This window comes from Mesocricetus auratus, unplaced genomic scaffold (assembly GCF_017639785.1).
Source record: "Mesocricetus auratus isolate SY011 unplaced genomic scaffold, BCM_Maur_2.0 Super-Scaffold_100676, whole genome shotgun sequence".
Taxonomy (NCBI): Eukaryota; Metazoa; Chordata; class Mammalia; order Rodentia; family Cricetidae; genus Mesocricetus; species Mesocricetus auratus.
In genome coordinates this window covers 27,500,034-27,739,312 of record NW_024429266.1, presented here as the reverse complement: position 1 = coordinate 27,739,312, position 239,279 = coordinate 27,500,034, and the positions used below count along the sequence as shown (strand labels likewise).

The 239,279-nt window shown below is 41.1% G+C and overlaps 4 protein-coding genes, 2 long non-coding RNA genes and 1 pseudogene across 18 annotated transcripts; 3 read left to right on the top strand and 4 right to left on the bottom strand.

Moving 5' to 3' along the window:
• Nucleotides 1–14,185: 14,185 nt before the first annotated feature.
• Ccdc181 (coiled-coil domain containing 181) lies at nt 14,186–27,241 on the top strand. Of its 5 annotated transcripts, none has more exons than XM_013114261.3 (6): nt 14,186–14,320; nt 16,675–16,815; nt 17,909–18,871; nt 20,579–20,725; nt 25,212–25,366; nt 26,898–27,241. In XM_013114261.3, the coding sequence occupies exons 2-6, from the start codon at nt 16,699–16,701 to the stop codon at nt 27,058–27,060; spliced, it is 1,545 nt and encodes a 514-aa protein (XP_012969715.1). In that variant the 5' UTR covers nt 14,186–14,320; nt 16,675–16,698; the 3' UTR covers nt 27,061–27,241. The 5 variants fall into 5 exon arrangements, with proteins under 5 accessions (XP_012969715.1, XP_040594273.1, XP_040594272.1 ...); XM_040738339.1 differs by lacking the exon at nt 14,186–14,320 and adding an exon at nt 14,448–14,587 and having other exon boundaries at nt 17,909–18,859; nt 25,215–25,366; XM_040738338.1 differs by lacking the exon at nt 14,186–14,320 and adding an exon at nt 14,448–14,587 and having other exon boundaries at nt 17,909–18,859.
• A 3,183-nt stretch (nt 27,242–30,424) lies between these two features.
• On the bottom strand, nt 30,425–44,084 carry Blzf1 (basic leucine zipper nuclear factor 1). 2 transcript variants are annotated; one of them, XM_005071372.4, is made up of 7 exons: nt 43,752–44,084; nt 43,292–43,373; nt 38,588–39,024; nt 37,730–37,929; nt 35,821–35,949; nt 33,370–33,589; nt 30,425–31,664 (listed from the first exon to the last, which is right to left on the bottom strand). In XM_005071372.4, exons 2-7 carry the CDS (start codon nt 43,320–43,322, stop codon nt 31,479–31,481), a joined length of 1,203 nt encoding a protein of 400 aa, XP_005071429.1. In that variant the 5' UTR covers nt 43,323–43,373; nt 43,752–44,084; the 3' UTR covers nt 30,425–31,478. The 2 variants fall into 2 exon arrangements, with proteins under 2 accessions (XP_005071429.1, XP_040593317.1); XM_040737383.1 differs by lacking the exons at nt 43,292–43,373; nt 43,752–44,084 and adding an exon at nt 39,582–39,656.
• Nucleotides 44,085–44,250: 166 nt separating this feature from the next.
• Nucleotides 44,251–170,740, top strand: Nme7 (NME/NM23 family member 7). 6 transcript variants are annotated; one of them, XM_021227931.2, is made up of 14 exons: nt 44,251–44,358; nt 44,663–44,853; nt 51,282–51,376; nt 70,347–70,454; nt 72,814–72,980; nt 81,528–81,638; nt 84,082–84,132; nt 85,558–85,765; nt 88,066–88,171; nt 109,763–109,827; nt 111,896–111,964; nt 116,988–117,089; nt 133,771–133,878; nt 170,455–170,740. In XM_021227931.2, the coding sequence occupies exons 3-14, from the start codon at nt 51,305–51,307 to the stop codon at nt 170,485–170,487; spliced, it is 1,200 nt and encodes a 399-aa protein (XP_021083590.1). In that variant the 5' UTR covers nt 44,251–44,358; nt 44,663–44,853; nt 51,282–51,304; the 3' UTR covers nt 170,488–170,740. The 6 variants fall into 6 exon arrangements, with proteins under 6 accessions (XP_021083590.1, XP_012969758.1, XP_021083589.1 ...); XM_013114304.3 differs by having other exon boundaries at nt 51,279–51,376; XM_021227930.2 differs by having other exon boundaries at nt 51,240–51,376.
• On the bottom strand, nt 170,550–190,468 carry Atp1b1 (ATPase Na+/K+ transporting subunit beta 1). Its single transcript, XM_005071373.4, has 6 exons — nt 190,227–190,468; nt 186,002–186,130; nt 176,207–176,362; nt 175,208–175,392; nt 172,668–172,748; nt 170,550–171,971 (listed from the first exon to the last, which is right to left on the bottom strand). Exons 1-6 carry the CDS (start codon nt 190,321–190,323, stop codon nt 171,708–171,710), a joined length of 912 nt encoding a protein of 303 aa, XP_005071430.1. The 5' UTR covers nt 190,324–190,468; the 3' UTR covers nt 170,550–171,707.
• An 8,293-nt stretch (nt 190,469–198,761) lies between these two features.
• On the bottom strand, nt 198,762–206,962 carry LOC121137251. Its single transcript, XR_005874494.1, has 2 exons — nt 206,674–206,962; nt 198,762–198,966 (listed from the first exon to the last, which is right to left on the bottom strand). It is a non-coding gene; the product is annotated as an uncharacterized LOC121137251 (long non-coding RNA).
• Nucleotides 206,963–228,275: 21,313 nt separating this feature from the next.
• On the top strand, nt 228,276–228,858 carry LOC101842502 (annotated as a pseudogene).
• Nucleotides 228,859–229,684: 826 nt separating this feature from the next.
• Nucleotides 229,685–236,842, bottom strand: LOC110341095. 3 transcript variants are annotated; one of them, XR_002382985.2, is made up of 5 exons: nt 236,793–236,842; nt 234,808–234,927; nt 233,515–233,707; nt 232,738–232,916; nt 229,685–229,886 (listed from the first exon to the last, which is right to left on the bottom strand). It is a non-coding gene; the product is annotated as an uncharacterized LOC110341095 (long non-coding RNA). The 3 variants fall into 3 exon arrangements; XR_002382984.2 differs by lacking the exon at nt 233,515–233,707; XR_002382986.2 differs by lacking the exons at nt 229,685–229,886; nt 233,515–233,707 and adding an exon at nt 230,609–232,145.
• Nucleotides 236,843–239,279: the final 2,437 nt, after the last annotated feature.

Here is a 239,279-nt window from a genome sequence, read left to right as displayed (position 1 = left end):
CATGAATGTTGAATCATACAAAGTGTTTGATAGACGCAGCCACCTGACAATATAATAACTAGCTAAATGCCCAACATTTTTTTAAAAAGAAGGACACCTTCATACAATGTTAAGATTAAAATGACAATGTTGGGTGTACTGGACAATTGAAGGTGTTGAATTTGAATGGTAAAACTAAAGACACCTATTTATTTCTGACACCCTTATAGATAATGCCTTCCATTTCTTAAGCATGATCTCCTCAGAAGGGTGAACGTTACGGATTCTTTAAAGCACCTGTCATAGTGATTTCTGGTTTTCTTAAGTAACTAGCACTGCCAGGTGGGTTTTAAGTATTTGCTTTGCACTCTGCTGAGCTTCTGCTTCCTCATTTGGGAAGAAACGGGAAAACACATTTGAAAACAGCTTAGTCACAGGCACTCACTATGTGGTTGAGAAATGAGTTCTATGACCCTTGTTTTCCAATGACAATTCATTTGTAGCTATCAATTTCAGCACTGCTCTCAAACTGTCGTAAACGAGATGAGAATCACTAAAGCGATCGATCCTTGCTCCACCTTCCGCTTACCATTAATTAGTAGTTTTCATTACTTCCTGACATACAAAGAGAAAAATCCATGGTTCCGTGAGATCACAGCTACTACAGCTGTCTTTCTTGCCAAAAATCAGTCCACACCCCCTTGCAGCTTGATTGCTGGCCTTGCCAATCCTCCATGTTCTGACAGCAAATTGGTAAGAAGACATGCTGTGTTATGATCTTGTAAGCCCCTAACTCTTGAGGCTGCAATATAGGTTTATGGTCCTGCCTAGCACCTGACTGTGCCCTCTGGCCTGTGTGCTAGGCCAGGCTAGGTCATGTGATATGAAGCTTGCTTACTCCCTTGAAACCTCTAAGAATCAGAGCCCCCATTTGTTTTCTGGAGCTGAAGGATCTGCAACTCCCATCTTTAGGGTCATTTGATAAGGTTTGCTGGAGATAGGGATGGTCAGTAATGAGGATGTTCACCCATGTGGAAGTAATCTGGCCCCAATGAACAAGGGTAATTTTTGAGTAGCTACTAAGATTGCTAGTTGAATTGTCATTGTAATTGGTCCCATGTAGACAAGGAGGGCCCTTCTTGATTTACAGCAGAAGCAATAAGGATAGAGAAATGGCTTTAGATTGGTAAGTTAACATTCTACAATGTATGATCCTATTTAAAAATGGCTTAGGAAATTGAAATATTTTCCCTCAAATTACACACACTGAAGTAGAGAAGCTGAGTCAATTCTGATTCCCTTCCAAATCCTGCAAATTGACAGTCACTTCCCTTCAGTCCCATTATGGACTATGCAATGGGGACAAGGGTGGGAGGAGGTAGACCGTGCTCAGAAAGCAGCTCCATGGTGGTGGTGGGGGGGGAGAGCATGTGCACAATGTCTGCTGATACACTGAGGATTTAAACACATCCAGAAGAGGAAACGGGTAGCTGGAAGAGAAGTGAGCAGCACTGGGGTCCAAGCAATTTGGATGAAGACCAAGTTACCCAAGCCCCACTCTCATTGTCAAGTCCCTGTAGTCCAGGCCAGCAGCTGGAGACCAGAGCACATCATCTGGTGTGCCGTGGACTCGGTTCTGCCCTGTGTCTACTCATTAGTGGTCAATGGCCTCTCTCCTGTGTCTACTCATTAGTGGCTGATGGCCTCTCTCCTGCTCTAGGCCTTTTGGACCTCACTCCGCCACGGGGATTCTGACAACCTATGGAAGCAAAAGCCCTCCAGCCAGACAGGGCAGACAGCGGGGCTGGGCTTCAGAGAGTCTTCTAATAAAGCTCCAGAAATGAGTCAAATTGAGTTTCTGAAACTCTTCCAAAGCCCTCATGGAATCTCTGAGTAAAGGAAATCTCTGGTGAATGTTGGGTGCACACCTCTAGTATTTTAAACCTTCATTGTATGAACCCATACATGGGACCCACACTAAGACATCATTTCTTACACATTGTCTTGCTTTAAAATAAGTCAGTTGGGGTTGTGGGAGATAACAACAGACACTTCCAAACCATAATCTTACCCACTAAAAAAAACCCAAATCATCCCTCTGCTCAAATATTTGAAGTTCCCAAGTCTTCTCACATGTTTAATGGACTTTCATCTTCTTCCTCTCTCCTTCTCTCTCTACCTCTTTTAAAAACCAAAGTTCATGACTTGACTGTCAATATTCCCTCCAGAATAATACCCCAAACTGGAGAACTAACTTCAGATGTTCTTGGAGTGCTGGCAAGAATGAACTCTGATGTTGTTGGAGTTTCTTTCCAGCCTGTATAGTTAGCTAGTGGCAAGCTCCATTCTCTGACTCCAGACAGGCTTTATTTGTGCAAGCAAGATATCACCACATTCTGAGATCAAGATCAGCACTAACAGATCCAGCACCTGGACCAAGAAACCAGATAGTGACATCTTGCTTTTGTCTTGTGCTTCGATGATCCAGAGACTATGTCGCAAGGCTGTGTTTACAATGGGGAAACCAAGCAACAAGGAAAAGATTTCCAGCTCACACAATTAACTCCTGCTGTGGATCTTCAATACCCTCATACAGACATTTTCTCTGCATTTCAGACTCATTGCCTGGGGTATGAACCATTCCATGTTTACCCAAAGCCATACCTTCAAAAACAGAAAGATATGGCTATGTTGGTGAGCATAGTAGTGCATGCTTGTAACCCCACCATTTAGAAGGCACATGTTCATGGCCAGCTAGTCTATAAAGTGAGTTCTAGGCTCTCCAGGGGTACAGAGTGCGACCATGCCCATAAAGATAGGCAGGCTAACAGGGAAAAGTCAACCATTAAACCTGGGGTAAACAGCTTTGTTTTGGAATGAGAACAGGCGAAAGAGATCCTAAGAATGAAAAACATCAGCTGCGGGGTTGGAACTGTTTCAAGAACATGTGAGTTGGTTCCATGGGAAAAGGGGACATCAAACACAGTAGGTTGAATAGGGTTATTGAGAGGCAGCATGCAGTCTACAGATGTCAGAGTGGAAGAAGCCCACTGCAACAATTCAAAACTCCTGTGACAGGATTCTTCAGCATCGCAGACAGCCGTCCCTTTCTTTTGGAGCTTGTGAGATGACCAAAGAGAAGCATGTCCTCAGGATGCTAATATGCAGGCAGGGACAGGGCTTTATGGTCTTTTAAATATCTACTGCTAGTGCCCAAAAGAGCAGGAGAAAGTTTCAGAGAGAGGATGAAGATTGAGAAATGTAGAGGGCTGGTAGAAAGGGGGGAGGGGTGGAAACCAAGAGGAGAGGTGAGCTTGGGGGCAGTGTTCCCAAGGTTACCAGCTGAGGCCCAGTTCCCTGTCCCGAAGCTCCTTGCTGTGTCAAAACACAGAGGAAACAAAGGGTTCTGTCCTCTCTGCTGGGGTTGAGGGCTGGGGGAGTGGGGGGCCTGGAGGATCCTGTGTTTGTGTTTTAGACCAAGAAATGTTGTACACAACTCCAACCGATTGTAAAATCTCACTCAGTACTGTATTGCAGAAATATTGACTTGCTGCTGGGTGTTCTAGATTAACCAGATTGTGGATGTCCGGTTATTTCAGAAACTTCCAAACAATTGTAATGGAAACAAAACCCCTGCACTAATTTGAACACCTTCACTAAGCAAGTTTGATCCTTGGATAGAGCAGGTATTTATTGTTAAAGATCGATCAGTCTGCTGATTCTTCTATCTCATAGCATTTCTTTCCAAAATTTCAATCCTTTTTCTGTATTTGTTTCACATTAACTACATGTTTAGTTCAAAAATAAAAATTAAAAACAGAGAGTACATTCAAGAGTAACTGCATCCAACCATGATTGAGTGCTCAGAAATTTATAACTGTTAGTATTTCTGTTTTCACTCTACACTTAGATGGTTTTATTTTCTCTTAACTTCTTTAGGATCTGCATGCATGTTTCCACTCCCTTACACAGCCACCTGGAAGGCACTGTGTAGTATTACTGACTCTCCATTTGCATATCCTTGCTATTTCACTAATGCTACTACAGATCAGTGGTCTTGATTTTTGTTGTATTTGTTTTGACCTGTCAGCATCATCCGATACAGCTGAGTAGCTCTTTTCAAAGAAAGCCTATAAATCTTTTTATTAGCATACATAAAGTGTATAAAATAATGGCTTTTGTTATGACATTTCATACAGCATGTCATGTACTTCATCATGTTCACCTCCCATTATTATTTCTTATCTTGGCCCCTCCCACAGTCACTGGGGCCCTTCCTCCTCCCAAATAGCTCCCTTCTACTTTCATGGGTTTTTTTCTTTTCCTTAAGTCTAGATTCCACATATGAGAGAAAATATGTTATATTTATCTTCCCGAGTCTGTCTAATTCTACTAGTAGGATGACCTCCAGTTCAGCCCATTTCCCTGCAAATAATGTAATTTTGTTCCTCTTTCTGCCTGAATAAAACTTCATTGTGAGTATATGCCACATTCTCCTTATCCACTCATCTCTTGATGGACATTAGGCTGATTCCGTATCTTGGCTGTTCATAAAAGTATGACAATAAAGATGGGTGCACAGATATCTTTATAGTGTGCTGACTTAGATCTGTTCGGTTATATATGCCTAGGAATGGTATAGCTGGACCATTTGGTAGTTCTGTTTTGTGGGGTTTTGTTTTTAGTAACTCTACACCAATTCCCACAGTGGTTGCACTAATTTGCTTTCTCATTAACAGTGCATCAGGATTTCTCCACTCTCCCCGCATAGTCATGTTTGTCGTGTTTTTTCCTGGATGATAACCAAACCTTCCTGGGGTAAGAGAATTTCAGTACTTTTAGCTTGCATTTTCTTGGTAATTGAGAGTGTTAAACTGGTTTGGTTTTGTTTGTTTGGGTTTTGTTTTGGTTTTGTTTTGTATGCTTATTGGCCGTTTGTACTTTATCTTTTGAGAATTGTCAGATTGTGGACCAGATTGTTTTTTGTGGGAGAAGGCGTTCACTTTTTTGGGTTCCTTATGCATTCTGGACATCAACACCCTTTCAAAAGAGGAGCTGGCAGAGCCAGCCAGACAGCTTGCTGTCAAGCCTGATGACCTGAGTTTGATGCCAGGGACTCACAGGGTAGAAGGAGAGGGCTAACACCCACCCACAAGTTATCCTCTGAGCCACACACACCCCACCCCACATGAATGAATGAATGAATGAATGAATGAACAAATACGTAAATAAAGTTCTTAAAGGAAGCATGATTGACAAAGGCTGGCTCCCTTTTGTAAATTGTTTCTTCACTTAGTCTCAGTTGTTGTACGGCTTTTGAATTTCAAAGCATCCCTTACTGAGGAACATCCTGATCTTGGCTTCTGCAGCCTGCTTCTGAGTTCTCCCTCTGGCTTCCTGAAGCTCCATATTGGTCCTTTCTCTTCTTCCTCACACCTCAACATTAGACAAGCCTGGGGGTTGTTTGCCGTTTTTCTTTTTCACCTACACTACCCCTCCCACCACACCTGCAAGTTTTATCCTCTAGTAACTTGACTACCCGTACACTGATCTCTCCTAAAATTTCGCACATGTCGTCTTTTCATCTCTGTATTCCAGAATACCCCAAATGCCTAGTTCCATCTTTATTTTATTGCCTACATATCCAAAGTAGTGCCAAAAAGCATGCTTCTGATTTCCACTTATTGATTCTGCTTCTGGGTTTCAGTGAAGGCCATTGCATCCCCTCATTCACAAAAGCTAAAGGCCTTAAGTCATCCCTGAATCTTCTTTCATCCCCCACCCTGTTAAGAAACCTATCACATTTTTGCCTGTTTTCTTTCCATGTCATCTTAATGCATCATCGTGGATGTTGTCAAGTTACTCATTTATACTTGTTGCCTGAGAGTTGTTTAGCCTACAATGGGGGTGAAGTCTGGAAAAGAACTGATTTGTTCTCCTCTGCACTCTCCAAAGTAGGAGACAAAAGGAGAGACAGCCAGAATAATCTTTCTTTTCAAACCATATTGGATTCACTTCTCTTTTATGCATTCCACCATGAGATGGGGAGGGACTCATGAGACCCTGCCCCTATTTGCAGAGCTATAGGTATTGGTTGCTGGGGGATGGACAGACATTTTCATTATCGGTACAGTTATTGGTGAGCTACCTATGCCCCAGCAAATAACCCTACACATGAAAGCAACCTTAATCAAGCTAAGTGGGACGCATGCACACACCCCCAATGACTTGAAATAAGAAGGTAGAACTGGGCAGGACATGATAATGGGGTGGGTATGAGTATAATGCATTGCATACATGTAAGGAAAGTTCAAACAAAATCCCCATGTTGATACGTCATCTTTTATTTTGTAGCAAACTTTGAACTTCTTAAGAGACTTTTAATGTATATTTAACTTTAAACATTAGAAAAACATATTATGCAACAAAAGCCATGTGCTATTTTCTTGAGAGTCACCCCTCGTTAATCCTTTAAACAATTTCTTATTAAAAGTACCTCATATACACAGCCTAAAAGCTGCTACTTATGTGACCTCCATAGTCCTATTTTTTATATTACTATAGCTTATTTATCTGTGCTTTATTAAGAAAGCAAAATTTGTACTAACTTTTACTTTTAAATTTACCACATAAAGTATTCTTCAACATTCTTGACCCTGATTATAGAGCAGACAGAGGAAAAACAGCTGTTATTTATGTTTCACAGAAGTAATGAAAGCTGGGAGAAGGTTTAGTTCAGTTGTCTTTCACTTCTTAAGTGGATAATATTTACACTGTTGAGGTGTGTTTGAAATTTAGGGCTTTGAGAATATTAATTTATTAAAATTGACACTAATTTGAAGTATCTACCTTTACAACAAAATATACTAATGATAACTCTTGTTAAACCAAATCACATTTACAAAGCTAGCACTTTTAAAGACCTCTTTGCTTTCATAGAAGCAGAAATATAGCTATAAAAGTTTCAAAATGGATATCCTTGGGATATCCACATGTATACACTTTGCTTATTGAACCTGGTGATTACTGATGGGGCTAGGCTGCATGGATTGTGAGGTCCAGGATCCTCTTATATCCATCTACCCAATGCTGGGTTTACAGGCATGATCTACTACACCTGGACTGTATTGTGAGTGCTGGGAATCTGAACGCTGGTCCCTCATACTCCCACAGCAAGCCCCTTACCAGATGAGCCAGCGCTTACATAAATAGATGCATCACATCTACACTCTAAAGGGGAACAATTCTGACACCTACTTAGATTACAAAGTCTTTACAACCAGAAGAGGAAAACATCTTCCTTAGCTCAAAGAACATCTATGACAGGCCCAAGTGTGACACCAAACTCAAGGGTGGGAAATCCTGCCCTAAGAACAGAAAGAAGACATGGATGTCCACTCTCATCTGAATCATGGGAAGGTTTCCTCGGTGGAGATATCCAAAGTAGAGCACTCCAGGCAGGGGAAAGATCAAAGCTGGGCAGAAAGTAGCTTGTTATAATCAGGGAACAGAGGGGTATTTAGGATGGTTGTATGTAATGCAGAGATGAGAATGTAGGGTAAGAGGGTCCTGACTCCTTGGGACCTTGGAAGTCAGGTGGGGTTTTGCATTTAATGCTAGTGACACTGAAAAGCTGGGGAGGTTATGACCCAATTTCTGGTGGTGGTGGTGGTGGTGGTGGTGGTGGTGTTATTTTGAGATAGAGTCTTACTATGTAGCCCAGGCAACTTCTGCTCTTCCTGCCTTACCATTCCATATATAGGGATTACATCCTGACTCACATTCTGGTTGCTGTAAGGAGTCTCTCAGTGCGACCTCCTGTAATCTTGGAACACATTTGGATACAAAAGAAAGACGTGCCCATTATCAGCTAATGTCAGCCAAAGGCCTTACAGTATCTAAGTTTTATGATGAGTTTAATAAATTTGACAACCCAGAGAAGATGTGTGTGAAAGACCCCTACCCAGGGCCTCCTAGGAAAAGAAAAACAAGGCCAGGCCGTTGCCTAATGAAAAAACCCAGACCAGGTGCCTTGCCCAGCTGGCGCTTCAAACAGGATGTCAAACAGGATGTCTATGGTCACCTGAGCAGTCATGGGACCCGGATAATAATTGCTGAAGCGTGCCTGGGTCTTTCATGAGGTAATACCAGGAAACCTAGTCCGTGGGAACTACCCCTGCCCCCAAGATGAGCCAATGAAATGCCTGTTGCTATGCTGATACTTATGTAATCATTAAAACTCTAAATATTGTGCTCCCTGCAAGCCCGGTATGTTCTGCACCTGTGTTGCAGTAGCATCTGCAGGCACCTGTGTACTCAACAAATCACCTCTTGCATTTGCATCCAGTGGTCTGGCCCCAGTTCTTGGGCAGAGAGTTCGGTTCGGTGCCCGGCGCTTTGATGTCGAGGTCTTTCATGTGTAGCTATTACTGTTTTTGGATTACCAAAGAAGGTGGGAAAACATTGTCTAGAAGAATTCAAAGGCAGTTTTTGACACATCATTTGGAAACACAGTCTTTCAAAATTAATATTCTTGGGAAAATATGACAGTATTCTCACATTTAAAAAAATAATCTAATGTCAGTGGCCAGAGAGATGACTCAGCAGTTAAGAGCACTGCCTGCTCTTCCAGAGGTACCGAGTTCAATTCCTAGCAACCACGTGGTGGCTCCCAAACCATCTGTCAATATCTGGTGTCTCCTTTTGGCCTGCAGGCATACTTGAAGGCAGAATACTGTGTACATAATAAATAAATAAATCTTTTTAAAAAATTTAATGTCATTATATGAAACCACCAAAGGAGTCTGCCCTTTGTTACAAAAAAGAAAAAAAAAGTTGCTGGGTGGCACATGTCTTTCATCTTAGCACTCAGGAGGGAGAGGCAGGCATACATACATTTGAGTTCAAGGCCAGTCTGTTCTACATAGGGAGTTGTAGGCCAACCAAGGGTATATAGAGAGACCTTGTCTCAAAATAAAAGTTATCAAAGGATTGGAGGTATGTGTGTTAGTGATAGAGCCCTCACCTAGTGTATGTAAAGCTCTGGGTGTGATTCCCTAGCAAACATACGTACACACACACACACACACACACACACACACACACACACACACACTATTATTGAAAGCCCTCCTTAAATGGTTACTTTCTCTTAGTAACAAAGAAAACTGAAAAAAAATCACTTTAGAAAATGAATGCTAAGGCACAGGGTATTTTTCTAACAAAAAAGAACCATGTACTGACCTTCCATACTCCCCTAGCTCCACTGATTGTTGAATGTGAAACTCGGTCCCAGAGATCAGGCTCTTAGTGTCAGCATTCTTAAACTGCCTTATCTGTGTTAGCGACTCACTGAAACAAGGATGTTCAAGCAGCCTCTGATTTCAAAAGCTCATTTTTGTTTGTTTGTTTGTTTTGTTTTTTGAGACAGGGTTTCTCTGTGGCTTTGGAGGCTGTTCTGGAACTAGTTCTGTAGACGAGACTGGCCTCGAACTCACAGAGATCGGCCTGCCTCTGCCTCCTGAGTGCTGGGAATTAAAGGTGTGCACCACCAACGCCTGGCTCAAGAGCTTGTTTTAACCACATGAACATTTTATAGTAGGTCATAATTGTCAATAAACCAAAATGTCAACTTTGTTAGGTGATGTCAACATTAAAGAATATGGGGGAATATGAATAGACAGATTATGAATTTACAAGGATTTTTTATCATAACTGAGCAAAATGAAGAACACTGGCTTCAAGGGTGTGTTAGCCTCTACTCTTGTGATGCCAATGAGAACACAATGTCCATCTTGTCACCAGTCAATAGTGTTCATGCACTGTGGTAACCTAGTTTCTTCATCCTCTAATTTCTTATTGTATTGCTTGTCTTGTTAAATTTTTTTCTGAATGTAAATAAAAAACAAAATTTCTGCTACAAATTTGCACATGGAAAAAGCTAAATGTACAGGGTAGTTTAGTAAATGACAGGTTCAACCATATGGATACTTACTTTGAAAGAGAAATTATTCATTAGGCGACAAAACTCGACTTATAAACAGAGGGTTTCTTTGTCGATAATGAAAGTCATATTATGTTTGGTGCTTACTCAGAAAAGAAACTGAAATAAATAAATAGTTTTGTTGCTATGGTGATTTATTCCTATTAAATCTTCCACAGTCAAGGGTTAGTCACAGGACTTCTAATCATATAAGCTGGAGCCTCCCAGCAAGAAATCCCTTTAATCTTCCACCCTACTGGGCCAGGGATTGCAGTCAAAAGTGCTGAACAAATCTACCACCACGTGGAAGTAATTACACTGCAAATGCCTCTTTCCTCAGAGCATTTTTTTAAGGAATGTGCTGCTGGTATCTGAGTTAGAAATGAATTCACCCTGTGCTGTGTGTGGGTCAGAGGCAAACTTAAGTCCTCTGGCCTCTGGTGTGACTCACCAGGGTAAATCTAGAAAGAATATTTGTTAATAATTAGGTCTGTTTTCATTAGAACTATATTCAGATGGGAAATATCTCTAATATATCATAACATATAATTGAACTTATTTAACATATGTGATGGGTAACGTTGTCAACTTGATTGGATTGAGACATGCCTAGGAAATTGGGAGAGCATGGCTCTGGGTACGGCTGTGAGGGTGTTTCCTGGCAAGGATCAGCCTGCCCTGAGTGTGGCCAGAGGCAATAAGTTGGGTTTCAAGATGGAAAAAAGGATGAAAGTAAGGAACCATCTAGTACAGAGGAGCTCTCTGCTTTCTGGCTAGCAAGGGTGAGGAGTTTTTCTCTAATAAATCCTTCTGTCATTAACACCCCTCCTCACTACAGTCCCAGAAGCACCAGAGCCAGCTAGCCTTGGGATGGAATCTACCAAGCAGAGTAAAACTTTCATCCCAGGACATTGTTTTTATAAGGTATTTGTTAGCAAAGAAAAAATTATTAACGTAGTATGTTTATTACTCTGTATTTTTGTTATTTTTATTATCATATTCCTTGTTTTCTCTCCCTACTGCCACAAGGAATTGCTCAGTTGAAGGCAATGGATATTTAACTTTAAAAAATTAATGTCAGAGTTCTGGAGAGATAGCTCAGTGGTTAAGAGCACTTGACTGCTCTTCCAGTGATCCTAAGTTCATTCGCAGCAATCACATGATGGCTTACAACCATCTGTAATGGGATCAGATTCCTTCTTCTGGTGTGCAAAGACATAAAATACATGAATAACTAAACCTTTAAAAAATAGAAAAAGAAAAAATGTCAGTACATTACCAAATATTTTAATCTATAAAATACCTCAATTTTAATAATTAGTTTCAAACTATACAGTTTTATAGCTATGAAGTCCTCCTTACAGGCCTCTAAATCAGTGGTTCTCAATTGGTGGGTCATGACCTCTTCAGGGTCTAGTGACCCTTCCACAGAGGTCTCTTTTTTTTTTTTTTTTTTTTTTGGTTTAACGAGACAGGGTTTCTCTGTTTTGGAGGCTGTCAGTCCAGCCTGGCCTCGAACTCACAGAGATCCGCCTGCCTCTGCCTCCCAAGTGCTGGGATTAAAGGCGTGCGCCACCACCGCCCGGCCCACGGAGGTCTCTTAAGACCACTGGAAAACACAGATATTTACATTATAATTCCTAACAGTACCAGAATGACATTTATGAGGTTGCAATGACAATAATGTCATGATTGGTGGTCAGCACAACATGAGAAACTGAGTTAAACAGCGTTAGGAAGGCTGAGAAGCACTGCTCCAAATGGATGAGCAGTTGAAGTACAATGAATAGGTATAAAATGCAGAAAATTCAACCCACTTAGACATCCCATCTAATTTTTTTTCAAATATCATATTCTTAGCTCTGGCCAGAGAATTCAGAAATCTAAATTATGACAAGAAAGCCAAAAGCTCAAGGACTGCGAGAGGTTTATGAACTTCATAATATCCTTAAATCTTGTAAGCCTTTTGCATTTCATTTTTTGCAACTAGACTCTAGGTGGCTGAGGGGGCTTCTAGTGGTTATAATAGTCCACTGCAAATGTATGGAGCAGTATCGGGCACGGTAGCACTGGGTCGCCCACTCCCTGTTGAATGACAAAATCTTTTATAATTTGCAAAAATCAGAACAGTTTCTATAAAACTCTACCATTTTGAGTATTCTGCAGAAGACATGTTTTGTCACATATTTTAATCTTTCACATTTTGACAGATCTAATTTTCCTTCTCTATTTAAGCAAAGTCTTTACCAAGTCAAAGCACGTATAGAAAGTTACCTAAATTTACACTTATTTCTATAAATAAAGACATAAGTTGGGGTGTGTTATTTTGGAATACACACATTTAAATTTCATAATTATAACTAATATTAAACAGTAGAGAAGGAAAATACATCACCATTTTACATACACCAAGTCCATGGGCAGTCAATTTAATTCACACATTTCTATACGCTACATGCACCATACAGTGACTTATTGATAATTAACACTGACAAACCAAGTGAAAGATAATGAGTAGCAACCAAATTCCTTTTCTTCATGAACGTGGTTCTTCCTAAGTTCACCAGTTCTTCTATGCCCTTCGTTTTCTCCTCTTGGTCAGTCATTGGAAGTCTAAGTGCACTCATCTCAGAGGAAAGAGGACAAACATTAAATGGTACTCATGTATATGGTGGAGCGGGGACCTTGACCTATTGGACTTGAAATTATAAAGTGTGACATTAGCATTCCACCATCATTCCTCCCTCGCCCATTAAGTCTTGTACATTCACGGTGCTTCTTCTTATTCTATTTATCAGAGTGTCACTTTCTAAAATGCCCTATTTTCTAAATATGTTCCTCTCTCACCCTCTGATCATCAAACACTACTTCCCTCAGTAACCATCATTCTTCTCAGAAAGCCTTAGAAGGAAATTATGAAACCAATTACACACATGAATAGACCAGCCACAATACAATTAGCTTGTCAACTTCACAGTTAGTTCATTTTAAAGACCTATTTATTAGTCATGTGAACTCAGTAAATACTCATCAAACATTTCAATGGCTATATGGCTAAGGGCTTGTAAATGTTTAAAACCCAGTCTCCACTTGAAGGGGAACTCACAGTTTCATAGGAATGAATGCTATGAATAGCTTTTGCAAAGAAATGAGAAGCTGCAATGTTATCTCTAGATCACATTATTACTTTCCACATTATGCTTGCAATCCCTGAGGGGTTTGATGGGCAGTGAGCCATAAGGTTTCATTTTATGCTGTAAGCCATCTGGTGTATTTTGAGTCCGCAAAACGAGTTGCTGCCTTCTGTCTTCTCCTGGGCTATGATCTCTATGTACAGTGCATCGGCTCATCTCGCATAATTCTTTCAAAAGTAAGCTCTGGAGCAAACACTTGGCAGAAAACATTTTTATCTTCGTCTCCTCTCAACCCAGCCCTTTTAAGATGAATTCTCACTTGTGTCACATCGCTCACCTACCTTTCTGTTTACACCCTATCTTGTGAGCTCCTTCATGGCTGGATTGGGTTTCTGTCCTGCTATCTGTCACCACAATCTGAATGTTACCTATTTTTCTCATGCTCACAAAGATATTTAGGGAAGGCATGGGGAAACTGTAGTTGACTGTCTTGATAAGCTTGAATGCTAGAACTGAAGGTTCTATTTCTTTCATAATTCCTTTCTGATTTGTTTTTTAAACGGAAGGTCGAAATAATAATTAACAATTTGCTATCTTTTTATATTAAGAAAACGACGGGGTCGGGCATAGGTGGCACATGCCTTTAATCCCAGCACTTGGGAGGCAGAGCCAGCCTGGTCTACAGAGCGAGTTCCAGGCAGCGTCCAAAACAATACAGAGAAACCCTGTCTCGAAAAACAAAAACAAACAAAACGAAACAAAACTACAAAAATGCACTTTTATAAGTTTTAACAAGTTCAAAATCTGACAAGAGGTTTTTTTGGTGGGGGGGGCGGGGAGTGAGTGTTTCTCGCCACCAAAGCCCGGCTTCTGGCGAGAGTTACACAAAATCCACCCCCGAGGCAGCGGTTCCACGCCAGGCCCTAGAGTGGCGTGAACACCGAAGGTGACATACGGATTCCGGGTCTGGGAAACCCTGGCATGACGTGAAGCGCCGGGGCTCGCGGGTGTTTCCTGCGCCTGCGCACCATCCTACGGCGCCTCAGTAGGGGGGGGGGGGGGGGTGCCCGGATGAAGACCGCAGAGACGCCGTTGTCATGGCAGCCCGGAGCCGTCTGCCTGAGGAACCGGCCCCCGGGTGTCACCCTTGCCTTGTCAGAGCTTAGAAAAGGACAGGAGCGCTCTCGCGGCTGTCTCTGTGCCCTGGCCGCTGCATCTTCTACAGGCAGGAAGGGACTTGGGAGAGGAGGGAAGGGCGACGCAGATTCCGGTGGGAGAACTGGGCCGAGGTTAAACGTCTGAGCTGGTTGGGAGGGGAGGTGGGAGAAGCTCTTGAGAGGAGCTGTCCTCCCAGGATAAATCCCAGGATCTCCCCAGCCTGGCACGACGTCGCTGCTGCGGTGCACGAGGGGAACCCTCAGAGGGTGGCTTAGATACTCGCCCTGCTTTTTTGGCATATTATGCCCCTTCTCAAAGTTCTCGAATGCGAAAGGTAGCTTGCATGGAAAAAAGAAATCACTCCTGAAATGTTAGCTTCCATTCATAGAATGCTATCCATTTAGTTGGTGCTCTCTTAGGAGGCTCAGTACGATTTCAAATCATTGCCTAATTTTGTGATTGTAGTTACAAAACCTTTCATACCACCTCAGTCGTAGTCAGAATGCAGCAGGAAGGATGAACCTGATGGTTTCATAGTGTTGTGTGGGGATTTGCTTAACTGCTTTTTTTTTTTTCCAAGACAGGGTTTCTCTGTTGTTTTGGAGACTGTCCTAGAACTCGCTGGGTAGACCAGGCTGGCCTCGAACTCACAGATTTATCCTCCTGCCTCTGCCTCCCGAGTGCTGGGATTAAAGGCGTGCGCCACCAACGCCAGGCGCTTAACTGCTTTTTTAAAATGAGTTTTTGCTAAATGGTTATTTTATGTGAAAAGCTTTCTTTTACTGTTCTTTTGGTTCTTGGAGTTTCAACAAACACTGCTTAAAAGGTTTTCAGGATAAGACTGGAACCGAAGTATCAGATTAAAGTATTTTTAAATAATTTAACCTGAGAATAAAGTTACCAATATAATGTGAATCTATGCACTTGGCTTGGACCCACCCTGGAAGGTGTTGAGACACCTACCCACTCAGGAATTTTCACATCCTTAGGAAATAACTAATTTCTGTCACTTAACTGTGTGGTTCACTATTGAGGATGGATCTGGCCTGAACCACTTTCATAGATTTTTTTATAATGATAAACTTTAAATGTGTGAAATTCACAGTAATAAAATAGGAATGCTAAGTTATTTGTCCACGGAAGGTATTGTATTCTAGTATGTTGACGTGTGTATCATATGTACAGTGCCAGGGTGACGATGATTAGAAAACTGAAGGGTTGAATAACCTGAGACTCATTTGAAAGGCTTGAGGGACTTGGCAACAAGAGTTCATGCTTAAGTTGTTTGTTTACACAAGAGCCAGTAGCAATGTTTCTTTTGGAGTTATAGAAATTCAATTACACTTAAGACTTAATGTAACTTCATTTATTTCTCATTTACTTTACTCAGGCCTTTTTCTCTTTAATTTATATTTGTGTGATTTTAATAGCTCTTAATATGTCTGATATATTTTTATTTGTTATACTGATTCTGGTTTTGACTTTTACATTTTAGTTTTCATATAGGTGACATTTTTGTAAGTAATGATGTATAAAAGTCTGCTCAGAAGTATGGACTTTTTATGCTTATTAATGAGTTCAGAACTATTATAAAACTCAGGGAAAACATTGCAGAGTTAGTTCTACAAATGTTTTCTTCTAACAATAAATTAAATATCTTAATAAATTTCAATACCCTGTCTGTGAAAAGAAAGTTGATTATGCCAAGGTATAATCAATCAGTGTGAAAAAACTGCATTTTGTATAGATTTTTATATGTAAAATAGATCTTTGTATGCCTTTTGTATTATAGCAAATTTTATTTTATCCTGTGTCATTCATAGTGTTCTTATTTTTAAATGGTAGGTGGGTAGATGGTGTAAGTAATTTAGACTATCTTGAAGGTAGATGTTGGTTTATCCAAGTCACCTCAAAATACTATTGCCCTCAACTTCTAATTGAGAAGTTATTGAGTTTGTCAAGAAAGCCTGTTCTATGTTTTTAGCTTAAAGGAATATATAAGTTAATATATCTGTCTTAGATATCTGGAAGGAGTACAATTAATATTTTAGAAATGATTACTATTTAGTTAGCTGACTCCTTATGTATCCAAATAGCTAAAAACTAAAACTAAACACAAAACCCAAACTACATCATTTGCTGAGGCAGTTTTACTAATTGGCAGGGGATGAGGAAAATCCTTTTCTAAGCCTCCATCTTCTTAACTACCTCAGAAATCTCACAGATTAGGGCTGGGGGAATTGAGGGAGGCGGAAGGGTTGTTAGAAATGTCTACTGTGGACATGAGTTGCCATTGACGGGTGTGTACAAACACATTTGCCCTGAGCACTTCCTGTTACACATTTCTATGTGGTAATTAGCTTACCTGCATTCTACCTCTAAACTGTTTTAACATACACCTTTATCTTTTAAATCTTGTAGCATTATTCATTGATAAGTGGAAAAATGAATGAAAGTAAAGTCATTGATTCAAAAGAAAGTGGGGAATATGAAGATGACTTTGAAAAGGACCTGGAGTGGTTGATCAATGATAAAGAAAAAAGTAATGGCAGCATAATAGAGGTATGTGTAAACTACCAACAGTGTGCTTGATAATTACAAAGGAAAGTGCTTTGCCAGCCATGAAGGTTTTCACTAATGGTATCTCATTTGAACTTCACAATGCTTTCTTGATGTGTATTGAGTAAATATCATCATCCCCATTTTGACAATAAGAAATGGAGACATCACAGAGTTTAAATACTGTGTCTTAAAACTTGGGTGAGTGAGAGAATCAGAATTAGAATGCACTTAATGATAATAAAATAATAATAATAGTAATGCTCAAGTGATAATGAAATTTTAATCTAAATAAATAAGTAATTAATATGATTTAGTGCTTCAAAGGTGAAAACCTTAAGAGATCATGAGTTTATACTTTTAACATAAATAAATCTTCTAGCTAATAGCTGAAACTTTAAGACAGAATTAGCACTTCGGAGTAATGAAGATAGAGGAAAATGAAGATAAAGGAAAAAGAAAGGCTCATCTGAGCTGTAATACACGTGTAGAAGTACATTAATTTGTGTATGGATATTAGTATCAATAAGTGATGAAGTAACAAGGACTATGCCTGGGTTGTCATATGACTTTAACAGGACAACAATATGAACAGTAATTCAGATTCTAGGGTTTTAACCGAAAGAATTTGAGGAAATAAAGGTAGTGGCTTTTTACAAACTTAACTCCATCTTTATTTGTTATGTCCTGAAGAAATAAATGCATTAGAATATTTGAAAACAAAGGGCAAAAGTGAAGTTTTTCTGAGGTGGCCATAAGAGGAGCGTGTTGTGTAGCATATCAGGAAGTGTCCAGAAAGAGTGGAGGCAGAGATCTCCTGAGAGGTCAGGTTGAAGCAAGGTCTGGCAGCTGGAATAGCTCCAGATGTGGAATACAGGGTTGGAGAATTAGAGTGATGATAAGGAGGACTCATTGTTTTTCCAGTATTTCTCTGAGAAATATAATATTAAGAGTAAAGTGTGAGAAGCACTTAAATTCCCCTGTGTATAAAATAAACCACATGAATAGAAAAAACAATCTATTTCAATTGTCCCCCCAAATAAATGAACAGAATCTTACTTGTACTGGAAAGTAGAATCTCATGTCTCTTTTAAAGATGGCTTGCAAGAAGGAAGATGATCTTGACCAGGAACTAAAAGAGAATGAAGCAGAAACAGAACAGGACCAACAGTGCTCTGAACCAGATAAGCCTGTAAGGGACGAGGCCTCGCCCAGAAGAAATGACTTCATTTCTGTCCCAAGTATCCAGCCGCTGGATCCCATATCAGACTCAGACAGTGAGAACTCCTTCCAGGACTTCAAAGCAGAAAACCAGAAAGACCTGGAGGAGGACGAGGATGAGGAAGTAAGGAGATATATCATGGAGAAGATCATAGAGGCTAACAAGCTCCTCCAGAATCAGGAGCCAGTGAATGACAAAAGGGAGCGAAAACTCAAGTTCAAAGACAAATTAGTCGACTTAGAAGTCCCGCCATTAGAAGACAGTGACACCTGTAAAACTTTCTTAGAAAATGAAAACAATATGTCTGGAAAACTGTCACAGTTATGCATTTCTGGTGAACCGGGACAAGAGAATGGGGTCTTGTCAGTTCCTGACGGCAGCAGCGAAGAACATGATAGGAAGATACTGGTAGAGAGAGACGGGAAGTTTGAACTTATGAATTTACAAGACATCGAGAGTCAGGGGTTCCTGCCCCCCATTAATAATGCTAATAACACAGAAAGCGAATCCCCACAGTTGCTGCTCAGGTCTCCCACCCCGTCGTCTGTTGGCGGTGTCAAGAAAGAAGATCCTGCAGCCAAGGTTCATGCTGTGGCTCTCTCTCCATCAGGAGAGTCACTGACTCAAGTCCCTCAGCCACCACCCAACCCCAAAACTCGTCCAAGCTCTGCTGCCAACCCAGATCTGAATAAAAGAAACAGGAGATCCAGTTACAGGATACAGTCTGCAGGTGTCTCTCCAGTGACCTCAACGTATTGTCTTTCGCCACGACAGAAAGAACTCCAAAAACAGTTGGAACGGAAGAGAGAAAAGCTGAAGAGGGAGGTAAGAAGGAAGGCAAGTGGACATTTGTGTTTAAAGGGGAGTATATTTCCATGCTTTATGGATGTCACAAGACAGGGATGGTTCAGAATACTAGCAGCTCTGGTCTCTTGTCTACTGTCATGTTGTCAAATCGCTGGGGTAAGTGTTGAGAATGTGTGTACATGGAACACTGTCATTACCTTGACCCGTTCTCATAAACATCACAAAATATAGTGGAACATCTACATTAGACTCAGACAAGGTCTCAGAGATGACACTGTCACTTTATAGGTGACACTTGAAAGCAGATTATGTACGAGAGGTGAGAATCAAATCTCACATGGAAAAAGGCAGACACAAAGTACTGGCAACAGGCTGACTTGCACCATCATTGTTTTATTTGTGTGCATTTCATTTAGCTTCCATGTCTGTAATTCCTTGGTTTCAGGGATTTTAGTTTTAGACTGAGAGTGGAGCTTGGCTGAGGCTGTAGCTCAGTGGTAGAGCAGTGCCTAGCATGTACTGGGGACAGAAGAGTAGAGCCTGAAGTCCCTAATGAAATGCCTCTGAGATCTCAGACGGTGAGACTAGCAAGGAAGAAGTGGAATGCCTTGCCCAGGCTGACACAGTGCGATCACTGAGAGACCCTGGCTCACATCTCACTCCCCACCGCATTCGTTCTTTTCCTCTTGGCGACTACCTTACAGCTCTACAGAATGGATGTAAGTAGTCTCCTTCAAGTTTAGACAACTCCTCTTTATAACGGCAGCTGAGTAATTCAGAGACAATTTAATTTTCCCTTAATAGTTAGCCAAGTCTCTAAGTGTTCTTCTGATAGCAAAAATGCTAGTTTGTGAACATAAATATCCTGAAAAACATTTTAATAAAAAATTCAAACTCCTATAAAAAGCATAACTCTTGTATCCTTATCAGCAGATTCAAATTTTGCAGTATTTTCTGTTTCCTATATATTTTTATTTATTTTTTTTAAATAATTTAAGTTTATCTTATTGCGCTGGTGTGAAAGTATCAGATCCCCTGAGACTGGAGTTACAGACAGCTGTGAGCTGCCTTGTGGGTACCGGGAATTGAACGTGGGTCTTCTGGAAGAGAAGCCAGTGCTTTTAACCTCTGAGCCATCTCTCCATCTTCCCACCCCACTTTTTTTCTTAAGCTAAAGTTTATTCAGTTATTGCTTTCTAGTATTTTGCTGTTCTGAGGATAGAACCCAGGATTGCTAGGCAAGCATTCTATCAACTGGCTACATTCCCCACATTGGCTGAAGTGTTTTTAAAATAAGACATAGGCTATATTCTTTGTCTTCTGCATGTATTTCTCAGACATTTGTAAGTGAGCAAAGCATTTTGTCTTACAACTGCAGTACCTTCGTCACAACTAATTTAACACCAATGAAAAAAAAATGCTCAAGCAATTTATAGTGTTTCTAAAATATGCTGTTTTCACTGCTATCATTCAGTTAATTGGCACCAAAAGTTACCTAAGAGCTGGCATGTAGTGAACACCATGTAACTGTACACTTGTCTGGCTTAGCTGTTTAAAGAACTTCACTTTTCCTCTTAAGGGAGTTAGAGGCCCACACTGTCATCGGAAGGGGAGCAGTGTTCGTTTGGGAAGTTTTGATGCAGGGAACCCTAGTTTCAGAAGTCAGATTGTATCTATTTGACTCACACACAGCTTCGTGAATTTTCCACTAACACCTTTTCAAAATCCTCCTACCAGGAAGAACAGCGCAAAATCGAGGAAGAGAATGAGAAGAAAAAGGAGAATGAGATGGTGTTTAAAGCATGGCTGCAGAAGAAGAGAGAGCAGGTCATAGAAATGCGGAGAGTTCAGCGAGCAAAGCAGATTGAAGACATGAACAGCAGAGTGAGTGGACGGCCCCTGTGGGGCACAGCAAGGGAGTCAGTCATTAGAGGAGGAGACCTACCCCTGCAGGTGTTGTGTGCAGGGCTCTGTAATTCCCCAGAGCCCGGCCAAAGTCAGATGGTTCTAAGTGTGTTCAGACTTGTCCAGCACAGCAAATGGAAATTATTAATTCATATTTCAAGTCATTTTAATCTTAACATTCAAAGTGGGCAAATTGACACACAGTTTTGCTTATAAACCTTACAGACTAGTGTTGCTTTAGAGTAGTCAGAAATTATATGTAAAACTTCTCAAAAACTTTTTTTTTTGGTTTTTCGAGACAGGGTTTCTCTGTATTGCTTTGGAGGCTGTCCTGCAACTAGCTCTTGTAGACCAGGCTGGCCTCGAACTCACAGAGATCCGCCTGCCTCTGCCTCCCGAGTGCTGGGATTAAAGGCCTGCGCAACCAACACTGGCCACACTTCTGAAATTTAAAGATGCCAACTTAAAAAAATTTTTTTTACTTATGTGTATGAGTGTTTTGCCTACATGTATGCTTGTGTATGTGTGTGCCTGGTACCTGGGGAGGTCAAAAGAGGCTATTTTATGCTCGGGAACTGGAGTTACAGACAGTTTGAGCTGCCATGTGGGTACTGGGATTGAACCCAGGTCCTCTGGGAAAGCAGCCTAGGCTCTTAACCACTTGTCGCGTCTGCTGCGCGGCCTGTGTCTGAGAACGTGCGGAGGGTGTCGGGGATTGACAACACAGAGACTCGTTCAACGATGTAAAGAAAACTTTAAGCAGGCTCCTAAAAGGTTCAAGAAAACTTCCTAAGAAAGGCTCCCACCAGAGAAGCTTCTGCTCTCTCCTCTACCCTGGCTGGTTCTCTCTGACCCCAGAAACTGATCTGGGCGTGGCAGAAGAGGCGGTTAGTCTCTGGACAAGGTCGACGAGCTCAGGGTGGTTTCTGTGGGCAGGCCTTTTCCAGGAACTTAATGCCCCCAGGCATTGTATTGTTTTTAGTAAACATTGTCTTACAGCTGCCTACTCCCAGGCAGAAGGGGAAGTGGGTCTCTGCTCAAGGTCTGGTGTTCCCACAACCACTGAGTCATCTCTCCAGCCCCGCAAATTAATTAAAAAGAAAACCAAACCTGAAATAGGGGTTGGAAGACTGGCTCAGCGGTTAAGAGTCCTGGCTTCTCTTTGAGAGCACCCACGTTAAGTTCCATCACCCACACTGGGAGGTTCCCAACTACCTGTAACTCCTGTTCCAGGAGGTCAGATTCCAGGCTTCAGGCGTCTATTCATACATACACAGATGCACATGCATATACATAAATAAGAATGAAATCATTCTACATATTATATTTAATTTAATTTTTACATATTTATTTTCAAAAGTTCATTATATGTGGTTGCTTTCATTTCATCATGGACATCTTTTTAGGCCTTTGCTTTTAGATATCACTTTGTTTTAACTATCTAACTTTTGTTCCATTGTTAACTAACTTGTTCTTCATGTAGGATTAGATAGATTTCAGTATTTTCAATATTCAATATCCAACATGTTATTGCTTCAATAAAGATGTACATTATAGTGAGAACTATAAGAAAGTTCCTTTAGAGTACAATTTAAAACTTTTGAATGTTCAGAGTAAAATTTGTGTGACATGCAATCAGCCTCCCAAGTTTAAAACAATTTCTAGTTCTTACAATAATGAGCGATATATTTACCACAGCTTATTTGCCACGACTTTAGCTAACTGACACTGTGTGTGACTTTTCTTCTTAGTTTGTCTTCACATTAGTAACATTCATGCTTTTGTGTGTGTCCAGGTTTGTGTTTGTGATATAGTAAGAAAGATATGAATACTGATTTCTATCCTTAGTTCTTGGCATAGAACTCCCAAAAGCCCTTGTAGCTCCTGGAAGAGCAGGAATGCTAAGTGGGATTTTTGTTGTAGTATTTGGTTTTTGGTTCTGGTTGATGATGGGTGCTACCTCCTTCCCAAGGGTTTCCTGTGTGGTGTGTGTCTGGCCTAAAGGGATAGCTCTGGATGAGAGCTGATCTCTAGAAACACCAAGTCATGGTCAGGAAATATCCTGTTTCTCTGCAAGGACAGGAAGTGGGAGTAAGAGGTTAGACTGGGCTAATCCATAAGCCTGCTATGGCGCCTTCAACAGATTCCTGACCTCAGGTGTTTGAAGAGCTCCTCGGTTTGTTAAAGGGGGTGCTGATGTTCCCTGGAGCAGATCTAAGAACTTCAAGACCCTTTCCTTTTCCAGTGAACTCTGTTCATCTGCATTCTTTATTCTTATATGTGTGTGAGAGAGTGTCTGTAGGAATATGTCTTTCTTTTCTCTTCTCGTTTATTTCGTGTTCTGTGTACTTCTTGTACCTTGATGGGCAAGGTTAGGGAATTTTTTTTATTTTTATGTTTTGTTGAAAATATTTTCTACTCCTTTGACCTGGGTTTCTTCTCCTTCCTCTATTCCTATTATCCATAGAATTGATCTCTACAGTGTCACAGATTTCCAGGCGGCTTTATGCCTGCAATTTTTTAGACTTAACATTTTCTTTGGCTGGGGTTGGTTTTTTGTTTTTTTGAGACAGGGCTTCTCTGTGGCTTTGGAGGCTGTCCTGGAACTAGCTCTTGTAAACCAGATTGGTTTCGAACTCTCAGGGATCCACCTGCCTCTGCCTCCCAAGTGCTGGGATTAAAGGTGTGCGCCACCAACGCAGGCTTGTATTCTGTTGGTGATGCTTGCCCCTGAAGTCCCTGTTAGAGTTCCTAATTTTTTTATTTTCAGTTTTCCCTCAGTTTGGGTTTTCTTTATTGATTCTATTTCTTGCAAGCCTTGAACTATTTTTCTTCTTTTCACTCCACTGTTGGTTTTCATAGATTTAATAGATGTATTCATTTCTTCTTTAAGAATCTCTAACATATTCATAAAGGCTGTGTTGAAGTCCTTGTTTTATGCTTCTTCTGTATTGCATTTCTCAGGGAGTGTTGTCCTAGGGTGACTAGATTGTAGTGGAGACATTGTCCTGGCTGTTATTGACTGTGTTTTTACACTGGAAATTCTCAGTGCTGATATTTGGTCTTGTCTTTGTTGGATGGGTGTTTCATCCCTTGGCTTCTGTTGACCTGAGAGTTACTGTGAGTAGCCTGGTAGGAAATGCTTCTGAGATCCTGCCATGTGTGCCCCCTGGGGATTCTGGTAGAAAGTGTTTCTAGGTATTGGGAGCTGATTTTAGGAATGGAGATGGGTTAGGGTTGGGGAGTTGAGGGAACTCAAAGGAGGGAGGAAAGCAGGATGTGCCACCAAGATCTGCTTAGTCCCCTGGGAATGGGAGCAAAGAGGGAGGAAAGACCACCAAAGTTGGTCTGCAGAGTTGGAGGTAAGACTGGGGGATTGGAGTTGGAGGAAAGAGGGGAGAGTATAGGTCTGAGGATTGTGTATCTGCTCCCCTGGCTGTGTGGTTGATGGGTTCCCAGGGAATGCCTGTGGGATTTGGTGGCTGAGACAAAGGGATGGGGTGGTGATGGAGGCTGAAGGAGAAACTCTTGTGTGATCCTCTGGAGATGGGGACAGAGAAGAAAGGGAAGCCTCTGCTGGTGGTCTGCTACAGAGATAGGGGATTGCATTAGGAGGAGTTGAGGGAGAAGTGACAATCTGCAAGATAAATAACACAGTGTTGAATTACACATTTATAAACAGTACTTCATGGAACTTGCAGGAACTACTCCAAAGCCCACAACTCATATTTTACATGCATATCTTTGTGGAAAAATATTTCATTTGTCAAAGAGTTCACTTCGAAAACCACAGCTGTGACTTTCTCCATTACTTGACTTTATGATGAGACTATTTGGGGTGGTGCTGAAGGTGAGTCTCAGGACACTGAGCATACCAGTCAAGAGCTCCTGAGCTCCACTCCCCATTTTTCTTACAGGATGTGTGGTACTTTGAATGTAATTGGCCACCTATAATCTCATAGGAAGTGACACTATTAGGAAGTGTGGCTTTGTTGGAGTGGGTATGGCTTTGATAAAGGAAGTGTGTCACTGAAGGGGTGTGCTTTGAGGTTTCCTATGCTCAGGATACTGCCCAGTGTGTCAGTCGACTTCCTGTTGCTTGTAAGATGTAGGACTCTCAGCTGCCTCATGCCCTGCCATGATGATAATGAAACTGTAAGCGAGCCCCAATCAAATGTCTTCCTTTATGAGTTGCCATGGCCATGGTGTCTCTTCACAGCAATGAAACCCTAACTGAGACAGGATAAAGGAAATGAGATGGTCCAGGGCTGCTTCCTTTCAGAAGCATGAGCAGTGCTGGGCACGAAAGGGGAGTACATTTGAATTGGGTGTTATGATTGCAACAGTGAAGTTGGTGTTCTGAAAACCCTGGATGGGGACTTGCGATCTTGTAGAACTTAATTAGGGCTTTAAGAGGTAGTTTTAGTTCATCTAAATTAAGCAAATCTTTTTTTTTTCTACCCAGCAGGTAAACAGAGACCCACAACAAGCTTTTCGATTATGGCTGAAGAAAAAGCATGAGGAGCAGATGAAAGAAAGGAAGACAGAGGAGCTCAGGAAGCAAGAGGAGTGTTTGTTCTTTCTGAGAGGAACGGAGGGCCGCGAGAGGGCCTTTAAACAGTAGGTTAACGCGCCTTGCAGTGTGCAAAAGCTAACATGGTCTCTTTTCCATTATATGTTACCTCACTGGTCCTGAACATACAGACCCTACTTCAGAGCTTTAGCTTTGGAGAATACAATGAAGGTTGATTCCACTTTTTATTTTTATTTTTTTTTTTCGATACAGCATTTCTCTGTGGCTTTGGAGGCTGTCCTGGAACTAGCTCTTGAGGACCAGGCCGGTCTCCAACTCACAGAGATTTGCCTGCCTCTGCCTCCTGAGTGCTGGGATTAAAGGCATGTGCCACCACCGCCCAGCAGGTTGATCCCACTTTTATGAAGTTCCTTCTTCCTTCTCCTCTCTTCTTCCCTCCCCTTCCTCCCTCCTTCCCTCCCTCCCTCCCTCCCTCCTTCATTCCTTCCTTCTCTTCCTTTCTGTATCTCTTTCAACCTTTTATTAGAAAAAGAAAAGGTAACTGTGTATTGGGGGAAAGGACTATAGTTGCATTGTCCAGAAATCTAATCATGACTATTAGCATTAGAATGCCTGACTTCTAAATGTTTTCACTATTCATAGTGAAAATACATATTGTTGTCAGGTGGTGGTGGTGCATGCCTTTAATCCCAGCACTCAGGCAGATCTTTGGGAATTTGATGCCAGCCTGGTGTACAGAGCAAGTTGCAGGACAACCAGGGATAACACAAAGAAACCTTGTCTCAAAAAAACCAATATACATATATATGTATATGTATATGTATATGTGTATGTATACACACACACACACACACACACACAGACACTGTGATCATATTGTTGCTAAAGTTTTACAACAGGTAATTTGCTTAAAGTAAAATGCAATTCATGACCCAAAAAGTATGATTTTTTTATTATTCTAATAGTTGTTTGGGTTTATTTCTGGAAAACTATATACATATATGTATATATATATATGTATGTGTATAATACACATATATCCCATATATACTTAAATACCAGATAGATGTGTATAAAGTTAGCTCTTAAGTTATTTTAACTAAGCCAAGGACTCCTCCTTTATTTGTTTTTGATGCTTAGGTTTCCTTTATCTTTTTCCTGCTTAGGCTCCTTTTTGATTTTGAGGAAGGGCTGCTCTATACACTGAGCACAGGCTCCAGAATTTCCCTGCTAGGAGTGAGGCAAGCAGTTTTGCATCTTGCTAATATTTTTTTAACTGAACTATTTTATAAGCTAATTTTAAGGAATATGGTATTTGGAGTATGGCAAATATTTTAGAAAAAGGATAAAACTTATAACATGTATAAATTCTTGTGCTTGATTACTACTAAGCCAAGTAAGTTGTCAATTTCATCACAGACAAACATAATTTTAGGCATTTGATCCCAAGTGTAAACTGCTTTCTTGAATGAGCCTGGAAAATAAGCCTGAAATGTTAATACTTTACCAATTTGTCTTTTGACTCCATTTCATTGTAGAAATGTTAATTTTGTATGTTTATAGATGAGAAGCTTATGATATGATATTCACCCAATCTGATCATGCCTCTTTCTATAGATGGCTCAGAAGAAAACAGATAGAAAAAATAGCAGAGCAACAGGCTGTCAAAGAGAGAGCCAGGCAGCTCCGGCTGGAAGCACGGCGCTCCAAACAGCTACAGAGCAACCTGTACAACATGCCAGAAGCCAAATCTTTCCGCTTTACTGACCACTACAACTGAAGCTGTCTGGGAAAGTCTTCATTTGAAGCTGCTGTCTCCAGAGTTTTGGATGCCATTTCTCATAGACCCTGCATCTTATTAAAACTCTAAATTATAGAGTGGGATTTGTGTTTTGGTGATGCTGATGGTGAATTTGTTGTCTTCCCACTAACACAAAATAAACGTCTCTCACAGTGTTGAATCTGTTGTGCTGTCTTGTAGTTTGTTCAACACACTGAACAACGAAGGGACTCTGTGTCCTGCCTCTAGATTGTCTTAACATTCTACTCAAAAAGCCAGAAGAAAGACACACATTTCTATTTATACTTCCTATGATTATTTAAAATATTGGGCCAGAGGGAGAACGAGATGGCTGTGGATAAAGGCATTGGCCACCAAGTCTAATGGCCTGAGTTCAATCTCTGGCTCCACATGGTGGAAAGAGAACTAGCTTTTGCAAGCTGTCCTCTCCACACACACAGTGGAACACATGTCCCATATCCCCACCAGAAAATAAATAAATGTAATAAGCATTTAAATCTTTTAATAGAACATGTCATAAGGCTTAAAGAATGGTACGTCTCTATCAAGGCTTTATACAAAATTACCTTTTGTCCAAGTTGAATTTTAGTGGTGTTGACCTAAACAGTGCCAATATATCACCGGTTAGTACCGTAGAAAGACAACAACCTATCTTTTCTGCACTCAATTCTACTTTGTGCATAAAATATGCCTAATAGTGTTTGAAGTATGTTTTAAATCACTCTAAATGTGTTACACAATACAATCCTATGACCTCCATTTGTGTAACATGTGTTTATTCACATAAACTCTTAATGTGTATTATGTATATTTTACAAGAATTGGAAAATGCAGATAGAATGGTTTATTCCTTTCTACTTGATTGTTTTTGTGTTATGGGGTTTATGTAGCCTAGGTTGGCCTTGAATCTAGAACCCTCATGCCTCTTCCTCAAGTGCTGGTACTACAGGTGTGGACCACTATGCTTTGTGCCTACCTCAACTTTTTTTTTTTTCTAGACAGGGTTTCTCTGTAGCTTTGGAGCCTCTCCTGGCACATGCTCTGTAGGTCAGGCTGGCCTTGAACTCAAGGGAGATCCGCTTGCCTCTGCCTCCCAAGTGCTGGGATTAAGTGTGTACCACTACCACCTGGCTGTATCTTAACTTTTGTAGCACACCAAACTGCCTTACATTTCATTGCAATTGGTTAACATCCACGTGCATATTGTACAATACTTAATATAGGACTGTGATACGACTTAGAAGCAAAACTGAATGGTACCCAAGTACTTGACTCATGAGTAAAGATATTTGTGAAAAAGTGCAAAGTCCTACCTGTCCCATCTGGAGCAATTGTTTTACTTAATTTTTAAGGAAATGAAATACTTTGTTTTAGGAAGAAATGAGGAAAGTCTTAGAGTTGGATTTGAGAGCAGGAGGAAGCAGGATATTAGAATGGGACCGTAATATATATATAAATACTAAAAATACTACTATATATCTAATAATATAGAAGTATTATAATGTAGGTTAGCTGGGAAAGTAAGACCAAAAAAATTAGTGGCCCCAAACTTTTTTTCCTCTAATGTTATAAGGTGAGCTTCATTCATATAAAACTAATTCTTGTGTAACACTCACCACTTAGGGCATTTCCATTTTTTGGGTGCGGTGCACAGTGCTGCTGTGAACGTCCCATTTATACAAGCATTTAAGTGTTTCCTTTTGGATATATGCTGCAGACAGGACATAGTGTATAGAACACTTACAGTTTGGTAGTGTTCCCACAGCAGACACACCATTTTACAATTTCAATTAAGGATAGCCCAATTTCTACATAGTCTCACAGATACTTAATAGATTTGCATGGTCCTAATAACCAACTATGTGTGATTATTAGCCATTAGTGAATTATCTCTGGAGAGATAATTAAGTCATTCCACCATTGAAACTTTTATTTTTGTTTATTGATCATCTATACCTCCCATCCAATCCATCTTATTCATCCTGACCCTCCCTTCACCATATTCCCCCTTCCAAATTTATGGACTCTTTTTTCATTTATTATTAGAAAGAGAAATAGGAGTCTAATAGGAGTCACTTTATAATATTTCTCATTCACTTATGGAAAAGATATGAATATTGTTTAAGTTTTAAATGCCCCTTTCCTGCCCTTCTCCAGGCCCTGGGACCAGTATTTGTCCTTTTGTATCTAACCTACTTCATGAAACATTTGTGTAAATTGTAGCATGCATCAACTGGGCATTTGAGAGGTTGAATGTATTCCTTATCACATAGATGATTTTATTTACCTAACCATTGACGATTATATCTAACTTTTGAAAACCATGAACAATACTACAAAAACTGGTGGACAAGAGTCTACGACAACCTCTAAGTTCTCTTGGCTATCTATCCATGTAGGAGAATGATGGGCCAGGCCACATGCACGTTAAGTCCTCCTGCCCCAAGAGCTTTTATGTGGTGTTCAGTGGATGGCTGCTGCGTTTTACATTCCTACTGGTAAAGCGCAGAAGTTCCAGGTTTCTTCAAATTTATCTACAGTTGCTGTCTTGCTTTTTTTTAAATAGCCATCCTATTTTGTTAAGAGTCCTCTTACCTACATGAAAATGGTAATGACTGCTGTTACTCACTACTGATGTTGACAGTCTTTTGATGTGCTTATTTATTTGTATGTATATACAAATATGTGTGTATATTTTAGGTGGCTAAATAATTTGCTCATGTTTTGTAAGTGTGAGCATGGAGAGGCTTATGTAGTGGGTGTCTTTCTTTATCACTCTCCACCTTAATGTTTGAGATGGGATTTCTCAGTTAGCCTAGAACTCATCAATACAATTGGATGACCAACTGCTCAGTGGACTCCACCCACCTGTTTATGCTCCATGAGTCCTGGGGTTACAGATGTGCACAGCTGCACGCAGCATGCTGGGTGGGTGCTGGCAATGTGGACGTGGGTTCTCAGCTTGTGTGGTAGTGTTCTACAGACTGAGGCATCTCCCCAGCCTCTGCCCTCTTCTCACTGGGCAGGTGTTTTGGTTATTGAATTGGACATTTCTCAGATGTCTAATTCGTTCTTTTTTCTTCTAACTCTTAGAGCTACTAAGAGCTCCTAAATGCATGAATGTTTTAATCTTTAGTGAATTTTATTTATTCGTTTCTTCTGCTTTTATTGTTATACCCAAGAAATCACAGTCAAATCTGATGTCAGGAACATTTCCATTTTCTTCTAAGAAGTTTATATTATGAGAACAGAAAGGAAAAGGCAACAAAACAGCTATACATAGTAAAAGTCACATGGTTGAAGCCAAAGTACATTATTATGGAAGGAAAAAGGACTAAGCACGAGAAGGAAATACAGAAGTTTATTGTCACTGAAAGCTATAAACATGACTCAGATGAGTCAGACAAGAAATAGCAGGTTTGATACTAAAGTGTACTTTGATGGCCAGACTTGCCTTTTGAAGATTTCTCTGATAATTTTTAAAATTCATTATATTTTTTGATAACAGATTTTGGTGAATAATTAAAGACCAACAAAAGGTCATTTTATAATAAATTACACAATAATATATTACATTATATATGTCAATTAATGAACTACATTTTCCTTAGAAACTCATTTTCCATCATATTATCAAACTAGATACTCCTGTTGTACTGCATGTGTCAACATGAGTCAGTAATTAGGAACCTGTTTCCTTTAGGTTGTCTAACTGCAACCACGCAGAAGACAGAACACCTTGCAAAAACCAAACAGCATGGAACACCTTTGTTGAAGTATTTGTTGTAGCTCTAAAATGTTTTTTTTTAAAATTTTCCTAATATATTTGTTTAGAAGGATTAATCCCTTTACCTGGGTGTTTCTGAAGGCCTCTTTTATATCCCAAATGTGACCACAGAGGGAATGCAAATCCCTCTCTCCTGAACCCAACTATTACACTAGCAAAAATGCTCTATAAAAGAACGGGCCCCCACACTGAACACTGTTGCCATGCAGGGAAGCATATTAGGTCACAGGAAAGGATGGACATGGCCACATCCCACGCATGGTTGTAGTTGACCTGTTTTTGTTTTATGCACCAAAATGAAACCTGTTGTTTATATAAAATATATAACAAAGAATAATAATTTAGTGCCTAAAAGTTACAAAATCTGTTTTAGTTTTTTAGTACAAACACTGTGAATTCTCTGAGAAGTACTTTAAATATTTTTATATAGCTTCACTTTTTCTTACCCTGAGACATTTCTGAAGAAAAATAATCTGGAAACCAGTACATGAAATATCTTTGTGGATATATATTATATAAAGATGAATTGGTTTTATTACTAGCATCAAAGGAACCCCAGCTCCCAAATAACGAATTTTGGATACTAAGTACATCTTCAATACCTGACACATTAAAGTGCAATGAGTTCTCCCTTGCAATGATTGCAGCAATTGAAAGTTATATTTTCATATCTGGTATAGGGATGGAAACGTCCAATATTTTTCTTTGTAGTGAGTAATGTGGTTGGTGAAGATTCAGAAAATGGATTGTCCGGTGAGCTTTCTGTACAGGTAACTGGATCCAAAATACGTAGAACCTAAGCCAAAAGAAGTCATGTCAGATGTATGTAGCAGGCACTGTAAAGGTCTTCCCGTTTCACTGACACACAACTACCATCATTTTATTTATGGCACTATCATCAAAAATATTTGAATTTGAATTTATCCTTCTGCCAGAACACTATAAAGTCAGCAATAATGCCTAGTTATGACATTAGGCATTATTTTTATTTTAGTAACTATGAAATGAATACTCTTACACACACACACACACACACACAAAACAGAAAAATGAAGCTAACTACAGTCTACTTTTAAAATTTAGCTTTTAAACCTTTTATTATTATGGAACTTAGTTAAATCTTAGATGACAAGCAAAGACAAGGAACAATGGTGCTTTAAACTTTGCGAGGAAAAGAATGGTTTCTAAGTATGGCATATGATATGACATTATGGGTCTTTAAATTGAAAAATACAACGCTAAGGGAATTCAATAGGAGACTGAGATATGGCGGGAAGTCTAGACTTTAGCCTTCAGATGACAGGGGTAGATTTTCGGCCTTGCAGAGATCCTGCAACACATCATGAAGGGAAGAAATGGGTGGGCATTAAAGCAGACAAAGGAAGAACAGAGACGAAGTTACTGCATTTATTTCTGAAAGGACGGCTCCTGAAGATGGGGTTGGGAGGTCATGAGGCATGCAAAGAGAAAGGGCTGCCGGTCTTGTTACATGAGGGAATGTGGCAGGGTAAAGATCAGAAGAACGAGCTGATCTAGACCAGGCCTGGAGCACACCCAACGTGTCACAATGAAGCAGAAGGCAGGACAGTGAGGTTATTCACAGAAACCAAGGCAAGAGAAGTGTTCCGTGAATGAAGGAAAAGCCAGCTGCACTAAAGATACTGACAGCAGCAGAGTACACAGAGACATACTCTCACCTCACAGCGAAGACACAGGAGGAAAGAACAAACAAGGCTTTGAGTAGTTTACTTTTTAGGCACTAATCCTTTCAGTAAGTAGCTGAGCACCTACTATGTGCAACATCATACCAGCCCATGAGGAAACACAGTAAGACAATATTTTCTGGCCTTTAAGGGATTTAGAGGATCAGACAACAACAACATGCTACAAGAGCTGTAGGTGATAGGCACACAGAGGACACTGAAAGCCTGGACAGTAAGAAAGGTGACAGGAAATCGTTTAGGCAGGTGGCAGAGCAGGCATAGAAGAAGCTGTGAGAGAAACGGTCTGTCTGTGAAATGAGAAGTGAGTGATGCTACCAGAAGAGGAATGGAACCTTGGAAGTGAATTCTGAGAAGGGGGATGGAAGGAAAGATTATGATGAGCCTTCTATGCTCTAAGAAAGAATTTAGTCTGGAGGAAGGAGTAGGAGCTGTTTGATGACTGTATTGACATCTGTAAGACAACTCTCTGACAACAGAGGATAAAACACTGAGTGACATGTAAGTACATGTATGTACGCATTTTCCAAGACTCTTGGCTATGATGGAAGGTAGTTTTCTGCTTAGAATACAGTAGTAGTACCATTAGGAAATTTAAGGATCAGAGGAGGAATCTGCTCGAAGACCACAAGCTTGTTAACACGGAAAACAAATTGAGGCTCTACATTTCAAAATTTCCAATGCCAAAGAAGCACAACACACAGTTTTCAGTAAGGGGCCAACAAAAGTCTCACAGCCCATCAAACTCACTGCACAGCTCAGGAAGAGCAAACAGGTTACCTTTTCTGCCATTTTCTCAGCTGGGGTACTGAAGAAGTCCACTGCTGCTGGAATCTGTTTTTGATTATTAATGCCAATGTTTCCCAGAAGATGAGCATGCACAGCCTCGGCCAGCTTGTGGTTGGCAAGTGCTAGGCCTGCTGTGCTGTGGGGCTGTGTGTTAGGGAAGTGCGTCTGGTCCCTTCCCCACTGTAAGGAGACCAAGAGTTCCTCCAACAACCTGCACAGAACACATGTGAGCAAGAAACGCTGATGAAGACAAAATATCAGAAGCAGCAAAAGGAAAGAAGTGAGCAGCGTATTTCAGCAGTCATTTAACATCTCTGCTCAGAGCTCAAGTTTCAGGCTATCTGGTCACATAGTTATAGGGCAGAAGACACTGGCTAATCTACTGCTACATTGTTACATGGAAATCATGAAAACAAGTAGCACAGTTTAATTACATTTGGTTGTTGATGTCTGTATGCTAACTCAATCTCTAATATCTGGAGTTAACTCTACTCTTTTCTATATGGTTGGATTTGATCCACTAATACTTTATAAGGATTTTTACATCCATGTTCGTTAAAGATAGCAAGTCTACCAGTTGTTGCTTATGTCTCTAGTTTGTTATTACAATGTTCGCCCCCCCCCATGGTTTGGAAACTGTTCTCTTTTCTTCTATGCTCTAGAAGAACTTGTGTACAATTGTGTTTCTTTCTTCCTTAGATGTTTGATAGCATTCAGTGGATCCGTCCATTTAGGCTAGACTTTGGTTCACTCAGTTTTTAACCACAGCTTCAACTGCTTTAATGGGTGAGGGCTAGTTTCTTAAGTATCTATTTTTTTGACTGATTTTAAAATTATTTGTGTGTGTCACGCGTTTGTACATGAGTGCAGGTGCCTACAAAACCCAGAAGAGGGAGTCAGATCTCCTGGAGCTTAAGTTACAAGTAATTGTAAGCTGCCCAGCATGGTGTCAAAAACCAAACTCAGGTCCTCTGCAAAGGCAGCACACATTCTAACCCGCGGAACTATCTCCAGCCCTCCTACACCTGTTTTTAAGTAGTCTCTGGAAATATGTTTTAAGCTTCTCTAAATCACTGACTTGATTGGCTACAGGTATCAATAATATTCCCTTATTATCTTTGCTTGTCTTAATCCATTGCGTACAGGTTTTCATCCCCAATACTTCACATGCACTGCCTTTCCTCGGTTGAGTGGCTAGAATTTATTTTTTACTTACATTCTTCTCTCCTATAATACAACCTGACTGCAGCTTTCCCTCCCTCTACTCCTCTCAGTTCCACCACCACCACCTCCCCTCTTCCCCAGATTCACTGCTCCTCCGTTTCCCTCCAGAAAAGAGCAGGCCTCCCTGATATCAACAGACATGGCATAACAAGATACAGAAAGACTAGGCACAAACCCTCACATCAGAGCTGAATGGGGGAACCCGGTATGAGGAAAAGGTTCCAAGGGCAGCCAAAGAGTCAGAGACACACCCACTCCCACAAAAGCACCAAGCTAAACAACCACAGCATGTATGCAGAGGACCTAGCTCAGATGCATGCAGGCTCTGTGATTGCAACTGTTCAGGGATGTATATTTCTCAAGTTTATCTTTTTTAAAAAAGTGTTATCAAAAATTGTTTCAGCTATTATCATTAGTATTCATTCTTTCTCTCTTCTGATTAATTTGCTTTTGTATTTCTTGGAGTAGTAACTTAAATTACCTATGAGACTGCTCTTACTTTGCCAAATAAACCTGCCTTTTTATCTCTTTAAAGACAGGATCTTACTAGATAGCCCAGACTGGCCTGGAATTCAGGTACTTGGGCCTCAGCCTCCTGGGTGTGGGATTACAGGTATACACCATCACAGCCAGCCTGAAGCAAGCATTTCCCTTGAAACATTGCCTTAATTGCCTCTAACAAATTTCTATACTTTAATATATTTTGCTTTACTCTTCTAATTTCCCATATAATTACATAAAAGTACAAAAGTACAAGGACCTCTTAAGAAACACTGCTAATGTGTTTATTTATTATTATTATTTTTAAAGATTTCAGCCTGTTAGTTCTGGAATGTAAAGATATGCAGACATATTCTAATACTGTAAAAAGACTTCAACAATCTCTCCTGTGGGAGCAACAGGTACGTCACTTGGCTTCTACCCAAACTACACAAAGTCACCATAACCATACCCAGCAAAGACTTTTAAATGCAGAAACACCCTCATTCACAGAGCTAATGATTCTTTTTCCTGGTAGGAATGTAAGATGCAGCACCATCCTTCCTGTTTTTAGGCTCCTCCCTTTCAGGGCATCTATTTTAAAGTGTGACTTACAGTATACAGTCAGTATGTTAGAAAATGTGGGCAGACTGAAACCAACAATCCAACGAAACCTTTCACAACAGCGAAACCTGCAGGAGATGACAGGAGAGTTCAGGATGTGAACAAGAGCCATACTTCTGAGTAGAGATCATTTCCTGGCGAAACTGCTCCCGTTCACTCAGGAGATCCTGTATGGCGCTCTGGGCATCTCGGTTTTGACGCTGTAAAACTACTCTGAAGTTCGTTAATTCATCTGCCATTACCCTGAAAAAGATGAAATATAACACTCAGTTCCCCCACAACACCACAGCACACAGAAGTTAATCTACTGCTACTCTGTGATTGTCAGTTTCAAAAGCTAACGACAGGATTTAAGATGCTTGCCCTGCCTTGCAGTGCTAGCATTTTTAACTAAGAACACTTTAACATGCAGAGCTTCTGAAGCAGCATCAGTTGATGAGTTCTTAACTTTTTTTACAGTGACTTGAATTTACACCAATATTACTCTAAATTCATCAGTTTAATATTAAACGTACACTTCTAACTGTAAAAAATTGAAAGGAAAAGAAAAAGTAAATTATTTTTCTCACTACTCAATTGTACTTTCAAAAAATACTGAAAACTTTCTAGAAAACAAAGTAGTCTTCCCCCTGACAAGCAGGCTCAGTCTCCTTTTACATAGCCAATAAAGTTTCTTATTTTTCCAAAAAATAAGTTAAACATATTTCAATATATAGAATATGTTTACTAGGAGGAAAATTTATTATGAAGTTTTCTACACCTTGCATTATTTTTCACTATAAGAACCTTTCTAGTACTCAACTACTAGAAAATATCATAGAAACACTGCATGAAGAAATACTACTCTATAATTTATTCACAATCAGAGGTTCTTTACAGCCTGGAGACCTTAGGTATTTTGAGAGAAATCTCCAGATGACTTGTTTTAAGTCAGCAGTTATTAAACATATGTAACAAGAGTCCTTTTTTTTGGTTTTACGACACAGGGTTTCTCTGTATTGTTTTGGAGGCTGTTGGTCCAGCTTGGCCTCGAACTCACAGAGATCCGCCTGCCTCTGCCTCCCGAGTGCTGGGATTAAAGGCGTGTGCCACCACTGCCCGGCTAGTTACTAAACATGTGAAATTCTGCTGCTGCACATGGTGTCCTGGGTAATTTACTGTAACCTGACATGAGTTAGTTTTCTGACAAGAGGGAACCACAACTGAGAAGATGCTTCCATAAGACTAGCCTGTAAACAAGCCTGTGGGGGCATTTCTTTGATTGATGACTGTGGGTGGTGTCACCTTGGGCAGGTGATCCTGGAGGTATAAGAAAACAGGCTGAGAAAGCCACGAGGAGCAAGTCAACAGGCAGCATACATCCTCGGCACTTTGAGTTCCTGCCCTGACTTCTCTCAGCAATGGAGTGTGACCTGAGAGATGTAAGCTCAAACAAACCTTTCCTCCCCAAGATGCTTTTGGTCATGCTGTTTCATCACAGCAGCAGAACCCTAAGACAGACACACAGTGTCTACAACATGTTCCTATTAAGGCAAACGCTGAGTGGAGGAGGAACAAATGGACAAAGAACCAACAGAATTTCCCAAGGACCAGCATGTTCAGAGGCCTGTAGCCTTGTAGCTTTTTACATGTGTGAGAGTTGCCTCATCATATATGGCATAAAATGAAACAATTTAAACGAAACACTTCTCTGTTTATACACAGGGAAAAGGGAGTTGAAATGCTCTTTGCATGGGTGAAAGAACCATGAAAACAGAGCATGTTGGGAGGAGAACACTGTCCTCGGAAGTGGAAAGGAGGTTGCTTTCTGCAGGTAAAAGGGGGAGGGTCTACATCTGCCTTTTGTGATTGCAATATTCACATATTTGATATTGCAGCTGTGTTTGTTCCTGTAACAAGAGTGAGCTTTAGAGTAAAGGGGAACATGTATCACCTCTCTAAGAGACTGTGTGGCACTCTGACAACCTTTAGTCAGACAGAAAAAACAACAGAGAAGCAAACACTATTTACAACAGAAAAAGACCTGCTTGCGAGGAACTTGCTCCTCCACACGTCACACTGTATTGACATCCGTTCCAGCTGTTCAGAAAGCTGGGCTGTGCTTCTACCTAGTGCTTCGTTTTCTAAGATGAGCTGGTTCTTCTCCCGGGCTAGACGTTCAAAGTGATACTGTGGGTCATCTCCAACAGAAGCCACCAGCAACTTTTTTAACTCACGATTTATCTAGGATAAAAGACAATAAGCTTAAAGAAATGTCACTGACTTGATTGTAACAAAATTATGACAGAGAATCTACTTCTGTGTCCTTTGGAGACTATTCCAATGTGTTCATTTCTGTCTTTTATTTTATTATTATTATTCCTGAGATGCCTGTTTATTTTCTAATGAGAGAAAGAAGGGGGTAGATACAAATTGGGGGGGGAGGAGAGGAGGAACTAAGAGGAGTAGAGAGAGGGAAAACTACAATCAGGGTATATTATGTGAAAAAGAAATCTATTCCCAATAAAAGGAAAAAAATTAAGAAAAGAAAAATACCAGAAATAAGATAAAATTAACCTATATAGATAATTATGCAGTTATATCTGGCAAAAATACTTGGAATGAATTCTTTAACAAGGACTGCTAATTTGTCAATGGCAAAGACGGACTTGGTCAGTTATGAATGTAATCGCTCCTCCACTTCTGCCATGTCTAGATTCTGAGTTCCCAACATAAATGTTTTCTAGAGGCCCTTCAGTAGAATGAGAAATTAAAGAGGAAGCATTTCAGAGAAATGACAACCCATGACAAATGATGTTTCTGAGGAAACGCACTTTTCTAGCATGGAATTAAAAGGTCCAGAGGTAGACTGGAGCTCACTGAAGCTATCGGCTGTGCTTACCTCTGTCTGTACTCGGAGCTGGTTTGAAAGGCCTTCTTTGTCCTGAAGTAGCCTCCTTTCAGAATTTTTGAGTTTTTCTAAAACCTTCTTCGTCTCTGAGAGTTCCTTCCTGGGGTCTGTGACTACCTCTGGCTGAGGGTGGACTTCTTCTCGGTGATAGCCTAGAGACTTAAGCTTCGCATTTTTGCTGGGGATATCATGAGTGATGGCAGCTTTGGGAACAAATATCCTTACAGCTTCCACTTCCACGGCTTTGCCAGTAAGAACCTTGCCGAGCTGGAGGACTCCTGGGCTGTCCGAGGGAGCTTTCTTATGTGGACTCTGAAGGACATGTTGATTTATGGGCTGGACTTCAGAGGTGACTTCAACAGACTTAGGGGGCTCCTCTGTTTCCATTCCATCTCCTGCTCCTCGGATTGGGGCCGAAGTGAGGATGCCTAAGGAGGAAGTCAAGCCAAGGACAATTTGCCAAAAGACATGACAAGATGCCAAGACTACTTGTTATACAGCAGTTTGGAAGAGTCCAAACTGAAATACTCCGTTCTGCAGGGAAGCTCTGTTAGCCAGAAGGTAAGCGACTCAAAACAGCTTGAGGAAGCCCCTGAAAATGGCCACTCACTAGGCCCCTCCACTCCAATAGTAACTGTCTTGTTTCTAGTATTTAAGAATGTAGAATCACATATTAACTGTAAGTTAACAAAAATAACAATAAATTCACCACTAAGGTTACACCTTTCTAGCCCACTGAGGTTGGCCAATAAGAAGCAGGTATGATACTTTGGTTATTAAATGCTGTTATGTAAAGGGAAAATTTAAGTAAAGGAACTTCAAACAATAGGGATTCAAGGACATATCACAAAATTTGTTAAAAGGTAAAGAAACAATGTGTATTTGACAGATAATTCTTTTCAAACAAAATATTCAAAATTCCAGTTAAGAATTTCAGCCAACTTTCAATTCCAATTTACTCTTAACTTCAAACTGTTCTACTTACTTACGAACTCATGACTATCAGAAACAACTCATCGGATCTTGTTATCATGAAGCTGAGCAGACAGAGCCTGGGTTTGCATTTTCTTACCTTTCATATTTTCTTACCATTCTATTTTTCTCAGTGACACACATAGAAACCTTTATTACATATGTACTAGGCCATGCAGGACATATTCATGAGTAATTACATCCTTCAAGTTCTCAGACAAAAACCTATGGTATCAACTCTGTAATTCTGAATAATGATGAATAAAGCAAAGCCTCAATCCTTGTTCTCCATTCCTTGAAGGGTAGCACCAGCATCCCTGTATTATCCCTTCCCTTACACCTGTGATCATGCATAATCAATTCAAACAGATTTAAGGCTTATGTTTTCATACTGGCTTTCCATAGACTGGTGAAATGTGAAAAAACAGCAAAATTGCTAGTCTAACACTATATAGGGACTGGCAAACTTTTTCGTTAAAAGGCCAGAGAGGAAATATTTTAGGCTTCTGGGATGATGACATAAAACTGAAGGCAGTCTCTAGGTACTTATATGAGAAGACAAAGCCAAATTTTTAATGATGAAAGAAACTTTGGCTAAGTAGATAATGAGAAAAACAGAATTCATTTTTATTCAGGATAACAATTGACTTATAGGGAATTCAGTTAGTGTTTATAATCATTAAATGGCCACAATTTACCAACTTTTGTTTTAGATTATGGAAGGAAAAAAGAGCATGATTTAGAGGCCATCGCTGAACAAATACTTCCCTTACTAATGACAGTGTAAATCTATGAGAGCAGTACTTCAAATACTTCTGAGCCAAGATAATACTAAGTTCCCATGGCAGTTTGTGGTACAACCTCAGGCCAGTCATGGATTTCACCTCCTTCTGTCACTTGGAGCTTGGAGCACTATAGTATTTCAAAAAAAATTTTTCTCTTCCAACTAGACTGTTGGAAGCTACTTCAGTTACAATATCTCTTACCATCTCGTCTCACCAGCTAAAGAAATGTTCTTGGTATAAAAAAGAAAAGTAAGTGCTTAGTTAATGAAGTTTATTAACCTATCAACGCACACAAAACCTTTAGAGAAAAACTTTAAAAACCAACTTGGCTTTCTCCTCCACATTAAATTCTCACTTCCATTATATTCTAGTCTGACTGACTCGGAACCACACGTAAATTAAAACAATAAAATAGCTAAACTGGGGGTGTCACTTGGTAAATATTACGACAATATTCTTTTTTGGGAGGTGGGGGATAGCTGGGATTGAAGCTAGGTCCTAATGCATGGCAAACAAGCAGACTACCATAGAGTTGCATTACAGCCCTCTTTTTACATTTTTATTTTGAGACAGGATCTTACTAGGTTGCTCAGACTAGTCTTGAACTGACTCTGTAGCCCCAAAAAGATTGGAATTTGTGATCCTCCTGTTTCAGCTGCCCAAGTGGCTGGAATTACAAGCCTGGACTACCAGGCCAAGCTTTAATGTTCTTTTAAATGTCACCATTATCACTTAGTAAATTTTACTTATTACACTGCAAAAGGTATGCTATAGACAATCAGCTTCATGTTTATGAAGGTGATATCCAGACCTTTCCTCTATAGACTCTGTATAAACAGTTGCCTGGTCAAATGTGTATGTGCACTCATGTATGATGCATATCCTCTGGAGTTTCACAGTACACACCGGTGCTCTAACAGCACTGAAAAGTGCTACAACCAGTTCAACCTGACATTTCCAAACCCATTTGCTCATAGTATCATTTTCACCCAATCTTTAGACACTATAGAATTAAAGTCAGATAACGTTTTAGGATTTGCAACTATTTAAATGTCTAAGACCTTACAATCTGGTTACTAAACTAACTGTAATAACTATATTTTAAATGTAGAAAATCTGTAATTTTAATTGTTTATTTTAGGTTTGTCTTTGAGATGACCCCCTAGTAGCAACAATCCACCCCTCCTACATGGCAGTGCTGGTCACACATTTCTCTTCTGAGGCAGTTAAAGAAAACACAGACAAAACTGACAACATCAAATATAGGCATTCCTTTTCTTGGGCCATGTAGCACAAACATATTTTTTCATTAACAGCAGTTACGATATAGTAAGAATAGAACCAACAGTTGTATTACCTGCCTTACTCAAGATAAAATGAAATGATGTAAAAATGCTTTTAACTCCAATCTTTATTACAAACAATAAAAGTAATTTAATTACCCAGGAGTCTTTCACAGCAAAGTTTAATATGTAATTGTAACATCACATTTAGTTTTTGTTTTTGGCCAAGTGTTTTAGTTGTTTCCACAATAGCTATCATTAAATTGCTCTTATTTGCCATTTATTCCCAGTCTATTATTTCCACCAGCCTTCCACCTGCTTATTCTAATGCTATACAAGTCTTTCAGCAATGCAGTATTTTGCTGTACCAATAAATTAGATGCAGTTATCTATTAGCATGACCTTTGCCTCCTGTTTCCTCCTATTTCACCCTCTAGAAATCTGCTACCTATGAAGTTCCCTTTTGGAGAACTGTTGCTGGCTCAGAGTATACGAATTCAGGAGTTTACGTTGGGATATGCTTGGACTCTCACCTATATGTAAATGGGAGTGGACTGTAGGGTCTGAATTACAAGAAATGTGATCTAGGATAGTGACAGATATGCAAATTGTTTCTATTAAGTAAGCAGTTACTGACGTTCTGAGAACAGAAGAGGCAGAAGGTTTAAAAATATTGATATTGGGGTGGAGACTGCTCAGTGGTAAGAGCACTTGCTGCTCTTTCGGAGGTCCAGGGTTTGATTCTCAGCCCCCGCAAGATGGTTTACAATCATCCATAACTCCAGTTCCAGGGAATCTGATGCCCCCCTCTTTTGGGCTGTGTATATCAAGGACACTTGTGGTGCACATGTATCCACACAGGTAAAACATGCATACACACACATATGAAAAAGAAATCGTAAAAGACAAAATAGGGAGGAGACTGAAGATGAGACAAGATACAACTAGAGCAGCACTGTACGAGGATTTTCTTCGATGCTGGAGATGTAACAGCAAACTGGCACATTTGTTATTGTGCAGCTTGGTCTGCAGATAGTTGGTAATTTAAAGAAATGTTAATTTAAATCCCAACTTCAATGTGGTTACTACATTAGACAGCAAAGAGCTACAAATGTATGCTGGAAATAAAGCTGGCATCATGAAAGTCATGGAAGGATTTCAAAAGATGGAGTATGATCAATGGTGCATTAAGCATTACAGAGGCAAAGCAAAGTGGAACTCAAAAGTCACTACTGTATACCCCAAGCACTATGGCTAGAGCAGAACCCCAGACTTTCATTATGTTAAAGTTCTAGCCCCTATGAGACCAATGTTTGCAAACACTACCTTTGTAAATAGATAAACCCAGTCAGGATCCACTATCACTGACATGAAGAGACCTCAAACACAAATAATTCTCAAGGAAGCTGTACCACTTAGTCACCCTTCATATCATGATAAATTTCATGTTCTTAAAAAAAAAAAAAGACTGGGCATGTCTTCAATCCCAGCACTTGGGAGGGGCAGGTGGATCTCTGTGAGTTCCAGGCCATCGCGTTCCAGGATAGCCAGGGCTACACAGAGAAATTCTGTCTCGAACTGCCCCCTGCCACCTCCCCCAAAAGAAAACCCAAATCAAAATCCAAACCAATTATCATCAAAACAGGAACACTTACCTTTGGTTTCCAAGGTTTTAATGGTAGCCATTTTTGGGTTTTGTAACTACCGAAAATGCACTCCAAGACTTTCACCAAAGGCCTAGAAATGTATACATATTAAAGAATTAAACCAATACCAAGATACTCAATCAGTGCCTCTACTTTAAATGTTATATTTTAATTGTTTCTGCCTTTAGTACCCACACATTTAGAAACGGGGCCATTCTTCACTATCTCCTTTTGACAGGCCTAGGTTTATGGATTATTCTCTAGACTGTAGAGGCTTCACCACACTCCCTCAAAGACGACTGCTCCCAGTTTTACAAACGACTAAGAGCACGGTCCAACTTCCCCAACATCACAAATCCTTGCTCTGGGAACAAATCCCAGGACTCCACCCCGGAGCAAACCGAGATCAAAACGTCAGAACAATCTTTAAACCCCGCACGGAATTCCGCCGAGCTCCGACCCGACCCACCGCGTCTGTCTCGCAAGCCGGCTCCAGGACGTCCCTCTGACACCCGTCCTTCAGTGTTCCCCGCACAGCCTCTCCACTCATAAACTGCTCCGGGACGCCGACCCGCCCAGGCCTTCCGCACGGACACCTAACTGCTGGCTCACTCGAACCACTTCCTATTACTCAGGGTCTCGTTTCCGGAATGCTCTTTTCACCGACAGTCCGTGCAGTGTTTAAAAATGTAGAAACACGGAGTGGGCCATGGATCGGCTCAAAGACTGAAAAGTGGAATGATGTGTACTTTAAAAAAAAAAAAAAGTAGCAATCTGTAAAGCGAGCCGTATATAAGCTTAAACTTCCGGGTCACTAACAACCAAACGGAAGTGGATTTGTTGGAAGGGAGATGGAGGCGTCGCGTTGCCCCGGGCGATGAGGTAAAGGGTGGGTCTTTGCGAGAATGGGAGGGGCCTGATTACTACCAGCCAATGGAAACGAAGTGGCCCCGAGGCGGCGTTGGATAGGGTCTGGAGGAAGGCGGGGCTAGTGTTGCCAGAGTAACCGGACCATTGGTGGTGTTGTCTTCCTGTCGAAAGATAACTATTTCCTGTGCTGAGATCCACAACCTATGGTGAGTATTTCAGGAGCCGCGAAGAAAGGCTCCTGGGCCCTGGTTACGGAGCCCCAAGTCTTTGGGCGGTTGGGCACTTAGAGGCGACCCCATGGCTTCCTTCTTCACCTCATTATCTCGCTGCACGCAGTTCCTTCTGTCCCTGCTCTCCCTTTTTTCTTGCAGCACCCTAACTTCCACGAAACCTGAACCTAGAGTAATGTAACAGAAAGGGGAAAGATTTGAAACATAAGAGCATCCGATGGGAATTATTTCGAATAAGCGATTTATAAGCTTGCATTGTTCATCTTTTTGCATTTTTCAGTCGTGCACCCTCATACCGACGAGGTGGTGTCTCAACACTAGCAAGATCTGAATCTCCCTAAATACTGGAGTCTGTTCTCACAAGTGGTCGAGTGCTGCCTTGCATCTCCTACCAGGACCGTTCAATAATAGATGTCTGCTGGCTCGGCTTCTAGTTTATTGCATACTTTCCAGGTCTCTGTGTTTTAGCAGGTATGTCTTCCAAGATTACTTGGAGAGCTTCTAGACTTCACCACTATAAATTGTGACTGAATAGGAATGGGGCTTGACAATTTGTTTTTTAAATAAGCCTTTAGATGATTTTAATTCACCCCCTGCTTCACTTCTCAGAGTTCTATTTAACTCATCTTCAGTCTTCTCAACACTTGAGGATGGTGGACTGGACATAGCAAAATATTGCCTTCACGTGGGTATAGCTATGACTTAGCAAGAGACACCCCCACATCTCATTGCTGTTCAGCAGTCCTTTTCGTTACCTAATCCATCCCTCTTTCCTGTGGAGACTTCTTCAAACCTATACTTCACAAACCCTATCCCTCTTCATCTTTTCTCCTTTCTAGACACTTGGCAGAATCTAATAGGCAATGTGTTCAGTATCAGATCCCAGCTAATCAATGCTTTTGTCCATTCTGTAGCCATGCATTTCCACTTTACAGAAGGGAGTGGTGGGAGATCACTCACCTGCTTTTGCTCTTGATTTCACTTGCTGCCATCTGTGGTGCCCATCTACGCCACAGAATAGCATTTGATCTGTTTTGTGTGTGTGTGGTGTGTATACTGATTATTATGTAAAGTTCATTTCTCACTGTGAGTCATGAGCCGTGAAAAATCAAAACATGGTGTACTTTGAAGAGTAATATACTTTAGGGTAGAAAAGTGGAACTCTCCAGGCATGCAGATTTATTTTTTTCCTCTTTAATCTAGGGATGGTGCTCTTACTATTTGTCTGAGAAGCAGTGAGATGTTTTTAGAGGAAGGGAAGCTATATGTTCCTTCTGTGTGTGTGTGCAGTCTAGTCACAGGCAGATGGATGTGTTGTTGTATGTGGCAAAGGTTAAGGGTCTCTGTGAGGACTAGGTTGTTCACTTTGCTGTGTGCCTTTCTCATTACTCCAATTGAACTATATAACCAGTGTTGGAGGGTAGCTCACATGATGAAGTTGTCTTGCAACCCTGATGACCCAAAATGCACATAGAAAAAAAGCTAGACATGCTGGCATGTGCTTGTAATCCCAGCACTGGAAAGGCAGAGACAGGTGAGCTGGTTAGGCAGCCTACCCTACTTGGTTAAGTTCCAGGACTGTCAAAAAACAAGCCTGACTTTTATCCGTGGGACCCACATACTGGAGAAGAGAACCAACTCTCTTAAGTTGTCCTGTGACTTCTACACATGTGCTCTGATATATAAACACATTCACTACAAATAAGTATTAAAATAGTATTTTAAAAGGTGGGTGGTACCTGAGTAATGCTACCCAAGGATATCTTGTCTTCCATGCACATATGCATACATGTTATTGTGTACCCATATATAAACACACAATTTTTCCTAGGCCAGCCAGACTCCTATAGTGAGACTCTGTCTATACACACACACACACACACACACACACACACACACACACACACACACACACACCCCAGAGAGTTTACACACAGGAACAGACACACACACAGATACAAAAAGAGAGTCTACACACAGAGACAGAGAGAGAAGAGAAAGAGAGAGTCTACACAGAGGGAGAGACAGACAGAGACAGAGAGGAGAGAAAGAGAGAATCTACAGAGAGAGACAGAGAGACAGACAGAGAGAGACAGAGAGGAGAGAAAGAATCTACAGAGAGAGAGAGAGACAGACAGACAGACAGACAGAGAGAGAGAGAGAGACAGAAAGGAGAGAAAGAGAGTCTATACATATAACACACCGAGAGAGACACACACAGAGACAGGGAGAGGAGAGTCTACATACAGAGACAGACATACCTACAGACACACAGAGAGAGGAAAGAGAGAGTACACACAGAGACACACTCCCCCACACACACCCACACACAGACAGAGAGGAGAGAAAGAGAGTCTACACACATAGACACAAACACAGAGAGGAGAGAAAGTCTACACACAGAAACAGACACACAGAGACGGAGAGGAGAGAATGAGAGAGTCTCAACATACAGTCTACACACACACACAGAGAGAGAGAGAGAGAGAGAGAGAGAGAGAGAGAGAGAGAGAGAGAGAGAGAGAGAGGAAAGAAAGAAGAAATTAAGTAGCTTGAAGTTATGACAATATGACATGTGTTCAAGAAAGGTCTTCACAAAGATGTGATTTTCAAACTGAGATTTTAGTAATAGAAAAGAGGTGGATCTGGGGGGTGGATCTAGAATGTTCCATTCTGAACAGAGGCATAGTTAGTGCATAGGTACATTAGAGAAGGTGGACAAAGAGAGGATTGCAGAAGGTGGGTAGGAACCCAAAATACTGAAATACTGGACCTTGGAAAGAATTTTAGATTTTATTTTAGATACACTAGCATAATGTGTCATATATTTTGTCTATTCCATCATAATTTTTTGTTTGTTTTTTTATATTGGCTCTACCTTTGAACTTCAACCATATTAGTTTGAGCTAACAGTGACTTTTTCTCTATCTGTAACACTATTGAAATTTTCTGGAAAATATTTTTCTTCTCTTCCCTTTGGAGATCAGAGTGCTACTTTCTGTAATTGCTGTTTGATGACTTGGTTGTCCTTTTCTGGCTGCTTTTGGTGTGGTGAGTGTGAGCAGTGGGTATTGAGGTGTAGTTTTCTCAGAGGCTCTTCTGCTGCTTTTCTTGATGGTGTAGCAGCAAACGACTTATATATTGTCCAGAAATATCCTTTACTTTCAATGAGTTAAACCTCCATTGATTTCTGCAAACATTGTCTAAATGACTTCATTTCTAGAAACGGGCTATTTTAAGATCTTCTGTTAGTCAGATGTGAGACATCACAGCCACTAAAATGTATCATTCACCCCATGCTTATTTCTGTTTCTTACACTTGCCTATTAAGTTGATATTGTTATCTCTACTGACTGACTCATCTTGCATTCTATTTAAGGCACACTTCTTTATTCTTTATATGTGCTTCTCTATGCCTCTTGCCTCTGTAATGACTGTAGACCTCTCTGATGTTTGTAAATTTAATTTAATCCTTGTCTATAGACAATATATTCAGATTAAACATACATATGTATATATATATGTATGTATATATATATGTTATGTATAAAACAGCTTCTGCTGTAGAAATATGGAAAACTATTGTATACAATCACTTATTATGATGAAACACCCTAGGCACATATTTCATGTGCATTTTTAAGATATTGATATGTTGCCAAATTACCCCCAGAAAAGTTTCACCAATTTGTACTCTGCTAGCAGAATGCCAGGGTTCCTGTTTCTCTAACACTCAGAACTGGCCTTTTCACTCATTACATACATACATCTATCATTACAGACATACATCTATCGTTAGATACATACATCTATCATTACAGACATACATCTATCGTTACATACATACATCTATCATTAAGAAGGCCTCTTGCTTTTCTTAGAGCACTGAGAAAGATCACAAATTGCTGCATGTTGTATAAATGAAAGTAACTTAATATTTTCCTGTAATATTTCTCTGTAATTGTTTTCCCATATCTCTCATAAGGTGTTAAAATTTGCAATGTATTGTCTGTTTATAATGAAGAAGCTGAAAGCTGGCTTAAAAGCCCTCTACTCATGCAAAGTTATATATCCCTCCCCTTCCTGGCTAGCTGTTTAGAAGAAGCAGCTTGGTGCAGGCCCTGATGCAGAGCTAGAGCTGAGGTTTCCCAATCTTTACTGCAGTCCTGGTTTCAGCAGCTACCAGCCAGGCATTTGGGATCATTTGGGGCTGTTGTTTTCTCATTCATAAAATCAGAAAGCTACTTCTTACTCAGATTACCTTAAGGCACTTTTATGAGGATCAAATAGTGAATGTTTATAATAATTCATAAACTGTAACGTATTATCCATATGAAATATATTGTTTTCATAATAATCAGATTACTCCCTAATGTGAAGATAGTTGGGAGAAATGGAAAGAGATTAAAATCTAGAACGAACTTCAGAAATAACCATTTGAAGTTAATAGTATTCTTGTATACTTTTACTCTTGAGAAATTTACTTTTTTTGTATATTAAGTTTATTTTTCTTCAAGTTGTCTTATACATTCATTTTCTTGATGGAAGCAATTAGAGGCCTAATTGCTCTTCTGAGAAGTAGGAGGACTTGATCCTGAGTTCAGTTTTAAGAGCCCACATGATCCAGTAGATGGCCACACACCCATTAGTCTGTGGGTGCCACAAATTGGACTTGGTGTGCTACTAAAAGAAAAAGAATCTGAAGTTGAGAAGGCATGGGGAGATGGGGAGTGCATCTGGGAGGGGTTAGAGGGAAGAATGAATATGATCAATATTCATTGTATGAAATTCTCCTAGAATTAATAAAAATATATTTTAAAAGAACTTGTTTGGCTGCTGAGTGTTGGTGGCAATACACACCTTTAATCCCAGCACTTGGGAGGCAGAGGCAGGCAGATCTCTAGGTTTGAGGCCAGCTAGATCTACATAGTGAGTTGCAGGACAGCCAGGACTACAGGAAAAAACCAGACCCCCTCCCCCCCAAAAAAGAACCCATTTGGTTTTGGGGGATGAGCAGCTAACATGGCTGATGTATTTAATCAGGCATTTCTCCTGATGTGTGGATTTCTACTCAGTTTAAATGGATTAATTGTGAATATTGTTTCTGTAGCTTGTAGTTCTTTTTGATTTTAAGTGACATTTGATCATGAAAATATAATTAGAGCATTCAGACCTCATCAGTTCCTTGATGTTTGGGCTCAGAAATATGGCTTTGAAAAAATTAAAATCCCTCCATTCTGTGGCAAGTTAAGCTCTATTGTTTGTGTTAATCTTTTTGTTAAGCAACTTACTGCATTTTACCGTGTGCATCTAAATTTTTAAAAAATAATTATAGTTCTTTAATATCTGAATACTTTTCATAATTGTTTTATGCAAAGAGTATGGCTTCTTTAGAGCTATTATGAGCTTTATGATTTTTTTGTTGTTGATTTTCAATATCCTTTGTGCACATGTCACTGAACTAGAAAATGAGCTTGGAACAGTTCACTAGAAATGAACACTGGGCGTAGGCTCCTGAGCTCCCTGCTTTCCTTTTGAATCTTTGCAGTGTAACACACTCATGGCATACAAAGATAAGACTAACTTTGTGTGTGTGTGTGTGTGTGTGTGTGTGTGTGTGTGTGTGTGTGTGTGTGTAACAGTTCTCGCTGTCCTGGAACTTGCTTTGTAGAATAGGCTAGCATTGAACTCACTGAGATCTGCCTGCCTCTGCCTTCTGAGTGCTTGGATGAAAGGTGTGTGCCGCTGCCACCACCTGACTTAGACTTTTGAAAAGCAGAAATAATTCAGATCGCTGTCTTTAAGGAGCTCACAGACTGAGTCTTATTTTAACAGAAGACTAAAATAAAAGAGACTTCCAATTTTCTTGTTTGTAAAATAAGATTGATAAAAACATTAGCCTCATTATAAGATATTGTTACAGTTCAATGATATGATGCTTACCCTAATGCTTTATATACTGTAAGCATATTAATCTTAACTGCTATTGCTGCTGTTTATCTTATTAAATTTGTTTTTGATGATTTCATATATATGTATATATTGATTTCTGAGTATTGTCATGTTCACCCTTTTTTATCTCCCTCCTACCACAATTAGTAGCCATCCTAGGCCCCTTTCTACATTCATGTATTTTTGTTTTGGCTTGCGAACCACTGTGTTGATCAAGAGCCATCTGTGTGACTATGAATTTGTAACTATCCATTAGAGCTTGATGGGCTCATCAGTGGGTAAATAGCTGAAGGTAACATCTGGCTTTCCCCCAGAATTTATCAGTAGACCATAGTTCGCCAGTGAGAAGTAGGGCCACTTTGGGCCTCTACCTCATCTGGTTTTGCTATTTGACAGGCCCAGTCTATTGAAGCCCATTTGGATGTGAGATAATGATTTCATTGACTATCATACCCATAACAGTGTTTCATAGCACTTCTCACTGTATTTGGGCTTTTACATTTTTTCTGCCCCATTTAGCTAGTCTTAAAGGAGGTGGTATGAATGTCCCATTTAGGGTGGAGCACTTTACTGTCACTTATTTTTAGTGTCTTAAGCAGCCATACATCTCTGCATTCACCAGTGTTCATTACAAGAGATATTTCTCTGATTAAGAATGAGAGTAGCATTTGTCTATCGGTATACATATAAGTATTTAAAAGACAACTTGGCACTCAGTGTAGCTAACCAACAGTAAAAAGTCCTCCTCCTCTGTCATGGGTTAACTGGGTTTACAGTACCAGACATGAATTCCCTCTTGGCCGGTAGGCCTGGAAACTAATCAGAGTACTTGGTTGCCACCATGATGGTTGTGTCATTGTAGTGACGAGCACATCTTGCCTAGCCGGTTGGTATTTTGTTCACAGGGTCGTCATTGATGGTCACTGATGCCTTTTCTTCCCCAGCAGCCTGCATTGCATCCTCTGGCACGATGAAAGCTGGTCAGCAGGGAAGAAGCTTACAGCCTGGTTCCAGTTTGGTTTCTCTGTATCTTACACCCAAGGTGTGTGGTGTCTTCAGCAATAGTTTTATCAACTAATTCTGATGGACAATCAAGAGGAATGACAAGAGCCTGTATTGTGTAGGGGGCATCTCTCTGATCAACGACATAAAAGGAAGTATCCCATATTTGGCATGAGATTTTTGTTTAGTAATCTATGGCTGTTAGACACAAGTTTCTACTGTTTTGTTATTGACAAGTATTAAGAGAATTTTCCAAAACTGAGGAGAACAGAGGAGAGACTAATCACTGTGACATGATGTTAACTGTTTGTTATGGCCTTTTTCCAGTGATGGAGGTCAAACCCAGCACCTTGTACTTGCTAGGCAAGCTCTCTGCTACTGAACTAAATTCCCAACCAAGAAATGTTCATTAAAAATCGCAAAATTAGCTAACTTTATAGCTTTTCTGTGTTATTTTTGTTCAGTGAGTGTTATACTGTCTAACATATGAATATGTATAAGTCCAAAATGAAACTTGACTCATTTTAATGCCAACATCAGTTCCCTAAATTTGCCAGCAGGCATTTGGAGGCAGTAGGAAGCCATGTCATTATGGTTCATTGCTAGAGTTTAGCTTTATTACCTGTAGAATTAAGTGCATAACAGATTTGCTTTCTCTCTTCTCTATTAAGTTTATCTCATTGACTCCTTTTCCATGAGTTGTGAGTATAAAAATACAGACTTTATTAGAAAGTACATTTGTCTATCATCTATATGTATATATTATCTCTATATAAATATACTGATTTTTTTGAGACAGAGTTTGTGTTTCTTAGATTTGCATTTGTTCCAGCCACCCTAGCTTTCCCCTTTACCTGCAATGCTCCTTTTTCCCCTTCATGCCTGCGCTCAAATGGCACCTCATCAGGAGGTGGGACTTCCTGTCCATTCTTTCTAGAGCAGCAGCCTCTCCATCCTGCCTCCTTCTTCTTTTTTTTTTTCCATTTTAGTGCCTGATTAAAAAACATTACAAAGCTGCAGGTTTCTCAAAAAATAATGATAGTGTTTGGAATTTAAAATTTTTTCTCTTTTATGATAACAAGTAACCCCCAGCATCTCTGGAGGTCTCTACTATATGTACAGAGAAGATAATTCTGCACTGTTGGGGGCCAGAAAGGATGAACATTCTAAGGATGCCGTGAAAAGGTAGTTGGGCAGAAAAGAAATTGATTTCCTAGGCATACCCTTGTTAGTCATTTGCCACAGAACTGTTTTTTTTTTTTTTTTTTTGTCAAGGCCTACCCAGTACTGTGGATAAATCTAGAATTCTAGATCAAAAGGAGTGAATATTTTTTTCTGAGAGAAGTCTGGCTTTATTCATGCCCAATCACAGTTAGATTTCTACTATGTGATGCTCACTGTTCTAGACAACCGCTAAACCCTTAAGGAACTAAAAAGGCTAGGTTTGTAGAGATATGCAATTTTATACAAAAAGTGTATGATATGATATGGTATGATAAGAAGTATTGCTAATTATGGAAAATGAAATTATTTATAAGGCTGTGGAGTGAGGACTATAGAAAGAACTGGTCAATGGATAATCATGGCAGCCCCTTTACATTGAGTTGAGTGAAATGGTGTAGCATCCTTTAGGATCCCTAGAAGGAGAATGGGCTAGACAGAGAGAATTGTCTGTGTAAAGACCTTGGGGTAGCAACTTTATGTGGACTGAGCAGGTTGTATGTATATGTTTAAGAGCACACACACACACACACACACACACACACACACACACACACACACACACGTATAGCGCTAACTAAAGAAAAAGAGGCCATGAATTTGAAAGAGAGTGAGGTGGGTGGCCCACAGGAGGAGGATTCACAGAGGAAAGGGAGGGGAAAAATGATGTAGTTATAATGTCAAAAATAAAGACATTAAAAGTAAAAAGATGATACGGTGGGTGAGAGAGTTTATCTAGGATCCAGTCAGGCCACTCAGACCGAGTGAACAGTGAGGAACAGGCTGGTAGCAGGAGTGGAGAGGGCTGCAACTGGAGAAGTAAACCCAGTGTGGCGTGGTGTGGTAGTGCTTTAGAGTTGAGAGACTGAGCTTTTATAATTCCAGCCATTCTGGAACCCGGATTGTCACCTAATGGTTAGTAGACTGTGAGCTCCAAAGTGTGACTAGCAGCAGGCCCATAAAAAAGTGTGAAGGGGGTGGGAGAGATGGCTTATCGCTTAAGAGCACTGGCTGCCCTAACAGATGACCCGGGTTCACTTCCCAGCACCCACATGGCAGCTAACAACCTGTAAGTCCAGTTCCAGGGCATCAGACTCCCCCTTCTGGGCTCCACAGACCCTACATGCAAATGTTACAGAGACATACATCATATAGGCAAGACACCCATAGACATTAAATAAATAAATAAAATCTCAAAAACTGTATGTAGGCACATCGATGAAATTGACTGATAATTTTAAAAAACCTGTTCATGATCCGCTAATCTAGTCTATCCACAAGTTTAAAGATAAATTCAGCTGCGGCACACTTAAAGGCAGTACGTCTTCTGCCGCATTGCAGCATTTCTACTTGCTTGTGGTGAGCACGGCTGTGTGTATGCTCAGCTGACCCCACACTGGATTAGTTCTAGTTTCTCCATGAAGGAAGGAGTTAAAATCTTTAGTCAGCCACAAATAAATGAATGAATGAATGAATAAGTAAACCATCCGAGCAACACTGTATGGTCTCAGCATGTTGCATTTATATATATATATATTGTGTGTGTGTATTTAATTATAATTAAAGAAAAATAGGTCATGAATTTGAAGGGTGGAATGTGAGAGGGTGAAGTGACGTTTTTTTTTTTTTTTTTTGGTTTTACGAGACAGGGTTTCTCTGTATTGTTTTAGAGGCTGTCAGTCCAGCCTGGCCTCGAACTCACAGAGATCAGCCTCCCGAGTGCTGGGATTAAAGGCGTGCACCACCACCGCCCAGCAAAGTTACTTAATTATATTTTAATTGGTTTTAAAAAGAAGCTTTAGTCAGTGCAGTGCCAGCAAGTATCCACTTCAGCTGTTTTACTGTCCCATTCTCTCCTGCTCTAGCTCCCCTTTTAATTCCTCTTTTATTTTTAATATCCTGTGTCTAGAGGTAAGAAAGATATCCAGAGTGAAAAGATGAGAGAGGGAGAGGAATAGACATCAAAAGTCCAGAAGAGAAAACGAGAAGCTTCGGATCTGAGAAAGAAATAGAGGTGTCTGCCCCTGCCGGTGACTTTAGTTAGCCCCTGCCCTTTCTAGCATGCATGAGGCTCCCGGGAGGTCCTCGCATTTCCAACCACATGCACTGGGAACTTCCTTGTGCATTCTGCCTCCTGGCTGCCAGAGGGCTGAGAAGAGCTCTGTAGCTAGGTCACTCTTAGTGTCTGTGTGCCTGGGTTGACTCATGGATCTCTTTGCTTAAAAGACTATCCTAATAACTGTCTCTGTTTTTATAGCTACAAATAAAAAAATCCACATCTTAAAAAGTTTTAATTAAAAGTTACAAAATTTAGCCGGATGGCACCTGTAATGCCAGCACTTGGAAGGTAGAGGCAGGTGTTCTCAGTGAGTTTGAGGCCAACCAAGGCTGTTTCACAGGGAAACCATGTCTCTAAAACAAAACAAAAATATGATTAATACAAGAGCTGAAAAAAATTATTGTACACACCTGAACACATACACACACACACTCACTGTAGACCTAATCTTTTTAATCTCATGAGAAAGTTATTCCTGAAATAGCTAATTCAATTTTTTAGTTGTTTTATCTCATATATTTAATTTAGGTGTCATTCCTCTTCCATGACATATAATGTTTGAACCTGATAATTGTATCAGTGGCTTAAAAAACAAGGCTTCAACTTGCTTGAGGATGATTAGGTCCCTTTTTAATGTACAGGGTTAGAATCGTTGACCTGAGCTGGAATGAAGAGGATATATTAAACCCAAAAGACAAACTGCTTTGACTCATGATGTTAAGGTCAGAGTTATTGTCTGTGGGCTGTTGAAGGCTGACATGTGTTCATAGCTCTTCGTGTAATAACTGTCCTGGTGCTGGGTGTGGTGGTGTACACCTTTAGTCCCAGCACTAAGGAGCCAGAGGCAGGTGGATCTCTGTGAGTTCCAAGCCACCCTGGTCTACAGAGTGAGTTCCAGGACATCCAGAGCTGTTACATAGAGAAACCCTGCCTAGGAAAACAAAATCCAAAAACCCAAGAATTTCCTGGGGTTTGTGAACACTCATGGTGAAACAGCTCCACAGTGACAAGGTCTGGGTTGAAGGTTTCTGTTTTGTTTTGTTTTTTGTTCTGTTTTTATCTTAGAGCTATGCCATAGTCAGGGCCAAGATGTTTAACTTCTTTTTCTTGAATTCTAAGGACTGACTCTCTTCAGCTTCCATGTAGCTGTAAAAAAACGCTTCAACTTTGTTCTTGAAAACCTTCAATTTCTAGACGATATGAGTGACACACAGTTCTTTTTATAAAAAGTCATGATTAACATGGTGCTGATTGAGTAGGCGCTTTGCAAACTCATTAAGAGTTAGCTCATAATGGAAGGACTGACTTGATGAATGCACCAGATATGGTGACATGTAACCATAGTGAACACTAGGTGGCGCTCCTCCACTATGAGATGATATCCTTTCTGGCTCCTATTCCGTGTTTATTAGTTTTAGTTATATTTGCATGCCATTCAGATGCCACCCTTGTAGAAATCAGGAGTGCATGCCTCCACAGATTGTCTCGTGAAGTGAAAGATAAACTTGTCTTCTCAAATTAAAAAAAGAAACAATATATACAATGAATTCTGTTGGATTAAACTTGAAAATGGCATTTTTGAAATCTGTTATGCTACCAAAAAGCTTGACTTACTAAAACAATGAGCAAGGCTTTAACATAAAATAATATCAGTTATATGAGACAATATAGGCAAATGCATGGAAGAAAATACTATACTAATCCGAGCCTCTTCAGTAGACCTGGTGATGAGGGTTACTAACACTTGCTGGTCTCCATAGGCCCTGGTCACTGTATAGAAGGATGTTCATGCGTACAGCCAGCTGATCCAGCTTACCATAGACACACCATTTTCACCAGCAATGGCCCTTCACCTCTCTATTGCTCCTGACAGAAGTGCAAATAGAGTCGGCCGTGGCTCGGGCCGAGTGGTGATAGTTGCAGTATACACAGGTCTGAATGCACTTTTGGTTTCTGCAGCACTTGGCACAGAGAACAGAGGAAAACACACAAACCCAGCAGCTGTCTGCTTTGCCAGCTCTGTCCTCCTTTGTCGCTGCACCGAGGACGGTTCGGCGCTGTGCGCCTTTACAGCGGGCACTGCTTGCCCTACACTTCCCAGCCCTGTGCTGAGGAGAACACAGCCTTTCTAGTGCACAGACTTTAAACGCTTTAGCCAGTGACGCTGCTTGCCTATGCCATTGACCCCTAGAGGGAGAAACGAATGAGAGTGTGTTCCAGGATGGCTTGACCTTTCAAACAATGCAAGGTCAGTTTAATCACCGCAGCGCAGACAGGATCCCTCGGTTGTGTGAGCCATTCTCACTCCAGCTTCCGGTTATGGTGCCTTTTTGTTTCTTGACCTTGACAAACTCCATCTTTCCCATCATAGCTTTCTACATTGTGTCTCCCTGGGATATTTTTCCCTAGGTTTCTGCATCACTGGATTCTCCTTATCCTTGTTCTGATATTGTTTTATAAAGAAACCTTAACTGTTTCTTCTAGGTGTAGGTGTTTTTTTTCCCTCTCTTTACCTAAAATTTAACACATATACTTATTTATTTCTTTGTCCTTACAGCATTTATTTTGACAGTATTATATTACTTGTTTTTTTTTTTTTTACAGTCTTTGCAATGTATGAGGAGAAATAGGAAATGAGTAGCTATGGTCTATACTAATAGGGCCCATCTTTTTTGAATATCCTAAGTATCTGTTGTAGTATCTGACAAACATAACTCATTAGTATTTACTAAGCAAATGAAAAAATGAGTAAGTTCAACCTTTAAAAATGTCTAACTTTTCCTTTAGTGATTACCAGTGGATAAGTTCGGCCTTTCACATTCATGTATTTATTTAATAAGTATCTGATTGCATTTTCTGTATACTATTGATGTATGCATCCTTGAACCAAACACATTTTAGCAGGGGTAATATGTAGTAAGCATTAAAGAGCATGTCTGTTGCATTTGAAGATATTAAGTTCTATAGGGAAAATGAGTAATGGGTGCTGTGAGTAGTGCTGCTGGTGGCGAATACAATTTCAAGGGAAGCCGCCAGGGTCACTCTGGTAGAGAAGAAGATGAAAGCTAAGCTGGTTGCCTAGACATGGTGATGTGGCGAAGGGATGGGCTTAATGATGAGTGGGACAGAGTTCTGAACCCAGGGGCAAACTCTTGGTGCTAAACTGAGTTTTGACAAAAATGCCAGCACCATTCAATGAGGTAAGAGTAGTATTTGAACAGTTGTTGCTGGGATAATCGAATATTTTCGTGCACAAGGATCTGTTTAGACTCTTAGCTTGCATCACACATGAAAAGTAGCTTAACAAACAAAGAAAAAGGACCTAAATATAGGACCCCAAATCAGAAATCTGTTAGAGTGAAGTGTAGGGCTACATCCTGCAGTATTGTGTCAAGCAAAGCTTTCTTGGATGTTACATCAGGATCACAAGTCACCAAAAATCTTATCATCTTCGCTGTGAAATGTTCCAGAACTGCAAATATGTGGGGGGGGGTGGGGGCTGCTGCTTCTGAAGTGTCACTTCTAGATCCTAGCTATGATCCTATGTATGAACCCATGAGTGCAGAAACGGGATAAGGGATGAGTTACAGAGGGATGGGCAGGCTTAGAGAAACTGACAAAGCAGGTGCAGGCAGCAGGAGTAGGGGCAGCAACACCAGAGCTGTTGGGACTTAATCAGGGTGCAGAATGGGACTTGCTAGAGATGGCTGTCTGACAGGAGTTGGGAGCTTCAGTGGAGCTCAGCAACTAAATGTGATCTGACAGGGAGTTGGGAAAACAAGCATCTTACTCCTAGTGCTCTTTCTAGACCTTCAGCCATTGTCTCCTAGCAAGCCCATGTGAAAGTTACAAGACAAAGGAGTCCTTTGGTGAAATCCATGTAGGTTGTCTGCCCAGTGCAGACTACAGAAAAGCTTATTGAAGGTCGGGAGGGACAAATGAAAACTGTCCGGTGCATACCTTTCCAGGCCTAGTGGTGTGGTGGTTAGGATAGAGAGGTATAGTTTCCCCCACAGTGTGCTTATGACTTTGACATTTACAAAGCATGGAGATAGCATTTATATTTGCTATTTTCTTTGCTATCATATGGCTTATGGCCCAACTGGAGTCAATTCTGTAATTGAATATTAAGTATAGAGAGTAATAACTACTTTACAGTTATTTCAGTATTAGATGTTGTAAAGGTCTCAGAACTGCACATGTCACTAAGAACTTTCAAGAGAAGTAAATGATAGACACTATCTTCTAGAAGCCTGTAATCTGGTTAAAGAGAGAATTTTAATTGCACAAGCATACCAGATGACAAGCCGGTGTTTTACTGTGGGAAATTCGTCTGTCCCACAAGGAAACAAGGGCCCTTGTAAAATTGGACCATGGAACAAGTCACAAAGCTCTTGCCAAGTCACTTATCTACACTTTGTTTCCTCATTGTTAATGTCTCTTTGATATCTGGGCCTCTGAAGATTGAATCACAAGTTGAGAAATGCCGTTGGTTGGAGATGGTGTGGAAAGACTTCACAGTAATTGTGTTTGCTAAGGCGTCTGAAGCAGTTTTGCCCTTGGTGTTCAGAGAGGTTTCCCTTAATACAAGCGGGTAACATTTATGTTTCACATGGCAATGATCTCACAAGTCAGAGTTGTTTTTTTTTTTTTTTAAGGATAGTGTTCAAGAGGAAAAAGTTTGGAAAACCAATGCCATTTCTGGATGCCGCCTACCGTGGCCGTGGTCCTTTTGGCTTTCCTTCACTCCACCCTTTAAAAAGTATAAGCAAGAGTGAAGGCGATTTGGCATCTATTAGCATCACATTTGGGAAAACACATGAGTTCGAATACTGACTTTTGTTTTGTTTTTCTGTCTTTTTGAGACAGTGTTCTTAGTAGATACCGAGCCTGGCCTGGAGATCCCTGTGAAGCATAGGCTGGCTTCTTTGATCCTCTTGTCTATACTTTCAGAGTCCTGGGATCTCATGTGTAAGCCACACCATTTGCTGCTCCTGCTGCTGTTGTGTTTTGCTTTAAACCATAAAATGAAAACTTGTCTTGAGCTGGAACTCTCTTTCTCCTCAGCTTCCCAAGGGTTTGGATTTTGAAAGTGTATCTCGTGAAGGACAAGTATAAAACAAGTTATTGCTTAAAATGCAGCTTGGTTGCCGTGTTTCTGTTTCCTGTGCTTATCGTGCTGTATCTAAGCGCGCTTGGAATTGCTGGCCTCCTGTGTCTGGTAATACATTTTTAATGATTCACTATATTCTCGGAATGTTCAAGGCAAAATGAAGTTTGTTCTTCAGCAACCACTTTTTACTCTGCCTTACTGGAAGCAGCTGGCTTGGGGCAGCAGGTTCTCGGTGCCACCCACTTCTGATGCCGCTGAATGAAGTCATTCAGGGTGACTATAGGCATAGAGGCCCAGACAGGCTGTGGTAGTAACCTTTATTGCCTCAGAAGTTAATGAAGCCACATAGACGCTGATAATCGTTAAGACAGAGTAAGAGTAGGGGCAGATTCTGAAAATCAGTTTCCAGCCAGTTCGAGACATTTCTCCATGATATTTACATCTATTTATTGTGACCTAAACAAGGGACATTTATGTATGAACAAAAATGTCTTGTTGCCTCTTGTGAAATATTTTTACTTGAATAGAGCAATAGAAAGCTCCTGCGTATTAAAATATGTGTCTGTTCAGTGCTGTGTTAGACTTGTGTCTGAGAACATGACCTGATTTTTATTGCTATGCTGCTGTTTTTGCTCTCCTGGAGGATTAAAGTGATAGGACGTAGCTGAACTGAAGTTGTAAGTGCAGTCAGTTCCTGCGGACTGCCTGTTCTGACTTTTCTTGGAAGCCTCTTCTCTCCATTCCTTTCCTTGTGTTTCTTTCTTCTCACATTTGTGTGCGCGTGCGTGCGTGTGTGTGTGTGGGGGGGGTCAGATCACAGCTCTCTAGAGTCCGTTCTCTTTTTCTGTCCTGTGGGTCCTGGAGCTCAAACTAAGTTCGTGTCACCTGGCTGATAAGCTCCTTGTTTGCCCAGCCATCTCACCACCCTCATGGAGAGGGATTAAGAGCACGTGTTCTGAAATCCTGCTGCCTAGGTTCACCTCTGTTTGCAGGCTCCAAAATTGTCTCTGTAAAATGAAACCTTGCAATACTGTTTGGTGAAATGCAGAGGGCTTCAGGCCAGTTCCTGGTAAAAGTGCCGCTTCTTTACACCGTTGGTTTCCTTACACTGGTGAACTGTAAGGATTTGTTTATGTTTCATGGTCTTGGGGTCTTAATTTCAGGAATCACTTCTTAGAATTCACAGGGTTTGCCACAGAATTGTGTTAAGACAAGAACTTGATAAATAAATGTTTTTAGAATGAATAGTGATTATACAAATTGAGTGTTCAGTTAGGTATGGTCTGTATTTGAATTGAAGGAGATAAAATAGACATTGAGGTCTGTGTGTGTGTGTGTGTGTGTGTGTGTGTGTGTGTGTGTGTGTGTATGTGTGTTGAGACAGGGTTTCTCTGTATAACAGACCTGGCTGTCCTGGAACTTGCTCTGTAGACCAGGTTGGTCTTGAACTCACAGAGATCTGCCTGCTTCTGCTTTCTTAGTGCTGGGATTAAAGGTGTGAGCCTCCACTGCCCAGCAACATTGATTTCTTATATGAGACAAAGTGGATTTGGAGGCAGAATAATAAATTGAATCTCTAAACTATTTTAATCTCATTCTTCTGTTGGAAAAATAGGTGTTTATGTATAAAGCTATTGGTATGCATCATTCTAAACACAAATATACTATTATACATACTTTATAAGTCATCTGTAGTAATAAAACTAATGATCTAGCATAAAACTAAGTAGAGGTAGAAATATTAATATATTTTTTCTACCTTCAGCAGGAAGAGGTAGAAATATTGATATCTTTTTTCTACCTTCAGCAGGACATCCAGTACTTTCCAGATTATTGGGTTAAGAAGGTCATTTTGTCTGGCACTTCATCAGTACCATTGTTTAACTTTGCTGTGTTCAGTTTCTTATTCTGAAAAATAAGAAACAACTTATCAGGGCTATCATAAGGATTGTATAATGTTATATGGCCACTTCTCATAAGGGCTCAGAGTTGCTGTCATTATTGGGGGAGGGGGCGGAAACTTGTTGAGAATGTTCAAGAAATTATTAACTTTTGTATATTTTAATATATTTTTATCCCTAACCTCTTAGTCTGTTCTCCTAATGTTACTCTAGTTCTGCCTACATGTAAGAAATTGTACCTTAAGATTCAGTAGGTCTAACTGTACAGTCATTGTCTGTTTCCTTGAGCATGTGTCCATTCTCTCGTTTACTTTGACTTGGGATTTTGTAAACAGTTCTTTCTCTGTCCCTCTCTCTCTCTTCTCTTTTATATTCAGATTTTCCCTGCCTCTCATTGCTTTATTACTAGTTACTAATTTAACAAGGGTTTCTATTACAGTATTAACAGCAGAAAGTGGATGTTGAATTTTGGTAATAAGAAGGACAAGGATACTAAGCACTACACTCTGGCATGTCTCTTCCTCTATTGGTTGAGGGAGGGTTTGCTTACCATTGTTCAGTCATGGAGAATACGAATATTTTAAAAGTTCAATGTACTAGGACTAGGGTGTGACACAGCAGTTGAGTGGTTGCCTGGCATGTGCAAGGCCCTAGTTCAATTCCCAGCACTGTAAAATGTTTGGCCAGGATATCCTATATCCTTAAAGTCAACCAAATTATTTGTTTGTTTATTTATCTATTTATTTATTACAAGTGATGAAAATAGCTTAATTAGTTCATTGCTTAATTAGTTCTGTGGAAGTGATTGTTCTTGATAGACTACAGTCCTTCACCTCACTGAAGTGTTATGGTTGCTTCACTGAACAGTGTTTTAGCTAAGTGTTCTCAGCAAGAGTGATCCCTTTTCAAATGGGAATTGTAGGTGGAACCCTGTTCTGTGTATTTCTACCTTAACTACCAGCCACGACTTTCCTACACGTATAAACGAGAAGCTTACGTGTGCTCATTGAACTCAGGAGTCCCAGGCACCTCTTCATTTTCAGGCAGTATCTTAGCAGTTTGGGCTGCTATGAAAAATATAACAGCAAGAATTCATTTCTCACTTTTCTAGAGAGCAGGCATCCCAGGACCAGGGCTTTAATAGATTCAATGTTTGACAAGGACTGTTTCTTTCTTCACAGACAGTGCCTTCTTGCTGCATTCCAATATGGGGAGCAGGGTAAGGCAGCTTTCTGAGGCCTCTTGTGTAAGGGAAATAGGCCTCCAAAAGCTGCCCTTACTAATAACCTCACACTGATGATTAGGTTTGTAACATACGAATTTCATGGAGATACAAACATTCACACTATAGCAGGCACCTAGTTATTGCATGTGCATGAATGGGTCAGCAGTCAAGAAAACTCTTGACCTTATTTTATAGGTTATGCAAGCAGTCTGGTAGATTCATTATCAGTGTTAAAAAATAAAAGGTGAATACAACAGAAAATGTTGCAAGAAAGTTTTCAGTAATTATACTAGATGGACATTGGATCATAAAGTGGAGTTATTGTTATACTAATTAAGAATTTGTAGGTAGCTGGGGAGATGGCTCAGTCATTAACACACCTGCTTAAGTTCACATCCCCAGGACCTGTATAACCCCATGGAAGAAGCGAGGTGAGATGGCATTCATTTGTCCTAAGGATGGAGAGACAGAGACAAGAGGATTCCTGGAGCTCACTGGCAAGCCAGTCTAGCCAAATTGGTGAGCTCCGGCTTCACTGAGAGATGCTGTGTCAAAAATAATGTGGAAAGCAATAGAGGAAGACACTTAACATCGATCTCTGGTTTACACACACATGCACGTGTGTGTGCGTGTGCATGCACACACATGCACAGTGTGAAACCATCATCATAGACTTCGATATATAGGAAAATAATGTGACTATGTACCCACTCCTACATTATGTAATACATTTCATTTTATTTCTTGGTATGTGTATATGTTATGTGTATGTGTTCATATGCACATAGGCATGAGGATACACATGCTTTAAGAATGTGTACAGACACCAAAGTTGACAGTGGTGTCTTTTATCACATTTTACCTTATTTTTGAAGCAGCCTCTCAATGACCACGGAGCTCATTGATTCAGTGAGGCTGCTGGGCCAGTGAGCTCCAGCGATGCACCTGCCTTCCTCTTCACTGTGCTGGGGTTGCAGAAGCATGCTGCCGCTGCTGCACTTGGCTCTCATGTAGGTACTGGCAATCGAAACACAGGTCCCCGTGCTGTGCAGCAGACACCTTATCTCCCAGCCCTGCTTTTTTGATTTTTAAAATAATTTTGAATGCCAGCAGTGCATCTTTTCTCAGTTAATTCTAAGCTCCTTCAGCTGCCCTATTCAGCTTTATAAACATCTTCTGTTCAATCATATCTGCATATGAATAGCTTTCAGTATTTCTCTTTTAACAGTGACCCTTTGCACTTTCATTAAACATACAAGCAGCAGCATTAATGTTTCTATCCTTCCCACTTTGAGGAAATACAAGCGTAGCATTGCTTCAGGCATGTTTGATGATTGGCATGTAATTTCATTGAGTTTTAACAAATGAGTTTCTTTGAAAAACAGGTTATTTAGGATAGTGTTCTCTGTTACTGTTTGGAGGCCAAAAATTCCAGTCTTGTTTCTCCGGATGCATTCCTTAGTAACTATTAGTGCTATGTCATAGAGTTCTGTGCCAGCAAGTCCTTCAGAATTAGGAAGATTTGAATTCATTACTATACCATACTACTGTTTGTACTAAAGTTTTGCTTTTTTGGGATAAACCTTTCTATCCCATGAGCTAATTTTTACTCCCTAGATTCATATAATTTTGTATCAAATTTAGGCAGTGATGGGTTTTTTGATATTTTTTATTCAAGTACATCATGCCTTTAACTATATTCATTCCCTCATGTTTGTGTTCTTTCTCTTCCCAAATATTCCCTTTCTGCTTTTGTGGAAAGAGGGGGAGAGAGAGAGAGAGAGAGAGGGAGAGGGAGGGAGGGAGGGAGGGAGGGAGAGAGAGAGAGAGAGAGAGAGAGAGAGAGAGAGAGAGAGAGAGAGAGGAGAGAGATCCATATACAAAAGAAACATGCAATATGCAAAATGTGTCTTTATGATTCTGGCTTATTCCCCTTCATGTGATGGTCTCCAATATCTAAACAACATAGTTTTATTCTTCTCTGTGATTGACTAAAACCCCATTGTGTATACATACTTCATTTTGTTTATTGATTTATTTGTTGAGGGACACTAGACTGACTCTATTACTTTGCTGTAAGTAGTGCTAGTGCTACAATAAACATGAATCATCAAGGGTATTTGATTGTGGGCCTTGGCTGACTTGAACCTGTTATGAAGACAAGGCTAGCCTCTAACTTGCAGAGATCTTCCTGTGCTGTCTCCTGAGTGCTGGGATTAAAGGCTTGCATCACCATTCCTGGCAGATGAGATATTTCTGTAGTGTGCTGACCTAGATTCCTTTGTGTATATTATCAGGAATGGCATCTTAAATAACATTGCCAGAAACATTGAAAGCAACCTGGTCAGAGCTGTTCCTCCTAGGGTGAAGGCCAAAGTGACTGTCATAGTTAGTGATTGCCATACCTTGTTTTCTTCAGAGTGCTGTGTAGGCAGACTGCCTTTCTGTCTCCCATCCCCTTGCTCCCTTGGCTCATTCAGAACTCATTAATCTTTTCTTCTTTTTGATTCAGTGCTTTTGGTATCTGCACAAAGTATAAATTTTTGGCATCAGACACATCTTTGTTTGAAAGTTCAAGTTTGGCTTTGACCAGCTGTTTGACTTAGCAAGCAAGCACCTGAACCTCTATTTCACGTGGGTGAAATGTGCCTCCAATTGTAGGTGTGTTTTGACTAATTCAATTACCACTAGCTCTTATAAGCAGAGAGATCCACTGCTTATTCTTGGTGGCTTTTATTAGGGTACTTAGTGTTTTCTAAACTACTACTATTTTCTAAAATCTTATTTGATTGGAATCAAATATTACATTAAGTGTGGGGGTGTGATACGATAAGCTAACATAACGTCAAAGCACACCTACAATGGGAGTAGTAATTGGTATTCTCACCCCAAAACAGCAGTAACCTACCTCCCTTCTTTTCTCCCTCCCTCCCTTCCCCCCCTGCCCCCCCGTCTCTCCCTTGATGGGAGATGTCATTCTGTAAATAAGTTTATCTTATTGGTTGATGAATAAAACACTGTGGCCAATAGGGCAGCAAAATAGGAGGGTGTAGGAGATGAGGAGGATTCTGGGAGGTGTAGGCAGAGAACAGTAGTCATGTAGGTCACCAGAGGAGTAACAGGTTCTCGGACCTTTCTCCAGTAAGATAAGACCATGTGGAAATACTTAGATTGAAGGAAATGAGTTAATAATTAAGACAGAACTAGCCAATAAGAAGCTCAAGTCACTGGCCAACAGTTTCGTAATTAATATGGTGTCTGTGTGCTTATTTGGGGCTCAAGGACCGCAGAACCTGCTGGACCAAGAAAGCTCTTGTAACACTCCCTTGATTATTGCATTTATAAGTTTTTGGTCCTTAGGAGTGATGCATAGCTTCACCCAGCTATCAGGCCCTGAAAAACTATAAGGCATTTCAATAGGGATTCTGTCACATCAGAAAAGTGTATCGGCATAACTTCTCTTAAGAAATGTTATAATTTATGATGACTAACTTGAGAAAGATTTAGTCTTCCTTGACAATGAACCCCCTAATTGGTTATCCATTACCAAGTGGTCAACCCCAAAATCATATATATGCAATCAATACCAAATTAACTCAGCAGGTTGTATTTATGCATATATGTATATATGTAACATTAATAACTAAAGAAAAGAGGATAAAATTTGAGAGCAGTTGGAGAGAGGTTGGCGAGAGGAAGAATGATGTAATATTTTAATTAAAAATTTAAAAAGCAGTAACTTGGAATGCAGTTACTCCTTAAGATTGTGAGCCATTAAATGGAAAATCCAGTAATTTATTTGAAGACAATTTTGCATGCTTTATTTTCATACCAGAAATCCTTGAACTGAAATTCTCATCTGTAAATATTTATTCCTTTTAAATAAAATATAAGTTATTTTATCATAAGCCCTGATAGACTCCTTGCATTCCTGTTTTTCTCTGCAAACCTAGCCATAATTATTTTTTGGTTTTAGAGTGGCATTAGACTGTCTATTTTTGACAAATACACTACTAATAAGTGCAGTATATAATATGGCTTTGGAATTTATTCTGGGCATGGTACACCCTTTGTAAGCCCAGCACTTAGAAGGTTAGAGGCAGGGAGGATGAGCAGACCCACTGCTAGGCTATATGATGCCCTGTCTCTAAAGAGTAAAGTAAAATTTAAAATCCATAAGGCAAAATTACATTAACTATATGGATGTTAAGGCTTTGTTGTTTTCAGAACGCCTTTGATCTCTGAAAATCCAAAACACAGCAGTTAATTTCTCACAACTATAATTTGTTAATAAAAGTTTCATATTGATTCGTGTTTTTTATGATTTTTTCAATAGTGCCTTGCCTGTTTTGTAAGTTCAAATTATAAAACAAATCATTATATAACCAATTGAATTATAACATTTAGAAAGAAAATTGCTACCCAATTTTTTAATAAAATATCTATGATTGTCTGAGCTTTTCCCAAATGCATAGACAGAGCCTCTTTGGGTTTACCTACTTCTATGTGTGTGCACCACTTCCAGGATCATATACGGATTATATATACCTCCCAGGATTATTCACAACTGGGAGAAGGTGCACAGGAAGTATCTAGTGACTGGAATCTCACTTAAGGAACTAATGACCCTCCTCGAATGCTCCTTCCATGAGGGAGCATCAACAGGCCTCCTCCTGATGCTTGAATAATCCCAGCTGCTCTGCTAAAGTAGAAATGGCTCTTATGTGAAAGCAGTGTCCCTTACCACTCTCCTTCTGATTTAGTCTCTTCAAGGAACAGTCTTGGGCTTACCTAGTGAGTGAGCCTGAATACCATTTTACCACCACCCAAAATAAAACAGTTTAAAAAATCAGCATTTTTGATACAATGTAATATTTGAATATTTTCTATAAAGTGTTTCTGGGAGAAGCTGAAATATTCAGTGAAGAATTAGTGAACAATTAGTCCTGTAACCACCAGGCACATCATGGAACAAACTCAAGGCTTCTTTTTTTGTTTTGCTTTTCGAGACAGGGTTTCTCTGTGGCTTTGGAGCCTGTCCTGGAAGTAGCTCTTGTAGGCCAGACTGGTCTAGAACTCACAGAGATCTGCCTGCCTCTGCCTCCCGAGTGCTGGGATTAAAGGCGTGCACCACCACCGCCCAGCCAAACTCAATGTTTCGATATGTCCTAGTAGAGCCTCTATATGTCTGCTTGAGTTCACCTGTAAGACCAGAGCTGGGGAAGGAGCTGGGAGTGCAAAGTGCAGTATCTGCTTTTGGCTTAGTCACATGATAAGCTCCGTGATGTTATGCTAGTCATGGATATCCTCTGGAATTCAATTTCTTTATCTATAAAATGAAGGATTTGAATAAAATGATACCCAGCACTGATACCACTTAGAAAATGATAGACTTGGCTCAATGAAGCTAAAAAGTAAAATTTAAAAGTTGTGAAAATGAATATGGTCTGGGAGAGTGTGTGTGTGTGTGTGTGTGTGTGTGTGTGAGAGAGAGAGAGAGAGAGAGAGAGAGAGAGAGAGAGAGAGAGAGAGAGAGAGAGAGAATGAGAATCAATCAGGCTGTCTCTTAGTTTCTGTTGTTTTAACAGAATTTGTGAGAAAATATATTTATTTGACTTATTATTTTTAGTGTTGAGAATTCAAAGAACGTGTCATGAGTGTCTTTGTTCCATAGTGGATGATCAAAGAGGATGAGTGGGAGAGTTCCCTTAGTAACAACTCATTCCCAAAGCAGCACTGATTCATTAATGTGCAACCTGTGGACATCTCTAAAGTTCTAAGGCTTACTGCTATCACAGTCGAAATTAACTTTCAAAAGAGGGTTGGTAGAGACATGTGAAGCTCAACAAATCCCAACCTGTACTGTCTAGATGTACTGTCTTCATATCCCCAAATGCATGAGAGATGAAAGAAGGGGCAATGTGGTACTTCAAAAGGAAATCAGGAGGTAGAATGTAAGCCAAGTTTGAATACAGTTTATTCTCAGAATACCTCCTTACCTCATAAAGAAAGTAGTACTGGCTTGAGAGTTATTTTTCTGCATGTGTGAGTAGTAATTCCATGATTAAAAAAATTTACATTTTTATTTATGTGTATGAGTGCTCTATCTGCATGTACACCTACATGCCAGAAGAGGGCATTAGATCCCACTATAGATGTCTATGAGCCACCATGTGGGTGCTGGGAATTGAACTCAGGACCTCTGGAAGAGCAGCCAGTGCTCTTAACCGCTGAACCATCATCTCTCCAGTGTTCCATGATTGCTCTTATGTATTTTTTTTAAATTTCTATTGACGGTAAGAGGTCATACATAAGAGATTTGGAGTGCTTGAAACTTGGAAATAGTGGAAATCATTGTGGTTTTCTGTTTGGTGCGTATGTATCAGAGAGTAATATGTTGAAGGCCTGGCTTGATTCTGTTTCTCAGAGGTAAATGCTTTTGTAGAAACAATAGGTTTCTACAAAATGATATTAACTGTAAAATGACTAAGGAGAGAAGGAGCATTTACAGCATCAGTGACAATCAATAGTCTAAACTTGATAAATTTCCAAGTTTGGGATATGAAAACCTGGAGTCCCTTGACAACTTATGACAGTTTTTAAGTCAACTTGACTTCAGAACAACTATGTTCTTAAGTATGTTGTTAAAGTAGTCATATCAGGGACTCATGTTCCAAGATTGCTGACTGAATTAGGACATTGAATGGCCATGAAACAAATATTAAATGCACCTTTGAAAGACCTAAGGGTATTTAACCAGAAACCAGCAGGACAGATTTTATATATATATATATATATATATATATATATATATATATATATGTATGTATGTATGTATGTATGTATATATGTAATATGTATATATATATGTTAAATTAGAAACAATCTTATTTTACATATCAATCCCAGTTCCCTCTCCCTCCCATATCCCCAACGACCCCCCCCATCCCATTCCCCAGGGAGAGTGAGGCCTTTCATGAGGGATCATTGAAATCTGACAAGTCATTTGAGGCAGGGCCTAGGCCCTCCTCTGTGTATCTAGACTAAGAGATTATCCCTCCATGGGAAATGGGCTCTCAATGTCCATTTACGCACTAGGGATACATCCTGGTTCCACTGCCAGAGGCCCCATAGACTGCCCAGTCCTCCTAGCTGACACCCACATTCAGGGGGCCTGGTTTGGTCCTATGTTGGCTCCAGACTGTCAGACTGTGGTCCATGAATTTCCACTTGCTCAGGTCAGCTGTTTCTGTGGGTTTTCCCAGCATGGCCTTGACCCTTTTGTTCATCACTCCTTCCTTTCTGAAACTGGATTCCAGGAGTTTTGCTCAGTGCTTGACTGTTGGTCTAGCAGGACAGATTTCTAAGAACAATTCATTATAATCACAAAGATTGGCCTGTACCAGTATTTGGTATCCTCATTTTCTTTTTGTATGACTTACAGGAGTGCTTATGTGCTATATGACAGTGATAAAATTCTTTTCTTCACAGAATCAGAGTGAGAGGTTTGCTTTCCTTGCAGAGTGGTATGATCCCAACGCTTCACTGCTCCGACGCTATGAGCTCCTGTTTTACCCTGCAGATGGATCTGTTGAAATGGTAAATGAGGGCTAGAACCATGGCTCAGTTGGTAAAGTGCTGGCTGTGCAAGCCTGACGACCTGAGTCTGATGCTCAGCAGCCGGGAAAAGCCAGGCAAGGTAGTGCCTGCCTGTAATCCAGCACTGTGTAATTCCAGTAGAGATGTGGGACTTACTGGCTAGATTGTCTAGCTGAATGGGTAAGCCCCAGGTCCAGTGAGAAGTCCTGTCTCAGAAGGCAAGGTGAAGCAGGTATGGTGGTGCAAATCTTTAATCAAGCACTCAGGAGGCAGAAACCTGGCCAGTCTTTGGTTGTGGCCAGCTTGGTTTACATAGAAAGTTCCAGGCCAGCTTGGGCTACCTAGTGAGACTCTGTCTTAAAACAAAACCAACCAAACAAACAAAAAACCTCCCCCAAACAAAAAACAAAACAAATAAAAGTAAGGTGTACAACTTCTGAAAACAAGACCTGAAGTTCTCCTTTGGCTTCCAAGCATGTTCATGGAAGTCTGCTCATACATGGGAGCTCACACACTGATAAATAGCCTTTTTTGCAAAGTTATTTTTTATGGGACAGGGAGAGAATAAGACTGCCTCTAGTAGGTTGATTTTGATCTTGCATTTGAAAAATATATTTTTTCTTTTTAATTGAAAACAGATTTTTTTCATGCAATATATTCTGATTACTCCTTCCAAATTTTCCCATCTTCCCATCACACCCTTTCTTTCTCTCTTTCATTAGAATATAAACACGTGTCTAAAAAACAAAATAAAAATAAATCAGAATATGACAAAACAAATAGGAAAAAGAAAGCCAAAGGGAAATGCACGGGAAACACATACAGACATTGAGATAGAGACATTGGCACACACAGCTTGCAGGGTACACTGATGTAATAGTGGCCCGAAGGTGTGGGAGTAACCAACTACTTCTGAAGATATATTTTTATTGGGATCCTTGTTTCTCGGCGGTCATTAATATATCAATGCATGAAGACAGCTTTCTGCTGGTATTTTTTTTTCTGAGTTATGAGGCAGACAGAATTCTACCACACAGTGTAGAATAGCTTCTCACTTACAATCCTGCATCATCTCAAATGGGGTTATAAATGTGCACCTTCACACCCAACCTTGTTGCAGATTTCTAACCAAATTTTTCACAACTTTTTTGACATTAAACATATAGGAACAGCTTAAAATTGGTGACATTTGACTTTAATTTCAATATTTAGGAGGTTGAAGCAGGTGATTCACAAGTTCAAGGTCACCTAAGCTATATAGCAAGATCTTTTCTCAAAACAAACAAACCTAGAGAGGCACTCTCCGTGGGTAATAACACTGGCTGTGAAAGCATGAAGGTCTAAGCTTGAACATTAAGTGCCTACGTAACAGCTGGGCCTTGTTCCATGTGATTACATCAACATTGAGTTGCAGAGACAGGCAGCTCCCCAGAGCTCTCTGGCCAGCTAGTCTAGCTTAACCAGAAAACTTCATGTTTAGTGAGAGACCCTGTGTCAATAGAATAAGGTGAGAAATGACAGAGAAAGACACCAGACAACTTCCGCTGGCCTTCTCATGTATGCATGTACACCTACCTAGATGCACATACATGAACATGCATGCATAACACATACACACACACAGATAGTGATAGACAGAGAGACCCCAAACTGAAGTGGGACAACTGGGGTTTTAGATTAATCCATATTTGATGAGTGGTTATAGGTAATGGTTATAGTAACAGATATTATTATTAAAAGTTAGTTTCTGTATAAAAAGTCTAATTGAAGAGGATCTCAGAGGGTCCCTTTCTTTGCATCCCTTCACTGGTAATTTCTTTAAAAAGTCAGCCTATTTGGGAGTGGAGGGTCTAGAGAGGCGGCTCAGCTAACAGTGTTTGCTGCTCTTTTAGGTCCCAGGTGTGGCTCCTAGCACTTCCGCATCTTTAAGAGTTAGGCAGTGTACAGCTGCAGCTCCTGTGCGCCTGCACTCACATGCACACACCCACATAGACAGTGACACACATGTATACACATATTTAAGTAAAATACAAGTTTTAATGAGCTTTTTCAGTATTGGAATGCATATGTAAAATTAAGGAATGGGAGAATATGACTGTCTCTGTGGTTCATAGGTGTTGAGTTACTGAAGCAGTTTGGTTAAAATAAGTCTATTCAGGGTATTTTAAAGTATATATTTTTATTATTACTAAATTGGATTTGGAAATAGAGATTTATAGTATAAAATATGGTTTATATGTGTAGTGAAAAAGTAAAAGGGTATAGCTATCTCTGGTAAGATAAACAAGTGGAAAACTGTCACTACTTCCCAGTAAGGTTAACATTCTTTACTTATATGTTTCATCATGTTTGGTTCTAGCATGATGTAAAGAATCGTCGCACCTTCTTAAAGCGGACCAAGTATGAGAACCTGCGCTTGGAAGATTTATTTATAGGCAACAAAGTGAATGTCTTTTCTCGACAACTGGTGTTGATTGACTATGGGGACCAATACACAGCTCGCCAACTGGGCAGTAGAAAAGAGAAGTAAGAAAACAGTTATGTCATCTTTTCCATTGAAACATTATGTATGACTTTGGCTACTAACTTCTGATTTCTGTTTCTCAACTGTGTTTTCACAGTGTACCATTTTTTCCAGTGACCCAATATAATGTTATAACATTCTTTTTTAATAGTTTGGAACTGATTTAGGATTTGTTAATGATTAGAATAACAAAATGATATCTGTAGTCTTGGGATGTGATTATTTTGGGGGGAGATATAAAGTTTTTACACACGCTATCATTTTTTAAAAAAATTTCTCACTAAAACGTAAGACTATTTGAGCATAAACTGTTCTTCCTAAGGATAAACAGCTTTGGGAGAGAGGAAGTAATGATGCATGAGTTACTGTAAACTCAGAAGACAACGAAGTTTTTTCTTGCAAAACTGAAGGCTTTGTGGAGTTGTTGGGTGTTGATAAACGATAATTGAATTATCACGCAGTTAGATGAGCTGTGATCAAATGCTAGCCAAAGGAATGAGTGTAAAGAAAGATACAAAGGCAGGAAATCCTATCTTAAGTTGAGAAGAACTGTTGTTTTGCTTGAATAAGTTGGTGGCTAAAACTTAAAAAAATTTAATTACTAAAATAATGATCCTACTAATTATGTTAATAATAGGTATGGATAGGAAATAGTGTACGTGATTAATAGAAATGGAGTAAAGAAGGCTGGGGATGTAGCTCAGTTGGTAGCGTGTCTAGAATGGATAAAGCCCTAAAGTTCTGGGTTTGAGCACCAGCACTGTGTAAAACTGGGGGCAGTGGCACATGTCTGTCATCCCAGCACTTGGGAAGTAGAGGTAGAAAGATCAGAGTTCAAGGTCATATGAGGTTACATAGGGAGTCTTAGGTCAGCTTGGGTTACATGAGATCCCTCCTTAAAAAATAAAATAAGACGGGTAATGGTCTTTAATCCAAGCACTCAGGAGGCAGAGGCAGTTGGATCTGTGGGTTCAAGCCTGGCTTACAGAGTGCGTTCCAGGATGGCAAGAACTGTTACACAGAGAAATCCTGTTTCAAAAAACCCAAATAAATAAATAATCAAATAAATAAAACTCAGAGACTGTCCAAGTCCACAAGAATGGAAGCTTTAGAGACATCTGGATGAGAAGCTGCCTCAAGGAGATGCGCTAAGTGAAACAAACCAAGATAACAAAGGATAGACTCTGTTCCAAAGAGAGGAAGATCTGGAGAACATCGGAATCACAAAGAGAGAAATAACTTGTTTGGGGGAATTTTATTCAGCTACAAAGAGTGAAATTCTGACATCTGCAAAAAAGAGGTTAGAACTGGAAGTCATTATGTTAAATGAAATAAGCTAGACTGACAATAGATATCATATGCCTTCTTTAAAATGTGGAATATGGATGGATGGATGGATGGATGGATGGGTGGATAGATGATAGAGTGTAGAAAGGAAACTATGGAGGAGAGAATGGGGAGTGGGGAACAAGAAATTGTAATAGAATATATATGTCATGAAAGCAGAGACTATTGGCGGGAAGGGAATGGTACTAAGAAATGAGTCACCATTGGGGAGGGCAGCACGATGTGAAAAAGAACAGAGTATAATGACACGAAAATGTCACTAAAACATTTTTTTAAAGAGAATGATGTCAACTGTAAAGTGTGGGGGGAAAAAAGGGCTACCCAGTGGGAAGGAGTGTGCAGCACACTGCTCCACCGTGGCTCCCTGGCAGAGCTGGCAGGAAGGGTGGGAGCAGGGAGGGACAGAGCCCCATCCAAAGTGTAAGCCAGGTGACGCTTGTGAGAAGACACTAGCATTGTCAAATGGAATATATATTTATGAAAGGGGACCAACCTGAGAAGGAGGGATGTGGAGGTGGCTAAGGGGTGTTAGATGAGCAAAGTTAATGTTGTATATTATGAAAGTGTGGTAGTGGAACCCATTGCTTTGTGCAATAACTAAAATAAATTTTAACACCTGAAAAACAAAAAGACACGAGAATTTATACATAGGAGGCTAGATAGGACCTGGAAATGGTTCTTCTCATCCTGTTTTACTTCATTTTTATGTCTTTTATGTCACTGAGCAAATCCTTTTAGACATTGCAAGTGCCTAATCTGTGTCAATTGAATTAATAAATTGCAAACTCGTTTATCTGCTTTTTTTTTTGTATTTCCTTTCTATTCTCAAGATATGACTTTTGATCTAACTGATAAGGAAGTTAAAGCTGTTTGTCACTAATGTCTGTTATTGAGCTTAGTCATAGAACTAGCATGTCTAATAAGGGTTGAAGACATGACTAACAAAAGACAATGAATGTAAAAATGAAAAAAGAAAAGAAACTGTAGGAAAAAACTGGGATGCAGAGAAGCCAATCTGTCTCTTGTTCACAATGGTCCTGCAAACCTTTATTGAATGAATGAATGAATGAATGAGTGGGATTATGTCATCGTAAATGAAGGGGTAAGATGACTGGCAGACATTCCTGCCTTCCTCATCCCTCCCTGCTATTGCACTAGCTTGCTTTAGTTAACAAATGAGATAAGGCATCGTATAAAGAGAAAGGCTAAATAGAAAGGTTAATTTGCCTCATTGTTTTGGAGCTTTCATCCTATGACTGGTTGACCTCACTGTGTTGGGCTCAGCAATACAACACACTATGATGGGATACTGAGTGGAGGAGGAGGCTCTTCACCTCAGGACAGAAAAGTAAAGACAGTCTGCTGCCCAACACCTCCCAGAACAACACACCATGATGGGATACTGAGTGGAGGAGGAGGCTCTTCACCTCAGGACAGAAAAGTAAAGGCAGTCTGCTGCCCAACACCTCCCAGAACAACACCCCCTGCAAATTCTACCATAGAACTATAAGCTTGGGACTAAGCCTTTCCACATGGGTCTTAAAGGACAAGTGTCCAGGGATGACATGGCTTCTCTGGGAGGTGGATAAACTGTAGTTCTGAGCCCCACGTGTGCCTTTTATTCTTTCCTTATTGCTTGCATTCCTGATCTTCTTTGGTTTTGGTTTGGTCAGAAAGAAACCAAACCAACTGGAGATGCAACTAAAAATCAAGCTTTATAGGAAAAAAATGACTTAATAATAACTCTCTTCTGAAAACTGATTTCCAGTGTTAAGAAAATGGCATTTTAATTATTCAGTGTCCACATTTATGAACTGCAACATTCTGGGAATAGATTAAATATGTTGGAAATGAAATTTTAATTCCTTCATCTTTCTTTGGTCTAATTTTGGAGATTTATTGGTTGAAAGGTTTTTGGGTTGTTTTTTGTTGTTGTGCATATGTAGTTATTGTTGTAGTTCTTAACATTGGGGATCATTGTTGGAAGTTAAGATTGTATGTTTAGAAAAGTTCCAGAAACTACTTAACTCAAAATGAAAAAACAAAAAATCAGTCAAGTCATTTCTTAATGCCTACTACCAAAATAGTTGAGTGCCTAGTATCTGCTGTAGCCTCTGTAGAGTAGGGTATTTCTTTCTGTGACTTCCTTATCCTTTCTTTACAGTCTCTTTCTAATTCTTGAGGTGTAGTGAACAGGAGGTAACGGTCAAATGTAGAGTGATTGTGTCGTGGGAGACCATCAAAGGGCAACTGTTAAGTTGGGAAGGCCTACAGTACTAGACCAAGAGGCATCATTTATTCTAATGAGATCTGATGTTAAAAGTCAATGAGAGTAAAGAAATAGCGGCTGTAACTCCATGCGGTCGTGTGGGAGTACATGCCTGTATGTGTGCACTCGTGTGTGTGTGTGTGTGTGTGTGTGTGTGTGTGTGTGTGTGTGTGTGTGTGTGTGTGTAGGTCAGAGTTGACACTGGGAATCTTCCTCTATCACTCTGTGCTTTATTTATTTATTCAGACAGGGTGTCTGACTGAATCTGGAGCTCACTGATTGGTTAGACTGTGGCCACAAAGCATCAGGCATCCGCCTGTTTCTTCCTCCCTTGTGCTAGGATTACAAGCGCACAACCACCATGCTTAGTTTTTAACTCAGGCCCTCATGCTTGTGTGGCAAGAACTTGACCTACTGAGCCATATCTTCAGCCTCTATAATCCCTTTTGTGATTAATAAATATCTATAGCTTTCACTCACTGTGGATAATAATATATCCAAGTGTCCTGGCTAGTTTTATGTAAGCTCGTCACAAGCTAAAGTCACCTGAAAGGAGGAAACCTCAATTGAGAAAAATGCCTTATAAGATCCAGCTGTGAAGCATTTTCTTAATTAACGATTGCTGTGGGAGGGTCCTGCCCACTGTGGGTGATGTCATCCCTGGGCTGCTGGTCCTGGGTACAGAAAGCAGGCTGAGAAAGCCATGAGGAGCAAGCCAGTAAATATCACTCCTCTGTGGCCTCTGCACCAGCTCCTGACTCCAGTTTCCAGCCCTGTTTGAGTTCCTGTTCTGATTTCCTTAAATGATGAACAATGAATGATATGAAAGGGTAAACCAAATAAACCTTTTTCTCCTCAACTTGCTTTTTACTCATGGTGTTTCATCCCAGCAACAGAAACCGACAGTTAGTCACGGTGATGGGCACTGTGCATACTCATCTCAGCTCACGACAACTTTAGGTTTTCATTTAAATTAGCAGAGGTACTGAGAAGCTGGGATTCATAGTCTCACTGGAGCCAAATAAAAGTAAAACTGGTCCTAACAATTGTTACTTCTGTCTTTAACTCTGATTTGTGAGGAATGAAATAGTAAAGTCCGTTGGCCAGTCACATATCTAGACAGTAAAAGGAAACAAACTCTGTTTTTTTTTTTTTACTCCAAAATGTATCCATTTTTTGCTACACTTCTAAAGCTGTTGGGTGGAATGAAATTTTAAACTGGATATACTTTAATGTGCATAATCATTTGAAGGATTTGGCCTTTGTAGTTAATGAAAATGCATGCAGTAGTATATATATTGGCTTAAATTATTTCACCATTGTCTCTTCTGATTCTTTTCTAACTGCAGCTGGGTAGTAAATAATAGCAGTCATTTGGGTGACTTGAATAAAGTTTTGAGTCCAGGAATCTCAGCTGTCTTATGCACCCATTGCCCTGAGAAGTAGTGTTAGTATTCCACGCTGCATTGAGGGTGGTATCTGTGCTTAGAAGGAGTCGAAAGATGGCTTGCTGGGCTCAAGGAGAAAGACATAACTCTCTTTTGAATGTGTAAGTACATCAAGTAATTGCAAATGTTTGCTTAACTCAGACAGTCGTCATTAATGCAGCTCTATCCATGGGCTCCCTCTTCTTATGTTACCACTGGAGATTCTGCTCAGTCCTCGGATGCATCTGCATGTTTCTGTTCAAGTTATCTTCCACCCCAGCTGCAAAACCATGTGTTCATCGGTTTCTGAACAGTTCCACCTGGATTTTCCACAGGTTCTTAAAAATTAACAAATTCAAGATGGAGCTCTGTTTTACTCAGTAACCTGCTCCCTCTGCTTTCCCAGCATTCGCAGTCATTGAGGTTGAGAGTTTCCTGAATCCTACCATCATTGTAACCCCACATCCACACAGGGGTCACGTTATCAGTTTATCTCCCCCAACAACGTTCTTATTTATCTTTTCAACATTGCATCATTTTGTGATCCTTTCAGCCTATTTTGTCTGCATTCCCCTCTAAATTATTGTTGCAAAACCCGTAGCACCAGAATCTGAAGTATTTATTGGCTTGTAAGTCTTTATCTCTTCTTTGGTATTTCTTCCTTATGTTAATGCCCGCCCCCATCTCTCGTATTATCTTTATGTGGTGATTATTATGTTTATATATGTGGGAGTATTGCATAAATGTGTATGATAGGTATGTCTGTGTGTTTGTGCTGAATTACTTGAGGGACAGAATACAGTTTCTTTGCTCTGGGGGAGGAGCTGTTGTTTCTGTCTATTTCCTAGAGGGATGGCCGTTATCTGTTATCCAAGTTCAAATATTTAAGTTCTAGGGCTGGTGAGATGCTCAGTGGGTAAAGGTGACAGCTGCTAAGTCTTAAGACCTGAGTTTGAGTCCTGGGACCCATATGGTAGAAGGAAAGAATTGAGCCTCTCAGACTGTCCTCTGATCTCCAGATGTATACCACAATGTGTGCACCCACAGACAGACAGACAGACACAGACACACACACACACACACACATACACACACACACACACAATTTAAAAGTGTAATTAAACTTTCTGTTTTAGTTCTGAACCTGTGTGATGTGAACACATGCCTTCTGGCTTGCCCTGAAGTTGTAGAATTGGTCCAAACTATTTTAGGAATGATCATCTGTTATAGTCTATTTCCTCCTCTAGTACTGCAGTGTATAGTAAAGTTCAGATTGCCAGAGGCCGTGCTGGCAAGTCAAAAGTAACAGTGATTCTCACCTTTTCCAGACCTTGTAGTACAAACTTTCTTAATAGTTATTTACTAGCTAGTCAACTCATCTCTGCCTTAAAAAATGATTTGAAAGGTTCTTGGCATGGCAGTACATGTCTGTAATTCTAGCACTCAGGAAGCTCAGACAGGAGGGTTGAAAATTCAAGGTTATATATAGCAAGATTCCTTCCTTGCTTCCTCTCTCCCTTCCTCCCTCCCTTCTTCCCTTCCTTCCTTGCTTCCTTCCAATAAGTATTACTCATGTGATAAAAAGTTTTCAGCCAGGCAATGGTGGTGCATGCCTTTAATCCCAGGACTTGGAAGGCACGTGTGGGTGAATCTCTGAGTTGGAGGCCAGCCTGGTCTACAGAGTGAGTTCCTGGGTAGCCAGGGATACACAGAGAAACCTTGTCTTGAAAAACAAAAACAATAACAACGGCAACAACAACAAAATGTCTTCACTAGAAGGATTTCTCTGAACAGCTTTGCTGTTGTTACCAGATGAATCATTCACAGAATGTGTTTTGTTGTCCTTTATCTGTGAAAAGTGAGCACATACTTTATGCTTGCAAAGAGAGCATAAGAGAAATCACAAATTGGTTGTTATTTAAAATGGGTTGTTACGTACTTAGAACAAGCATGAGTACATTCTGAAATGTTTTTATAGATGAGTGTGTTTATTCCTGTAAGTTCTGCGTTCAGAGGGCCTGGCACAGAACTGACATGCCCCTTGCACAGTGTTCACACTGTGTTATCTAGGATGTTGTTCAATGGCAGGCTGCTGATTGTCTTCTCACAGACAAGCTTGCTGCAGTTTGTTTAGAGTGTGATGTCCATGAAAGATGTTCTTCTCTGTGGCTCTGGGAGGATTGTTGTTTTTCAATATCTACATCCTGTGTGCCTTGGTAAAGGCTGACCAATCTGTTTTCTCACTGTTCATTGAGAAAGTTAATTTATCCTAAAGGATTTCATACTGTTTTCTCTTGAACTGCCACCTACTACATATAATAGGTGCTTGGTTTCGTGCTAGCAAGGAGATGGCTGTGGGAGCTTGCTGGACACAGCAGGGCTGGTGGAACTTTTTGGAAGTAAAAGCATGATTCATGTTTAAAGGCTACCATGGCATATGATATTGACACGTGTTGTTGGGTGAGAGGGCATTTGGGTCTTTGTGTTTCAACCTTGCCATGAATAGAGACCTAGTAGAAGAATTTTTACTTTTGAGTCAGTGCTTAACTGAGAAAACATGACAGGCATAAGTTTAAATCATTAGAGAGCTAACACTAAATTTCTAGTATATCTAGGGCAATCCTGGGAGTTAGTTCTCTATATAAAAAAGTCCTATAACATAAGCATCTTAAACACCCACATTTTCTAATTTGGGTATTTAAACACACACACACACACACACACACACACACACACACACATTATTTTAGGGCTGATGAGATAGCAGTTAAAGGCATTTCCCATCAAGCCAGAGGACTGAGTTGTATCCCTGAGACTCACATGGTAGAAGAGAGCTGACTCTCACAAGTTGCCCTCTGGCCTCCTTGCATGAAATGCTCATGCTCACACACATATAATCACACATGAAAAATAAGTAAATGTAATAAAAATAGCAATTTTTATTGCTCCTTCCTATGTATTTTCTTCTATTCTTCCACCACTTCCTCGTATTTTATTTTTTATATGTAGAATATTGTTATATATTGTTGACTGGCCTGGAACTCTATGTAGACCAAGCTAACCTGAAGCTCACAATAGAGATCTACGTCCCTTGCCTCCTGGGTGTTGGAACTAAAGGGGTTTGCTACCACATCCAGTCTCTTGCTTTTTAACAATAAGATTTAGCTTACTTTGATTTCTTTTGGGAAATAGTTATCTTTATGTAAGTTTTTTATATTTATTTATTATGTATACAATGTTCTACCTGCATGTATGCCTGTAGGCCAGAAGAAGGCACCAGATCTCATTATAGATGGTTTATAGATGGTTGTAAACCACCATGGAAATTGAACTCAGGTCCTCTGGCTTTATGTAAGTTTTTAAGAGATACCTTTAACACACTTCCCTACATTTTTAATTTGGATAGTAATGGTCTTATATGGTTGTTAAGAAAATGACTGCTTGGAATCATAAATAAAAACTAGAGGACTATTTTAATTGTCAAATCCATTCTTTATTTCTTACAGAACATTAGCCCTGATCAAACCAGATGCAGTATCAAAAGCTGGAGAAATAATTGAAATGATAAACAAAAGTGGATTTACTATAACCAAACTCCGAATGATGACACTTTCAAGGTAATTAATGTGCTTCTTGTTTTCAGTTATGTTTCCATTTATCTGTCCCATAATTTTTAAATAAATAAAAGTAAAAAACAAAGAGCCCACAAAACAAAACAAACGCCTTTCACTAAATGGCAAATATAGACTACCATGAAGAAGCAAGACAATAGATAATTAGCTACTTAAACATAGACCTACCTCTAGGTAACTAGCAGTTGTCAGATTACATAGCCCTCATTTAGTTGTGTTGACTTCCATAACTCTGTTTGCTTTCATAACATCAATTCCTGACATAGTCTCTTCTATGTAAGAATAATGTACTGTATGAAAATAATAGAGGATGTGGCCATCCACTGATTTCTGTTAATTCTGGTTCCTGAAAGGGATGCATTTGGAAATGTTTATTTACACTTAACTCATCTTAATGTGTATGTCAATATGCCTGTTTACTTCTCTAAAAAGCAATATGGCTTAACCTAATTAGATATTTTTTAAAGTAATTAATGAAAATAAGACTTATCCTAATAAGCCTTTTCTATTAAAAAAATTATGATCCCAGGATAAAGTTTTCCTTATCATGGGAATGGTAACAAAGTATTGACAGTGTCAACGAATAGAGAAATGTGACTCCGTTCTCTTCAGTGTCAATGTCCTCCAATTCAAGGCAGGACAGAAATAAATGAACTGATGTAACACAGCAATTATTTTGTCAGTGATGAACTGTGTATTGTGGGGGTCTTATAAGATTCCCATGAAGATTAGAATTTTTTATCATATAGTCCTCATTCTATGGTACAACTTTGTCAATTGAGGTGATGCTGGTGGAGACAACAAATGGAGCTCCCATTATATAAAAGTAGAGCAGAGTATGCAATACTTAACTTACGCTGCTTTTGACAGTTCCACTCATGCTCAGGTCCAGTGTGGGCAATGACTGCAGCTGTGAGTTCATGATTGCAGGGGCTGTGTCATGCTCAACAGATAACATTTTGCAACTCTTCTTCCTACCTGCCATCTCTTTTATTCGTTCCACCCTTTCTTCTTCTGTGATTCTCCCTGAGCCATAGAGTGTATGGTATAAATATCTTGCTTCGGGCTCAGCACTCAGCTGTCTCTTGTCTCAGTACCTTGATTATCCTAGAATCTTTGCATTCATCACTGTTCACTGGAAAGACTCATCTGAGCAAGACCTTTGAGAGCGGCATTTGTCTGTGGGTGTAAACATAATTGCAGAGAAGACAGCTTGACACCTTGTCAATTTAGCTAAACAACAACAGTAGGTTTCCCATAGTGCTCTAAACCTCCCTAGCTATGGATGATTAAAAGATCTTAAAAGCATTGTTCACAAAATTAATTCTCAAGCCTAAAGGTTGATTATTTTTCTTTTTTGTTAGCAAACACTTGTAGTTTATTTGCTACTTTACAAAATAGTTGAGGGGGCTATAGAGATGGCTCATCAGTGAAGAGCACAGGCTGCTCTTCCAGAGGACCAGGTTCAGTTCTCAGCACCCCTGTGGTGGCTCACAACCATCTGTAACTCCAATCCCAAGTGATCTGCCACCCTCTTCTGGATCACTAAGTGTACTGCATGCATGTGGTAAACAGACATACAGGCTAAATCCTGTACATTTAAAATAAATTAACAAAAATTGTAAAAAATGGATTGATGTTTACATATATATATTTGTTACATAGTATAAATTCTTTTTAAACACAACAAGAAAGCTACACAGTTATAAGAAGACACCTGATTTTGGTGGGCAAAGAAAGCTTTTAGACCTTCAAGCTTACCGGAGTAGATTATAGTATCATTTTATTGTCTCTACAGATACCTTTAGTGGAAATGTAGATTTTAGTATGCATAATTTGTCAAGCAGTTTAAAAAATATGAACATACAGATCTATTCCTTGAAGAGGTATTACTCATAACTAATCAAAAACTACTAAATTAGGAAATTCAGGGTCTTGGGATGTCTCTCAGCAGTGGAGAGAGTGTTCTGTGACATGAGTGAGACCCTAGGTTTATTTCCAGTAGATGACAAAAGTAAAGTGAGCTGTGGCCAAAACTCTAAAGTTTAAAATTAATTCTAAGTTTTGAATTAGAATATGTCTCTTCATTTTTTAACACAAATTGTTTAGACTTTAAATAACATACATTCTTATTGATTTAATTGTATTGAGAATCCAGTGAAATGCTGATGAAATGGAAGACAGATGAAGTGTAACATTAATAAAAAATAAAAATATCCTCTTATTTAATATTATATCTCAGCATCCATAGGAACCATGCTTGAGATATGCTATTTGGTGAAAAAAAGCTTAATTTATATACAGACGCTATGCGTGCGTGCGTGCGTGTTTCTGTGTGCGTGTTTTAATCGAAACTTTGTTTTATTAATATAAGCTAAAGTTACTATTTTAAGAAATCTTGACTATTGTTATTTTGCTTATTTTACAGGAAAGAAGCAACAGACTTTCATGTAGACAACCACTCAAGGCCTTTTTATAAGTAGGTGCTTACTTAGGGACTAAAATTGTTTTTTCTACACTTTTACTAGAAAGACTTCTTATATACCACTAAATACTTGAACCTTAATCAGAAACACATGGATTGCTTAGTTAAGTTTTAAGAAGCATCCTTTTATATTTCATTGAATTGAAAATGTGTTTGTAATTATATATATTACATATATATATATATATACATATATATATATAGTTTGTTTTTGTTTTTGTTTTTCGAGACAGTTTCTCTGTGCAACAGTCCTAGCTCTCCTGGAACTAGCTCTGTAGACCAGACTCACGGAGATTCTCTTGCCTCTGCCTATCAAGTGCTGGGATTAAAGGCATGGGCCACCAATGCCGGGCTTATAATTATATTTTATGCTGGGAATTTTGTTGTGCTTTTAAGGTCTTTATTTTGGTAAAGTATATGTATAAAATGATAGAGAACTAAATAATTTGACACATATTTTGTTCCTCTCGAAATGGCTAATAGCTAATACTATTTGCTAGAAATTGAATTGATTATAAAAATTTTTGGATGTAATTAAAGTGAATAATGTACATAGCTATTGACAAGGGAATATCTATATTTCTTTTTTTAACTTTTTTTATTAATTAATTTTTACATTCCAATCCCAGTTCCCCCTCCCTCCTCTCTTCCTGCTCTCCCCACTTTCCCCTCTATATTTCTAATAAAGACAAATGAAATTTAGCCAATCTGCTACAGTAGGCATATTATTTGATACTATACATAGAATAACTTTTTTAAAAAGAAGAACTTTATTTAATAAAACTACTATATTATAGCTTAATCAGATATTAGAAAATACTTCTAAGCTTTGTTAGAATTATCATATACCTTTTTTGGCAATTATCCTTTGTTTTAAGTTCTTTGTTTTTATAACACTGAATCATAATTCCTAGTTTAATATCTTACATGCAGTTCTTATGCAGAAAGTTTGAGCAACTTAGATCAACAGTATGCATTTCAAGTTAGTGAAATATCAGAATTCAACAGGCCTTTCCCTTTGTAAACAGTAGTGAACCTGACATAAGTTCTGTAATGATTTTGTAGCAAACTAGATCCATTCATGAGATGAGGGTTTTGCACTGCCCATATTGAATTCACTGTGCCCAGAAATCCTAGACCCTGAAATTACTGATGTTCAAAAGTTATCTTCAGCCGGGCGGTGGTGGCGCATGCCTTTAATCCCAGCACTCGGGAGGCAGAGGCAGGCGGATCTCTGTGAGTTCGAGGCCAGGCTGGACCGACAGCCTCCAAAACAATACAAAGAAACCCTGTCTCGAAAAACCAAAAAAAAAAAAACAAACAAACAAACAACAACAACAAAAAGTTATCTTCATTGTTAAGGCAGGTGTCTAGATTGACAGAGTGGAGAAGTAATTCAGACTCTTCCCTGTTTCCTAGCGAACTGGTCCAGTTTATTGCAAGTGGGCCTGTTATTGCCATGGAGATTTTAAGAGATGATGCCATATGTGAGTGGAAAAGATTGCTTGGACCGGCAAACCCTGGCTTAGCCCGTACAGATGCCCCCGGAAGCATCAGAGCCCTCTTTGGGACAGATGGCATAAGAAACGCAGCTCATGGCCCTGATTCTTTTGCATCTGCTGCCAGAGTAAGTTCTTTTAAGAAATATTTTTCTTCTGCTTTGTTTGGGAAATTTGTTTTATGTCAGAATAAAATATTTCTCCAACTGAGGACTTTGGGAGGATTTAAACAGCTGATGTAGTGGTGGCAAACAACTTTTGACATTTTCCTAGGGTCAAGTAATGAGTGGTTCAAAGCACGCCTCTTCTTTATATTAGTTGGGTTGGTCACAGCAGAGTGCAGTTTTCTCCAAGTCTGCCATTTGTTGCCATACTTCTTTATATGTAAAGGCATAAATGCTGAGTCTCATGTTGGTGACTGAATTCAATTAAGAATCCTAGTCTACAGATCTGTAGTAAGTAGCTATTCCAAAAGAAGGCTTCATTGGAGTAGTCTGTAATTCAGACCATGTAGTGTTGTTAGCTAAGTAGGAGTCTAGGGGAAACACTAGAAATACATTGAGCGTGCAGCATGTGTGAAGATGCAAGAAGTCTTGGACCAGCAGGGTGGCTTAGTGGGTAAAGGCGCTTGTATCAACACTTGGTGTCCTGAGTTTGTTAACGGGGGCCTCTGTGGTGGAAGGCGAGAATTTATTCCTGTAAGTTGTTCTTGGGCCTCTGGCCTGCATGGCGGGCAGACAGATAGACGTAATTTCAAAGCAAAAAAGTTTCTTTCTTTAAAAAAAAGAATGAAATCTAAGTCTTAGCAACAACAACAACAAAATAATAATAGTGAGAATTATCCTGTAAGCAGCTTCAATAGAAGATTGGATTTGAGTGTTTTAACAGCTTATTTGTAATAACCCAAACTAGAGATATCACAAATGTCCAGCAGATGAACAAATGAACAAGCCATGCTGTAGCCATACATGGCATATTATTGTCAAAAGGAAGGAAGGAAGGAAGAAAGGATGGATTACAGGGAGTGAATCTCAAAATATTTTTTGAGTGAAAGAAGATAGAAAAAATAATGTATGAATCTGTATAAAATTTTAAAGATTGGCTTATAGTGACAAAAGCAGGCTAATAGTCAATAATATTAGTTAATTATTCTTTTATAATGTCCTGCCAATAGAATCACTGAAACATACAGTATTTGAGTAAGTTCTCCTCCCTCTTACTTCTGTTTTAAAGAAGTATTTGCACCTCAGAATAGAAGGGAGACGGTTAGAGAAGAGGCTGGGGAGGATAGAGGAAAGAGTAAGGGGGGTAATATGGAACTGGATAGGATCACAGGGTATGTTGAATTTCTATGCAAATATCCCATGAGGCCTATTATTCTATATAATTTAATGTACACTAATGAAGTATGAAAGTTCCTTAGTATAGCTTTGATTTATTTTATTGTAAATTTGAGTCAGGGTCTCACTGTGTATCCATATTGACCTGGAACTTATTATATAGGACAGGTGGACTTGTACTACCAGTGGACCTCCTGCCTCTGTCTGTCTGCCTCTCTGCCTCTGCCTCCTGAATGGTAGACTTGCTCTTTCAAGTATAAATTCAGAGAAAAGAAAATACTAACTCTGAGGCAGGTTTTGTTTTAGGTGTTTTGGAAGTTACTAGGCTCTGCAAGTTGGTTCTTTTCTTCAAATGTATGATTTGGTTGCTGACAAGTCACAGCTGTCATGAATGTATGGCACTGTTTGGGAGCGTCAGGGAAATTTTTCTAGAGGTGATAGCATTCAGATAGTTCTGTGTTCACTGGCAAATGTTTTGGAGCCTGGAACAGAGGTTTTTATGGAGAATATAGTGGAAAGAATAGTGCTGAAAGCTTAGGGACAGCATTTAAGTAATTAAAATAACTGACTAATATGAACATCTTTGGTTCATTCAGATTGCTGACTTCTTGGTTTAATGAGCTTTGAGCAAAGCAATAACTACTGTGTGAATCAGGCCATAATATGTTGCTCATTTTGATTAATAATAGAACTATTGTAAATTATTCATTTTTCTGTTTTTATAAGGATGCCCTTGTTTTAACTTTTTTATATTTTATTTTTTAAGTTTAATATTAAACTGTATTTATGAACTATACTTTTGGAAACATAAGAACTTCGTATTTTTTTCCAGTTCTCAGAATTTGTTGAAGACTGCCACTTATAATAGAGGTCACACAATGAGGTCTTCACATTTGCTATAATACTGTTTGCATGTTCTGATTGTTAAATGCTGAAATGAAGCTAAGCTACTCAGTCTGCAAATTCACATTTAAAAAATTGGAAATAGAATTTATATCATGAAACTTTAAAAGTAATTGTATATCTTCAGAAATATTCTGCAAGTTTCAGATAGGAGATCATCTTTTCTCATCTTTCTGTATCTACAGGAAATGGAATTATTTTTCCCTTCAAGTGGAGGCTGTGGACCAGCAAACACTGCTAAATTTACTGACTGTACCTGTTGCATTATTAAGCCCCATGCCATTAGTGAAGGTAAGTGCTATGTTGTACATGTTTTATTAATTATAATAGCTTATTTTGTCAATGTTTGTTTTCTTGCTGTGTTTTACATGATGAAATTAAAGTATACATTAGCATTTCAGTTTTTTCTTTGAAAGTACATGAATCAAGGCAACATTTAGAGATACATCTGTCTAACTTTCTGTCTTTATTTTGGTATTTGTGCATTCTTAGTAACTGTTCCTTTGGCTGTTGATCATGGTCATACTCATTCATGCTTTGAACAGATCTTGCTTCCTTGCCTTCTAACTATCCTTCTGTCTTTCCAACCATATAATAGGTTCACTCTCTTCACTTAAATAGCATTCCAAGTACATATATGAAGCATTGTTCATAGGTCTGGAGAAATGACTCATCAGTTAAGTGCAGTTGTTCTTGCAAGGGACCAGGTTCAGTTCCCAGCACCCACATGGTAGCTCCCAACTATCCACACTCCTGTTATATGGAATCTGATGCTGTCTTCTGACCTAGAGAACACCAGACATGCACATGTTGCACATACCTACATGCAGGCAAAACACTCATACACATAAAATGAATATTTAAAAAATTAAACAGTGTTTATTACACCCAGAGCACATCTTCCCTGAAAAAGTTGAGGATGTTCCCTCCAATTCTCTATATCTGAAACAGTTCTTTGATGGACATGAATATCCATATTTATGTGTGTCTATGTCACACACACACATATGTGTTGTGTACACTGAGAGTATGCAAGTTCATTTCTTGTTTCCATCTGTTTCTTCATGTGTTTGAGTCTGTTGTGTTCATCTCTATCAGTTACTCTAAGTTGTTTTAGAAATGAGATGTTAAATTTAAAAGATATTCCTTGAAGACAAGAATATACTGAGTAATATGCAGAATTGAGCATAGTTTTTATGTAGTCTAAGCATACATACAGTACAAAAACTTGGAAATTGCATATACATATTTGTTTATGAGACAATAAAAATTTACCCAAATCAGGCATGCTGGTACACACTTGTAATTCTAGCACTCAAAGTCTGAGGCAGGACAATCATGTTATTTAAGTCATCCTGAGCTACATAGGGATTTTCAGACCAACCTGGACTATATATATAGCAAGACCTTGTTGCAAAAACTGAAAACTGCTTCCTAATACTAGACTTCTCATTGTTAATATTTTGATGTATTTTTCCTGCATTTGTGTGTGTATGCACATATGATACATAAATATGAGCATAATGTAGCTGAGATGTATGTCTCTATTCTGTTGCTGTAATTTCAATTTTATGAGCATTGGGTCTTTCTTTGAGACTTCATGAATATTTTAATTACTGATTGAATATTCCATAACAGTCATATGTACTGTATTTGGATACTTGGATTGTTTCTGGTTTTTTATTAAGAATAACTCGTGCCTTCTTTTGTGCTTCTTGTCTTCTGCTGGTTTATCTGGTCTAACTTTGATGTGATGGTTTTTGTTGTATCTTATTATTTTGTTTTTTTTTTTTTTGTTGTCCCTTAGAAGCCTGTTCTTTTCTAATGAGAGAAAGGTGGATCCTGGTAGGAAAGGGAGTTGGGAGCAACTGGGAGGAGTCAAGGGAGGGGAAACTATAATCCGGATATATTGTATGAGAAAAAATGTATTTTCAATAAGAGGGTAAAAATAAAGATTTTGAAGAATATCTTTTTACATAAATATTTGATGGTATTTCCAATCATTTCCTCTGGCTACGTTTTTTAGAAGTCATATTATTGGTTGAGAGGATATGAACCTTACAGATCTTATGCATAATTAATGCATCTTTAATTATTTAGAAAGTGCTTTATCCACATACTGGTCTTTGGGAACATAATTGTGGGGCATTTCCATGCATGATGGGTAATAAACACATATGTTAGTTACCACTCTGCCAGATAGCAGGAGTGGTCAAAGCCTTAGACATCATCTGTTTGAGTGGGCGGGACGAGGATGCCATGTAGGTAGAGTTGTCTTTCTTTTCCAAGCAAGCTAGCTGCAGTCCTGAGAGATTGAGATTGTTTTCCTTAATGTAGAACAGGAAGCCCAGGATCCAAAGTGTTCTGTTCTGGTTGTGTTTGTTTGAGACAGGGTCCCATTTCACCCAGGCTGACCTGAAACTCACTCTGTAGCTCAGGATGACCTTGAAATCCTGATCCTCCTGTCTACTGAGTGTGCTGGCCTAAGAGGCATATGCTACCATGAAAACCCTGTGTTTCTAATTTTCATGTTCTCAACATCAACAAAAACTCAAACATCACATGGCTGGTAAATTTTCACAGGAAATGATAGCAATGTAGATGGCCAACAACCTCTGTGGTAATAATGAAGTACAGTCTAAAGTCTCACATCAAATTTATTTTTTAAGATGTATTTATTTATTATGTATACAGTGTTCTGTCCTCATGTATGCCTGTGTGACTGAAGATAACACCAGATCTCATTATACATGCTTGGGAGCCACTATGTGCTTGCTGGGAATTGAGCTCAGGACCTCTGGAAAAGCAGCCTGTGCTCTTAACCTCTGAGTCATCTCTCCAGTCTTCAGATTAAATTTATCACTATATTTGTGTGCTCCCTATAAATTTCCAGTTAAGGCAGCACTTACTTTTCCAGCCCAGCCATATATGTATACATATATGCAAATGTGCATATACATACATACATACATATATGTAACATAACACATATAAATCCCTAAGAATGTCTGTTTATATATGATGTACATATATGAATTTTCTGCCTTGGAGTGGTATATATTTATAAATAGGTATATATTTGTAAATGGTATGCAAAATTTTTCATAGATTTTACATCTGCACATACATAACATAGCATAACACTGTATAAACATAACACTGGTTTGAATGTGAGGAAGCAAATTCTTACTTAAATTTCTCAACTTCAGCATCGTAATGTGTTTTATTCAGTTAGGTATCTGTCTGATTTAATCTGAGGACCAAACCCAGGGCCTTCCACTTGCTTGGCAAGCACTCTATCATTGAGATAAATCCTCATCTCCTGCTTAAATTTTTTATAAAGAAACAAATGTGATACTAATGTAAAATAAAGCAAGATTAGGATAAATACTAGCTATATAACTTAAGCCACACAGGTAAACATAAGTGAGATCTAATAAAATATATTAATTAATGACTATGTCAAGATGCTAAACTTTATTGCAAATGTGCATATAATTTTTTACTTATATGCATTTAAATAATTCTGGTTAGAACTATTCTTTTCATCTGTCTTTTCTCTTTGGAACTAGGAATGCAACCCAGGGCTGTGCTTAAACTAGACAAGGGCTTTGCTATTGTGCCACAGTCCCATCTACTTTTCAAGCTTGAAAACATTAAAATTAATTGATTTAACATAAAATTAATTAAAATCTTCTCAGGTGCCAGAATGAATTTTGGTATTTTAGGGTTTTTAATAACTTTTTTCTTTTATTTCTAAACTTGAATTACAGTGATACTTTGTGATTGTTTTGGAATTTGTGATTAGTTCAATTCTCTGTGTTAATAATGAAACTGAAAGTTTGAAGTCTTATGTCAAAATTTTGTGACCCTGTCATTTTTTTTTGTATTTATCTCATTCTGTAATGATCCCTTACACTGATATATTGATTTTTACTCATGGGCTACTCTAGACAGAGGCAAAGATTTAAAAGGGAGCATCTGGTTGGAGAAGGACTGAAATGGAATGTGTTGAACCCTGACTTCCTTCAGAATTCCTGAGTACCTGATAACATAGAAACCTGCAGTAGGTTTCCTGCCCACTACCTAACCTGTAAGGAAGAGCACAGCCTTGATGCTGTGGAGAGGCCATTGGAAAACTGTCTAGGATGGGCTCTTCTGACTTTGCAGTGACCTGATGGAGACTGCAAAGTTCATACCACACTTTAGGGTTGGAATATCATACATCTAAAGATTCAGAGCTAGGATCCACAGATAAGAGAACATATGGTGTTTGTCTTTCTGAGTCTGGGTTACCCCATTTAGTATATTTTCCAGTTCCATTTTTGTCAGTTCCATAGTTTTACCTGCAAACTTCATGATTTCATTTTTCATGACAGCTTAATAATATTCCATAGTATGTATGTACCACATTTTCATTAATCATTTGTAAATCGAAGGACATTTATGTTGTTTCCATTTCCTAGCTATCATCGAGCCCTTTAGGCATATGCCAAGGAGTAATAAAGTTGAGACATATGGTAGATCTGCATTTAGCTTTTTGAGAATTCTCCACGCTGACTTCCATAGTGTCTACACCAGTTTGCAACCGCTGGCATCCTTGCTAACATTTATTGTCAGTTGTTTTCTTGATCTTAGCTATTCTGTCTATGAAAAGATAAAATGGTTTTTAATTTGCATTTCCTCAATTGACCAGGATGTTGAATACTTTAAAAGATATTTCTTAACTATTCTTATTTCTTCTTTTGAGAGCTCCCTGTTCAGATCTGTAGGGTCATTTGGTTTCTCGATTCTTTGTTTTGGGGGTTCCTGTGTATTCTGAATATTAATCTGTCAGATGTCTAGCTGGCAAAGGTTCTTCTCTCCCATTCTGTGGGCTCTGTCTTCACTTGTTTTTTTCTTAGTGTCATCAGGCTCCATTTCTCAATGGTTGGCCTTACTATTTAGAAAATGTTTACCTACACCTGTATCATGTAGGGCACTGCCTGTGTTTTCTTTTGCAGTTTCAGTACTTCAAGTTTCACATCGAATCCTTTATCCTCTTGGAGGTGATTTTTGTGCAGGGTGATAGATGTGGATATACTTTCATTCCTCTATGTGTGGACGTCCAGTTTTCTTAGGAACTTTCAATGTCCTTAGTGATTTGTTAGTTAGGAAAAATCCCAGGAATTGTGCTCACCCTTAAAGAATTGTTTCTTTAAGAAAGGATAGCAGTTAATGGCTCCAAGAGATTGGTTTGCAATAAGATGCCATTTAGAGATGGAACATTAGGGCTGGGGATGCAGCTCAGGGATGGAGTGCTTGCCTGTGTGCACAAAGCCCCAGGTTCTTTCATATTGCAGTGTTCCGCTCTTGCTTGGATTAGGAACATACTATCAAGTGTGGAATCTAAGAATCAGAACTGATCGGTACACCCTAAAACCATTTCATTCCATGACTGGGATTATTGTACCATGCCTTTTCAGATCAACAGACAAAGTTATACAATAATTCATATTAATGAAGATCTTAATAACTGACATCTTAACAAAACATATTCACAGTTAAATTACCATTATAACTTGAAAATAAAATGTTTTCAGTAAGCTCATGTTTGAACACTTGGTACCCATCTCCTTGTTTGGGGAGTCTGTGGGAGGTAAGATGTGACTGGCTGAGTTAGGTTACTAGGGTAAGGTTAATGCCCTATAGCCTGACCCCTGGTTCTAGCCAGAATTTCTGGTTCAGTCTCCCGCTGGGATGCTGAAATTTCCCATCATTGTGAGAATGTTAAATTTTATGTTTTTAATTTTTAGTTTTGAATCAACATTATTGATTTAATTTAAATAACACTACATGCATACATTCTAGTCGGAAAGTTCTGGTAATATAGTTTGGTGCCTTGAACTCCCAGAATCAAGAACTTGTTTTTTGCCTGATGTCTTCCTTTTGGAGGCTTTTAGAGGGTGTGTAGGTACTTTTAGTTGATTGATTGGTTGCTTGATTGATTGGTACTGCATCGTGGCAGAAGGATTGAGTAGATGCATTCCATGCTTAATTATGTGCATTCATGTTTATCCTTTTTCTATTAAAGACAAATCAATGAAAAGTCACTGTGGCTGTTATCGTTTCAAGTCAGAAGGTACTCTGACAGCTGACTAGAATAAAGTGAAATCTGTTGCTAGGCAGCAGTCAAAAGCGCCTAGCAACTATGATGTCTCAGATATCAAGTACCTTAGAGTCTCTTCAGAGCCTGGTGATAGAAGGTCTGTACTCATCCGAATTAGAAGAAACTTAAGAATCTAGGAAGCAGTGGGAAGGACCTTTGTGGAAATCCTGCCTCGGCAAACGTGACTGTAATATCTAATGTCTGAAGTGACTGTTACCTTCTGTGGCTTTGCCACTTACTGTGTGATCTTAGGATTGTTCCCCAATTTCCTGTAAGCCTGCCTTCCCATCTGTTTAGTAGGTGATAGAATCTACTTCCTACATAATTTAAAACCAGTGACATCCCCAGTGCAGTCTGTACTGTGGTAAAATGTTAGCTACTAATAGTAGTTTTGGAGGTCATTTCATCTATTTACAAAAATCTATTAGAGCTCAGAATACTCTAAAAAATTATAAAGTAATGAAAGGATATATGGCATAAATCTGTACCAAAAAATTCAAGACTGGTTTCAAGTAGACTGAAGTCATCTGATCGAGTTGGTTCCAGTTCTCTCAAGTTAAAATCCCTGACATTCCTAAAGGACACTGCTAGCCTTCCTTACAACAAACAGGCCATTCTGCCACAACTAGCATGAAGACAGCTCTCAAGTAATTGGAGTGCCTTACTCCCTGTTCACACATGACACACAGAGGCTGCTTGTGTGTGCTGGGTCAGCACGGAGATGGGAACTTGGTGGTGGCTTAGAAATGAGCTATCTAACAAAGTAAGGGTTTAAAAAATTATAATTTATTTTTATTGTATGTTCATTGCTGTTTTACCTACATGTATATCTGTGTGAGGCTACCAAGCCCTGGAGCTGGATTTACAGACAGATGTGAACTGCCATGTGGGTGATGGAAATTGGTTTTCCAGGTCCTCTGGAAGAGCAGCCAGTGTTCTTAACCACTGAGCAATCTCTCCAGTGCCAAGTAAGGGCTTTGAATCATAGGGCTGTGTTTTCAGGGATTTATCAGTAAGGTACCATCTGCTTTTCACATGTTTCTGTGCCTTCCTTATAAAGAACCAGTTATAACTATATTGCTATATTTGGGCATTTTTAATCTTCCATGGGGCATCTATCATCTCTTCTGATATCAAATCATACTTTATTTTCCCATTTTTCAAACATTTCTTAATAAATTAATGTCATATGCCCCATAGGGACTGGCCTAGCTTGTGCTTAGAAGGAAGGAAGCAGTCTGCAGATCAGAACACAGGTTGGGAGGAAGAAATGTCTGTGTCCCTCAGCCACTGGGCAGAGCAGCAGGAGAGGCGGGGAAGCAGTGCCAGGCAGTCCTCGGATAGACATGAATGGAGCGCTTTCTGGCTGCTGCTACAGAGTCTTTGAGACCACTCAGATGCCTTCAGTACCCACCCCTGATCCCTACTCTAGAGCTCCTGAAACAGAAGTCAAAGGTTATGGCTGGGGTTGTAGTGCCATATACAAGAGCATTGGCGTGATTCACCCACCCCAGCTCCAAGATGCTTCTTAGCATTCCAGAGAGATTGATAGCTTGTGGCTCTTAGTGAATTATGATTCTTGAAAGCTACAGTCTAATCCTGAGGTTTGCTGAGACAGTGGCTTCTAAGGCAGGATGAGTGAGAAATGCAGAGTTCGTTGGCTCAGAGCTCTGTAGCTGGGCACCATCTTGAGGGACTCTGTTGTTAACACTGAACTACTCTTAGGGACTGAGAACGGTCACAGGTCCGGGTGCCTGAATGTAACCTGCCTCAGTCTCAGTAAAAGACAGCTCCACAGACAGTTGGGAAGAGTTGGAGGGCCAGATGATGGCAAGCCCCCCAAATCCAGACCCCAAACTGCTCATCCCAGACAGTGACATGTATAAAGTCTCACCCCCGGTGCCTGGGAGCCGACTTCATTCCCTGAGGATGACTCTGAGCTTGAGGACCCTGGTTAGGCGGGTCTCTGGAGCCAGGTGTCTGTGTAGGCTTCACTGATGGAGATGCTGAGAACTCGGGGATGCTCCAGGGCAATACTTGAGTCTGCAGTCACAGCCATCCACCGTGATTAATGCTCTGGGGTTTATGCAGACGTCAGTGCTGTGGCTGCATTCCTCACTTTAGCACATTTGGGAACTACCTCTACCCCACAGCCACCTCAGAAGGATGGGGTAATCTATCCAGTACATAGACTAAAATGCTACCTGTGACCAGCAGAGGGCGCTGGTACGCAACTAGGGAAGTGAAGGCCTTTGTGGGTATCAAATGTTCAGTAGTGGTGGAATGCATCCAAAGACAGTCACAGGTTCAGCCCTGAGCCCCGCCCCCTGCGGTGCCCTGAAGCACCAGTCTTCAAGGGCCCAGAAAGAAACTCTAACAACACTTAAAATTTTTTCCTCATCTTTTTCTTTTTTTACTTTACGTTTTCTTTTCATTGTACTTTTAGGGACATAATTGATCATACTTTACACAAACTTTAATGCTTTTATTTTTAGTCATCTACATAATTTCCATGTACTTATCTAATTTTCTTTGTTTTTTTTTTCTTTATTGGTCAATCTTATATCCACCCCCTTTTTTTTGTTATCCCTACTTTTCATCCTTTCTACCTTTAGTAGTGTTTTGACTTTATCTTTCCAATTTCGAAATTTTTATTATTTACTCCTTTTTATATTTATCTTTTAGGAACTTCCTCATGAAATCTTTTCATTTTTCTCTCTTCTAATCTCTGAAATCTCTGAACACTCTTCTCGAGTCCTTTTCCTTTACTTTGTCCTCTTGTTCTTCCCTCACCCCTGCCTTCCCCTTAAGGATAAATTAAAAATAATAGATAGGTGGTAAAGCATAGAGAAGAGATCATTGCAAAGCCAAGCAGTCACCTCTGGAGGAGAAAAGACTAGTAACTGGGGAAGCCTGTAACGAGAGCTCCTGGAAGGACTTCTCATGTAGCTGGTGGTTCCCTCCAGAATTATTTATCATACTTCACATGCATGTGGTATGCTGTATCAGAGGGTATATTTTTATTGACAACTAATATGTGGAAATTAAGTAGAATATAAAGCATAGTGTGCACATGCACACACGTACCCACACCCACACCCACACACACACACACACACACACACGATTCATGCCTGTGCTTGTGTATGGATTGAATGTTTTAGAAGAGCATGGGAAAATGAACACAATGACTACCTTTATTTGAACTGAAATTCTGGAGGAGAAAACTTCATTTCATGGTACACCAATTTTATTTTCCTTTTATGTGTTTTCATGATTTCCTAATTAAGTAAAGAACAGGAGAAATTAAGGCATAAACTAAAAACTGAACTATTATATATTTATGGCTTCCTTTGGTTATGTAGGTTGAGTGTGGGCATAGAAAGGCTGTAACTTTCTTGTGGTCCTCCTGCCTCAGACTCTCGAGTTGCTGAGATTATAGGCCTGTACCATCATGCCCAATAAGAACTTGATTTTCTTAAGCTTCCAGGTCATGTTCACACTATTTAATGTTGAGGACCCCCAACAACAAAACTGCCCCATTTTCAGCTCAGAACTAGCAGCAAAGTTGTCTGTACCACTCAATATAGTACACACTGCACAGACAAGGGAAAGTGTTGTTGATTGTTGTATTGTTTTGGTGGCCTCCCAAATAAATACGGAGACTTATAAATGCCTGGCCTTAGCTTATTTCTTGCCAGCTTGTCTTCACTTAAATTATACAGGCTACCTTTTGCCTCTGGGATTTTACCTTTTCTTACTTCCATATATCTTACTTTTACTCTTACTCCATGACTGGCAGTGGGGCTGGGTGGTTGGCCCATAGTGTCCTCCTCTCCTTGTTCTATCTTGCTCCTTTCTCTTCACAGACTTCTATTTATTCTCTCTGCCTGCCAGCCCTGCCTAGCCTTTCTTTTGCCTCACTATTGGCTGTTCAGCTCTTTATTACGCCATCAGGTGTTTTAGACAGGCAAAGAATCACAACTTCACAGAGTTAAACAAATGCAACCTAAAAGAATGCAACCCATCCCATCTTTGCATCATTAAAACAAATTTTCCAGATCATAAACAAATGTAACACACCTTAAAATAATATTCTACATTTCCCCCTTATGTCTAAATAAAATGAAAGGTTTTAATTTTAACATAGTAAAATTATACACAACAAAAACAGTTATCAAGTAAGCATTACATTCATGGTATTCGGTCTACTTGTAGTTAGCATACTCAGAGAAAATAATGCATTATCTATCTTAGTGAATCCAAAGTTTTACACCTAATTTATTTTCTATCATAACTAAGAAAAACTGCAACTGTAACTATCTAGTCTTCAACTTCATGAAAAACCCAGAAGGATGTAATATTATCTGATAACAGAGACATTTGTCTGCTGGAGCAGACACCCCAAGTTCCTCTGCAGTGTTGGGGTATCCACCTTCAGCCTACAGGCCTAGAGTATCTGATAGGCTTTTCAGTGAAGCAGGAAATCTGAAGGACTGTCCTACCTTGTATTGGCAAGCTTCATCAGTCGCTTTCCTATGGAGTCTCCTCAATTCCCATCATTTTCTCAGATGTAAATTGGTACTGTCAGGATCAGATATGTCTCAATGTCACGAAGAGCCCTAAATTAACAAAAACATTTTAAATACCATATTCTATAGGTCTTTGAAGTATTTGAAAACTATTTATCTAAAATATACCTATTTAACCTTGAAAACATACCTAATGTGACTACAAGTTTACTTTTTATAGATTAACTACTAACTTCATTTCTTAGTTATAAATTGCATTTTAAAATGAACTGCATAAGCATAATACCCAAACAAGAAACATATACAGTATAGCAAAATTAACTTTTAAGTTTGTATCAATATACCAAAAACCATGCCAATGCAAAATATCTGAGATTAATAATTGTCTTCTTATCCTGTATTCCTATATTCCCCTAAATATAACAAATATCCATGATCCACCAAATAACCAAAAGCCTCCCACAACCAAACTCTTGGGAATATCAATGTTATTTTCTGTAAACTGCTTCCTGTTGTCTGTGGACCAAGTATCTTTAGGATCCCTGAGAAAATTAGAGATAATGGCCAAGTCCTGGAAGACCAGTGGTAGCTTTTGTTGATATATATCACCTGTCAAATTTCAGAAGGTGTCCCTTGATCAGATCTGTTCCGTATTAACCTAGAACGAATCCACAGCCTTTTGTTTCCTATGGAAACAAGCAAAACCGCTTCTCCAAAGCAATGCATCTTTTAAGTTTCATTTTACAAATAACTTTTTTTTTACTTCCATTTCAAAGTGAAGGCTTTCTTAAAATATCTAGGCTTGTTTATTTCAGCAGTTTCTTCAATCCCATGTCTCATAGCAGCTGTTGTTTGCTTATCAACAGTCAAGAACTTCAAAATCAACACAATGCTATACAGGATCCATACTCCTTGTGTATTTCCCATCTTTACGTGGCTCTTTTACTGTCTCTTTAAAGACTGTTTTTAAACATCTATTTCTTCCTATGATTCTCTATATCCATTTTTTCTTTCTTTGTTTATTTATTTTTTTCGAGACAGGGTTTCTCTATTGTTTTGGAGGTTGTCCTGAAACTCACTTTGTAGACCAGGCTGGCCTCAAACTCACAGAGATCTGCCTGCCTCTGCCTCCCAAGTGCTGGCATTAAAGGCGTGCGCCACCAATGCCCGGCTGTTTGTTTGTTTCTTAAAACACACTGGAACCTGAAGGTTTTTTTGTTTTGTTTTGTTCTTGTTTGGACCTCTTTTATTACATATCTTTTAGTCTATTTTGACAGCACAAGCAAACTTTAGATTATTAAGCTACACCTGGATCCTCCACACCACTCTCTTGGCTGGCTCTGCCTGCTTCTTTGTTCATGAGAGCTGAGTCTAATTGGCTGGAAGGTACATTTGACCAGGGACTGCGTTAGACCTTCCTAGCTGTGGAAGCCTGTACCTGCATTGCCATGAACTTGTTCTAGTTTCTGTTTGGTCCTGCTGGATGAACAGCAGTGAGCCATGTCCTTTTTCTTCCTTTCTTTATTCTTTTTTTTTTTTCTGCTTTCTTAGGCCCTACATGGAAATTCCAGCCCATGTTGGTACAGCAAAAATGTTTGTTGGTTGTTTTTTATTCTTTGCTCTTACTCTTTTGGCTGTTTTGGGGCCCTATTACCCAGCTCCCAAATAAATACACACAGAAAGTTATTCTTACTTATACATGCCCTAGCTTGGCTTATTTCTAGCCAGCTTTTCTTAACTTAAATTATCCAGATTACATTTTGCCTCTGGGATTTTTCCTTTTCTTGCTTCCATATATCTTACTTTCACTCTTACTCCATGACTGGCTGTCATACTTACTGTCTTCCTCTCCTTGTTCTCTCTTGCTCCTTCCTCTTAACAGACTTCTGTTTATTCTCTCTGCCTGACAGCCCTCCTAGCCTTTCTCTTGCCTCACTATTGGCTGTTCAACTCTTTATTAGACCATCAGGTGTTTAGAACAGGCAAAGAACCACAGTTTCACAGAGTTAAACAAATAGAATATAAAAGAATGCAATACATCTTTGCATCATTAAGACAAATGTTCCAGAGCATAAACAAATGTAACACACCTTAAAATAATATTTCACAACAGCCAAGAATTTGAATATAGTATATACTCTACAGACAAGAGCAAGAATTTGAATACGGTATACCCTGCACAGACAAGAACAGGCATTTGAATATATTATACACTGCACAGACAAGGGCAAGAATTAATTTGATTTGTAGCCAAGAATGTGTCTATTTTGAAACCTATATACGAATGGCAGAGCCATTTGAAACTAACAGAAGAAGCAATGTTCTTGAAATATTGTGTCTAACTTTGCAAATCTTCTTAGCTATGACTTTGGTAGCTAGAATAAACAAAACAGTGTGCTCATTTTAAAATATGTGCAAACCCAGCTAGCTTTGAGAAGCTTTTAAACATGTTTCTTGAAAAGGTAACAAATAACAGAATTAATTTTAGGTAAGAAAAAATATTTATTTTGTCCATATTGGGACAAATGTTTACATGACTTGGGGTTAGCTTGTCAATCTTTTGTGGGCTTGGTTCTGCCAGTGGTCCTGCTTGTATATAACATCTATGTAATTGTACTCATGAAAAATCTAGAAACTGGTAGCCATCTTCAAATGGGAATTGTTTTTCACCTCTCAAATCAGGAAGACCCTGGTCCTGTGGGAAGCTAGAAGTCTCTGTGGCACAAAACCTAGCTTTGCTTGTGATCCTGTGGCAATCTCTTGGCTTTGGGTATCTTATGATCTTATATATTCTTAGTTTCTGGCTTTCATTGGTCCCTACTTTGTTTTTTATCTTTCTGGATCTTTTCAGTCTTAAACCTAGCTAGCTGTTCCTCACCTCTTTTGCTGTGCTAAACCTATCTTGTCTTCACAGTAAGGAGTGGTGTTTGATTGTCCTTCCCTGGGTGCCAGGAGAGGGGATAGTGGTGGTATGGGGGAAGCAGTTCCAGCAGTTGTCAGGTCCTGGGAGGAGGTAAGGAGTGCGAGAGGGAAGAACCAGGCCTGGTGGTCAAGAGAATCTTGCAGCCTGACTGAATAGCAGTCATGTTGCTTCTCTACTTATACAGATTTATGAAACAAAAGCAGACTCCTGATTTTTTCAAAAGATACAGATTATATCATTTTGTCTCCAGACATGTGTTTGATTTTCTATATGTCTGGGGTCGTAGGTTTAGTTAGAATTAATAAGTACAGATAGCACAGATTTGGTTTTTATCATTTGTCCCATAGCCCTATTTCCAAGAACCTGTAGACTATTTTTGTTAGGGCAAGCATACTTCATATATAGCAGTCTGTTTCTAGTGTGGAAGCATTTGTGGTTTCAAAGAGCTGGGTAAATAGAAGAAAATCTGAGCCCGTTCAGGTGAATAACCACACCTTGAATAGTGTACCATCAGCCTTTAGAGTACAAAATGCTATTCATAAATCCTCCTGTCATTGAATTTTCCTCCCTGGGGGTATACCCTGCATAACCCACTATTTAGTATGTTACTTATTCAACAAACTGAGATCATAATATAAGAGGAGGCCTCTGATCTTTTGCCAGATTTCCTGGTCAGTTGGAGCTCACCAGTCTCCTTTAAGTTTACATTGTTCTAATTATCCTTTTTGAGTTTGCTTAAGGGTGGGTGTACCAAGAAGATCCTGCTGGCCTGGCCTCATTAAAAAACAAAACAAAACAAAACAAAAACGTTTCTAGCATCTTTGTGCTTATCAGAATCTCCAGGGCATATGGAAAAGTTCTGAATAAGGCTGCATAAAATGATCTCCCTAGCCCGGCGGTGGTGGTGCACACCTTTAATCCCAGCACTCGGGAGGCAGAGGCAGGCGGATCTCTGTGCGTTCGAGGCCAGGCTGGATCGATAGCCTCCGAAACAATACAGAGAAACCCTGTCTCGTTAAAAAAAAAAAAAAAAAAGATCTCCCTAAAAGCAGGAGGGGTGGTAAGGTTAGGACTTTCCTAAGGAGACTCAGGCCGAGTTTTCTTGGGGAAAGGCATTAAATGAATTAAAATGTAGAAAGCCCCCCCCCCCAAGCATGCAACACACAGAAACCAAAACCAAAGGTGAGAGACGGCACAGCAACAATTGGATGGGGGCATTCGGCTCAGCTGTACTGAACGGTGTCAAACAGCTGGGCTGGCTTCATGACTCTTACGATTCCAGTGGATATGACCATGCCACCTAGGAGTCGATTCTGTAGGTCTGCTCTGTCCACACTCTTTGGTATGGAGCCTGTCTGTCTTTACTGCTTTCTACTCCCTCAGTTACATTTTGATTGATTTCAGCATGCAGTCATTATATTGTGAGGAAATCTATGCAGCTCTTATATTAGTTACTCCTTCCATTGCCTTGCAATGAGTTTATGAGTGATTCTCATTAGGAAATTTGTAAAGCAAATGTTCATTTTAGATTTGGGTTGTGGTATAAGGTGAGGGTTGGTAATGATATTGCTAAACTGAGTCTGTTTTGTAAGGCTACTTGCAGCTAGGATGGGTTTATGGTCAGATAATGTGAGATTCTAAGTGCCTTTCTTGTTTAATAGGTAAATTGAATCTTATATGTTCCTAAATTAATGCAATTATACCACTAACTATAACAGGTCTACTGTATTTTGGATCTGAAGTGTCCTCTCAGTACTCATATGTTAATGACATAGTTCATGGTGATATTGGAAGGTGGGAGGACCTCTGAAGTGAGACTTGGTGGGGGTCTTTAGATCATCAGGGATGTGCCCGCGAGGTGGAAAACGGGACCCCAGTCCCTTCTTCTCTCTTGCTCCCTGGCCAAGAGTTGCACAATTTGCTCTGCCAGGCATTTCTGCCTTGCTAAGGTGGTCCAACCACAGGCCTAAGGGCAAGGTGTCATAGAATGAAACCTTCCAACTGTGAACCAAAATGAACATTTTTGTGTTGATTATTCAGCTATCTGTTGAGGAATAATGGCAAGGTGACTTTGTATAGACAGAGCAATCTTTCAGGTTTCCCGACACACTGGGAAGTTCCCAGTGAAGTGCTGTTGCTTAGTAACTTTTCCATAGGGAAGACGAATGCTTCTGATAATTTTATGCATGGGGCTATTTGTTATGCATGTTTGCTTGGATTAGTATTAAATTCCTTCTGTTGAATGTAGTAACCCTTGTGATTTCTTTTATACTTTGGCATTGCAAATTAATCTAAATGCTCATAATCTTCAGCTTTGATTTGGCTTTATGATAATCATGTTTTTAAAGCACACTATTCTTTAGTTGTAATGTCTTTTATTTTATTTCACTAGATATACACTTTAAAAGCAATAAAATTTCTTCAATATGGTTTAAATTAGTATTAGTGTTTAATATCATCTATATGTCCATTTTGTTAGTTTAAATGCTCTTGGCTGTATCAGGGTTAAACCTTCTTTTAGAAAATCTTGCTTTGGTGTATTGCTTCAACTTATATTCTAAGTTTATATTCTGAAAGGTATTACAGATTGTTTTTAAATGTTTTCTACATCAATTGATATGACCATGTTTATCATCATAGTTACTACATTCATCGACTTTTCAAATAATGAGTAAGGCTTGTGTACCTGAAATAAATTCTAATTGGTATATATTTTCATATATTGATAAATTCGTTGTCTTATCTTAAGAGTTTCTATATCTCTGATGATGAGTTACTAATGGGTAATTTTATTTCTTATGTTATCCTTGTCTAGTTCAAGCATCACAATACTACCAATTTCATAAATGAAGTAATAGTTATCCTTCTTATTTCAGTTTATTTTAAAATTTTATTTATATGCAGCTATATGACCTTTAAAATATAATTTTAGCTGGGTGGTGGTGGCACACACCTTTAATCCCAGCACTTGGGAGGCAGAGGCAGGTGGATCTCTGCAAGTTAGAGAACATCCTGGCTTACAAAGCAAATTCCAGTGTAGTCAGATTTTCTTTGGACTGCCAGCTCCCAAATAATGACATGGAGACTTCTTATTAATTATGAAAGGATGGCCTTAGCTTAGGCTAGTTCCCAACTAGCTCTTAAAAGTTAAATTAACTCATTATATTAGTCTACTTTTTGCCTCATAGCTCATTACCTCTCCTCAATACCGTATGTCCCACTTCCTCCATGCCTGGTGAGTTCTGCCTGTCTGATATCTTCCCAAAGTTCCTATCTCTACCTACAAGTCCTGCCTAGCCTCTCCTGCCTAGATATTGGAAATTCAACTCTTTATTAAACCAGTTAGAAGGAGCTTTGGGCAGGTGAGTTAAACAGAGACACATCTTCACACAGTGTAATCAAATATCCAGTAACAATCCAGGATATTCCAGAGCTATTACACAGAGAACTCTTATCTCAAAAAACCAAAAAGAAAAAAAATCTTGTTTTATTTTTAATTATTGCCAAATGATCATCTTCCTATACAAATTCTTTAATCCCTATTTATAATAATTTCCAGGGATGGAATTATTTTATGTTTTATTACTTAAAATAATGGGTTTCATTATGGCATTTTCATACATATATTTTATTTTGTTTCATTCTTATTTAAATTTCAGCAGGGCACATAGGGTTATTGGCAGGTACATGGATCTCCCTGGGAGGGAGAAATAGATTTGATGGGGGCAAATTGGGATGCAAATGAGAGGACCAAATGGAGACGGGGGGGTGAGCTAGGGCTAAGCAAGGGAATATGGAAAGAGACAGCTAGAATTGAGGAGCATTTGAGGGTTGATATGGACAGCTAATACAGAGGAAACTCCTTAAAACACAGGCAGGCATTCCTAATGAGGTCTCCTGATAATGGAGGTGACAGAGTCCCAACTAGCAATCTCTTGTCACCAAAGTATTATCAGAACTGGGTTTATTCAGTTGAGTTGTTAGCCAAGAGGATCCCATAGAAATCCATAAACAACTCAGGCTGTTCTCAGGACAATGGATTGCTCTCCCCAAACTCACTATGGGGCCCCATTGCCAATAACAATACCCACACAACTCACTGAACATGGAGAAGTTGAGCTGGAGCCCAAATGGAGCCTTTACCCCTACATTCTAGTGCCTTAGGTGTGGAAGGTACTCTTGCAAACTACCAAAAGAGAAATGTAAACATTAACCCAGCCACAAAACCTTTGACCTACCATCTGTCCTGCCTGCAAGATATGCTAGGGCTTGGTGGCACAGAACTCGTGGGAGTAACCAGCCAACATCTGACTTGGCTGTGCATGAGTTTGCTGGGGAGGATATCCTCTTCTGTCTATACGCAACATGCATGAGAATGGCACAGTTTTCAGGAAGTAGTTTCTTCTTGGTTCCAGCTTTCCAGCTTCAACATTTCCTTCTCAGGATGCAGCATTTTACTTCCTATATAAACAGGTAGCAGAAGGAGGACACTGTTGGTTCAAGAGAGGAAAGCCAAGTTGGATCCCGTGTCTCAGTTTTACAAGACTACAAGAAGAAAAGGGATTGTTCTGGGTTTAGGGAAGAATAAACAACAGCTTTGTCTCTGCAGGGTCCCCCCTGCAGGTAGAGCTGGGGAAAGGCTGGTCTGGCTGGTCTCTTCCCAGGGCTGAGCAGGATAGTGAGTGTGGACAACTCAGATCCTCCCCCCATTAGTTACCAGGGAGAAAAAACACACACTGAGTCGGGAGTCTTTCAAAGCAGGATCTCAATTTATTCCAATAGGCAGGAACTTATATAGGACTGAGGTAGGGGATGGGAAATATAGGATAGGGTAAGGTGACTTGAGGATTAAGGGCCAATAGTATTCCACCAAGCAGGCAGGTAGTTAGGCAGGGGGCTGAGCCACCCCCCATGTGGAGGTTACAGGTTAAAGACAAACTCTAGCCAGGCTCAGGAGCTTACACTGGGGCTCTCATCGGAGCCTTTCTTAGGCCCAACGTGTCTCTGTGTTATTCTGCTTCATCTTTGCTTCTTTTGACTCTTAGCTTCATCCTTCTGTATTAATTTCCCAGGATTTTGGAAGAAAGGAGAACTGCCAACTGTAGAGGGTCCACGCCCTTATGAATACAGTGGAAAGTGTGTTTTACCCCGTTTCAGCTTTAAAAAAATATATCAGGGAAGTACTCTGCGGCTTAAGCTAATTATTATTCCAGTCCTTACTAAACTACTGTAGCCTGGCAATCAAAGTGTTATGATTGGTTTTGCTTAGATCTGGGGTCACCTCTTGACATTTCAATGGAGGTTGTGGTTATTGGGTCATATAGAAAGTAGATAGACAGTTCTCTAATCAAGTGATTAGAGAAATCACTTACCTTAAAGGGAAATTGGGTATAGTCACAGGAAGAATAATATATATCTAATAATAAATATCTAATATTCTATGAGTTGATATGAGAAAGACATCTGAAAAGAAACTTTTGAACAAATCAGGTAAAAAATATAGTGAGTGGAGATGGAGAAATGATTTGATATTAGAACATTTAAGAGGTGCCATTCATGGAGTTATAAAATACAGTAGCTGTGCTAAGTAAGACACTCTTTTTTGACCCTTTTGTCTTTTGCTTCCTGGGATAGTATTTTGTCTTATTACTATATGCATGTGCTTTATTTACATAGTTATTGCCATTTGTTCAGTCATCTGAATATTTTCTATCTAGGACAAAGTATAGGACATATGGTTATTGCCTGTTGTGTTCTAAGTGATTAAACACAAAACTACTTTCTTAAATGCATCTGTGACTTATCAGCATACATAATCAAGTGGACATAAAAAGGCAGTATCCATGGATATTGAGCAGGCTGGATAATGGCCATGGGAGCAGTAATGTCATATTACCTAAGCTAGTGGGAATTTTCAGGTAGGAATTGAACCTGTGTCTGACAGTAGTGGTAATGCTAGGGCTATAGCATCATACTTGTTGGCAATAAGTAGAATTATTGTGTTCAAATAATACATCCCACAAAAGAAGATAGTTTAATAGGATTATAGATCTATAATATAGGCTTACAATAGGCACAGACTATAGATTTATCTTTATATTGGCTAATGCAATACTGACCCACACTTTCATCAAGATTCATACAGCAACATGTAATATTTCTTCGTGTAAGAGACAGAGAAGAGATAGAGTTGTAGTTTACTTGAAAAGTCCAAGTTATTTTCTGGGCAACATGCAGTGATTGCTGTCACAACTCACAATAGCTAAGGATGCCAACATTGGGTCTGCATAAGAATGGGGCCCCTCAACATTCAGGAATGGATGGAGGATGGAGGCGAGGTTTCAGAGACCTGCCCCTTGCTGCTGAACTGCCTGTTAGAATCAGAATGTGGGCTAGAGAGTGTAATCATTGCCTTCAGTTGTGTATCTATCCACCCAACTCCAATAGGTCATTCCAATCTACTGGTCACATAGATGGCCTTGGTTAAATGGGTCACAACTTAAAACCAAAGTTGGGATTCTGAGAAAGGGACTGGTGGAGGTGGCGGTGGTGACAGGAATAAAAGGGAAAAAATAGAGTAACCAGTGTATGTATATATAATGAGATTTTTATTTGAAACAAAGCTATGTCAAAATTAGTGCAGTACTCTTAAGAGTCAGCAGAGCCTCCCTTATAAAAACCACCTATTTGTGACAGAATGTGTGTTCAAATTCTTCATGTTGACATCTAGGACTGTGCTGGTTTGTTTTTGTCAAGTTGACACAAATGTTGAGATATTTGGGAAGAAAGACTATCAGTTGAGAAATTGCCTCCATCATATTGGCCTATAGGCAAGTCTGTGTGGCAGTTTCTTGGTTGATATGAGAAGGGCAGCTCACTGTGGGAAGTACCACCCCTGGGCAGGTGTCCTGGGTTGTATTGGAAAGGAGTGTTGGCACAGGCCTTTAATCCCATCACTGCGGAAGCAGAGGCAGGCAGATCTCTATGAGTTTGAGGCTAAACTGGTTTACATAGCAAGTTCCAGTCCAGTCAAAACTACATAGTGAGACCCTGTCTCAAAAAGCAGAGGGGGGGGTGAGGGGGGAAAGTAGGAGAGAAGAGGAGGAGAAGAAGAAAAATGAAAAGAAAGAAGATAGCATGGAAGTAAGGGGGGAGGGAGAGAGGGAAGGCTAGAAGGAAAGGCTATACAAGCTATGAAGAGCAAGCCAATAATCAGGGTTCCTCCATGGTCTCTGTTTCAGTTCCTGCTTCAGTCTCCTGCCTTGAGATTTATACACCAACTTCCCTTCATGATAGAGTATAAACTTGTAAACTGAAATAAATCCCTTTTGGCCCAAGTTTCTTTTGGTCATGGTATGTCTTAGTTATTGATCAATTGGTTTGAAGACATACCATGACCAAAGCAACTTATAAAAGAAAAACATTTAATTAGGGAGTGGGCTACAGTTTCAGAGGGTTAGTCCATTTCCATTATGGCAGGAAGCTTGGCACTGGAATGGGGCAGTAGCTGAGAGCTTACATCTGATCCTTAAGCCAGGGATAGAGAGAGGGAGACTGGACCTGGTGTGGGCTTTTGAAACGTGTAAGTCCTCCCTAAATGACACACTCCCTCTTCCAAGGCCATACACCTCTTCAATCCTTCATAAACAGTTCATCAACTAAGAACCAGACTTTCAAATACAGGGGCCTCTGAGGTCCATTTTTATTTAAACCACCACAGTGTATATCACAGGGGAAAATGAAACAAACAAGGACACAGGCCTTCAGTTGGGGACAATCTCTCTCTTCTTGTTGATATTCGTCTTCTCTGAGACACTCACACTTTTCTGGCTTTATGTAAAGTCTATCATCCTCCTTCAGGATTTAAGAACAATACACACTTTCATTCCCCCTTGAAATCTCTGCCCACCTTTTCAGTCATTTGACTTTTTCCTTTTATATCCAGTATCTTGTCATTTTACTTCTTGGTAGTGTTATTTCAAAGTCATTTGATTTTCATCACTAGATTTATTGGGGCCTTAAAGGCAAAATAGTAGCTTAAAAGCTTTTTGCATTGTTCTCAGACCATCATTGATATTCTTGAAGCATTTACCGAGAGAGTCAAATGATTAAGTGTGGTGATCTGTTCAGGGATTTACTTACTCTTTCTTACAGAGATACGACATTTTCCTTATTTGGAGTAGAAACAAATAACACTGATATTGAAAATTTGTATTTCTTAGAAATGTAAAATAGTTTTAAATTTTTATATCTTGAACCAATTTGTTCTTCATTTTTAGGACTGTTGGGAAAGATCTTAATAGCTATTCGAGATGCATGTTTTAAAATCTCAGCGATGCAGATGGTGAGTGGTTTGCAATGAGCCATCATGTATGGAAGGATTATTTTTTAATGAGCCTTAAAATGTGTTTAACTGAATGTTCATCATGCACTTGAGATTTGAATTTATTAAAATTAAAGACATACAAATTCAATAACCTGGCTGGATCTGGTAGAGTAGGCCTTTAATCACAGCACTCTGGAAGGAGAGGTAGGTATGCATTTGAGGCCAGCCTGATGTGTGTGGTGAGTTCCAGGCTAGACAAAAATAACACAAAACAAAACAACAGCAATGAAAAACTGAACTCAAAACTTCATAATAAAAGCATGTTTTAATTATTTAATCTATATGGTCATTTTTTAAGATACTAATATTCAAATGATAGACCTGATTTAAGCTTCAAAGTTTCTTCATTTCTTGGAACTTCAGCTGAAAAGAGGGAACAAAGACTATTTCTGTCTTACAAATGACAAATAGGATCTAAGTGAGGTGTGTCAGTGAGCATTCCGTGTTCTAGGTTTCTTAGCAAATGGTGCAGAAGGAGGTGATGTGAGTTCAGATTCCCTTGGCACTCTGAGCCTGGGGCTGGTTTCTAAACTGTCCCTCAAATGTTAGTGTATTTAATCTCCCCCATAGCTCTTAAGCCTCAGGCCCATACTCACCTAGAATTGCCTCCTCGGACATTCTCAGAAAGTCCTTGACTGGAGCCATAGCGCATAGTTTGGTAACCGTGGATTCCTTTGTACTGTTCTCCCTGGTACATTTGACAAGAAATCATTATAAATAATGTGAACCTATTGATTATAGGGGTATTATAAGATAATGGTAAATGCAATTGTTGATGTCTAGAGCCAGAGATAGTATTTTCAGAACCTAGACTCAACAGTTTTCTAGGCATATGACCCTGGTCAGGCATCCTTACCCTCAGTTTCTCTAGGCCATGGCAATGTTATTATTTGCCACTGTGGGTTTGTGCTGTAGATTAAATAGACTTTTATTAAGTTATGTTTTATGTCACACTTTGATGCACTAATGGTATAAAGCATTATAATCAAACAGACTTCCCTCCCTGTTAACAGTAATGCTGCCTATGCCGGTCAATCCTTCTGATGTGTGTTGCTGACTGTGTAGACTGTCACTTCTCAGTGATCTCCAGGCCTGAAAACACTGGAGAAGCAAAGGAAAAGGGGCAAAGTTAGGGTTCAGATGCCCTTTCTTTAAATTAATGTTTTAGTTAGTGAAACTGTTAAACATAACAAAATTTTATCCATAATTGAATTTGAAACAAACAACTTTTTAAGAAGTTGTTTGGATGTGTTTTATAAACATGTATGTCTTATTCATACTTGTTTTTGATGGCTAGAAGGAAGTCCAGCCCACATGTCTAAGTGATTTGTTACAAATCAGTATTAACAATTTTTCCAAATGCTTGAGAGGGCAGAAGTATAGCTTTCCATTTTCTCCACAAGCTCCAAGGGATCTGTGCTTACTTTCCTTGTATGTCCAATCTACCGATAAACAGCATCATATTGTCTATGCCTCATTTGAAATCCTATCAAGAATAGGGTTTCATTCTAAAAGTTGTAAAATAGTGGATGAGTGCATGGTCAGTGGTGTCCGATTCTGGGAGTGACAGAGGCCAATTTGGAGAGGTCTCGTGGTACCTCTAAGTCTTAGCAGTGGCATGCTAAGTACTTGTGCCATAGGATTGTGAGAATTATATGAGATGATACATGTATAAAACTCAGTCATGTATTGCATGTTATATATTCAGTAAACAATAATCAATAAGCAATAAAGTGATTATTGATCAGCTGGTCTTTAGTAATGCTTCTTCAAATAATAAAATATCGAAAACCTACATTTTGAAGTTAAAAGAAGACAGGTATGGTGGCAGGTAGCTATAATTCCAACACTTGGAATGCTGAGACAGAACAGTTAAAAGTTCAAGGCTATCCTGAGTTTCATAGTGTGTTTGAGACCAGTGTGGAGAAAAGATACCACATAGCAAAAAGTAAAAGTATGTGTCTAAGGAATGATAAGTGCTTATGCTAACTTTAACTCACATGATTGGCTTACTTTTTTTTTGTAGTTTAATATGGATCGGGCTAATGTTGAAGAATTCTATGAAGTTTATAAAGGTGTAGTGCCTGAGTATAATGTAAGTATCAAAATCATTGTAAAATAATGCAACTGAAAGCAGTGTGTGCGTTTCAATCTTGGAAATCTGAAAATTATTGAAAGTATTTTGAAGAGTGAATTATTAACCATATATCTGATAGAGAATTAATGTCCAATTCTATTAAGAACTCAAACAACTCAATAGTAAGATGACTGACAACTAACCTAATTTTTAAAACAAAGAGCCAGGTAATGATGCATGACTTACCTAATGCTTGGGAGGTAGAAGCAGAGGGATCAGGATTGAGGATGGAAGTGAGCAGCATAGTGAATCCTATCTCAAAGGGGGAGAGAGAGAAATACAAAGAATCTGAAATGATATTTCTTAAAAAAACAAATGTGACTGTCTAACAGATGACTGAAAGATGTTCAATATGGGACTGATGAGAGGATTCAGTGGTTAAGAGAACTTGTTGCTATTTCAAAGGGCCTAAGTTCAGTTCCCAGGATGCCAGTTATTTACTCTTTTAGAGCTTTTATTAGCCCATGCATAGAATGATAATGATGCAGTATTAGAAGATTGTTGTGAGAACTAATTCAAACAAATTATGTAAAGTGATCTCTTCATTGAGAGTACTTGATGACTATTTGCTGCTGCTGTTGGTTTTGTTACTGTTGAGTTTAGTAATAGTCTTTCATAGTGGATTTTTTGTTGATAATTTATGCTTGCATTCAAATTTAACTTCAAAATTATCTTAAAAAGGATGATAATCTTGACCTTATCATGATAAGAGCATATACTGATTGAACATCTACTGTAGACTTTACAGTTTTGTGATAAAGACACATGATGTGCATTAATAGAAGTTAGGTTTCAGTAAGGATAGACATTTACTTCAATATTCCATGTAGAACTGTCTTAGGTCCGCAAAAGGCTCTGAAAAATAAGCAACCACAAGTTTTGAGAAAATTTCTCCTTAACTAAAAACTGGGAGGACCAAAACATTTTGAGTCAATTTTTTTTTTCTGTTTCTTTTCATTTGTCCTCATTTTTTTTTTTTTAAAACAGAGTGGTAAATACAATCTAGTAACAGATCAAGTCCAAACACAGCAGTCAATGGAGAGCAACCTCCCTGGTTTTATTCTGTAGGAAACCCTCTCCCTGCCCAGCTGTCTCCTTCCTACCCACCCAGGCAGGCATCCAAGCAGGCTGTGGGAGAAAGACTGAGCAGTGCCCACCGCACACCATGGTGTTTATAGAGTCAGGAGGGGAGGGGGCTCATTGGTGCAGGTTTCACCAGTGTCACTCCAACTCCACAAACTGGGACAAGTCTAAGGTGATGAGAACAAGGCACAAGGCATCCATTCACCTTGAGAAAAACTGAAGGAGTGCTTAAAATGCATGAATCACGATAAATACTATTTTGATGCAGTATTTTTTAAAACTCAAGAAATGTAAAAAAGAACAAACTTTATGAACAATCAAAATTTAAAGAGACAGGATTTGTCCTCATACTTGTTCAATTTGGGGCTCACTTCTTTCCCCTTAATACCATTCCTGTTATATCCCAAGATTTTGATGTTGTTGGTCAATCTGGTTTTTTTATATTATGTTTATATACTTGGTGGTATGATCCCAGCACTTGCGAAGCTGAAGCAAGATGGTCATACATTTGAGGCCAGCCTAGGCTACAGAATAGGACCCAACTAAGAAAAACAAAAACAAACAAACAAAAAACTCTTCAATTTCTGTATAGACCTTTAAATTAGACACCTGCCAGAAATGCTTGTCTCAGATTAGGCTCCAGCCTAAAGAAACCTGGGTGTGGTGACTCACACTCAGACCCCACAACTCCAAAGACTAAGGCAGGAGGGTGGCTATAAGGTGGAGGCTAGCCTGGACTACATATAGCAAGTACCAGGCTGGCCAGCCTTGAGTCAATTTTTAAAGAAAGACATTATGTGTTTGGTGGCATTCTTTGCTTGGTGTCTGTTCTTTCTTCTTTTTTGCTCATTTGGAGTAGGCTATATATCTGCTGTTCTGTTGACTGCTGCCAGCAGTGACACAAAGAAAGAGACACAGACAAAGAAGGAAAGGAAGGAAGAAAGGCAAATTTTTTTTCTCCTTTTCAGGGAGTGTTTGATGTCTTCTGACTGAGAACTTGGCATGTTATGTGTAGGCAGTACTTTAACAGCATGAAATAGAAAATCAAATCCAACACAGTTATGTATAAAAATAACAAAATGGCATTAGGGTCCATTTAGGTATTCTAAATAGGGTTATATGTATCACATTACTTATGAAGCCCTTCTAACTCTGTCATTTCTATTAGGTACAGTGACAGTGGGTAATATTTAAATATGTCCTATAATAAGTTAATTTAGTTTGGCCTTGTACATTATAAATGCACTGAAGTCACTTGGACTAGCATGGCCTACTATAATCCAGCCTCGTTTCTCACTACCTTCCCTCACTCTGCTGCTGGGTTTGACTCACCTTCAGAAACCCCTGGTTGGTCTTCCTCAAAGTCTCTATTTATCTTCACTTTTACGTAAGTGCTTTTCAGTGTTGACAAGAAAGTGAAAAGATGTGTTGAGTGTTCCAGACACCGTGAGAAAGCGCTTTTCTCCAATCCTGTTCTTCATTATGTCATTTCACAGCAAGTTAAAAACCTTTATCCTAGGCATTATTTTATCATTTATTTTTATATGTGTGATAAACAACTAATATTTTTCTTTAAATATTATCTTTTTCCTGTTTTTTATTGAATTTTTTTGGAATTTCACACATGCATGCAATGTATTTTGATTTATTTTCCCCACTACTTCCCTTAACTCTTTCCAGACCCCCACCCCCAAGCTCCATCTCCTTCCCAAAATCAAAACAAACGAATAAACACCCACTGTCCTGAGCATGGTAACACATTCCTTCAATCTCAATACTCAGAAGCAGAGACCAGACGGGAGATCTACATAGCAAGATCCAGGCCAGTACCTGCTACATAATGAGATCTTGTTTCAAAAGTAGGAACATACATACATGCATACATACATACATACATAAGAGGCCATTCACCTGGGACTATGCTCTTAAACAAACAAAGAACAACAAAAACATCTAATATATTTCTTTGAATAATTATCTTTTTCTGTTTTAAATATATTTTATTTAATTTTCCTGTAGTTTCATACATGTATGCAATATGTTTTGATTATATTCTCCCTACTCCTCCCCTTAACTCTTTCCAGGTCCTCCAAAGCCCCTACTCTCTTCCCCAGAAGCCATCAACTGCCTTTAACTCCTTAGCTATACATGAGAGTTTATGAACCCTTGAGTAATTATCTTTAAGGCAACAAAAAAAGAAAAGTGTTTTATATTTATCCACATGTACTCCTGTTTTGTGTAAGTCCATATTTTCTGTTTGTCTCTCTCTTCTTCAGAAATTTAACATTTTGCTGTTTATTCTTTGAGAATTTCATACATATTTACAATGTGTTGACCATGTCTTATAGACAGGGATTCTGGTATTGAAGTGGTTCTTAATCTTCCTAATGCTGCAACTTTTTAATACAGTTCCTCATGTTGTGGTGACCCCCAAGCATAAAATTATTTCATTGCTACTTCATAACTATAATTTTCTACTGTTATAAATTGTAATGTAAATATTTATATATAGGATATGTGACCCTTGTGGGAGTCATGATCCACAGGTTGAGAACCACTGTGGTATTGACTTCTCACAGTTCATATTTGTCTGAAGAACTTTTTCTGTGTCTTTGTTTTAAAAATATGCTGTTATTTGGGCACATGTTTAGACAGGCAGGCCTTGTCATGCCACTGCTATTGTCTGTCTTTGCTCTCCTGTATTGTTTTGCTTTGTTTTTCTTTTAGATTTTGTTTTGTTTCTTGCTAGTTGTGATGGACTCTCTTATACTTTTCTTCCAGTTTTTTTCCCCTTTCATAATTCTTTGTTGGACATGTTTATGGGTAGAAATTTGGAAAACTTTTATGAATCATTTCCTGAGATAGTTCTCCGTCAGCTGGTCTTCCAGCATACCATGGTAGATAGTGTGACATTGTCCCACAATGCCTTCTGTTTTTCTTCATTGTTGGTTCCCTTGCTTGTGTTGAAGCAGTTTCAAGTACCTATTTCAGATTCACTGATCTGTACTGTCGTGGCCTGCTCTCCCATCCAAAGCATTTTTTAGTGACGTGTCTTTGATTTCATTTCTAGGTTTGAATCTTCTGTTACTTAATTTTTCCTTATAATGTCTGTTTCTCCTATAACTTAAGCGTGCAGGCTCATTTATAACAGCTGTAGTAGCGATTTTGTGCTCATTACGTTGCACTTGTCTGCTGGGTCGATGTCTACTTGCTAACTGTTGTTCTTCTATTGGCTTGTATTCTCCTACTACTTCTCATGCTTGGTAATGATAACTGTCTTATAGTGTGTTGAGTGTGGTGAAATGGATTGTTTCCCGTAACGAGTGCTGGGATTTGTTCTGCTTTTCAGTTGAGTGACTTTGGTTCAGTTTGACTCTGTCTAGTCTTGTTTTTAAGCTTTGTAAGGTGGGGAACTATCTGGCTTCAAGAGTCACAGTCCTTTGGCCCCTACCATTCAATACATGGAAACTAATTATTTTTTTTCTAGTTTGTAGATGTTATTCCTTGTTGCTAACTACATTATAGGTTTTTAAAGATCCTCCAGGAGAAACACCACTATTTATATTTTAGGAATATCAGTTTAATGAAAATGTGCTGAAGAAAAGAGGGGATCTGGAAGGAAGAGAAGCTAGAAATGATTTTAGGTGATGAGAGGAGTCAAACACGGCCTTAAAATGCTAATGATACTAGAAGTAAAGGTGAGGTGATGAAGCAAACTCCTTTGAAGCAAAGGTAGCCATAGTGCAAAAAGTGCAAATGTCCAGGACACACATGGGAATACGTCAGAGGTGGCCATTTTCAGACTGGAAATAGTAGGAAAGTAGTGCAATGAAAAGAATCGAGGTAAAATATTCAGTTCTTTTAATTCCTTTGTTTTCTCTTACATTGTATATCCAAGGATATGGTGACAGAAATGTGCTCTGGCTCTTGTGTGGCAGTAGAGATCCAACAGAATGATTCTACAAAGACATTTCGAGAATTTTGTGGACCTGCTGATCCTGTAAGTTTTTAAACTATTGCTTTATTTTTTGTCATGAATTAACTAAATATTTTGTTCTTTTTTTTTTTTCTTTTTTTTTTTTTGGTTTTATGAGACAGGGTTTCTCTGTATTGTTTTGGAGGCTGTCAGTCCAGCCCAGCCTCGAACTCACAGAGATCCGCCTGCCTCTGCCTCCCGAGTGCTGGGATTAAAGGCGTGCGCCACCACCGCCTGGCAAATTAAGTAAATATTTTAACAAGTTCAATTTTTAATTTTTTATCTTATAAATTATATGAAGTGAAATGTGCAAAAATTGTTCAAAATAGTGTTTTACAAAAGAGTAATTGTTATTTGCCTAGAGACAATAGAGAATGGATAGAGTATTATTTACTATGGCACTGTTTTCTTCTTTCTATTTGCTAAGTTATGAGTCAAAGCAAATAATTCTGTAAACTTTGAAATAAAATTTTTCAAAGATATTATCCTTTCAAATAGACAGGGTATAGAACTAAATATGAAAATATAAATATGGTGGCTTTTTTCTAGATACATAAAAAATATGAGCAGTTGAACTTGTCTAAGTGAGATATAACAGTGATATATAATACATGTATACAGAGCTTCTAGAACAATTGGACTCTCAGTGGAAACTACAAATAAATACCAAACAATTGGTAGTTGGCAAATTCAAGTGTTGAAGAAGTGTGTGGTAAGAGAGCAGCTAATGTAAGGGCAATTTTAAGCCATGCTAGAGGAAGAAAGAGTCGAAGGAAAATTCACGTGCAAGGAAGATAGGAGGATGTGAAAGGGTGTGTCACAGGTCCAAAGACAGCAGTGAAGGACCCGGAGCCCTCTCTGATGCACAACCAGATTACTTCCTTGGCTTTGGTGAAGTGCATTTTTGGAAGCATGAGGAGATAAGTATTTTCCTAAGTAGAGGAAATAAGGTAGAAAATGTATATATTAGAGGGTTTTTTTTTATATGTAACTCAGTTTTAAGAATTATTACAGGATTTTTTTTTTTTTTTTGGTTTTTACGAGACAGGGTTTCTCTGTATTGTTTTTGAGGCTGTCAGTCCAGCCTGGCCTCGAACTCACAGAGATCCGCCTGCCTCTGCCTCCCGAGTGCTGGGATTAAAGGCGTGCGCCACCACCGCCCAGCTCAGGACTGTTTCTTTGGTACAACTGAAACAAATTAAATTGAAAGAGATTAAAGAAGGGGATTCTAGAAGTAAAGAAGGACAGATTGACAACGTCAAGAAAGCCAACAAAGCCTCCTTTGTATTTTTTGGGGGGAAAGGGTAGAAATTATACATGGGTTGTGAAAGGTGATGCTTAGTGTAGAGAACACTGGGAGAGAGTGGTGCTGATGCTGTGTGTTTCCTGAATGTCAGTCATAAGAAGTTAGGAAAGGGTAACTTTGACCTGAGGAGAAAGCCATTCTTGTTGATTTTAATTTCTGCTTCTTGTTTGATAGCCAAATGGGACTTTTAATTTTTTGAGAAAATTAAAATCTGAATGATCAGCTGACCAAATAGGAAATATTAGAGAAATAAAATTAACAAAAAAGAAAAAATTAAGCTTTAACATTGTTTCATTCTCTCATATACACAGTAAATAATTATTGAGCCTGTACTGGCACTGGTGGATATAAAGATAGAGGTCTTCCATTAGGCAAAGTGGTGCACATGATAGTCTCAGTATAAGGTGGGAGGGTCATTTGTTTCTCCTGGAGGACCTTTAAGTGGTTAGTTTTCATGCATTGTAACTCTCCCATTGCTAAATATTTACAAGTGAAATGGAAACTCAGAATTTTAGCATAGGTAGCTCAGCCTAAGGACGGGTAGCAAGGAAGCTTACCGAAGAGCGTGTCATCTAGCGGAATGTGATGAATGAGCAGGTGATAAAGGTGAGAGATGATGTGGTTAAAGTCCTTGCTGAGAGGAAAGCATCACTTCACAGCCAGCTCTTCCTTTCTTATGGTATTCAAGGACAGGCTGGAGATGGCAGGAAGTGCTCACTGAGGAAGAATTGGAGAGTGAGCACGTGGATATCCTGTAGACATGACAGTACTGAAAAGAAAAGCGTGCTGATTCTCTTCCTTTATAGGTATTTACTCAGTGAACATTTTTTGTTGGAGTAGTATGAGCAAGCTGCTAGGTTCTGTGGCTGGGGCATGGTGAGAATAGCTAAGCTGACTTCTTGTTCTTTCAGGAGCCCAGTCTCACGGTTTAGTTTGGAGGCTTTCATGTTCTTGGATCTTGCCTCTAGAAGGTGTAGTTGGGATTACTCCACTGTGCGTTTTGATTTTGTGTTTTTCATTTTCATTGTTTATAAACTGACACTAGATCTTAATAAGTACATGTGTCATACTGTATCAGAAAATGTGATTAAAATGTTGAAATATCAATCCTACATATTTGCATTTTCACATTTGGCCTTGGGAAAAATTCATTGACTTCATCAGATTTCAAAATGAGACTGGGACAAGGTAAGATTGAGAATCCTTGTCCTAGAGAACAGGAGATCAACAGGGTTCCAATAAGCATTCCTGGAATTAGAAAATGTTTTACACTTTGTTCCTTTGCTAACAGTAATCTTCCCTTCTCTGACCTATTCCTCTAAGATATCGTTTATAATACATCAGCAAATCCTTCTTGTTCACTCTTAACTTCTGATCCTACTCTCATGCTTATATTACACTATTATGTTAATTAATTGGTTGTTTGGGTGGACTCATTCCTTCTTCATTTGCGAAGTGTTTTGTGGAGTCCTCTTGTACATTCAGCACTTCCCTAAAAACTGGAGATACTGCGGTCAACAGACCAGGCAATAGCCCTTGCTCTCATAGAAGTTACAGTCTACTGGAAGGAACAGACCATGAACAGACCTTAAAAAGTGTAGTACACTGAGAGGGTATCAGAGCAGCAGCAGGGTCTTACATTTCCATTGACTGTGTCTGCCTTCTGTGGGGGCCAAGAGCAGAGGAGGAACGGTACATAATGCATAGTTGCTTTGAAGTAGGTCTCAGCAACAGTCACCTGCAAATGCTTCTTGTTTCGTCACCAATAAAACAAACAAACAAACAAACAAAATAACCCTATATGATGCGTATATCAGCTAATGTGGTTGTGCTTCTTAGAATTGCGCCTAGCATGCTGTAAGTATTACCAGGTAATTTTCCTTACTTTTTTTGAGTTCTTAGGAAATGCACCCTGAGGTACCACGCCACAGGTAGTGGGCAGGATGGGAAGACTTGAATGAGCTGCTTGGGGGTGACTTTGCTTTTAGATCTTGATTTTATGAAGTGGTTGAGTAAGATAGGACATGCTAAATGCTGCCTTTGGGGTGACAACCTTGTTCCCTTCAGAGGGGCATGTGTTGGTTGTAGTAAAGCTAAAATGATAGAGATTCAAAGACTACTGATATTGCCCCAATTAGGATGTGGAGTATTAAGAAATGAGTGGGGGGAAATATTACACTATATTACAATATATTTATTGTTTCTTAAGTAAACTGCATTGCTTTTTTGTTAAGGAAACAATAAAAGGCATACATTATGCTGAAACAATAAAAAGCATACATTATGCTGAAATAACTATTATTGTGACATTAGTAACATGTGTCTTAGTTACTATCCTATTACTGTAAAGATAAACCATAACCAAGGCAATTCTTATAAAGGAAAGTATTTAAGGACTTGCTTACAGTTTCAGAGACTTAGTCCATCATCATCTTGGTGGGGAGCATGGTGGCAGGTGGGCATGGTGCTGGGGAAGCTGAGAGCTACATCCTGATCAAAAAGCCTACCTCAGTAACACACCTGATGACTAAGCATTCAAATACATGAGCCCATAGGGGGTCATTATTACTCAAATGACAATATGTTTATAGGGCTCTTGTTTTGATCATATAGAACAATCCCATGGTGGATCAGAAAATTCATGGGAAACTTTTTTGTTTTATGATCATCACCCTTCTTGTTGTATGTCTTTTAAGATGGGAAAGAAACTTCTAGTGGAATTATGTCATTTCTAAGGAGAGCAGACTGGCTTAAGGAACTCCTCACATTTAAGATCTTCAACAGGCATACGTTCAAACTCAAATGAAGCCAAGTTGGATAATTATTAAAATCTAATAGTAGCCAAGACATTGCTAGTTTTTCTTGTAATCTGTTATAAGAAGGAAAACTGAAGCTCACAGGCAATGGGAAAATAAATGGAGAGTTAGATCAGAGCTTCCTGGAAGTATAAGAAAACTCCCCCTTTTTAAAAAATTTTTGAATGAATGATTCTGTGTTTTTTTTTTTAAGTAAATATCAAGATTTTGATCTAAGTGGGCAAATGTTACAGAATGGAATTTCTCTGAGGTGAAATGAGGATCTGCCCTTTCAAGTCAAGGGATAGTGTAATAATTAGAATGTAATTGGCCCCCATAATCTCATAGGGAGTGGCACTATTAGGAGGCGTAGCTTTGTTGGAGTGGGTATAGCCTGGTTGGAGGAAGTGTAGCACTGTGATGGTGGACTTTGAGGTATCCTATGTTCAGAATACTGTCCAGCATTTCAGTCAACTTCCTGTTGCCTACAAGATGTAGGACTCTCCCAACTACCTCTTCAGCATAGTGTCTGCCTGCATGACGCTATGCTTCCTGCCATGATGCTAATGGACAGAATCTCTGATCATAAGCAAGCCATCCCAATAAAATGTTTTCATTTGTGAGAGTTGTTGTGGTCTTGGTGTCTCTACACATCAATAAAAACCCTAAGACAGATATCATATAGCTAGTAAAATTAGAAAATTTAGTTTGAAACATTGGATAGACCAGTATAGATAATAAGGTTACTGAGCTTATAACAAATAATATATTTTTAATTCTTTTTAATTTTTAAATTAGAGTATAAGGTACCTGATTTAGTCTTAACAGTGATTCAGTGAGATACAGATGCCATTATTTACTGATATTATTGTTACCCCATTTTATCTACAAGGAGACAGAGCATAAATAAATCTTCCCAGCTCACTGGACTATTCTCTGCATTCAGATACCCACCAGACTGTCTTGTTAGGTTAGGAATGAGCATGTCATTGTATTGAAGGTTCTTAATACTCCAGAGGCTACATGCTGCACCCTCCAATCTCCAGTTTGCACACGATTCTAGCAGGTAGCTTGCATACAGATGTGTGTGACCTCCAGCCGAGCAGCAGATTCCTTGTGACATCAGAGGCTGAGCAGTCTGTGGGAGGGCTCATTGGTTCATTTGCTGACACTCACTAACCTCGGCCTTAGTACAGACTGTTGCAGAGCACATCGCTTCTTCCCTGAGTAGTTGACACTGTAGATATTAATGTCAGCAGGCGTAGGAGCTCACATCTTAGTCTCCATAGTTGGGAGACAGAAGAAGAAGGAAGGTCATAAGCTCAGGGCCAGCCTCCACAACACAATGAATTTAAGCCAGCCTGTGCTACATTAGACCTTGTTTCAAAAAAACCTGTAAAGGCCAAGACTTGGTTAATTACTAAAATATCCTAGTGATTTTCTAAACCTGTTTCTTTCTCAAAACTCATTCCTAACTAAGGTTTTTATTCAACCATATAGCAGGTGCTATTTATATGTCAAGCATTCTAGTCCATAGGATGCAGTGGTGCTGGGGAGACGAACACAAACCCACTGTCTGGCAGTCTTTGTTTTCCTGGCAAGATAGATGCCCAACAGGTAAAATAAGTACAGTGACGATATGGGGGATAAGGAAAAGATATCTGTCCAAAGATGGACAGTAAGCATGGTCTTTAAGAGTCCTTCTCCTACCGGTTTAAAAGCAACACTTGTGCTGCACAGAGTTCTCCCTAAGGAGACGTCAAGAGCAGTGTGAAGAGTAGAATGTAGCTGGAAGGCATCCTCAGGGCACTTTTAGCTCTTAGCAATAGCAGTGCACCGTCCACACATCGCCCATGATTCATTCACAGGAATCCAAGTTGGTGCGTTCTTGAGCTTAGTGGTATTTGTGTCTGAGTGTGCCATTCTTGAAGAGATCCAGCTCACCCCCGACCTCCACGGACAGTCACAGCATTCTCATACTCTTCATCACTTATGGTAGTAAATGTCAGCACCTCAACATTGTACACTGGTTGCTTACTGGACACTCACTTTCATTTCCTGTTATCACCCTATAAACATGGGAAAGAAAAGGGTTTTGTCTTTCCTTTCACTGATATTTTCAGGATATCTGGTATCTAACAAATTTTATATATCTGTGTGTGTGTGTGTGTGTGCATATATATGTATATATATATATATATAATGAATATTAGTTCAGGTAATTCTTGGTATTTCTTCAATAAATATTAACTAATATTGAATAAATAATAAATATTAAATAATTTAAGATCTCTTGAAGTTGAGAATGTAACTCAGTGATAGAGCAGTTGCCTAGTATGAGTGAGGCCCCAAGTTCAATCTAGGACCACAAAAAGGTACCTATTTTTCTTCCTATTGTTAAAATGCTATAGCATCTTTTCCCCTAAAAGACTTTACAGGAATCATATTCCTGTCAGATGTGTCCCTCTGACAGTCAGAAGGCAGGGCTTCAGTTTCCCTGGAGCAGTGCACACTGAGATGAGCCGCAGCACCAGCTGGGGCTGCTAGCATTTTGGAATCCCAGGAGGCTGGCACACATGTGCCAGATTTATCTCCCTAATACACACGTGCTATTTGTCAGCTTCAAATGTCAGCTCCCAGGGGCACTGCTTAGGACAGTAGACTGTGCATGAGATGGAAGCAAATATGCTTAAAGCTTTTTAGACTCTGGGAAATGGCCAATGTGGGATACAAGAAAGCCCATCACTTTACAACTCTATTGTGGGTAAAAAGCCAACCACACCAGTGCCAGGTTTGAGTCCAGGCTCAGGTACTATTAGCGTGAATAATGCTGAGTCATGATCTTCTCGGGATGTGGTCAGTAAGGCATTTTATTTATATCTTGATGAGACAGTCCGAATACTTGCAAGGCCAAAGAGAAGGACTTAAAGAGCCCTCCAATATGACCATGTAGGTATATGTGACCCTTTCTAATTTTGAATGTTGACTTTTTGTTTGTTAATACCATATAAGAAACAAAAATCATTATTTTATATAGTTAATTAAAAGCATGGCATTTTTTAAAGAACTTAATTCAAATATAATGAAAGTATTCACTCATGATTTAGCAACTAGTTATTCATATTATGAAAAAAGTCTGTACTTTTCATAAAAGTACTTTAAAAAGTTGTCTTACATTTGAAATAAAACCAAAGTTCAACACATTTCACATAAAAAGTGACAATAAATATGAATGAGTAACTGGGGTGTCATGTGTCTTTTCTGCCTGATTTATCCTATTAATTAGTGGAAATGGACTTTAAGTTTTAGATAAATGCCAGATTAGATGAGATAGTGTTTAAATAATTTCTATTTCTGTTTTTTCTAGACTCATACTTAGAAAGCCCTAGCACCCAAGTTATCTAGTATTTTTCCAACTTTTGCCTCTTTTTGGGTCAGTCTAGCTCCAAGAATTAATAGTTTTCCCAAAAATCCTAAAACCCATGACTAAAGTCTCATTTTAAAGTCAAGAGCTATGTATAAGCTGTCTCCCTTAACTGCAGTTTTGCTTTATAACAGTTTCAGTTACTCATCTCCAAGCATGGTCCAAAAGTAGTACATGGAAAATTCTAGAACTTTGACTTTTGTTTTAGTAGGCTATTATGATTTTCTGTATGATCCTAGTTATTCATCTTTCACTGTGCTTACTTGACAAAGTCAGCTTTATCAAAAGTTTTCTGTGTATGGGAAAAACAATGCCAGGGTTCATGCATCTGCTGGGGTCTTGAATGTATTCCTTGAAGATGGAGGATCAATAGGTGCTTACATAAATCCTATAAAATCTTTTCTCTTTTTGATTGAACTTGAAGGAGGGCAGTAAAAGTTCAGTAAGCAGTGAGCATGCATCCATGGACTTTAACAGTAGCCAGAAGAGTGGTGCTCCTAGTTCAGAAGGAAGTGTGTTGTTGTTTCCTTCTCTGCCCAAGTATAGTATACATTATAGATGCTCCTAGGAGATAATGCTTACTGTAGACCTTGACTGCCAATCTTAAAGTATCCACATAGGATTGCACTCATCTTCTGCCTGCTGAGAGGAATAGCTGGCTTGCTTTCCTTCTTCCCAGGAAGTGCAAGTACCATGTGCTATGTGGAGTGAGTCAACTTGGCCTACGTGGTTTTTGTATTGCTCTCTCCCCAGGCTGCAAATCTCTCCTTGAATCTAATTTCTCACAAGTGAAATCAGACAACGAAAACAGGGGAGTCCTCTCTGTCATGTTAGAGATGGGAAGACGCACATTTACTTCTGTTGTTTTCTTCCCACTTACTGCAGTGGCTCATCACTGCCCAGCTCATGTCAGCTAATTTGGATCACTCCCCACATGAGCAAAATTATGGAAAAGTACTAAGACTCAAGAAAAAACATTATCATTCTTATTTGTCTTCTTTTAGAAGTAAACACCCTGATTTTGGTTTTAAACTTGTGCTTATGTGTATTTTAAAGCTAAGATTAAAATATCATCCAATAACTAATATTTTGTAACACCCACTTAATTAAGTTTTACACTAATTTTATTAAATATACTCCTGCAGGCCTGGCACAGTGGCTCTCTTGGTAAAGTGATTCGGGCCTGAGCTCAGTCCCTAGAACTTATCTAAGAAAAGCCAGCTGTGGTGGCATGGTCTTGTCATTCCAGGAGTATGGAGGTGGACACAGGTGGATCTCTGATGAGGCAGCCTACTCTCCCGCATCAGGTACTGACTAGTGAGAGATCCCTCTCAAAAAAGAAGTAGTCTGGATGGCTTGAAGGATAACACCCTGATGTGCATGATGTAAAATCCCCAAAGAATCCATAAAGAAGTTACAAAAAAAAAGAATAACACCCAAGCTTGTTTTTTTGCCTCTACATGCATGCACACATATGTACACATACATACACATATATGTTTGCAACACACAAAAAATGACTTGTATAACATGGTTATTAAAAACTAAAAAGCCAGGTTGTGATGGCACATGCCTTTAATCCGAGCACTCAGGGAAGGAAGAAGGCAGACACATCTCTGAGTTTGAGATCAGCTTGGTCTACAGAGTGAGTTCCAGGCCAGCCAGGGCTGTTACACAGAGACACTCTGTCTCAGAAAACAAACAAAAAGGTGTGTAGGTCTGCAGCATGGAGCTTAGCTCACCCTCTGGCTGTTGCAGATTTTTTTTTATTAATTTTTGTAGATGTCAAGACTTGTTTCTGAATGTTTGCACGAGTTTGTATCATTACCTTCAAATCTGTTTTGGAAGGTGAAGTTCCTTAATGGATATGAAACGTGTCCATTTAAAATGTATTTTGTTTTACTCTTTGTAAAATCAAAGTAGCATAAGGGAAGACAGTTTAAATTCTTTCATGGTTTCCTTTGATTTTTCTCTGAGCAACAAGATGGATGCTGATTCCTAATGCACATTAGTATACAAAAGAACGAGTTGGTATTCAGAATACCAATTAACCTGGGGTGGTCGGAAGGCGGAGACAACACAGTCGTGACAGCATTTATCCACATATATTGCGCTGCTCTGTCCTAACCCTGCCACACTTGACACACGAGGCTTTGCAGAGCGTTCATTAAGCAGCTCACACATGAATTTTTATTAAGAATGAATGACTGTTCACCAAACAGAAATTTATCTTCTAAGTTTTTGCCCCACATAGATAATTGTATTGCCAAAGATTCTATACTCTGTTTTCTGAGTCAAACCAGCCAAAAAGAGTATAAGAAAAGGAAAGTTGGTTAACCAGTAATCTATTAGCATAAGTTCTGGCAGTAATAGATTTTGAGAATTTATTGAATTTCTGCATTTCAAATCTCCCCTTTAATTACATATGAAAGCAAAATCCAATATATAAACAGTTATATTCTTAAATGGTTGAATTACATAAATCCATGTATCACTGCACTGATTTAAAAAGAGGATTTTCTGTAGCTTAGCTTATCAATCATCAGGAATCAAATGAGGACAAATTCTGGAGAGGATGTGGGGGGGAAGGAGACCTCATTTACTGTTGGTGGAAGTGTAAACTGAGATGGCCCCTTTGGAAAGTGGAGTGGTAGCTTCTCAAAACACCACCTGACCCTCCCACGTCACTCCTGAACAGATTTCCAGTGAGCGCCACAGCCTACAGAAAGACTTGCACGCATTTCCTGCAGTTTTTCACAATAGCAAGGATGCAGAGTCAGCCTAGATGGCCATCCAGCAGATGAATAGATAATGAAAAAGTGTATACACACTCGGAGTTTTAAGGGAAATGGATAGAACTGGAAAATATTATGTAAGCAAAACCACCTAGGCTCAGAAATATGAATACTGTGTGTCCTTTCATATGCAGATACACTTTCTAAATGTTAATATATGTTTTTAGCTGGGAGTAAGTATGGGAGAAGTCAGGAAACTAAAAAGGGACCTATGTGATGGGGATAAAAGAGAGACTTGTGGGGCTGGCAATGAACACAAGCTATGAGGGAAGAGGGAGAGATAATGGAGCATCCAATGAGAAAAGCAGAAGGAGCGCTGAGGGGATGCATCAGAACTGAATATGCACATTTTTTGTCGCTGTTTCCTCAGTAAATTAATGGGTAAATAAAATTGCACAAAATATTTCCATACTAAAAAAATGCTTGCATTATTTATGATATGAAATTTCTGGAGGCTTTTTTCATGTTTATGAGAAAATGAACCAAAGTCAGCCTTTTTTCCTACTTAGTCACTTATCAACAAAATATTATAGTGTTAAAAAATAACAGTAATGGTGAATAAATAATGCAAACAGTTTAAACAGGTATTTTACTGTTTTAAATGACTTAATAATATAAGGTAAATAAATCTTTTAAAACTTGAAGTAATAAATGAATAAAGCAGCATTTTATGTTTTTTAAGCATTCATTGTAAGAGGATTGCACTAGAGAGTTCTTATGGGGACATAATATCATAGGTTCCAAAATAACCTGCTAACATGTGACGTTTGTACTGGAAATTGACTTTGTATCTTTTGAAAATCTTACAACATCATCCTTCATGTGCTCATTTAGTTCAAACTTCCTTTTTCAGTAGAAATTTAAAGCAGCTTTTAAATGCATGCAGTATAATAAGACATATAAGATAAATGAGAATGTCGGGTAGTAGAGCAAATGGTACTCAATGATACCGTGGATGCCAGGAACCCCGCTTTTACATTATGTAGTTGAAAGTAATATAATTTGGTTTTTAGACTTACCAACAACCAAATTCTATGAATTCACTGAGCATGAAACAAATGGATTGCTCACTAAAAGTTCATTGTTACCCTAAACTTGGAAGATAGTTTCTTCCTGATCTCAGGAGAACATACCATGTGACCAGCACTCACTGTCCTCAGTGATGACCAGTGTCCCAACAATAAGCTGATGCTGTCCCCCTAGTGAGTCACAATTATAAAAGAAGTCAACAGTATCTGACCCCGCCACTGCTGCAATATTTCTGCATATGCTTCTGAAAGAAATGATGGCATCCTTTTATTTCCTTTAATCTCTTCTCTATATAGATGCTTTTCTAAGTCTAATTTTAATAAGTAAGTTCAAAGTTAAACTCCCTGGAGAACAGCTACAGTGTTGATCCCTAGGAAAGTGAAGCACTCATGTGTCTCTCCGTATCTGAGCCACGTGTGTTTCCTGGAGACTGGGGAGAATAGCATGGTCATGCAGTTGAATGGATGGTGAATGGACCCAGGAAGGAGTCCACCTAGAGGCAGGACCTGGATTCATTTCGAGTAGTTTGCTGTGTAGACATGACTGGATTGTCAGGTTTCAATGCTGTACAGAACATATCACAGCACTATCATTTTAACCTGAAATTTAAAGATAGCAGAACATTGTGATCTGTTCCTTGTCTTTTGCCATAAGCACACTCATTCAAGCAAAGCGGAACAAAACCCAGTAAAATAGTCATAGGATATCTGTCCTCAAAGGCTGATTTTTCCGATGCATCCTCTCAGATGCACTTCTCACAAAAGATACCTTCAGGAGTTTGAATGAATTGATTTACTGTGTACATGAAAAATAGACAGCGCAGGTCTACACTTAGATAGAGATGGTGTGCTCTAGTCACGAAGTGGGTTCCTTTGAGGCCTATCCACTTAAGAGCTGGACAGTGCTGTCGAGAGCTGGGGGGCTGCTGGGGCTCTTTGGTTAGTTGTGTAAGTCTCAGGTTTCATCCAAGAGCAGCAGGTGGAGAAGCGGCTGCAGCTCTGTATGCAATAGCAGTACTGTGATGTATTTGAGATTCCTCAATGTAAGTTCTGGTCCGTATGCTGTGTTTCTCAGAAGTCCCAGGTAACCCTTTTGCAATTCAGTCTGTGTGGAGGTGGAGTGTGTTTAGAAATATGTGTAGTTCATAAAGCATGTTGCATAGTTTTTGAATACTTAAAATATAGGGATCAGTGCAATGCAGACCTTGTATATGAAGTGCTTCCTTGTGTGAGATGTACCAAATGCCACCAGAGATATAAAGATAAGTAAGACTCCACCCCACTTCCAGTGGGTTTGCCAACTCTGAAGAGGGCCATAAAATTTACATACTTACTGAAAATCAACTGAACAACTATTATATACTAGGCAAAGTGTATTTAGGATACAACACAGAACAATACACAAAATAGGTAATGATCTGTGGGCTTTAAAATGTTGGAATAGCCCTGTGTGATCTAGTCTGAATGTCTGGGACAGCGGTGAATGGGAGAAGAGAAGCTGGGTTGATGAGTGGCCCCGAGTGGGATGTGGACATGCATCCGTAATCTCGCCTTGCCTTGGTGGCATGGGAGGAGAGACAGGCAAATACCCAGAAGTGTTTGAGCCAGCTAGGCCGCTGTACATTTTGACAAACTGTGTGATTCCATCTCACACAAGGTATAAGGCAGCAGTTGACATCTGAGGTCGTCCTTTGACCTCCATACATGCACTGTGGCACACGTATGCCCACACACATCATACATACATGAAGATAAAAATAGTCCAGTTAAATGGTGATTACATATATGTCAAAGGAGTTTGCTTCATAATTCCCTGAGATAAACACTCCTGGAAAATATAACAAAAAGGAGCCTTGACCACTGGTAGCTAAGTTTTTCTACTCCGTCACCCATAATGAGTATAAATCTGGGCATTCCTAGTCCTTTGATTCATCCATTCATTCATCTTCTACGTCATTAATACTGATACTCCATGCACCTTTCATGGCCTTCCAGTTTGTTGTCCATGTAAAGATCACATAGTCCTTATGTAAAGATCATATGGTCCCTGCCATTAACTTTGTGTAGATTCCAAGAGTGAGCATATGTGGAAACAAATGGGATAAAAGTTTCATAATAGATGTAAGGAAGCCTGTTAGGAAACCACTAAAGTCTAAACATAATATGGGAATAAATTGTAGCAATAGGGTTGGGAAGGGGATTTGGGGCGGAGTGCTGTGCCAAAGGAAAAACTCCATATCGAGCCTTTGGGGCTCAAGGAAGAAACAGGCAGTTGGGAATGACTCCAAAGCCTTTTGCCTAGATTATGTGGCTGAAGTGTGGTTCTGTTCATGGAAGGAGAGAACTTAGGAAGAGGAAGCACTTGGAAAAAAAGATAATGAGGTTAGGTTTGGACAGGTAGAGTATAAAATTCCTGTGGAATAACCAGATGATGTTGTTGAGTAAAGGGCTGGACAGGAGTTAGGGACTAAAGTCTCATCTGAAGAGACATGCCCAGCACTAAGTATGATGGGACAGGGAGGGCCAGAAGGTAGGGATTAAAAAAAGATTGACTTGCGGGTGGTAAGATGATGGACATCGAGGAGCCAGGGACCATGTAGGATGAGTAAAGGGGAACTTTGGGAACATGGGAATGACCAGAGTGCTAAATATGAAAGAGGCTCACAAATGAAGAGAATCTGTGACAATGTAAGGACTGTGGTGCCTTTTGCCCAGAGCAGCTTAGGTGGCATTGTGGGTAAAAAGGCTGAAGAACAAACGAAGGGGAGGCTTCCTTCTACAGAGCGATGACACAGCTTTTTCAGTCTTGCATCCCTCCTGCAGCAGCGAAGACAGAGAGCAGCTTATTATGGGAGCCATTTGTTCTCTGTCCAGACGTATTTTACCTGCTGCAGACACACGCCGTTCAGTGCTCAGTGGCATTCATTTAAATGTATGCAGCCTTAGAGTAATGAAATAAATGCTCTCTCTGTTTTCAGTTTTGTGCTAGTCACCATCCTGTTTGTTTGTTTGTTTTTTAACTGCCGTGGACTTAGAGGGCAGTCATTGAAATGGAACTTCCCTCCCACTGAAGGATTACCTGAGCAGCATTTTTAGTGCTTGTGATGAGACGCGAAACAACCAGGCACTTGGGAGCTGGGCACCAGGTTGTCGAGGGGCTTGAATAGGCCAGGAATTTGATGGTTTGAAAGGTGTTGACTTTAAGTGCAAATAAATATGACTCTTTTAAGGAGTCCAATTTTCTCAGCATAACCTATCATTTATAAGTACCGAAGTTCCTTCTAAAGCATTTTTTATTTATGGTACTAAATGAAATTGTTGGTACTCAGTGTGGCCTTGTATCTGGGAGTTATTTCTGCTCATTAAGGACGGATTGTGTGTGCATGGTGGCACCATACTCACCATAGAGTATAAATAGAAGGAAGAGCAGGAATGTGTTGGGGTAATTAGGGGAATCTGTTGTAGCATGGATGGGGCTGCTGTGAGGAAAGATTGCTCTTGGCATTCACTTCCATGTTGTATGGTTGTTTATATATGTAAAATGCATATATGGCATTTCAGTTAACCAGGACCCTTTTTACATGATCCAAAATGAAAGCCTGGTCCCCATGTAGCATGGCTTGCTGCTGGTTGTCATAAGTGGAAATACTCCAAGAACACAAAGAATAGAGTGAGAAGTACACACAGTGGTCACATTGTCCCTTATTACTATCTGATGTTACTCACTGTGCATAACTATGTGGGCATATGATTGGAAGAGTATGTTTACTTCCGCTGGTGTCCCCACAGTCAGGTGGGTAGTGCATTGTGCCACATTATGACTGTCATAATGCCATGAGATGATAGGAAATTGCAGCTCCACTATAACTATGGAACCACATTCAGTACCACGTTGAGCCTATGCTCAATGTGTGTTGATTCGGCATGGCCTTACAGTGACACGTGGCTATAATTAACTCAGTGAAAACTTTCAAAACACCCTTGTCTTGTTGTGATGGTTACTCAGCATCCATGCACCATTGGTGTGCTTGGCACTGTTTCCATTTCTACATCCACAGAAGTAGTCATTTGGTAACTTAGCCAGTATATCTAAGAACTTGTATACTGGTGATCAGTTTCCCAGTTCACTTCTGTCTTACTGCTTGTCAACCTGATTAGCTGAGCTCAAACCCACTGGGCTGCCTTCCCATCATCTCTCCCTTTCTTTAAGACTTTTGCCCAAATGTTGCTACATTCTCTTATTGTGCTCTTGTATCTATTGCTGTAACTATCTCAGCCTCCTTAAGTCCAGGGCTATTTGTGGCCATTTTTCTCTCTGAAGATGATCTAATGCCAAGCAGATTTAGTTTTTAAAACTATAAAATCAATACCATGAAACTGGTTTATTTTAAATAAAGTTAAGATGCTTACTAACCTTATAAAATTTTCACAGTAATCTTATTTTATGTGGCTCTTATAATCCACTGGTAAAAAGAAATGTGATTATGTTTGTCTCTTAGAACAATGTATTATATCCTGGGCCTGTGACTGTTCTAATGCTGTGAAGAAACACGGAGGAGACTAGTGCAACTTTCATAAAGAAAGCCCTTACGTGGGGGCTGGCTTATTGTTTCAGAGGTTTAATCTATTGTCATCTTGGCAGGCAGCGTGGTGGTGGGGAGCATGGCAGCAGGCAGGGAGAAGTAGCTGAGAGCGACATCCTGATCCATATGCAGAGAGTGGGATGAGGCCTGGATCTGGCATTGGCTTTTGACACCTCAAAGCCCACCCACAGTGACACACTTCCTCCAAGAAGACCAAACCTACTCCAACAAGGCCGTACCTCCTAATTCTGCTAATCGTTTGAAATAGTTTCACTCCCAGGTTACTAAGCATTCAAATATATGAGCCCATGGGAGCCATAGTTATTCATATTCAAACCACCACACTAAAGCAGAAAAGATGACTCAGTAGGTAAAGGAGCCTGCTGCCAAATCTAACCATTTGAGTTCAGTCCCTGAGTCTCATATGGTGGCAGAGAACTGACACTTAGGTTGTCCCTCCTCTCTCTCAGTCTCTGTCTGTCTGTCTGTCTGTCTGTCTGTCTGTCTGTCTCTCTCTCTCTCTCTCTCTCTCTCACACACACACACACACACACATCACAAATTAATATTTAAAAATTTTATACTGGTTAATATAAATTTTTCAGTGATCAAAATTTTCATGTATTCATGTTGTTTCCAAGAAAAATTAGCACCCTCAATATATAATTTGGATTTTATAAACTAAAATGATTAAGATGTTTCATGTAGTGAATGATTTTTCTTATCAATACCGTATTAGTAATTTTAACCTATATATGTATTCGTATTTCATAGGAGATCGCCCGGCATTTACGTCCTGAGACCCTCAGAGCAATCTTTGGTAAAACTAAGATTCGGAATGCTGTTCACTGTACAGATCTGCCGGAGGATGGGCTCCTAGAGGTGAGACAAAGCAGCTTGAGAATCCTGCTTATGCTTCATGATCACCAGTAATCTCCACAGTTCTTGCACATCTCAAACCATTTAATTGTCTGGGATTACATTGGTTTTGGCCATCCAACAACTTTATACTAATAGCTAACTAGATCAAATATACCTGAGTGTGCACCCATGGTCCCAGGTCCTCCAGAGAACTCACACAGATCCACCTGCCTTTGCCTCCCAAGTGTAGAGATGAAATGCTTGACCTCTACCACCCAGCAAGAATGAAATCAATGTGTGTAATACGTAACAATGTAAAAAAGTAGTAAGGAGGTCCCTCAAAAATGTAAAGCTACAAATTCTACATGATCAACAATATATTCAAAAGAATTAAAAACACGACTCAATGCTGGCCCTGGTGGTGTGTACACACCTTTAATCCCAGTACTTGGGCAACAGAGACAGGCAGATCTGTGAGTTCAAGACCAACTAGGGTTACATAGTGAGATCCTCTCTCAAAACAAAAGCAGGGTACACACTGTTCCTGATGGCCATGTGTTTATAACAGCATCATCCATAATGGCCAAAACCTGGAAGAAGTTCAAAGGCCCACCAGCAGATGAATGGATAAGTAAAATGTAGCATATATGTATGAAGGATATTCTCGCAGGTCTTGCAACAGGAGTAAACCTTGATGACATTATGCTAAGTGAAATAAGCCAGTTTCAAAAAGTAAAATATTATATGATTACTGTTATGAGATAGCTAGAGTTGTGTTTGCTAGGGACTACAGATAAAATAAAGAGAAAGTTATAGTTGAGTTGGTAGAGGAGTTTTTGGTAGTAAAGGGTTATGGAAATGGATGATGATGGTTGCCCAAAGCATAGTATAGTTGAAATTATAGTCTACACCTAAAATAGAAAAGCCAAAAAAATTACTCTTAGGCCAAAAGTAAAGGAAAAATCAACTGGTTTTTTATTGAAAATAAATTATTTCTTCATATAATATATCCTGATGATAATAGATCCCTCCACCCCGCTACTTATCCCAGTCCCTCCCCACCTCCCATCCCATCCATATCCACTCAATTTCTGTCTCTCACTAGGAAAGAACAGACTTCTAAAAGATAAAAACAAGAAAAAACAAAATAAAATATAATAAGATAAAGCTATCACATTAAAGTTGGACAAGGCAGACCCACAGATGGAAAAGAGCCCAAGAGAAAGCACAAGATTCAGAGATCTAGTCATTCACCCATTCGAGAGTCCCATAAAAATACTAAACTGATGCTGGGAGTGGTAGCACACACCTTTAATCCTAGCACTCCAGAGGCAGAAGCAGACAGATCTCTTGAGTTTGATGTCAGCCTGGTCTAAAGGATTGTAATAACCAGGGATGTTATACAGAGAAACCCTGCCTCAAAAAGCAAAAAAGAAAAAGAAAAGAAAAAAACTAAACTGAAAGTTATAACGTATATCAGAGAACTTGGTGCAAACGTGTGCAGGCTCTATGCTTGCTGCCTCAGTCTTTATGAGTTCATAGGAGCTTTGCTCAGTTGATTTAGAGGGCCTTGTTTGCTTGGTGTCCTCCGTCTCCTCTGGCTCTTACACTTTTTCCACCTCCTCTTTCACTGGGTTCCCTAAGCTCTGTGGGGAAGTATTTGATGGAGATAGCCTATTTAGAGCTGTGTGTTCCAAGGTGTGTGTGTGTGTGTGTGTGTGTGTGTGTGTGTGTGTGTGTGTGTGTGTGTGTGATGCCTGGTTGTGGGTCTCTATATTGGTTCCCATATGCTATAGGAAGAAGCTTCTCTGATGCTGGCTGAGCAAGATGCTGATCTATGAGCATAGCAAAATATCTTTAGGAGTTATTTTATTATTCCTTTTTTTCTTTTAGACCCATAGATTTTGGTTTTACCCTAGATCTGTGGTTCTTGGTTACCCAAGCAGTATAGGGCATGGGTTCCATCTCATGGAGTAGGCCTTAAGTCAAATCAGACATTGTTCAGTTACTCCTACAAGCTTTGGGCCACCTTTACTCTAGCATATTTCACAAGCAAGAGAGCATTGTACATCAAAGGTTTTCTATCTGGGTTGGTTTTTATGTTTCTCTTTTGGTACTCTGCCGAACATCAAACAAAGCTTCCAGTACCAGGACTGGGTTACACCCAATTGCGTTGTTGACCAAAGAGGTCCCATGGAGATCCCTAAACAGCAAGACTGTTGCCAAGAAATAGATTATTTTCCACAAACTGACATTGAGGTCCCACTGCTGAGGACAACACCCACACAACTTATTGAACATGTCACCTACATAGAACCTTCACCCAAAAGAAGAATTTTTAAGAAATTATTTTTTTCTTGACATAAGGTGTCACTAGGTAGGTCCAGCTGCCCTAGTGCTTGCTATGTACACCAGGCTGACAATTAAACTCACAGAGAACAGCCTGCCTGTGCCTCCCAAGTGCTGAGGTTAAAGACATGTGTTACCATGCTCTGGCCTGAAAAAAATTTTTATTACCATTTTTAATTTTTTTGTGTCAATTAAAAGATGAATAATAGCTGGGTAGTGATGGTACACACCTTTAATCCCACTACTCAGGAGACAGAGGCAGGCGGATCTCTGAGTTCAGGGCCAGTCTGGTCTACAGAGCGAGTTCCAGGACAGTCATGGCCACTCTGGAAACCCTCTCTTGAAAAATCTGCATAAATGGCCCAAAATGACTGCTACTCTTAATATATATATTCTTACTTGTATAATAAAATTCATTAGACATTTTAAGATTATTTCTACCTTTAAAGTCACATATAGAAAACGATTTCTCGGATATTTATTTGTTTTCATCTAATGGAAATGTCAAGCCACATGGAATTTGTTTGACATTTTATGTGAGCTATCACATACAGTGTTACCCTAGCAATTCTTATCAGCTTTAGTTTTATTGCTATAGAGGATGACTCCATTATTTTCATCAAGATTTTCTGGTATAGCTGAAGACATCATTTTACTAAAATCTTACCTAAATTTTGCACCCTAGTGAAAATTTTAGATGCACTTGTTAAATATAATTATCTTTTTATCTTGTTAAATAAAATGTACTTTTTAATTATCAAAAAGTAGTGTTTACTATAAGTTCATCTATTTTATAACAACATTCCCTTCTCCTTTTGACACACTGAAACTTATATGTTAGGTTTGAATAGAAACTGTTAGTGAAGCTGAAGTCCTGCTGACCATTGCTTTCTACCCATCAATGTATACCTATGGCTTTTGCTCATATAATTTGAAACAGACTTATTGCTCACAGTTTAGGAAGACATTTAAATGTAAAAGGATTAAATATGTTCAGCCAAACTATACTGAATATTTCATTGCAAATTAGTACTGTGAAATTTAGAGGGAGGAAGAATTATAGAAGCCAGAGGGGTCAAGGACATCTCAAGAAAACATACAGAAACAACTAACCTGGGCTCATAGGAGTTCAGAGAATCTAAACTGACAGCCAGGGTATCTACATGGGACTGGCCTAGGCCCTTTACATATATGAGACAGTTGTGTAGCTTGGCCTACTTGTGGGACTCCTAGCAGTTTGAACGGGCAGTTCCTAACACTTTGGCTGGCTTTTAGGAACCTGTTGCTTACTGTGTTGCCTTGCCCAGCCTTAATACAAGGTAAGCTGCTTAGTCTTACAAAAAAAAAAAGTCCAACTGAACTATACTGGATATTTCATTAATCAAAATCTAGAAGTTGGAGTTCTGTCAGCATCAGCACCCAGCATGTGACTAATGTATACTTAATGTGATGGGGATAATTCACTGTTTCTTCCTGTGCCCACTTCTCCTATCAGTATAATGTGTAATGTAATGGAGAATTCTTCTAGAGCCAAGAATGTTCTCTTGTTTGGGGCTTAACTCTGTAGTGTGCTGCTTGGTTTTCTCTCATGTCATGAATACAGAAATCTGCTTTCTTTGGAAACCACTAGTCATGGTGAGGCCGGCTTTGTGGTCGTAGGAGCAAGTGGCCATGATGGATTTAGCATATGAGAGGTCCTAGGATGACTTCACTGGCAGTGTTCTCTGATGCTCTGCTAGCTGCACCTCTGATGCTCTGAGATTTCTGTTCCAAAGAAAATATTAGTGAGAAGAAGGTCAGCTCAGCAAGTCACAGAGAGTGCTCAGCTTTCTATTATGGGCAAGCTGTTAAGGAGGTGTGTCCAGTGTAGATGAGACTGAAGTAAAGAGGCTCTCAAATTGCTATGTTGGACAACTATGTGGCAACAGTTACTGAAAACCTGCAGGCTTTCCCATACAATTTGTCCCCACATTCTGCTTCTTAAGATACAGTTAAATTGGGATGATTGACAGCAAGGCTACAGTGTGTGCAGCTACTGTGAATCCTTGTTGCTCCATGACACTGTAAATCTGGGTTCAGAGGTCCATGTGTGTGTATTCACAACACTGTGCTTCCCCGTGCTGTAAAGGGGCCACCAGAAATCAAATATCTTCCAGCCAAACTGCTCATCTCACTGAACCCAGGTTCCCCCATTCTATGAACTGAAGATAACAGTACTTGCCTTGTCAAATGGCACAGTGCTTGAAATAAACAGTAGTTGCTTAATTACAGTGCAGGGTCTGTTTGTGCATATATACTTTTTCGTGACATCTTTCATACCCTGGCTTGCCCTTCCTTCCTTCCTTCCTTCCTTCCTTCCTTCCTTCCTTCCTTCCTTCCTTCCTTCCTTCCTTCCTTCCTTCTTTCCTTCCAGACAAGATCTTATTGTGTAGATCTGGCTGGCCTCATACTCACAGAGATCTGTCTGCCTCTGCCTCCCAAGTGCTGGGATTAAAGGCATGAGACACCAAACTGAGATTATCTTCCTTGTAAAATCACTTCAGTATATGATTTTTGAAAGGAAAGGGACAATGGTTTGCTGAATGAAAAACATGTAGCATTGCTCTTTTTATCTTAATGAAAACTCTGTAACAGTAAGCCCTGTCCCTGGTTGTATGAGACTCACCAAGGCAGTTTTCAAAGCAGTTTTTAAAGTACCAAGACAGTCACTGGAGATCCACCATGGAGGGCCTCACCCTCTCTGGGGATTGGAGTGAAGATTGAGTGGGGTACTGGGAGACCTGGTGGAAGGGCAGGGGAGGAGGGGAGGGAGAGGGAGCTGGGATTGACATGTGAAACAAGCTTGTTTCTAACTTAAATAAGAAACAAAACAAAAACCCCAAAATAAATAAAGTACCAAGACTCACTTCCTGAGAGTCTACTTAAAACTTGCTGGAGGTGCCGGGCGTTGGTGGCGCACGCCTTTAATCCCAGCACTCGGGAGGCAGAGGCAGGCAGATATCTGTGAGTTTGAGGCCACCAAGCCTGATGACCTGACTCTCGTAGGTTGTCCTCTGACCTCCATGCACAAGCTGTGTTATACACAAATAACATAATTTTTTAAATGAAAAAAAATCTGTTTTTGAGAAAAGTCACAAGTACAATAACCACAGAAAGCTCTGTGAAAGTGAGATGCCACCATGTCCCATATTCCTAAGTACTTTAATGATAATTTCTAACACAAAAGACCTTTTCCCTCAAATCCATGAAGAGCATCCATGGTTATATTGGACGTGACCATTACATATTGCTGCCATCTCAGACTCCGAGTCCGTCAGGTGTCTCAAAGTTTATTAACAAAAGCACTTAGGTCAGACTTGTTCATTTCATTTTCTGCTTAAATCTTCTCACTCTGGCATAGCCACTTGGTTTTTCCAATTAATTTCCAATTAATTTTCATGACTTTGAAATCTTTGAAAATCACAAAAAATTCTAAACAAGTCAATTCATTTATTTCTTTGGCAATCAGGATTTTCACTTTATCTTCAAACCTGATGCTGACTAGTTCATTTTGCTGATGGTATGTTATTCATAAGGAGCCATTAGTTCCTCATTGATCAAGAAATGAACAACACCCTTTTTATTTTGTGGCACAGCCTGATCCACCTCAAGGACAGTCCTAATCTTACCCTGGTACTGGAGGTCATCAAGGGTCATCTCTCATTTCCCCAGCCTTCACTGAAGAAAACACCCAGTTCTCTGCCTGTTTTGCTTCCATAGTCTGTTCAAGGACTCTCTTGTCTTGTGACCTCCACTAAGAATATGAAACACTTGAAATCCCCAAAGCTGCTGAATGGACTGTGGTAGCATATTCAAGAATATCTGAATTCTGTATACCAGGGCCATAGGTCAATCATCCTCCACTCAGATATTTATAATTGAAAATTTAAACACATTGCTTCCTGGACTGGGAAGCTGGCTCAGTGGGTAAGAGCACCTATACAATCATGAGGACCTGAGTTTGAGTCCTTAGTATCCACCTGAAAAGACACATGTGGCCACATGTACCTGTCACCCAATGCTGGACAGAAGGGAGGATGGAGTAGGAGAATCATTGAGGGTTGTATCCAGCCTACATACAAACCAGAAAGCTCCTGTTTCAGTGAGAAAGCCTGTCTTAAAGGGACAGGGCAGAGAGCCATAGGAAGGGTACCCAACATTCTCCTCTGGTCTCCACATGTATGCATAGGTATACACAAGTACACACACAAATGTATATATACATTTATACCTCTCTCTCTCTCTCTCTCTCTCTCTCTCTCTCTCTCTCTCTCTCACACACACACACAAACTGTTGAGAACATCAGTAAACAGATTACAAGGATCTTTCTCCCTAGTCTCTAATAATAATTACATTAATTGTTCTATATGATGGTGAAATGTGCACCTTCCCTCTGTTTTTCTTTTCCAAACATCCTGTAGTATGGTTATATCACTTTTTTGATTGCCAGCTGGAACTTAAGAGGCATTTAAATATTCTATGCATAAGCAGTTGGTGAAAGCAAGTCTGAATTGAAACAAGTCATTGTGAATACATTCTTGTTGTGATTAGACAGGCCTAGGTTTACTGGCCGTGGTTAGTGGTTAGCACAGGCCTCTCCACATCCTGACACTTGTGATTTACCCTTAGTTATAGTTTCTGTCTTGAAGGAAGCAGAGTTGTGATTCTTACATGTGTACTGTCAAAAAAGGAACACGATGTACAAAGACAAGATCAAACAGCTTTCTCTTAGGATCTAAAAATAGTCTGGCAAGGCTGGTGCTTTGGCCCAGAAGTGGGAAGTGACAAGTTAGAAGAATTACTGGAGGCATTGTAAAATCATGTGAGGACATCTGAACTTCATCCAGAGCCACTAATGATCCCAGTGAAGGTTCTGTGTAGGGGAACATAGTCATGTCTGTGTTAGGTAGAGCATTCTGGAAAGTAAGGAGAACCTGTCGGCTGACTCTCCACGCTCTGTCTCAGCTCCGCCGCCTGTTGTGGGGCAGTGCTTTTCAAAGTGAGCAGCAGTGTGGAGTCTCCTGGAGGCTTTTTAAAACAGTCTACAGTGCTCCTCTTCCGTCTCTGATTGGCTAGATCTGGCCAAGCCTGAGAGCTTGCTTTTCTAACAAGTTCTCCTTTGGCATTGTTGCTGTTGGATCAGGATGCCACACTTGGACAGCCGCTACCCTAAGACAGAGAAACTGCACACTCTCACTGTTATTTTCTCTCGGTTAGTGTCCAACTTTAGGACTTCTCAGAGATGGACATTTCAAAAAAACAAGACACCTGAAGACACTAGGAAAAATCATTTCCTGTCAGCATCATCATTGTTTTGTTTTAAAATGAAATTTCATATCCAACAATATGAATTATTCTTTCAATTGACTGAATTCAGCTTTACCCAAAGCTCACTTTATGGTATAAAGAAAGTGCAGTGGTAGAAGTCATCTGCTACCTGGGCAGCAGGAAAAGCAGCCCTGTCTCATGTTGATAGTTGAAAAACAGCCATGAAAATCACTACATGTTTTCTACTTTTGCTGGCCACTTGGCTCAGGCAGCTAGCTCATGTCTGTGAGAAAATTCCCCTTTTTCTAGGTGGCAATGCCACCAAGCCTGGCATAATACACTTTTAGATGCCCTGGTTTTCCCATTTTCCTGGGAAGTGATGAAAATCTGTCCTAGATGACTGTCATTTGTGGAGAGGCAGTCAGCAGCCATAGATGTTCCTCATTAAGTGTGGAATCTTTGCACTCTTGGCTTTATTCAGAGCCGATGTAGAAGACATGTATTATGTTTCATAGCTCAAAAAGGAATGTAAATCGTTTAAGATTCCTTAAGTCACATTGGATTTTATTCATGCTAAAGAAAAGTGTTCAAAATAAAACACACAACTAAAATCCTTTCTAATTGTGTGGAGAGGTCGAATTTTTTTTCATGTCTAGAATAAGTAAGCTCAAATACCACAAGTGTTAATCCTAAAAACTATATTCAGCTTTGACCAGTTGACAAATAGGGGTCAAATCTTACAGTTTTCCATTTCAAAAGTCAAACTTAAAAAAAAATAACATTAGGTTCTTCAGTATGATGTATAGAATTTAAAAATAACTTTTCTTAATTTTAAGTTAATGAATTTCACTTATTTCTGGTAAGAATGGTCATTTCTCTGGATGCTGTTTTATTCCAACCTTTAAGGAAGTGAGAGTTAGGTCAGTATAGCAGGGAATGTCTGCTTGCAGAGTTGAGTTGTAGCGTGAATATCAACAATGCTGACAGCCAATGAGTACGGAAGGATTGGAAACAGTAAACATGAGAACTTAGTGGAAGCATTGTAGCTATGGCTGAAGGAACCAGGGAAGTTTCACTGTGGAGACAGCACTAGAGAAGGCCTTCAAGAACAAAGCTGATTTTATAATGTGCCAAAAAAAAAAAAAGATGTGGCAAGCTGTTGTTAAGGGACACTGAGTTTATTAAATCTGGATGAAATAGAGGGCTGTTTTAATAAATTATGGGAGATAAATATGGAAATATGAATTACAGAGAAGCTATGGAACCTTTGGAAGTTTTCTGGTGACAAAAAGCATAATAAAAGTAATAAATTCTATTTACCAAGCAATGTATGCTGCATTTGTTAAATGGTTTGCTTGAGTCACCTGAAAATTCTCTTATCTCCAGTTTGTACATGAGAGTATTGCTCTCATGAGTGAAATGAGCCCAAAATCCAAACCCAAGTCTGTCTCAAGTTCCAAACCTAATGCTTTTTTTCACCAGAAAACTAGAACCAAGATGGCTAAAAAAATTTAAATTCAAGAGCCAGTTTATTTATTTATTGGTAAGACTCCATGACTACTAGATACATGTACATTTTGTTGATGGTCTGCTGGAGCCCGCTGTAGGTAATCTTGAGAGATTTTTTTTCTATGCATAACAAACAGTAGCTCCCTTGGCTGTGGAAAACTGAAAAATGACGCGGTAGAGTCCCCTTAACCAAAGATGGAAATTTAACATGGATAGTAATGGGAACATATGTTCTGCTCATCCAGTAAGAAGTCTAAAGGACACAGTAGCCCCGATATTTAGAAATGTCCTGCTGTGAGCAGCAATCCATATCTACATGAATACCATTCTTCTGCAGCCTCTGCTCCGTGTGAACATTGGCTTATTTTTTATGTTAGTTATTCAATTCCCAGTGGCTAGGCATTCAATACACTGTTCTCAAAATTCATTAATATTAAAAGTGATGGCTAATATTTAAGTACATCGAGTGCATCTTGAATCAGACTATATCTGGGTTTAAATTCCAGATCTGCCCACTTACTTGATATTTAAGAAAGTTGTCTAAACTGTATACCTCAATCCCTCATTTTAAGACTAGGATAATAATCATAATACTTATCTCAGAGGATAGAGTTGGGCACAGATGATTGTGTTAAACCAATAAGAACAGATTAAATTAGGGACTGGAGAGATGGTTCAGCCCATGCTGCTCCTGCAGGGGACCCAAGTTTGAGTCTCACCTGACAAGTGTCTGTAAGTCCTGCTCCAGTGACACGTCTGCCCTCCCTGGGCACCTGCACTCACAGCCACATATCCAGCACATACACACACTTAAACATAAAAACAAAATCTTTTAAAAACCTATTTTAAAAGAATAGTCTCAACTTGATGTTGATTGTTTTATATTATCAAAAGCCTTGCCACTTTTAACTTTGACCATTGAAAAATAAATGTATTAGGATTAAAAATAGCTACAATATATTCTTAAGAAAATCTCCATTCAGTCGGGTGTTGGTGGCACATGCCTTTAATCCCAGCACCCGGGAGTCAGAGGCAGGTGAATCTCTGTGAGTTCAAGGCCAGCCTGGTCTACAGAGCGAGTTCCAGGACAGGACAGACCTCAAAGCAATACAGAAAAACCCTGACACAAAAACAAACAACAAACAAAAAACATGTCCCAACTTCCAAATTAACATATTCAAGAAAGAGTGGTTTTGAAAAGTGCTTGTTGAATAGTGACAATAGAGAAGTCAACAGTGATAAGTATGGCAAGCATTCGGACCAAAGGGCGTAAGAGAGGAAGACAGCAAGAGCTAGAGAAAGAAAGAGTAACTGTTGTGAAACTACACAGTGTAAATGCTTATATATTTTGTATCAGAAATAACTGTGTGAAATATGAATGCTGTCTGTATCTGAATTTTATAGAGTATTTTAAATTAAAATTAGAGATGGGTAAGAGGGAGATTGAATAGGAAAGACCTAGGCAACAGAAGAGATGACGTGTGTGTGTGTGTGTGTGTGTGTGTGTGTGTGTGTGTGTGTGTGTGTGTGTGTATGTGTGTGTGTGTTGCATTTGGTGTTTGAAACACAAGCCTGTTCCTTTGCAACTATTCCCTTGCAAGAAATCCAGTGTCTGGCTATTCTGTTTTGTTTTTGTTTGTTTGTTTTTCCAAGACAGAATTTCTTTGTAGCTCTGGAGCCTGTACTAGAACTCAGTTTGTAGACCAGGCTGGCCTTGAACTCACAGAACTGCCTCTGCCTCCGGAGTGCTGGGATTAAAGGTGAGTGCCACCACATCCTGACTAGACCTAGCTATACTTGCTGCTTTGGTTTTTTTTTCCTTCCTTCCTTCCTTCCTTCATTCCTTCCTTCCTTCCTTCCTTTCTTCCTTCCTTCCTTCTTCCTTCCTTCCTTTTTTGTATTTTATTTCATTTTATTTTATGAGTGTTTGTGTTTTGTTTGCATGTGTATCTGTGAACCACATTCATTCCTAGTCCCTACAGAGACCAGAAGAGGGCACTGGGTCCCTGGAAATGGAGTTATACATGATTGTGAGCTGCCATGTAGGTGCTGGGAATTGATCCCAGGTCCTCTGTAAGAGCAACCAGTGCTCTAAGGCATTGAGCAGTCTCTCCAGATCCTCTTGTTTTTCTTTCCCAAGCTCTCTTCTCGCCATATAAACTCTGTTCCCTGTCACTTGGCAGCAAGTGAAATTCATGGATCATTTACTTTTGCAAACTTGCTGAACTGATAGGAAGGGGATGAGAAAACAGTTCTATCTAGACAAGCAAACATCTCTGCCTCCTGTGTCCTATAAGCAGAATCCAGATGCTGTTCCATTCCCAATAAGTAATGCTTGACTTTTTTTCTTCTAAATTTTATTTAAAATTGTGTATGCGTGGGAGTGCATACAAGCCATGTGTGCTGTTACCCACAGCGGTCAGAGGTGCTGGATCCCCTGAAGCTAGAGTCGCAGGCAGTTGGGAGCCACCTGACATAGGTGCAGGGAATCAAAGTTGAGTCTTCTGGAAGAGCAGTATGCACTTGTGACTGATGGGCCAGCCCTCTAGCCTAGCCTGCCTTTATTTCTACCTGATGCCTTCAGTAAAGCTGATGCTTAAGTTTTAAGTGAGTATGAAATTTTCCTGAGAGTTTACCATGATAGATTGATTAGAAGGTAAGCAAAGGCCCTTGAAATCCAGGGTGATGTCAACAACCATTTCTCCATTAGCTGTGACCTGTCATCAAGATGTAGCTCTTCCTTTTGATAACAGGGTTCAGAGAGGCTGGTTTGCCTTCTGACTCTTAAATTTGCCCCTTTTTTAGAACATGAAAATATTTGCTACAGGCTTGAGACAAGTATTCTGTAGTTAAATGAACATTATTAAAGATCAGGAAGGCACCCTGATCATAAACCGGAAAGAAATTAGAAGACTGATTCATATAGATCTATATAAGGAATATTATGCCATGCAGAAATGTCCCCTAAAGAAGTGTGTAACTAAAACATTAACCTCTCAGAGTTAAATATTATTTAAAACCAGCAAATAAATATGCTCCCTCTAATTTCATTTCTGAAAAACCTGAAGGCAAAGAACCTTTGCATTGTCAGAGTCTATTGTGGTCAAAAAGAACAACGAACAAAGGCTATCAAAAGCACAGGTGCAGGTTTGTGGATGACTTTGATCAGGTCTCAAGCGAGGGAGAAAGTGTTCTTCTGATTTGATGTATCTGTGTCTCTTAGCCCTGTGCACCTGATACATCATTCTCACGACTCACTGCCACAGCTGTCCAGGCTCTTCATCTACTTAGCTCTGAAAACCTGAGGAGAAAGGGGAAACTATCTACTCATTGGCCTTTGCTCTCTGCACTTTGACCCCAGCTCCTTGTCTTTGAGCTGCACACTGTCCATTTCCTAGTGACTAAGTAAGCATTTCTGAGGTAATAAGTAACTCTCTGTAGCTGATTAAAGGTCTTCAGCAAGAACTTAGAAAGGGGCCTAAACCCTTAATGGCCTAATCAAATCCATCCTCTCTTATAAATTCATTCATAAATATTACTGCTACTCCTCTTTTTGTCCATTAGAAGTTGTGTTTCTCTTCTGATTAGACAAAAAGCCAGAGGAATAATATAACAGAGGGAAAATACTAGGCCCATGGTTTTCAAGTATAAGTAGACTCAACAGGTTTTCCAGATTGTTCTGAGCTTTTAAAGAAATTGAAAAGATTTTACTTCAAATGTCAGATGCTTCCACCATAGTATTACTCTGTGAGCAACTTTCTGTGAAGTAAAAGGGAAAGAAAGAAATTCCCACTGTTGATTAACCTGAACATGAGGTCAACCACCCAGGGGCCACCAGACAAAATCCTGATGTCATCTTTTCAATAGTCAAGTCACCTTCTGTCCTTGATTTAAGAATAATTTTGAGGGAGGAGAGATGGCCGGGGCTGGAGAGATGACTCAGTAGTTAAGAGTACTGCCTGCTTTTCCAAAGGTCCTGAGTTCAATTCCCAACAACCACCAAAAAACAAAACAAAACAAACAAACAAACAAACAGAAACACTGCACATTTCAGCACTTGGGAGGCAGAGGCAGGTGGATCTCTGAGTTCAAGGCCAGCCTGGTCTACTGAAAGAGTTCCAGGGCAGCCTCCAAAGCTACAGAGAACCTCTGTCTCCAAAAAGAAAAAGATCACCCTGATGTAGAATCTGTTTGTGTTCTGACATGCCATCTGATTACTGAGTTTTTATTTTTATTTTTTTGCTTTTAACTTTTTTACAAGTTTATTTATCTTCTTAATTGTGTGGAGGTATGTGTGCTTGTGTGTGGGTATGTGTGACTACAGGTACCCATAGAAGCCAGAGGTGTTGGATCCTCTGAGGCTGGAGTTACAGTAGTGTGAGTTGCCTGAAATGGATGCTGGGAACTGAACTTCAATATTCTACAAGAGCAGCAGGTGCCTTAATCAATGTGCTGTCTCTCCAACTCCAATTTTGTATTTTTAGCTGTGTGGCGCCAGTGTAAAATAGCTTGTAGAGTCCACACCTTATGCCCAGAATTGCTCTAAGTACTCCATATGCATTAACTAAGCTAGTGCAGGGCCCCAATGAAGTACACGTGATAACTCCGTTTACAGCTGAGTTACGGAAACACAGACTGAAGCAACCTTCCTAGAGTCACTCAGCTGGCACATGACGTAACACAGACTTGAACCCAGGCACTTTGGGTCCAGAGTCTGAGCTCTCTAGCCTCCCCACCTTCCTATGCGGTCTCTTGAGCACGTGCCAGACTAGAGAATGAGAGTAGAAAATCTACGGTGAGGAAGGCTATCATGGAGTGTACTCAGATTTCAGTTCCGGCTTCGCTGGTTGTGTATTGTGTGTTAGATACCATTGTTCTTTCTTGGAGTTTGTGAAAATTCAGTTTTTTTACATAATCCTGTAGTCTTGTTTTCAAATTCTTACCATGGTGTAGAAATTATGGTTTGCTGGCTCTTCAGTCTTCTGTTGGCCTGCCGTTTTATATATTGGACACAGTTTATCTATGTCCTGTCACTACAGTGATCTGGGAGGAAGCTGTATATGGAGACTCAGTGGCTCCTTGAAAAGGTTGTTCTGCCAGGGGCTAAAGAGATGGTTCAGTGGTTAAGAGTACTGGTTACTCTTCCAGAGGACCCGGGTTCAATTCTCAGAACCTACATGGCAGCTCACAACTGTAACTCCAGTTCCAGGGGATCCAAAAGCCCTCAAAGAAGGCAAAACACCAATACACATAAAGTAAAAACTAAATTAAAAAAAAAACAAGAACAACAGTTCTTCCTATGAAGCTTCTGATGTTTCTTTCTTGGCCTCTGCTCCACCATTTCCTGTGCTACAATCACTGCCTCAGAACAATAAATGAATCTAGCACAGGAAAGAATAGCGAAAGCAAATGCATAGACTAGCCCTCTACTGGATTCCTTCCAAGCACACCATGAAAGCCCATTACGCATTATGCCCATAGACTGTTATGTAAGGAGTGGTGTGCCAGTGGTAAACACTGGCCCTATTAGCATCTTCTAGAGAACTGCAAATTGCTTAATCTGCTGAGTAAATGAATCACCACTGCAGGTTTAATGCCACAAAATAATGTCTTTGCTTAGAATATCAGTGGACAAAACCCTCTGTACAAAGTCCTCCCCTTCGCTTGTTGTACATTAACTCCGTGGTTACAGTACAATCACTATCTGAGAGCTGAGATCTGCTGCTGACTAGTCACACGGCAAAGGGTTATGAAACAGCACACACAGTGAGCATGGTGGAGCTTTCCTTAATGTCCTGTGATGGAAGATTTCTGAGGCTTGCCTTCAAATTGTTTCAATAACGAATCTATTGCTCTGTTGCTTGTGTGACAGTTTTTTTGTATCAGAAGCAACACCAACATTGGTCGCTCAGCATATAGTACTTTGTAGACATTTTTCCAGGAGCTAAATGACCTGGTGGTGTATGTTGCCGTCTGAACAGCCTTTGCTGACACTCTTCACCTGACTGATGCTCAAGTGTATTTTCTTAGCTGAAGGGTATGATCTGTATGTTCTCTTAGATCTTCTACGTTGTATGTACACTTTGGCCCTTCTCAGATGTGCATATGTTTGTTACCTTCACCCTATCCAAGGCTGACAAAGACAGTTTCTATTCCTAGTAAATTTAATGGTCTGTAGGAAAGATTGTCATTGAAATGGATAATTTTCATCGCACATAATAAGTGCCAGGAGACTGATCCTCAGCAGGTGTTATTACACCCTGAAAAATTGAACCACTTCCTAGCGTGAGAGTCAGGTGAGGTTCTTGGAGGATAAAGATCTGTTGGAAGTGTTAGAGGCTGGATTTTTAGGACCCTATTATTCTAGCAGAGGAAATGCTAGAGAAGTCCATGAACTTCATGATTAGGCTCTAAAAAATGTTTGGGAGGGCAGGCAACAAGGGAAGGTAGCTAAGACTCAAGCTGTGTGGTTGTTTTACATCATGCTTGGGAATTTTAGATTTATTCATGCGTTTAGAGTCAGACCTAGTTCCCTGATACTGTTCTCAAAGTGTTGTGAATAGCGTCTTAGGGAAAGAATTCATAGCTTTTTTTAGATCCCAGCCTGACCTCCAATCCAAAAACTATTAAGAATATTTGCAGTGAAAAGTCCTAAGAGGATGATAATGTTGTCCATAGTTAGGATGAAGTAAAACATTACCGAAGCCTTGTTTCATATATGAGGCGATTTGGTGCCTAGGATTGTTCTAGTTCAACAAGTTTTTGGTTTAGCTAAGGAAGTCTTAGCTAAACCACAAAACCACCAATCCATCCACTGACTATTTTATTGACTCCTACTAAGCCCCACACACTGGCATGGGTGCTCTGAGGAGACAATAGTGAGCAAGAGATGCGTCCCTGACCAGAGCTCCTTCTAACAAAGCAAGCATGGGTTAGTCAGTTATCACTAGAAGAAACGGAGAACTCTAGCCCTAATAGGGAAGCTGGAGTAGGAAGGGGTTCAGAAGGGTTTTCCTGAGCAAAGATATTTGAAATGAGACCTGAAGAGGTGAGTGTCATTCGGAAAAGAAGGGGAAAAGTCTCCTGGAGAGAAGAGCATGTGCTGAGGCCCTGGTTGGGACGGAAGCAAGGACCAGAAAGTACACTGGCAGGCAGCTTAAAATGACCTGGAGAGATGGCTGCTAGACCAGGGTATTTTAAGACCCTTTATCCTAAAGGCAGCAAGAAATCAGTAGGGGTAACGGATGCTGGCATAATCGGTGGATTTTGTTTTATTTTGTTTGTTGGCATTTATTAAATTGTGTAACAACTGGAAACTATCCACACTGTATATTTAAGTTCGTAAAATGGGTTTGTGATTTAGTTTCTCCATGTGGACAACAGTGAGACTGTCCCTGCAAATGAGCCGAGACCTGGGGCAGTAGCTCCTGCTCCCTGTATAAGAGGTAGCACACTCTGCATATGCCATGAGATGACAACATTTGAGACTCCATCCCTATACCCCAAACATTTCTGGACTTTAGTTTGAAACAAATGAAATCTAAATCTATCCTTGCTGTTTTGACCATTGAGGAGAGTGGCCCAGTGAAGGAAGTGCCATACCTGAGGTCATGGGCTGAACAAACAAATGAGTTCCTAATCACTAATCCACAATTAATTGATTAATCAATTTCTCCACAACTAAATTAACACAATTAATTGATTAATTAATTTCTCCACAACTCCACAGATGATTTTGTGCCTTTCCTATGGTTAGAAGCACAGATACACCTTGTTCTTTTTTAGTAGCTGCTAAAAGTGTAGTGTATGCTGTGTAAGTAAGCATGTTAGCTGAAACTTGAGGCTTGAACACTGGATTCCTAGGAGAATGAAACTTCTTGTCTTGCTGTGGCCATGCTGCAGACAGTGCAAGGTGAGCGTTTCTAAGAAAGTCCGAAGTCTGTGCGTGCACGGGTGTGGTCAGAGAAGTTAGCTGAGCTTTTTATAGCTATGAGGTCTGAACTTGAGTTCAAAGGCAAAAGTTTAATGTCTTGGATTGGTAAAGGGAAAGTTAGAACTTGGATCTTCTTGTACACAGTGGATGTACTGTGTGTGGCTTTTTATTAATATCCAAAGTAGAAGGGAGGCGTAAGAGCATGAGGGTTTGAATTCAAGGCATCTGGAAGGAGTGGTCTGAGTTTAAACCCCCACATCCTCCCTTACTAACTTCATGAAAAATTACCTTGCAGACTATTACCCCACATGGAGACTAGAAGTACTGGCATCTCACAGTAAGAATTCCGTGAGGCTGTGTCATAAAGGGCAAATGTGAGAACGCCCTCTACTTCACGACCATGATTCATGAGGAGGGAAAATCAGTGCAAGGATGAGGATGTTAGCCACACTCCAATTTCTCACGTCTCCCCCTTGATCAAGTGGGCAGTCGTTTTGCTACCACTTCAGCCACAACTGCTGCCTAACTGCTTCCACAGCCACCATTCAGTAATAAAACATTGCCAGACTTCTCACTGCAAGTATTCAGTATCCTAGGCCTTCAGAGGAAATGAGTCTAGTTAGTAGAGTCTAAATGTAGCAAGAACTGCAAGGAAGCCTGGGAAATGTAGTTTGTAGCTTTCCAACTACCAAATAAAGGTAGACTGTCAAGTCAGTGACCTAACTGGTGTCTGCCACAGGGATGCAACCTGGGGTCTGGCACATAGTAAACTTTCAATAAATGAACGTTGTTTATATGGGGAGGTTCTGCTGTTGACTTACTAGTCCTGAAACTACAGACAGCACTTAATGTCTATGCATAATTTACTTTTATTAACCTAATGAAGTTGACTTGATTCTTAGAGACTTCTGTAGAATGCAATTGAATCTAAATTATAATCTTTTTCTTTTTTATTTTTTACCTGGTTTTTTTCATTTAAATTAAAAACAAGCTTGTTTCACATGTCAATCCCAGCTCTCTCTCACTCCCCACCCCCCCCCGCTCTCCCAACCCCCCACCCAATCCCAACTCCACTCTCCAGGAAGGGTGAAGGCCTTCATGGGGGATCTCCAAAGTCTGTCATATCATCCCAGGGCAGGGGCTAGACCCTCCCCCATGTGTCCAGGCTGAAAGAGCATCCCTTCATGTGGAATGGGCTCCCAATGTCCTTTTGGATGCTGCGGATAAATACTGATCTATTGCCCGAGGCCCCAAAGAATGCCGAGACCTCCTCATTGACACCCATGTTCGGGGGGGGGGGGGGTTTGGATCAGTCCCATGCTGGCCTCTCAGCCATGAGTCTGGGGTCCATGAGCTCCCCCTTGTTCAGGTCAGCTGTTTCTGTGGGTTTCACTATCCCAGTCTTGACCCCTTTGCTCATTGCTCCTCTCTCTCTGCAACTTGTTTCTAGGAGTTCAGTTCAGTGTTTAGCTGTGGATGTCTGCCTCTGCTTCCATCAGCCACTGGATGGAGGCTCTAGGATGGCATATAAGGTAGTCATCAGTCACATTATCAGGGAAGGGCATTTAAGGTAGCCTCTCCACTACTGGTTAGATTGCCAGTTGGTGTCATCCTTGTAGATCTCTGGAAATCTCACTAGTGCCATATCTCTCCTCAAACCTATTGTGGCTCCCTCTAATATGGTATCTCTTACCCTGCTCTCCTCTATTCTTCCCCTGACTCAACCTTCTTGCTCACCCATGTCGTCCTCTCCCCCCTCTTCCATCCCTCTCTTTCTCCCAGCTCCCTCTCACCTCCAGCCATGCTCCCATTTCCCTCAGGAGATCCTGTCCCATTCCCCTTCTCTGGGGTACCATGCAATATCTCTCTTAGGGTCCTCCCTGTTTCCCAGACTCTCTGGCAGTGGGATTGTAGGCTGACACTTCCCTGTTTCATGTCTAAAATCCATATATGGGTGAGTACATACCATGTTTGTTTTTTTGTGATTGGATTACCTCACTTAGGATGGTTTCTTCTAATGCCATCCATTTGCCTGCAAATTTCAGGATTCCATTGCTTATTTTTTTTTTCTGCTGAGTACTGAAACTGAGAAGCTTCTGCAAGGCAAAGGACACAGTCAATAAGACAAAAAGGCAGCCCACAGAAAAGATATTCACTAACCCTACATCTGACAGAGGGCTGATCTCCAAAATTTACAAAGAACTCAAGAAGCAAGTATCCACAACACCAAAGGATCCAATTAAAAAGTGGGTACAGAACTAAATAGAGAATTCTCAATAGAGGAGTCTAAAATGGCTGAGAGACACTTGAGAAAGTGCTCAACATCCTTAGCCATCATGGAAATGCAAATTAAAACAGCTTGAGATACCATCGTACTCCTATCAGAATGGCTAAAATCAAAGACATCAATGACAGTTTATGCTGGAGAGGATGTGGAGAAAGGGGAACACTCCTCCACTGCTGGTGGGAGTGCAAACTCATACAGTCACTTTGGAAATCAGTATGGAGATTCCTCAGGAAAATGGGAATCAGTCTACCACGAGATCCAACAATTCCACTCTTAGGCATATACCCAAAAGATGCACATTCATACAACAAGGACATCTGGTGTGTGTGTGTGTGTGTGTGTGTGTGTGTGTGTGTGTGTGTGTGTGTGTGTGTCTCCGGCATGCATATGGAAATCAGAAGACATTTGGAAGGAGTTGGTTCTTTCTTTCCACATGTTGGCCCCAGAGATCAAACTCAGGTTGTCACACCTCATGGCAACTACCTCTAGCCTCAAAGCCATTTCACTGGCCCCCACATTGTTTGGTTTCATTAATGCAACTACTGACTTCAGATTCAACACCATTTTGTGATAGAATATTCCTTATAACTTTCAAGTATCTAGGACAGGATAAATATCTCCTGTAAATGTCACACTGATTTTGAAATTGCTTTCTACCTGCTGAGGAAGCTACAGGGCCTTGGTTTCATCACTGTTGTTGTCAATTTTTGCCTCTTTTATCATTTCCTTTTCTTGGCTCATTTCCTTTCAATCTGACATACCTCTGACTCCCAGAAGCCTTCCTGACAACACATCTGTGCCTCTCTGTCTACGCCCATTTTAAGATGAACAATAAAAGTAACGGGTAGTAGGACAACTGCAAGGCTCCCCGCTTCCTCCTGCCCGCTCCCACATGTCTCCTGACCCTAGACAGCCTTAGGTGGAACTTTGTTTCTGCCTAAAGAAAGATTCAATTAAAGATGATTTATAAGAGTTTACACAGCATTTTCAGACAATCAAGTGTACTCAGAAAAACAGTAGGCATTCCAGTTGTCTTTTGAAGGTCAAGGGGTAATGTAATGTGGCTTTCTCCTACTTTAGCTTGGTAGCATGACGTTTTCTCAAATCATGTTTTATTCTGTATTTTATGGGTGCTATTCAGTGAAGTAAAAAAAAAGCCTTATATTCAAAGTCATTATGAAAAGAATTTCAATTTTTAAAATCAATAGAATTCAAAGTTCTTATTTATTTACCCGATAAAATGTTCCTAGACACTTACCTACACTTAAAGTACAGAAAACTATATTAATACTTTTTCCTTTGTACTTTTTATTGTTGTTGTTATTTGAGACAAGATCTAACTGTATAGCTCTGGCTGGCCTGGAACTTGCTAAGTAGACCAGGCTGGGCTCAAACTCTTAGAGATCCATCTGTCTCTTGCTCTCAGTGCTGGAGTTCATGGTATGTGGGTAATTCAAATTCTGTGGGGCAAATTGCTAACCTAATGGAACATGATTACTGATTAGTAGTTAAAGCACATTTTCTTTACTAATCATATTTCCATGTGGTGTCTGAGTACTAAACTCCTAGGTTGCTTGTGACTCCAACACTGAGTGTCTAATCTGTGGGCAGTGGAACCAAGTACCAGATCAGGGAATTCCCTGCAGTGCGTAGTGAGTGGGCCACAGGATCACATGGGACATTGACACCAGTCTTGAAAGTTCAGTTCAAGGCTGTTTCTAATTGTACCTAATATTCTAAAAACTTGTTTTGAACCTCTGACATTCAAGATTCATCCAAACAAGAATACAGAGTTTTAAGGAAAATATAGATTTATAACCTAAAGGAATGTTTTATTGTTATTTGAGACAAGGAAACACTACACTGATCATTTAGTTGAAGAGGAGCCAGAGAAGAAAACCCCAGGAAGGAGACAGGTTTCAGTGCATAGAGAGCCAGGCTAATGATGGTCAAAATGATAAAATACTCTGGAGAAATGAATAAATGAATTGTTTTTATCAAAAGTATTATTTACATTGTGATAGTCCCCTTCCCCACACCCTCTTCCCCAGGCAGGGTTTCTCTGTAGCTTTGGAGCCTGTCCTGGAATTCACTCCATAGACCAGGCTGGCCTTGAACTCACAGAGATTTATCTGCCTGCCTCTGCCTCCCAAGTGCTGGGATTAAAGGCATTCACCACCACTGCCCGGCTCATGGTAACAATTTGTCCTACAGAATTTGAATTAAAACGCTGTACAATTTGGGCGGGGTGACATATAGCATTAACTCCAGCACTCAGAGGCAGACGCAGATGGAGCTCTAAGAGTCTGAGCCCAGCCTGGTCTACATAGCAAGTTCCAGGCCAACCAGAAATTTTTTCTATCCATGGTGCTGTATGAGGTTTTCACTAGTCCTTTGGGAATGACAATAACTCTCATGATAAGCATTTCCCTGGTACAGATTTTATGACTAATGACATTCCAAAAAGGATAAATAGATATTCTTCCTTGTTCAAGCACTGAGTATTTTAGTATTTCAGAAACTCTCAAATGCCAAGTTTAAAAACGCTCTGCACACTTTAATCAGGACGTCCAGAGAGAAGCCATAGAGAATGTCATGTGCTAGTAGATGACCATTTCATCTCATTATTTTTGAATATTGATTCCCAAATTAGAAGCATAGTAAAATTCCACACTATCACTAAAGGACTCAAAAATTTCTCTCCTCTAATTAAACCTCATAGAAAGGGAACAGTAAATTACTTTAAACTGTAAAAGAACATGGATGAGTAGCTCTGTGTCCACTGCTATGAGAATTTCAACCATCTGGCTTGAAATAGTAGATATTTAACACCACCTCTTCAGTTTTTAAACTTTAAACAAGATACAAGGTTTTGTTTTGTTTTGTTTTACATCATTAAAAAATTTTAAGGAAAAGGGGTTACATTATAATGCTAAGACTTTTGTGGCTTAGTTTTAGTTATTAAAGAGAACGTTTCTCTGCTGTGGTCCAATGGTAAAGCACTCATCCAGTATATGACACCCTGGCTTCAACCCCCAGCCTGACAGAAAGAGAGTAAAATAAAACAAAAACTGCAAACTCAGTTCTTCCTTCATCTTTAAAATTTAAAGTGTGGTTCCCCCACTGTGTGTGTGTGTGTGTGTGTGTGTGTGTACGTGACATGTGCACATGTGTGCCAGTGTGCATGCATGAAAGTCAGAGGACAGTGTCTAGTATCCTCTGTCCTCCTTGCCTTGTTGTTTTAAGGCAAGATCTCTCCCTAAACTTGGACCTCACAGGGTTTGTTTTTGTTGTTGTTGTTTTTATTTTTGTTATTGTTAGCTAAACTGGCAGCCAGCAGTCCTCAGCACTGAGGCGGCAGCCGCTCCTGAGACCACCTAGCTTGTTCTGGTTCTAAGTTCTTTGTGGTTGTGCAGTGAGGACTCTTGACCCCTGAGCCATCTCTCCAGGCCCCTAACGGCAGTTTCAATTAATGTTCCTTGTTCACTGAAAGATTAGTTTAGAACTCTGTGTAGATCAAAGATTTGGGAAGGCTTTGTCTTATCACCTAGATTATTTAATCATGAGAATAAAGTCCACTTTTAATATTATCATGGGCTGCACTTAAATTCTTTTTGGTTGACCTTAAGACTTGGAATGCCCAGTAGTAAGTTGGTCTCCTGTTCAGCTCCTGTGTGTATTACAAACATAGGAGGCTTCTTAGGAAGGTGAAAAGAGGTAACTATACCTCTTTTCAAATTTTTTACGCCTTTAAGTGAGACAGAGATAGTCAATAAATCTCTATGAGTTCAAGGCCAGCCTGGTCTACAGAGGGAGTTTCAGGACAGGCTCCAAAGCTACAGAGAAACCCTGTCTGGGGAAGGGAGTTGGGGTGGGCTGCCACAATGTAAATAATGCTTTTGACCAAAGACAATTCATTTATTCATTTCTTCAGAGTATTTTATCATTTTGACCATCATTAGCCTGGCTCACTATGCACTGAGCCCTGTCTTCTTCCTGGGATTTTCTTCTTTGGCTCTTCTTTAACTAAATGATCAATGCAGTTTCTCTTGTTTACTTTATCATTTCCATAGTAGCTGGGTTCCTTTGCTATGACTATCATAACAAACTACAATAGTCTGGGTAGCAAATATAGCAGAAAGTTATTTTCGTGTCACTCTGGAATCTAGGAATCCAAGATTAAGTTGTTGATTCGTTTATTTTTTCATTTTAAAGTTTTATTATACAAGGTTACATAAAGCTACTCTCATGGAACTACATACTGTTTTTTGAGAATATTTCTCCATACCCTGCTGCCTTTCTTCTCCTGGCTCCTATTAGCCACTTGTGTGCACCAGATAATTTGGCTTCTACTCTCAAGATATCTATACAGATGTGATTTCGTGTACCTGTAAAGATAGGCCACACAAATGAGAGAAAACATGCAGTATTTTTCTCTCTGAGACTGACTTGATTCACTTAACATGATTTTCTGCTGTTGCACCCAATTTTTCACAAACAATTTAATTCTTGCATGAAAAAATTCCATCGCAAATATAAAGCCACAGTTCCTTTATCCATTGCTCTGTTAAGGACACCTAAGTTGGTTCTGTGATTTAGCCGTTATGGATGGTGAGCACTGATGTGCAAGGATCTCTGTGACATGCTGTCTTAAGAGTCCTTTGGTACGACGAGGTATGTAGCTGGATCATTTGAGAGCTTGGCTTTCTGACTTTGCAGGAACCTTCTTACGGATTCCCATAGTGGCTGGAGTAGCTTACTTCCTACTAGTCACTGAAAAAGGATTCCCATTTGTCTGCATCCTCACCCACATTTTGTTATGTGTTTTCTCAATGAGTGTTACTCTTACTATGATGAGATAGAATCTCAGTGGAGATTCTAATTCCATGTCTCTGGTAGGTAATGATACTGAGTATTTATTGAGTTGTTCATAGTTTTAGTGTGTAGTGTTTTTTAGTTCTTTATACATTGTAGATACAAATCCTCTGTCAGGTGTATAGCTGGCAAAGATTTTCTCTCTGTGGGTTTTTTTCCCTTGGTTGCTACTGTGCCCCACGGAAGCTTTTTTATTCCGTTTGTCAATGTTGGTGCTATTCCCTGAGCAACTGGCGTCTATTCAGAAAGTACTTGCCTGTGTCAATATCTTGACAACATCAGTGTCCCTACTTTCCCCCATTACTTTTAAGACTTCAGCTCTTTGACCTAGTTGAAGGAGATTTTAACACAGTGAGAAATAACTCTGGTGTCATGATTACATGTATGAATATCCAGTTTTACCAGCACCATTTGTTAGAAGCTATCTTCTTAAGATGGCAGCCAATGGCCGTGGTCATACAGTCTTCCTCTGACCCAGGCTGGGTCTCAGCCGCCTCATAGCATCCCACCCATCCCATTAGATTAAGGCCACCTAATGGAGGTATCTTAATCACTTCTATAATGACCTAGTCTCCAAACACCATTGAACTATGAATTGTTGCGGTGAGAGGGGTTTATCACTGCAGAAAATGAACTTTGAGAAGGGGTAAGAGGAGCATAATTCAGCCCATTACAGTACCCCACAATAGACATCACAGTCATTGTTGGTCAGAGACAGGGCTCAACTGAGCATCAGGGGAGCTGCAGGACAAAGAAGACTAATAGCCAAGGCATGCCCTGAACTCATACCTTCAGTTCATCTAAGCTTTTCCTCTGACACTTCTGAAGGAAAACGAAATAAAGCTCACTGTGAGTGGGCACCACTTTTTCCTTATCTGTACTTCGTGGGTAGACAATTAGGTTGTGCCCTTTTCTTGGCAGTTGTGAATAGTGCTGTTGTGAGCATGAGAGTGTTGATGTCTCTTTAGCTAGTGGTTTCATTCCCTTGGCTATATCCACTAGTGAGATCGCTATATCATATGGTGCTTGTTTTAATTTGTTAAGGGACTTCCACACTGTTTTCCAACATTGCTGTACTAATTGCACCCTCCCAACAGTGTGCCAGGAAAGTGTCCTTTCTCCAGAACTTTGCCAACACTTGTCATCCTTGGTCTTTTAATAATGGTTATTCTGACTGGACTGATGTGCCTTATTGTGGACTCTATGGTCTTTAAAATGAATGAACTCCTGTCATTTGTAAGAGGGATGGAACTGTACATCATTATGTGACCTAGAATAAAAGAAGACAAGTGCTGAAGTCTGACAGAGTTGATCTGACAGCACTGAGAATACTCAACATGGTGTTATCAGGGGCCATGGAGAAGAGACGCAAGGGGAAGATGGGATGAATTTGATCATTGATACTAAGTTATGGTTAGGTAGGAATGAGAGGTTCCGCTGTGCTACCGCAGTCAGTGGCCATAGATAACACTAATATATTGTACATTTTAAGCCACCAGGACAATGACTAGACATAGTGGCACTCACTTTTAGTCCCAGCACTTGGGAGCCAGAGGCAGGTGGATCTACATAATGAGTTCTAGACTGGCCAAAGCAACATAGTGACCCTTTCCGCCACAAAATACAGCAACAAATGCCGGGAAGAAGTATTCTGAACACTTTATCATAAAGAAATTATACATTTTGGGGGAGATACATATGTTAAACTTCATTAAAACATTATACAATGTATACATGTGTCAAAACAGTACATAATACCCCATTAACATTTATAATTGTTGTTTAATGTATCATTTGAGGATAAATTTTAACTTACGTGAAAAATAAAATGTAATAGTTTCAGCACTTCTTATGTTCCAATTACTCTACAAGACACACTACATGTATCTAATTAAATCCTTAAAATGGTTTTATAAGATATGAATGACCAGTGTTTCAGTCTGTGCCTGTTTACCTATGTACCACTGGCTGGGGCTGCAGTCACCTACGTGCTCAGCTGGGCTAGAATGTCCCAGGTGGCTCCTTCACATGGGTCTGGGCGGAGAAGGAGGAGAGAGGGAACTTAGTAGAACAGCCAAGATTCTGTTTTCTCTGTGTAAGCGTGGAGCTTCTCCTCTTGGTTGCCTGTTCAGCAGGGAAGCCACATTCCTTACAAAGTAACTAAGAACAATCAGTAATTTTTACTCTAAAATTAGCTTCTGAGGGTTATTACTTAGCAATAATTTTTAAAGTTTCATTAGTAAATATGAAGGTAAGTGAGCATTGTGACAAAAATACCTTCTCCTGTGTGTAGTCCCTTTGATTTCCCTATTCAGTGAATGGGAAACTTTGTATGTCGTCAGCAGCTAGAGAATCTGTGCTATTTCAACATAACCTGATTTTGATAAGGGGTTGGCAAGCTTCAGCCCATTGGCCAAATGTGGCCCACTGCCCGGTTTTGCAAGTGAAAATTTTAGAACACACCGGCTCATGTGGGTAGGTCTGCAGCTGTTTTCAACCTGCATTGGCAGACCCAAGAGGACTGCAGAGACTGTGGGAACTACGGTGTTTCTTGGCTCTGTAGAAGTTTGTGGTCCTTCGTTCTGTTAAGGCAGAGCCAGTGAGAGCTTGAAGGTAGGGGTGGGAACAGTGCCCAGGAAGAACTATGATATGGACGTAGGGATTGCCTGTGAGACCTAGGAAGGCGAGGAGATGATTAGAAGCTTAGAGCTCCCTTGGTTTCTTAGTCTATTGACATTTTGTTGACAATACGGTAAGCACTGTCTAGGAAACAGGGACTCGGTGCCAGCCCACCCCTCATGACCAGCTTGGTTAGTTCCTGCTGTCCTACCGCAGCTAGAAGCACAGACCAGATTATGTCACTCTCCTCAAACACTTCTGTTATTCTCAGGATAAGGTTCAAACTCAGGCGGGTGGTTATTCCACCATTCCAGCCTCGTCCTGTGTTTTCTATTTTACAGTTGTGGTTCCGTGCTGTTCATTATTTGCTCCACTGCCTTCTCTCTTGATCACACAATTCATTCACGTTCTGGGGTCATGCTGATCTCTCTGACTTTAATGCACGTACTCCAGGGCCCATTTGCTTATTGTTCCTAACTTTTCAAAGGTCTGTGCATTTTCAGTTTCTTCAGAATCTTTAGCTACTCTTTTTCCAAGAACATAGAAGCTACAGCCAAGTCTTCATCATATTTGTGAAAGCATTAATAGCATATATTAGATATTTAAAAAATCATTGTTGCTGCTCGGTTTTTGTTTTCTTACTATAATGTAAATACCTGAAAGTCAGATCCTTGCCTATTGTATTATTAGTTGCAGTCTTAGTGTTTAACATAGAACAAATACAGTAGTGTGCAAGAAAAATGTTATGAAGGAAGAAATTGTAGAATAAACTTTCTCTAAGTTGATACAAGTTTTTATAATCATCATAAAGTATTTTTCCTTTTCCTCTAATTTTCCTTAATTCTAGTATTGATCTCATCGGAGTAAAAGTGTTAAACCCCAGTACTTTTATCCATTAATCAATTTTAGGGACTAGAAAGCCCATAAAAGGGAGAAATTGATACAAAATGGCAGGGCTGTACAAAATTCAGACTTTCTTCATTTCTTAATTTCTGATTTTTGTTCAATTCAGGCTATTCAATCAACTGTTACTTGGCTTAACCAGAGTACCCATATCTCAAATTTTCCTTTAAATTTACTGTTATGTTATGACTGAATTGAAGAATAGTTGAGTGAGATCCATCAACGTATACATGCCCTTGCATGCATTAACAGTTATGATGAAGGGGATGGAGAAGGGACATTCATGGTCAGAAACTGTCTCTGAAACGTTCCTGAGGAGACAAAGCACCTTTGGTGTGTCCCACTTCAGTCACACTTCCCAGGAAGGTTACCCACACTGGAAAATACTAGTGTAATGGGCACTAATTTGCTCTCTTCGTAATGACTGCATTGGCTGCTTTTCTCATGCTGTGACATAATACTTGACAAAAGTAACTTCAGGAAAGGGAGGTTTTTTTTCCTCACAGTTCAAGGGTGTAGTCCCTCAAGGTGGGAAGGTCATGGTGTCAGGAAGGAGCAGGAAGAGAGTCATACTGCTTCTGTCGTCAGGCAGCAGGGAGTGACAAATGCTTGCACTCAGATCAATGTCTCCTCTTTATTCAGTGAGAGCTGGTCCCATGGAATAGTGCCACTCAGATTTAAGGTGGATGTTTTCTCCAGCTCTCTTAATCTACAGTGATAATTCCTCTCAGGCAAGCCCAGAGAGGCTTGTCCCTTTAATGATGCTAGATCTGGGTGAGTTGAAAATCAGTATTAATTATCCCTAGGCCTGCGAATTGTAAAGAAATTAATGAAGATAGAGCTCATCTTGGACTTTATGGAGAACAAGGCCAGGCAGAAACTCTTGAGCTGGTGAAGTATAAGGAAGCCCAAGGTTTTCTGACCCCGACGTAGGGAATCCCTTTTCCTGCAACTGTCTGATCTGTTTGTTGTTTTTAGATTATTTTGTGTGTTGTCAGTGTCTGTGTTAGAGATGTCAAAGGTGGTAGCGTATGCTTAGCATAAGTGGAAAGTCCTTACAGGCCCTGGAACCTGCAGGTTGGTGGCAGCAAATGGATTCCAATCAGAACAATGTTTCCCAGCTGTGAAGCACAGCTCCAATTCTTTTTATATATGAAGACCTACCCTCAGCCTCCTGCATGGCATACAGAGTGGTAGTTACAGTCACTGAGAACACTGAAATGGTGAAATTAACACAGCTCTTCAAACACCGTCCTTCGCACTGTGGCTCTGGTTATTACTTGTGTCCTCTTGGATTCTCCTGAGAGTCAGAGATGCCAGAAGTAGAACAAACTGCAGATTTTCTTCATTAGGACTGTCACTCTGGTTATTGTTACTTATGTCCTCTTGGATTCTCCTGAGAGTCAGAGATGCCAAAAGTAGAACAAACTGCAGATTTTCTTGCCATGAAGAAGTCAGGAAGCAGCAAGAGCTGGCACTGGTTCAGTAGCTCAGGGATTTGGATCCTGCATTGGTCTTGGCTTTCCCCTGTGACTCCCTCTGCATTCCCTGGTGGCTGCTGTGGCTCCAGCATCCTGTGTTCATCCTGGCAGAAAGAACTTGAGGACAAAAGGTACAAGAATACAGCTCATTGCCTATACTTCCATTTAAGAAGTGTTCCGGAAAGCTCTGCCTAATAACATTTGCTTATGTGACATTAGTCACAAACGAGTTTGCTCACTTATAATAGAGGCTGTGTGCTTTTCTGCCCCCACAATGAATTCAAAGTTATTTTTACAAAAGTGAAGACCGCCAGTCTTGCTGCCACCACTTCTGTGATCTAGAAACAGAAGGGTAACCATGGAGTCTCTCCCAGTTCTAAACACTCCTTAACTCCATCACCACTGACCTAGAAATAGTCGGCTGTATTTTAATCCACTTGGTTCTGTTTTAGTCTTTTTCTGTAACAAATAATTTAAAAGAAGAATAGTAGACTTTGGTTGAAGTAAATTATTAAGATTTATGGTGAGTCAGAGCTTTCAAAACAAAGCTGTCTGTTACGTTGAGTGAAACCTCCAATTGATAGACTTCAACAATTCATGTTTTATGCCATTCCAAGAAATCAAAGAACTTTGGAGTTATTTGTGGGCCACAGATATTCGTCTTGTTTGATAGGGAATCAAGGTCAATTCATGATAGACATTTTTGGCCAGATGTGCTAACAGGGACCTATTGTAAATGCAGCCACTCCTTTGGAAGCTAAGGCAGGAAGATGACAAATTCAGAGCAAGCCTGAGCAACTTCAAAAGACTCCTTCTTGAAATAAAACATGTAAATGGTCTGGGGATATAGCTCAGTGGTAGAGCCCTTGCCTAATATGTATGAGGACCCAGGTTCAATCCCTGTGTCACAAGAGAACAGGAATAGGGCCAGTCATTTCTTCCTCCCCTGGAGTATGACCTGAGTCTTTACTGCTGTGGCCTTAGAGGCCAAGTCCTTTCCCCCTGCCTTCCTTTCCTATGAGTCTCTTATTGTTCTGTCAATATAAGGCAGTAGAAGGCAGGAAACTTCCTTTTAATGTGTGGCCAACTTGGAGAAAGAACAGATGATCAAAGTGTGAAAAGAAGATTAGAGAATGCATGCTGTGGGTGCTTAACGATCAAATATTTATGGTCTCCCATAGACACAGACATGATCAGAATGGATGAGGTGTGTTTACCCTGAAGGAGTTTTGTGTCTATGAGAAAGGACATTTCAGGTGCAGAGACCCTGGTCTGCTTTTGTGTGTCACGAATGGAAGCTTGACTAGAAACGAACATATGCTGGCTTTAGGAGGCTGCAGCGAGCAAAAAGTGAGCCAGACTGCTGAGCAGTTACGCCGTCGTGAATGGATGCTTGCTGTGCTGGCTTTCATGTTAACTAACAGACAAGAGCCATTTAGGAGGAGGGAACTTCAGCTGAGACGGTTCCCCCATTAGAGTGGCCTCTGGGCAAGCCCATGGCTCATTTTCTTAATTAGTGATGGATGTGGGGGGGGAGCTCACTGTGTGTAGTGCCACCCCCGGGCTGGTGGTCCTAGGTACTGTTAAGGAACCAGGCTGAGCAAGCCATTTGGAGCAAACACTCCTCCATGGCCTCTGCATCACTTCCTGTTTCAGGTTATTGCCCTGGACTTCTGTCTTCAGGAAGGACTGTGAACAGGACATAGCAGCTGAAATGACCCCTTCCCGTATGAAATGGCTTTGGGTCGTGGTGCTTTTTCACAGCAGTGGAAACACTAAGACAGACTTCGAGCCATTTGTTAATGGTGGAATGACCGGTGATGCACTTAGTGCACAGCCAGAATCATTTTAAAATTAGCACAATCTATAGTAAGTGTTGAAAAATGATCAGTGGCACATGCTAAAATATACTTTTTAACACCATTGGGGTTGGGAGAAGTGAACAGAAGTGACATTATCAGTCATACCTTTATGTTTTAATTTTTGAAGGACTGGATAGAGACAGAGAGACAAAACTACCCTGAAAAAGAAGAGGCCACATAAGGAGCCCTGTACATGACTTTAGAATGACCTTTGAAAAGGACACCTGGGTCTCAGATATGTAAAGAGAAAACACGCCCGTGTATCGCATGGAGAGGAAAGGCGGCATCTGGGTTTCAGGAGTGGCTCTCACTAATGGTGTGGGTAGCAGGGGAGGATTCAGAAAGAGCTCTGGGGACATAGGGTTTGCAGATTTAATCTCTTCCATCAGGTTTGAATGTTTCTCCTACAGCCATCACCCTCCTCACAACTGTCCATTTGTGAGTATTCTGGGGGGCATCATAAACCATGGCAGAAGGAAGAAAGAGAAGAGAGTCCACACAGAGTGTTCCAGGCCCCCACATGCCTGCCTGCTGGAGCCACCGCCAGCAGCACACAGATTCATCCTCCTCAGCTCAGGCCCAGAGATCCACCCCAAAGAGCCTGCCAGCTCCCACTAGCTTACTCCACCCTCCCCTCAGCTCCATTGCTTATTTTATTTTCTCCTTTGATTGTTTTGAGACACGGTTTCTCTGTGTAGCCCTGGCAGTCCTAGAGCTTGCTCTGTAGGCCAGGCTGACCTCAAACTCAGAGATCTACCTGCCTCCTGAGTGCTAGGATTAAAGACATGTGCCATAATGGTATCCTGCTTATTTTATTTCTAATTTTTATTTATTTGTTTTGAAACAGAGTCTCACTGTGCACCCTGGCTGTCTTAAAACTCTGTGTAGACCAGACTATCTTGAAACTCACAGAGACCTGCCTGCCTCAGCCCCCAGTGTGCCTTTAATCAGCAGTGGGATAGATAATCCCTTGACATTTGAGATAAATTCCTAAACACTGAATATCCTATTTTAAAAATCAAGGTATAAAATGACCCCGAATCTTCCTGCCGCTCACCCTAAAATTAAGGAGTATTTGAAAATAGACCCCTGCATTTATTTTCAGTGAAATACCCAGGCATCTGTTGGGGGGAGGGGGAGCATAATTTAAAGAAGGGTTGACTTAATGCCAAATCCTTGTGCCATGAGTTCCATCGAGGTGCAGGGAGAAGTAATCTCAGTAGCAGAATTCCTCAGCCTGTCTTTACCACACTTGGGCAAACTCCACAGAACCCCTGGAGCTTTTATTGAGCCTGTGCATGAATCTATTACAGAGCATTTACATCTGTTTAAACTCCACTGTTAACAAATACAGCGCTGTTTATGATTCTGGTACAGTAATCAACAAATGTAGAGACTGGTCCTCGGAAGCTCAGCCAGTTCCCCATCTTCTTGTAGGGGAAGGTCACCTGACCTGAGAGCCAGTGTGTCAGGAAGAGATAGGACTAGTTGATGAAATGAGACCCAACAGTACAGAGTGTTAAAGGTAGAGAAGCTATAAACTATTCCCTGTGTAAGTCTAAGATTGAGACAAGTCAGCCTTCAAATGACTCAGCTCAGTAGTGTGTCACTGTCCAGTGGCATAGCAAGTGTTTTTCAAGCTAAATTTTGATGTCAGGTGTAAATTTGTTCTTAAAACTGAAGTTAAATGTTAACCCCTTCCATGAAATGTTTTGTTCCCACTGCCACCGCTGCTGTTTGTGATTTTATTCTATCCCATGCGTATTCCTCTTCCCAAACTGTGAGCTTTCTGAAGACCAAGTCTTCCCCATCTTTAAATTATTGTAGATGTCATATGCGCAGTGTGTTAGTCAAGTGAGTGATTGGCAAGAGGGAAGGAAGCATTTCCGACTTGTAGTCTAAAATTTAAATGGGGACCCTGTGTGCCTGGAGGTTCCCCTCTCCAAGTAGTCGGTGCTCAGTACAGTAGGAGACCCCCAAAGAAATCTGCAAGGGAAATGAAAGCAGGACCAGCTCTAGGCAACAGTGTTAGTAGTCATGGACTTTATGATTTTCATTTTCTCTAGTCCAACCCCCAAAGCGTCTCTCCCTGCAGCCAGAGGTTCCCTTGGATGAACTCCCCAGGCCTTTCCAATGCTGGTTACTTTACATTCCCACTTTTCATCAAAACTACTCCCTGTGTCCTCTTCCTTCAGAGCTGGTCTGTGCCCCTCCCCCCACTACCTCCTGATTTAATGATTATAGATTCCTATACCTGTTACAGACAAGGGTATTGAGAGGTAGTATGTTCCAGTTCCAGGAATGAAATTAATCCAAAACACATAACCCAAAAGACACTGTATCAGGCCCCGTGCCTGAGTGTCGGATTATCCATGGTACCTCTTCCATGGCCCATATGAAGCCAACACTTGAAAATGCCAGGCTACCTGTAGAACTCCTGATCCTATACATCCACATTTATACAAGGCTGTGGTGCAGCAAGCTGCAGATGTTATAGCTGCATTATAGTATGACCCATAGATACATAATTCGTTTGTGGTGACATAAAATGGCTGGATTCTCTGGTGTCAGCCCTACAGAGTAGACTTAGTCTCAGAGGAAAATGAACCAAGATACTGTCCTTGTGCTGCAGCTGTGCTCATCTCACTGGGTAGGTGTGGTGCTACTGGAAGCCACCAGTCCGTTGTTTCTCCCTTCCCCCTCCCGGTGTGGAGGGCAGAATTAAAAGTACTGTGTAGTTGATGATAGAGAAGAGAGCCAGACTTTTCTGTTGAATTGGAAGGCCAGATCTTTTTACTTGTTTGAAAGTGTTCTAGAGCAGTCTTTGGGTAGTCTTTTTCTGTATGCAGAAGGTCTTCAGTCCTGAACTCTCAAGTAACCTCATTTGATTGTCTGTTCACAGGATGGAGGTGTTACCCCTTTAAGAGCCAGTCTGAGCCATTGCTGGGTTTTGAAAGATTCTGATAACTGGGCTTTTTTTACTGTGATCGATGATAACATTTTTAATTTAGAGTTGGGACAGCTCCATCTGGTAGTAAGTACAGCTGGAGTAGACAAGGCACACTATTGTTCTAGAACCAGTAGGGTTCAAATGCAGTCTCGCCTGAATAGGTACACAACTGAAACATGGGCTTCTGCTACACTGAACTTTTAGACAGCTGTTTTCACTTTCACAATTTCTGCCATAGTTGACTGCTACTTGAAATTTTTGCACCATTTTCTCTTAAATATACTTACTACTCTGCATGAATGTGTGTTTTAGGGCCATGGTGGAAAACTGTTCTTCCTTGTTCTTAACTAAAGGTAATCAACAATGAAAATAAAGATCATTAAATTCTAGCTACACAATACTGACCACTAAGGCTGAGCCCGTGGCCAGTCTCCAATTATTATTAACCTGGGATTAGGGTATGCCAACACCATCAAGAACCATGACAAATGCAAAGAGAGCCCTTAGTAGTCTGTGTGTTTGACTGGCTGGATTTATATGAACAGAATAAAAATCATCCTAGAGGTAAGTGGCTCTCTGCATACACCCAAGAAGTGGTTGGGATACACTAATGTGTACATGAAAAGAAACAAAATCCACAATCAATGTATAGAAGCAAGAATGCCATTAGTTTGCAAGCACTTAATACTAGTGTGTTACTGCCAAGAGAGATGGCTTGTTTTGTATGCTTGACCCAGTTCCAGCTGCAAGGATGCTTGGCAAAGCAGGTACAAAGTCAGCAGTCAAGTATATATTAAGTCAAAGAATGCAAACTACATTTGCAAGGCTCCTAGCTGGTATTGTCCTAAGGATGGGGGCTGGGGGGGGCGTGCACTGGCACAGCCTGGAGAGCTTATGGGAAACAAGATTTGGAGAAAATCTTGAAGGAAGTAATAGAGCATGGGAGTACATGAAACCAGGTTTTGTCTCACTGAGGTTGTGATCTTTCAGTGACTTCAAAACAGAATTTTTGCCCTCTGGTTTAAATAAGTTCTTTCCTGAGATCTGAAGACCCCACTCCATTGTCCTTGTTCACAAATATCACAAACATTCATTCACAGCCTAAAAAAGAAGAGCTGTATGGTACACATCTGTAATCCCAGCACAGGTAGAGGCAGGCAGATTTCTGAGTTCAAAATCAGCCTGTCTACATACTGAGCTCCAGGCCAACTGTGGTGGTTTGAGAAAATGGCCCCTTGGAGGGAGTGGCACTATTAGGAAGTGTGGCTGTGTTGTGGGTTTGGCCTTGGAGGAAGTGTGTCATGGAGGCAAGCTTTGAGATCTCATATATGTTCAAGCCACACCTAATGTCTCAGTTCACTTCCTGTTGCCTGCCAATCAAGATGTAGGACTCTTAGCTCCAACACCATGCCTGCCTGCACCCTGCCATGTCCCACTGTGATAGTAAACTAAACCTGTATGGTGTCATGCTGTCACTTCACAGTCATAGGAACCCTAACACACCAACGCTACATAGTGAGACCCTATCTTAACCCTGCCTCTCAAAAATAAACTGTCAATAAAGTAAACCATCTTCAAAGGAGTGACACCCTCTGTTCCCATAAACGTGTGGCTTTTTGGGTAGCCTGCTTTCATATGGAGGATACCATCTATGAATTTTGCTAGTTTCCCAGTAATCAAAGATTACTCCTAAACTCTAAAGTTAGGCAATTGGATCATTCCAAAAATCAAAACAAACAAAGCCTTTTGTTACTGTTTGTTAAATGGAGTAACTATTCCTCTGTTATTAATTGCCATCACATAATTTGCTGTTGTAGAGAGAAGTCTATATATGAATGACTTCTGAGTACTGGGATCACAGGTGTGCACAGCCACACCTAGAGGAAAACAGGATTTTTAGTATGGAGCAGTGGGTACGATCTAGCCCTGTTACTAGTATTTGTAACTAAGTAGCTCTACAGTAGTCTTTCATGGCCAGATGGCATGGACCTGAAATCTTAGGACTAGCCTCAAGGTAGGAAGGACCAACTGTTAAGCTGTGGCTACATAGGTCTTCAGACCTGTTTCACATGACATTATAATTTTAATTTGCATTGGCAATACAAAAATCTTAAAAATCCATCATACCAGAAAAAAATGTCCAGAAAGCCTATTTTTTCGATAAGCTAAATAAGTCTTCTAATTTACTGAGTCTCAAACCCAGCATCATCTTTTTTTAAAAACTTACCTACTAGAAACATTTATACATACACACACTCAGTGAACATACTTTGATGAGCTGTGGTTATTGTTACAGGAGCCAAGATTTCCTGTGTTCTATACTGAGTGGAACAGCACTGTAAAACCCTTCTAAAACAAGCTTCAGGCTTACTGGCTTTCTGTGTCTTGTTAACTCAGCATCTCTTGCAGAGAAGTGGGCATCCTGATCTCCAAGTCCCATGGGCATCCTGATCAGGCTCTGAGCAGGTGGCAGAGCCCAGACTTGCATGTCAGCTAATGACAGCCTGTGCTTGCCTTTCAGGTCCAGTATTTCTTCAAGATCTTGGATAACTAACAGTACAGAGAGTGAAGACGACATAGACTGAGACACTCAGACAAGCGAGTCACACACGTGAGGAATGTGTTCATTCTTTTATTGTCCGTTGTTTTAGCCTGACTGACACAAGATCAACAAGAGCACTGTACTCCTGGCAACTATTACATATGTTAGAACATGGATTTGCACTGTAGACAACATTTAACACCAGTCTATGGGGTACTGCATTGCTTTTTATAAAGTTCAAAATAAAGATTTTATTTTCAAACAAGTGACTTTGGTTTATTTCATACATTACACTTTTTCTTGCAGAAAAAAATAAAATTGTACAACTGCATAAATATAAAATTCTTCCACCATGAAAATGGTTAAAACATTCATAAAGACACAGCACCAGCACATGATGCCTCCAGAGAAAGGAAAGAAGGAAAAGAAAATGGACAAAGCAAATTAATTAGCCCCATCACTAGCTGAAGTGATGGGCAGATTCAGATCTCAGACACAGCTGTAGAACACACTGGAGGACAAGGGAAAAGATGGCGAGACAGCATTCAGCACGGAGCACAACACAACCCATCACCTTTTTGTGTTTTTCTGTAATGTCACTTAAAATTTTAAGGGCAGTTCCCCCATAACAGCCCACCCCCCCCAGCCCCAGGAAATAAAGATAAAAATAAAGACCTGATACCACAGGAAAAAGACTATGGAGTGTGTTAAAAATGCTCATTTGATGGGCCATTATCTTTGAAATTTCAGAGCCAAAAAACAAGAAAGAAAAGGAAAAAGTACCATGCCAGTTTTATTCCCATTGAATATTTACACCTTGGACAGCAATCCTTGCTCACGTAAAGTAGAAAACATATGAGAAAACATGGCTTGGAAAATGACCAGAGTGCGCACCTATAGTACTGTACACTAAAGAAAATAGACAAGGCGGCAATACTTAGGGGCCAGAGCACTGCTCACTACAAGTCAGTTATGGAATCTAATTTACAGTAAAAATGGGCACGTCCCAAGGCTCAATTTTTATTTTTCTTTTGTCATTTACAGTAGAATAAATATTTTGTTGCTATTGCTACACTTTAAATTTACATTCTAACCTATTAAATGCAGAAGCTAGTGTAAAGCATAGAGATTAAGTGTAGGTCCCATACGTATGACAGTTTGTTCAAGACTAGTAGGTTTGTGTATCTTTTTTAACTTATTAAATGGCTAGTGGGAAAGTTTTGTGCTTGTGATCAGCTCTTAATTAAAATTTTTACCTCAAAGCGTCCCTGAAAACGGTCTTTCTCACTGTACCCAATGTTCTCACCAAATGCCTTACATTCAATGCGAACCTCAGTGTCCACGGTGAGGTTGGTGAACTGGACAGCCAGCAGGGGCTGCAGGTACTTGGGCTGCAGAAGTTTGCCATAGTAGGGGTAATACTGCAGAGGGAAGCCGTAAAAGCCGCCCATTCCGAAGTACTCTATGTTTCCCACTTTTTCCTTGTCTTCGTCTCTCTAAAAACCGAAAAGGAATGTGGTTTAATTCTAACGGAAAACGTCGCAGGTCTCGTCTTGTTCTCTCGTGCAAGACTCTCAGCCCCGTGGCATGCCTACCTCAAACCTCTCAGAAGTCAGGGCCACCAAGGACTGGGTGACACCACAGGAAAGAGGTAATTTGGCTGCCTACTGCAACCAATAAACATTCACAAGAGGGGACTGCTTTCACTGTTCAAAGACAGACACTGAGGCAAAGGCCAAGACAATGCTTCTCAAAGCTGGCACGGCCTCCTACTAGAAGGCCTATGAGAGAAACTCCCTGAATCGTCCTGGTAGATAGATACTATTTCATTATGGACATCCTCTCCGGCAAGATTTGTTTGCATATTTGCCCCGTTTCTTACATTTATCTCTTGGCTTGGTATCACTACACTAATTTTTGGCATTCATTCAAAGAGAGAAAAGAAAGTTGGCCTCAAATTTTTAGCACATGCTGTGGACTAGCTCACACCTCTCAGGTCCATAAACCCACATTCCAATATATTAAATTGGGATATTTGAGTTTCTTGGGCCACCTGTACAGTTCCAGTTGCTCTTTTCAGAGTGACACGTGGAAGTGGTTTCTTACATCTAAACTGTCCCTCTAACTGTATGGAGTCTCCTCCATCCCTCTCATCCCACCCCACCTTCCTCCCACCCCGGACACACTCTTACCTTGCCGGTACACTGGACGGGGAGGACATTTGGATTATACTTTGTCGCTGGGTAAGTCTCCAAGGATTCATTCTTGGGAGGCTGAAAGTGAAACCCACAGTGGTCAACAAAATATATTTTTTTCCCCGAAAAATAAAACTGTTACATAGCCCAAACACTGATGACAATAAGCTGCAGGAAAGTGAGTGAGTGAGTGACCCCTCATCAATTAGAAACTTCTGTTTGGTTTGTTTGAAGCGAAGAGAAATGTCCAAGTGTGGTGATCATGACAAATGAGTGTTGACGCTAACCCACCATAACCCTGACTCAAAGGGCAAGGGAAGGTTAGAGGACTGAGTGACTCCTCATTACAGAGAGAGTCACCTGGCACTTCTAGTTCAAAGAATTAGACTTTTGTCCTGAGCCATGGGTGAAAACACTGTGCTTTTCTTCAGCAATGCGGTTGTCTTCAAAGGTTACATCCTCCTCTGAACCTGGAGGTGACAAAGGACACACACTGACAACCCCCCCCTACAACAACTCTTTCTTTCCAATTCTGTGAGGTAAATTCAGTACCTAAAGCAGGTCAAGGTGGCATTGCCTTACGCGATGGAGTGCTTGGACTGGGTGCGTCCACAAGAAGATCCAGTACAGTCTAGAAATGATTGCTACAGCAAAATAGAGCCCTCCTCCTACATCCCTGGTTCAAATCTACCTCCAAAGAAGGGTAATGAATATGTATTGCTGGAAAGCAGCCGTTTGCTTACTCACGTTAGCACTGCATCTGAGCTGGGCATAAGAGGTAGCACATACACAGATCTAAACGTGAGTAAGGAATTCATATTTTGGACTACTTCTTGTAGAATGAGAAAATGAGCATCTAGGACTTGTTCCAGGGCTTTCTGCTACCAATATTTCTGCCTTGAAAACTTAGACTAGAAAACACTAGTTTGACCTAAGATGTTGCCACAATCTACCCTCAGAAGATAAGAAAACAGGCACCCCAATTGAAATGACGAGTACTGTGCTCCCTAACAAAATATCATTCCACTGACAATGTGGATGGAAGAGACAAATGAGAAGAAGCTTTAACCAGAGGCCAAATACAAAAGGAGGAGACAGCATCTATCACAGAAAGGGCCCTCCCTCCAGATGTGGGAAGAGGAATCGCAACAGGTCAGCCTTTGCCCCTGTGAAATAGGAACCACTAAGAGTGTGTGGTGGGAACATTAAAAGCAAATGACCCAGAGAGGAGAAATTAGCTTCAGGCTTCCTTTAAATACACCACACCAGTTCCTCCTATTGCTAGGTTACCCTAGCCATAAATGACATGCAGGCAAGGAGTAGTAGTCCTGCCTATGGCACTCCCTATACATTATAAGCTTGTCTGTGTGGGAAGGTGCACTAACATCTATAAGAGATCCATCAAGACAGCCAGCCAGCCATCCACACACCACTGGTTCTTGCCTCAGGTAGATAAAGGAGTTTTGATGCATTTTTAGGAGAACTTTTCCTGCTGGGCTTGGTGGCCTTTAATTCTGTGAGTTCAAGGCCAGCCTGGTCTGCAGAGTTCAAGACAGCCAGGGCTACATAGAGACATTGTATCTCAAAAAAAAAAAAAAGAAGAAAAAGAAACTTCCTCCCTACACTGATTTTCTTTTGGGTAACAAGTATTATGGAAATAAATTAACCTGCAGTAAATGAAAGAGACAGGTTTCAGAAAGGAAGTGGGTTTGTTTAGGTCAATTCCCTCAAAATTAAAATGTGTACACTAATATTGAGCAGTGTTCATGTCATCTTTAGAGGAACTTCCAGTCAGAAGCCACGCCTAAGGAAGAAGGACAGTGGTGCTTATTAAGTCATGATCTGAGAAGAGAATAAGATAACCATTTAGGAAAGATGAGACAGGGCCTTTTCCTTCTAAAGAATTTCTCACAAAAACAGTGGCAATTTACTGTTTTTAGTGATCAAGTAATGTTCACTTGTTAGAAACTATATGATTATCCAAATTCAGAGATGGTGTCATTTTCTGGGTTTTGTAATGAAATCATCATTCAGAAAAAAAAACAAAAGAACAATTTTCTTTTCAGATTGAGACAGCACTTCTGATACACTGTTGTTGCTCCATTAAGTCCAAACCAAACGCAGCCTGTATGTTTACACCACACAGCCAGGAAACTCACATGTGAAAATAACTCTTTTATCTAGACACTAAGCAGAGTATTAAGAATAGGAGAACACAGAGCTGTGAGTGAGCACGCCCAAGTTCCATCATTGGAGAGATGGGACTAGGATGATAGGGAGCAGAAGGCTAGCCTTGGCTACAAAAGTGATTGAGATAAGCCTGGGCTACATGGAGACTATATCTCAAAAAACAAAGCAGGGTCACACTCCAAAATTTGGCTATGGTATGCAGTCTGCAACTTTACAGACTGAGGTGCCCTCGATAAAGGTTTTGGTACGACGGACAGCACTTCAAAAGTAGCAGTATGTGTATTTTAAAACTTCCTGTCTCCTCAGTTAAGCCACAGAAAGCATCTGCAGTGTAAAACACCACTTGCCTTAGGTTTGAAGCCCAGGACTCGGTTCAGCTTGATGATGATGCAGGGTTTCCCCTCTTTGTAGCCATAAGACTCATCATTGATTCCAGAGCAGTTCCCCAGCCACTCAAGCTTGAACCTGCACACCTTCCGCTCTCCTCGTTCATGATTAAATTCTCCCCGTTCCTTGGGTTCACTGGGCATACCTAAAGCACAAACACACTTACAGAGTGCACCAACTGTCTGCTGTCTTCCAAAAGGTATGTGTTAGTCAAGGCAACCACTGGGGAATGACCCCAAGGCTGACCTGCTCACCAGCTGCCCTCTATGGTCAGTGAGTGCTCAGGCTGTTAGTCTCTGCTAATGCAGTGGTTCTCAACCTTCCTAATGCTGCAACCCTTCAATCCAGTCATCACAACGGGAGTGTTGTGATGACCCCCCCAGCCATAAAATTATTTTCATTGCTACTTTGTAATTTTGCTACTGTTACGAATCGTAATGTAAATATCTATTTTCCAGTGGTCTTAGGACCCCTGTGAAGGGTTTGCAGCCCACAAGTTGAGAACAGCTGCTTAGCTACTTAGGGCTAAAAGGAAACTAGACCATGCCTGAGCAGAAGCAGTAGCATTGACAGGGCCACATGTACACAAATGTACACATTTGCTCAGAAACAGGGACACTGTAACAAGACCATGAATTCAAAGGACTGTCATTTTTTTCAGCTGGAAGGGTTTGGGTCAGAATTTTCTGGAGCTATAGGAAAACAATATATTTTATTGTATATGTGATACATATTATTTCTGGCTATCCTTATCATAATGCACATTTTACTATATTAACTATTTCCCCCTTCAAACATGACTTCACCTTATTATGTCTTTTTAATTATTGTAAGGTAAGGTGAAAACCTCATGTAAATTCTAACAATAACACTGCCTTTAAACTACTAAATTAAGCAAAAAAAAAAAAAAAAAGCAACTCGTTCAATACTATCACATGAATCACCAGTGAGCCACTTACTGCCACAGTCCTCGAAAATCATGTCGTCCTTCTGGGCCGAATCTTTGTACTTTTCCAGGAACCTAATGATGTTTAGCACATAGGCCTCGTAGCTCTTGGGGTCATTAGGGCGAAAGGAAATTTCAGTCTTTTGGATCTGAGGAACCTGTGTCAGTCCTAGACCAGAGAAAGAACGACAACTTCAGTAGGAAGGCAATGGGGAGACTTCAAAAGCAGGCTTTCCCTTCAAGAATAAGCTTCCCTCACCTAACCCTAACCCTCACCACCCCCACTCATGTGATGGGTTAAATCCCCACTTCCCTTTCAAATTCAATCTGATGGCATTTAGATTAGATATCTAAATGTATGATGATGATGTAATATCAGATATCCCGTTTCCTTGCCAACACTTGAGAGTGGGCATTAACTTGCTTTATGAATGAGAATACCACTTGCAATGAAAGGTTAAGTGTTCTGTGCAAGGCTACAGAGAATGTAGAACCAGAATTCCAACCCAGGAGTGCAGTTCTCCAAAGCCTGTGGTTTTTGGTGCCCTCATATGCATACATCCTTATAACTGCATTGCTAGCAGCAGGTGTACAGGTGACTCTCCCTTCAATAACATGGGTGCTCTGAGCAGAGGCCTGCTTTTATACTCCACATCAACAGATTATAAAAATCTCAGTCCTTTGGCTCTTATTACCTAGGACAGACTTAGCTTCTAAAAGGGAGTTTGGTATATATATATATATTTTTTGGTATATATATATATATATATATATATATATATATAGTTACTAATACAAATATCTAAGCATGTCAGTACCTATCAGAGTGAAATTCAAGATACGTGTGACATGGGTTTGTATTCTCTAAGTCTCCCGTGTCCAGAAGCCTGTGCCCTCACAGACTTTCCTAAATGGCCACTTGGACAGTATTACACAATAGCATGATATCCAGGTCAGTGAGTTAGAGAGGCAGTCACAATGACATTCCATCCCAGAACAGCCAGATAAAAGACAGCCAATTACATTCTACTTTCAAATGAACACACACACACACACACACACACACACACACACACACACACACACACACACACACGTTCACTGTGTAACCAATTTCACTGTAACCAGCTATCATGTGTTTTCTGTTGTGACATCAAACAGCCTCGGATGCTCTAATCTCCATCCCTGGACTGGCCCTGTGTCAGGGCGCCTGCGCATCAGAAGCTACACCCGACCTCCTTCCATCACCTCTGGCAGATGGGAGCGCCCACACCACTCTCCTCAAACTGGTTAAACAGGCAGTCTCATAGGATCCATTCCAGACCTACCTGGTCCAAACAAAGCACCCTTGGTTTAGAATGACTGCTCTGGAGGATTAGAATTTAATAGTCCGGCCATCAATGCAGACAATGGCATAATTAACGTGGAAACATAACTCGTGCAATTAATTATTTAGCAGCACCATTTGTGGTGCTTGAGAACAGGGCTTCAAGAGAAGCTGGAATAAATAACTGCTAGTCTTTCCAGCGAGTGAGAACCGCTTTGAACTTCAACAGTGGCTATGCAGAACTGGCCCAACTGAAGGAACTCTGGGCAGCCACCTAGAGAGATGGCAGAAGGGATGCAGATGAAGACAAGGAAGTGACCCTTTGAGGTGGACAGAGAAGCGCTCAAGATGAGAACATCAAGGGTGATCATAAGCACCTTCTTGTGCGGCACGGTGGTGCACGCCTTTAGTCCCAGCACTCAGGAGGCAGAGGCAGGAGGAGCTCTGTAAATTCTAGGCCAGCCTGTAACAAGCTCTCGGCCAGCTAGAGCTACACCCGTGAGACTCTGTCTCAAATCCAACAATGAAGATCTTCTGCAGGGCCAATGAGCCAGGTTAGCAGGGAAAGTGCTTGCAGTCTAAGCCTACTGGCCAAAGTTGATTCGCAGGGACCCACGTAAAGGTGGAGGGATAAAACAGACTCACAAAGTCGTCACGTGCACCATTGTACATGCACCCTGCACCTTATATAACAGCAAGACATTTTTTAAAATGGAAAGAATCTTGATAAGTTTCATGCAAAACCTAAAGAACACAGGAAAAATGGCTGCCCACGGGGTAAAAAGGAGCACTGTTTCAGAATTAGTTCAGTCCAGCTTGAAATAAGCAAAGGTCACTGTGATTAAACATTCTTTAAAAGCTCCTAAGCCAGGAAGAAGTTTTCGTCTAGAATAATCTAAAGATATTCTAGACAATCTTTTGACATTAAGTTGGGAAGTTGGCACTGTGACTTGCCCATAAGCTTTGAAACAATGAGGCGAAAGCCACTGACCTCTGTAAGGGAAAGCAATTACAGGCAAGGACAGGCCAGCACGGGGCACTGCAGGGAGAACGGTGCTGAAATGGGCCAGGCGGCTAGAGAGCCATTCCTAGTCTGAGGTGTAAACCAGACATTTAAGGCGAGGTGATTTGCCAGATCGTGGGGAAGTGAAGGTCCACACCCAGTGTTAGAGAGTAGGTCAGGAGAATAGGGCATTTTCCTAGAACAGCCCTGGGACCCAGAGAAAGTGGAGTCTTGAGGGGCAGTGAAGCCTATGAGACGAGGACAAATGCCTGGGAATCTGTCAGGCAGAATGGACAAAGAGCAGAACTATGTGTGTGCTCGGGGTTACTTGGCTTTCCAAGCCCAGGAGGAGGGCGGAAGCAGCTTGAAGGGTGAAGATAGCCAGGTGATCAAATGTCGGAGGCTGGGAGCACCCTACCCATCTTTCAGAAAGGAGGGAAGCTGGAAGAGAGGGAACTTCAGGCAGCTGATGAAGGGCCACCAGTGTGTAAGAGACAGCGGCCCAAGCTGTGGTCCCCAGCGGAGCAGGTGATTCAGCAGAAAACAAGCTGCTAACAAAGCAGTCTCACCCCAGGGGCTGAGACAACTAAAGTAACCTCGGCTCACACTGAAAACAAACAAGGTAGGACCCAGATTGCAAGCCAAGTTCACCCGTGTCACTGCCCGTTCTGTCCTGGCTTCAGCTGGCATTCCCCACTGCCTCTCACTGCCAGCTGTCTCTCTGTATCCTCCATCAGCGGCATCCAAGGTGCCATCTTTGATATCCGTATGAGGTGTAGTGATGTCACTTCTCCCATGAGAAAGGGAACCCGAGACGGGATTACAGCGAGGGCTTCTCATTCTCTCACCACTTCAATCCCAGGTCCCCATTAAGAGACAGGGTGACATGTGGCAGAGTCCCAAACATGAGTCCCTGTAACTCACTCATTGTTAGCATGCTTTTCAGGACCTCATGTTCACCCAGACGTGGATGCCGGCCTTACTCATCAGTAGTAAGTCCAGCAGCTACGCGCTGCTTACCAGCTGACCTGTGAAATAGCGTGGACTGTTGTTACCTGCAGTGTCACCACTGACCCAAAAGCGTGATGCAGTCAGTACCATTCCTCTCTAGTCAAGGCAAATAAATTATGAAATCAAACTGGAATCACCCCAATTTCTATCTCACAGTTCAAATCCCGGCCCGCCCCCGCCCCACCCTGCCCCGCCCTCCTCCATCTTGCTAGCTGGGGCTTTTGTCAGCTGGTGCACATAGACAGATCTCTTGACTTCTGGCTTCTCCCTGCCCACTCCTAAAGCTGTTAGTAATAACTGAGCAAGGGTAAGCTCTGCCTGCAGTGGTGAACTCCCAGAGGCCAAAGAGCAGAAACGGCTTCACACTGCAGGCCCTGGAACAGTTCCAGTCTTCTGCCTCTTGGTTGTCAGAGCTTAAATGTACATGAAGGAGATGAAGTCCAGTACAGCTTTGCTCTTCTGCCACCAGAGAACGAGTCATGAACTAGTCAAACCCTTACCTAAGAAAGTCACCACCAAGGACTGAAACGGTTTGAGTGACGTTACTATCTGGGTTCCTATAAGTACTTCAATTTTACATTAAGATCTGGAGTAAGAAAACAAAACCTGACTTCACACTTGCACCTTCCAGATGCATCTGCATCTCCTGACTCCATCTCCGGAGAAACGAAGGAGGCAAACATCATCCCCACTTCTGGCTTTAGAGGATGTGCACCGTAGAGTCAATGAACAAAGTGTGTGCGTGTGTGTGTGTGTGGGGGGGTGCTTCTCACTAGCTAGCGTTTTGTTTCCAGTTAGGTTCATAATGTAGCAAGTTTGTGATTTCTCAATCTGCTTGCAGAGCTGAAGGATTTAAAGGAGAATGTAGCCATTTTAACCTTGCAGCAGTTCCCCCACTGAATCCCAAAGCACAGCTGCCTGGGCCTGACATTTGATAGAGCTGATGACTCACAGCCAAAGGCTCTTCAACAGGTATCATCTTCCACAGAAACCTCCAAGGGCACAGGAAGCTAAGAGAAGCTTGTACATGAAGCCATTCACATCCCCTATACACTGCAGGTTCAAAGTATTTTACATTAAAAAGAGAATGGAGGAGTGAGAACGGCTTATATGCACAGAAATGCTCCTTTACAGTTATACATTTGGAAGACTATTCCCTGTGAGTGTCAACCTGAACAACCTATTATGTACTATTTGACCTCCGGGGTTGTTATCAACTTACCTAACAGAATTCTGGGAGCCAGTTCCCTCCGACTTACCTTTAGCATGTGACTGGAGGCTGGTTTGACCAAGAGCAAATGGCCTGCCTCGAGGCAATGGTCACATATACAGCCTATCCACACCAGACACCTGAGACCTGCTCCCTTTGAAGGCTCGGAGGAGCACCTCATCTGTTTCTACAGACTATTTAGCAGTTTACCCATCCACCAGGTACAGAAATCCGTGCCCCAGTCTAAACTCAATGCCACAAACTCTGGTGGTAGGTACTTCATCATTTAAGAATTATCCATCAGGGAACTTTCCTCAGAACTTGCATATTCAATTTCAATTACTTAGTGTCGATGCTTTACATTTCAAAGTAGCTTCATAGGATATTGTGGATGACATCTTGGAAAGCCCAGAATTGTGTTTATTCTCCAGACAAGAAGGGCAACACTTCTTTATAAAGGGGAATATGAGAGACAAACACTAGACTTTTTACACTATGCTTTTTTTTTAATCCAAGGTCAAACAAAGAACAAGTGAATAGCTGACTTGTCTAACTCTAAAACAACACTTTCTAATAACTTGAAATTTGATACTCTAGGGTACCTATCTCGGCATGAAGTGAGAAAAGGTACTTTCATGGTGAGAAACCATTGGGTAATATACATCATGGATCTCCTTCACTGTCCTGGCCTCTCTGGAGTCTGGTCAGCATCAGGTAGGGATGAACATCCAGTGTGGGAGCACAGTGGTCACTGACCAGTCCTACCCTGTCTGATTCTACATCAGCAGAAATGAAGGCGTCTTCCCATGTCTCCCAGGGTGGAGCTCTCTTCTTGTGAATGCCACAAGCGACAAGGGCAGATCTCGCCACCCCCAGGAGCATTTCCATTAGTTCTGGCTCAATTACTCATCTTCAAATGAGTAAGACTCACTTTTCTGGAGTTCTAGGCAACCTGAAACTTGCAGCCTCATGAATACTGGGACTAAATGCACAAGACATTACACCACCTGGTTTTCCAAAAATAATTTACATTAATCACTGGACTCCCTGCATACCTAGGAGGCCTTAGAAATAAACTGCATGGGCAAGAGAGTTGTGGCAGCCTTTAAGACCTTTAATGAACCACGGATGAGGAAACTTGCACTACCAATGCTATCTCCCCTGGGAACAGATTGACAGGATCCATCAGAGGGTGGGAAGAGAGAGCCAGGAGCAGTCAGGCCTGAATGTGTCCACGAGGCAATCACTGATTCTAACTGGAAATGGCAGAAAAGTAACCTACCACTCTGAAAAAGCACACAGACAAAGTGTTTCTACTCCTACACCTCTGAAATTGGAGAGGGCCCTGATCTGAAAACACAGTTTTTCTGAGCCGGACATAGTGACTTCCCAGTAGCCTGAAGCATGTGGAGGGGTGGGCTATGGTGGCTGTGCCCTCATGAGTCAGATTTGCTAGCTGCCATCCACATGATGAAACTCACAAACCAGTCCATGGTTCATTCACCCCACCTTCCTGTCCTAATTCTAGTTACCCATGTGCCAAGAATTTAACCTTCTTAATGTGAGTTCTGTCCTCACTGAGCCATCTCTAAGAGTAAAACAAAGAACCTCCCACAACTTTAAGGAGAACAGAGAACACATTCCTACCTTTGCACCAGGAAGCTAGTCAGGTAGGAACTCTGTGGACTCAGAGAATGACACGCAGTGACCTTCAGTTCACTGCACAGTTGCTAGGATAACCTGGGGGTGGGGGATGGGGGGCAGCCCATGGAAGGCACTTTTCCATTACACCACAGGGCAGGCAATGAGGTGAGCAAGTGAGCACGGCTGAAGTGTGCGTGTGTGCGCGCACGTGTGTGTGTGCGTGTGCGTGTGTGTGCACTGTGCTTGGCTCTCTCGCCCAGATCCAACTGAAAGGACATGCTGCTATCCATACTACTACAAGAGACACTCCTCTGGATACAAGCTTGGGTGCCACGTGCAGGAGAGGAAGAGTTGGTCAGCATGTCATTTAGGTTCACCAGAAACTTTCTGACTATGTTTTCTAACCCACTGATGTTCAAATACTTTCCAGGGGAAACTAAGGTTGGACTGACACCATGAAAGTTAAGTATGCAGCCTACCCCTGCACTATCACCCAAAGCTTCACTGGAAATTCAGAGCCTTCTGCTTTTGGTGGAAGGCAGGGACATAAATAACGAGGCTGCTGTTCCCGACTGTGCACCACCATTAGTTTTACCTCTACAAGTACTAATGTTTTACATATATTTCCTGTCTAATCACCACAGGATATTCCTCCTATTGGATACAGAAGAAACTGTGGTTTGGTGTGTTCGATGGTAATGGAATGGTGGGGGCTGGGTTCAACTCCCTGCTCTTCCTTCTTAGGCTGATATAATTTCATGAGTTTCTAATAGCTTTGGGCTTTGGAGACTGCCTTTACACTTAAAGCAACAGGAAGTTAGAAACTGATTTTTGAGCTATGAAAATAGCTATTTAATACTATGTGCCAACAATTCATCCAAGACACTGCTTCCTGGATGTGGTGAGCAGGTTAGTTCCGATAGAGGAGTAAGATCTGGAAAGGAACAGCATCCACTGCTCAGAGCCCAGAAACGACGTGACCCGCTTGTCCTTAAAGTTCCCTTCCATTTTGTATTTTTCTTCCGTCTGTCTGTGACTTTCCCATTTGGCCTATCAGCTTGTCCATTATACAACCTACATGATTATAGCAGAACAGACTGCCACTGCTGGATCTGGCCAGACTCACACATGCCACTTGAAAGAGATCTAGTTACAAGGTTTTTCAAAGTGTAAAGAATACTCCAAACCAATTGGCCATGTTTGTATTCATGCCCCAAGGTCAGGAGACAACACTCCCTAAGTCCTTGTACCTTTAAATGCTATAGTCTTGCACACTTACCATGTACATCTGACTCAGAACTTTACCTCTTTGACCAAGACAGAAATGGAGGCTTGAAGACATTAAGTTGAAGTCAAAAGTTGATCAGGATATATGCTACCACATATTTATTCTGTCTGCAGAGCTAGTGATTCATTAATACCTCTCCAATATGAATTCTCAATATCTGTTCTGAAAGATGCCAAGAGGAGGGTCCCGTTAGGGTCTCTCTGGGAATGCAGACTACTCAGAAGTGCCAGTGCTCTGCTGTCCTGACTGAAAGGGACTGTGATTTTCTAATGTGTCAGGAGGGTTGGGACAAGGAGATGAGGAGACTCTGCTACTAAAGTAAAAGCTAAGGACAGACAGACAGAAATGACCAAGAAAAGGGACAGAGGAGACAACCGGGAAGGTGAAGGACGGAAAACTTGGCCTGTGACTCAGACCAAAGGGCAGGAATGCATATTTCCGAGATGAGCCACTCACATTCCTTCGGAGAAGTGAGGGTTTGTCGGGTCAGTCCAACTGCTGAGCACACTAAATATAGGTGCTAATACGAAGTACTGGGAAGAAGAGGGGAAGATGGGGGCGGGGTGGGGAGGAGGGCCTCAGTTAGGACAAGGTCAACTGCAAACCCTTACTCAAGTCAGACATTTCACTTCTATTTATTTTAGAAGGTGAGATTTCTTTCCAGAAAAGTACCTGGAAAAAAATCTTATTCTATTAAATTATTTATTTCTGCCAGTCAAGGCAGCACAAGCCTTTAATCCTAGCACTTGGGAGCAGAGGCAGGCAGATCTAAGTTTAGGTCCAGCCTGGTCTACAGAGCAAGTTCCAGGACAGACAGGGCTACACAGAGAAGCCCTGTCTCTAAAAACAAAAACTGAAATAAATAAATTACTTATTTCTCCAAGGTTTATAGTCTTTTTTTTTTTCCAAAGTAAAGGATGACTATGTGGTCATCTTTGCATCAAGTTTAAGTTATTACAAAGCAACATCATGACTAAAGACCAACTTTTAAGTGACAAAAGAGCTGTGTACAAATTGAATTGCCATGATTGCTAAGTAGTGCTGCTGTAAGGACTCTAGCAGAAGGGGACATGGAAGACATGCCTTATAACCACAGAAGACCAGTAAGACACTGACTGTCCTAAATCAGAGGCCTGCTTCAACCCTTCCAATGACCCACTTTCCATACAATAGCTGCTGGAGTCTGTGGACCATGAAATAGGTTTAGGATGTTTTATAGACTTCCACGTTTTCTTTGTTCACTTCCCACCTAAATTTATCTGAAAATATTCTGGGTTCTTTCTTGCCCTGGAGGACTTTTTGACTTAGTTCGATGAGACAAGGCTTGCCACCTTCGAATTCTGCAGTTTCTTCCTCCTCACACGCAAGGAGAGCGAGACATGGCGGCAACAGTGCAGTGCGCTCAGTGACTGTACAAGGCCACAAGACTGTCACCTCCAGACGGCTGTTTCCAAACCACCAAACTCTTGCCCACACAGGAGAGGAGTCACTGCCACCCCGTACCTCCTGAAACCTCAAGGTCACTCGCAGTATGAGAACCTGAAAGAAGTTACGCAACACATAGCACTTTGCTCTTCTCCCAGCTCTGTCCTCCGGGTAGAAGAACCACACCGTAAATTTGTGTTCACTGTTGCTCAGCTGCCTGTCATTTAGCCTCAGGCTTGTGGGCAGTGACCTTCCATGGTGTGTGAACTCAACACCAACAGCAGTGGACACTTGTGGGGGATTGCCTTTCTATGATAATCTTCTTGTTAGCTGAAGTTTTTTTAGTGAGAACAGAGACAGCTAAGCTAGAAAGGGGGCTAACAAAACCACAAACAGGCCTGTTGAGATATGCAAAAAGGGTGTGTGTGTGTGTGTGTGTGTGTGTGTGTGTGTGTGTGTGTGTGTGTGTTTTCAAGGTCAAACTGCGAATCAGTAACAGGTGAGTCATGGCTCTCCCTGTGGATATGACTTTTTAAGTTTATCTGAGTTATTATAGTCACCTCAGAAGTGAAAAATTGTTAGAGCTGAAGAGGCCCTAGAATGATCGCACTGACCAAGCCCTTGAGTGGTAAGGCCAAGTAGAATGGAGCCCCAACAGGACCTGATGTGCTCAGACACACAGTGAGGCTGTGTGCTCCACCCTCATCCCAGAGCTGTGAAGACATCTGCAGCCATCTGGAGCTCAGCCGCAATGCGGCCAGGAGCCGTGGCTGCAACTCTTCCTGATTCCTTCCCATGCTTAGCTTGAAGTTCTACTACAGAACAATTTTCTCAAGGTGTCTTCTTGGTTGGAAATGGCACCCCTTTTTTACCAATGGAGAAGCCCCTCCTTGGTTTTACCTGGCGGGGCCACACGGTCCTGGTATGTGGGCTTCAGTTCACTGATGGTAAGCAGCATTACTTGGATGGTCCCAATGAAGATACCAGCCAGGCAGCCATAAAATATCACGTAGAACAGAAGGATCTTAACTGTGGGGAGAACAGACAGAAATGGGTGTAATGTAGTCATACACGCAGCCTACCCTTCCTAAAGACGACCACAACTCTTTGCCAGTTCCTCTTCAACCTGTTTCTCTAGCTCTTCCTTAGTCAGCACTAACCTAAAGGGGGAACCCCACTGTTTCTTGGAAGGTACAGGCAGGAAACGCTTAACAGTAGCTAAAAGTCACAGGGAGTCACTCTGAAAAAATTCAGTCACCAGTGCAAACCTGCAGCCGCATTCACACACTTATGCAATGCACCTGACACAGGACAGCATGTCCCCTAAGGGGCATCACTCTGCGGTTCCCCCAAACACTGAGAAGCCTAAGAACAGCCAACTCAGAAACACATGGTGAAGCTCTCCTTGTCAAGTCTCTCTACACAGCACTGTTGTTTTCTTCAGGGGCACAGGGGCAACTGAGAACCAATCAGACATACAAAGGAAATCCTATGGTACAAATGGCCACCATTTTTACCTCCTCTTCTGACCAGAAGAGTTAACAACTGGCTATGTATGTGTTAATTATATTTTCTTTTTCTCACAGTTAACAGAATGCAGGCTGAATAAGAATAAATTTTAAAAATAAAAATGAAAAATGTGCAAGCAAGCAAACAAACAAACAGAAAACCGCCTTGAACCAACATGAAGCCTGTGGAGTGCAATAAGGCTATCAGTTACTGGTTTACAAGGATTATCTCCCTGATTAGCAGCATAGTAACAGACTGTACTAGGCATCGCCTGGCTGTCCTGTGCCAGCCAAACAACTCAAGGGAAAAGTGGAACCAAGAGAACTGTAAGGTTATCAGAAACCTGACTACAAAAAGGAGGCATGGGGTACCTCTAGAGGGTCCCTGGGAAAATGTCACAGAGTAAAAGCATTATTGAAAAACATGGGTAGATGAATCGAGCACACAGCTGTGGAAAGGAGCCATGCAGCCCTCCCCATACATGGAAAAACACCCCACCTTCCCATCAATAATGGATACTTCAAGACAATGTTATGGAGCCGCTGAAACAAAGCAAGCACACATAAAAGCCCACACAAAAATGAACCTAATCCCTTTTCTCCCTACATAAAGATACAAGCGAAGAGGAGGAAGAGAAAGATGGCTGCCTCATCTAGAACCATAGCCCTCAGCTCTGTCCTTTCCTCCCGGCAAGACAAGGGTTAAGTGCTGCATTTGGTATCCAGGCAGCAGTAGGCAAATGGCAAGGCTGTGACGTCAAGGGATCTGGAAAAATTTTCCAGCGAATGCTCTGAAGAGGTACAGAGTTGGTATAACCCAGTCAGCAAGACAGCTCCTGAGAGCCTAGCTTCTCTGCTGCTTTCTTGTCCGGCTGCCCTCCCTCCCAATGTCATCCTTGGTGCTCTTCTAACAATTACAATCTTTCTACTCGTTCCCCGGACTCCAAGGAGCTAATCCTAACCCAAGAAGGTGCAAAACTGAGGCTACTATTCAAAAGATGAATAGATGGGAAAATGAGTCGTTTTACAAGCACAGTGATTAAGCTCGAGAACATATCCACCCTTTGCACTCTACCTATGGACACCAAAGACAAGTGAAAAATTCCGCTGCTGCTGCTGCTGCAGCTGCTGGAGATTTACTTAGTAAATCTGCCACTGCAGGGAAGTCATTTGGTTAGAGTGCAGCATGCAGGTCTGGTGAGCTTAGGCAATGGACTCTCCAAGACCAAGGCTACCAGTGGCACTAAGAAACAGAAAGGAAGGCTAGGTTAACCAGCTGGATGGCATGATGGGGGGTGGGGGGGGCTGGGGTGTGTAAGCTTTAGAGACATTTTTCCCCTTCTAAAGCAATTTTTCTTTTCTTTCAGTATTTAAAGAACAAGAAGGAACACTGAAAGTTTTGCTTAAAAAAATATATCTTTTAAAATGCTAGAAGATTTTAAAAGTGGCTTGTGAGACCAATAGCAAACACCTGTATTAATTAAAAGGTGGGAAGCACAAAATGATTTGCAAGTTGTGATTTCTCCAGCAGGTGACAGACTCGAGCCTCCTGCCGTCCATCTTGGTGAAAAATCTACCTATAAGCAAAACGGAGCCAAGGGCATCCTGCCTTGGTCCCAAGGGCATCCATGTTGAGCCCAGAGCTGGAAAGGGGGGCAGGCATCTCTCTTTTTCTCTCTGAGACAGCTACTGCTGCCATAACATCTGCTTGGAGCAGAGCTGCCATTTCTTACATCATCAGAAAGGAACAGGCATATTAGCACAAAACAACCTGGTTTCCAGCTCGGCACCTACAAAATGGAAGATGAGTTCAGATGGCTGCCTTCACTTAAGTCCGTGTGCATCACTACCTAACTGGATGTCATTGTCAAGACCACACATTCTCCTCTCTCTCCTGTCGTGGCAAGGCTGCCCCATTAAATGTCAACTTAAAGAACAAATTGTTCCATACTGCCTTCCTAACCCTCTAAAGCAAATATTATTCAAAGAAGGAGTGTGAGACTGGAATGAGGAAAGAAATATATTTAAGAAGTGGAAAAACACTAGAGGGCAAATTTCACAAGGTACCTGGAGTCAATGCTGCCCCTGGTCCTGTGATGCTGCAGGAGCCAGACCACCAGGAAAAGGAGCCCCAGCCAACCTGGGAGGAGTTCCGCAGTGCACCTCCTAGGCCTGGCTGAGTTACAGCGAGTTGTTACTAGGAAATGACCCTGGCTGTTCATCCTAAACACACCTCACATTTCTTCAGGTCTCCCCTTCCACGTTCCAGAAACACAGGACTATGGCCATACCCCCATTGAAGAACAGTCTCCCCAAACAAAATGGAATATGAAGTGAAAGGAAAAGCCACTAATTTATAAGAACTACATTTCCCCATGGCTCGGGGGTACCCTATGCTTCGCAGTAATGCCGTGGAATGAGGCTTCACCTTGACTAACCTTGAAGTATGATGCATTATTAACCCTTCATTTTTTCAGTTGAGAGGCTCCCTGACTGCATTTTTTTTTCTTTAGGGAAAAAAAAATCATATATCCCAGCTTCTTCCTTTTCAAAATGTCAGCCAAGCACCGTTTCCCTGACTCATTCTCCAGTCTATTTCCATAGACCCTCCCCAAACAGGAACACTGCATCGCCAGTTTCAGGGTTCCCTTGGTGACTGCAATGCTGGTGCCATAGGGGAGGGAGGGGGAGGAGGGGAAGGAGGAGGTAGAGGTGCTGCTGGTGGTGGTGTTACTGGAGAAGGAGGGGGCAGTGATGCAGCAGAGGGGAGTTCCCTCCCTCCCTCCCTCCCTTCCGCAGTCACGACTCGTGGATTTGTCTACAACTGTGCCCTTCAAAATGACCTTTTATAAAACCTACCACCTTCCCGGTGAAAAGAGGTTAAAAATATATATATATGGTATCTAATTTTCAATGGGGTATGAGGGGATTCCAACCCAGGAAGCAACAGGCTGCATGGATCATCTAAGATGACCTGTTTCTTCATTTGTACCATGTAGATCCTAAAAACACCAGACTCCCATGTGTCTCGCCAAGGCTTAAAGATGGGCCCTGACATGGAGCTCACTGGGCCATTTCTGGGCTATGACGAGTCTTAAGGACCGTCTCTAGGGTAAACCCTAGACGTGGCCATGAAATACTGCAGTGTGGATGCATTTCTCCTCCCTATTCCTCCCCATTCTAGGTATGTTTTTATGCTGGAAGAATGATGCCATCACAGAGCATCGCCTGCATTAGAACAGGTTAGTTCACGAATTTCTCTCACAGCCCCAAATCTCATTTATCTAAGGTGTTGGGAGACGGAGAGGGAAGGCACTTACATACATAGTCTCCTGGAACCTGACCGAATTTCCCAGGAGACGAAGATTCCCTACCATGCCCATATCCCTCAGTCTAGCCAGCTCCATTCCCCACCCGCGCCGCATCCTGGGGACCCCTCATTTGTCACTGGATGCCAAGCCCAGGCCCGCGCGCTTCTAGCATCGCCTACCACCCAATCCCCGACACCCTGGACAGCCCCGTGGGCGCCGAACAGTCCGCAGTGCCCGCGCACAGGGATGCGCCTCCTAGGAAAATGCAAGGCGCGAGCGGCGAGAGCCGCGGAGCCCCGTACTTACACCAACTACCACCGGTCCTGCCCAAAAACTCCTTCTTCTCCGAGTTCCAGATGAATTTCTTCCAGCTGCCTTCCTCCTTGGCTTTTCCGCGGGCCATGGTGGTGGCTCAGCAGTGGTGGCCGAAGCCAAGGGAAGGAGAGTGCGGCGCGCGCCCAGGCGTCCTCCCGGCGGCTGCTCGGTGTCCCCCGCGGCCCGGCTCTGTCTCTAAATGCGAGACGCGCCGCTGCCGCTGCGGCTCTCCGAGTGCGAGGCGCGCGGCGGAGCAGCCGAGGCAGAGCAGGAGGAGGGGGAGGTGCGGCGGGGGCGGAGGGAGGAGGGAGGAAGGAGGAGGGCGCGCGCGGGCTGGGCGGCTCCGATCCCCGCACCTAGCGGTGGGCGCGCGGCCGCTTGCGGGTTCTCCCCTTGCTCCGATCGCTCTCTGGGGGACTCGGCGAACCCCGCAGCTGCCACTCCAAGCTGTAGCTGCCCCACTCTGACTGCTGTGACCTCTGCCAAGACCGACCAGGGACAGGGAGAGAAAGTCACCGAGAAGGACGAGAGGAGCGGAGCGCGGGCTCGGCACACACGCGCGCGCCGGCCACGAGCCGAGAAATTGGCTGAGGGCGCACGCCCTACCTTTACTATATACCGCGCCTCCGCCACCCGTAGCCCCGCCCACTGGCGGCACGGCTGACCAATCCTCAGCTCCGAGAAGGCGGAGCCAGAGACCCGAAGGGGCGGGCGCGGGGCCGGCACAAAGGAGCCCGCTGGGCTAGAGGGGCTGGCGTCGCAGCGGGGGCACGGAGAGGGACTGGGGGCTGGTGAGTTGCGCCCCGGCTGCTCTGCGCACCCCCTCCCCGCCCCGGGCTATGCCCGGACAACCTTCTTCGCTGGTGCGGTGGCCTGCACCTGTGTCAATTTCTGGGAGCCCCGGAGACGCCGATCTCTTCCTCGTGTCTGGTATCTCACCCACTCCGCCGCCACCACTACCTCCTGGCCTGGGTTTGCTGGAGGTCCACCTCCCCTAGGCCCTGGCAGGGCGGGGTAAGGTCACTCCGGGACGCTAGTGACTCTGCTCAGCTCTGCTCCGCCTCTCTGCTCCTGCACCTGCCGCCCCCTCGCAATCCCTGCCACTGCGGTTGTAGTTCCGGCCCGTCCCTCTCCTAGCAGGCCAGCCCAGTGGGCAGCCTGGGTTCTTGACTCCTGGGCTGCGCTCCTTGTGGGCGGCCTGAACCACCTCAAGCCGGACAGTTGCCAAACCCACCCTGGCCTGTAGTTGGGAACCGGTTGTGGCTCCTGCCAGTCTAGACCCCGGGGAACAATTTCTGCACGTGACCTAGCCACCTAAAACTCTCCAGGCCCGGGTCGGTGGCTGGTATTCTCGTTGGCTTACTGGCCTATCTCACTGGGGGCACCCTTACCGTCTACTGTAGAATTCTTGGAATGATAGAAGCCTTGGGAAGACACAGCTCATGTGTCAGTACGTCGCAGAGCTTAGGGTTGGACATGACCTGCTTCCCATCTTTTCCATCCTTGATGGCTGAAAAACCAACCATTCTTATTTTCATCTACTGAGCCCCTAAGCAGCTTCTCACACCGCTCTTGGGATGATGACACAGCAGAAAACATGGTGATGCTTCTGCAGTGGCTGCAGAAAAGCCTGTCCCCGGAGTGACCTGTCTGGTAGTGGAAAGAGCTGCTTATCAAGGACCTTCCCAATACAGAGATGGTTTCCCAAGGCACCCTGCCATTTTCAAGGTCAACCTTGCAGGCCCAAGGACAAGATCGAAGAGGGCAAAATGAGCTTGTTCTCACTAATCCCACTTGCAGGACTGAAGAAAACCTGCAATTTCCCAAGATTCCGGGAAGAAGCAGCCTAGTCACACCCAGTCCACGAGGACTGCGACACGGCTATGGCAGGGGCAACTGTGAGAGCAGCTTGTTGAGAAAGGAAGTCACCCCCTCCTTTGCCCCTGCAGTGTTTATTTTGGAAAAGCCCCAAGTTGGTGGTTGCTGAGCTATTGGTAGAGGCTGCACCTGTAGATTGGATGCCCCTGTTCAGTCTCTAGGCAGAGCTTATCATGGAGGGGTTTCCAGAAGACCAGACCACTGAGAAGGATATATATATATATTAAATACTCACTGTAAAAGGGAGAAAACCACCCTGTGGGCAGAATCACACACACACACACACACACACACACAAATCAGAGATGAGGGTTGAGGGTAAGATAGCTTCAAGAAGAATGAGGCTTGGCAGGAGTTTGATGGTTTAAATGGTCTGGAGATAGAGGTAGGAGGATTGCAAATATGAGGGTAACATAAGCTGTGTACTGAGTGCTGGACCAGCCTGAGCTACAACGAGTGAGGAGAGGGGTGAAAGAAAAGGAAAGAAAGAGCAATGGCTGTTGTGGCACCCAGCCCCTGTACCTCAGCACCCCCATCCCCCACCCTCCACCCTGCAAGTACATGTTAACACAAGTATGTGCTAACAGGTTCGTAGCATCGGGTTTATATTTTATCAGAACTTCCTTTATTATTTAAAAAGAAGAGTGCCTTCCCTCCCTTAGCTGTTTGTGTGACAAATGCCAGTTATATTGGTGTCAGTTGAGGCAGACAAGCTTTCTTTCTCACAGGTACCCTGTCTTCCTCTGGTGGATGTCTCCCCTTTCCAAGTGAGTTCCCCAGCTCTGCAAGGGTCAGGCCTGCAGAGCCACAGCAGCATCTCCCAAGGCTGGGTAGGAGCCTTCCTGTTTCCACCCAGACCCAGTTTGCTGCAGCAGAACATGATCTCAGCCCACTTGTGTGGGAACCATTTCTGTCAGTGGCTCACCCTCACCTGCCTAGCCAGTCTCCACCATCCGAGCTGTCTCATGCATTTCACCATCTTGCACCCAGAGCAGCCGAAGGAGGGGTAAGTTAGAGATGTAGCCACAGTCCTCACATCCAGGTCTGCCAGCTCTGCCACGTTGGCCCAGCCACTTGTTCTCTCCAGGGCTGTTCCCTCGGCTGTAAAATTAGACTGATACATTGTAGCCAGGATTAAAAGAAGGATGTGGGAAAGTGTTAAGCGCGCTGCCTGGTGCATAGCAAGCGCTATTAAGTAGCTAGTTTAACTATAAGTGCTTCCATGTGACCTTGTCTAACCTTGAAGTACGACTTTATGACTGACCATCTTACTCTGATGCTTAACCAGGACCAGGACTCTGAGTTCCCTTTGGGCCCTGGAAGGTCACCCTGACTAATGCCCCACCCTCAATGCCACCTTTTCTCTTGCTTCCCAACATGCTTCCTGCTCTGTGACCTCGGCTAACTCAAGTAATGAATAACTCAAGCACATAATGTCCCTTTGGATTGTACTGGGCTGGGCTTTTGTTCCAGGGCCCCTTCTGTGCAGGGCGCTATAGCAGCAGGTTGAAATCAAAGTGTGTGTGATTTTCCAGAGGGAGGGGTGCCTCCAGCAGGTGCAGTGTGCAGCTGAGTGTGGACCTTCGGGAACTAAGAACGCTGTTCCCTGGGTACCTGTACAAGTTCACTGGAGGAAGAAAGTACTCGGCTCGGTATAAAGACTCAGGAGAGGAGAACAACCGTCAATCCCCTTTCTGTGCTGGCTGGTGAAGAAAGATGGTTCTGGCATCCTATGATTGGTTCTGCCCAAGGTTAACAGTCTGTGTGGGTGGACAGAGGAGAAGCACTAAACAGAATTGACAGCAGAGAACTGAGGGAGGGTTATTGAAGTGAGGATGACAGATTCCAACTCAGTAAACAGCCAGATGCTATTGTAGTTGATGAAGAATTTACCTGGGGGCAGACATGGGGTCCAGCAGTAAAAAAACAGACAAGAGAGCCCTGCCTGTAGCAAGATGGTCATCCAGAAACTGGCCTGCGAGAAGAAACGGGATGTGTCAAGTATGAGATTCTTTGGCTCCAAATCGGGGAGACTAGAATGGAGGTGCCTGCAAAGGAAAGTGCAACTTTGGAAGTCTGCTTGAGAGAACCAGAGCTGAAAGAATTCCCTGGAGCGGTTGGTCGGCTCCCTAAACCCCTCTGCCAAACAGAATGCAGTCAGCCTCTGCAGAGGCTGCAGAAGGCTGAGCTGCCAAGCCTACGTACACACACACACACACACACACACACACACACACACACACACACACGCTCACTCACACACAGCGGGGCTCTTTTCGGCCAGCCCCCGAGTATTTTTAAGTACAGGGTGGAGGGGATAGGATGAGATGCAAGGTGACTCATCCTGGCAGTAGAAGCTGTGTGCAGCGCAGAGGAAAATGGCTCCGTGGCAGACTGTGTGGAAAGCAGCCCAGATGTACAACTCTGTAGTTGTAGGGCTTGAGAGAGAGGCTGTGGACTGGTCAGCATGGCTGGCATGTAAGCAGACATTTGGATAACACCTGACAAGAGGCAAGGTTGAGTACCCTCACCATCCATCACAGAAGGACACCTGATTAGTCCACAGGGTGTCACTCTGCTTTATAATGGACTCGCTCATGTTTAATAGGAAAACAAACTGTTCTCTGAAACAGCTCTGGTTTCAGATACCTTGAAATGGTCGAGTGGCAACAAATAGGCACTGTCCTCTACCTCTTTCATCTGTGGTCTTTCTGCCACCTTTCTATATCCCTAGGTCTGAAATTGAATCTGTGATCTAAATGAGGAAACAGTATGAAGATACCAAATAAGAACCCTTTAGCTGAGAGATCCAGGCCCTGGTAAACCCAGTGGTCCAGAAGTACAGAAGTTCAAAGTCATCTTCTCCTGAATAGTGAGTCTGAGGCCAGCCTGGGCTACATGAGACCTTACCTCAAAAACCCAAAGGGATCTTTTAACGTAGGCTCCTTGGTAAGTTGGACTTTTGTTTTTGTTTTGTTTTTCGAGACAGGGTTTCTCTGTATTGTTCTGGAGGCTGTCCTGGAACTCGCTCTGTAGACCAGCCTGGCCTCAAACTCACAGAAATCCACCTACCTCCTCCTCCCAAGTGCTGGGATTAAAGGCATGCACCACCAATGCCCAGCGGTAAATTGGACTTTTACATTGGAGAAACAGGATGCTTCTTGTCTTGCATGGATACTGGATCCTAACTGGTAGACTTCTGGGAGGCATTTTCTGCTGTTCCGTGTCCTAACTGATAAATCCACAAGACATTTGTGCAGTGAGACATGCGAGGATTCTTTCTTTCCCTCTGTATTGATGTGTTTGTGGTGGAGGTGGTCTTACCAGAGAGAAGAGGAAATGTAGAGAAAATTTGCACCCAAGAATGCATCTTCCCTCAGCTTTAAAAATAAAGTTGTTGCACTGAGTATGTACTTCAGTGGAGAGCACTTGCCTAGATGCATAAAACCCTAGGGTCAGTCACCAGAAATGAGGAGGAGGGTCAGTATGGAGTAGTGGCAAAATAGTCCCAGTTACTAAGGAGGTTAAGAGTCAGGAGCGTTGCTTCAGTCCAGGAGTGATACCTTTCTCAAAATAAATATAAATTAATTCATTTCCATAGTCTTCCATAGTGGTGGAAGGACTGGACAGCAGCTTAAGAATAGCATGCTGTTCTTCCAAAGGACCTGAACTTGGTACCCCTCACCCACATCAGGCAGCTCACAATGGCCTACAACTCTAGCTTCTGGAGGATCCAATGCCCTTGGCCTCTGCAGACACATGCACTCACACGCATGAATGTACAAACAAGCTTACACATATGAAGCATTTATCTAATTATTCTTTATCAGTAAAAACTCTGGAGTCAGGTATTGGGATAAGAACCTGAATGACCAGAGAAGTTGGGGAAAAGTGATTTCCTTTCTTTCCTTCCTCCATCCAAAAATGGCCCAGCCTTTCTCTCAGCACCCCCCCCCACACACTTATTCCTATGTCTCTCTATATGTCCTCTTTTCTCCAAAGCCTCTATGGCTAAATTTGGTCAGCCAGTAGCTAGCTCTGACCTCTAATTCAAAGTAAACTTTATTAAGCAATCTCTGGAGTGTCAGAGTACGAACAAAATATCCCACAATATACATACACTTAACTTTTCTGAGGCAATAGTAGACACCTTTCTGAAAGGCCCATCTGAGGAAGGAGGGTTGTGCTAGAGTGTTCTCCCACCAGAAAAGTTCCAGGGACAAAAGGAGATGAGATGGAGAGCTGAGGTATTTTCAGACCCTCTGTGTTTTATTTTTTGTTTTTTTGTTTCCCTCAAAGGAGACTTTGTAGTCTTCTGGAGATCAAAGAGAATGTTTCTTTATGGTTAACTTAATCTTCAACTTCTTCCTGCAGAGTCAGTCAAAGAACAGAAGGTAATGGCAGTGATTATCCATAGACTCTCTATTTAACTAATGTCAGAGGTCCTTTGGTTCAAACCCCTATCTGCAGGACAAGGTCAACTTCTTTCCAACTGAATGCCTCCAGGTGACTGTCAACTCCCTATCTGTATGCTCCCAACAGCAACACCCATATTTGGGAAATTCTGAGCTAAACCCTAGCTCCTTGTGACTGAGGATAAGAAGCAACAAGCAGGAACAAGAAGCAAGACTGTGCATCTCTGTATATATTGAAACAACCCTCCCAATTCCTAATTTTACATTGCTTGGTTTGGCTATTCAATACATTATGTATATGTGTGAGTACTTGCATACATGCATATGTGCTCCATGTGTGCCTGGTGCCCAGGGAGGCCTGCAGTGGGCATTGCATCCTCTGAAAGTGGAGCTCCAGGTGGTTGTGAGCCTCCATACGGGTACTGAGAATGAAATCTGAATCCTTTGCAAAAGCAGCAAGTGCCCTTAACCTTTGAACCATCTCTCCAGCCCCTTGGTGTTTTCACTTTTTTGGTTGCTTGGTTGGTCTTTCGAGACACGGTTTCTCTGTGTAGCCTTGCTGTCCTGGAACTCACTCTGTAGACCAGGCTGGCCTTGAACTCACAGAGATCCACTTGCCTCTGCCTCCTGAGGGCTGGGATTAAAGTCTCGTTCCACCATAGTATAGGGTCACACTATGTAGCTCTAGCTGACCAGTAGCTCATTGTACAGACAAGGTTGGCCTTGAACTCACAGAGAGCCACCTGCCTCTGCTACCCCAGGACACAGAAATGTAAATTGTACTCCATCATGTCCAGCTCATTTGTGTTTTTTAAAAAGAAAGCTGCCATTTCTTTAGTCCTTGTGTGAGACGGTGTCTAACCTCCCTCATTCTGTTTGTTGCCTTCTTCTGTAGAATTCTTATCTATTTGTGCCTTTCTTAAGAAGTCATTCTGGGCCGGGTGGTGGTGGTACACGCCTTTAATCCCAGCACTTGGGAGACAGAGGCAGGAGGATCTCTGTGAGTTCAAGGCCAGCCTGGTCTACAGAGCAAGTGCCAGGATAGGCTCCAAAGCTATCTCGAAACCCTGTCTCCAAAAAAAAAAAAAAGAAAAAGAAAGAAAGAAAGAAAAACAAAAACAAAAGAAGTCATTCTGGTTCCAAGGAATGTGATGTACACTGAAGCTAACCCTGTTATAAAATCCAGAATTCATCCAGCATAGTACTGGCTGCGTCCCACCCAAATGCTGCTGCTTCCTTCTAATCTCCCTGACTTCCTGGGTTCTTATCTTCTGCTTACAGTTTTTATAGCCCTGCCTTTCTCAGGATCCTGCAGGTATAGTTCCCACTGCTAGCTGGCAAGGTTTCCTTTTCAGGTAGGAGTCAGATTGACGCAGTGCACATTTTCATAGCAGGTCATAGGTTGTTGGGAAACCTAAGCCTTGACTGGTATGGCCTAGGTTCCTCCCTCCCATGTGGCCTACAGCATTGAATTGCTGCTGAACCACACAGGTAATCAGCCACAGGCAAAGGGCCCCACATACCACATCTAGTGTGCCTCCTTTTCTCCTTTCTGTGGGACTGTACCTTTCCAGATCATTCTAGAAATGTTCCGTTTTGATGTGCTTAGTTTTTAGGGAGGTGATGAAAACAAGAGTATTTTGTTTTTATTTTACTTTAAAGGGAGGAGCTTGGAGACAGGAAAATGCAAATGCTAAGTCAAATAGCAAATCCTTTAAGCAGACAGGCTGCTGCAGTCCCTGTATCCAGCTAGACCAAGTATTTAACACTTCCATTCATTAATAATTGGTAACAGTGTTTCATACCTATCTGCTACGGTATTACTGCTACTAACCTCATGGAAAAAGCAAGTCCTTTTATAGAAATATGTTTAGAAGACATGACAGCTTTTTGTACAGTGTGATACTACCCACCAGGCCCTGCTCCCCATCTCCATCAATCAATCAGATACACGCTTACACACACCCCAAACAAAACCAAACAAAACACCCACCAGATTTGTAAAAAGAAGGCTAATTTTCATATGAGGAATGGAAGAAACCTGGGTAGAGACTGTGACTAGGGAGTCGTAGTGGGGTTATATGCTCAGAGGCTTTAGGTCCAATCCTGGCTCATTTTCTGTCTTAGGATTCAGGTTGGGTTGATGTAGAGAAACAGTCATGTATGATGACAGAAATACCTTTGGGAGAGGAAAGAAGGGAAAGAGGGAGAAAAGAAAAAAGGGATGGCCCTGTCATTTTATGAGCCAAGGTATATTTAACTGTGAATAACATTGCCTCAGTGACATCAGATTTTATTTTCACTTCACAAATTCAGATGACCCAGGCCAGTGACTTTATCCACTAAGTCCTCAAGGATTCCTGCCTGTTCTTCAACCATCCTTCCTCTTGTTTTCGTAGCCTAGGATGGTGTCTAGGTCATCAGACATCATACTCTGGCTGGAAGAAACGACAAAGAGAAAACAAAATGAAAGTCAACGGCCCTTTACAGAAATATCCATTCTAGAAACTGTCTGAGGGCACTTCTGTTCCCATCTCTTTGGTCAGAGCCTGGACATATAGCAACACTGAGGAGAGGAGAAGCTAAGAAATTTGGTCCTTATTCTGGGCACCATGTCCAGCTAAGAACAAGAGGTCCCATCGCTGCGTGGCCAGAAGAAGACGGGTAAACACATTGATTGGCTCCCTAGATCTTTAGTATTGCCCAGACTTTTTAAAAAATACTAATTCTAGGAGGCCAAGCATTATCTAACACTTTATTCTTCCACAAAAAAATCAAATCTCCTTCTTCTGTTGTGAGTAAAACAACCCATTATGAGAGTACGCTGTAATCAGACTTTCCTTTGGACCGGCAGCATACAAATAATGATACAGAGACTTATTATTGATTATGAAAGCTTGGCCATAGCTTAGGTTTGTCCCATTAGCTCTTGTAACTTAAACTAACCCATATTTTTATTAATCTACATCCTACCACGTGACTTTTATCTCTCTCCCGTTTTGTGTGTCGACTAGTTCTGTGTCTCCATGGCCTCTCCTGAGTGCCTCAATTCCTCCTTCTTCTTCTCCTCTCATTCCCCAGAAATCCCGCCTATACCTCCTGCCTAGCTCAATATTGACCATTCAGCTTTTTTACTACACCAGTCATAGAAATACACCTTCAAGCAGTGAACAGACATCCCACAACAGACTCTATAGGAATCCTGGCTGCTGGGGCAAGGGGAGGTGACCCTTGAACCGCCAGGCAGGAGGGAAAGCTGGAAGGATCCTGAAGAGAAATCAGGAAGTAGATGCAGACAGCACAAGGCACCTTCTCTGACTTGGTTGGCTGTGGATGTCCTATTCTCCCTTCTCCTCAAAGCAGGACATCCAGCCTCTGTCAGCCTCTTGGGAATGGGGGCCTTCTGGGATTCAGACAGCTGTTGCCCAATCTTAGCACAGGCTGTGGTGACGCAGGATGTATGTATAATCCACTCAGTCCCAGAATGTCATCAGAAGTGTCAGGTTCTGAGTAACTGACAAGGATCTTAACGCAGCTCCCATTCAACTGTGAATTAATAGTTCCTTTTAACAAATTCTTCAATTTCATTAGCCTTCTAAAAGGATGGGGCATCGGAGAGAAATCTGGAAGACTACATGAGGGTTGGTCAAGCCTGGATATAAATGACTGAAGATACCCAGTTACTTCTGTCATCTTCTCAGATGTCCTAAACTCCCCATGGTCCTCCACATTTGGAATGTTCACCCTTTTCTCTAGGCTGGATAACTCCTACCAAGCCTTGGAGTGAAGAATCCTTGACTTCTGGGGATGACAGTGGGGAGAAGGTCTAAGTCAGAGGTTTTACCTGGCACCGTGCAATTCTTTGTGAACTAGTCACAGTTGTCTTTTTCCATTTACTCATACAACTATTTGCCTAAACTTTAAATTCCTAAGAACAGGTTTCACGCTATCGGTTGGTGTGCCCAGAGCCCAGCACTGTGCCTGACAGACACATAGTGTGTCCTCAGTTAACTGAGCTGAGTGTGTGCAACTGCTTCTCCTGAATGTCCCTGACCCTGAAGCGGTTGCAAAGGTTACCGGTGTAAATCCTGAGCAGCCTGCCTTCAATTTGCTTGGCTGACCTCTTTAACAGCAGCTTCCTGACCTTTATCCTACTTTTACTGAAGTAGATGACTGCCTTTTAGAAAGCAGCACACGAAGGAGCTTTTTAGGTAACTGGGTTTATTTGTTTATGTAAAATAATCTTTTTGGTAGTGCTAGAGGCTAACCACACGGGACCTCACAAGGGTTAGGCAAGCACTCTACTCCTAAGCCTCATGCCTAGCCCAGGGCGCTGTGAACTGTTGGAGAAACCCCACTGTAGGGTAAGACAGGAGGTGGGAGACAGACGGTACAACTAGGAGACTACTTAAAACCGTAGGAATGAGTCTCCGGGATTAAGACCTTTGCATGCAAGTGCTACCTCTGTCTGCTTAAATCCAGAGAAAGGATACTACTCTGCACTCCAAGTGTGGAGACAGCTGTTAAATGAGGCTAGGGAGTCCGGCTGTTTGAGGACAAAGTGTGTTCCGGGTGTATTCACTTAGCTGCTGCACAGAGGGTTTTAAAGAAGTGGACTTGGTTACTATCAGCAGCTTGTTATCGCTCCTCTGACAATCAACCCTTATTCCCATAGGTGGGTGACTCAGTGTTCTTACCTACTGCCTTCTGAACCAGGAACAGAGGCCTCCCGAGAGCCACGTCTGATTTCAAGCCTCCAGATTTACTAAGACATATGGCTACCTGTGAAAGATATTTAAACCTGGCCGCTGGGAAATTTTAATACTTGTTTTCTTAGGGAAAAAACAAACAAACCCAAACTGAGAAGTTGGCCATATAAATGATCTGATACTCCATTTAACAAGAAAGGGCACAAAAGTTCACGGCAGGTTATGCTAAGCGCTTGTGCAGTTTTTACTGCCTACTCCTCTTCCCCCTTCCTTCGATTCCAAAGGTCTCTTCCCCCTAGATTCCTTGTCTCTCCCTGCTTCCTTGGGAGCTGGTTCTTATCTCTAAGATGCAAGATTCTTTACCTTCCAGGGATTCCTCCCCCTACTCCTTTCCTCTATTCTCAGTGCCTTGGGACCCACTTCCTTAAAACAACAGCAAGGAAAAACACTTCTCAATGGACTGGTGCCTGGGCTCAGTCTGTCCAGATGATGGAATGAGAGAACTAATGGCAACAAATTACCTCTACATATAGCCCATAGAATACACATGACAAACACGAGCTTGTGTGCGTGTACACAACACAATAATAATAATAATAATAATAGCAAATGCAAAAAGCAAACTGAAGGGGTCCACATGGTGGCTTAGGGTGTAAAGCCCCCTGCTGCCAAGACTTAAGACCCAAGTTCAATTTCTGGGACTCACTTGGTCCAGGGAGAAAAACAAACACCTGATTTCCACATGATCATTATACATGTATGCACACTACATGGATGTTTAAAAAAACAAACAAGTCAAGATCTTGGATAATCACTGTCATTTCTTTTTATACTTCAACTTATTTGTTGTGTGTAGGGGGTGTTTTATGCACAAGTATGTGTTGTTGGAAGGAGGTGAGTATGTCTGTGTATTTATCTTATTTTCTTGAGACAGGGCCTCTCAATGAACCTAGAGTGAGGCTGGTAGTTAGCAGGTCCCTTCAATCCTGTAGTCTCTAGTTGGAATGACAGGAGCATCAGGGCATGCCTGGCTTTTATGTGGGAGCTGGTATCCCGACTCAGCTTGCTCCCCTTGCTTGCACAGTAAGTGCTCTTACCAGTGATCCATCTCCCCAGCCCCATCACTGGCATCTCTCGTTTAAAAATCAGTCACTGTATTAGCTCCCTATATACTCAAATCTTATTATTTAGTAACTCTGCTAAAACATACGGAACACTGACACAAATAGATATATTAGCTGGGGTCGTGAATAAAGATAAAAATTTAAAACATAAATCATCTAGAATACGAGACTAACCCCTCGCCAATTAGTTTTTTTCTTTTTTTGTTTTTTTGTTTTTGTTTTTTGTTTTTTTTTTTTTGTTTTTTTTCGAGACAGGGTTTCTCTGTGGCTTTGGAGGCTGTCCTGGAACTAGCTCTCGTAGACCAGGCTGGTCTCGAACTCACAGAGATCCGCCTGCCTCTGCCTCCCGAGTGCTGGGATTAAAGGCGTGCGCCACCAACGCCCAGCCTGCCAATTAGTTTTTAATCACTAAGCGTAAATGGTAGTCACCCAAGGCAACCTCAGCTGAGGAATTGCCTCTAACAGACTGGCCCGTGGGCATGTCTGTGGGGCATTTTCTTAATTGCTATTTGATGGAGGAAGACCCAGCCGCTGTGGGTAGTGCCACCCCTGAGCAAGGTAGTCCTGGGCTGCATAAGAAAACTGGCTGAGCCAGTATGGCAACAAGGTGGTAAGCAGTGGTCTTTCTAATCTCAGCTTCAGTTCTTGCTTCCAGGTCAATGTCCACAAGCACACTCAGGAACTCTAGGCAACATTTATCAAAAGTGTGACAGTGAGAAGAAAGGATTGTTACTGGCAACCAGGGACCTGCTGAGTAAATGCCAGGTTGCTGTTCAAAGTAACCCTCTCGATATAAAAGCTCTGAATAACAAATCACCTGGCCGGGTATTCAGTAAGTGGGTGTGGACAAGAACTATCCACTGCCTCCTTGCAATTCAGGGTCCTCCCATCTCAGTTCTTGGGCTCTTAAAAACGAAAGGTTCATTGGGGATCTCTCCTGGGTATGGCTATGGAAGAGAAATCCTTAACTGGCAGAATGCAGGTATTTTAAGGAAAAGTCCCTTCTCTGGATTTCATCATATGTGTTTCTCTCTGGTGCTGTGGGAAGCACATAGACTTTAGGGACACAGGTATGGAGTGCTGTGAAAGTCACTGAACCACACGAGGGTCCCTCCACATTCTCATCTTGGAAATGGACAGGACAGTTACATTGTACTGTTCTTTTTTTTCTTTTTTCTTTTTGGTTTTTCGAGACAGGGTTTCTCTGTGGCTTTGGAGCCTGTCCTGGAACTCGCTTGGTAGTCCAGGCTGGTCTCGAACTCACAGAGATCCGCCTGCCTCTGCCTCCTGAGTGCTGGGATTAAAGGCGTGCGCCACCAACGCCTGGGTTTTTTTTTTTTTTTTTTTACATTGTACTGTTCTTGTGGGAGCCTGAGCTCTTGAATGTAAAAGGACTTAGCAGAAATTTGATAAACAATATTCCCCATTCACATTTAGGAACATTGAAGTCCAGCATTTGTCTGCTTTGTAACTACTGGTTTTCAATGCCTGCCTCCAACTAAGCATCAACAAGATTTGTTAAATAAATTATGTATTTGTTTGCTTACCATGCTACAGGGTGAAGATACATCCCAGTATTTTGAATATACTAAAATACTCTACCATCGAGTAGCCCTTAGCACCTGGCATTCAGACTTTGGGTAATGTTCTGCTGACTGTCACGTGCTATATATACATCAGGGAGGGACAGAAGGGACACACTATGTGCCAGAGGATCTCACATGTGCTTCCAGTACTACCACCAGCAGCAGCAACAGAAGCATCTAGATGTTTATCAGAAGTGCACAGTCTTGGACATCAGACCTACTGAATCAGAGGTGAAGGTTAGCAATCCATCTTAACAAGTCCTTTACTTAAAGGTGTCATACATTAAGAACTCCAGGTGCATGGAAAACTCTCCTATGATGTAATTAGAATATGACATGTATGACTAGATGACGTGCACTTACAATGTATGGCATGTTGGAAATTTTAGGACATGACAGAGTCCATGATCTCTAGGGAGAGGAGTTTTCGGGAAGCATAGTAGCAGATTTCAGGTTAAATGCTTGTTCAGCTACCTCCATCACCAAATGATGTACAGAGATTCCTAGAAGTCTGTCTAAACTGCTATTGTGATCAGGGTGCCTCAGATGGCAGAGGGGACTGGCTGGACATTGACTCACAGGAAGCATCATTTGTGAACTGGTCTGTAATTCTTGTTAGTTAAAACTAAGCCGAGATCACAAAGACCCAAATCTATAGTGACTAGAAGTGAGTTTCCTTGTCCTCTGAAGTGTCACTGTCACATGCTCCTGTGATGGTGGCCTCCTTTGCATGGCAGACTGAGTCATTAGCACACCTGCATTCCCTCTTACTAAGTCCTCCAAATAATGACAACAGTCTCTTTCTTTTTATCTAGTACTGAAACGAAGTTGTGGGAGGACAATGAATTCTCCGGATGTCAGACAAAGTCTTCTCCTGATTGAAAACTGAATTTGTCTATGTCCATCCCCCTTGCTCCTCTACTCTCTGCCCATAAGTAAAGAATAGAATTGAAACAGGCCACATAGCTTTTCTTTTTTGCTGAGGCATAACAATAAGTGGTGCTAATATAACCTAAATATATTAAAATTAACTTTTGAGCCCAAGTTTAAAAAAACTAGACAAACAGATTCTGACTCCCACCTCTTGGTTATTAGTGGCCCAGGCAATTACTTAATCTTTGTTTTTCTCTGTTAATTGGTTTCCAGTTAATTTGAAGATGGAAAGCACCAGTGCTTTCCATCCTATAATAGCCTATAATAGTCATTCATCTGATGATAGACCCTCTCCCTACCCTTCTACTCTTTCTTCTTCAAGACCTTCTGAATACAGAATGCCATGAGACTGTAATGACTCCATTAGTTCACTGAAATAATGCTATTGTGTGGCTTCTCTTGGAGAGACATAATTAAATACCTATTTACCCCAGCAAAGGCACCGGCAGTTCAGAAAAAAAAAAAAAGATTCGCCCAAGTCTAGCTTGATGGACCAGTAAGTCTCTTGGCATCACTTACAAGAGCACGGATGGCTCCAAGGCAATGGCATTACCAAAAAAGTCTTACAACAGCATGACAGCGGTTCACAAAAGTTCATCACCATGGCAACAATCCCATCTAATTAATCTACCTCTTAGAACACCTTCTGTAGCAACTTCCTCAGCTCCCCAAGACCACACACAGCGGAGAGGAGAGCTGAGGGGAAGCAGTACTACTGCTCTGGTAGTGTCTGAGCAGGTGCCGCCCCCTTCTCTGAGGAAATGCTAGCAGCAGCATTACCATTGCCACAGATTTAGCCTGCCCTATTGTTCTACTCCTCTTGCTGACTTGACTGTGGGCCAGATACTCCACAGGTCACTCAATAACTGACTCTTCCTCATGAAAGCCCATTGTCATGCTGTGTCTGAAGGAAATAGCCTTAGTGCATCACGTATACAAAGAACAGCTTCATGGAAGGAGTAAATGCGTGTCCATTCCCTTGTATTAGCTTGTCACTACATGGGAAGAAAGGTATCTATGTTGAATAATGTACTTACTTGAGGCTACAGGCCTAGGAGATGTTCCAATCCCACCAAAATAAACCACTGTGATTCCGTTCCTTCATGAAGCTGGATTACAGGATGTGAATGAAGAGAAACCACTTAAATACCACAGACAGCCAAGCAAACCCTGCTACGTGGTGCAAAATCAAAGTCTGAGGTACTTGTCACATTATTTTAAAGCCCAAGTGAATGATGACTGAGCACTAAACCAGTCTGGAGATGCTCTGTGCTGGGACTGGGTCACAGTACACTTGTGAAGCCAGCCCTGGAGCTGGGGCCACCATGAAGCTGTTATTCCAAGCCATTCTGTATAAGGCTTTTGGCTCTCCCAGGACTGCTCATGATACCACAAGTGGGGGCACTATTCCTGTATTTGACAGCGGGTGGGGAGTCAGATAAGCCTCAAGGAGAGATAATATACTCTAGACTCTTTAGTCCAGGTTGTCACTGGATGCATCTGTCCTACTCAGCTCCGCTTTCAGCTGTGAAAGGGAAAAGGATGGCCACTTATTCATTCAGATATTCACTTTGTTGGCAAAGTTCTACCAAGCACCTGCTACATGCCAGGCACTGTACTAGACCCAGTGAGATAGTAATGACAGTAGCCTAGTTCTGCTATCCAGAAGGCCACACCCTTGCAGGAAGGCACAGACTTGTAATCCTCATCATCACCAAGTTTTTCTAACCTTTGTCTGGAGGTCAAAGAGTCAGAATTGGGAACAAATTTAAGAAATGTGTGGGATATTTTACCTGAATTTCATTGGAATTGCTCCCTGGTTGAACGGGGTTTCCAACTCAGGTCCTGGAATCAGTGCTCTGCCAATTAAGTCCATCACAAATTTCATCCTTCTGCCAGCATTATACCACTACCTTAGCAAGCAGAAACACAATCTCTCTTTTAAAAAGTGTCATAGAGGAGGATTGAACAGTGACCAAGTCCAGTCCTGGGTCCCCACCTCTGCCTGGCCACACTGCTTTGTAGAACCGCTGATGTTCAACAGCCAGCAAGCAAGAAGGTCAGAGCTATGCCGAGCACATGTAGGAATGGAGCACAGCTCTCTCTGTGTGTTTCCATGGTGACAGTGATAACAGCTTATATTTATAGAGCTTCTATCTCCAAGGAGCTCAGAGCACTTTACAGACACACTATCTCTCTTATTTAGGAAAGAGACAGATTCTCGTTTAGGGGAGGGGGAGAGGGAGAGAGAGAAAAAGAGAGGGAGGGAGAGAGAGACACAGAGAGAGAGACAGAGATAGAGAGAGAGAGAGACAGAGAGAGAGAGAGGTGGATAGAGGAGGGACAGCGGATGTGGGGTGGGGGTGTTGTTATTAACATTTCACAGACGGCACAGCATTGGGGAGTCATTGACCCAAGGTGTCATGGCAAACCAGTGACAGATGACAGGTTGGATGGACATGTACCTCCTAAAACTCTTGCTGCTGGCCTTGCACAGATGTTGGGGCTGAGTCACTATCTTCCCATCGTCTAGCTCCATTTAGTGTAATGTGGGTGATCGGATAACTCTGGGAACATCAAAGACATTTTCACTTAGCTATTGATGGAGCATACATGAACAATTGTTTTATGAGATTTGGTGATAAAGTCCAAAGTCCTTACAGCAAGATAGCCAGTCGGCAATCCAGGGATGTGAGGTCTAAGTTTCTTCATAGCCTTGCTTGGAAAGTTCTTCACACACATATGGGTACTGTCATAAATGGTTTTGTTTCAGAATGCCTCTAAGACCCTTAAAGGGAATTCTCCTTGGGTCTCCCTTCCTTTGACATGCCTGATCCATGAGACATGTGGGATAGCTCAGAGTTATTTGAAGGCTGTAGCTTATGGAATCCAGAGTGAGGTTTTTTTTTTTTTTTTTTTTGGTTTTTCGAGACAGGGTTTCTCTGTGGCTTTGGAGGCTGTCCTGGAACTCACTCTGTAGGCCAGGCTGGCCTCGAACTCACAGAGATCCGCCTGCCTCTGCCTCCCGAGTGTTGGGATTAAAGGCGTGCACCACCAACGCCCGGCTCAGAGTGAGTTTTACAAATCTCATATATATTCTGTGTATAAAAGATGTTATCTGAGAAAAGCCCACATCCTCTGGTGGGGATCTCGCCCTTGGGGGACTGGAATGATTCCAGTTCCCTAATCAAGGGGTTGCTCCTGCTACAGTGCTCACACCGCCAATTGCTCCCCACTTCTTGGCCTCCTAGAATTTCTATTTACCTGCTCTGCCATTTAGTCTTTGGAATACAGGAGCTATTTTCTCTTTAAAAGAAGAGTCATTATCCACAGAGCATTCAGTTAACCCAGCCAGTCGTCCCCATGGCAACGCTGAGAGACATGATCCTTTATCCTGTAGATCCTCTGTAGTCCTTGCCATGAACAAATCACACTGTTTCTAAGGTCCATGACCTCAGAGTTTTACTGCCCAGTGGCCTTCTGTCCATCTAGGCTTCAGGCACACTGGACTAAAGCCCTGGTTATTTGCGTAGCTAATGTTTGTTCTCTGAAAAGCTGTCTGATTCTCCCCACCCCCCACAAAAAAAACTGAGCCAAGGGAGGTGACAAAGAAGGGGAACTTTAAGCCGGGCATTGGTGGCACACACCTTTAATCCCAGCACTCGGGAGGCAGAGGCAGGCGGATCTCTGTGAGTTCAAGGCCAGCCTGGTCTACAGAGCGAGTTCCAGGACAGCCTCCAAAGCCACAGAGAAACCCTGTCTCGAAAAACCAATAAAAAAAAAAAAAAAAAAGAAGGGGAACTTTGCTTGTAATTCCAGGTGGAGATGGGGGATGCTCACAGCAAACCTACAGCTAGATTACCCATATTGACCAGTCTGCGGTCAACTGAGAGAACTTGCCTCAATGAATGAGGTGGGAAATGATGGAGGAGGACTACTGATGTCAACCTCAGGTCTCTCTACACACATTCGTACTCATGCATGCAAACATGTACACACACACACACACACACACACTGCACAGATACACACACACATACACTCACACACACAAATTAATAGTCTGTGAAGGATTCAGGATTTCTCCTGTTTTCCTCTTCTCATCTGTTCTCTCTCTGTCTCCGTGTCTCTTCCCCCCCCCACACACTTCCCTTTCTAATAAAACTTCTCACAGGCAGGCTGTGTCTGCCTGACATGTTTGTCCCCAGCCTCGGTCACCCTCGCCTGCTATGGAGTCCGCTGAGGTTCCTCACACTTTATTCCTAACAGTGGCCTCACATGCTGACACATACCTATAATCCCAGTGCTCAGACTTCCAGCCTGAATTACACGGCAAGAATTTGTCTCCACAACCAAAACCAGAACTGAAACTAAACCAAGCCCCTCCCCAGATTAATAGAATAGACAATATTAAAGTAAAAATCACTAAAGTGTTACTTTCATTTTGCTTTTATGCGTAATCATATCTTTAGTCTAGCAGAGCTTAGTGGTTACTTGTAAAGTCTATGAATAAAGTGCAATACTTTAAAATAGTTTAAGCTGTGATTTTACATCTCTATCTCTCTTTAAATTTATATTTTTGTATCTGTGAACCAAAGAATGGGATGAATACGTTATATCCATTTTTTTAACTAACAAACAAAATTTTCCAAAGTACTTCAATATTTATATATATTTAAATCCATAAATATGTAAATACTGTTTCCTAAAATTATCTCATGCCTTCTGATAAACTCAGCAAGAACTCAAAATTCCACTCAGATTACTTAAAATATTTTAAACTGTAATTATATAGCTATCACTCCAGTGAGCCTCTTATAGGCCTAGTTTCTTTCCTTCTTTCTTTCTTTTGTCCTTCCTTCCTTCCTTTTTTTTTTCTTTTGTGAGACAGGGTCTCATTATGTAGCTCTGGTTGTCCTGGAACTCACTATGAAGACCAGGCTGGTCTTTGAGTTCATAGAGATCCATCTGCCTCTGCCTTTTGAGTGTTGGGATTAAAGGCATGTGTGAACACCCAGTGTAAGCATATCTTCTTGAGAATAATAAGTAGAGTTGACCTTGGTAGTAGTTTGCATTCTTTTGTGTTTGCACCTCTGAGGAATTTAATGTGATATTCTATTGGGTTTTGTTTGACTTATCCTGAAAGGGTATTAAGTGCAGAGAACATGGTGACAGTGTTGGAGGACACCTGACAACTCGAATCTGCAAATAATGTTATAGAAGCCACCTTGATGGACTTGGCGGCTGGAAGCTCTAATGGTTAGCTACCTGACAGAAGCAACAAACAAACACAATCAACAGCAAACACCCAGACCATGTCTAGACATGATAGATTTCCCCAGAATATAAAAGATCCATCTACTTAATGCCACAATAGGCTCAGTAAAAGAACTGAAACACGAGATGTGACAAGGTCTCCATGAGGCACTTCAGCGTAGAAATGATGCCCCAGACTCTTTTGAGCAGAATTCTCAAAAGTCGCAATTAGCACTTGCAATGGTGTATCTGTAAGGGGCCTGTGTTCTCAAATGAAACTATACTTGGAGGAGAGGTGTTTGACTCAGATTTCTGCAATGATGCCTTCGACGCACTTCAATTTCACCACACACAGTAATCAATGTCCTCATTGTTGTAGGCAGGCTTTTCTTTACCACCCGCCAGTTCTCAAATAACCAACATGGAGACTTAATATGAATTATAAATGCTTGGCCAATAGCTCAGGCTCATTACTAGCTAACTCTTACGTTTTCAATTAATCCATATATTTATCTATTTTTTGCCATGTGGCTTGGTACCTTTCCTCAGTATGGCATATCTATCTTGCTTCTCTCTGCTCAACACTCCTTTGACTCCTTTGACTCTGCCCTTCTTCTTCCCAGCATGCTCTGCTCTGTTTTGCTCTCCCCGTAACCTTACTCTGTCCAGCTATTGGCCAGTCAGCTTCTGTATTAAATCAATCATAGTGACATATATTCACGCGGTGTAAAGGAATATTCCACAACTGTGGCTCCGAAGGTTCTGTATTTGAAACATCCCCAATCATTTGGGTAAAACTTAAACATTGTGATGATCCCACCCTGAATTTCCAGAACCAGAATTACTGTAAGAGATCGAGTGTGCATTTCAATCTCTTCTTTTGTAGATGTATAGACTTATAAGATAAGATTTATATATGCAAACACCACGATCCATCACGACAGTCAACAGAATGAATGTATCTGTCACCCCACAGTTTCCAAGTTATACCTCTTTGTAACCTTTCTCTTTGCCTTGCTTAATGCAAGCAGCCATCTGCTTTCTGTCAATTTAGATTAGCTTGTCCTTGCTTGAGTTTTATATTGAAAGGGGTAAACTAAACTCAAAGGCTTCACTTCTAATAATTTAGAAACAAAAGGACCAGACCCTCACTCAGCCCCCTGCTTTAGTAGCCATGACAGGCTACAGAAAAGACATGTAGGTCTCTGACACAAGGAAACTCCAGATCCTCTGGCCTCCCAGAGCCTAGGGCCAAAACGAAACACAAAGAAACTCCAGACGCCCCCCCCCCGCTAGCCTCCTAAATACTTGGTTTCTGGGAACTGTTTGGCCACAAAAGAAACCCCAGGGGAGACCAAAACCTCCCGTATAGTCTCCATGATATAGTTCTGAAAACTATTGGTATCTATGAACAACAGGCCACCTGCAAGTAAGAAGACAATTCCATAGAAACCACAGAATGTTCCCTCTTAGCACTGACCAATGAAGATAATTGGTACACAGGTATTTCATGCCAAAATATGACTTTGAGTAATTCTCCTAATTGTTCCCAAATGTCAACCAATCAGAAACCAACCCGTACCTACTGATGTAATCCTGTAACTTTTGCCTATAAAACCTAGCAGTAGACAGGAAACTTCACTCTCTCTGGAGGCTGCTGTGTCAGCTTACTAGATGGGGACCCTGTCATGGATGGATGAACAATTAAAACCTTGCTTTTACAGCTTAGTGGATCCATCTTCCTGGTGGTCTCTGGGGACTTTGCAACTTGGGCACAACAATATAATGTAATCATAGAGTATAAACTCATTTTAAAAGCACCTGGATTTTCCTTGGCTATTTTGAGATCCATCTATATTGCTTTATACACTATGGGTATTTTCCTGTCAACTCTCCTGCCTCGATTGCCAGGCTTAAGGTAGCCAGCAAGCCTTATTCCCCAAATGCTGCTGCCATCTCATTCACAAGGGTTTCAAACCACTCCATGTGGACTTTATGATACTTTAATTCAGACAGGTGTGTGTGTGTGTGTGTGTGTGTGTGTGTGTGTGTGTGTGTGTGTCTTTCAGCTTTACTCAGTGTAGGCACAGTATATATTGAGCCTCAGGATCCCTTCTTGCCTAGATGCCATTATGTCCCGTTCAATGTTACAACATTGCAATGCCCTGGATACCAAGGATCCGACCCCAGTGGCTAACGTGTTGCTGACTAGCACATACATGTCATTTCTTACATGGGCTGAGCCCTGTGAATTTCAGTGTATCGTTCTCTAGGCCAGATCTTCCCGCCCTGGTCACTGGAGTCAGCAGAGCTGGTATAGACTGGGTTCTCAGCCCCCTGCTGCTTAGCTGCCAAAAATATTTCCTCAACTGGACTTCACTTTGGAAAATGTTTTACAAATAGAATTTCTTGGAAAATATTTTAATTTTCCTGATCAAAGTAGGATATGTTGTTCTTCGGGCTGACAGTTTCCAACTGACTGGTCTTAGACCCTGATTTCCTTCTGGTTTAAGGGATTTAAACAATTTTACAACTAGTAAAGTCTTCAAAAATAAGGATATTCAGGTATACAAAAGATCTTGGGGGCTTGGGAGGTATCTCCGTTGGTAGAACACTTACCCATCATGTATAAAGTCCTGTGGTAGCAGGTATCTTACAATGACCCTCCTCTGGGAACACTAGCAAACCCATAGTATAAAGAAGGCTAAAGTTTACCAAATTAATTACAGGATATCTTCCGCAAAAATCCAAATCTCAAATAACCTTTCTTTACAAAGACTATTGAAATGAATAAGCACATTGCAAAAGAGAAATTGAAAAATAGGTGACATTTATTGTTGGTGAACATTGGCCTTTTTATAGACTTAAAGTTTAACTTTTATATGAATATGTTGAAGGCAAAGTGCAGAATCCAAGTGTACACTGGGCTCCCAGCACGAAGGGACATGATCAGTTCTGAGAGCAGAGAGACTTGACTTCTAGCGTCACCTGAGTTATTAAAAGCTGCCCTTCAGCCAACATGGGGAGATAAATGGGTCTGGACCTCAGTGTTTGCAAAATCAGGGAAATTGTACTAGTTAACCTAATAGGTTCCCTATTGCTTAACTATTCTAGATGCACAGAGATGAATTTATTAAGTCAGCCATTCAAGGCTGGAAGGCCAAAGAAAAATAATATCTATGTAATTAGTATATACCACTCCCAGATGAGGCTGATTGCCCAGGTCACGTGTGTAATCTATGCCCTGCCTTGATGAATCTGAAATTTATGTTATACTCCTACTTTTCATCCCTTTTTAAAATATATATTGCCATCATTACACACTCAATGACCAGAGTCATGGTCTTTTCTTCATGTGTCAGGCCACCCAAGATGTCCAGTGATGCAGCTATCGATGGAATTGTAGAGCAGGCCTCTGCTTACACTGAGGCCATGAAATGAAACCTTGTCCTGCTACAGCAGTCATTTCCTTCCTCTCCCCAAGACTGAAGACTGAGGCACTCTGGCTATGGTCTTTTTTTGTTTGTTTGTTTTCGTTTTTCGAACAGGGTTTCTCTGAATTGTTTTGGAGGCTGTCCTGGAACTTGCTCTGTAAACCAGGCTGGCCTTGAACTCACAGAGATCTGCCTGCCTCTGCCTCCCGAGTGCTGGGATTAAAGGCATGCGTCACCAACACCCGGCCTCTGGCTATGGGTCTTAGCAGTTTAGACAGACATTCACTGGAAACATAAACACTAGAGTAAGATACTGGGATAAGGGCTAGAGAGGTGGTTCAGTGCTTAGGAACCTGTATTACTCTCCCAGAAGCACCAGTCTTCAATCCTCGGCACCCATGTCAGTTGGGTTACAACTGCCTGTAACTCTCATGGCCTCCGTGGGTATGCCCACATGTGACATACACACATTTATACACAGGAATAAACACAAAATAAATCTTTTTGTTTTGTTTTGTTTTTGAGACTGGGTTTCTCTGTGAAATAGTTATTGCTGTCCTGGAACTCATTCTGTAGACCAGGCTGGCCTTGAATTTACAGAGATCCTCCTGCCTCTGCATCCCAAGTGCTGGGATTAAAGGCATTCCCACCACTGGCCAGCAAAAGAAATCTTTTGAAAAAGGTATCTGGGTAAGAAAATGGTAGGGGATTTTCGTAGTGATTAAAAACAATGTAATCTGTGGAACCCATTCTATATAGAGAGATACCTTGCTCAACCTAGGCACACGGTGGGGAGAGGGCCTTGGACCTGCCTCAGTGAGATGATGGGACAGAATTAGTAGACTTCCTAGGGGAGGTCTTATCCTCTCGGAGGAGCAGATGGGAGGTAAGGAGGAAATGGGGGGAGTGGAAGGAGAGGAGGATGGAGAAACTGGGATTGGAATGTAAAAAATAAATTAAAAAATCTGAAAAACATAAAAGGAAGTGTGATTTTAATAACATTCTGTCTGGAAATACTTGGTAATTATTTTTTTTAAATCATGTGTATTATACATTTTAAAACCCCATAAACGTTTACATGTATTTTTGTGTAAATAGTGTGCAAGGCATCTAGGAGAGATGTAAAAGTTTGGCTTCAACACTCAAAATGCAATCCTGTGAACATCAATATGAAATTCATAACTACCTGTAGAAACTAGGGACTAAAATGGACACTAGCTAACATTCAGAGGACAGACTGTCTGGGATAAAAGCCTACATTAGCACCAAAGCTTGCCTGAGGCACACAGATCGGCTGTATTGACTTTGGCAATGCCTCTACCTTGTGAGGCCAATGAAGTTAACTGGCATTGAAAATTGAATTAGTAACACAGCCCAGATCCCTCTGTCTCTTTTTCGCTTGGGTCATAGTTTGATCTGGATGAATGTGGCAAGACCATCTTTTTTTTTTTTTTTTTTTTGCATTCATGCATTCATTCCTGCTTGTCTCTAGGTCAGAACCTGAACAGCCTTTACCTGAGGAGAGGTCAGCCCCCTGAGAACACCATTCTTCTTGGATGTATACATCCACAGGCCCTTAGTATCCATATAAGGAAAAGAGAACTTCTATTTACTCTGCAGAGCATGTTCAATCAATCGTATTTGTCTACAGACACATGTGTGTCCAGTTAGTCCAGTTTGTAGGGAAAAAAAAATTTTAACACAGCTCTAGCTAAAAAGATCCTGCATGGGAGAAAATGCTTCAACACTTGCTTAAGCAGTTCATAGGACAACCCCTTGACCTTGCAAAGCTTGAAGGAGACAAAATAGGTGTACCCAAGGGAACCAGGTATGGGGGAGGGTACAGAGGGCACTGAGCCTGTTGGGACTAGACCTGAGGGGGTCAGGGAAAGGCATGGTTTTCTGAAAGCCATAGATCATCTGACCTGAAGGGGCCTTCAAATGTTCCCCTGTGCTCCATGGGTAAGGGGGCATAGTCGATAACAGGGGAGACGGCTGCACCAGAAAATGTGGCCAACTAGGGACAAAACCAATGCTCTATCAATGTGCGGGGCTCCTGACTCCCCATCCTGAAGTTTGGCAGCAAACCACACAGTCCTATGACTAGAGTTTTAGACATTGTTAGGAGACAAAGGACCCAGATCACAACCTCACTCGTGACTTCCGGTTCAGTTTGACTCTTGGCAGAGGGTACAGCACCTGGCCAAGGTGACCTTGATCAATGAGCTCAAGTTTTCAGGAGAAAGGTGAACCCCAGGTGCCACGAGGAGTCTGTTTTCACCAGTCACGTGTGTTTCCTTGGTTCTTGGATCTGTTTTGCTTCCTGTCCAGTGTGTCAGGGCAGCCGCACGCATGTTTTAGCGACCCTAGAAACCAGGCAGATTCTTTTTTTTTCTCTTCTTTTTTTTTTAATTTAAGTTAGAAACAAGCTTGTTTCACATGTCAATCCCAGCTCCCTCTCCCTCCCTTCCTTCCCTGCCCTCTCCACCAGGTCTTTTTTCTTTATAGTTAAAACAGGGTCTCATGCAGTCAAGGCCTTAAACTCACAACAAAGTCAAAGACTACCCTGAGTTCCTGATTCTCTTGCCTCTACCTCCAGAGTGCTGGGATGATAGGCGTGTGCTGCTACATCTAGTCTAAGCACTACTGGAGTTCGAACCCAGGACTTCATGCATATCAGGCAAGCACTCTATCAACTGAGGTATGTTCCCAGCCTGATTAGTCACGTTCTTTAAGCATTTGAACTGATCCTCTTTCAAATGACTCTTAAAGCGACTGGCCAGGTGCCTGTTCCCCGTGAAACAGGAAAAGGAAAAGTGTTTCACAGAGCCAGGCTTTCTTAACTTTGTTGAGGTTAAGAATTTAATCACTATTACACACATGCACAACAATTCAGAGTGACTTCTGGGACTATAGTGTCTTAGCCAGTGCTTGCCACACAATTATAAGGACCTGAGTTTGGATCCTTAGACACCCACATAAAAAGTCAGGTGAAGTGGTATTTGTCTACAATTGCGGCGCTGGGGCGGTGGAGACAAGTGGATCAGTCTGTGGAACTTGCTGGCCCAATCAGCGAGCTCAGGTTCAGGGAGAGACCCTGTCTCTGAAAAGAAGGAAGAAAATCACTGAGGAGAGCATTTGACTTGACCTCTGACCTTCACATAGTCAAGGACTGAGGTGTATACACAGATACAAGAGCTTTCTGACTTCCTCTGAAGGTGGAAGAGCTGTGAATGTTAAAGACAGAAACACAGGCAATAGTTACACTGAAATTATTCCTTTCCTTGAAGAATTGTGTTGGCACCATCAACTCAATTTACAAATGAGTTGAACTAAATTTCCAGAACTCATTAAAGTCATATAGATGAGTCTCTTCACCCCATAGTATCATATATGCCAAGAGTGAACAACAGTTCTAATGATTGTTGATTTCTCCCCTTATTAACTCACATTAGATTGAATTTCATTTTATATTATGAGTATGGATTATTTTACCTGCATGTGTTGTCTGTGCAGCACCTGCATGCCTGGTGCTGGGAAACAGAGGATGCATTAGATCCTGTGAAAAGGGATGGGGTGAGCTGCCATGTGATCCTGGATCCTCTGGAAGAGCAGAGGATCTTTCTTTTTCTTCTCTTCTTCTTCTTCTTCTTCTTCTTCTTCTTCTTTTTTCTTGGTTTTTTGAGATAGGCTTTCTCTGTATTGTTTTGGAGACTGTTCTGGAACTTGCTCTACAGACCAGCTGGCCTTGAACTCACAGAGATCCGCCTGCCTCTGCCTCCCTAGTGCTGGGATTAAAGGTGTGTGCCACCACCGCCCAGCACAAGCAGTGCTCTTAAATGCTGAGTCATCTTTCCAGGCCCTTAAAGATCGTTTTAAAAATTAATAGTATATGTGTGTTAAGAGAAGCTTTTTCCTTGCTTGCCGATTTGGTATATCCCCCGCCAGTCGCCTGGGCTCTGCCGCGCCAGCCTGGTTCTAGATCCGCATGAGTCCCAAATAAACACACAGGAGGCTATATTCATTATGAAGCTGTTGGCCTTGTTTGTCTCTTACTGGCTAGCTCTGCCTTAAGTAATTACCCCATAATTGTTAATCTAAGTATGTTTCTTACCGGAGAATAGTTCCCGGTGTCCTACTCCCATGGCGTCACATGTTGACTCTCCTGTGTTTCTCCTACCCAGAATCCTCCTGGATTCCTAGCCCCACCTATCTAGATTCCTATTGGCCAGACAGTGCTTTATTAGCATAAGACTTCCCCAACATATGTGTTTTCAAATGTACACATATTTAGGAAAAAGGGATAGAAAAGTTTGGTCTTAATCCTATCACGTCCCACTTGACCACTATATATCTTCACAATATATTCTAGTTAAGTGTAGTATTAGTATATATGGAATAATAACACAGCACAATATAAAGGTGCTATGGAATATATAATAAGACTGCTCATAGTGTTTTCTGTATATTTTACAACATGCATTTTTATTATAATTTTTAATTGACTATTATTAGTTTTCAATGTTATTTTATATCTGTATATGCACATACATTCATACATATTTCACTGGTGTTCTACTGGTAGTTGTTAAATTGCTTTCAAGTTTTGTCTATAACAAATGGCATTTCAGCATACATCTGTCAAAATAAATCTCTGTGCATGTCCTCGGATGCTTTCCTGTCAAAAATTTCTGAAATGGAATTTCTTGGCCAGAAAGCACACTTCTTTTAAGTGTCTTGACACACATCACTAAATTTCCCTGAAGAAATGATGTATCCCAAATCCGTGAGTGGTTATCTTTCTTTGCAATCTTATGTGTGCTATCTTTTCACTCCACAGTGTTTGAGATACAATTGACAAGTCATGAAATCCACTCACGGTTAGGAAACTTTTCAGTGAGTTTCACACAGTCAGACACTGCACGACCAACAATACAATCTAGTTTAAGTCTCTAAACAGTAGCTTTGGGAGTTCATTTATTGGTGAATATTTTTATTTATTTATTTTTTTTAATTTTATTTTCCAGTTTAACTTTAGATAAGAATCAAGGTTACTTCACAAGTCAGTTCCAGGTCCCTCTCCCATTCCCTCCCTTCCTCCCGTGCCCTCCCCTCCCCCCCCACGTTATCCTCTCATTTCTCCAGGGAGGGTGAGGCCCTCCATGGGGGTGTCCATAGTGTGTCATTTTATATAGGGCAGGGCCTAGACCCTTTCCCAAGAGTTCTGGGTGAGAGTGCACCTCACATTGTTCTATTGGAGTCGAAAGTCCGTGTGTATACTTGGGATGGGTACTGATCTGCTGCCCAAGGCTCAATAGATTCCCTAGGCCTCTTCACTGACACCCAGATTCAGGGGGTCTTGATCAGTCCCATGCTGGCTTCCCAGGCTAATGCCTGGGATTCAAGAGTTAACCTTTGTCTGGTCAGCTGTTTCTGGGGGTTAAACCAGCCCAGTCTTAATCCCTTTGATCATCAGTCCTCCCTCTCTGTTACTGGCTTTCTTGAGTTCAGCTCAGTACTTAACCAAGGGAGTCTGCCTCTTCTTCGATCAGCCACTAAATAAAGTTTCTGTTTCCCAGACTCTCTGGCCATAGGATTGTAGGCTGGCACTCCCCAGATCTATGTCTAAAATCCATATATGAGAGAGTACATGCCATGTTTCTCTTTTTGTGACTGGGTTACCTCACTCAGGATGGTTTCTTCTAGTGTCATCCATTTGCCTGCGAATCTCATGATTCCATTATTTTTTTCTGCTGAATAGTACTCCATTGTGTAGATGTACCACATTTTCTCTATCCACTCTTCAGGTGAGGGACATCTAGGTTGCTTCCACGTTCTGGCAATTACAAATAAAGCTGCTATGAACATAGTGGAACAGACCTCTTTGTTGTATGAATGGGCATCTTTTGGATATATGCCTAAGAGTGGAGTTGCTGGGTCTTGTGGTAGGTTTGTTCCCATTTTTCTGAGGAATCTCCACACTGATTTCCAAAGTGGCTGAACCAGTTGGCACTCCCACCAGCAATGGAGGAGTGTCCCCCTTTCACCACATCCTCTCCAGCATAAATTGTCATTGGTGTTTTTGATTTTAGCCATTCTGACAGGGGTGAGATGGTATCTGAGAGTTGTTTTGATTTGCATTTCCCGGATGGCTAAGGATGTTGAGCACTTTCTCAAGTGCCTCTCAGCCATTTTAGACTCCTCTATTGAAAACTCTCTATTTAGTTCTGCAGCCCACTTTTTAATAGGGTCCTTTGGTGTTTTGGAGACTTGCTTCTTGAGTTCTTTGTAAATTTTGGAGATCAACCCTCTGTCAGATGTGGGATTAGTGAATATTTTTCCCATTCTGTGGGCTGCCTTTTTGTCTTGCTGACTGTGTCCTTTGCCTTACAGAAGCTTCTCAGTTTCAGTAGGTCCCATTTATTAATTGTTGATCTTACTGCCTGTGCTACTGGTGTTATGTTCAAGAAGCTGTCTCCTGTACCAATTCGTTCAAGGGTACCACCCACTTTCTCTTCTAAGAGGTTCAGTGTGGCTGGATTTATGTTGAGGTCTTTGATCCATTTGGACTTAAGTTTTGTGCATGGCGATAGACATGGATCGATCTGCATTCTTCTACATGCCAGTCTCCAATTATGCCAGCACCATTTGTTGAAGATGCTTTCTTTATTCCATTGTATATTTTTAGCTTCTTTGTCAAAGATCAGATGTTCGTACGTGTGTGGGTTAATACCCGGGTTTTCAATTCGATTCCATTGGTCTACCTGTCTATTTTTGTGCCAATACCAAGCTGTTTTCAGGACTATAGCTCTATAATAGAGCTTGAGGTCAGGGATGGTGATGCCTCCGGACGTTGCCTTGTTGAACAGGGTTGTTTTGGCTATCCTGGGTCTTTTGTTTTTCCATACAAAATTGATTATTGTTCTTTCAAGGTCTGTGAAGAACTGTGCTGGGATTTTAATGGGGATTGCATTGAATCTGTAGATTGCTTTTGGCAGGATTGCCATTTTTACTACATTGATCCTACCTATCCAAGAGCATGGGAGATCTTTCCATTTTCTGAGGGCTTCTTTAATTTCTTTCTTTAAAGATTCAAAGTTCTTACGATACAGGTCTTTCACTTGTTTGGTTAGCGTTACCCCAAGGTATTTTATGTTGTTTGTGGCAATTGTAAAGGGTGATGTTTCTCTGATTTCTCTTTCAGCCCTTTTATCATCTGTATATAGTAGGGCTACTGATTTTCTTGAGTTGATCTTGTAGCCTGCCACTTTGCTGAAGGTGTTAATCAGCTGTAAGAGTTCCCTGGTAGAGTTCTTTGGGTCATTGATGTAAACTATCATATCGTCTGCAAACAGTGAAAGTTTGACCTCTTCCTTCCCAATTTGTATCCCCTTGATCCCCCTTTGTTGTCGTATGGCAATAGCTAGGACTTCAAGTACCATGTTGAAAAGGTATGGAGAGAGTGGACAGCCTTGTTTTGTTCCTGATTTTAGAGGAATTGCCTTGAGTTTCTGTCCATTTAGTTTGATGTTGGCTGTTGGTTTACTGTATATAGCTTTTATTATGTTTAAGTATGTCCCTGTTATCCCAGATCTCTCCAAGACCTTTATCATGAAGGGGTGTTGGATTTTGTCAAAGGCTTTTTCAGCATCTAGTGAGATGATCATGTGATTTTTGTTTTTCAGCTTGTTTATATGGTGGATTACGTTGATGGATTTTCGTATGTTGAACCATCCCTGCATTCCTGGGATGAAACCTACTTGATCGTGGTGAATGATTGTTTTGATGTGTTCTTGGATCCGATTTGCCAGTATTTTATTGAGTATTTTTGCATCAATGTTCATGAGGGATATTGGTCTGAAGTTCTCTTTCTTAGTTGTATCTTTGTGTGGCTTGGGGATCAAGGTTATTGAAGCCTCATAGAAAGAGTTTGGCAAAGACCCTTCTGCTTCTATTGTGTGGAACACTTTGAGAAGAATTGGTATAAGCTGTTCTTTGAATTTCTGGTAGAATTCTGCACTGAGGCCATCTGGACCTGGGCTTTTTTTGGTTGGGAGACTTTTGATGACAGCTTCTATTTCCATAGGGGTTATAGGTCTATTTAAATTGCTTATCTGTTCTTGATTTAGTTTTGGCAATTGATAGCTGTCCAGGAAGTCATCCATTTCCTTTAAATTTTCGAATTTTGTGGAGTACAGGGTTTCAAAGTATGACCTAATGATTCTCTGGATTTCCTCAGAGTCTGTTGTTATGTCCCCCTTTTCATTTCTAATTTTGTTAATTTGCGTGTTCACTCTCTGCTGTTTGGTAAGTTTGGACAAAGGTTTGTCTATCTTGTTGATTTTCTCAAAGAACCAACTCTTCGTTGCATTGATTCTTTGTATTGTTTTCCTGGTTTCTACTTTATTGATTTCAGCCCTCAATTTGATTATTTCCTGGCGTCTACTCCTCCTGGGGGAGTGTGCTTCTTTGTGTTCTAGAGCTTTCAGCTGTGATGTTAATTCTCTGGTATAACTGTTCTCCTGTTTCTTCATGTGAGCATTTAGCGCTATGAACTTCCCCCGTAGCACTGCTTTCAAAGTGTCCCATAGGTTTGGGTGTGTTGTGTCTTCATTCTCATTGAATTCGAGGAAGTCTTTAATTTCTTTTTTTATTTCCTCTTTGACCCAGGGATGGTGCAGTTGAGCATTATTCAATTTCCATGAGTTTGTAGGTTTTCTGCAATTTGTGTTGTTGTTGAATTCTAATTTTAAAGCATGGTGGTCTGATAAGATGCATGGAGTTATTCCAATTTTTTTGTAGCTGCTGAGGTTTGATGTGTTGCCAAGTATATGATCGATTTTTGAGAAGGTTCCATGTGGTGGTGAGAAGAAGGTATATTCTTTTTTATGTGGATGAAATGTTCTATAGATATCTGTTAATCCCAGTTGGGTCATTACTTCTATTAGCCCTTTTGCTTCTTTGTTGAGTTTCTGTTTGGTATTCCTGTCTAGTGGTGAGAGTGGTGTGTTGAAATCTCCCACTATAACTGTGTGGGGCTTTAGATGAGATTTAAGTTCTAATAATGTTTTTTAAACAAATGTGGATGCCTTTGTATTTGGGGCATAGATGTTCAGAATAGACACTTCCTCTTGGTGGGTTTCACCTGTGATGAGTATGTAATGACCTCCTTCATCTCTTTTGATTGATTTTATTTTAAAGTCTAGTTTGTTAGATATTAGGATTGCTACCCCGGCTTGTTTCTTGGGTCCATTCGATTGAAAAATTTTTTCCCAACCTTTAATTCTCAGGTAATGTCTGTCTTTAAGGGTGAGGTGTGTTTCCTGTATGCAGCAGAAGGAAGGGTTCTGTCTTCCAATCCAATCTGCTAGTCTGTGTCTTTTTATGGGTGAGTTAAGGCCATTAATATTGAGGGATATTAATGACCAATGATTGCTCATCCTTCTTCGATTTGCGATGGTTGTTGTTGGTGGAATTATGTGTGGAATTTCACCCCTTTGTTCTTTTGGCTGTTGGTAGAGAGAGATTCTCTAATGCTTATGTTTTTCTGGTTGTAGTTAGCTTCCTTGGGTTGGAGTTTTCCTTCCAAAATTTTCTGTAGGGCTGGGTTAGTGGACACATATTGCTTGAATCTAGTTTTGTCATGGAATATCTTGTTTTCTCCGTCTATAGTGATTGAGAGCTTTGCCGGGTATAGTAGTCTGGGCTGGCATCCGTGGTCTCTTAGTGTAGGTAGAATATCTATCCAGGACCTTCTGGCTTTCAGCGTTTCCATGGAGAAATCAGGTGTAATTCTGATAGGTCTGCCTTTATATGTTACTTGACCTTTTTCCTTAGCTGCTCTTAATATTCTTTCTTTATTCTGTATGTTTGGGGTCTTGATTATTATGTGGCGAGGGGATTTTTTTTTTGTGGTCCACTCTATTTGGTGTTCTGTAGGCTTCTTGTACCTTCATTGGCATGTCTTTCTTAAGGTTGGGAAAGTTTTCTTCTATGATTTTGTTGAATATGCCTTCTGCCCCTTTGAGCTGGATTTCTTCTCCTTCTTCTATACCTATTATTCTTAGGTTTGGTCTTTTCATGGTGTCCCATATTTCCTGGATGTTTTGTGTTAAGGATTTGTTGGATTTAAGGTTTTCTTTGGTTGATAAATCCATTTCTCCTAGCGTATCTTCAACACTTGAGATTCTCTCTTCCATCTCTTCTATTCTGTTGGTAATGCTTGTATTGGTAGTGCCTGTCTGTTTGTCCAGCTTTTCTATTTTCTGCCTTTCTTCAGATTGTGTTTTTTTTAATGACTCTATTTCAGTTTTCAACCCTTGCAGTGTTTGCATTGCTTCTTGCAATTTTCTGTTTATCTGTTCGTCCGTTTGTTGCCTTTTATGAATTTTTTGGTTTGTTCTTTCTTCCATTTCTTGCATTTTTTGGTTTGTTTTTTGTTCCATTTCTTGCATTTTGTGCTTTGTTTCTTCTTCCATTTCCTGCCTTTTTTGGTTTGTTTCTTCTTCCATTTTTTTCATTTTTTGCTTTGTTTTTTCTACCATTTCTTGCATTTTTTGCATTGTTTCTTCTTCCATTTCCTGCCTTTTTTGGTATGATTCTTCTTCCAATTCTTGCATTTTTTGCTTTGTTTTTTCTTCCATTTCTTGCATTTTTTGCTTCATTTCTTCTTCCATTTTCTGCCTTTTTTGGTTTGTTTTTTCTTCCAATTCTTGCATTTTTTGGTTTGTTTTTTCTTCCATTTCTTTGAGGGATTTTCCAATATCCTCTTTTAGGGCCTCTATCATTTTCATGAAAGTGCTTTTAAGGTCATTCTCTTCTGCTTCGTCCGCATTGGAATGTTGGGGTCTTGCTGGCGTGGAGTCTCTAGAATCTGGTGGTGTCATATTTGTTTTTCTGTTGCTGACTGTGTTTTTGTATTGTCTCTTTCCCATCTCTTCTTCTAGTGGGTACAGAAAGAGCCCCTTACTGGTCTGGGGACCAGCGTTCCCTTTTGGTGGGTGCTAGCAAGTCCAATAATCTGGTGGTTCTTCTATTCCTTGTCCGAATGCTGGTCCCGTGGGTGGAGAAGAAGAACAGGAATCTGGGGCGCTTATCCTCTTACCTGGTCCCCTGGACCCTATGCTGGGTCCTGTTGTACTTGATCCTGAACAGCTACTCCCCTGGTCTCCCTGGGTCCTCTGGTTTCCTGGTTTCGTTGGTGGGAGAGAAGACCTGGGGTCTGGGTGCTTGGCTCCCGCCGGGATTGGGAGCTCTGTGCAGTTCCCAGGGGATCTGCAGGCACTGGAGCACAGGCCGGGAAGCCGGCCTGTTTACCTGATGCTGCTGGAAGAACCACCGCTTCGCTGGTCTCCCAGCCTCCTCTTCTTTCCTGGTCTCGTTGGTGTGAGCGAAGATCCGGAGTCTGGGGTGCTTGGCTCCCGCAGGGATTGGGAGCTCTGTGCAGGTCCCAGGGGATCTGCAGGCACTGGAGCACAGGCCGGGAAGCTGGCCTGTTTACCTGATGCTGCTGGAAGAACCGCCGCTTCGCTGGACTCTATTGGTGAATATTTAATGTGAAGTAGTGTAATGGCTAGGTTTTAAGGAAGTTTTTCTATGTATATATCAATTCTCCCCTCAGAGGAACAACTAAAGATCTGATGCCCATCACTATATTTCCTATTTCAAATAGGTATAATGCACTACATATATAATCTTTTTGAAACTTAACCATGTTGTTTTTTATGTTAAGAGTGTTACATTGTATTGCTGAATGCTATTGAAAGACCCCTACCCAGGACCCCCTAGGAAAAGAAAAGCAAGGCCAGGCCGTTGCCTAATGAAAGAAACCCAGACCAGGTGTCTCACCCTCAAAACAGGATGTCTGTGATCACTATAGCAGTCATGGGACCCGGATAATAATTGCTGAAGCATGCTGGGAACTTTCATATGACAATACTAGAAAACCTAGTCCTTGGCAACTACCCTGGCCCCCAATTGTGTCTGATCACTATAGCAATCATGGGACCCGGATAATAATTACTGAAGCGTGCTGGGAACTTTCATATGACAATACCAGGACACCTAGTCCTTGGCAACTACCCTTGCCCCCAGTTGTGTCTATGATCACCATAGTAGTCATGAGACCAGGATAATAATTGCTGAAGTATGCCTGGGTCTTTCATAAAGTAATACCAGGAAACTTAGTCCGTGGGAACTACCCCTGCCCCCAAGATGAGCCAATGAAATGCCTGTTACTTATGTAACCATTGAAACTCTATAAATATTGTACTCCCTGAAAGCCCGGTATGCTCTGCACCCGAGTTGCAGTAGCATCCACAGGCGCCTGTGTACTCAATAAATCACCTCTTGCATTTGCAGCCAGTGGTCTGGCCCCGGTTCTTGGGCAAAGGGTTCGGTTCAGTGCCCGGCGCTTTGATGCCGAGGTTTTTCACTATTATACAACATAAGCATGTCATAGTATGTTTACCATTCTCCTGTTTCTAGATTTGGATCCCTGTTTTTTTTAATATAACATTTTTATTCATTCTTTGAAAATTTCATACATGCACATAATATATTTTGATCCTATTTACCCTGACTACTTTCCCAAGTCCTTCCAGATCCACTTTAACTCCATCCCAGCTCTACGTCATCTTTTTTTTTTCAATTTATAACATACTGAGTCCAATTTGTGCTGTTTATATACTCAAGGGTGTGGGGCCATCCCAGGAGCATGGTCAGTTTACCAGGGACAACACCCTTAAAAACTGACTTTCCTTCCCTAAGAAGCCATCAAAGGTCAATTGTTCCTTGGTTAGGGTTGGGACTCCTGAAACCTTTCGTCCTCTACACTAGAATGTTCTTTGACTTGATCACAACAACCACGGCTGCTGTGATTCAGTGAGTGCAGTCATGTTTGAAAACACAGTGTCTTCAAACCTCTGGCTCTTACAATTTGTTCATACCCTCTTCTGTGATGGTCTTTCAAGAAGGAATATAGTTGTTCCATTTTTGGATGAGTACTCCACAGACACTTTTTACTCTGTTCTTTGACCAATTGTGAGTTTCTGCCTTAACTGCCATCTACTGCACAAAGAAACTTCTCTGATGAGCCCAGAGAGAATTTTGATACAATATCAATTTAGCAAAATAATAGTAGTAGGTTCACCCCTAGAATCTATAAGTTACCCAACCATTGGTTCTTGATAAGATTTACTGTATCAGGTATGTATTTCCTCCTGTGGCTCTTGCCTGAAACCCAATCAGAAAGTTATTGGTTACTTCTAGAAATTCTGTGCCACTATTCCACCCATAGGTATATCTTGCCGGGACAATCGTTTTCCAGGCTTACAGGGCAGCAGCTGGGAAATATGGAAGTCCGTTTTGTTGCTGTTTGTTTGTTTGTTTGTTTGTTTTAAATTAAGGAGAGATGGTTTAGCTGTTAAGAGCATTTGCTGCTGTTGCAGAAGACCGGAGTTCAGTTCTTTGTATATACAGGCAAAACACATACAAAAACTAAAATAAAATATTTAAAGGTTTAAAGATATCATTATATTTATTGTACATGTCTGTACAATGTCTGTACTGTATGTCTGTACATGTGGAAGTCAGATGATAGCCTGCCTCTGGGAGTCTTGAGACTTGGCAGCAAGTCCCTTTGCCCACTGAGACATCTTGTTGTTTGTTTTGGGGTTTGGATATAAATAAATCTACAATGAACACTTACATATAAGGACTTTTTTTTTTTTTTTTTTTTTTTGGTTTTTCGAGACAGGGTTTCTCTGTGGCTTTGGAGGCTGTCCTGGAACTAGCTCTTGTAGACCAGGCTGGTCTCGAACTCACAAAGATCCGCCTGTCTCTGCCTCCCAAGTGCTGGGATTAAAGGCGCGCGCCACCAATGCCCGTTTTTTTTTTTTTTTTTTTTGGTTTTTTACGAGACAGGGTTTCTCTGTATTGTTTTGGAGGCTGTCGGTCCAGCCCGGCCTCGAACTCACAGAGATCTGCCAGCCTCTGCCTCCTGAGTGCTGGGATTAAAGGCATGCGCCACCACCACCCGACATACAAGGACTTTTATAGACAATTCATTTTTTTCTTGGATGAATAGCTAGGCATAGATTTGTTATATTATGAACTATATCTATGTTTTAGCTTTTTAAGAAACTGCTAAGATGTTTATTAAAGTAGTTGTACTAGGAATTGAGAGATGGCTCAGCAAATAAAAGCACTTGCTGTGTAAGCATGAGGGCTTGAGTTCAAATCTCCAGAATTCACATAAAAAGCTGGCTGTGGCCAAGCATTGGTGGTGCACGCCTTTAATCCCAGCACTCAGGAGGCAGAGGCTGGTGGATCTCTGTGAGTTTAAGGCCAGCTTGGTCTACAGAGTGAGTTTTAGGACAATACAGAGAAACCATGTGTAAGCGTTTCAGGATGGGTCTGGACAGGATGGAACAGGAGTGGGTCAGGTATTCTGGCACTCGGGAGCCAAGGGATTCTTGGGGGTGGGAAAGTTTTTCCAGAGTAGGGATTGGTCCGATTTCAGTGCTGAGCTCAGATTGGCTAGAGCTCTGCTCCTGGATTGGTTACTTTTTTACACAGGATTAGGGTCAGATTTGGCTCTGGTTTCAGGGCCAAAGTGTGTTTTTTCTCTGGTCCTTTTTAGCCTTTTGGCTCCAATTTTAGGGCCAGGGTGCCTTTCTTTCACTGACTCTGATTCCAGAGATACAATGTGTTCGTTTGGCAGTGGTTTTAGGGTATGTTTCTTTGACTGGTCCCTTTTCCCTACACCATGTCTCGAACCCCCCCCCCCAAAAAAAGTTGTCTGTGGGTCCCATCGTCCTTTGCACACTACCGTCCCTTCATTCTTACTTGGCTCTCAAGGTAACCGCCATCTCTTTTGAGGCATCAGGTGTGCTTGCCCTCCTGCCTCTAGCAAAGCCTGAGATTCTCAAAAGGAGGACCGAGGAGCTCATCCGGCAGCAGTCAAACTGACATTTCCGAATTAGTCAAAACTGGCTGACACCCAGAGTACAGACAACAGGGTGAGGACAAGATTCAGGAGCCAGATCCTGATGCCCAACATCGGTTATGGGAGCAGCAAAAAAAAAAACCAAGTACGTGCTGCCCAGTGGCTTCCGGAAGCTTATAGTCCACCGTGTCATGGAGCCGGAAGTGCTGCTGATGTGCAGCCAAACTTACTGCGCTGTGATCACTCACAAGAACCACAAAGCCATCCTAGAAAGAACAGTGCAGCTGGTCATCAGTGTCACTAATCCCAAAGCCAGGCTGCACAGTGAAGAAAATGAGTAGATGGCTCATGTGTATGTTTTATTTGTGTAGAAATAAAACCACAAAAATAGGGGTAGGGGCGGGGAAGCTGGGTGAGGTCTTGCTTGCCTATAACCCCAATGCCACAGTGTAAACAGAAGTGGTGACAGGATAACAGAGGATTGCTGGTTGTCAGCCTAACTGCAGGGTCAATGAGAGAGTGAGAGTCTCTGTGTTTTTTTTTTTGTTTTGTTTTGTTTTGTTTTTTTTGGTTTTTCGAGACAGGGTTTCTCTGTATTGTTTTGGAGGCTGTCCTGGAACTAGCTCTGTAGACCAGGCTGGCCTGGAACTCACAGAGACCCGCCTGCCTCTGCCTCCCAAGTGCTGGGATTAAAGGCGTGCACCACCAACGCCCAGCTCTGTCTTAAGAGAATAAGTTGGAGAGTAATAAAACCGGATAGCCAACATCTTCGGGCATCCACAAATACACAGATGTGTATGTCCTTGCATACAAATGTGCACATGTGCCATACTCACACAAAATCAGTATTTATACTGATTTGCACACTGGTCAGGGTGCAGTTTATTCGATCTCCTCTCCAGTATTCAATGCTTTAAATATCTTTACTTTTGACACTTGAGTGGACATATAGCAACACTCCATTTTAATGTTACATCATCCTCAAAATGATGTCACATTTTCTATCATTGATCACCAATGAGGATGAATAATATCCTGATTATTAATCTAAATCTCTTCATAATGAAAATTTCCATATACTTTTTTAAGTTAAACAAATATACTTGTGTTAGTCAGGGTTCTCTAAAGAAACAGAACTGACTATATATGGGACTCATTAGGTAAATATGTATCTATATGGGATTTATTAGGTGGATTTACAGGCTGTGGTCCAGGTAGTCCAACAAAGGGCGTTTCACAAATAAAGGTTGACAGTTGTTTAGTCTCCAAGGCTGGATGTCTCAACAGAACCACTCTGGTGCTGGAGTCCCAGAAGGTTCCTGGAGAGCTGCTGGTCTTCAGTCTATTTTGAATCCCAAGGAAGTTAGTCCTAATATGGGCAAAAGAGTGACTAAGCAACAGGATAGACAGACTTGCCCGTGGCAGTGAGGGCAAGCAGGCAAAAAGCACATACTTCACTCTTCCATGTGGTTTATGTGGATTGCCATCAGAAGGCATAGCCCAGGTTTAGGCTGGGTCTCCCCATCTCAAATAATCTGATTAGGTAACACCTTCCCAGGCACACTGACACCTGAGGTTGTAGTTGATTCTACATGTCATCAAGCTGACAACTAAGTCATTACAACCTCCCTAAACGTCTTCTAAGATTGTTTGAACTGTAGTTTTAGATTCTATTAGCCCAATGTGACTTATATAAGTCCTGCTTTCTTTCTTTTCAAATTTACTATATATTGGTAGGGAAAGAATACAAGTTGAATGCTCCCCTTAAATTTCCATTTCATTATTTAACAAGTAAGGTCAGATGGGTGAAGGGAACTTTGGTTATGGGAGTAGTGTACGATGCAAGCAGTGTAGAAGAATATGACTAGAACTATTCTAGTTCAAAGATTTTTTTGGGGGGGTGTTTTCGAGACAGGGTTTCTCTGTGACTTTGGAGACTGTCCACTAGCTCTTGTAAATCAGGCTGGTCTTGAACTCACAGAGATCCACCTGCCTCTGCCTCTCGAGTGCTGGGTTTAAAGGTGGGCACCACCACAGCCCGGCTTAGTTCAAAGATCTTAACTCACTTTGTTTTTTAACTTTAGGATAGAGCAAATTTCCACTCCATTAAAAACAAAACAAAACGGTTCTGATGGATTGAGTAAAAGGAGAGGTTGTTTTATGATCAAAGAAAGGCTGAAAAAGCATCAAAGAACAAGCGGTTTGGTCATTTCAGAGTTACTTTCTTGTCAGGCGGGTGATAGACAATACAGAAATAGTGGATGGGGTCAACATGGGGCTACTTCAGGTTGTCCTTTCTAAATGTGAAAGCAAAGAATGGTCTGAGGAATTAGCTCTTTATCTCTTCTGATTTCTCAGTAGGTTGGTACATTAACTTAGTTAATGTGGCTTGGTGACAACATAACTTTACTGTAAGTACCTTTTGATCTTGGGCCTGATCTTTTGGTGAATGCAGGAGATTAAACCAAGACAATGCCTTTTATAACTCACATTTAAAAAATACAGCACATGTTTAACTCTTTTTTTTTTAATGGAGGGTCTATGCCATAACCTGTCACTGTTATGGCACTGTTAACTCAGGGTCTAATGTGGACAATGAACCTTGACAGTCTGTGAGTCTTTAGAAAGTGGGTTTGAGAGACACTTGAGAAAAACAGTACGCATACTTATTGTATACTTATTTTCTTTGTCTTTCTCCATTACTCAGATGTCTCTCTCTCTCTCTCTCTCTCTCTCTCTCTCTCTCTCTCTCTCTCTCTCTCTCTCTCTGTGTGTGTGTGTGTTTGTATGTGTGTGAGAGATACAGAGAGGGAGATTTTTATTGTAAACTGTCTTCAAACATTTCTGCAGAGTCACAGAACAAACAGAACACAATTCACAAAAAATTTAAAAACAAAAAGGCTGAACAAATCTGGTTCTCCAGCAGGAGCAACCCAGCTGGGGACAGATACTCAGGTACAGGGAATTTAAGAGCTCCATTTGGTGCGGAGGTAATCACAGCTGAAGAGCCAAAGCCACCTGAGGGTGTGTGTGTGTGTGTGTGTGTGTGTGTGTGTGTGTGTGTGTGTGTGTGTGTATCCTGGGATCCTGAGACTCATGACAATGACGATTTAAAGAACAAACACAGTAGGACACTGAGACAATAGCTATGGGGTAGATAGACTAAAAGAACAGGGACAGGTCGGATTAAAATAAAGGAAACATTGACAGAAGAAACAATGGCATCAGTGAGTGTTTGATGTAGGAGAGATACTCATAGGACCTGGAGACAACACAAGGAGAGGCTGAGACCAGCTAGAGAAGGCATGGGAACCATGTCATTTACCCATAAGGAAGATGCTGGAAGGTGGGCCAGACTTTATGCAAAGGTACTTAGGACATTCTAGAGCAGGGGGGCAGTAAGATATAAGCCAATGTGTCATCACTGTTGACTCAGTAATAGTTCAGTGTCTAGGATCTAAGGGACCCCAGACCCGTGGGATGGAACTTGGGATAGTCATGGGGAACTGTTCTGTGTCCTTCACCATCACCGTCTCTCTGTGAAGCAGGGACAATGTCATCAAGTGTCCGACATATCAGATTTCCAATACTTCTCTTCACATCTGCACACTTTCCTGCAGCTTGTCCTCTTTCAGAAAATAAAATGTAAACACAGAAGGAGAACTTCGGTTGTTATTCCTTTTAGACTGGAATATTCTTCCTTTTATGACTATCCTAAGCACAGAGCACAGATCTGACCTATACTAGGGCCATTGAAATTTAGTATTTTGAGGGCAGTTTCCAATTTTATAAACTATTACTGTGTGCGTTATCATGGGCGACCTAGGGCCTTATTTTATAGCTAAGGAAACTGAAAATATTTTAAAAAGTGGATAATGGGGGCTGGAGAGATGGCTCAGAGGTTAAGAGCACTGACTGCTCTTCCAGGGGTTCTGAGTTCAATTCCCAGTAACCACATGGTGGCTCACAACCATCTGTAATAAGATCTGGTGCCTCTTCTGGCGTGCAGACATACATGGAGGCAGGATGTTGTATTCATAATAAATAAATAAATCTTTTAAAAAAAAGTGGATGTTACGATGTTGACCAAATTGCAAAGGTAGAAAAGTGAAGAAATATTTTTTCATTTAAAAAGAAAACAGAAATAAAACCCCCACAAACCCAAAACAGCAACAGAATAATTAAGAAGTAGAGGTATGTTTTAGCAATAGACTACTTACATAGCTGGGTTTAATTCCAAGAGCTGCAAAAATAAAAGAGCTAAAAACCATCAAATTGAGCCAGGCGGTGGTGGTGCATGCGTTTAATCCCAGCACTGGGGCGGATCTCTGTGAGTTCCAGGCCTGTCTGGTCTACAGAGCGAGTCCCAGGACAGCTTTTAAAACAATACAGAGAAACCCTGTCTCGAAAAACAAAACAAAACAAAACAAAAAGTCAAATTGAAAGAAAGAAAATATTTCTACAGTTATATGCTAACTTAATTTGTTAATTTTTCCTATTATTTTTCTTTTCTTATTTTTTTTTTGACAGGCTGTCACTATATTGCCTTGGCTAGCCTAGAACTTACTATGTGGACCAGGATGGCCTCTCAAACTTACAAAGATTCACCTGTCTGTGCCTCAGGAGAGCAGATTAATAGCGTGTGCCACCATGCCTGGCTGGTTTGATTTTCAACTGTACAAATCCAGAGAATCTGAGGCATATTTTTTTATGGGAGGTTAGCTTTCCCAGAGTACTTTTTGAAGTTTCTCTGACAATTTTGAAGATAATAATTAAAATACCACCATCACCATTCCACATTCTACCTGACTTACTACAAATCCCAAGGAATACAATGGCAATATCGCTGAGTTCTCCTTGCATGTGAGGTACTGTGGGAGGCACCTGTCCTGTCTTGCCTCATCTGCTTCCTTCAAAGATCCTGGAAGGACTGTAGTTGTCAATTCCACATTACAAAATGAACAAAGCAGATCTACGAAGAGCGATTATGACCTTACTCAAATACGTAAGCCTGAGATGTAAGAGCTGGGCCTCAAATCCAGGTTCTCATGGGACACCAGGTGTGACACCTTTCTCTTGTTTCCTAGGAAGGTCCTGGGCACTCTTCAAGTGGCGGGGGGTGTCCTGCTGTTGAGTGTCTTCTTCATATCCAGTGAGTGGCAACCCTGAGCGGCTGGCCAGCACCCAATCCTCAGGGAAAGATGATTACTGATTGGTTTTTTGTCCCTTTCTCTTTGTCAACAGAAGTTAATGCCAATGGAAGAACATAGTTTTTTCATAGAGATGCCAATAAAGCCACTGTAGGAAGATAGCTGCAATAATCTCTGTGTGGGACATGGCATATGAAATATTTCAAACAATGAGCAGTGCGGAGGCCCCTGAGTCACAGACTTACCCCTGAAGAGATTTCCCATTCCTAGGAGAGACGGTGAAGCAGAGGAGGAGGGCAGGCAGGTTCCTGACAGCTGTAAAGCAAGGCTGCCCGGAAGTTACCGCTCCTGACTTAATCTTAGCCTAGTAAGAGAAGCCAGCTGGTCCTTGGACAGAGTTTGGGAAGGAAAATTCTATGAAGTTGTGTGAAAGCCCAAACCTGCAAGAGGCTGAAGAAAAACAATTAAATGAACAGATTCAAGACCAGAGATCAATTGGCTGATGCCTTAAGTAACCCAGCCACTCTGTGCCTCAAACTCCTCCATTGAAAGGAGAGCAGTGTACAGGTAGAAGCCTGCTTTGGGAGATTATTTGCAACGATTGCAAGATCATTTTGTAAGGCGTTTAGCAAAGTGAAAGCTAAGTTCCTGTCAATGATAAACTCCTGGGTAAGACTCTGGTAGGAGTCAATTTGTGCAGCAGAAGCTGTTGGCTACAGAGCGGGACATTGCTCCATTACAGGAAGTTGTATTAGTGAGCAAGTCTTCATGCAGGTGAGTTCACAGCCGACTGAGTTATGTATTATTGTCTGTGTTTTATAAGCACACCTGTGGAAATAGAGTTAATCCCTCCAAGGACAGGTGGGGATATCTTAACTCTGGCCTTTCTGAATAGCAAGAGATTCCACCACACCCGAGTAGCTGTTTGCAATTTCTGATCCCAAACTGGGTCCGTTTTCTTTTAAAGTTGTAACAAGACTGAACAGCATGGAAAACCTTTATTCTTGGCCCCAAATAGGAGCAGAAAGAGAAGAGCTTGCAGAGTAACTTCCTCTATCTGTTTGGGGTTGGGCCGTTTCAGACGTCAGGTAACAGACCCTCTGAGGCAAGGGACAGGCTATGAGGGAAAAGAATACTCACGTCTCTTCTGTGAAAGGACAAAGAATCCCAGGTGTCCTGACAGTGGCCAGTTTGTTCTGCTCTTTGCTCTCTTTGTAGCTCTTCCCAGTCATCTTCACGGCAGCTGTTAACCTCAGTGCCCTAGGATGGGGAGGACATTTGGCATGTAAATGACATTGTAATGTTACTTTTACTCTGAGAGCCATTTAGGTCTAACTGACATTGGCCTAGGTAGAGCTAAAGCTAGGACATTGGGCCGTTGGAGACTGGGGCAGGGTAGCTTAGTGTACTAGGTCCTTGCTTTCCAGACTTAAGGCAGTATGTATTTTCATGGTAGCATAGCATGGCATCACTCTGCTAATGCAGCTTCCCCAGTATAAGATATAAGGAAGCTACTCTGTATGAGAACAAAAACTTCAAATGCTTTACAATGTCCAGTCCATTTGTATTTGTCATATTTGGAGAAAATACTCCATTATTTATTCTGTCTTGATGATAAGTTAAAAGCTCTGTACATAATTTACCTTCTATCATAACTAAGAAAACTATAACTATGACTATGTAGTCTTTGACTCCATCAAAGACCCCAAAAGGATATATTACCTTAGTAGACAGGAAGCACAGAGCAAGTTACTTCCAAAATTAAAAGAAACAACAGAAACAGCTGGCTACCTGGACAGTTATTCAAGTTTCCTCTGCGACACTGGGGCAAAGGAAAATAAAACCTTCTCACTGAAGCCAATTTATCGTTTTCTTGTTTTGCTCGATAATAACCAAGAGTAAGAAACTAAAAATAAACCCAAATCCTATCATCTATGAAATATATTTATTTCTTTTGCAGTTCTTCATTTTTCATTTGTACCCCTGAGTCACTGTGAGCTTGTATTGTCTATATGAGTGTTTTTGTGATGCCATCACCAGAATATCTGAGGGAGATGATATAAAGGAGTAAGTGTTTGGGCTCTCAAGGAGTACCAGTCCAAGATAGATGAGGAAGTCAGCATGGATCCCTCTGCTGTGGCAGGATCATGAAGCCGCAGCTGTTCACATGGTGATGGAAACAGAGGGTAGGCGGCAGCCAGGGGTGGGAATAGCTTTAAGGCTGTCTTTAGTGCTCCACTTCTGCCAGCCTCATTGTATTTCCTACAGGCTTCACAGCCCTTTGAAATAGCTGGAACCAACTGCTCGGAACCTGAGGTGGTGGGGCACAGCCCAGATTCATCCATAGCAAGGAATGAAATCAAGGCAGAGTTGCCTCTTCCTGCCTAAGGATGCCTATTTACTTTAGCATAATGGGTGGACAGGCTCTTTCTTCTGTTGAATCTGTTTGTACACACACACACACACACACACACACACACACACACCTGTGATGAGCATGGTGACACATGCCTGTAATCCTAGCACTAGGGGGTTCTAAGGCAGGAGAATGGAGAGCTTACAGACAGCATAAACTGCATAGTGAACATAGGAATCCAGGCTTAGCCTGGGTTACATAGGGAGTCGCTGTGTAAGGGGGAGGGACCCTAAAATATTACATATATGGCATAATTGTGTGGGTCTGTTTCTAGACTCCCCATTCTGCTCCACCAGTGTGTGCATCTATCCCATTGCCAGCACCATTTACTTAGGTTCTCTTTGATTATCTTTCATCATTGTGTACTTTTCCACACTGGTCATGTTTTGTTAGTGTTACACCTGAGTCTATCTGTCTGCCTGTCTTTCTTCCTTCCTTCCTTTCTTTTTTACAATTGTAAATGATTTTCTACCCTTAAGTTTCAGCACCCACTTATTACTGCTGGTAAATAGAAATAAAATACATTTTTGTGTACCTGTATCAAAATTTGAGACCTTGCTGAAAAAATACATGGACATGAAATTTGCCCACCTAGAGTTCAGCATTGCTGGACTGATAACTTTCCTGTTGGCTTTACGGGCGCTGTAACGATACACGACACACAATTACTGAAAATAAGGCTAAGTATTTTATATAGAAAATTACTCACAAGATACCAAACCCCGAGAAGCCCAGCAGATCTCAGCTAGCGACTGGACCGGAAGCCGAACTCCAGGAAAAGAGAGCGAGACTTCCTGTGCGCTGTCTTTTATGCCTTCCCCCGTAACGCCCCTAGCCATGCCCAAAAGTGGGCTTGGCTAGTGACGTAGTTCCGCCTACGTATGTATACGTCTTTACGTCCAGCCGTATACGTCTTTAGTCCTGCCTAAAGTGGGTGTGGTTAGCGGTGTGGTAAACCGCCCTTTTATTACCTCATCTGTATGCGCCTCTAGTAAGTCACATGTTTAATGGCAGCATCAGACTTCCTCCTACAATTCCCCTTTTAGTCTAAAAAAGGACAACTAACTTGTGTCCATGAACAAAATGTATCAAACATCTATTCTATCTAAACCTAAACTTATCTTAAAGAAACACCCAAATATGAACACCTCCTTCCAATCCCAACTCTAAAATAATGGAAAACTAACACTAACAGGTGTAAACTTATAATATCAATAGTAGGGAGAGGGGGCGTGGAATTCTCAAAACTACTTCCTGCTGAGATGGGACGATGATAATCTCATGGGGACCTGTGAAAAGAAAATGTTAGTATAACAAAATCTGAGTAGATCAGACAGTCTCAGTATGGCAGGAGCTGCTTGATTGAAGTTCCTGACTGAGGTTCTAGTGTTGATTGAAGCTCTTATCTTGAAGCTCTGGTCAGATTGTAGAAGATGTGCTATTTCTGTTCCTTGGTCTGGAGTTGTGTCGAGTGATGTAGTTTCAAGCCAGTTTCAGGATAGTGCTTGTCAGGTGGAGTCAATGATGTGGGGCAATTCAGATGCCTCCAGTCGAATCAGGTGAAGTCAAGGAAGTGGATCCTCATTCTCTTTCGGAAGCAGTTGAAGATTGCTGTCAGGAAATCCCTTGTTCTCTGGAAAACTCGAACATTACTGTTAACAAAGAAATATTTTAACTTTCATATGTAAGCATACAGAAGAGGTGACAATAGGGAAGATGGAAAACCTGGAGGAAATTAGACTGTTCAGAAAAAGAAATCCATAGATAACAGTCCCTCATTTTATTTCTTCTGTCTTATATCAATGGCTCTTTGATATAATACAGAAATTCTGAATTGTATTTAAATAACATGCTTGGGTTTAGAGTAGGAGAGCCAATCCAACTCCAAAGCCAGTTTCAGTTAAATGAATGGGAACTGAGGTATGTGAAGAAATAAAGATAAAGGTGTACTATGAAAAAGCAATATAGAGAGATTTAGACTTTGATACCACACAGTGTGTGTTTGATGGTCCTCAGGGTAGCTATTCATTCTTCTACAGGAATCCATGTGTCCAGTATTCTTTGCTGAGTTTACCTGTGAGGACAAAAACAAAGCACTTCTCTTTCCTTTTAGGAGGTCACTTTACCCATTGTGGACTATGAATTTGTAGATGGGCTGTTATCTTCCTCCTCCTGAGATGTTTTCTGTTCTGATCGAATTTTAATTAATTTTGATGGAACCCAAACCTTTTCTTCTCCTGTGGAAACAAAAGCATAACCCCTTCCCCAACGTAACACATATCCTGGTTTCCAGACTGAGGTCATAACATCCTTAAAATACACCGGTTGGTTCAGTTCAGAAGTCTTCTCTGTAGTCCAGTGTCTTTCTGCTGCAGTTTGTCCTTTTTCATCAGCATTAAGAAAATTCAACGTTAGTAAAGCATTGTGTAACCTGTGTCTAGGTGTCTTTGTTTTCCCTGGCTGTTTATGAAGCATCTCCTTTAAGGTTCGGTTAGACCTTTCAATTATTGCTTGTCCTGTGGGATTGTAAGGTATACCAGTTACATGTTTTATATTATAATATTTGAAGAATTGTTCCAATTTACTGGAGACATATGCTGGACCATTGTCAGTTTTTATTGTTTTAGGTATACCCATAACAGCCATTACCTCTAAGAGGTGTGTAATAACAGAGTCAGCTTTTTCAGAGCTGAGGGCAGTAGCCCATTGGAAGCCTGAGAACGTGTCTATAGTATGGTGTACATATTTCAAACTGCCAAATTCTGGGAAGTGAAATACATCCATTTGCAAAAGTTCATTTCTGTGAACACCTTTAGGATTACAACCTGCTGGTAATGGAGTTTGATTGTACAATGAGCAACTGGGACAATTTCTTACTATTTCTTTGGCTTGTTGCCAGGTGATAGAAAAATCCTTCTTTAAACCTTTGCTGTTAACATGGTGTTTCTTATGAAATTCTGAAGCTTCCAACACATTACCTACTAATAAACGATCAATTTCATCATTGCCTTGTGCCAGAGGACCTGGCAGACCTGTATGGGATCTGATGTGTGTTATATATATAGGATGAGTCCTGTTTCTGATGATTTCCTGCAATTGTAAAAACAATGAGGTTAATTCTGTATTATCAGGAACAAATTCTGCAGTCTCAATGTGCAGGACAACTCTTTCTGCATACTGAGAATCCGTGACTATA

Bases quoted from the DNA above. Each gene is read 5' to 3' on its own strand.
- Atp1b1 (XM_005071373.4), bottom strand. From the start codon at position 190,323: ATGGCCCGCGGAAAAGCCAAGGAGGAAGGCAGCTGGAAGAAATTCATC. The intron at 175,393-176,206 runs GTAAGTGGCTCA...TTTGTGCTTTAG, and splicing joins GATTTTCGAGGACTGTGGCA to GTATGCCCAGTGAACCCAAG. The intron at 171,972-172,667 runs GTAAGAGTGTGT...TTCGGTTTTTAG, and splicing joins CCGTCCAGTGTACCGGCAAG to AGAGACGAAGACAAGGAAAA.
- Ccdc181 (XM_040738336.1), top strand. The intron at 16,816-17,908 runs GTATGTGTAAAC...TCTCTTTTAAAG, and splicing joins GTAATGGCAGCATAATAGAG to ATGGCTTGCAAGAAGGAAGA. The intron at 20,726-25,211 runs GTGAGTGGACGG...TTTTCTACCCAG, and splicing joins TTGAAGACATGAACAGCAGA to CAGGTAAACAGAGACCCACA.
- Nme7 (XM_021227930.2), top strand. From the start codon at position 51,251: ATGGTCACTGATGCCTTTTCTTCCCCAGCAGCCTGCATTGCATCCTCT. The intron at 81,639-84,081 runs GTAATTAATGTG...CTTATTTTACAG, and splicing joins CGAATGATGACACTTTCAAG to GAAAGAAGCAACAGACTTTC. The intron at 117,090-133,770 runs GTAAGTTTTTAA...CGTATTTCATAG, and splicing joins TTTGTGGACCTGCTGATCCT to GAGATCGCCCGGCATTTACG.
- Blzf1 (XM_005071372.4), bottom strand. From the start codon at position 43,322: ATGGCTACCATTAAAACCTTGGAAACCAAAG. The intron at 39,025-43,291 runs GTAAGTGTTCCT...CTTCCTCCTTAG, and splicing joins TAAAACCTTGGAAACCAAAG to GCATCCTCACTTCGGCCCCA. The intron at 37,930-38,587 runs GTAAGCACAGCC...CTTTTATCCTAG, and splicing joins AGCTCCGAGTACAGACAGAG to ATAAATCGTGAGTTAAAAAA.